This window comes from Syngnathus floridae, chromosome 8 (genome assembly GCF_059516105.1).
Source record: "Syngnathus floridae isolate MCC-2025c chromosome 8, RoL_Sflo_1.0, whole genome shotgun sequence".
Classification (NCBI taxonomy): domain Eukaryota; kingdom Metazoa; phylum Chordata; class Actinopteri; order Syngnathiformes; family Syngnathidae; genus Syngnathus; species Syngnathus floridae.
Genome location: NC_142420.1, coordinates 10,922,449 through 11,200,029, shown reverse-complemented (window position 1 = coordinate 11,200,029; position 277,581 = coordinate 10,922,449). Strand labels below are relative to the sequence as shown.

General features: G+C 43.6%; 19 protein-coding genes and 5 long non-coding RNA genes across 72 annotated transcripts in view; 12 read left to right on the top strand and 12 right to left on the bottom strand.

The window, feature by feature from the left end:
* LOC148394573 (uncharacterized) overlaps positions 1-1,117 on the top strand; it is a 53,157-nt gene extending 52,040 nt beyond the window's left edge. For all 15 annotated transcript variants that reach the window (XR_015859999.1, XR_015860003.1, XR_015860000.1 and 12 more), the window contains 2 exons: positions 1-320; positions 988-1,117. The exon at positions 1-320 is cut by the window's left edge and continues 47 nt beyond it. The gene's annotated coding sequence lies outside the window, so the exon portion shown is untranslated. The remainder of the gene's footprint in view (positions 321-987) is intronic.
* A 7,773-nt stretch (positions 1,118-8,890) lies between these two features.
* On the bottom strand, positions 8,891-13,682 carry nr4a2a (nuclear receptor subfamily 4, group A, member 2a). Of its 2 annotated transcripts, XM_088383753.1 has the most exons (8): positions 13,478-13,682; positions 13,190-13,266; positions 12,142-13,097; positions 11,132-11,261; positions 10,848-11,011; positions 10,374-10,576; positions 10,067-10,245; positions 8,891-9,989 (listed from the first exon to the last, which is right to left on the bottom strand). In XM_088383753.1, the coding sequence occupies exons 3-8, from the start codon at positions 13,093-13,095 to the stop codon at positions 9,730-9,732; spliced, it is 1,890 nt and encodes a 629-aa protein (XP_088239879.1). In that variant the 5' UTR covers positions 13,096-13,097; positions 13,190-13,266; positions 13,478-13,682; the 3' UTR covers positions 8,891-9,729. The 2 variants fall into 2 exon arrangements, with proteins under 2 accessions (XP_088239879.1, XP_088239880.1); XM_088383754.1 differs by having other exon boundaries at positions 12,142-13,266.
* A 28,936-nt stretch (positions 13,683-42,618) lies between these two features.
* On the bottom strand, positions 42,619-48,837 carry LOC148394571 (uncharacterized). The gene is made up of 2 exons (XR_015859836.1): positions 46,766-48,837; positions 42,619-46,461 (listed from the first exon to the last, which is right to left on the bottom strand). It is a non-coding gene; the product is annotated as an uncharacterized LOC148394571 (long non-coding RNA).
* A 141-nt stretch (positions 48,838-48,978) lies between these two features.
* LOC148394570 (uncharacterized) lies at positions 48,979-75,783 on the bottom strand. The gene is made up of 3 exons (XR_015859837.1): positions 75,358-75,783; positions 69,895-70,072; positions 48,979-49,401 (listed from the first exon to the last, which is right to left on the bottom strand). It is a non-coding gene; the product is annotated as an uncharacterized LOC148394570 (long non-coding RNA).
* Positions 75,321-80,117, top strand: galnt5 (polypeptide N-acetylgalactosaminyltransferase 5). Its single transcript, XM_088382929.1, has 10 exons — positions 75,321-76,934; positions 77,003-77,169; positions 77,289-77,408; positions 77,650-77,785; positions 77,864-77,983; positions 78,057-78,174; positions 78,238-78,567; positions 78,634-78,714; positions 78,973-79,134; positions 79,436-80,117. The coding sequence occupies exons 1-10, from the start codon at positions 75,955-75,957 to the stop codon at positions 79,574-79,576; spliced, it is 2,355 nt and encodes a 784-aa protein (XP_088239055.1). The 5' UTR covers positions 75,321-75,954; the 3' UTR covers positions 79,577-80,117.
* On the bottom strand, positions 80,107-82,713 carry ermn (ermin). The gene is made up of 3 exons (XM_088382930.1): positions 82,283-82,713; positions 81,681-81,875; positions 80,107-81,115 (listed from the first exon to the last, which is right to left on the bottom strand). Exons 1-3 carry the CDS (start codon positions 82,524-82,526, stop codon positions 80,817-80,819), a joined length of 738 nt encoding a protein of 245 aa, XP_088239056.1. The 5' UTR covers positions 82,527-82,713; the 3' UTR covers positions 80,107-80,816.
* A 651-nt stretch (positions 82,714-83,364) lies between these two features.
* On the bottom strand, positions 83,365-86,884 carry cytip (cytohesin 1 interacting protein). The gene is made up of 9 exons (XM_088382351.1): positions 86,683-86,884; positions 86,168-86,320; positions 85,470-85,507; positions 85,338-85,392; positions 85,150-85,252; positions 84,823-84,916; positions 84,681-84,747; positions 84,548-84,614; positions 83,365-84,126 (listed from the first exon to the last, which is right to left on the bottom strand). The coding sequence occupies exons 2-9, from the start codon at positions 86,303-86,305 to the stop codon at positions 83,687-83,689; spliced, it is 1,002 nt and encodes a 333-aa protein (XP_088238477.1). The 5' UTR covers positions 86,306-86,320; positions 86,683-86,884; the 3' UTR covers positions 83,365-83,686.
* A 936-nt stretch (positions 86,885-87,820) lies between these two features.
* acvr1c (activin A receptor type 1C) lies at positions 87,821-94,744 on the bottom strand. 7 transcript variants are annotated; one of them, XM_088382349.1, is made up of 9 exons: positions 94,441-94,744; positions 92,382-92,612; positions 91,053-91,295; positions 90,744-90,974; positions 90,420-90,587; positions 90,180-90,336; positions 89,931-90,055; positions 89,728-89,858; positions 87,821-89,612 (listed from the first exon to the last, which is right to left on the bottom strand). In XM_088382349.1, exons 1-9 carry the CDS (start codon positions 94,508-94,510, stop codon positions 89,487-89,489), a joined length of 1,482 nt encoding a protein of 493 aa, XP_088238475.1. In that variant the 5' UTR covers positions 94,511-94,744; the 3' UTR covers positions 87,821-89,486. The 7 variants fall into 7 exon arrangements, with proteins under 7 accessions (XP_088238475.1, XP_088238470.1, XP_088238474.1 ...); XM_088382344.1 differs by having other exon boundaries at positions 90,420-90,974; XM_088382348.1 differs by having other exon boundaries at positions 89,728-90,055.
* LOC148394565 (uncharacterized) lies at positions 92,860-96,310 on the top strand. Its single transcript, XR_015859749.1, has 3 exons — positions 92,860-93,103; positions 93,283-93,404; positions 95,246-96,310. It is a non-coding gene; the product is annotated as an uncharacterized LOC148394565 (long non-coding RNA).
* LOC148394564 (activin receptor type-1-like) lies at positions 95,564-110,784 on the bottom strand. Of its 2 annotated transcripts, XM_088382342.1 has the most exons (12): positions 110,374-110,783; positions 102,664-102,737; positions 102,058-102,306; positions 101,027-101,302; positions 100,491-100,754; positions 99,929-100,134; positions 98,757-98,856; positions 97,757-97,903; positions 97,405-97,680; positions 96,741-96,938; positions 96,535-96,665; positions 95,564-96,312 (listed from the first exon to the last, which is right to left on the bottom strand). In XM_088382342.1, the coding sequence occupies exons 2-12, from the start codon at positions 102,728-102,730 to the stop codon at positions 96,178-96,180; spliced, it is 2,049 nt and encodes a 682-aa protein (XP_088238468.1). In that variant the 5' UTR covers positions 102,731-102,737; positions 110,374-110,783; the 3' UTR covers positions 95,564-96,177. The 2 variants fall into 2 exon arrangements, with proteins under 2 accessions (XP_088238468.1, XP_088238467.1); XM_088382341.1 differs by having other exon boundaries at positions 96,535-96,938; positions 110,374-110,784.
* Positions 110,785-113,108: 2,324 nt separating this feature from the next.
* On the top strand, positions 113,109-115,417 carry LOC148394563 (uridine phosphorylase 2-like). The gene is made up of 7 exons (XM_088382144.1): positions 113,109-113,267; positions 113,713-113,827; positions 113,905-114,063; positions 114,174-114,288; positions 114,375-114,584; positions 114,658-114,804; positions 114,877-115,417. The coding sequence occupies exons 1-7, from the start codon at positions 113,215-113,217 to the stop codon at positions 115,017-115,019; spliced, it is 942 nt and encodes a 313-aa protein (XP_088238270.1). The 5' UTR covers positions 113,109-113,214; the 3' UTR covers positions 115,020-115,417.
* On the bottom strand, positions 115,236-126,543 carry LOC148394562 (coiled-coil domain-containing protein 148-like). Of its 5 annotated transcripts, none has more exons than XM_088382139.1 (16): positions 126,455-126,543; positions 125,503-125,601; positions 124,694-124,815; positions 123,776-123,841; positions 123,574-123,668; positions 122,817-122,908; positions 122,598-122,749; positions 122,442-122,537; positions 122,204-122,379; positions 121,990-122,128; positions 120,519-120,725; positions 118,132-118,272; positions 117,288-117,406; positions 116,634-116,751; positions 116,292-116,426; positions 115,236-115,804 (listed from the first exon to the last, which is right to left on the bottom strand). In XM_088382139.1, exons 2-16 carry the CDS (start codon positions 125,552-125,554, stop codon positions 115,661-115,663), a joined length of 1,854 nt encoding a protein of 617 aa, XP_088238265.1. In that variant the 5' UTR covers positions 125,555-125,601; positions 126,455-126,543; the 3' UTR covers positions 115,236-115,660. The 5 variants fall into 5 exon arrangements, with proteins under 5 accessions (XP_088238265.1, XP_088238264.1, XP_088238267.1 ...); XM_088382138.1 differs by lacking the exon at positions 126,455-126,543 and adding an exon at positions 125,693-125,772; XM_088382141.1 differs by lacking the exons at positions 123,574-123,668; positions 126,455-126,543 and having other exon boundaries at positions 123,738-123,841; positions 125,503-125,684.
* Positions 126,544-126,661: 118 nt separating this feature from the next.
* Positions 126,662-160,795, top strand: pkp4 (plakophilin 4). 6 transcript variants are annotated; one of them, XM_088382135.1, is made up of 22 exons: positions 126,662-126,826; positions 136,570-136,703; positions 141,888-142,000; positions 143,593-143,627; positions 145,503-145,696; positions 145,998-146,532; positions 146,831-146,857; positions 147,549-147,710; positions 149,595-149,802; positions 149,868-150,000; positions 150,140-150,353; positions 153,269-153,452; positions 156,545-156,662; positions 156,871-157,065; positions 157,190-157,363; positions 157,553-157,703; positions 157,952-158,144; positions 158,215-158,305; positions 158,409-158,526; positions 158,601-158,726; positions 159,193-159,257; positions 159,454-160,795. In XM_088382135.1, exons 2-22 carry the CDS (start codon positions 136,575-136,577, stop codon positions 159,697-159,699), a joined length of 3,411 nt encoding a protein of 1,136 aa, XP_088238261.1. In that variant the 5' UTR covers positions 126,662-126,826; positions 136,570-136,574; the 3' UTR covers positions 159,700-160,795. The 6 variants fall into 6 exon arrangements, with proteins under 6 accessions (XP_088238261.1, XP_088238260.1, XP_088238259.1 ...); XM_088382134.1 differs by lacking the exon at positions 126,662-126,826 and adding an exon at positions 134,082-134,283 and having other exon boundaries at positions 158,221-158,305; XM_088382133.1 differs by lacking the exon at positions 126,662-126,826 and adding an exon at positions 134,082-134,283.
* LOC148394561 (uncharacterized) lies at positions 137,669-139,859 on the top strand. Its single transcript, XR_015859709.1, has 2 exons — positions 137,669-138,824; positions 139,723-139,859. It is a non-coding gene; the product is annotated as an uncharacterized LOC148394561 (long non-coding RNA).
* A 336-nt stretch (positions 160,796-161,131) lies between the features above and the next one.
* On the top strand, positions 161,132-162,542 carry LOC148394559 (death-associated protein-like 1 homolog). Its single transcript, XM_088383128.1, has 4 exons — positions 161,132-161,291; positions 161,791-161,890; positions 162,073-162,136; positions 162,241-162,542. Exons 1-4 carry the CDS (start codon positions 161,222-161,224, stop codon positions 162,355-162,357), a joined length of 351 nt encoding a protein of 116 aa, XP_088239254.1. The 5' UTR covers positions 161,132-161,221; the 3' UTR covers positions 162,358-162,542.
* A 772-nt stretch (positions 162,543-163,314) lies between these two features.
* On the top strand, positions 163,315-213,377 carry LOC148394558 (protein TANC1-like). Of its 3 annotated transcripts, none has more exons than XM_088382106.1 (26): positions 163,315-163,367; positions 168,801-168,890; positions 178,193-178,393; positions 184,563-184,667; positions 189,169-189,305; positions 193,017-193,206; positions 194,174-194,494; positions 198,370-198,492; positions 198,577-198,858; positions 198,930-199,084; positions 200,040-200,271; positions 200,404-200,570; positions 201,101-201,708; positions 201,774-201,882; positions 201,972-202,094; positions 203,477-203,713; positions 203,803-203,988; positions 204,194-204,272; positions 207,571-207,704; positions 207,876-207,999; positions 208,560-208,735; positions 208,823-208,955; positions 210,267-210,358; positions 211,001-211,147; positions 211,224-211,324; positions 211,411-213,377. In XM_088382106.1, exons 2-26 carry the CDS (start codon positions 168,833-168,835, stop codon positions 212,501-212,503), a joined length of 5,313 nt encoding a protein of 1,770 aa, XP_088238232.1. In that variant the 5' UTR covers positions 163,315-163,367; positions 168,801-168,832; the 3' UTR covers positions 212,504-213,377. The 3 variants fall into 3 exon arrangements, with proteins under 3 accessions (XP_088238232.1, XP_088238231.1, XP_088238230.1); XM_088382105.1 differs by having other exon boundaries at positions 163,315-163,477; positions 203,561-203,713; XM_088382104.1 differs by having other exon boundaries at positions 163,315-163,477.
* A 2,412-nt stretch (positions 213,378-215,789) lies between these two features.
* cd302 (CD302 molecule) lies at positions 215,790-218,941 on the bottom strand. 2 transcript variants are annotated; one of them, XM_088382115.1, is made up of 6 exons: positions 218,640-218,941; positions 218,023-218,148; positions 217,793-217,903; positions 217,365-217,547; positions 216,924-216,941; positions 215,790-216,829 (listed from the first exon to the last, which is right to left on the bottom strand). In XM_088382115.1, the coding sequence occupies exons 1-6, from the start codon at positions 218,731-218,733 to the stop codon at positions 216,627-216,629; spliced, it is 735 nt and encodes a 244-aa protein (XP_088238241.1). In that variant the 5' UTR covers positions 218,734-218,941; the 3' UTR covers positions 215,790-216,626. The 2 variants fall into 2 exon arrangements, with proteins under 2 accessions (XP_088238241.1, XP_088238240.1); XM_088382114.1 differs by having other exon boundaries at positions 216,924-216,944; positions 218,640-218,843.
* Positions 218,942-221,308: 2,367 nt separating this feature from the next.
* On the bottom strand, positions 221,309-229,254 carry rbms1b (RNA binding motif, single stranded interacting protein 1b). 3 transcript variants are annotated; one of them, XM_088382113.1, is made up of 13 exons: positions 229,113-229,254; positions 226,094-226,281; positions 225,335-225,393; positions 224,560-224,651; positions 223,920-224,077; positions 223,770-223,849; positions 223,401-223,516; positions 223,042-223,091; positions 222,876-222,963; positions 222,312-222,362; positions 221,818-221,928; positions 221,651-221,731; positions 221,309-221,576 (listed from the first exon to the last, which is right to left on the bottom strand). In XM_088382113.1, exons 2-13 carry the CDS (start codon positions 226,252-226,254, stop codon positions 221,505-221,507), a joined length of 1,119 nt encoding a protein of 372 aa, XP_088238239.1. In that variant the 5' UTR covers positions 226,255-226,281; positions 229,113-229,254; the 3' UTR covers positions 221,309-221,504. The 3 variants fall into 3 exon arrangements, with proteins under 3 accessions (XP_088238239.1, XP_088238237.1, XP_088238238.1); XM_088382111.1 differs by having other exon boundaries at positions 228,985-229,243; XM_088382112.1 differs by lacking the exon at positions 229,113-229,254 and adding an exon at positions 228,558-228,843.
* Positions 229,255-233,289: 4,035 nt separating this feature from the next.
* tank (TRAF family member-associated NFKB activator) lies at positions 233,290-238,104 on the top strand. Of its 4 annotated transcripts, XM_088383772.1 has the most exons (9): positions 233,290-233,435; positions 234,360-234,501; positions 234,587-234,695; positions 234,804-234,874; positions 235,808-235,860; positions 235,941-236,059; positions 236,868-237,298; positions 237,694-237,927; positions 238,036-238,104. In XM_088383772.1, the coding sequence occupies exons 2-8, from the start codon at positions 234,403-234,405 to the stop codon at positions 237,892-237,894; spliced, it is 1,083 nt and encodes a 360-aa protein (XP_088239898.1). In that variant the 5' UTR covers positions 233,290-233,435; positions 234,360-234,402; the 3' UTR covers positions 237,895-237,927; positions 238,036-238,104. The 4 variants fall into 4 exon arrangements, with proteins under 4 accessions (XP_088239898.1, XP_088239900.1, XP_088239897.1 ...); XM_088383774.1 differs by having other exon boundaries at positions 237,709-238,104; XM_088383771.1 differs by having other exon boundaries at positions 237,694-238,104.
* A 13,156-nt stretch (positions 238,105-251,260) lies between these two features.
* On the top strand, positions 251,261-256,454 carry tbr1b (T-box brain transcription factor 1b). Its single transcript, XM_088383140.1, has 6 exons — positions 251,261-253,126; positions 253,199-253,353; positions 254,187-254,308; positions 254,410-254,568; positions 254,665-254,726; positions 255,483-256,454. The coding sequence occupies exons 1-6, from the start codon at positions 252,321-252,323 to the stop codon at positions 256,297-256,299; spliced, it is 2,121 nt and encodes a 706-aa protein (XP_088239266.1). The 5' UTR covers positions 251,261-252,320; the 3' UTR covers positions 256,300-256,454.
* A 1,547-nt stretch (positions 256,455-258,001) lies between these two features.
* On the top strand, positions 258,002-267,375 carry slc4a10b (solute carrier family 4 member 10b). 3 transcript variants are annotated; one of them, XM_088383132.1, is made up of 27 exons: positions 258,002-258,128; positions 258,817-258,858; positions 259,848-259,929; positions 260,271-260,423; positions 260,712-260,853; positions 261,184-261,344; positions 261,408-261,593; positions 261,681-261,769; positions 262,509-262,666; positions 262,726-262,813; positions 263,126-263,272; positions 263,332-263,423; positions 263,506-263,680; positions 263,768-263,901; positions 263,970-264,066; positions 264,136-264,215; positions 264,338-264,443; positions 264,720-264,881; positions 264,952-265,065; positions 265,247-265,408; positions 265,508-265,759; positions 265,833-265,901; positions 265,973-266,146; positions 266,300-266,419; positions 266,493-266,557; positions 266,652-266,756; positions 266,848-267,375. In XM_088383132.1, exons 1-26 carry the CDS (start codon positions 258,081-258,083, stop codon positions 266,725-266,727), a joined length of 3,174 nt encoding a protein of 1,057 aa, XP_088239258.1. In that variant the 5' UTR covers positions 258,002-258,080; the 3' UTR covers positions 266,728-266,756; positions 266,848-267,375. The 3 variants fall into 3 exon arrangements, with proteins under 3 accessions (XP_088239258.1, XP_088239257.1, XP_088239256.1); XM_088383131.1 differs by having other exon boundaries at positions 263,970-264,215; XM_088383130.1 differs by having other exon boundaries at positions 261,408-261,769; positions 263,970-264,215.
* Positions 267,376-268,150: 775 nt separating this feature from the next.
* gcgb (glucagon b) lies at positions 268,151-270,242 on the bottom strand. Of its 3 annotated transcripts, none has more exons than XM_088383141.1 (4): positions 270,141-270,242; positions 269,968-270,069; positions 269,458-269,604; positions 268,151-268,571 (listed from the first exon to the last, which is right to left on the bottom strand). In XM_088383141.1, the coding sequence occupies exons 2-4, from the start codon at positions 270,054-270,056 to the stop codon at positions 268,448-268,450; spliced, it is 360 nt and encodes a 119-aa protein (XP_088239267.1). In that variant the 5' UTR covers positions 270,057-270,069; positions 270,141-270,242; the 3' UTR covers positions 268,151-268,447. The 3 variants fall into 3 exon arrangements, with proteins under 3 accessions (XP_088239267.1, XP_088239269.1, XP_088239268.1); XM_088383143.1 differs by having other exon boundaries at positions 268,151-268,568; positions 270,141-270,241; XM_088383142.1 differs by having other exon boundaries at positions 269,968-270,066; positions 270,141-270,211.
* Positions 268,923-277,581, top strand: part of LOC148394547 (uncharacterized) — a 97,491-nt gene continuing 88,832 nt past the window's right edge. For 3 of the 5 annotated variants that reach the window (XR_015859874.1, XR_015859873.1, XR_015859872.1), the window contains exons 1-4: positions 268,923-269,246; positions 269,517-269,630; positions 274,333-274,397; positions 275,472-275,564. This is a non-coding gene — a long non-coding RNA (uncharacterized LOC148394547). Of the gene's footprint in view, positions 269,247-269,516; positions 269,643-274,332; positions 274,398-275,471; positions 275,565-277,581 lie in introns of all 5 variants that reach the window. The other 2 variants (XR_015859875.1, XR_015859871.1) reach the window with 2 other exon arrangements.
* Positions 270,994-277,581, bottom strand: part of fap (fibroblast activation protein, alpha) — a 7,210-nt gene continuing 622 nt past the window's right edge. The window contains exons 3-26 of one of the 2 annotated variants that reach the window (XM_088383137.1): positions 277,244-277,333; positions 277,064-277,158; positions 276,907-276,981; positions 276,503-276,555; positions 276,331-276,403; positions 276,130-276,250; positions 275,888-276,042; positions 275,643-275,743; positions 275,442-275,571; positions 275,320-275,358; positions 275,148-275,246; positions 274,774-274,844; positions 274,500-274,553; positions 274,250-274,374; positions 274,104-274,160; positions 273,669-273,767; positions 273,535-273,604; positions 273,275-273,469; positions 273,151-273,205; positions 272,983-273,082; positions 272,193-272,251; positions 271,855-271,927; positions 271,649-271,722; positions 270,994-271,495 (exon numbers count right to left, since the gene is read on the bottom strand). In XM_088383137.1, coding sequence (XP_088239263.1) covers positions 271,394-271,495; positions 271,649-271,722; positions 271,855-271,927; positions 272,193-272,251; positions 272,983-273,082; positions 273,151-273,205; positions 273,275-273,469; positions 273,535-273,604; positions 273,669-273,767; positions 274,104-274,160; positions 274,250-274,374; positions 274,500-274,553; positions 274,774-274,844; positions 275,148-275,246; positions 275,320-275,358; positions 275,442-275,571; positions 275,643-275,743; positions 275,888-276,042; positions 276,130-276,250; positions 276,331-276,403; positions 276,503-276,555; positions 276,907-276,981; positions 277,064-277,158; positions 277,244-277,333 — 2,165 coding nt within the window. In that variant the 3' untranslated portion in view covers positions 270,994-271,393. Of the gene's footprint in view, positions 271,496-271,618; positions 271,723-271,854; positions 271,928-272,192; positions 272,252-272,982; positions 273,083-273,150; positions 273,206-273,274; positions 273,470-273,534; positions 273,605-273,668; positions 273,768-274,103; positions 274,161-274,249; positions 274,375-274,499; positions 274,554-274,773; positions 274,845-275,147; positions 275,247-275,319; positions 275,359-275,441; positions 275,572-275,642; positions 275,744-275,887; positions 276,043-276,129; positions 276,251-276,330; positions 276,404-276,502; positions 276,556-276,906; positions 276,982-277,063; positions 277,159-277,243; positions 277,334-277,581 lie in introns of both variants that reach the window. The other variant, XM_088383136.1, reaches the window with a different exon arrangement.

The window sequence follows — 277,581 nt, the reverse complement described above, 5'->3', positions numbered from 1 at the left end:
GGCTGATCCATTGACTGCTATTCAAGCGGGAACTATTTGAAGAGGGAAAGTTCATGTGCATTTTTGATGGATTGTGCATGTCTTGGCCTACTCGATATGGATGGAGAGCTTGTTTGAAGGTCACTGATTCTCTTCACTCAGACACTCCTGCTGCTTTTTTTTTTTTTTTGAGAAGACGAGCTCCACTCTTCACTCCATATTTCTCGAGTGCTTCTAGGATGACGAGCTTGGCTGACCTTGAGTCCTGGTGGAGATGAATCTCTTTCACTCGGAGAACTCTCTGTCAACCAACGAGGAGAACGACCTTCTTCCTCCGCCAGGTTTTCTTTTATTTTTTTTTACCCCTCCCCAATCCACTTTCCTGCTTCCAACACTCGCAGGTTGTTGATCTTTTCAAGTGCATGGCCTTTAATATCCTTCTTCACTTGACCAAAGTGTTTGATGTCTTCATTTGTTTTATTATTCTTAAAATATTTTTAACACGTAAATGCGCTTTGTAAACTTTGATCAACTATAGCAACACACTGCATGCACGAACTGGCTTGAATTTACATCTGTGTGTCGGTTCAGTGGCACGCTGACCTTGAAGGAACCCGACACTGCCTCTCCTGTAGGTGGCTCGGCTTTGTTAAATCCCCTCAACTTGGCGTTGTACACGCCAGCCGCCACTTTGGCTTGGCGCTGAGGCAGTGCGAAGATGAAAAGACGAAGGAAGACAAGTAAACAAGTGCGGCGACCTTGCAAATGTGGCCGACAGCACCGGTGTATTTTCAAGCTTGTTTACCTTCTAGTGTGTCTGCAAAAGTGGCAAACTTGTTGACTTTGACAGCCAACAACAAAATGAATTCAAACAAGTTCTCATTCTTGGAAACTGTTTTTTATTTCATGCGATAGTGTGAGAATGAAGTGCAAAAAGACTACTGCAGCTTGCTTAGCTATGAAGTTCTTCTTTGTGATTGTGATCTGTTTTTATTATACTGCCCCCAGGTGGCCAAGGCGTGCACACCAGAAGGAGCAACGCAATGTCCATTCAGATGTGTGACAAAAAACATTTCTTTATTTTTTTTATTTTGTCATTACTGTATGTTTTGATGATAAATAATTTAATAATACTCAACCATTCTTTAAAACAAATTGTTGTTGTATAAGGCAGCTTTCCACACAACACATGATTTGTCTGCGAGACATCACATGCACATGGCTGTGTTTAATATGTTCCACTTACAAAGTGTAACAGCCACTGAGGGCGTATTGCGGCGAGCGCGCATGCGAGCGTGCATGCGAGCGTGTTGACATTTTCCTCTGTTGCATCATGGCGCAGGAATGCTAGGCGGCACCACTATCAGAATCAGGTCGCATCTGTGGGAGCCTTCTATCTACCTATCTACCATCTATCTAGCTCTCATCTATCTATCTATTCATCATCCATCTATCTGTCCGTGTAGCTAACCAGCTTGCTATATATATAGCTAGCTAGCTAGCTAGCTACAGTACCTATCTAATCTAGCTAGCTAGCCAAAGATCAAATATCGTTGCCCAGTGTGCTGTGAAGTGATTAAATAAGGATAAAGCCGGCCAACGTGTGTCATTTAAAGCAGATTAATGTTACGTTTGCTTGTCAGCAACCTCGAGGTCGGCCCCGGGGAACGAACGCATCATTTGACGTCCCGCGATTCGCTGCTTCCTGAGCCACCGGCCCCTACCCGCTATTTTTCGCCACTTAGGGAACACGCACCGTGCGTCCTTCTTAATATGTCCTCTATTACTATCAGGCATTTAAGCCTGTTTCTCCCCCCCCCCTTTCTCGCTCCACTGAGCACTGAGCACTGGCTTCATTAAAACTAATTGAATCGGAAACATGTCTGCCCAAGGAAACATTAACTCTTTCCATATAGGACATTTCCGATTCCGTTTCGTCAATAAGGTCAAAGGAGCGAGCCCACGTGTTCAATATTGATAGACGCTCAAATTGAAGGCCCGTTGAAGCAAGTCACACGGCAGCATCCATCACTGCTGAATGTATCGTGTGCTTTTGGGATGCTTTGATGCTCGTTGGGGAATTGGCCTGTCCAAATGCTCAGAAACACAAGGAGAGTGATGGCAGTAGTGTCGCAATACTCCCGACCCGGTAAAAATAACCAAGTAAAGGTTGACCATGTATCTTAAGGCCTCTTTTTCTACAAACCTAGAGTTTGGTTTTAAAGATAATAGTCCGCAATCAATTTTCACTGTAGCCCATGGCAGGGATTGAATCAACATCGCCCAAGTACAAGTGCAAGGTACTAACCATTGAAGCCTTTACTAACTCAAACAAGGTAACTAGCACATTGATGTGCAAGAGTTAGGGTTTTAATTGAAAGTAAAACGTTTTATGACAAACACTCAAGTAAAGTACAGATGCAAAAAAAAGTATAGTTACAAAGTCTTGGTTACTTCCCAGCAGTGCTTGCAACAATGATTTGACAGCGTCCATCTGCAATAAGCGCAGACAAGCGCAGCTGCGTAATGCCAAGTAAATATGTATGAGCTATGCGAGCAGTCGTCAACTTCAGTCAATCTTCTCTCGGCGACCAACCCGGCCGGCGTCGGCGGCGCTAATGGCCATTAGAGGCAAGAAGGAGCGCAAGCGTTTGATTGGGGCCTCGTCATCGCTCTTCCTCCTGCCTTCATCCTTCATACGCGGCTGCCCCATCGATTGCCTGTTTAGTGCTATGACGGATGAAGGCCACCCCCCCCTCTCCCCAATTGCACCTCCCTCCTCAGATCACAGGTCCAATCAATCCATATGTAAGGTGGGTTTCTTCTTCTTTGCCAAAGCTTTTGATACGACCATTTGTTCTACCAACAGAATTGTTGATGGCTGCTGAATTAAAAAACATGCAGTCAAAGCGTCATTCATTATAATTGAAGTTTTTTTGCAGCACATTAGTGATGTGCATTCCAGTTCTTTTAAGTGAACTGAATCTTTAGAATCAGTTTACTGACTCGTCCTGGGTTTGGTTCGATCGAACCCTAGGAGTTTGGTGGGTCGGTCTCAGGGATTTGGAGGTCCGAACACACCTGTAAATTTGTGATGACGCAGAAGTCACTCGGACACTCCATTAGGTACACCACCACTTTCAGATATACCTAAGAACAGGCCACTTCATTAGGGAAACATCAGGGTCAAAGCTTAACGGGAACTGAAAAGTGCCCCACCTGCTGATTGGCTGGGTGTTTTGTGACGTCACGCATGGAGACTTCATTAGGTACATATTTACCGTAAGGTGTACCTAATGACAGGCCACTTCAACAACAATGTTACGTGATTTTGTGTCGTGCCAATGTAGTAAAACATTTTCATTTGATGCTAATTCCTACAGACGTTAAATTGATTCAAAGAGAAAACCGGTAATGAACATGTATCATATTTATTTACTACATTAATAGAAGAGCAAAAATACTGTACATTTGGTGGGGTTGTAGAGATGTTTATTTCGTCATGCACGCCCGGACTGACCATAGGGAGAACCGGGAGAATTTCCGAAGCGCCGGCCTCGGATTGTCCTGCTGGCCTGCGTCTCTCTTTTTTTTTTTTTAAAAAAAAATTGTGTCTACCGGCGCGGTGGCGCGCCTATCAGAGAGACAGGCCAGGTCACTCCGGCTAGGAGCATATGAGGAGGGAAAGACGATTGGTTTATATCGATTAACACCCGCCGCCACAGTCCGTATCAACCACACAGAACGGGCCGCGGGTGGAGGAAGGGAGGGGTGTGTCGCTCGCGAGCGGTGTAAGTGAGCATAATGGACTTCGAACGTGGTAAAAAGATGAAAGGCGGTGCGGAGAGGGATAAAAAAAGAAAGGTGTTGGAGGAGGACGCGACCAAATGCAGAAAAGTTACGGATTTACATAGTTCACGCCAGGAGACGCAACACGTTCACTGACTGATCTGTTGATGCACGGGAAGGAAGGCAGTTCAGCCACTGACTCGTTCGCGAACGGGAAAGTCAGGATTCGTTCCCTCACTGATCCGTTCTCGCGATGAACTTGAAATGCAAATCACTCACTGACTCGTACACTCACAGATCCGTTCAGTTAGTGAACGGGGAATGCAATTCACGACTCGTTCGTGAATGGGAAGTTACGTCATTTTCTTCTTCGTTTTGTTTTACGGCGAGGTGGCAGCAGCTGTAAATGCGCATTACCGACACCTACTGGTTGAAGTTATATGAACTGAAAAAATAACGAATCTCTTTAGGAAGTGATTCGTTCTTTTGATCGAATCGTCCACTCACGAGCCAACACTACCGTCAAGGTGCCCAACCGCTCGGCTATCGGTGCTTCAAAATGACTTCGTTCTATGGCTCCACATGTCCTCAGCTCTGCAAACTTTTGTGCCAGTCCACCATATGAAGTAAATGACGGGATTCTTTTTTTTACCTCATCTAACATGTATCTAGCATACGAGCTGGTGTTTTAGAAGAGCCTAGACAAGTAAATAACAAAAAAGAAAAAAAAAACTTGCTAAACTTCTAAAAAGTTACTGCCTCATTTTTTTCCTGTTGAGAGAAGCGCGCAATGCGGATAGTGCTTCGGGGAGAAGTTTGACAAGCGTTAGTACATTCATGGCTAGCACATTTCGCATAGGTGGGGGAGTCGAACCCTAGCTCTGAGGTGTTTGAGCGCAGCCGAACGGAGCCACTCGCCAAACGCGGCGAGTTCGGCGGTTACTCCGCTTTCAGTTCGAGTCATTCTCAACTGTTCAGTGTTTCGTTCAGCGCGCGTTGGGTAGGTACAAAATAGTGCAGACGACCGAGGGATTCCCGGTCGAAATAGCCGACTGGATAGGTGACACGGGCTCACGCTCGGTAACACCTTGGTTCGGTCCCAGGTGTGAGCATAAACCTAAATGAGCTTTTAGAATTGGAACCTCACTTTGTATAAGTGTACGCATATGCAAACAAAAGCAAGTATTTATGTGTAAATACATAGGGTGGCCCCGCCCCCAAGTGGGCGGAGCAAACCAATGAATCACGCTGACTACCCAGGGGGGCGGGGTGAGATTCATTAGTGTAGAGGGCGGGGCGCCGCCAACTTGGGGGCGGGGCCACCTTGTGTATTTGCACATAAATACTTGCATTTGTTTGCAAGTTTCTGATTCTGATGAAATATGGTCAAAGGTCACAGGTGTCAAGCTCTAAGTCCTCGGGGCCGCATTCCAACATGTTTTCCAAGATTCCCTCGTTGAGTGCACCTGCGTGAAAAGTTTTAGCTCCTGCAGAACGTGAAAATGAACAAAATCTTTTCACGCAGGTGTGTTTAACGAGGGTAACTTGGAAAACATATTGGAACGCGGCCTCTCGAGGACTTGAGCTCGACACCCCTGGTTTAAGTGAAAAGTGCCACACCCGCCCTCACCCCCACTTTCTGATTGGCTGTTTGATCTGTGACGTCACTTGGACACTCCATTAGGTACACCGCCATTTTCAAGTGTACCTAATAACAGGCCACTTTATTAGGGAAATATGGTCAAAGCTCACAGGTGTCATGCTCTAGTCCTTGGGACCACATTCCAACATGTTTTCCAAGATTCCCTCGTTAAGCGCACCTGCGTGAAAAGTTTTTGCTCCTGCAGAACGTGAAAATGAACAAAATCTTTTCACGCAGGTGTGTTTAACGAGGGTAACTTGGAAAACATAAATGGAACGCGGGCCCTCGAGGACTGGAGGTCGACACCCCTGGTTTGAGTGAAAAGTGCCACACCCGCCCTCACCCCCACTTTCTGATTGGCTGTTTGATCTGTGACGTCATTCGGACACTCCATTAGGTGCACCGCCATTTTCAGGTTCGTTCACAAAGATTCACGAGTGAGTGACAGACAGCGTTGCTGCTATGCCAGCCGACACACGTTGTGCCGACATTGATGTTTTAATTTTGTATTTGAATAAAGGTTGGAAAAAAATCCGCTATGCTGACATTTGTTATTTTGGGGGACACCAACTCATATAACAACGTAAAACACATACATATTGTCATATAAAGCAGTTAACCAAATGTCTGATTTTTGCTTTAATTGGCAAATATAAAAACAAGGAGTAAAACACCAGACAAGTTTTAACATAAATGTTTATTAAATAATAATAATAATAAAAGTAAAATTCAAACCAGCAATCTATTGTGAAATTGCAGTAGATATATTGGATAAAAATATTTAGGCGTATATATGCATACACGTTATTCAAAAACTACTATAAGTGTTATAAAATAAAGATTATCCAAAGAGAAGCAAATCTCCGCGTTTTTGCATAACGTCGCATCCCTTCATGCAATAAAGTTAGCCGTTAGCTTGGAGAAAACGTGTATAATAGAAATGGTGTTTCAGTGAGTGGTTCTTTCTTTCCTTGGCAAATCGTAAATCGACATTCTGGCTTACATAGTTCACGCCACGACACGCATCACTGACTGATCCAGTTGATGCACGGGAAGGAAAGCAGTTCAGCCATTGACTCCTTCGCGAACGGGAAAGTCAGGATTCGTTCCCTCACTGATCCGTTCTCGCGATGAAATGGAAATGCAAATCACTCACTCACTGACTCGTTCACTCACAGATCCGTTCAGTCGGTGAACGGAAAATGCAATTCACGACTCGTTCGTGAACGGGAAATTACGTCATTTTCTTCTTCGTTTTGTTTTACAGCGAGGTGGCACCAGCTTCAATGCATTACCGACACCTACTGGTCGAAGTTATATGAACTGAAAAAAGAACGAATCACTTTAGGAAGTGATTCGTTCACTCTCGTTCACTGAAAAGATTCGTTCTTTCGTTCACTCACGAGCCAACACTACTGCACATTGTGTTGCTCCTTCTGCTATAAGCGCCTTGTCCACCAGAAGGCGCTAGGTGATAGTAATGACCTTCCTTCTGACATGGATGTAAATTTGGCATCTTTACAGGCTTTCATTGCTGCTTCATTGGCATCTGAAGACTGACTGCATGTTGCTAAGGAGCAAAGTTTGGAATACAAGTCGCTCAGTAGGTGTGCGCCGGCGGCCTCATTGTCACTTGATGGCGTCGCCGCCTCCCGTACGTCCGTTCAAACAGGTGCCATTTTTCCTCCATCGCTGTGCACACATGCGTGACGAGACACCAAGACACATTCAGCTTTAAATGATTCCGGCTTCCTCTATCCTCCTCCCCATCATGTCAAGTGCGCCGAGGAAGTGGAGTAATGGGATCTTAATGAATTTGGTCCTCCATCACGTGTAATCACGCCCAGACATAATGATGATCATCTTTTCGCAGCTAACTGTACTCGGAGTCAACTCGCGCGACACTGCCATGCGCCGTTTAGGCAGATCTGCTAAATGTCAGCAAACTGCTTCTGAACACAATCCCAATTTGCTTTGGAATTAGCACTAGCAGCGCTAATTATTTGGACAATTCATTGCATTTTGGTCGAGACGCACACACACACACACACACACACACACACACACACACACACACACACGCGAGAGAGAGGAGGAAGGAGCTGTTTCCTTGATTTGGGATGAGAGTGGATGTGTCCCAGACATGCCTCCCTCCTCGCAGCCTGCAGGCTTCACTTCTTTGCGTTGACGCACACACACTCAGCCAAAAGCTTTTGTGACAGCGCGCGCTCGCGCACGCACGCGCGCACACACATATTGCTCTTTTCTGGACATGGCTCTTGTGAAGGAGGGAAGGGACAAAAAAAAGAGTGCGGTCAAACATGTAAGTGTTTTAACAACATGCAATCGAAACGAAAAAAGTAAGAGTATTGCACCTTGTAATTTACAAATTAGTTTGAAAGAAAACTTGGACATAAGCGTCGTCGTGCATGTTTACAATTTTTGTTTCAAGCCATGTAATCTGATTGAAATGAATGGGGGGGATTATTAAAATGAAATATTTTGAATGACAGCAACTTCGATAACTTAAAAAGATAATAATTTACCTATATCTATCGCATCTACAAATGCGGTTTACGGTTTGGGTGCATGATTGTGTGCTGTGTTGGTTAAACACTTTTAGCTTCCGTTGGCTATATTTTATTTATTATTGTTATTTTAACAGAAATTGTTGAATTACACTAAGGTACCCCATCAATCCTATTCTGACATTTTCTACAATGAAATTGTTCGCTTTCTTTGCCATTTAATTGCGATGCCTGACTTGTTGAACGGTACCTACTGAAAGTAAAAGTCCAATTATAACTGCAAGAAAAAAAAATATATTTTAACGTGGAAATGCATAAAGACCACTAACAAAAAGAAAACGTAGTTACGGAATTGAGCATTTGGAGTAAAGTGAAAAAATATTCAAATTGTGCATTACGTGAGACTTAATCGTACGATGACGACAAATTTTCTACATTGTACATTTCTATATTTTATTTTAAAAAATACGTAAATAACTGTTTTAAACGTGATGGCGGCTTAGAAACCTGTGAGGATGTTACCGACTTGCATGCGCGTGTAATTTGGTAATGGAAACGTGGTAGGCTATTTTTAAACGTGTTAAAACATGTAAAATACAAAACCTTTATTTCTTAAGGCAGTTAAACGTGGAGTTAAACGTTGCAGGCCCGGGCCTCATTAATTTACATTTACCTACCATCAAATGTTATGTTTATTTATTTATTTGCTTGATTAATAAGAAACTAATTCTCTTGATTTTAAAGTTTTATTTGTAAACATTAAATAATTGTTCCCCCGATGTAATCTTGATGAAAGCTGAAAGGCCTTTCACACACCACAATTCTTTCCACTCCTTTTTGTTCGTGTGAAATCCACTCTTAACATTAAAAACGTGGACAAAACGTGTATTTTTTTTTTTTGTTTTGTTCTCGATGTGCATCCATGCTCATCGATCGGCCAATAGAAATGCTCTAAGCATATAGAGAAAGGTTTATATTGAACAGCAACAATACTTACAGCACACATACAAACGAGGAATGTGACAGTTGTACAAACACAAAGGCTCCTTCCTAGCTCCCTCCCTGGCTGCGCAAGGAGATCATATATATTACTGTATAGATTTATATATTAGTTTGAGTGCCAACTACATTGGTATCAAATCTAGCAGACTACATAGTGTCCGGTAGGCTATATATAGACATCGCCTCTGCATGTGCCTATAGAGGAGCAACAAAAATAAATAATCAGAATAAGACATGCGTCGTTTTGGGGGGGGGGGGGGGGGGGGGGGGATGTTTGGAGGGGAGGCACGATTTGAAAAGCAAAAAAAAAAAAGAAAATCATTATAACAAACTTTGTACATATTATATAAAGTGATGCGTCATCTATTAGAATAATATACAGTGTCCACGCGTGTCCGCATATACATTATATATACTATATATATTCATATATAAATGGAACATATATTACATTTGGGGGTGCTATTATGGAAAGATGATTCATCCCTTTTTTTTTTACCCACCGCCCGGTTGGAATTCAAATGTTTGCATTTGAGCAGTCTGGCATGCACTGTGAAAACAAAAGTGTTCGATTAAAATAATAATAAAGGTATTTTGTCATCAATTTTAGTAAGGTCCTCATAGGAAAAAAGGGGTCCCTCCAGTCCTGCTTTTGCAGATGTCCAAAAAGAACAAAAATAAAATTGGCCTAAAGGGGCTAGAAGGGTTTCTTTTTTTTTAGGGGGGGGGGGGGGGGGGGGGGGGGGGGGCGTGGAAGTAGTCAGTGTGGGAAACTTTTTTTTTTTCCTCTCAGAAAGGCAGCGTGTCGAGGAAGAGTTTGTCGATAATGGCCGGCGGAGGCACAAGGTCTTCGAGTTTGAGGTAAAAGATGCGCTGGAGCCCCTGCGTACACAGCGTGCGCAATTCGGGCAGCTTGCCAAGCAGCTTAGACAAGTAGTTGGGCCGGTTCAGGCCGCCGCCGCCCGTGAACGTCACTTGGTCCTTCAGACAGTTGACGATCTTGTTCTGCAGCTCCTCCACGCGCTTGGGTTCCCTCAGCCCGTGCCTCTCTAAAACGAAACGAGCGGTCATGAGCAATCGATCCGCAAGTTGACTGCATGCGTGCGCAAGCCTTTTTGCGCGTCACCTGTGACCATGGCGAGCGCGGCGATGCAGGCGAACGCCGAGATATCCACGTTCATGCCTTGCAAGTTGGACGAGAACTCCACGATGGCGTCCACCCACTCGCCGAAGCCACGCACGCACTGCAGCCTGTGCAGCACCACGCCGTTGCAAAAGATTAACTTGCCCTCTATCGGGTTGGACCTGGACCCCAGAAAAAAGCGCTCTTGTTATAAACGAGCACTTCAAACGAGCTTCTAATTAGGATTCGCACGCAATAAAAAAAGAAAGAAATTGACGCAGTGGCGCGTGAAGGTGCTCGTCCTTCGTACCTGTACGCCAGCCTAAGGACGAAGAGCTCGAGAAAGGCCGACTCGAACAGGAGGTCCTGGTCTGGTTTGGGCAGGTCGCAGAAGCCCGGGATCTTCTCGGCCCAGCCGCGGATGATCTCCATGGAGCCGGTGAGCAGGTCGTAGAACTGCTGGATGTGCTGCGTGTTGTCGCCCGTCATTTGGTAGTCAGGACTCGCCTGGAACTGGAATTTCATTTACACACACGCACACACGGGCGGCCGCTTAATGAAGTCCCCTTAAAATATATAATCCGTGAAATTGCAAAGTGGAAAGACGGCGACTTTTCGTTTTATTATTATTATTAAATCCCTCCCCCTCCCCCTTCCGACGTAAATTATTCCGCGGTAGCCACTTAAAGAAGTCGGAATATTACTGCCGAGTGTCAAGGTAACGCGTCGTCAAGTGTTTTATTTAGCTTGGGAAGGAGATGGAAAAAAAAAGGTTCCCACTCACTCTGGAGTAGTCCAGCGCGGACATGGAAGGGTTGGAGTCCACGTGGGCCCTGACCAGCGCGCTTATGAGGCTGACCGGCGGCGACGGGGGGGAGGGCTCCTGGGGGCTTTTGGGTTTGGATGGCAGTCGTCCGCGTCGACCTTTCAGATTATCAGTCCTCACCACTGCAAAACGACACGCGGAGCACATCAAGCCGCGCGCTAATTGCCACCATGACGTCACATTAAAAGAAAAATAGAGCGGGCGTAAAAGCAGGGCAAGTTTTTTTTAGGGCCTGCACGTACCTTCTCTCACCATCCCGACCACAAGGCACTTCTGGAAACGGCAGAACTGGCACCGATTTCTTCGGCGTTTGTCAACTGGACAGTTCTTATTGGCTAAGCACACATATTTGGCATTTTTCTGGACGGTGCGCTGCATGGAGACAGAAACAGTCGAGTGTGAGCTCGAGTCTCTTTGTGGGCCTGCTTTTCACGACACAGCGGGGAAGACACTTCAATGAAGGTGTCGACTGGAACGTGACAGCATGCAGATTTTTTTTTTTTTTTAAAGACCAGGGATACTGTGGGTCTGTTTAATATCACTTCAGAATAATACAATATTTGATTTGTAAAGTGCATCCAGAATAGTGGTTACTTTTGCGCATCTGTCGCGAAACCAACAGAGGGGCGCAAGAGTCATCTTGAGGATCCCCCCGCCCCCCTTTAGAAATTAATGGACGTGAAAAGTTTAATATGGAACGTAAATAAAGTGTTTTTTTAAGTAAGGAGATTTTACGCATTCTTTACATTGTGCTGAAGGGGGAAAAAAAGTAGGGGAATATTTTTAATGCTTTTTGGAAATGTTTTACGTCGTATTGATTCTCATATAAATGAGACGTTTAATTTGGAACTTGACTGACGGAACTTTGCTAGACTAATGATTAGACTTTTTTACGCACGGGGTTTAAACGCGTTCTGTACTGTGGGCTGTAGAAATAGAAAAGGTGGCGGGGAAATGTCCATTGATGGGCCTGTTTTATATCAGACTTTAGGAATGCTCGTCCAAATGAGACAAAAAATCGAAATGAGAATTCGGAACGTGTATGAAGGGATAAAAAAAAATAAGATTGGAGTCATGGCTGCATTTTTACGCATGGTGAGTGTGCGTGGACTGCGCTCGTGTGGGAAAAGGTGGAGGGCGGAGATCACTTGTGGGTCTCTTTTCTATTAAGTCTCGTTAGGACACGCCTCATTTGCATGCACCGATGAAATAATAAAACCTTTTTTTTTTTTTGCACATCCTTCCTGCCCACCTTGAAAAATCCCTTGCAGCCCTCGCAGGTTCGAACCCCGTAGTGCTGGCAGGCCGCGTTGTCCCCGCACACAGCGCACAGCCCCTCGTTGGACGGCGATCCGCGGGAGGGCGGCGACGGTATTTGGCTGTCCACCAGCTGGTGCCCGTGTCCCAGTTGCAGCGAGTGCGGGAAGGCCAGACCGCCCTGCTTGCGGAGGCCGCCGGGCACCGCGAAGCTCTGCGCGTCCAGGCCTCGGTGGTGCACCGCGGCCGCCGCAGCCGCCGCCGCGGCCGCCGCCGAAGCGGGGCCGTCGTGGCCCATGGAGACGTGCAGCGGGCCGTCGAACCTCATCTGGCAGCTGGACACGGGCGTGCCGGGCGGCGACTGCTTGAAGGAGAAGAGCGAGAGTCGCGACACGGGATTCTTGCGCTGCTCCATCATGTAGTTGTGGTGGAAGGGATGCAGCGAGGGGCTGGGGTCCTCCCACATGGTGCCGGGCTGCACCTGGAAGTTGGGCGTGTTGGGCGCGTGCGGCGACGACGGCGGCTTGAAGTACACGGGCCCCGCGTGGGTCATCATGTCGTCGGATTGTGGCGGCAGGTGTCCCTGCTGGTGCGGGTGCGGGTGCGAGTGGTGCGGGTGATGGTGCGGGTGGTGTGGGTAGCCGTGCATTTGCACGTCCTCCACCTTAATGGGCGACTGCTCGCCGCCGCCTGCGTGCGGCACCTGGTAGAGGCACGGCGGCTTGACGTCGTAGCCCGCCGCCGCGTTGTAGTTGTCCATGAAGGTGCTGAAGCTGGGCAGTGAGGTGGTGGCGGTGATCTCGGTGTTGGTCAAGTCCATGCTAAACTTCACGAACTCGGGAGTGAGGAAGTCGCAGCTGTACTCTCCCGCGGCGTGGTAGCTGTAGCTCTGGGACGCGGGGCTGGCTCCTTGGGGCGATGATCCATACTGAGCCTGGACGCAGGGCATGGCTGCCGAAGCACAGAGCTTGAGTCAAGACGACGACAAATTGGGGGATTTTTGCGCGAGGAGCAGGACGCTTGAAAGGGGGCTTTGCTTTCACCTCAAGACGGTGCAGGTCAGGAACACGATACAAGACTTGGATGAGCGTTTTTGGATTCGAGTAGGCGGGATCTTGCCCTATAAAAGAACACGCCACAATAAGCAAAATACACAACATGCCTGGAAAATGACCTGCAAAATATCCGATTTTACAGCAATAGCAAGACTTTGAATTTTCTGTCTTTTCATTTATTGCACGGAATTAAAGCCACTGATTCCATTTTTACATCTGCACACATGCAATTTCCACCACCAAAAATAACGATAATAAAAAGAAACCAATTTGTACCTCGTTGAAATCCAGCTGTTCAATCCATGCGATAAGCATTCAGGACGGCTGCCTTTCTTCCTTAAAAAATGTGCTTTGAAAAGAACAAACCACAAAGTGGAAGCCAAATCTCCCAAATCATGAAGCCCCCCCCAGCTTGTGAGCGACACTTGCCTCGACTAAGCCACTCCAAGCCAATGTGGCTTTGTTTATGTGAGCTCCGGTTGCCGTGGCCCACGTGTTTGCTGCCGTGACGTCATCGGCGTCAACACCGACGCGGCCCAATCGTGCAGCGAGGTGGGAGGGATGCTGGAGAAGGGGATGGAGGGGGGGGGGGGGGGGAGACGATGATGATGGTGGTGGGGGGGGGGGGCGTCGTTGGCGTTCTCCAGCCCTGCCTGCTGGTGAGCGTGTTTGTCTTGTGCTATGCGATCTATGCTGCTTCCCACATGGACACGAAGCAGAGATGTAGTGGGGATAAAGGCAGCTACGCTCAGTTTGAACAGGATTTAAGAATAAACACTCTCCACACGCTTCTGACTAGTCCAAGTGCATTGCTGCCAGCCTGCCACACCAGACAACAAGAAAAGCAAGATCACATTGCAACCTGAGAAGTTTGGCTTCCACATTTGGCAAAACAAAACGGAGTCATTCTGGTTCAGGTCACCGCTGGAGCTCTGTTTTTCAAATTGAAATAATCATTTTATCATCTCGTTATGTAGCAAAATACAAAAAGGACTGCAACCATCAACTGGTTGAACTTATCACAATAAAACATGAAAGTTATTACATGAAATCATAAAACTTGAAAACAGAGAGGTGTACATATAAACAACATAAATACAAGTGAAAAGTTCACTTTCATGATGACCATTTTTGCTTTCACTTTATTTTAAACTGCTGCACAGGAGAGAGAAAGTTGAACAATCATTCAGGAATTGCAGTTTAATTGGCAATATTTTTGGGGGGCATCTTGCACTCCATATTAAAAAAATGAAAATTCATTAAAACTAATCTAAAATGAAGCATTTTTGAAAATAAAATGAAAACAAATAGAAACTAACAAATTAGAAAAACAACAGTCGGAGCAAAATAAAAACTAAGTATAATGAAAGTCCCAAGATAATTCTACCCTTGGTGCGGTGCTAACTGAGCATGAGAACATCTTACCCCCCCCCCCGTGTGTAACTCCCATCCCACTCGTAATCGCAGCACTTGTATGACATAAGCCTCATAAAGCTCGAAGGCAGGCGGGTAATATTATTGTACCTTATCATCTGATTTTTTTATTCCTCAATTGTGTCCCAAATTTAGATCTCAGCTTCTCGAGTGGGAGGCAGGAAAAGTGTGTTTGTGTGTGTGTGGTGGTGGGGGGTGGGAAAGTGGTGTTAATTAGTGGGGGCCTCTCACTAGCTATCACAAGGGAAGCAATTTAGAGCCCGTGAGAGGGGAAAGCCTGATAGCGCGGACCCTTAAGGAGACTGGGGGGAAAAAAAGCAAACAAAAAAAATGAAGGTGACGCGTGGTGGCCAAAATAAACGTATTGTTTTGCAGCCCATCTCGAGGTAATCTTACACCAACACCTTGTGTCCAATAGTTGAGCTGCTTGCGTGTTTGTAGCCAATATTAGTGTGGGCGCCCAGCCAAAAAAGTCCAGTGGACGTCATCCTGTTATTGTGTGGGTAAAAAGCACAGCATGGCACACTCAAGGGTGGGCTGAGGGGTGCTGTATTGCACTGGCCTCTAGAGGGCGCTCTTGTGCGCTGCTTTCTGCTCCTGCCAATTAAACTTTTGCATTAACCTGGCCCCTTTATGGCTGCCCCGCCCCGCCCCACCCGGCCTTCTTCCTTCTCAGGTGGTCTTTATTGCGCCGCAAGCCTTCAGGTCATTAAAATGAACCATCATGGTGGTAATTTTTTTAATTAATTACCCACATGTGAAGATAGGATGACATCATTGCTAGCCATCTAAAGCGCAAACATAATAAAGACAATTATTCATTTAATTGGCCAGTTTAGCAGTTTATTTGGTTTGACTTAAGAGTAATCAAGTGCTACGGCTGCGCACGATTAATGAGGCTCTTAATTGAAGGCGTGAAATGTTTTAATTGTGTGCGCCATCGAGCAAGGGATGTCCTGTTACGATTTGGGAACTGCATGCAATCCATCCACATTCCATGTCATCAGAAAACGGTAAAAAACACATTTTGGGGGCTTCTCAAAAGTATAAATAGCCATCTGCCAATCAATATTGAGAATTATTTGCATAACTTTCAAAAATGACCATTCAAGGACAGCACAAAACTGATGAGGAAGAAACAGTAAGTCTTGAAATGCTGCCATCTAGTGGCGATTGGTTATACTACAACTTAAAACTACAGTTGCGTCCTCATAGTTTCAGTTTGGCACCTGTAGCTGACAAAAACAATGTTAAAAATTAGCTTCAAGTTCTAATTAATTTGCTCTTAATTTGAAAAGTTAAATTTACAGTTCTGACAAAACACATTTAAAGTGTTTTAAAATGGAACAAAGCTTGGAGGTGAACAAATTAGAAGAACACATGACGAGTCCACTTCCCCCTCAACTGTCACACACATAAAATAAAAAATTAAAAAATGGCTCTTTTGTAGCAGCCCTGAAACTTTGTGAGAATGGAACATTCCGAGCCCTCAGGCATCTCTTTGCTCGGTCGGGCTCCTCTTTCCCCATTTGTGGAATTCCACTTCACAAGCTTAAATGTCTACTTAATATGCTTTAATGGCTGCTCTTTGGAGCCGGCCAGCACTTCATCACTTTTATACAGCGGCTTTATATAACACACTGTTAACTAGCGATGCCTCGCGGAGCAGCTTGTCTAGCAGCGGCCGGCCTGCCGTGATGGAGCTACCCGTTGGCCATGCACAATGAGACAGTAAAAATGTGGAGCGAGGCCGCCGCCCCGCCGCCTCCGCCGTCCATATCAGTCCGTGCTGAATATTCATGAATCACGGTGTCATGACATGCTCTGTAATTGGCAGCAACATTAGTAATGACAGCGGCGCTATCAAGGCGCTGCATATTCATGCGACGGCGCAATATTTCCTCACGCATTAGTTTTGTCTTTTTTTTCTCTTTTAGCCACTCTGTGTGGAAATGTATTCTGGAGCTGCAGGTGTCCCCTGCTGATACAATCAATGGCCAACAAAAAAACAAAAACAAACCTTCAAATAAAGCAGTGACTTTCTTTGATTAATAAAATGTAGAAATTTAATAATAGTGACTCTGTCTTTTCTAATTGGACAAATTGGAAGAAACTTGACAAGTACCAAGCAAACAACTGCAACATAGGGGCAACTTTATAACTAGAAAATGCTTCATTTTTGTTTCTGTAATCCACGCATATCATGAAACATGACTTATTATGTCGTGTCCCCTGAAGCACCAAATCCAAAATGGACATTGCTAATGCTGGGTTATCTATAGCCACACATTGGGTTGAAGACATTGGTTCAACATTTTGCTTCAAACTACTCATGCTGAAGGACATTTACACCTCCCATCTCACCCGCAAGGCGACCACAATTGTGAGTGATGTGAGTCACCCCGCTCACTCTTTGATCTTCTGCCCTCTGGGAAGAGGTACAGGAGCCTGCGCTCCCGCACCACCAGACTCACCAACAGCTTCATTCTCCAGGCTGTTAGGATCCTGAACTCTCTTCCCCCTTCTGCGTAGCGTCCTGTACTTTTGCGCTATATTCTGTCTGTCTGCTCTATGCACATTTGCCCCATTTTTGCTCCTCTTATTTATTGTTATTTGTTTATTTATTATATATTCATCACTCTTATTTATTCATTGTTTGTGCCTTCTTGTTTTTATTTTTTTGTGTTGTTTACTTGTATGTATATTGTGTACTATGTCTTGTCACCGTGGGAACGTAATTTCGATTTTTTGTGTGTCTTGGCATGTGAAGAATTGACAATAAAGCAGACTTTGACTTTAAACCAGAAGTGGTATGGAGTTGGCAGCTGGCCAAAAATAACCCAAAATGGATCAAAAATTGGTGGACCCAATCTTTGAGGTAATTTATTCAACCCCTTAAATTTGGTCACAAAATGACCCACAAAATAACCCAATTTTTGGGGGTTAATCTTCAACCCAATCTGCTGTGTGAAAACGATTCAACCAACTTTGGGTAAAAGTAACCCAATCTGCTCCAAATTCAACCAAAGAGCAGGTTTGGAAAACAAGCCAGCATTTTTCGTCCTAGTGAAGAGACGTCACATGACTTCCCTCCAAGCGAGCAGAGTAAAAGCAATGTGTCGCTACTTCTAACCGTGTTTTGTCGGGCAAGCGTCGGCTTATTGCGCTTGCAGCTGTCAAAGTGCAGGAAAATGATTGTGGCTTTGAAGCAATGGAATATGTATGGCCCGCCGGAATATTCCCGCTCCTCGTGAATATGAGAGCGCGCATTTGAATAGCGCGCGATCCGTCGCAAAGATTTGGGACAATAAGGATCCGAATGTTGATGCGCTTGGGTCGGGGGGGCTCCCGCAGCGAGGATCTCCGAACCGGCCCCGGGGGAGTTGCACCATTTCTCATCAGCCCGAGAGCACCCGGCTCATTCGAGTTCGATATGGGCGCAACGCCGTGGAGAAATTGGATTACAAACAGGTAAATGCTTCATTTTTCCTAGGCGGCTGACAGTTATCCGGCGAATTCCTGGTCCCCGTGGTCATATTGCTTTATTTACCTGCCCGTGTTCATTTTTCACTGGAAGGAAGGGGGAGGCACTGACATGTTTGCCTTGAATGACTGCCTGACGCTGACTTTTCCTTGTTTGCAACTCAAGGAATTCTTTCAACTTGGAATAGGATCATTGACTTTTTATGCTTTGGATACATTCTAAAGACAGTTGCCTCAAACATTACACAATTATGGGTCAAAAAGACAGACCACTAATTGGACCCAGTTTTTTGTGGGCTTTTTTTTTGGCAGAACAAAACAATCCAATTTTTTAATGATATATTTTGGCACACAATTTTAGTAGGCTTGCACAAACAAATTTCTGGGGTTATTTTGTGCAAAAAAAAAAAAAAATGGGTCAAATTGTCCCAAATACAGTTTGATCCCTTATTGATGCAAATTGGGTTATTTTGAATAAAAAAAATTTTTTTACAGTACAAATAGGCCAAGCCAGCAGTGTGGAATTAAACATCCAATGATTCTTTAGATGTCTTGAAATTGTGTCCATGAGCAAGCTGTTCTGCACTTCCAGACTAATTCGACCTAGACACAATTTCTCTGCCCATGACCCGATCTGCTAAAATCCTGAGACATTTTCAAGTGAAAAAGAGCTAATATGCATGCCGCCTTTAAGTTATGATATGATGTCACACACTACAAAGCCTGGGTTGTACTGTACGCCGGCCGGCCGGCCCGTCCCTTACCTGTGGATCGTTCCAGACAAGCCACCCGGGTTCAAGCTGAAATGTCACCACTTTCTGTTGCTTCCCACCACATTTGAAGAATCTCATTATTCACAGCTTGTGTTTTTCTCATTTTTTCCCATCTGTATGAACATAGCGAAGTCCTAGAGGTGAGCGGCAAAGGAGACCAATTAGCGGCATTGTAACGTGACAGTAAAATGTAGGCTACCTCAAAATCTATATGCCATCACACTCACCGATCCCAAAACTCGATTAACAAAAGAGACACTTTTGCTCGATGCCATAGAAGAGTTTTCTTAACGTACAGCATTAAACAGTAGGCTATAAAGACAAATGGTGGAGTATAATTTGACATCCCTGTGAAATTATTTTGGCGTGATGCTTTTTGGACATCTCTACAGTTGAGTAGTAATATTTTTAATCTTACTTACTGGTTTGTATGATTGAATTTGATTGTAATGATGGTACCAAGTGTGGTTTTATGAAAGCGTCTAGCCCAAGTAAGACAACAACAAAAAAAGTCTCGCCCTCCTCCTTTTCTATTTGCTGTCATTTCCCAGCTCATATAGCTGGGTAGGCCGTAAACCTTTCCTTTGATAAAGGCGTCGAAGTCAGGAAGATGGAGAAGTTCATGCGAATGGCAGTAAACTTTACAATCACCTTTGGGCTGTTGAAGTGCGAGGTAAAGGAAGAGCGAGCGCTCGGTGGCATCTTGACGGTGGCGGCGGCGCCGGTGGCGGCTCCAACTCTGCTTTTTCCCAAAGACTTGGCTGAACTCCGGGGCCTTGATTTGATTGGTGCAGCCTTGAATCATAAGCTTTAATTGCACCTGACATTTAAAGCTTCTCTCTGGTATTTAAAGCAGTGTACAGGTGTGGCTCATTACAGAGAGGGGAGGAAAAATGAGGGGGGAGGTGAGGGGGGAGGGTCATGTTAGGATTTCTCTCATGGCTGACGAGTTTTAAGTCATCGCAGTGCCCGTCGTCGGCCCGCAACGACACTTTGACTGGTGCTCGGTCAAAGCACACGTCAATGAAAGATCATCACAATATTAACGGAAGCATTCGGGGTGCTAGAGGGGGTCCATTGGCCTCACCGAGCTGCCGAGCCAGATAGCTGACTTTTGGGATTTTTACAGATAGATGACATACTATGAATATTCCTAAGCGTTTTCTGAAGAATTTCTGGGGTTTATAAAAAAAAAAATCACTGTTTTGTGGACCCTCAATTCTTGGCCCCTCCAAGAAAAAAAGTCCTAGCACCGGCAATGGCAGTAAATTGGGATGCTGAATTTATAAGAACAAAACTTGATGTGTAGTAAATCTGATCATGTTTATAATAATACAGATTAATTTCTTTGGATTAAAAAAAACATAGGAAGAGGACCTTAAAAAAAAAAAATTGCAATGGGAATATTGAGTGCAAATTTTTTTTTTCTGAATCATTCAGCACAGATGTGCCTCTGTTCAAAATGAATCATATTTAAATGCAAGCTAAATGGGAGTAAAATAGTCATAGTCTGCTAATTTCCTCTATTGTTATTTTGGGGGAGGCATTTTTCTGCAATTTTTTTTTAAGCAAACAATAGCCCGTTGGCATTGCGGTGCAACGGGTCCCGGGATCCATGCGTCTGCGGGCAATGTGTGCCTTGTGCTGGCATCAGAAAAACAAAGCATATGTTGATTGTTAGCCAGGGTGTACATAGCATGTCCTGTTCACTCAGGCTCTCCCTGGTAGCGGCAAACTCCCAACTTTGTTTCTCCGGGCTATCTGTCAGACCTCATTTGGCATTTAGGGACATGTGGATTCCCATGCACTGCAAAAAGGCAACAGACTTCACAAGGGCTATGGCTACTATCTGACCACTGATCTGTCAGATGCATTTGGAGAGCTGGATTGAGCTGAGGGGAGGGGGGGTCTTAATACGACCACTTGAATTTTATTTTTAAAATCTGATTTAAGCAAATATTTTGTATATTCATCAATAAAATGGAATTTAAAAAATGCTCCCATAAGAATGTCATGCAATTTTATCATTAATTATTTTGAAGTAAAATAAACCCATCAACGACATCATTACATATGCGCACACATTTGAACTAAATGAAGGTGTTTTTTTATTTTGCCATTTTTAATATATATTAATAATTAATTCGTCTTTAATGCTAGACAATATAAAATATACTCCTCCCTCATTTTTTGGAAAGGCAAAAATAAAAAAAAACCTCTCGTGTAAATGTAATTTCTACTACAGCTGTCTCCTCCTTGTCTTTTCCCGTATGCAAGTGGCTACATTATGGCAGTGACATTTTCCGTCCTGACCTTATTTAGTGGGGATCGGGCTTTGACTGCTCGGGTTCATCTCCTCGGGATTATTGGAGCCATCGTGGTCAGATGGCAGCCAGCGCAGAAGACATACTCGGGCGCCTGACGAGCTTTGAGGAATAGCAGATTGCAAAGGCAGAGGCGTGAAAATTCCACTGGAAGCATCTGCTAACTTTGCCGGAGTTTAATAAGGCGAGGCCAATCCAAACACCAATTGGCCTCGTGCGTTTACATACGTCTCGTGTAATTGACAAAAACATGTGTGTACCTGTAACAATTTAATCGGCCGAGTCAGCCCAGCCAAGTATCTCCGCTTGTATGACTGGGAGACATGAAATTCACTGTCATGACATTCCCTGTCATTTTGCAGCGTTTTATCTGGGCTGCAGCGCCTTCCTCTCACTCCACTGAGCTTTGTACTTCCTGGAGGCTGCGGCAGGCGGGCTGGGCGGGCGGGCAGGGTTTGAGCCTCGTAGAGGTAGGGATGGGAGGGGGCGAGGGGGGAAACGTGTGTAACGAGCTCTGTGCTCATCTCGCCCCACCGTCATTCGGGGCCATTTTGGCTTTTTAATTGCTGATGATAATTATCGTCATCATCATTGTTATCCTCATCAGGATGTCAGCCAGCCGCTGCCGTTCATTCATAAAAAAAAAAGAAAGAAAGAAAAAAAAAATCCTGTCACTAATCTTGCTACTCCTGACATTTAAAGACTGACAGGGAATTCAGACAATAATATTGAATCAATAATAAAAAGATGACGTGCTAAGACTAAAAAAGGGGGTTGCTAGCTAAGGATTTTGAGCAGCTACAAACTTCCATTAATTACACTGGGCAACAATTTTTTACTTTTTGAATGTTGTCTTGATTTTTACAACTGATTTAGGGTAGCTTTGCGCTGCTGAATCAGGAAATAACATCCATTTGTCTCCATCAGGTCAGGTTTTTGTGCCAAGTTGATTTGAAAAAATCAGATCTTGTGACAAAATCACAGTTTTTCACTACCAGAACAAATGCCTTCCAAGCTTCCAGTTCCACTTCGTTCATTGAATTTTCGAACTCTGTATCTCTGATGAGCTCACGGATCTGAGGACCGTCAAAGATGCCAGCTTTCAACTTTTCCATGGTTAATCCTGGAAAAGCTTGGCACAAGTAAGTGAAACAGTCACCATCCTTGTCCAGAGCCTTGGTGAACTGTTTGATTAAGCCAAGTTTGATGTGCAGAGGTGGGAAGAGTATTCTGTCTTTGTCCACCAGAGGGTCGTTGATGACATTCCTCTCCTTACAAGGCACCAATTCCTCCCGCATAGGCCAGTCCTTCGTGTAATGCTGAGCACGGTCTCTACTATCCCACATGCACAAAAAACATGGGTACTTGGTGAAGCCAGACTGTTGTCCCAACAAAAAGTTCACCATCTTCAGGTCAACACAAATAAACTTATGCTGATCATAGCCAATTTTCTCCAGTACGTACTTCACTGCTTCATACTTCTCCTTCAGCGTAGTCGAGTGGGCGATAGGTACAGAGGCAAACAGGTTGCCATTGTGTAACAGAACACATTTCAGTGATCCCTTACAGCTGTCAATGAAGAGTCTCCAATCTTTGGGTTCGTACTGTGACACACCAAGCGTGAGCAGAAGCTGGGCAATATCTGCACAGTACACCAAGTCCTTCTCCTCAGAGAAAAAACGGAGATACTCTCGATGCCTATTGCGGTAGAAACTGATACGAGCACTGTTAGAGAGTAGGTTTTTTTCTTTCAATCTGGATGCCAACAATTCGGCAGAGTCCTTTGACAAGCTGAGGTCGCGAACTAGATCATTCAACTCGTTTTGGGAAAATGGATGTCGAGCATCATCTTCAAAAACCACTTCTGCATCTTCTTCATGTTCTTCAACACTGGAGACATCTTCGTCACTAATGTCAGGAAGTTCTCCGCAGATAGGCACTGGAATTTCATCACAATGAGCTACAGGACGACGTGCTGGTTGAAAATCAGGATACTTGAGGCTTCCTCGGTTCTTTCTGTTGATACCGGTCACATCAACAGCACAGAAGTAGCAGTCAGTGACATGGTTTGTTGGCTCCCTCCAAACAATAGGAATCCCAAATTTCAGACTCCTCTTGCCATTGGTCCATCCACGCAGAGTTTCAGTGCATGCCTTGCACACTATGTGTGGTGCCCAGGCTTTATCCTGGTCACCAAGTTTAATTCCGAAATATGCATGGTAAGCACACGTGGCCATATCTCAAAAACTTGACCTGATTGAGCAAAACCAATGTGATTTTTGGATTCAGCGCATCAGATTCATCCTAAATCAGCTGAAAAAACGCAGACAACAAATTTGTTGTTGACCTGTGTTATTTATTAAAGATTGGATACATTTAATGTGAGATTCTTAGAATATGAGAATCTGGGTTCAAATCCTGGTAAACCGCCCTCAATTTAAGGTATCAAGTACTCCTGGAGGCTGCTGATACCAACTGCCGATACTTAAGGCAAAACATTGATTGATAAAAAAATCTGACTAAAACCTCCTTGACTTGAAAACTTGTGGCACTATACCGACACATCAGTGAATCATCAAACAGTATTTCACCATTATTTGAACCTTTCTCTTGTTACCATAATCTTAACGGGTAGTTAGCTTGAAGGCAGTTAGCTAGCTAGTTATAGTTACACCCAGAAAATACATGTCCTCTGGGTACTACAACTTACAGAATAGCTTGAGGTCTTTCCTAAAATTCCCAAGTGCAGGTATTTTATTACTTCTTCTCAGTGGTGTGACAAATTTACAAGGCATATTTATTTTTACTTTACGGGGACTAATGTATTAGCGCTCCTGTGCGCCACTCAGCGACCGGGTGCCATGTGGGGTCATTAGCAAGCTTCATTCAGTGTGTGTGTGTGTGTGTGTGTGTGTGTGTGTGTGTGTGTGTGTGTGTGCTAACCACATTAATGGTCACATTCACCCTACAGAGATGAAGAAAAGGATTCTAAGCTCTTCCTAATACATCATGGCAGGGTGCATACTCGTGTATGTAATTCATTCTAAAATGTGGCCTTTAAATCTGTTGTTTGTCTGTTGTTCTTTTTTTTTTTTTTACCTTTTGGCTTTGAATTTATATATTTATTTCCCGCGTATGGCTTCCAGCGTACCGTAGCATTCAGCGCAGCCCCACCAGCTAGCCCGGCCTCAAGTCGCTCAAACGTAAAATAAATCAGGGCACAAAAGGGAGCCTCCTCATTCCTGCAAAGGAGCAACCAAACAAGGAGGGAATTCAACTACCTTGGCAATAACAAATAGAAAGAAAGTGGCCCCAGACACCAACATTAAAAGTGATTAATCATCTCTGTTCTGCCTTTACTTTTCAAACAGAGGAATTGTCCGGCTATAAATCTTCAAAGATGTACATAAGAATCGCTTCCTAATGAAAGTCGGCTTTGTTCATTTGTCACCTTTAGACCCTTTCATTTAAATTACAAAACTTGTGACCTTGTGACTCGGAATATAGATCTCTGCTATTTTAGAGCCAAAGAGGAATTAATCCATAAATCTTGATAGTAGCTTTCGGTGTTCATTAAAAGGTTTCCACTGACGGCTCTCTTGCTAGCAAAGCAGATGGGCTGCTGTCAGGACCTATTTAGCCCAATGAAAAAGTGATTATGAGATGAATCGTATTACTCAATAGTTTAGTTAACTGAAAATGGCCAAATAATGAGTTTTATCCTTTTTTTTTTTATAATGCAAACTATTTAAGTCACACATCAGTATATTCCACCACAAAAAAAAAACATGGGAGAGGAAAAAAGCTAATTTCAACTATTTTTACTTATACAAGCCACGTCCAATTGACGACAGCTTGTGATGTCATTGACTAGGCCATGCCCCTTTTAGGCACACATCCAATACCACGCATACTACAGTTTAAAAAACCTTTGATTCTTCATATCCTCTGTCATTATATGTTCTTATACAATTTAGTGTCTTTTTTTTTAATATGGTCTGGAATGGTTTAATATAATTTTAATTAATTTCAAAGGGGAATACTGATCAAAATAAAAATGGTTTGATCCATTAGGTTTAACTGAGTATGGCTGTTTTATTTGATGCACCTCCTCCGTATTCAACGATTCCCCGCCTTCTTCGGAACAGAACATCTCCCCTTTCCCCGGCGCAGGAAGGTGGACGGGAGGGGTCGTTAGCGCGGTCCCGGCGCTTGGGCCAAAGGGCCGCTATGGCTTTAAGTGCGCTCCTCGTGTGGTCGGAGCATCCCGAGCAGCTATCGCGCTGATGCAAAGTGACAGGGACAGATGTGACATATCGGTTCCGACACACTTCCATACCACCAGTCACAGGCTCGGGGTGACTCACATCCCCCTGCTCTGGTCCTGTCCCCCCGCTGCAGGACAACACCACGATGCTCCAATGAACCTCGCCGTCGCCCGCACTGCTGCCAGGTATGGGGCTGCCACAGCCAATTACACTGAAGGGGTGCACCTAGTGGAGAGGGCAGAGCGGCAGACGGGGCGGAGGGAGGGGGGGGGGGGGTGACGACGGAGACGGAGGGGGGGCTCGGACGGGGTTTGTGGCGAGTGCACGGCGGGGATGTGATCACAGGTAAATCCAACAAAAGCCACGTCCATCTTTTTTTTTAGCTTTTCCCACTCTGTATACGAGCCCTCTCGACCCGCCCGCCGCTTACTCACAGCTAGTTTGCACATAGTCACTGGCCGTTTAATATTTCATAAGCGTTTTTATGCGGCGGAGAGAGCCGCTTCAAGAACAGAAGACGGAATTAGCCAACTCCAAATGGCCTTACTTATCTTTTAAATGTCACGCATCTGTCCGGCTTTGGGAGAATGAAGCAGTTAAGGGTAAAATTGTAAAAATGAAAAAAAAAAAATTAAAAAAAGGTATTCTGAATCATTTCATGAGTAACGGAGATTTGAGGATCTCAACACATAAGCACCCCCTGATGTTTTGAAAGACGGAGGAGACGGCTCACTTTAAAAGTGGTAGAGGAGGGCCTCATGTGGAGAGGGGATTAGATGGAACGGATAATAAGAGCAACATTCCGGTTTGTCTTTCTCTCGTTTCTTTGCAGAAATGCACATCGGCCACCATTTTATTAGGTACACCCAAATAAATCCAGCAACTGATCAATTGGAGATATTTGACATTTTTGTTCAAACGGTGGTGCTTTCAAAAAAAAAAAAAATGACGTTTGCTTTAACTGCATCATGGCCGTCAACTCAAAATAAGTAGCAGAGAGCAGCGGCCATTTTAGAACATTTTGACAAATTTTTCAAGAGACGGAATATTGTGTTATTATATTCTGTATAAACTGAGCTACCAAATAATTTCTTTCTTTCTGTCACCAAACCGCTGTTGGGAAAACCCGATAATCACAACAGCCTCACGTTGAGGCTTCATTCTCCCTCCGTCTCTCTCTCTCCCATCAGTCGTAGGCGTCAAATGAAAAAAAAGACAGCGTGTCATTCATCTTGCGCTCCTCATTTGCTGTCCTCGCGCTCTCCTTTTTTGATATGCCATCTCATTAGGGGCTATCGCTCCTCAACGGCGACATTAACAAACATTTGCCTTCCACAATTTTCAAAAGAGTCCCTCAGTCAGTGCCAGCAGGCCCCGCGTGTGACACAAACAGGCGAGAGGGAAATTAGGTATGTCTGTTTCCTATTAATTACAATCCTGGGAAGTCTCCCATGGTCACACTCGGGCCACTCTATTACGGAGAGAGGGGGGCGTTAGCTGATAAATTAATAATCCGCCTTGTCACCAGCCACAGATGAATGGCCTCTGGTGATTGATGCTGTTTTCTTTCATAGGGCAGGAATTTGATGTCAGAGCCAAATGTGTTATCAATGCCACGGGACCTTTTACCAACGCGCTTGGTAAAATGGATGATCAGAAGAACGCCAGCTGGTCGGGGCGCACTATCGTCATGCCGAGCTATTACAGGTAACTAACGGTGGTTCCCTAACGTCTCTTGTCACTGTCCCTCGGCATCAGCCGCTCCTTAGTGTTTTAGCAGTTCATTAGCGGTGTGCCAGGAAAGGCTCAACAACAAGGCTGATTCTTTTACCAAAGAGGTTTGCAGGTCCCTGGCAGAGGTTTATACCCTCCTTCCTTCCGTCATCTTTTGCCTATTTGTGCAAGGGTATTCCCGCGACTTATCTCCCCCCTCTCGGCTACCCCCGAATTCAATTGACTGGTTGCCATGCGCGTTAAACAGGCCGATGCCCGCGCGCCTGGGGTCGGAAGGGTGCAGCGGACGGAATTGAAACCAGCTGAATTAATCTCCTGGAAAGAGCGGTGACAGGAGCCTGATTATGGGGAGTCCCTCGAACTGGGCCGGTCGCTTTGTGCCCTCCCCTCAGCAGCAAAGCAAAGGTTAATGCAGTCGTCTTGTTAGTTATACCCCGGCCCGCGCCTTCTTGTACGCATCTGCAACTTGCGTGACATCCAAACACCTCAGCTTTGACGCTCATCTTAACACTAATATCAGTTCATTTTAATTATGAGCTGGGAATTTATTTAAAGAGCTCAAAAGTGTAAGAGTCTGTCAACATTTCCAGAATTTGTCGTTGAAAACCCCCCTGTTGGTTGTTTTTCTAGTATCCCACTGTCAACCGTCAAAAAAATGACTCCGCCGCACGCTTACACTTGAGGCACTATAGGTATCAGGCCTAATTCATAACAGCCATTTATGATAATAAATACATGTCCAACAATCTCAAAATCCCCCACCCCACCCCTGCCCACCTAGCACCACCACCACCACCACCGTTGGCTGCCAGTCCTCCACCCGACTCTCACTGATTTACAAATAGCTGATGGAGCAAGCAGCTGACAGAAATAAATGAGCTAATCTGATGGCTGTGTAGCACTTGCAGCCAGATATTAATTCATCAGGAGGCCGCAGAGTGCAGACAGATACAAATTCACCCTTTAATTATGTATGGGAGCAGTGCTAGGAACAGGAGACACCTCCACGAGGCAGGACTATTTCTCGGAGCAACTTTTCAAACCGCTTTGATCCCATGCTTATTTTGGTTTTCTTTCTGATCCCATAATGGTCCCTTCTGTACCCCCCCTCCCCCTTTCTAGGCAGGCGCTCGCATGGGACATTCGATAATGAACAAGTAGAAAAACAACCTTTGCCACATTAAATGATATTGTTTTCGATTTGCAATTTTTACGAGCCCTTCCTGGAGCCTGTTTGATGTATTTTGTTCCCACTCCCTAGTCTCAAATGGCCCTCTGCCGACTGGCGGGCTTATCTAAATCAGTGGAGGCTTTATTGAAGGAGTGACCAGTGGGTATCTAAACAGAATGCAGGGTTATTGATTTCACAGAAGTGCTCTAATTGTTTCCACGAGACAAGGGCTTGTCGCAATGATTTGATTGATTAGCTTGATGCAGGTCTGCCTCCTCAAGACAACCCCCCCCCGGCTAGTTAATCGCACTGTAATCCCAATACGTTGGTGTATTTCTAATCCATCATCATTATCAGGGCTGTGCTCAGCACAAGATTAGTCCATGGGAGACTTGTTTCTCCACTTTCACAATTTTTCAATATTAACTCAGAGCCAGCCGACTGCAGTTAGCCGTTTTCTGCCCTGATTTGATTTGCGGCTCATGGTTGATGCAAATGCGGACAGATATCATTTAATTTATTTATTCATTTATTATTATTTTTTAAATTATTGTTATTAGAATTATTCATTTATTTTTTAAATTATTGTTATTATATTTATTTATTTATTTATTTATTTATTTATCATTTATATATTCATTAATTCATTCATTTTTAAAAAAAAAAATTATTGAAGCTAATTGAAACTACACCATCTAAACACTGTACAGAGATATTTTTCTTCTTAAAAAAAACTCTTTGTTGGTGTTTTTGCGAGTCTGGATCGGATTAACGGTATCACCATTCATTTCAGTGGGGAAAGATGATTTGCCTTGGAATAAATGAAACTCACAAGTCGAGGCAGCACCGTATTTTCAAATCACAAGAACAGGGCAAAGTTTGAATGTCATTCCTTTGTGTAAGTAGAAGGCATTGGAAGTAAAACGGAGGGAGACTTCCTTGGTTGTCAAAGCGCTTCTTCAATTCAAGCCTCAGACGACCATCTCCCTTCAGGCACTGTGGCCAGGCTGACATGTGGCGTATGTCTGGGCGAGACCCTGCTAAAAGTCCCGTGGACATCAAATGAGCAGCCAGAGCCCGCAGCCTGAGAAAAGCAGAGAGGGGAGGAAGACGGCGAGGGGAAGCGAAAAAAAAAAAAAGCAAAAGGGGGCTTCAAGTGTGAAGTGATGGAGCGAGACGCCGTGAGTGGCGGAGGCCGTGTGCCGCTCGCCGTCCTTGCCTGTGGTGGTGCTCTTCACTCGCATGTTCGAGGAGAAACGGGGGTGGGGGGGGTCCTCGGAGACTTAAAGAAGGGTCAGACCAGAGGGCTTTGTCACAACATGTGAAGGTGACACCTCAGAGGACCTGCCGACAGTTTTCCTGAAGGGAGAAAAGACTTAAACTGCTTCTCACAGTGACACTTGAGTTCAACCTCTCTCGACTCCGCTGGACACTTCGCTGGCTGGACTGATGTGTTTGAACACTCCCTTTGTTCATTGGATGCAGCCGCGGAATGGACTTCTGTATCGTTGTGGTTTTTCACGGCGCACGCAACAACTCCCATTCCCCCATTATGAGTCAGACGAACAAAGGAGGCGTCAGTGCGGCCTCCACAATTATGCAATGAAAAAGATTTCTTCTCTACACTGGATGTTGCCAGTCTTTGAGCCCACGTGTCTGAAGAAAACTTGGTCTTGTAGATTAAGTGATAGCAAAACACATCAGTAAAAGAGTAAAGGTTTTGTACATGCAAAAAAGACTTTTTAAAAAAATAATAATTTAAATAATTTAACTTCGACAAAATTAGTGCTTTGGGGCCATTTTGTGTTTTCCTGGTACCAGAGGGCTAAGAATTAAGCGTTGAGGAGCTTCAGTTTAACAGAAGTGACGCTAAAAAGCCTTTTTGTGGCACCTTTTGGGTATTTTGGCACTCATTCAAAGTGCAACTTTCTCTGGGAAAATTACAAAACCAAACAAGTCGCATGAATGCCCCAAAGTATTCTCATGACTTTTTGTTTTTTTCCCCCTGAGTCTTCAGATGCTTCCTGAGACCTATTAAGAGAACCAACAGCAGCGGGTTAATATACCTCTGGAGATGTTTATCAGGCATAGTTAGATTGGAACCGGCTGCAAATAACTCGCGTCTTCATCTGCATGTCTTCATCTTTTATGGCCCAAGCGAGGCCTCCTGCTCCACTGCTACTCAGCCGCCATAAATGTTTAAAAAATGACCTTTGGTAACGAGTTTGTCATTGTTTGATTCAGAAATATCAACCGGGCCATTATGGTGGCAGCTATGTTTTTTCCAATCAATATACAATAGTCTATTAATATTTAATTTTTGTATATGTCACTATGTTATAAGGCCAAAACGGGTTGGGGGTGTTGTGATGCAACACCTGTTTATTTCCAAGCACTGACAATTCACCAGCTCAGTGTGGCCTAGTGGTAGAGTGTCCGCCCTGAGACTGGAAGGTTGTGGGTTCAGACCCTGGCCGTGACATACCAAAGACTATAATTTCCTCCCTGCTTGGCACTCAGCATGAAGGGATGGAATTGGGGAGCCTAGTGCACTGATGCTAACTTTACCACCAACACGCTAATGTTTCTATGCTAACCTGACTTAGTGGTTATTCAAGAGTTTTTATTCGCCATGTTTGAGCGTGCCAAACAAGGAATTTGAGTTTGGTAAATCACAGCCTCTGTTCAACATTTAGGTGACTAACAACACTCAGGACATGTGAAAAATGGCAAATATTCTCAAACATCCCCTGATCTTAAAATAAGGACGCTAACATGCTACTTCCTGTTTGTGCTCACCCAGTGCTCTAATGCTTACTTTACCATCAACACGCTAATGTTTTTATGCTAACCTGACTTAGTGGTCAATGACGCACCCCTGAACCAGTGGTTTAAAATACCAAACTAAAAAAAGGATATAAAAGAATAACAGGCCGGCTCAACTTTGCCGGGATGAGTTTTAACTCTTTGGGGGCCGTAAATATTGGGAGGAAGGCATGTGCGATCCCAATGTTTCTGGAATGTTTAAAAAGGTCAATATGCTGATATTTTTGACAGCGCTTGACCTTTAGTGGAAAAAAGTAACAAAACCATTGGAATTGGAATAACTTCTTTGTTTAGTTCTGCCAAATAATGTATCACAGTCAAAGCATGCCGTCTCCCAGCAGCATCTGCCCGTGAGTGAGCGGACTATTAATCCGCCGTATTGATCTCATATCAAAAAGGTGCTATTCAAATGCGGCGGGAGACGCCATCGGTTGCGTTTGGAGTCAGGCCGGATTGCCCCGGCCAGGATTTTGTCACCGCCTTTGTCCAGGTGGTCCCGCATCTGGACGGCCGGTCAAAGTGCCCGCGGCCACAGAAACTGAGAAAAGTCATTGATCACTTTGGTGGCGCCAGATGTCACATCAAATAGCTCCTGACAACAACACAACTGAAGGCAAAAACACAACTCAATTCCGCCTGCAGTATTTCCATGCATGCGTTTGGATTGACCTCACATTAACCCAAATACATTTGATCTTTAAGAACCATAAATTGGCTTTTGTCATTACCATAGGTTAATTACAGAGATTTGCTCTGTAGTGTCGCTACGTTGAGATTGCAATAATAAGCGGCACACAAAAGCCATTCACGTCGGCCGCAATAGGCATTGTTTTGATCTTGCTATTCTTGTCGGCAGTCGTGTTTGCGTTGCTCGATTATCAGCGTGCTTTCCTCGCGATACGGCCAGATTCTGCCCAGGCGGGTTCAAACCGTGCCCTTCCTGTCATTCTCTGCAAAATAAGTCAAGTCATGCGGGTCAGACGCCGAGCCCGTAGAGCTCACAAGCCCAACCAAATTATTTGCGTTTCTAAAGATAGTCGCAAACCCGTATAAACCTTTTGAAAACTGCAATATAACAACAAGCAACTGAAAAAAATTCTACTGTATCTATAAGGGCAATTGATAAAGATCTGAAAGGATAAGAAGGACTACAAGAAGTTGCTTAGCTGGCGATTTATGACTTGACTGTGCCAATTTCTCTCAGCGCTTCCTGACCCACATTTCTATTTTGGTTCACTCTCGTAATCGTAAAGGCTTGAAAGCTCGTATGTGCGTTTCATAATCACAGTGGCAAACAAACAAGAAGGTCAGGTTCTTTTGGTTTTTTTTTTCTCTTTTGGATGTAAAATGTTGTAATGGTTTTAGATTTCTGACCTTCTGGAAAGGCTCTTGTGGAAAGCAATGATGACTGATCACAGTGAGCCTTAATAGTCTAACGAGTGAGTCAATCGGGGCTCTGGAGCGAACGTAAACAAGTAAATCTTGCGTTGTAGGTCAATCCAACTTTTGCAGACTTTGGTTGGAAGTGGTAGAACATTTACGATAGAGGAAAATCACTTAAGATTATCTTTCACAGAGATCCAAATTGATTTTAATCAAAGAGGCGGAATATCAAAATCAAATTATCCAGAATATTTCCCTTTTTTTACATTTACCGTTGTCAACTTGATTTTTTTCTGAGGTAGAAAATACCCAACGCTATGTTTACCCATCTTCCATATTTTACATTTATCTACCTTGACTTTTGTCAGAGCAGATCCAAGAAAATCAATATTAACACACCAGAGGAAATCGCTAAGGATAATCTTTCAGACATCAGACCGAAGCGTCTTTGATGACTTTAGAAAGAAGTTTTTTTCTGGACGTTGCCTTATGTGTCGCCTCTCTTCCGTTTAATCCCAAATTGTAAACAAGACATTTGACAGCAAAAAGGATTACCGAGTATAAATTCTTTTAATTAGACTTACAGCTCGCCACCTTCCCTTTTTTTTTTTTCCTCTCCTTCCTGCTTTGCTTTTTCCTCCAGCGCCGGCCGTCTCAAGCCGGGTGACAATGATGAATGCAGAACATGAAAGGCATTAATGCAGCAGATTCCGCTCAATGTCAGCTCTTTCTTCACCGTGTCAAGTTAAACAAACAAGATCAAGCCATAGGAAAATGGTAATTGACCCTCCTGAGATATGGCTTCTGTTATAGGTACAAGAGGTCAAAGTTCCTCTTTGACGTAGTTAGAGAAGATGGACATGCCATTAGATCAACCTGTTAGCGGCAGTGGAAGGAAGCGCCTTCTTCTCAGATGAGTTTCTTTTTTTATATATATTTCATATATTTTAATATATATCCGTGTTTCTTAATCAGCGCCATGATTCCATTGTGCTACACGGCTTTCAGAGCTGCAAGACACGTGGAAAGCCTGATTGCTGCATTAAGGTGCAAAGACCTCCGACATTGTGATGACATGAGGTGCAGGAATCAAAGTAATTGGGACCCACTTTTGGACTTTGAACTTGAACTTCTCAATGATGACTCATTTACCTTTTGATGGAAGGTAGCGGGATAATGAGAAAGATGGCGCGCCAATTTGGACAAGTCTGGAAAAAAAATGTTGCTTACAGCATTACATATATATATTTTTTCTTATAAATACATATTTGTTTTATTTTATATATATATAAAAAACAAATGTATATATATATATATATATATATTTGTTTTACTTTTTATTTTTACATATATCTAACAAATCTAACTGAACCGGATTTGAACATCCAATGGGAGGGCCAATCCGATCGAAACCGAGAAGTGTAATTGCGATGCGCTTTATTAGGCCGAGCGTCTCGTGTTTGTTGCCGCCTTTCAATTTCTGTATCTGTCTGTGCAGTTGGTGTTTTTACGACCGTCAATTTATTACCTGGGTTTTGTGCGCCTGGCCACTTGCGTTTATAGAGTAATAAGGGAATGTGTTTAATGTGGCCCGCTTTCAGTTGCCGTGCGGATTGCGAGCATGAATCACGGGGCTTGATTAAACCGCGCTGTCCCAGGCTATTACGCGTGCTTAATTTCATACCGACTATAAATAAAGCAATTATTTTCTTATGCGCACTGTCAAAGTTAAGAGCTCGTGCGTTTGCTTACGCCGAGACAATTGGAGATGAAGGCTGTTTCGGCGACATATTGTGCATCCGCCGTGCCCATCTGGTTAATCCATTGCTCACGTCGACCGTGGCGGCGGTTCGATTTGGACAAAGCTCTGTAAACTAGCCCGCCGCCTTACAAGCAAAAGTGTTAAATAAGGCCTGCGAGTTCCAACGCATCGTCGGCGTTAATCTACAGATTGTCGCTAGGGTATTACACAAAGGGAAATTCCTCAAAAGAAAAGTGAAATCCTCAAGATTCAGAATGTGGGAGGGCTTATCCCGATGCTTGCTTTTATTTCTAATCTTCATTGTTGCTTTCGCGCAGTTTGATCTCAGTCCCGAGTGATGGAAGACAAAATAGCCAAAAAAACAACACAACAAAACAATATGATCTTACAAAGTGCATTAATGATGTTTTCATTTGTCAGACATCCTGGATAAACTAAACGCCATTTTAAATGCTAAACAGGAAGCGGAATTAAGCTAGCAGCCGTCGATAACATCAATTGCTATCGTTGCTAGCGCTCAGTTTTGGATATTTCCTTTCACTGGGGACACTTTCCAAACTGCTTTAGTGACTCTCGGGTATGTGTACAAATTTGAATGGCGTTGTGTATAATCAGCTGTGCCTGCTGGAGGACCTAAATACATTGTAATTAGAAAATAATGAGGCAGCCTTCATGGATGGGAGATTTCTACTTAACATTTTCCCTTTTGAAGTCAACGGTCTCCAGTTTAAATCAAAGCGGAGAGGCAACCCGTCAGCCCGGCGAAATTAAACTTGATCCTGTTAAAAGAGGAAGATGTGCACACACAGGTGTAATGGCCACAGCGTCGTTATTAAGGTCCGTCCACCGTCCGTCATATAGGCGCTCATTTCCGAGCGCCGCTCATTCGGCCTAATCGATGGTTCAAGCGGCAGTCAAGCATTAAATAAAAAAAAGGGGGGAAAGAGATTAGGTGCCGCTGATTGGGGTTAATTGGATGTAATCGGAATTTATATTTTACAGTGGACGACTCATTAGGAACACATTTAAAAATAATGTCGTTTGGGCTCAGGTCATTTAATCATTTTACTTTGGGGGAGGGAAAAAAAAGTGTTCCCCTTTTATTGCGGTTTAAGTCGAATTTGGCGATACAAAGAGTCAGTAGAATAAATTCTTTTGCTTTTCCAAACGATTTAAAGACATTGAAATGAAGCAAAACAGACTTGAATTTCTTCAAAGACACTTTTTGAAGTCAAACACATACAAGTGTTAAAAAATGTGACACGGGAATGAATCAAGCCACTCGGGACAAGCAATCGAGGCTACTTTGATTCGGATACATGTCCGATCGCGTACAAATGGCCGCAAACGCCGGCGTGGGCCCAGCGGAAGCGCCGCCGCACCACGTCTGTGGCTCAGACGGGCGGATTTCCCCACTAATCCGCTTGATGTAAGTGAATTTGGGTTCTAATACGCTCGCAAGCTGTACAACAAGCCAGAATGGGCGACTGGAGGCTCATCAATTGAAGAGGACAGCCAGGGAGGAGGGAGAGGCAGAGAGCGGCACGAGAAGAATGTGCCGCTTCTGCCCAAGGCGGGCAATAGGTTTTATCAGCCGCTGGCACCGCTTGGCCCACGAATGGAGTTTCGGGGGGCGGAGGGGGTCTCCCCGCCGTGGGAATCGGCGCTCATGGGCACCGGGCGTTCAGCAAATCCTCCCAAGAAGAATATCAGCACATGTCACATGCCGCCGCCTGATATCCGAGCGAGCGGCGTGGCTGCAAACTCTCCATTGTCCAGTTTGATTGCCTGAATCAAACTGATTTACTGCAAATCCATCTGAGCTTTGATAAATCTATTACAGTTTCATTTCGCTGATTTCATTAACGTGAATAAAACCAGCCATGCTTTCTGCATAACTGCCTTTTAATGGCTTGGCCCTGTCACCTGCCTCCGTATTAATCCCTCTGACTTATTGCTCCGCAGAGGGAATGAGTAATGGCTATTTGAATGTGATCAGCACAGTACAATGCAATTAAGGAACCGGTACTGTTCTGTGCCTTTAATCCTGAACTAATTTGAATTGCAGTTTGATAGCACTGTGAATCCTGCATAATTATGTAGGGTGCATATTAAACTCTGTGACAAAGCGAAGAGGCCTTTAACTAGCCCCGCCGTGAGGGCTGCGGCACGGAGAGCCACGCCGGGCTAGCCGCCCCTGCGAGTCTCAATTACCCACGTCTTGGCTGACAGGTGAAGCCGGGGCTAAAAGGGGGGTGGGGGACACCTTCATTTCAAAAATGGCTGATGAGAATGACTCCTTTCTTTCCCCTCCCGACAATTATGTACGACTGTCATTTTCACCCCCCGGAGAACAGACACATCAGTGGCTGGGATGTGGTTGCCGCTCGTGGAGGAATGGACTCTGAGAGGGGTTCTTATTTGAAGCTGCGCTGTCAACATTTGCTACTCGGGGTGGCGCGACTTCAAATACAATGAGCTTGTACATTGTCAGTAATAAAAATAATAATAATAAAGTGTTGTATATATTGGACAAAAGCAGCGAAAATGTAGTACACACAGTTCAGTTGTATTTAACTTTAAATACATTTGTTAAGGCTCTAAATTTCACATTTGTATAAAATCTGTTCAAATTTGTTAAAAAAATTCAAACTTTTTCACATTTTTTCAAATTTTCAGGCAACTATTTTCATGTCAAAATCTCTTACATTTTTGCTGACAAGTCAAATAAAAAAATTGGCCTAGTGACGGCTCGTATCTCAAGTAACTCTTCAGTTGGTTCACTTGTATCTCAAGGTACCTCTGTATTTGTATATGCAGCTACATATTTAAATGACAATAATCATTAGCTATCTACTTTAAGGTTGTTAGCAGAATTTAGCACAGGTCAGGTGGGGGCAACCCAAACCCGAGTATTATGATGTTTTTAAGGTCAGCTCCTTGATAGAGCTCCTTTATTGGATTGTGCAGGTGTGCCTAATGAAGTGTCCTGCAAGTGGGTAAACACAATAAAGGCAGGACATAATACGACAATATCCCCAGGAGAAAGGCTCTTTCTCCACCTCGGAGCTACTCTTGCCTGTGGACCGATGCAGATTGCAAGATGCAGGTAGCAAGACATTTAAGAAAAGAGGGATAGATTGGGGGGAATGATAAAAGATGCAGCGACAGGGATGGGGGGGGACACAAAAGGGGGCTGCTGGCTAAATTAAGCCATTGTGACTCAAAATCCTCCTTTAATAAGGTTCATGCTGTCTACAACTTCATCATTTCCCCCTGAATGATAATTACTTTATTCAATCATGTTCAAGGTTTTAGTGAAAGCTAGCATTGATTGATTAACTTCAATTACCATGCTTGCATTTGCATAGATAAAAACTGCTTTTCAATTTGTGAGTGGCACGCGGGTGGAAACCCTGCCTTGATATTTGCATCTCAATGTGAACAGTGAAGGATAAAGGTGGGAGCAGGGTCTGATCGGCGCTAAAGCCTTTCTGGTCGGCTGCGCCAGCATCTATTTTTCCATAAACACCCTTTGTTATGTTGTTGGTCCGCTCTCTTCACGCAGAGAGAGCCAGCGGTGAGCTCTGTTTGCCGGCTGGCTTGACAGCTCTGTTTGGGGGGGATTAGGACACCAGTTGCACAACTCAGCAGAGAGCTTAGGTGAGCTCGGGCTGAGACGTTAGCAAAGCCGTCACGCGAGACAGAAATAGACGGTGGGGAAATTTCACACTCCAAGGGGTCGTACATGAACGTTCTTACGTTCACCTGGAGGCTGACTGAGCAAATGAAGATGCACATGTGTACAGAGCAAGCGACGGCGGGAGATAATTACGGTCATCTCGTGTCCATATCACTCATCATTAACCAAACTGAAAAACACATACGTGTCGGCGGAATTGATGGTGACACGTGTCGCCGTCATTTAAGCTTCGCTTTATACAAATTCTGTCTACTTAAGTGGTGTCAGAAAAAGTTCTGGGACTGGTCTCAACGAATTGACAAAAGTGTTTGTACCCATCTGATAATGAAAGAGAAAACTACAGTGGTCACAGAAATAATAAATGTACAGTGGTGCTTTGAGATACGAGTTTAATTTGTTCTGTGGCTATGCTCAACACAAAAACGACGTCGCCCCATTTGTCGGTATTTCTCGTCAACAGCAATCAAAGATCAATGCAACAAAAAGTGCTACTTAGCGTTAGCGTTAAGTCAGCGGATTTAAAGGCTGTGGTTATTTGAACTACACAGTGTAATTCTCAATGGTTTAGTCAAACTACAACAGGAAAAGCACATCCACACGCAGGTTTGAATTTCAAGTGACCACGTTTGTCCATTTGACTAATTTGCGCGGCGCTAATCTGAACCTGGAGGCTGCCGCGAAACATATGTTAGCCTGTCCCCAAACGTAACCACTCATGAGTAAGTGATAATAACGACAGGAGAAGAGGAATCTATTAGCCCTTCCGTTTTTGCATGCCTAATAATCAGATTAATTCAATGACACTAATTTAGAGCAAATGATGGGCCCGCTGGTGTTAATTCAACCTGTGTTTCCAGATGCTCATTTCTAAACAGCTAAGTGAACTAGCTAATCACACGCGCCGCGCCATCTGGGAATTCCCCTACGAGGCAGCGATAGGAGAGGAGATGGGCGTCGTAATATGTTTTAAAGATGCCGACTGATGGCTGCCTGCGTGGAAACGTATTAGGGCTGTCGCTTTCATGTCGGCCTTTTCGAACAAACAGCGGGCTAAACGTGAGCGCCTCTGCGTCGAAGGTACCAAATGCAAATGTGCCTCTTTTTGTATAAAAGGTAAATAAGGTCAGAAAGGCCGCGCTAATTATTAGCACATCTCACGGGTGTAGTTGTGAAGGCACGGCTTACGTTGGCTTCGGTGACAATCACGCCATGCCGACAAAGATGGCACACTCACTAATGTATCCCCAATTTTTCCACCAAGTAGGAAAAAAAAAATCATGCAAATGAAGCAGGTTCTCAATTGGAAGACACAGCATTTGGGTGACATTAATCAAAGGAAAATATGCAGACAAAGGTGACAGTAATCCCAATACTCATGCATAAGTGGCGCAGCTGTGATTCGGCTCACTTCATACTTGTAGAGAACATGAGCGCGTGGCGGCAAAAAAACAAAAAATTCTATACGTCGAGAAAAAGCGCCCTCTCTCATTAATTTTATTTTAGCTCGCAGTGATCAAGTGGCTACTGACTTCTTTTTTCACACTTACATGCTCCTGCCTTCCAATTACAATAAAACTGTTGGTTTTTCCATTAACACTTTGGAGTTGGCATGGGGGAGCGGGGATTTTTTTTTTTTTTTCTGGAAAGGAGGACATCCTCTTCAAAGTGAGCTTGTACTTTATCTTGTGCATGAGATAAAAGTTCGCGGGTTGTCTCTTAGATGTGTCCACCTGCCTGATCCAGCTATAATCATGAGCTTTTTATTTTTATTGAATGCAAAATGTATTTTTTTTCATTATTGTGTGAATGCTACTGACCAGGGATGAGCAACTCAATCGTCATCAGTGCTAGTAGGGGGGCCACGCACTACCTAACCAGAATATTTTCTCAGTGAGCAAATGAAAATGGACACATTCTATAAGGGGAAATATCCAATAAGAGCTCCAGGGGCTATTTCTGCTACATTTGTTCCCATCAAAAGCCGGATGATCCACTGGATTTTCGATACGTCACTCCACCTGTCACTTCACACTATCGTACATAATGGATGGGAGCCCCTCTTTTCTCACCGCTCGTGTAACGCGGTCCTAAAGTGGCCCGCGTGGTGTGATCCCCCCCGCCGGCCGGAAGGGACCTCTTTTCGAGCTGGAGTGCCTCCTGCTGGGATCACTGGGCCGATGGAGAGGTTGGGGGTGGGCGGGGTACAATGACTTGGAGAAGATTGTCTACAGCGCACACCTCCCCCCTCTGTGTCCCCCCCCCCCTCCATCCGCTATTCTTCATTCCCTTGCCCCTTTTGGCCCTCCCCCACAAATAGAGCGACAATGTGGATGTGTTGCCATTTGTCTCGTTTCAGGGTTCGCCAAAGCGATCGCAGGCGTGTTTGGGTTAAAATAATACAAACATATTTTGAGCACAAGAGGAAAATCTTTGTAGGTGTAAAATGCAGGATTTCAGAGGATGCCATTCAATTATTTTCATTTTTGTAGGCATAAAATGCAGGATTTCAGAGGATGACATTCAATTATTTAGGTTGCGATGAAATTATTTCCTGATTCATTCTTCGTTTAAATTTTCACCGTCTAAAACTAAAAGGATGTGCTCCCATCAAGTGGTCGACAGTGGAATTACTTCAAATACAAACAAGAGCTACACCAAAATAAGGTTATTTACTGTACAAAAAGAAATCCGCGAAATAGCCGGACTGTGAACGCGGAACTCGTGATGTCGGGGACTTGACTGTATTATCCTTTTCAGCTGTCACATCTCTCCGAAACTAGCTCTCTATCAATCATTCCTTGAGTTTGATTCGTTGTATAATGCAAACAGCCAGGTAACCTTAATCACAAATAGGAGATGGCAATTTCATCCTAGCAAGAGCGTTAAACAAAGCAAACAGCGGCGTTGAATTTTGATAGCGCTAAGCCTTTCCGGCCGGGGAAGAAAAGCAGATTTTAGCTTCAAATCTATATTCCTGCTTGAAAAGAGATTGTATTGTGTTATCAAGAGAGTCTGTTTACCTAGTGAATCTACATATGGCTATCTAATATCTTTGTGCCATTGAGCAGGTTGGAGGCTGGAGTCCCAGGGGTGTCAAGACTGGGATTATGCATGGCAGGGGTTGAACTATTGCCCCCCGTGTGATTGAAAGACCTCCGCTAGCTTAGGCGTTGTTTATTGTACATTTGCATCGCTCACTTCTCTGAGGCTGCGCTGGTCAGGCAGTCCGTATCGTAATCTAGTTTCCCCTTGTTGTGTTTCCCAGCCTGCAGGTGAGGATGAGGGCTTACAAGCATTAAGCAATCATTTAGTTGATTGACCAGGATACTCTCGGATCAATATCGCTCAGCAGTATTTGTATTGGTGCTAAGCATCCGTCTGTGTTTGGTGTGGAGGAACAGTGATTTGCAAAATTATGGCATGACCAGATCAACTATTTGAGTGGTTATCCCATTATTAAATCAAGTAATTGTATTTTAAAAAGTACGTAAATAATTGTATAAAAATCTATTTGTCATAATTAAAGGCAATAACGTGCATGTAAGACGTAGATAATATTTGAGCATATTTTAGGTCACCATTGAAAAATTCTACTGTTGTCTTTGTAACATTGAGTGTGTATGGCTTTAAAAGACCCGGTGAGTGACGTGGGTGCCGTTAAATGAGAGATAGATTCAGTATATTTCCACTGGATTTTGCTAATCGATATTTTAAATTGGTTACAAACAAAGAGTTTGGGCATAAGATTAACCATTTTTCTCCCCCAAAAATATTTCAGTGTACTTAGCGTATTACACAAACCCTCAGCACATTCCTGTGAGAACTAGCTCCATCGGATCATTGCGAATCAGATTTCCCCACTGAAGAGCAGATTATATTAACAAAGATAATTGCATTCAGATCCTTGCCCTGAAGTGGTCAACAATACAATTTCACTAATTTATCCTGGTGAAAGGTTGACCTTAAGAAATGTAATTACACACACCTGAGTTACACAAGAGCCTAAGAGGTCCGCCAAACGGTTAGCGTTGAAGAAGGTGTAATTGCACAAAACAATTAGCCCGTTGTTGCGGCAGTTTAGAATCATTGCAATGTAGCTTCTGGCTTTAAACAAGCAAGCAATTATGAACAAAGACAAAACACACACGCTCCGTAGAAATGCAAGAATGGAGCGAGTGATCTAAATCAAGCGAGAATATTTTCGGGAATAAACAAAAGGCACCTGCTCGGTCACACCATCCAGTGGGGAGTGGCATTAGTTCTACATGACCACGTGGAATTAAGTGGTGTATAGTAACCTGTTCTAAACACACATCATTTATGAATTTTAATAGGTCTGGCCATGCCTCATAACTATGCATGACTTCATACTTTTATAATTGACAGGAAATATGAACTAGGCCAGGGGTCGCCCATTAGAATGACTTTTCATTTAATTTTTTTGACAGCCCAATACACAAATGCGGGGTGGATTGCTTGTGCTTGTCCAGGAAAGCTTAGAAGTGAAATCTGGCAGAAACCCCTCAAGGCACTGCTCTTATAACTCGATGGAAAAATAGAATAAAAAAAGATTTATGTTTTTGATTGAAGAAAACAACTCTATAATATCCATATCTTAAATTACAAAATATACAATATGCAATATATATTATAAATATTACAAAACAGTGAAAACAATGTGGCCATCGGGTGGCAGTGTAACGTAATCATGCAGACAAAGAAGAGTTCCATGCATACTTTAAGTGACACACAGACGCACTAATATTAGTCATTCTTTGCAGAAGATAAAGAATATATACCTCGTATTGTCTGTCGACATGTGTTGCTGCACCCATTGCTTCAAAAATTGAAATGAATTAAAATGCTGTTAATCCTCCCAAAACACACACACAAAAAATATTTGTCAGCAAAACACAAAATAAAAGAGAATGTCAAGCAATCTGGTTTTCATGTATAGGATGTGTGCTTTAAAGGGCGTGGCCAAATTGAACTCATCGGAATAATTTTTAGTCTGCAGGGTTGACCAGGCAAACAGGACAAATTCCACACAGAATATTTGTTCTTTTTTGGAGGGAGGAAATAGACGACTGTTAATATACAATGGAACAATGCGTGGTGGGCGGCAGAGGAATTTGGGACCCTGGTTTTAGCACATGCTAACACACGATGTTTCCCCAAAATGTAAATCTACACCTCAGGGCTGCCACAAAGAGGTCTCTTGAGTGAGTGACTTAACGTCCATCCCACTCGCAATTAAGCAGACAGACTGACATTGTCGCTCCTACGCCGCCGCAACACTGAAGGCTTTGTTGACATGGCGTCTCGACAAAGCGGGAAACAAACCAGAGGAAAATATTTTCAGCTGACTCATCGACTGGATGTTTTTTTTCTCGGACACTTGAATGAAAGCAAAATGAAAGGTCTTTCACATGTGTCGCTTGGTTCAATATTGGACTTTTACTCACGGTTTTTCGACAATTGGGAGGGAACAATAGTACAACTGACAAAGTGTCCTTTAGAACAAGGGTCTCAAACTCCAGTCCTCGGGGGCCGCATTCCTACATGTTTTCCAAGTTTCCCTCGTTAAACACACCTGATTCAAATGATCAGTTCATCCTCACGTTCTGCAGGAGCCTGATAATTGAATCAGGTGTGTTTAAGGAGGGAAACTTGGAAAACATGTAGGAATGTGGACCCCGAGGACTGGAGTTTGAGACCCCTGCTTTAGAACCTTAGTTCTGGTCCCAAGCTTGGATTGTAACTCGTACCTATGTCGGAAGAAGCCACTGAAAAAGAAGATATGATTTCTTGGCTAATGACCGAGTAGCAAGATCCTTTCAAGGACAGAAAAAAGTTATTTTCATATTTCAGCTCTACCATAAAGTGCAACTCTCAAGTCAATCATTTTATATTTTGAACCAAAAGTGTTTCCATTTTGAAATAGATGCTGTTGGCCATTTTTTTGGCAGTCATATCAAGTCTAAGAATAGAACTCTTCTGGTACGGACCAACAAAATGAAATGCATTCAATTACAGAACAATGCGTGCGTACATACACACAAACATCCGGATCTTTGAAAATATGAATATATTACCATGTGCTTCTTTTAATTCGTGACACTTACAGTAGCGGCCCGTTTTTGTAAAAGGATATCATTAATCATGGCTATAATCAGATGACATCAGGTCATGGCCCACTAAGTGTGTTTTGCTCATTATGGTAATATCCAAGAGAGGGCTCTGGATCCGTATTTCATTTATTTATTTATTTTTTTTACTTTGACGCTTCTTTCCATGACAACCTACTTCCGATTCTGGCGGGGAAGATTAAGCTGAGGAGATCATGGCAATCTTTCTCAATAACTAGCAATTAACAGACATCTTAAATTTTAACAGCCTCATTTGAGGAGAGGTTTGATGTTTTAATTTGAGTGCTTAATGAAAATGCAAAAAAGTATGCACGGGATGGCGTTTAGATTTATTCTTCTTCTGAGCAGACCGCCGGATATTGTACTTTACTTTATTGTCTTCTGTGTTTTTATTTTACCGTTACATTTTCCCATTACGGCACACATGAAGGCTCGTGTTAATAGGTAAAGTCGAAGTGTGCTTACTCATCTGAAAATGATTTTTATGTGTCGCCGTTGTGGCATTATCTTAATTCAAAGCGTGGCAGGCCCCGCTCACGAATGAACGGAAATCATTTCCGTGGCAGCAGAAAATAAACGCCGGGGCTATTTACTATCTGCTTGATAGATGAAGTTTGTGATTTTGATTGCCCGCGATTACGTTCGGGGAGGATGACCTTTAGTGGCTACCGTATTGTAATATAATGAGGACGTGTCAGTCAGGGGGAGTGCGGTGATGAGACGAAGGGCCGGCCGGCCGGGCGGGCAGCGTCGGCCGCATCGATCCACCGCCGACGCCGTGAGTATTGAGGAGAATCTGAAATATTTCAACACCTCCTTCTGCTACACAAAGATAGAACAATAGATGATCCGGCTATGCCCTCAAATGGGTACAATTGCAATCAAATATTAAAAATATTACAAATATAAAAAATATTAAACTGTGTGACGATCCCGACCACTGATGAGTAAAAAGCGTTATTTTTAAATGGCTGTAGCTGAGCGACAAAGGTGATGAAAATGGATATGTTGATGGCTTCTCTTGCCTCCACCTTCTCATTAACTCTGGTCCAGGTAATATGACCTGGGAGAGATTTTCTCCTCCTACTTCAAAGCCAACACTGAGTCGCTAAGCCCTGCCGGGGGAAAGCCCCGATCTCATAAAGAACAATTAAGTGGGCCAATCAGACAGGCTTAAAGTCACTCCTCGGCTGCCTCAACTTCATAATGAAGCAAAAGATATCATCAGCACGTGGATTCTCATCATCATCACAGTCTATCATAATGTTGTAATTTGCCGTGACTTTTGCTTCAAGGGCTACTTGACGCCTGATTGGGCTTTACGGGATGATCCATGTTTTTGTTTAAACTGGCAGTTAGTTCTTTTTTGGGGGGATGTAGTTTACGTGTGTGTGTGTGTGTGTGTGTGTGTGTGTGTGTGTGTGTGTGTGTGTGTGTGTATATATATATATATATATATATATATATATATATATATATATAATATGATATAAAAATATAATAAAATAATATAATAAATATAATAAAAATATATAACAAATAAATTTATAATCTAAAAATATATATATGTACATATATAATAAATTATAAATGATATATATTATTAAAAAAAATTAAGTATGCAGGAACATTTCAGGGAAGAGCGCGGTTTTGTTCAGAATTTTTGGCAGCGCCAATTTGCCTTTGGGCTCCAGCAACAGGGCCGGCCGGGACAAGTAAGTCTGAACTCGCCTTGGCCCAACATTCGGTCTTTCGGCATTTCCACAAGTCCCGTAGAAACCAGCCGCTAAATTGACATGACTTTTTATCCTTTCTTAGTTAAAAACGGCGTCGGCATGCGATGCGAGTTTGCAGTGAATAGTTTATCTCTAGGGTGTTAGCCCTAACTATGGAAGCGGAGTTGCAGTGAAACATTAATCACCAAAGTATTATGGCTCATATCCTTGGACAGCACATTAATTCAGGTGGCTATTAGGCTGCAGCCTTGCAGCCATCCATCGAAAAGAAAAAAAAAACGGGGAGGGAGGGGGGGGGTCCCACATTCAAATTCAGTTGTACACAGTGCGCTATTAAGGGCACGACAATGAGAAAGGCAATTTTCAAATTTGAATATAACCAATAAATGAGTATATTTATCGGTGTGGGTGCTGCGGGTAAAACTCCGAAGAATGGACTTTAGTGGGCGTAATAACTCCGCTGCGGCTGTTCCTGTATTCCTTGTCAATACAGGCGGGCGGGCGGGCGCTCCACCTGCAGATGGAAAATAAAAAAAATAAAAAAGGAAAGTGATGGAACACCAATTAGAAAGGCTCTCTCTCCTGCGCTTCCTCTGAAAAGCCAGGCTCCGCTAAAGGTCAACCTGAAATTTGAATGACAGGGCCAAAGTCTTTTACTCATAATTTTTGTGTTTGCCATAGATTTTGGAGCAATTCACAGCCTTAGAGGCCTTAAGTAGAACAGCAATTAATTGTAATGAATAATCTGACAAATCTGGTTGACATATGGCCGCTAATACTCGTCCTTTCTAGAGGGAGCAGTGGAGGGATTAGATTACCTCAAATGATATGTGGGAGCGCCGTGCCATCTGCACGTACAGCGAGCGAGCGGCGCCGGTGCACGTTGAACAGGACGTGGGTGGAAGCGGGGTCTCTGCCCTGACGCTCCGCTTCCCCGCATCTGATTTGGGAATAGGAACAACTTTTTTTTTTCCCTCCCTTTCCGTCTTATTGAACCAGATGGCTTTGGTGAAGTCTAAAAAAAAAAAAAAAAATGCAATAACGTGACGCCTTTGCCAAAATGGAACACGGAGAGCAAAAGCAAACAAACATGACAGAAGTGACAAGTGTTGTGTCAACACACAAACAACACGTCCGCACGGAGCCATCTGAGCACAGGCGAGTTTATTAAAAGCATCTAAATGGATGATTACTTCTCATCCCTCTTATACCGACTTCACACGTGTTTGCCAATATACTTGTAAAGCTCGACAAAACATTTATAGCGCAATGCAATGAGCGTGAATTTATTTAGCTTGCCAGTAAAAGAATTTTTTTTAAAAAAATCATCTTGAAGCTCTTTTGGCTGCTTTTAGGTCACAAACAGGTGTTTTTGCTAAAACTGCTATTTACTATTATAGAATGGAAAACAAATTGGGGTAAGTTTGGTGTATTTAGAACTCTATTTGGCAAAAATGTGTTCATTTCTTTTTTATATATTATATTGTGTATTATACAATATTCTGTGGCTCTTGAAAAATCAAGCAGAATGATCCAAAACAGTATTTGGAACTCTACTGGCAAAAAATTAGCTAAAACTTTTTTTAGTATATTGGTCAAGAAGTGACTTCACCTCACGAATCAAGATACCAACACTCATGTGATCTCCAAATCACACGTATGTCGGCGTGCTAAGTATCACCTAAGTGATATTGAGGCGATGACAAAATAAAAGTAGTGCTGCGGCACCTCTTTTCAGCTGAGATATCAGTCACACGGCAGTGCTTTCTGATCATCACTTGACTCTCCATTTGCCGCACCTGTCTGCCTCTTTTGTGTTGCTTCTAAAAACCATTGTGAAGCGATAGTTCAGGAGCCAGGTCTGCTATGATGGCAGGAATATAGAACACCGATCCGCTCGCCCCCTCCCCTCCCTCGCCCTTCTCCAGGCGCCGGTGTGGCTCGCATAATTGCCAGGGAGCAGGTCTTAATTTAAACCGGGGGGTAATTATCATGCAGAGCATACCCACCCAGAATGTTTGCATAACTATCACAAGCGTTTTCATAAATGATGCTTTAATTAGTCTTAATTAGAATTTGTTTAAGTCAGCAGGGAATGCAGGGCCCGTGAAATGATGTATGTAATAAGCATCAGGGCCTGCTCTGTTTTTTTCCCCCTTACTCGGGGAATAGAGCTGACAAAAATCACATCACATTAAATTGATTCAGTCAGAATTAAAATTCTTATGGTATTAATTAAATGGGTGTGTGTGCGGGAGGGAGGGAGGGAGGGAGGGGAGAGATCTCATTAGCAGGCTGTGTGGTGAGGCAGAGAGCCTCTCCGCCAGCAGATGTGACGGTGTCAGAGCTGCTGTACATGGTTGCCATTAGGGCCCCCAGACAGGAAGGGGGAGAGAGAGAGAGAGAGAGAGAGAGAGAGAGAGAGAGAGAGAGAGAGAGAGAGAGAGAGAGAGAGAGAGAGAGAGAGAGAGAGAGAGAGAGAGAGAGAGAGAGAGAGAGAGAGCGAGAGAGAGAGAGAGAGAGAAGAAGGGATGACCTGGGAGTGACAGAGGAGAGGAAAAGTCAGCAGGCATGTGCTGGAAGAAGAAGAAGTGCGAAGACGGCAAAAGGCTCGGACGGCGGTGCGTGCTTGGAGGAGGGTTGAAGTGGCAGTGCATTAATGGGCTGCGGGCTCTGCTCGCCTTCTATAGCTTTATTTAGCTTCATTTGGTCTATTTGGCTGGAATTCAATAAGAGGAGAGCTAATGACTTGACCAGATAGCCTGTTATCAGCTCTGATGAGACACCCTCTCTCGCTGTGACTTTATACAGCTACACCAGACTAATGGGCTTCTGGATTGCTACCCAGAGGACATTACATACAGTGCAGTGCAGTACAGTACTGACCCCCCCCCCCCCCCCCCCTCACCCCCTTCTGCCTAAGAGTAATCACAATTAACTCATTCACTACCAACCCGGTTAATATCATTGACGTCTATAATCGTCAATGGTACTGAATGAGTTAATAGCAATAAAATCAGGATTTTCTTACAATTTGCAGATAAAATATTTCCATCAACTTCAGGGTTGATTTAGCTGCTTCCATCATGTTTATAAGTGAAGAGAAGGCCCTCTCTACCCCAAAAATTTTTGGAGGGATATTTACCAATGCAGTTAATTGTGGCATCAAGTTTATATTGGGTGGCGGTCCAATAAATGTGTTGAGCGCGCTCAGTGTTTGGTTGTTTCATTTGGAGCCTTTGCTTACTCGTTAGGATGCTAATGGCCCGGACGCTGGCCTAAAAATCCAATTTGGCAGCGTGAACTGAAAATGCCATCAAAAGTGTGTCTCTTGACTTATCTTTTCATCCCTCAGGTGGCGCGTGGCATCATCAGGTCAGCAGAGAGTCGGGATGTTAAACAATGGCCGCATTGTTGAAGCCCAAAGCGGCTGTCAGCTTCAGTGAACTGCAACCTTGAGAGGACACAAGAATATCAAAATCACTCACACATTTATTAAAAAGTGCCAGACCATACAAAAGTATCTTTTTGGGGGGGGCAATTGGAAGGAACATATTAATTTTTTTATTTTAAAAAATATTTTTTATTTTATATTTATATTTTTCAATAATGTGCTCAATAAAATTCCCACCGATGAAATCAATCACAACTGCGTGACGAAAAAGCGAAAATCTGCAGCCAGGGCAGTTGGAAGGAACATATTTATTTATTTATTTTTAAAAATATTTCATTTTATTTTATATTTATATTTTTCAATAATGTGCTCAATAAAATTCCCACCGATGAAATCAATCACAACTGCGTGGTGAACAAAGTGAAAACCTGCAGCCAAAATCTTTCAATATCCAAAAACGGCCTCCCTCCGAAAAAACCCGTCGACACGATACGAGGCGAGCATTGTAAACGCCGCCTGGTATGGAATCCAATGAAAATGATAATGCGGGAAACAATGGCCCGTGGCAATGTAGCAGCAAGCCGGCGGAGGGAACCCACCTTACAAGGCATGGCTTTCCCACTATTGGCGTGACCGCTAGGAGGCCCTGCATAAATATTTGGGGTAAATACACACTACATCATTTTTCTTCACACTTGAATTGCATTATGATTTTCATGCAGACTCAGGTGAACCGGGGTCAGGGGACTAAATTAAGTGGGTCCCTGGAAGCAGCTGCTCTGGTTCCTCTCTTTAACCATGCTTGGCTGGTTAAGCTATCAAAAGCAGCTTGTACATGCATCATAAAAAAACAGCGCGCGCGCACGCGTTCAAATGGTATTAAAATGCTGTTGACCCTTAAAATTAGAAAAGGAAACATTGAACTCTTTGCATGGCAATTATTACACGTCGGTCAAAACGCACAGTCGAGGAGAGGGACGAGGCCCCCCTCGGAAATTTATCGACAGGCGGGCGGAGAAGTGAGGAGATTCGTTTATGACAATGGGGCGTGATGACATCACGCCGTAAAAGCCCTCGGTGGGGTCGCGGCACGCCAGCCGCATGCGTTTGGAGGCTTTGTGTTTGCTATGCATGAATACCTAAGTGGGAGAGCGGGTCAGCGGTTGACATTGCTTCCCTGTGATGTATGATGACATCCACAACTACGAGCTTTGCTTTTTGTGTGTGTGTGTATGTATATTTTCCATCAATGCCGACGCCTCGACTCGATCCGGCGGCACCTTGACTTTAATTAGTTCCAGGACCACGCTCGTACTGTAAGTACATTTTCCACGTGAAAATGAAAGTAAAGGGCTTTAATTCATTCCAGCCTGCTAAAAACACATTTTTCGCAACAATTAGAGATGTCCGATACCAAGTACCGATACCACGAGTACTGCAATTGGCTTGCTAGTAATGCAGGAGCGCAGTGCCAACTAATGGCAAGGAGGACTCATTCTTTCCCTTAAGTAACAGTGTCACCTGGCGTTGGGACTCTTGTTTTAATAAATAAAATTAGTACTATACTGCATACAACGGTAATTCAAGATAATTGAAATAAATAAATTGCTTTTATAAGGTGTGAGGACAAGCCAAGCTAATGTAAGAGACGCGGACCAATGTGTACCAATCTGGCCAATGTTGCAAATGAATGTGCAAGACTTCATGACAACGCCACATTCACTGCATGTTATTTTTTTCCAACAGTGTGATAAATCACCTTGGTCTTCTGGATATTTGACTGAGCGGAGCAGCCGCAAAAAAAAAAAGATTAATTTAATTAAACAAATTATGCCATTATTAGCAGCAAGAAAAATTTATTTTTGTTTCAAAATTGCATTCTATTATTAGAGAACGTTTTGTATAATAATTTTTTGTAAATTTATTTTTATTTTCATTATTATTTCCTAGTAAATTTAAATCATTGCTTCTTTTGCAAAAGGTTTAAAAATGACTTTTTTTCCTGGTCTGGTCTCCTCCTAAACTGTAAACACAGGCCATTATGATAATATCGTTTAATTATACTAATAATCTGTTATATATTCATTAGCCTTTTAATTGGTTAACTCTGGGGACCGCCAGCAATTGCAGTCAGTCACACACACACACGCACGCACGCACGCACGCACGCACGCACGCACGCACGCACGCACGCACGCACGCACGCACACACACACACACACACACACACACACACTCACACACACACACACACACACACACACAGATGATAATCGCACACACACACGGCGCAGAGAGACCCTGCAGAAGTCACCTCCCCCTGAACTTTTAGTCGAGCACTCTTCCTCCAATCATTGGCAATTTCAGTACATTTGCCAGTTTGGATAGGAAAAGCAAAGCCTTACCTCTGAATGTGGGGAACCTGTGACATCTGCACTGACATGCTGGAGATAATCCTCCATGTGATTGTCAGACAAATTGGGGGTCATCGGCGCCGAGCGTGGCGCAAAAGGACACGGAGGGAAATGTTCAATCAGCAGCCAGTCCATTCGGGAGCCTTCGCCTTTTTACAGCCTCTTCAGCGCACGGTTCATCTCCCCGCCGCGATCGGGCGCTCGCCTCGCCTTCTCTGCCCACAGCTGCCGAGGTTCCTCCGCTGGGAGGGAGCTGGGTTAATTTACTGATTAATATCCAGGCACTAGATCCCGCTTTCCCCAGATGGCCAATTAAAAAACTACAACTGGCAGCGCTCGTAGGCCTGGCAGCAGGTTGCCGTCGGGCCCGGGGCTGGAGGCTGTGACAGAAGGCGTCGGTCCTGTTTGGGCCCAAACGAGAGCCACCGACCAGACCGTGTGACTCTTTGACTCAGTATAGAAGGACAAACGAACACTGGAAAACTGAGAAGAAACGGGGGGGGCGACAGAGGACATTTGTTCAAGTATCTTTCGAAAAAGTACGAACGTGTTTTCAAATCGCAACAAAGTTGTGGCGGACAGCGTCTTTGGTGAAAGTGCGCTCGTTACGTTTATGTGCTTTACTATTCTTCCGCTGTTCGTGAGTACGTATTATATAATGAAACGCTAACATTTGTGTACAAATCTAAGCTAGGTTTGCCTATATAGCAACGTCAATGATAGTTTCGTTAGCCCGTCAATGGGGTTTTTCTTTGTGTGTTAGCATTGAGCTAGCAGACTATTGTAAAAAAAAAAAAACATTATGTGGTTGTTTAAAATACACAAATTCCCTTAACTGAAAAGGCAATAAGCATCTTGAAGGATCTTTTTGGGTAGAATTGATTAACTGAGTGTTCGTTTTTATAGTATACATTTTTTGCTATTGCTAGCTATAAAAAAAACTGAGGAACTACAAAGTAGCTCACATCCAATTAAATCAATTTTATATTGAAGCACTATAACAGCCTCTGCATTACAAGACATTGCTATGTTTGGATGGGCTGGGGGGGTCATTTGAATACAGCTCTCTTGATACTGACAAAAACCTTATCAACGGGCTTGCATCACCACGGCAACACTGTAAATACAATAGCGGAGCTTCCAGGAAAGGGGTAATTAATAACCCAAATTACAGGAGCTCTACAAAGACCAACAGAGCTCTCTGTGTTCTTTGATGAAGGAGAATTTCAGTTGTACTTCTATTGGGTCAGCTCAACCAGGGGCCATCTTTGTTTAAAAAGGGGAGAAAAAAAAAGGCTGTGAACAGAATTGATGGCCTGTTTCATTATGTAATTGCCTCTTTAACTTCCTTGTCCCGTGCAATCGCTCTTTAAACTCCAGCTGGAGGTATCTCCGACAGATCGGTAAATAGATGTAATCTTCGCATCACCTTTAGTCGACCCGTAATCTTGAAAACCGGGGAATGAATAAAGTCCCAATAAAGATGAGTTCTACAGCAAGCTGAGCTGAATCCTTCAGGATCACACAGACGGAGGATATAAAAAAAAAAAAAAATTAAAAAAAGAGTACCGATCCGGAGGTAAAACAAGGCTCCAGTCAGCCTTTAAGCTGCCACCCTCAGCGTCGGGGTACAAGGAGCACAAAGCTAGATATGATTACCTGCCCACAACAGAGCGATGCATCCCACCCTCCGACCCTTGAACCCAAAGGTGTCCCCGACATCGAATCAAAGTAAACACGACGCCCCCCGTTCGCAGCCTCTGAAGTGCTGGCCGGACTTGAGAACACAACACGAGTGACCCGCTTTCCTTTCATTTCCCTCCTCATAAAGATCCCGCAAATGAAAAAAAAAATAAAGCAAAGCAACACACAAAGCAGTCGAAGGGAAGGCGGAACTCTTGATTGAAGGGTCAGCGGAAGGATCACTGCGAGAAGGTCACCCGAGAGCCCAAATTCACATCCCATAATTGAGTAACAGGGGGGTCGCTGATTACAAGGTGGGTGACAACAAGCTTGGCGGTACGTTGGCTTCAAAAGATAAAAAAAAAAAAGCAGACAGACAAAGCGCCAAAGATGGTTGGTGGGAAGGCAGACAGAATATTGGATGGTCTCACCACAGTGAGAATGAGGACTTAATTAAGTGAACAGTCGGATGCGGCGGCAAAGCACTATATCAGAGAGACAGAGAGCGATAATTCCCTTTATGTAATTAGATCAATTGGGCATGAAGCAAGAGCAGTGTGCCGCCCGCTCAAGTGGGATCACTCGGGGAGCTTTGATTACTTTTTTGATTGGGAATGCAAAATGAGACCGGCTTATTTGCCAATTACCGTATTGTTTGGTGTTTTGGTGTTGTTTTAACTTTTTTTGTTTTGGACTCTGATGACTTTTGTAAAAAATACTTGACCTTAACGCTCGCCGTAAATATTGTTTTATAGCAAAGCCGCGCACCAAATTCAAATCATTAGCAGTAATTAACGGCTTCTCTGATGAGTCACTCGAGTGCTTTATGTCCACTTATTTGGCCGATAAATCGACTGCAAAAGACTCGTTGTGTGTTATTCGAGGATATGGATTCGGGGCTCAATGAGATCCCGCTGGAGTTCACCGTCGAGCAGTGAAAGATGTGAAAATTGTCTACGAGTCGACTTTTTTTTTTCACTTGAAGAAAGTATTATAAACAATGGTCATTCCACGAGATGAGCGATTGAATCATAAGGGGCAGAGATCAATTTAGCTGAAGTTGCAATGCTAACAAAAAGTATATTGAAGCTAATATAGCAATATTTGCTATTCAGCAAATAAATTCAACCAAGCAACCACTCATAACTTCAAAAAGTCGAGGTCACGTTTTGCACAACTCTCATAAGAACACATTTTAAACACAAGCCACCGAGGGGTGAAAAAAAAAGGGGGGGGCAGGGGTCTTAATATACTGATCAATCCCTGATCCTGTATAAGAACCGGCAGTGCAGTCTGAGCCCACAGGAAAGACGTGTAGTAGTTGTGTGGCCCAGTGGAGCATTAGACTGTCTCTGTATGTCTGGCTCTGCAGACAGAGGACACGAGTGAGGGATGGGCCTCGTCGTCCGGGGGAAACGACTTGTGTCCGCCGCCCACACTGCGCCTCCTTTGTGTGAAATTGGCTGAGAGGATGTAGACATATTCCACGCACTGATCCATAGCGGAGTATAAACAAGAGGGGGGGAATCTTGCTTTGCCTCCTAGAAGGTCAGGAAGCTTCCCCGTGAAACAGTAAGTGACACTGCCTCTTCGGCGCTCACTAACAGTCTGATCGGTGGAGCCTCGACCCCCACCCCACCCATTTCCTATTTTCCTTCGATGCAACCCTGCATGTTGTTTAGTAAAGTTGAAATGTAAAAAAAAAAGTAGCATTCCATAGTCGTGAGTTTCATCTAAATATATAGTAAACATTAAATAGTACATTTTAGACATTGTGCTGCTCCTTCAGGTGTAAGCTCATTAGCCACTTGGGGGCAGTATAACAGACAGAGACTGTACAGAAATCATGTTAGTCATTCTTCACAGATGATAAAGAATATACACCTAGGAGTATTTTTTTATATTATTTGTCTAGTGTTGCTCCACTGTTGTATTCAAATATCAGTTGCTAAAATTAGTAGAATGGTTCATGGCAGTACGGAAATTTCCAGGCGCCGATACAAATTAAAAAAATGTAAATATGTGCAGCCTAGTACCAAATGCCTCGTAGACCAGTACCGAGTTTTAGCATCAATGTGTTAGCATTAGCGTTGCATCTTGAAAAACTCTTACGGCCCATTACACAAGTGTAGTAAAAAACTATCCCAAGTTGGGAGGAGAAAAGTGAAGTCCTTATCTCAGCGAGGTCATGACGGCTGAGACAAAAGGTAGAAGATCTGTGCATGAAATCTGATTGCGGCTGCAGTAAAACGGACTGGGGAAGGCATGAATGTAATTAAAGCGGCTGACACTTTTATGCTGGGTAATGGGAGTCGGGGGCCCAGCTATTCCCAGACGAGCTCCCCTCACAGTATGGAGCACATTTTAATACCAAGTCGCACAATGACTTAAATGCAACTCTCAAGGCTTTTTATTTTTATTTTTAATTCATATTGATGTGTAAACAGGATAAATGCCAACAACCTGGTCTTTAAGGGACATGCTAAATAAACACTCGGCCATATAGAAAATATATAAAACCAGTCAAGCATCTGGAGACGGCGCAATTCTCAACTTCTCCCGTGATTTTCTGGCACATAAAAATTCGCAATTATGAAACTTATGAGCTTGAGTACGGCAATGAAATTAAAGTAGACCGGGCGAAAAAGACGAGCCGTGTTGTATCGGGGTGTTAAAAAAGACCAAAACAAAACTGCAATCAGTTACATGCAGGTGAGAAGGAAGGGAGCATTTAGATCACAGAGGGGGCAGATAATGAAGAAGTTAATAAGAGGAATGGTACTTGGAAATGTTCCTCAAAGAGCCAGATCCCAGGATTTAATCTGTAATAAATAATCCGGCATCATTGCAAGATGGCATCTCATAATGGCAAATGAAATATGCTGGTATGATAGGTCCAATAAATCTGGATTTTCCGATGGTTCCCTCAGGCTAGGACAATATGCAACTATAGTGCTCTCTGTCAGGAAGAGCAGATCTCAGAGCCGTCATAAAATCTAAATGGGCACTAATTAGGCAAGCCTTGCCTCTCACACTTACTATTTCTATTGACATTTTCAGCACGCTGCCGCCACCCGCCGCCGCCCGCCATCGTCGCTCCCCCCCTCCCCCCTCAGTCCTCACTACCATAAGTCACTGAGAGGAGAACTGAAGGGAAGTTCAACTTAGTGGTAATGAATAAATTTGCCCTCCCATGCAGTACTGTTTCTTTTCTCTCGCATATTCATCGGGCTAAATGGTAATTTCCGTGGCGGCATCAGTTGCGGAAATCACATTTTCTGCTCAATTTAAAAAGACATGTTTGACGTTGGTGTTAATTTTCTATAGCATAGTTAAATCTATATGTCCGCATAGCCCGCCTGTCTGAAATTAATAAAAAAGCTAATGCACGCTTGGCACAGGAGCGCTTGTTGAACATATGCTGCAAGCACGGCTAAGCCATCTGGCACCGAGTCAAGTATTCCCCACCAACTATAGTCTTATGCTACCTGACAGTGGGAAAGCTTTATTCCCCAGGTATCGGGGGCACAAATGGAGAAATATTATTGAAATGATTATCTGCATCAAGACTCAGATTTGGGATGACATTTCGCCGGCTCTGCCTAATCCGAGGGGTTGTCTACGAGAGGGCGGAGAGGGGGTTTGCCGCTAAGCCTTGGCGGGTTGATTAATGAAGCCGCCATAGCGGGTGGACCCGGCCCACCTCCACTCAGACCCAGGGGCCGAGCCCCGCATATGAAATTGGCCGACGACGCTCATCTCCATTGGAGGAGAGGAACGCGATGATCCTCTAGCTTGAGTCGCCGCAACGGCGCACTCCAAAGCCCGCTGCGTCCGGGCTTAGCAGGCCCGACTCCTCGCGTTGGGTGGCAGTGAGCTAGCGGCGCTACGTGCGCGACGGCTTCACCTGATGTCAAGCACTTTTCACTCAAAGTTAGATTGCTGTTCTCGGCAGCAACTTTTTTACAGATTAATGCTTGATGATTGCATCAGGGGAAAAGATATGCTACCTTTTTGACCAAACTGGCCTACAATGAGGTGCAAGGAATTATGAACAGTTCCAACTAGCGGGCAGTGTTAGCACAAAACTAGGTGCTAACTAAATTCAATTTTAATGCATGAAACAAAAAATTGATAAAATTTAAAAATATATAAATATAGATATTTAAATACAAAATATACAATAACATAATATATAGAAAATAATATATTAAATATATATCAAAAATATAAGTTATATTTTTTTAAATCTGAATAACACAAAAAATATTAAACATATGAATAACAGCAAAGTCATTATTTCCCTGCGAAGGCATTTCAGGTCGCTGCAAAGCAGATAGCGGCCAGCCAAATTTGTGAATAGGGCAGGGGGAGGGGGTAATAGTGACATGAGCGTAGAAGGAGAAAATGCAAAAAAAAAAAAAGTCATTCAAAAAAGGCAAAGTGCATCTTTAATCATTCCATGTCGATGATTAGTCAGACAATGTCGCTTTGTTAAAAAGCTTTCTCGTAATTAATAACGGCGGTTGAGGCGGAACAATCGAGGGTGTCAGCGGTTGTACTCTTCGGCAGAGGTGATTTCTAAATAGTGTAAACGAGGTGTTTACCTATTGTGATCTGTTCGCTGACAAGCAGAGCCTCTTTTTTTTTTTTTTTTTTTTTTGCCCGCCGACGAGAGAAAATGATTAATTGCGAGCAGGCGCCTTCTACGGCTTCAAGGCTAAATCAACTTCCAAGAAGTGCTAACTTGCTAGAATATAAACTAATTTTAGGCCCTAGATATTAAAATATAATCCATCTTCTTCCTCCACAGGGAAAGCTAATTAGAAAATGTGACTGGCATAGTAGAGAAGCGCAGGCCATGGTAGGATTAGGCAGCAAGAGAAAAAAAAATTCCCTATTTTACACACACTTCCTTTCTGAACATGAAATTTCAAATATTGACGCTGTACAGTCTTTCTCCGCCTCACATTGGCTCCAACGCCATGACCAGCAAACAATAGTTGCCCGAGGCACAAAAGCAACCTGGCTCAGACTTGACTGCTCTTTTCTTCCTTTTTATGTACTGACCTTATGCACTGAAACATATTCTTCCACACACCAAAGGTAGACATGAAAAATAAATAAAATAACAGGAGGCCGTAGGAACTGTTCGAAAGCAAAGCCGAAGAGCATTAACGGCAACGCCTCTCGTGAGTATTTTGAATGTCACAAGTGGAAAGTGGCACGACGGGCGCACAACCTCACGCAATGTGGCACAGGAACCGAGCAGTCCCGGATCTATGGAATCCCGCAAGACCCCCCCGCCCCTACCCGAGAGATTCGAGCAAAGTGACTTCTAGTTTTACAAATAAGCACCACTCAAAATGACTAAAAAATTCACTTTGCCATTTTTGTCAATTCCTAAAATGCTCAAATTGAAATTTGTTAGCAATTTAGCAGACCGCCAAGCAAGCTGTTTAACAGTATCATTTCAAACACTTTTGGACTATCTTTAAAAGTTCACATAATTAGTTGGCTAAACCCAATTACGAGAACGTACAAAGCCGTTACAGGGTCTGCCTTACAAGGGCGAACGTCTGGCATTGTTAATGACGTTCACGTTATCGCACAAAATGCTCTGTGCGACGTGGCAAAAAAAAAAATACAAATGGGAAATTTGGAAGAGAAATTAGACGAGAGCTCAAATGACACTTCTGGTTGGTAAAATGTCTCGTTGAGTTTGCTGTATTGCTTTAAGAAATCAAATAAAATAAGATTAATTTAGCACATGAGAAAGTGCGCAATCTTCAGTGAGCGGATGAGGATTACTCGTTTCTGGGGATGTGGAAAGCAGAAAGCGGCAGAGGGTCCAGTATGCGAGTGTGTGTGTATGTGTGTTTAGGCAGCAGAAAGCTGGCTGAGGTTCGGCACTGCAACATTGCCATCTTTTGGCCAAAGTGAAAACTCAGAAGTACCTTTCCTCACCTTCATGCTTGGATTTTTTTTTAATACTATAAAATGTGTAGTTTGGAGACATGGGTATGGGAAAACAAAGTCATTTAGCCAAATTAATGAGAATTTGGATGCGCGCCAGCACCTATTTTTACTGATGACATCATCAACTGTCAAGTGGAGAGAGAAGCTGAAACATGAAAGTAAAATAAGTTGCCATTTTGGAGAATTTTGGGAGGATTTTTGGAAAGTCAACCTGGTGGTGTTGTAGTGAATAACAAAATTGCATTTGCTAGGTGAAATTAGTCAGACTAATTTGTTTTGTACTAAGGAGACAGAGCCGTTTCCGGGCTGTAACATGGTTACTCCCTGTGTGGTCCAGAAAATAAGCATTACATTCGATAAAAATACAACTCACACATTCAAAATATGAAATATAATCAAATATATGTATGCATTGTTTCTTTTGAATACTGCACTTTTTTTTAACTTTTTTGATAGACATGTTTTTAGAAGCAGTTCAGTTGTATTTAACTTGGCTGTGAAGTACATTTTGTTTTTTGTTTTAATTACTATTCTTACATACATACTAACGATATTTTTTTCAGACTAAAACCTCTTATTTTCAAAACAAACTTTAACCTATGAAATTGGAGTAAAAAAAAGTTGGCGAGCTACTTCCCAGACCAAAATTGCTTGATTTTGATCCATTGTGCAACAAGGCCCTCACCCACTCGCACATCATCCATCCCTCCTTTTCTTGTCAGGAGATTTACAAACATGTAGTGAGAGGGAGCCTGGAGTGGCTGTCCTCTACCTGAATAAATATTGTCTGAGCTCCGCAGCCCGTTTTCCCACGGTGGTGTACGGGACATCACGGATAAGGGAGAAGATGGGCGGTGACAGCGCGAGTGACAATTCATCCCGTCAACCCCCCCTCACCGACTGACATGTCACATTCTCTGATGACTTTATTGTGCTGCCTGTCAGCGCACTTAATCTGCGTGTCAGTCAAGCGGCGAGGAGCCCCACACCGCCATCTCCAGACGGCGGGAGCGCCTTTTAATGACATTAGATTTTTTGGAGTAACGCCATTCAGCACATCACTGATACCATCGTCTATTTTGCATGGCCCGGCGACACGGCCTGATAGAGTGGCGGTCATTTCCCCATCCGTTTGGAACTGGATGACAGATGTCAAGATGAGAAGCGGCTATTATTTACCGCGCCCGTGTTTTTATCACAGGCCGACATGATGTCTCACTTTACTCCAGGCTGTCGGATCCTGTCCCTCCCTTCCTGCTCTGCGGCCGAACCCAAAAGTGTTTCATTTTGATTTGCAAGAGCAATTTTTTTTTTTTTGCTTACCTCTTGCTGTGAGGAGCCGGAATTAATCGCGATAATTTCAAATCAAGGAGTGCGTGATAAAAGTCAAATTCATTAAAGCGCCCGAGTCTATAAAGCTTTCTCCGTCAAGACCAAATGACGAGGTGATTATGGTCTATTTGTTAAATCACACCAATCTCGTTTAAGGTAATAATGCATGGCGTAACTCTCGATGTAAAGGGATTAAAAAGATATATGCTAAATGTCCCAACGATGATCATTGGGACTTTAACTTTATTAAAAAGATATATGCTAAATGCTGATGCAGGCCAGATGTTGCTTGTGATTAGGTGATGCAATGACTTTATGAAGCACTTCAGATATCCTTTCATTGAAAATTAAGACGCATTTACAGACAGGCATCATGAGGGGCAGCCATCTTTTTTTTCTCTCTCTTTCTTCAATTGACAGTGTTTTTCTCTTCCATCAGAGCTGCACGGTCTAATTAAATGTATTTAGCATCATAAATATTCCATGGGGACAGGCTGACACAGTGAATTAATGTCCCCCCCCTCAATCCCGGAGCTTCCCTATTGGCGCTGGAGAAGAAGTTAGCACAGTGGCAGGTAAATAAATGCTTCATACAGCATTCATGCGTTTGTTCAAAATCAGGAGTGCTTTTACTTTCTAATGCAGTGGGAAAACAACAAAAGAGCATATTGATTAATTCACAAGATTTGATTAAGTTGGCGGGAGGTAAAGTGGACGTGGAAAATATTTGTTGATTAGGCGTGAAAAGCGCAAGTTGGAAGATTGATTTACACTTTGGTATTGTTGCGACGGTTTTTGCTTGCTCATTAGCATAAATGTTTGTCATGAGTGAAAGTCTAAAATGATTTTTTAAACAATTTCCTGACATTCAATATTATAAATTTAAAGTGTAAATTCTGAGGCATAAACAGATGAACACAAAGTACAAAAAAATATTCCGCATATTTTTGTTGTTTTTTTGGGAGGGGTGGAACAAATTAATGACATTTCCATTCATTCCAATGGACAAAGTTGATTTGAGATACAAATGTTTTCAGGTAGGTCACAAAAGGATTTTTTTTTTCTCACATAAATTTCTGAATTCAGCAGCGTCCTCTCCTTGACAACGCCCTCTCACCGAAGCCCCCAAAGGACACCCGTAGAGGCTTCCTTGAAGGTCGGAAGCCCTTCCAAAAGACCTCAAAGCATTTCACAGCTTATTTGCTGCGCTTTTCCCATCAACAACAAAAAAGTGTGCCAGTCTATTAACCCGCCATCACCAGATTAAACGCTTGCCATGCCAGACTAGGCCAGTGAGGATAAATTCATTTCAAACCTCAAGACATTTTTCTTTTCAATCCTCACATTTTGTGAGACAAAAAGCGCATACATCACTTTTCTATCAAATTTGCGAAAGCTAATTTTACGAGGCCAGCACACCTGCATTCATCTCCATATTAATAGAAAACAGAATGTATAAATCCCAAGTTTGCCGCAGCCGGTGTCAGTTGAGCTGTTCCTTGAGGGGGAGGCCTGTCTCACCTGCGTTAAAATATCGGTCCTCTCCCTCTCGCTTTCTCCCCAGAGCGTCATTTTGGGGACAAAATTAAGACCCCGTAATCCCAAATGGCGTCCGATCTACACGGTGGGGAGAAACGATACATTCGGGATCGCCTTCACTGTATTCCACGAAATTCCACTTCCTCGTCGTTGAAAGTGGAAATGAGACCATTAAAGCACGTCAGTCACAGCGCCTCTATCTATACGTGTCATTGCGCCGGGGAAAGAAGCGAGGAGTCGTCGTCAGGTCAGCCCGGACAATCTCAGGCGGATGTAGGTGGCCTACGTCAGCTCATTAGAAACAACCCCAGCAGCGGTCTAATGAACTTAAGACAATGCTAATTAATGGCAGCTAACAAAAGCGCCGCGCGCGTACGACAGCGAGCCTTAATCCGACGGCAGCGTGCGGGAACGGGTCAAAGGGGGCAGCTCCATTCCTACACTGATAGAGTCACCTGTGACAATCCTTTATGGGCTGATAAAGTAAGGCGAGTCTCCGGCGGAACAGCGCGGCCGCTCGGCGGAGCCTCTCCCTGGGGAGCAGGTGTCAGGGTTGTCTATCAGAAGGCTGAAAGGAGGAAAGGGACACGTTAGCGGGGCTCTATTGTAGCCCGCTTGTCATTGACTGATCGGCTCCATTTACCCGGCTTTTTGGCGGTGAATGAAACCACCTGAATAGATGAAAGCGAGACAGGCTACCCCGACAAACAAGGAGCCTCGGAATATTCATGGAGGATCTGTGAGGACAAGATTAATGTATTAGAAATTAAAATGGGGCCCGGATGTATGATCTTGCTCTAACACTTGGCCGGACCTGTGTCACCCCACCGCTAGCGCCTCAAGTCAGCACATGCCGCTGCCAAGGTGGAGAGGAATCATTAAGCGCCCTGCCATTGTGTGAGCGGAATAATCAAACTTCGCCCCCGCCGCTGCCACCTATCCGCAACGCCCCCCCCCCTCCATCTCTCCCCTTCCGCCAATTCTTTCCCACAGCACTGACAATGAATAATTCCGGAGCCATTTGCAATGTTAACGGCACCTATCTGGGCCATCCGCGCTTTTGTGATAAGCGCTCCAAATATGCATTTCAACAGTCTGAACAGAAGCTTCTTTGCCGGCATTTCAAAGGACACCTGTCAGTCATCCCGAAAGAGCTGTCAGTCTGCCGTCACGCAAACGGTGTCGGCGAAATGGCCCCAAAAGATAATCTTTACTCTCCCGGTCTCCACCTCCCTCGCTCACATCAGAGCTGTTACATTTGCAAGAGACTGACAAGTGATTTACACTGGAAAATGGATTGTGTTTAAACTAAAGAACGGGAAGGGGGGGGGGGGGTATTATTTTAGGCTTGCTGGCGTACAGATGCATCAAATCAGCTATCCTAAATGTGATCTGGGCCACATTGAATGTCATTACGCGTGATACCGGGAGCACTAGACGGGCCACCGGGCTCAAAGGTGACTCTGCTCCTTCCTATCTCTGCAAACAGACGGGCGGTTGCATCTAAGGAAGGACTTGGCGCTCGTTTTTGGAAGCAGGGCATCCTTGTCGGTCTACTTAGCAAAAGCTGTTTATAGCCTTGATGAGAAGATGCAATGATTTGTTTATTCGTTGCTTGAACAAGTTTTGCTTTACGGGCACTTGGTTGGCAAAGGAGCATGTGAGGCTTCATGCCTCTGCATCACCCCCCCTCCCCCTCCCCCAACGGAGAAGGCCAGGCATTTGTGAAGCACGACTGACTACCTTGTGCGCCACCAGCTGTTGGTGGTATTTACAGCTGAGTGCCGGGGATGTGTTTGGGCTGAAGCTCGGAGGGGCCGGCCGGCGCCACATTGGGACCGTTCCCACCTCCCTTTTGGCGACTCTGTGAGGCGAGGACGCCGCAGAATAACACACGAGGAAGAGTGCGGGAAATCACGAGAAAAGTTAAGAAGGATATTCAACTGTTCATAAAAGAACTTTACTGAAAAATAAAACACATTTTGTTTTAATAACAAACATTTGCCTTAAGGAAGGTCTGTTAGCTTAATGTTAATAATGTAAAACCGTATAGACGTGCTAACGGATAGCATTGCTAGTCGCAGATTTGTCCTTTAAACAGTGGATATTGATTGCAGTGGCGTGCATAGGTGGGGGGGCAATGGGGCGACTCCACCCCAGACTTTTTACTAGACTCCACGTTTGCTCATAAAATGTCCGTCTGAACGGCAAACAAGACCAAAGGGAGCGAGAAACCGAAGCGTGAGCGCAGGCCGGAATGATTCAGAAGTGAATAACATGCTAAGAGTGAATCAAATGAAGTGAATAAACGAACAAAAGGGGCTCGTTATCTGGTCGGCACGTTTCCCCCGTCGTGGCATCCGCACGCAAATGAACGTCAATGGATATCCGTGTACGGCGGGCTGTCTTGCAAATTATTCAGCAAGTATGATTTTCGCAGTTGAGGAAGTCACCGGAAAGCCATTCACCTGAGTCACAAATGAGTATGTAATTGAGTCCTCGGGGAAAATAACTCAGCCTAACTACTGGAAATAATGTGTAAATTCAATACATTTCCTAATGAGCTCATTTGAGTTTGCCGCAATTACATTTGCCAGCCTAGGTGCGGCTAGAATTCCGCGGCCGAGTCGAGGTGAATAAAACCCCCCTCGCCCCCCCCTCCTTTCTATTAATTAAAATTAGCATATGGGCCTGTCAACACTTCTCAGAGGCACGTTGTAACAATGCCATTTAGCCCCGCATCAGGCAATGCCAGCGCGATGAATGAATGCGCGTAGTGGGTAAATGCCTCGCCACCCCTAGCGACAGGGGCGGAATCGGGCTGGCACGGCTGGCTCGGACGCACAAAAGAGGCTGCGTTTTAACAGCCAGGGCCTGGCCTCTGACCAGGGGCCATCCACATCAAAACCGCTTACACTCCAGCGGACCTCCCGGCTAGCGGCCCGACGCTAGAAATGCCGAGCGACAGAAACAAATTAAGAAAGTAAATGGAGAAAAAAATTTTTTTTAGCTTGCTTTCTTAGAAGGACTAATTTAGCTCTAATTTGATTTTGGTTTATCACTTGTTTGACGCAACAGCACTGACTTGAAACGTCAAAAATTGGCCACTTGAGTTGAAGCCAACTGCTCTGGTGTCAAATTTAGTTTGATAGTTTCAAGTTGCAATACCACCATTTACATCTAGATGGCAGACATGGTTTAGTTGCTTATCTGCCACGTCTTATGGTGCCCTATACTTCAGCATACGTTGGCCTGATATTTTTTGGATGGACTGATGTAATGATATAAAGAACAAGCATGGTAGGTCAATAATATCAATATTGTGAGTAGATTTTTTTTGCGGGGGAGGGGGGGTGAAAAAATTTTTGAAGACAAAATCACAGAAAATGCATGTTTTGTTATTTCACGCAAAATTGTTAGCGCGCTAGATGCTAGCAGTGAACTTCTGAAGAAGCAGCAGATAGAAAACAATTTTTCAAAACAAGCTCTTTATTTCACCTACCAGTTGAAGCCAAAAAAAGTCCAATATCTAAAACATCTCTCTTATCGTGTTAGTGCCAACAAATCTTCCTCGACTAACTATTTTCGCTTCATCTAAACACCACCAAAGTTTGAAAATAACGACCCCCCCCCCCCCAACCCAGCTGGATAAATCAGTAATAAAGTTAAAATATTCTTATCAAAAGGTGCCAGAAAGGAGCAGCCAATGAGCAAAGCGCTGCCGTATTGTTGTCTGTCATCGTTACAGCGCCGCTGCCAGTGAGCGCTATTGTTGCTCAGTGGAGCAAGCGAGGCTGCGCTTGCATTGTTGTGCCAGGATTTGAAAACAGGCGGAGTTATCAATCGAGCGCAGACTATCGGACTCGCTCGACTGTGCCTCTCGATACACTTCACAACCTCGCGCCGCACGTGACAATCAGGGCCGCTATACCGGCAAACTCTTTGTTTCCAAAATGGAGCCCAGTCTTAAAGATCCTTCCAACGTGATTTTTTTTTAATGAACAAAATGTCATCAAGTTGCGAAGCCGAACTATATTAAGACGTAATTAATCCTGTGATTTGCTTATGGTGGAGAAGGACTCCGGACTGATTTACGCATTGCGATTACCTGGAGCACGGGAGCAAATGTAAAAAAGCCTTGGGCTGGATTTGATATTTACAGCTATCAAATGTATCCCCTGACCTGGACTACATCGAACAGACCTCGACTGGAGGTCATGAGGAATCAGAGGCAAGAGGAAGACAGGGAGGGAGGGAGGGAGGGAGGGCGACTTCCTCCTCTTTTATTTACCTGAGTCTCTTGAGATGGCTGACACACGCACACAACCACACACACACACGCCAACCCTCATTAGGTGCCATTACCACTCCCACCTGGGCACTAAAAGAACTGCGACTAACTTTTTCTCTGTCAGGGCGGCTATTAAAAGATTACATATTCACACTTCTGTGAACAGCGCCTTAATGAGGATGAAGAGGGACTGCTGCAGTTTGCATCCATGCCGTTGTGAGGAACTACAGGCAATATAGTGTGTGTGGATGAAAAGCGGGCGCCGTTATCATCGACAACGATCTAGTACATCATAATAGAATGCTAATTCAGTAAGCATGCTTTTCTAACACATGCACTTCAACAAGAAAAGAATATAAAGTAGAAGTTGTAACTATTGTAAGAGTATTAGTGACATTTTTTTCAGAGGATAAAGAATATATGCCTGTCTGATCTGTCTGCAGTGTTTGTCTCCGTTGGTTAAAGCATTATAACGTCTATAATGCACTTTAGCTTTGAGTGTTAGCATGGAGCTAGCAGTTTCTAATTTGATTAAACACACAGCGTGTAATTCTCTTTGTTTTATGTTCAAATTTCACTTGGGAGTGTCCAAGCAAGCAGCTAGCCTCTTTTTTTAGAAAATAATTTTTTTCTGCTTGTTGTGATATTAATGATTATGACCTTGGTCAATTAGTCCAACTAGGTGACTAGAAAAAGCTACATGAATGCTTTGCAACGTAAATGCACCACCCGTTTTCGGAGCACAGATTTCAATGAGCGCCGGCCGGAGCCCGTTTCTTCAAATGTGTTTGTGTGCGTAGAGTAATGCGCCCTCAAATTCCTTTTATCCCTCCCAGTGCAAAAGAGCCATTGCAGCGGGCTCTGCTGCCACTAGCTGATTCAATCAAGTGTGTTACATTGTACAGCCATGGGCAACAAGGCGACTTGTATTTTAATTAATAATGTAATACCCCCGACTCAAAGGCATGGCCCTTGGCATTGCTACAGCAGCTTTTCTTTTTTTTCTAAATACTCTCCAGATCTCATTCAAGATACGGTGAGCAATTTTCTATACACACTGCAACTCATGAGAATGGATTTGGTAAAAATGTAAGTGCACCTGCAATCTAATGAGAACAGATAATGTCGAGAAATACGACAACAAAGATAATCAAGCTTGGTATTGATGGACATTAGAACTAAATCTACTGATAAATCAACATTAAGAAAAGGTTATGTTTATTATGTTCAGGGGCTGGTTATGGAAAATAATTTCCATAAAACTTTGTCGTGGTGACAAAACGCATTAAATGTACCAGTGGCATGAAACGAAAACAAACCCCGGACTTTAAACGATCGCCTGTCATGAACCAAAAAGTAGTAATAATTAAATATAAAATAATTCCACCCCCGTTTAGAATTGCTTTTTCATGTCACTAGATGGCAGTAAATTACGATTTTTCTATTCAACAGCGCTCTGGGCTGACTAAATGAAGCTCCACCTCTCAGGCCAACATAGTTCCTTGGCACCAAGTTGCCACAATAACTTTTTCAAGATACAAAATGTTTCATATTCAATCGCTGTATGGTCGCATTGAAGTCAACTAACTTGACTTACAAGCAGGCAGTAAACATTTTTTCAAAAAATAAAGCTCCTTATGTTGAAATTCACTGGCAAACTAAATATAAAACAAAAAAGAATTACGTCTTGTTGCGTCTTTACAACCACCACCACATTCAGCCATTTTGCGCGACACGTTATAGCTAGCCGTCCAAATGCAACTCAACAGATAATAAACATCGTTCATCCCGGAGCATTACGAACGATCAGAAGGAGACGAGAACAAAATGTTACATCTGAAGCGAGTAGATGGTGTGAATGAAAGTGAATGTTAAGGGCCACAAAGAGGGAAGGAGGGAGGAGACATGGCCCAAGGTACAATGTTGTGAGGAATAACGAGCACAGTGAAGGGTGAAGGCACGCTTCTTTGGAGATCCTGCGCCCTGAAAGGAGCCTTAGGGAGCTCAAGGGCTTGTGGGATACGGGGCTGTGCGCAACCTTTATCTGCCGCCACACGCACACACACGAGCGCACACACACAAGGACAATGGCGAATGAGGGCACATTTACGGTTTGCCTTGAGAAGTACTGACTCATTTGTTCACACATAATAAAGATATTAACCAAACATAAAAATAAACCGGCTTGCATTAAATGATATCTATTTTTCACCGATTATATTTTTAAGCAATATTTTTCTCTCTTTTATGACAAAAACATGTTTGGTTGGTAAAAAAAAAAAATATTTTTTTTTTTATGAATGCTTGCTTTGGGAATAAAAAAAAAAATCCAAAACGTTTGTGAATGGAAACAAACGTTTTAATTAGCTGACATGCGAGCGGCCGGCAGTAAATGCAAAGTGATTATTCCTGCCCTGGGAGAAGGGCTGTCTCTTTGCGCTCTGTCAAAAGGTCAATTATGGCCCCAAACCGCCATGCGCTGACAGTGACCTGGAAGCGCTACTGATGACCCCACGTCCGGGGGCCCAAAAGAGTTGATCATCTAACATGCAGGCTGCCCGCAGCCATGGAAATCTGACATTTGTCCTTATTCAAATGAACACAAACAATATGCATCTCATGCCTCGCCGCCTAACCTGTGCCAAATTTAAACCCGCCGACCGAACGCATTGTCTTCGCTGAGCCGGCGACACCGGTCACCTCGTAAGGTAGATCCCCCGCAAGAGCGGCATGGAAAAGTGGAAAATAAGAATAATTTGATTTAAGAAATTTCTTTCATAAGATGAAGAGAGGCTGTGAGCGTCGTCTCGTCTCGCCATCGTTTGAAGTTTCGCAGATTTATAGACTAGCGATTATTAATGTGCGCTTTCAGACAGAGGCAATTTAACGACTAATATTTTCTAGAAGTCCCTCAGACGAGAATAATAAAAGCATTTATTTGATGTAATGTGAGTTTATCACTTTTCAAACAATCTCGGCAACAAGGATTTTTAAAATTTTTTTTTTAAAAGGAGACTGTTGCAAAAAAAAAAAAAAATCTCTAAATTTGATTGGCTATAACCATAATAGACATTTGGATAGGAAGGCCAGACAGTAAATAAAAGATAAAAATTTGGAGTGGTTTGCATCTACAACATCTTCCACATTTGACTTGCTGCAATACTTTTTGTCCAATTTTAAAAATGAGCTGACTAAAATGTTGGCCTTCCATCCTCAAGTCAAAACAAGGTAAATCCACCTCTGCGAGATTGAGAATGCCGCAGCGCGGGTCGCTCAACCCCCCACCCGACAGCACTTGCCTGAAGCAACACCTACCACGGTAAATGTTTATCCATGTGGACTCGCCATCTCATGCTGTTTTTGTCTGCGAGTACGGTAGGTGGCGGCCCGGATCGGAACAGCGCGGCGATGGCAGGCAGGGCAGGGCAGGGCGGGGCCGGGCGCTCGGGCTTGCATGTCTGCAGGGCATTCTCCAGAGCATGATCGGGAAAAGCTGAAACATGGAGTAAAGTGCAAAAGGTTGAGGTGTGGAAACGTCTTTTTCTTTTTTCCTGCCATTCAGTGCATTTAATCCCCCCCTGCTGTGTTTCCACATCATTCTTCTATTACCTTTCCTGAACAAAAATGAATAAAATTATTACATTCTCACATGCAATAAAAATATGATTGTTGCAGCCTTCAGCCATACAAACAGCAGCAGAGGAGAGTCCGATCTCAAGGTGCCTCTCACGGACAGCCTCAATCAAAACCAAACAAAACAAAAAAAAATGTCAAACGAATACATTTCTTCGGGGCTCGGTCAGCTGTGAACCGTTATCGATCTGGGCAAATGAAATTTGTTCGCGTTGATCGATCAAAGGCATTATCTGAGACTTCCAGTCTATTACCGGTGAGTGGAAACTGGGGAAGGTGTCAATAAATTGAGCCGGGTCACCCCGGGTAGATTCCTTTTTTCGAGCTACAGGCGCTGTAAATAGATACAGCCGACTAAACACAAGCACTTCAACTTAAAGGTAATGGACCTGCATCATGACAAAACACCAAGAGTCTGAGAGTAGCACCTTCAAGGTCTACAGACACTTAACTGTGTACTCTATACTTGGCCGGGTCTTTTCTCCCCCTCCTAATACCAAGCCCACACGTGAAAGCCTTCCAGCTGGCATCCGCCAAGTGCACTTGGCAGGTCGGCGGGGAACATGAGAATTATACCTATATGGCCCCAGAAAGCAATTCTCAAATATCACTGGAGTACAGCACTTCACCAGGGACCGAGCGAGCGAGAGAGGAGAGCATGTGAATGGGAAAAAAAAAAAAAAAAAAAGCTCCTTCTGGCACTAAAACCACTTGAAGAAAGTTTACTAAAGCGAGGAGACGGCAACGATTCGACGATGAGGAAATCTGTCGACGGCTGCCTGCTAAAGTGCAGTTTCTTAAGACAAATGCTATCGACTAGGAAGTAGACGGAGACAATCCAGTCCAGGTGCAGCGAATAATATTTCAGGGGGGTGCCAGTGCCCCTGTGCCTCCTCCCTTCTAGCGCTGCCAGTGGTTAATGTAAATGGTAGATTGGAGTAGATCACGTTCACTTGGGACGGAAAATTAACGTAATTTTATAATATCACTGATGGTTATAAAACTTAGCAGACCATTTTTTTTCTAAAAATCTAGAAAAATAAAATTTTCAGCAAGATTTTTTTTTTTGTAATTCATGAGCATCAATTTTTGAAGTGAATTACTGAAATGAATAAACTTTTCCAGTGATCAAATTGATTGTGATCTCAACTTTATGTATGATCTCCGACTGAAATCTACAAAAACAAAAGCACGCTCACCTGTGACCCTCAACATCAACATACGATTATGCGTACCAAAGTTCCGACTGCGAGCTGAGAAGTTTAGTTTCACATCTGATCACATCTCCGAAATGTCCTTTTGGCATTTCGTCACACCTTGCTGGAAATCACAACAGCAGCTCTGATAGCTCCTTTATTATGGAAAATTATTTTAAACAGCGCAAAAAGCAAGCGCGGCCTCATTTCTTCCCCCGTTGCCGTCACTATCACTCCGGCTATTGATAAGATGTCTAAATTTATTGCGGAATAATTCTGCAGGAAAAGAGATAAAAAGGTTGCTGAATAAAATATGAGGCGAAGGCTGTAAATTGTCGCAATGCATATCATTTCATTCAAATGTAAGACGCAATTACCATCTGCTCCACTCATCAGTCGCCATCCTTTATGACTTAATTATATGTTTAATGCTATCAGATCATGCAAAGGGCAAAACAGATGAATGAGAGAAACACGGCAAAGATTGGGCAACAAGACAAAAGGTGGATGCAAAGTAACATAAAGGAGCTGAAATTGATTCCGTTCAGCGGGAAATGGGAAGTTAATTCCGGTTACAAGGTAGCGCTTCATCTCCCTGTGCCTTCTGAGATAATAAAGCCAGCATGTTGCCAATTTGTCTCAGAGTCAGCCAAACAAAGGCAGTCAAGTTCCTTGACATCCTTCGCGATCACGTCCATTCTTTACCATACTAACGACATGAGATTGCGCAATCAAAAAGGTGTTGTGTTTCGACACTTCTTAGCTTAGCGCATGCCAGAGGTGGCCACAAACTTTTTTAAATTATTCTACGCTGAAGATACGCAAAACTTGACCACCATGAAACTTTTTGTTGTGTGTTTCAATGCTAGTCGTGTAGCAAAGCAAAAGGGGGGCCGGGGCCGGGCCCGGTCCAAATGGCTGTGGGCTAAAACGCTAGCCGGTGGGCATCCCAGGTGCCAGCGGGCACTGTCCTAACTGTGTACCTTTGGCCAGAACTCATTACAGAGTGACATTTAGGCCTCCTGCTGCTATCCATGCCAAGTCAGCCTTCTGGACGGAGACAAATGATGTAGTTATTTTTTATGTCAGACATTAAGTCATGTCCGGTGTGAGCCAAATTAGCATCGGCTTCATGTCACCTGAAAGGAAAGCCACAAAAGGCTGCGCATGTTTTCAAGAGGGCTGCTGTTTTTGCTTACAGTGTAAAACATTGCTTTCATACAAACAAGATTTATGTTCCAGAAAGAATGTATCCAAGTATAACCGCATAATATGAGATCCAATGCACATTTTTGATGGACACCCCACTGATTGAACAATATACGGTAATGTCGACGAATTTCTTCTTTTTTTTTTATTTAAACAGAAATTATTGTAAAATTATGACTGCATCCTGTAAAGTACTACAAATATTATAAGTGTACATATTAGTATATTTTACTCCTTTATTTAGAAAGGTGCTCCGGTGACGTGAGCCAAATTGAACTTTGTTTTAAAGAGTAACAGAACAAAAGCGCCATCTGGTGGCAAATCAGTCCAGTGATAGTAAATTTGTGTGCTCACCTCTTAGCCATGGAAAATGATGGGGGGCTGTAAAATCATTTAAAGATTGAACTGATCAAATATTAGTATAAGAAGCAATAAATTGAGGGAGCGGCCATTATATTAAATGTGTCACTGCTGCATACTCAAAAGATGCAGTAAACGATTGATGACATTTATAACATTAGCGCACATTGGAGGACAATTAAAATTGAAAATAAAAATAAGCCAGCTGACCGCACTCGCTTGGCGGTAGGTTTCGAGAAAGTCTCAAAGTTGTTTGTGTGCTTTGTGTTTTTAGCACAAATTGGGAATAATTGCTCATTAGAATTATCGGTCATTCCCCTTCACGTGCAATATCTTGAGCACAAACAGAAACAACTGGGCATGTAATTGATTTAAAGTTAATTGTGCAAAGGTCTGCACAATTAAGGAACATCTGTCAAGCTGTACATCCACTAATTCTAATCATATTTCATTAGTGGCGCAAACAAACTGCGTACATCACACTGTGATGAAACAAATTGGCTTTAACAATGAAGGGAAATTACATCACATAGCTAAATATTAGAACCACCTCCCTGAGCCATATTTCTTAACCAACACTAATGAATCTAATTGGCACAATGTGCATAATTTGGAGATGAAAATGTCAGTGGGTCAGACTTAAGCGTGTTGTGTTAGCAAAACATGACCCTTGTGTAAACGCCGCATGTTGTACATGTAATTGGGAGGCCTAATTAACAGCTTCTAAAAAGTATCATAAGCGCACATTTGGCTCATTTTACACTAGGCGGAGTCACATCACCATTTGCGTAATCCTTTGTGTTGCAAGTCATGTCAACTTGTGTTACTTATTAGAAATGATGCAACTTTTGATGACTCGGCACTCTTTAAACCAAACTTTAAATCTTCCAGGATGCCATTTTCATTGATTGGATCTCTATCAGGGAGAACCAATAACATCAGGTTTTTAAAATGTAAAAATAACAGAATTTTATTTTTAATTGTTGACTATAATATGATTTAATTAAGTCTGTTGATTACACATTACCAGTCTCGAATATGGAGACAATGCAGAAGACCTCTTCACTTTTTATCAGTCATTTTGTATTATTTGTCTACTGTCACTTAATTTTTTTCTCTTGGAAATGTAACTTTTATACATTCTGCACATACTACTTTCCGTGCTCCCCCCCGACCTCGTCAACCCGTTCAATTTAACACCAAATACATGTTGAGCAAATGATGCCATCATGTATGTTGAACCGTGTGAATACATGAATACATTTTGCAGCCCATGAAAGCACCGTAGACTTTGCCCGGGGCTCATCCCGAGGCCAATCATGGCGCTCACACACACTAATGAAAGCGTGTGTAGTGCAGCGAAGAGCAGCCACCGCGGGAGCCCCAACTGCCCTCCCTCCTCATGGCGCTGTTAATAGTCTGCACGAAGCCAAGGGGACTCCCCGGAGAGGCCGGCTGATGAAGAGGGGAAACCTGTGGTCGTCTCCACTAATCGCCGCCTAATGGCTGCACTAACATGCCTTTTACAAATGCGATTGTACATGTGGGCCTGCTTGCATACGATATATACTGGATGATGCGCGAATTTGGACTTGCGTGTTCATGCATCATGCAGATTAACCAAATAGTCGTAGAAGGCCATAGCGATTTGCGTGTCGACAAAAAAAAAGCTCTGTCCATTCCAACTTGAAACAAATCATTTGCGTAGTTTGTTCAGAAATGTTGGATCAAGTGTTTTTAGGCCGCCGATCATTGTATCAATAAATGGTATCATAGACCACCCCTCACAGTCACAATAAACTCTTGATACTCCAAATGGGGTGTGTACATGAAGGATTTTTAATTCAATCAGGTTTTTAATCTGAATAAATGCGTCCATGTAAATGTAGTCAACGGGTGAACTATTGGAATATTAAGACTGAGGAGTGTCGGGATGCAAATACAATCTTATCTATATGTTTAGTTGGGTTGGAACAAAATGTCTCCACAGCAACTGCGTTTTTGTACTTTTTTACCAAGAAAGACAGACAGACATTGAAAAATTAAATTAGATATAAATTAGTTGTAAAATTACATAGGTTAAAATGGAATAGATTCTATGACAGGAATAGGGTACATCAGGTTGAATAAGATTGATTAGGTAGAATAGATTTGATACGAATGTAAATAATACTGATGAGTATAAATGGGTTTGATTGGGACAGACAGTCAGACAGATTCTCGCGTAGCGTTTGCACTCTTTTGACTTTGCCGTTCTGCACGACTAGTTTGACAGAAACAATCCGTTCCCATGTTTACCAGAACGAGATCATTAGTCTCTTAACAAGTAAGGCCGCATTTTAAAGCCATCACGGAGTACGGAATTCGCAACAGGTCTTACCAGACTCTTTGGTGAATCGTAAGCAGCATGTCTTTGCGTACATTTGTCTTGCCAATTTAAAGCATAAATCGTCTTTGTAACTCATCGACTGGAGGTTAGTAAAAGTTCAAGCTCTGACAACACGTAAGAAGCTTCTCTTTGGTTTGAAAGCCGTCGCCCTTTTCCAGCCAGTTTGACGTCGCGTGAGCGTGGAACATTCCAGAATTGTATTTTGAAATTCAAAGGCTTGGTTTCCTGTTGTAGTCGCTGGCTAACTTGACGTTACCTCGGGGCTTTTATTTTTGCCCAATCAGAGTTGCGCTGGACTTGAACTACCCGTTGAAGCGCATGCATGACGACGCATACAACTTGAGTTGGGGGGGGGCAATGAAATTTTGGATTTGTTGCGACGATCGGAAGTCAGGACACGCTGATGTGGAATAAATTGTTCCCGTGACGTTGTTGTGATACTCGACTAACACTATCCTGACGTCCCATGAGTGATTTGTAGCATGCCACGCAGGCAGCTAACAGCTTTGTGGAAAAGAAACTTTAACCGAGAAGACAGTTGCCGCCCACTCGATGTGATACTTTGACATCTTGGACATTTTTTTCCCCATGATGATACCGATTTGGAGGTACCTGCGGAGCAGCAGGAGGGTCCTTGGGTTTGTGTTCGTGGCTTCTGTCATTTGGCTGCTGTTGGACATGGCAGTCCTCCGCATGTCCGACGGTGACGCCAACAGTCGTCTAATGAGGGAGAAAGTGATCCTCGAGCAGGGGTTGGCCAGGCACCAGGACAAAATCACCCAGGGGGGTTTAGGGGAGCCACACGTGAATGGGGAGGACGAAAAGTCGGACAGAAGGAATTCCCAACCGGTCAAACTTTCCAGACGTCGGAAAAAGGAGCAAGTTCAAGATGATGCCAGTCAGGTCAAACCAAATGCAGTTGTTCAAGATGATGCCAGTCAGGTTAAACCAAATGCAGTTGTTCAAGATGATGCCAGTCAGGTTAAACCAAATGCAGTTGTTCAAGATGATGCCAGTCAGGTTAAACCAAATGCAGTTGTTCAAGATGATACCAGTCAGGTTAAACCAAATGCAGTTGTTAAACAGCCTGTGGGTTTGTCTTTGATTGCCGCACCAAAAAATGACTCTGTTGTACTTAAAGCGGAGGAGGTGCTCGAACCTGTGAAGGCAACTCCAAATATAAGACTTCAAGCGTCCAGTCAGCACCAGCATGCTAAAAAACTACCTAGGAAGCAGAAACAAATTGAAAAACTTCCTGTTCAAGGACCACGCAACACTTCTTCAGTGAAGCGGGACAAACAAAATGGAGAGATATTAGATAATAACATCAAAGTGGTCCAAGTGAGAGAGACCCACTCCGTTAAGGCAAGTGTCCACCAGGTTCTGTCTATCGACCTGACTGCGGCCCCCAGAGATCCCAAAGCCGTCGGCCAGTACGGCCTGGCGGGGACTGTCCCCAGCTTGATGGACTCGGTAGTGAAGAAGAGGTGGCACGAGGGCCAATTTAATGTCTACCTAAGCGAGCTGATCCCATTGGACCGCGCCCTTCCCGACACCAGGCCTGAGATGTAAGAGACACACACACAACCCACCCACACACGCCACACGGTCTTAACAAAAACTCCTTTTCCAACAGCTGCACCCGCAACATGATCCACGACGACCTGCCGTCCACCAGCGTGATCTTCTGCTTTGTGGACGAAGTGTGGTCCACCCTGCTACGGTCCGTTCACAGCGTCCTCAATCGGTCGCCGCCGCATCTCCTCAAGGAGATCATCCTCGTGGATGACTTCAGCAAAAAACGTAAGTTTGGCGTGACCTTAAAAACTGATGACTTGCTAACGAACGTAACTGAGTTACTTCAGTGATTTCAAATGTTACTTTTGTGTGTCATCCGTCAGAGTGTTTGATTTGATTTTCAGCCTACCTTAAAGATAACCTTGACAAGTACATGGAAAAGTTCCCCAAGGTCCGGGTCATTCACCTGAAGGAGCGTCAAGGCCTCATCAGGGCCCGGATGGCTGGAGCGGCTGTTGCTAACGGTACGCTCTGGTTTTGATTTGAAATTATTTGATTGGTTATTTTATTTAGTTAATAATTGTTTTTGCCAATTTTAGATACTGTGCATTTTTGACAATTGGAAAACAAGTTGTGGTCAACAGTAGGTTAAAAATGACTTGGCCATTTATTATGCTAACCATTTTTATATGAGGCTAAAATTACTGATTTGAATCCTAAAATAATTCACACTCTTTTCAAAGCGGAAGTTTGTTCTGCTCTCAGGTGACGTTCTGACTTTCCTGGACTCGCACGTGGAATGTAACGTGGGCTGGCTGGAGCCTCTGCTGGAGCGCATCCACACTGACCGCACCAAGGTACCCTGTCCCGTCATCGAAGTCATCAGCGACCAGGACTTGAGGTGACCCCCATCAGAGGATAACGAACTCCTTTGGGTTCTCTAGCACCAATTCCAAAGACGTTTCTTTCTTTCCCTTAGTTATAAGCTGGTTGACAACTTCCAGAGAGGAATTTTCCACTGGCCTCTCGTGTTTGGCTGGAACGCCCTATCAGAAGAGTACGTCAAGAAGAACAACATGACGCCAGCTGATCCCATCAGGTACCCAAAAACCCGCTCGCATTTTTTTTCCCCTTCTTGGCTGCCGCTCACGCTTCGATTTCCCTCCTCACAGATGCCCCGTAATGGCCGGAGGGCTTTTCTCCATCGATAAAAAATACTTCTATGAACTGGGCGCCTATGATCCCGGCCTGGAGGTGTGGGGAGGGGAGAACATGGAGCTTTCTTTCAAGGTAATACCCAAAAAGTCTGGACCCAAAGCTATCGGACGCCTCATCAAGTGTTCCTTCTGACAGGTCTGGATGTGCGGGGGCCAAATCGAGATCATCCCCTGCTCGCGGGTGGGCCACATTTTCCGAGAGCAGAACCCGTATCAGTTCCCCTTGAACCGGCGCAGGACGGTGGAGCGCAACCTGGCCCGGGTGGCCGAAGTGTGGATGGACGAGTACAAGGAGCTATTCTACGGCCACGGCAACCTGCACCTGCTGGACAAACCCCTCATGGACATCGGCAACCTGACCGATCAGATCCAGCAGAGAAAAAAGCTCAAATGCAAGAGCTTCAAGTGGTACCTGGACAACGTCTATCCCGAGTTAGAAGCTCCTTTAGTCAAAGCCGCGGGTCTGGTATGTCGAGCGGTGACCCGCTTGGAGTTAAATTGTGATTTTCAAGGTTTCTCCCATTGTGCGCAGGTCTTCAATCGAGGATTGAGGAGTTGTCTTTCCATCCAGAATGGCGTTCTCGTCTTTGACACGTGTCATCTCAGCAGTCAGGTAGCTTTAATTTAAGCTAGGCTATGCGGGAAATCGGTTATTTGGAGAACAAAGGCGACTCGAGCAAATGGGCGGAGGCTTCAAATGTAAACATTTGCTAATGGGGATTGTTAAAATGACCTGGACCTTGATAATAATTTAACAAAAGGTTCAACTCAAGCATAGATGTGAACTTTTTGTTTTGCTCAAAAATTTGGCTCTCATCACAAAGAATCAGAAATTTGCTTGCTTTTTCACAAACTACCTTTGTCTTTGCAGAGTCAGCACTTCAACTACACGTGGCTGAAGCAGGTCCGCCAGCAGGATGTGTGCTTGGAGTCCAGCGCCAAACAAAGCTTGTTGACTTTACAGCCATGCGGCGACGGCAGGAGCAGCAACAGCCACAAACGCTGGCTACATAAATTCTCCCAGTCCAAACTGGTAAGTTACGTTTTTGGTCCGCAACTCGAGGCTACGCCATACTTAGGTTTTTATAGGCAGGGACCTGAATTTCCAGCCAGACTGGATGTTTGCCATTTAATCCCTCTCACATTTGTCAACTGCTTATACAAGAGGAGACTTGACAATTGAGTCGTAAAATCGGTTTGTCAATGAGGGTTTGTTTACATGTCATGTTAAAATAATAATAAAGAGAGGGTTTGTTTTTTGGGGGGAGGGTCAAAAGTTACCTGTCAACAGCAACATCGCTTCACATCCTGATTGCTCTGTTGTCTTTGTTCAGCCCGAGCACTTGTTGGTCGAGATGGGCTCCAAGCAAATGTGTCTGGAAGCAGCAGCAAAAAAGGCCGTCCTTCACCTCGCACCCTGCAACGCCACCAACCTCTTCCAGCAATGGCAGTTCACAAACTACTACTCTGAGTGAAAATATCCTCAAAATGGATATACAGGATAGGGAATAAATGCTTAAAATGTTTTTTTTTTTTTTAAATGTAACGCAGGGACAGTGAAAATGTGCAATGGTGTCATGACCTTTTTCTACAGACTAACGTCTTTTTCTTACCACTCCGTTGCTTCTACGGGTTCTTGAAATTTAAACCCATGTGGTTGAGTTTGACTTTTTAAAGCTCTACACAAAATGCAGCAAACAACTTTTGTGCCTGGTTTGTATCCTGTGAATGTCTCAGACTAGATCATGGTAACTGAAAACTTTTTGAATTGAATTTGTCTAAAACGGGTAAGAACTGAGATGTTACTTTTTTTAAAGGGGGTTTACTTGAGCTCTTCTGTGGTTTTAAACGCTGCATCAACCGGGTGCTTGGAACGCTCTCCTTGTACAGTTGTGCTTTTGACACAAGAGAGCGCTGTTTGCCTGAAACGATAAGAATCTGAGGGAAAATTTGTTTTTGTTGTGGTTTGTTTTGGGAAAAAATGTGCAAATAAAATGACCAGAAATTCAGATTAAATAGCAGTCGTGTGTTTATTTCAAATTTGCACCATTCTACAGTGTAGAATAAGTATGGTACATACCATAAAACATTCACAACCAGTCTGTTGGTGATTAAAAGCCCCTTACCATTCCTGTTTTTTGTGCTTGCTGGGAAAGTAGCCAAAAGGTGGGGCAAATCCTCCACAAACTCAACTTTCCAGCCTTTCGGACAGCTGCTTTAAGTAAAAAAAAAATCTGTTTCCGGAAATTTGAATAACGCCCAAATTAATTAAAATGATAATTCTAATTGTGAACACAAAAAACAGGAATGCCCAAATTAATTAAAATAATAATTCTAATTGTGAACACAAAAAACAGGAATGGTCAAGGTTTTAAAAAAAAAAAAAAACATCAAGCCTTGTCAAGCAACAGTGTCTTGAAATTCTGAACAAAAAATAAATTATCAATTGTCACACCATTTTGTCATTAAAACAGATTTAGTAATGATTTTGTTTTTGTATTGTTTCTCACAAAAGCAAAATATTAGGGTCAGAGTTACTTTCTTTTTACAATAAGTTTATTTTCTTCACCTTTTCGGTGAACAAACATATTTTTGTTGAAACCAGTTTAGATTCAACTGCTGATTATCAAAGAATGCTATTAAAGCTAAAAACAAATCACGTTATCAATTAGCCTGGATTTTAGAAGTTAGATGTGAAAACAGATGTTGCCTCCACTACAAATTCATCATGATGTACTCAAACTCCTCAATTTTCTTGCGAGTATTTCCTCGCCGGATCTTGCGGTAGGATAAGGAGCTGTATTTGGAAGCAGCGAGGTGGTTGAAGGATTCCTGGCATGCCAGGTTGTCCGAAGACTTCTTGGGTAGAGGAAGAGTGGCGTAAGCAGGGATCGGGTCTCCTGAGAACACGGAGCGATGGCGGACTTCGGGGTCCTCCGAATCAGAGCTCGAGCTCGGCTGCTTAGAGAAGCTCTTGTCCTGAGCTGACTGCTTCTGCTCAACTGGTCGGTCCTCTTATATGAAAGCAAAGAGGCGGTAGAACAACAGAAGCAGTAGAACATGACTATTTTTGAAAAGTTAGTTTCTTCCACTAGGACTCTCTTAGAGCTGCCTGGCCTGCTCCAGAAGTTATTGGATTAGTCGTTTGTTGTGGGGGTCAAGGGTCATCTCTTAGATCCTCTTCCTTACTCAAAGGTGTTTCTCAGGGATCCATATTAGGCCCTGTACTACTGTTTATTATGTCCTCTTTAAATGCCATTAAGATAGTTTAAGTTAAATATTTTGGTATCATTTTAAGTATCATTTGAGACACACACACGTTGCTCACAAAGGTCTAACGTTTTCTTTAAACGTAACACATTCGGCAGAACACCTTTCACTTAAAATGACTTGCTTTTAATCACTTTCAACATGAATCGTTGTATTTATTGGGGATTTTGTTCACGATTTTTTGGACAGTTTGAGATGTTGGTTTTATTGTTTTGCTCTTATCTTGAGTAGGTCGTCACTGTAAATGAAAAATGGTTCTCACCTGACCTACCCGGTTAAATAAAGCTTAAATGTAGCCTGCGTGCTTACCTTCTGAGGATTCGCTCTGCTCGGGACTTTTTCGTTCGTCTTTCAAAGCGCCACGAAGATCAGGCGAGTCCGTCACATCCGTAGCATGAGTCTCGGTATCTCCCTCGAATTCTTCGGCTCGGATTTCCTCACATGGCTCTTCGATTTGAGCCTCCTCACTCCTCTCTGAAGAATTACGGTCCACCCTCGCCGCTTCTGGAGAAAAGTCCGCGAATTTTCATGCGTGTCTCCACTAGTCTAATCACGAATCTATCAACTAAATCAATTCGTTTCCACAGCCGCCATTTTGTCCGACACTCCGTCTGTCGCCGACTAATTGACGTCAAGTGCGCGCCTTGGAAGCGTCACGTGACCCAACCCGGAAACCAGGTGACGTCGGCAATGGAAAAATCGTAGAAACGTGTGCTACTTCACAACTCCACTGCAAACGTCACAAAATAAAGGTTTCTGGAAATAAATCACACACTTTGTGGGAATTTAATAAAAAACGTTTGGGAGGATTTTATTTTTAAATTTGCCAGATATTTTATTGGAAATTTACCTAAATTGTCCATCTTCTGCAACACTCACCCCATGGATGTTAAAAACTCATCTGCACCTGCCTGGATCTGGAGATCTGTTGGGTCCTCCATGCTCCTCAGCTTGGTCTTCATCACTGTAGAATACCGAGTCGTCTCCTTCTTCCACCGTCCACACATCTCTGTCCTCCGTTTCCGAGTTGTGGCGCTTGGTCTCTGGGACGAATCCGCAAATGATCTCTAGTACCTCTGACGCTATTACAACCTCTTCCACCTCTGCTTGGGGATCCACAGGCTTTGGAAACACTGGGTTCTCTTGCATCTCCATCTTCTAGAAACGTTTTCAGGCCTTTGCTCATAAAGTTAACATCCTTCAGTCTGATGGCAGTGATGAACGAACATTCAAAGTCGAGGCTTGTCTTTCAAATTCTTGGGAACTAGTCTCTTCATGCCACGCTTGAAGTCGGTAGTACAAGGTCAAGCTTGGCAGTCCTCTCCCCAACGTAATCGTTTGTGAGCGTTGGCTCACCAATGAACAGAGGTTTTGTTGTAGGGTCCAACAAAGCCTCTTTGTGACTCGAGCTTCACAATATACAGCGACTGTGCCCAATCCCTAATCTTTCTTGGGTGACCGATTAACATTCTACCATAGGTTTACTATACTGTACTTCTAAGACGTCTTAGAGGCAGTCTTGCCAACATTTTGAAGGATTTCTTACCAAAAGAAAATGTACAGTGAACTCAGATTGTGGTTCAGATGTCACAACATTAACTTGAAATAAATCACTCATTTAGTACTCAAGCTCTAAAGCCCTTGTGATATTTTTGCCAAGCAGTTTTCATTTTTTTCCGTTTCATGCTACGTTTTGGCACCATCCTGTGGCATTTTGGTATAAATCTTCCTTGTTGAAGTTAGTTGATGAGCTCCATTGCAGTACTTTGGTGCCATGTTGAAGTAAGTCAAAAAATGTTCTTGCCACTGCAAATGTGTAAATCAAAGCCCACCCAGAATATCAACTCCCATCTAGAAATGAAAACAGAAGTGGTAACATCTCGTACCCACATCCTGCATAGATGCCGTGCAAGAGTCTGTTTTGGGTTTTAAATACAATTCCGGTTGCTATGTGAACACAATGTCTGCGGTTGACAAGCATACAGCGGCCATGTTGTGATGAGAGCAAGAAACACATTTCTTCTTTTATTCAAGCAAGTAGGATGCTGTAGAAAATGACATTAGGGAACATTTGTGAACTTGTGAAGATACAGTCAGTGCATGCTCAAAACTTTTCATAATGCTTTTGTGCCACCTTTTACAATCCAGTGAATGTGGTATGTGCTTAGCAAAACAACAAGAGACGAGTAGAAACAGTCGTACGGTGTTAAAAATCGTAGCATGGATGTGCTACAGAATGAGCAATCCTGTTTTCACCGCTTGAGTCGGATCTCTGTTTTTGAGGTGCGATAGTGGTGTTGCGTAAGGACGACCTCTTAGGGCTCCTCTTCTTCGACCGATCTCTGATGCAGTCCAGGAATCAACTTGAGGATGTTTTTCCGAACGTTGGTCCGTTTGGTTTTTCTGGGCAGGGTACCGAACAAAGAGGTGATTCTTGCCCTATCCCAGGTAGGCGACTGCGAGCCAATACTGCTGCCGCTGCTGCTTGCCAGGCTGGAGCTGCTGGACCGGCCGATGGTGTGATGGAGATGACTGGAGGAATACTTTCGTGAGAAGAAATGCTCTTCTTGGGTGGTGCTGGCCGCGCTGCAGGGGCTGGGTGAGCTCAGGTCCCCGAACACGCTCCCCTGGTCACTGTCGTCCGTCAACAGTCCCCTGTAGCTGCTGTCACTGGAGAAGCGGAGGCTGCGATGGTCCACCGGTGAGTTCTGAGCTTCCGAGGAATCCGTTGAGAGGTTGCTTTCTTTCAAAGTGCCTGCAGACGGAAGACAGAAATTTATCTGTATGTGTAAAGTTTAGTACAGGAAGGATGTATCTATGAAGCGAGTTATCTAGCTAGCCATCTAGCTATCTATCTATCTATCTATCTATCTATCTATCTATCTATCTATCTATCTATCTATCTATCTATCTATCTATCTATCTATCTATCTATCTATCTATCTATCTATCTATCTATCTATCTATCTATCTATCCATAGCTAGCTATCTAGCTAGCTAGTTAGCTATATATCTATACAGTGGTGCCTTGAATTGACTTGATCTTGTGAATTTGTAAATAGTCAACAGCAAATGTCAAGTTCACGCTTCAACTGCTCACATACACAGATGACAGATGTCAGTGCGTGTGAAAAAGGAAGCGCTGTGGTCTGACAGCCGAGCCCAACCCATCTCACCTCCGATGATGCGTTGTTCCCGTAATGTAAGCGCTTGCATCTCCAGCAGTTTCTCACTCAGCGATTGCTACGCACCAGACAAAATCACACGGTTAAAAATGTCCTGTTATTTTCCTGGTTTAGAGAAGCTCACCTTAAGCTGGTTGACCCTCTTCTCCAACTCGATCCACTTCACCACACTGCCGCATACTGTCTCCAACCTGCAATGGGCCACGCATGCTCGTTAACAAAGGTTTTCCTCTTCCGGTCACAGTTACTTAAGGGTGGATTGGTACTTTAAACTGTTAGTCGATCCTCCTATCAGATCGAGAACGTGCTGATGAGTGAATCCTTCGATGCTGTCGCCGTTGATGGTGATGATGACGTCTCCTGTGAAGAGATTGATGAAGACACATGTAGGGCAAGCGATATGATGATGCAGGTGTCAAATTTGTAATCAGTCAATCGGCCCATTTAAAGGTTGACAAGTTTTTAACTATCTCTGATAAAACCGATGCATGCAGTTTTCATAACGGATGTGCAGTTTCACGCAATCGACACGAAAAGTATGAGAAGCAGAAAGGTGAAATGGGGTAAAACGTGGAGGAAGTGAGCTCGTTCACCTGCGGTCAGGCCGGCAGTCTCTGCGGCACTGTTGTCCTCCACCCTGCTCACAAACGTGCACACTTCCACTGCAGAGCTGCTCTTCAGCTGCAAGTTGTGCGTCTGCAATAACAGGGAAATGCATATCAACGAAAAAAATCTCACTTTTGAGAGAAACTGGGGCACGCTCGAGCATGCTTAGCTGTACCTGAACTTCAAATCCAAATGTTTCATTTTCTTTCTTTTCCAGGACATTTGTGATTCTGTGCAAGACAAAAAGTCAAGGTTGCAGTTTGTACACAACACATTTTATTTATTTTAGATTACCGTAATGTTTTACCTTTGTGGATCAGAATAGTCAACCAGGAAATGTTTAGGCTGCAAAACACAAAATGCAAATTCATTAATGATGTGCTTACTTGACACTTTTTTTTTCTAACCAAAATTAAGACTTTGGAATGAGCTGTACAATAAAATTGCATCATAATAAGAGTCACTATTAAGCTCACAGTTAAGTGAGTGTGTGTGTGTGGGGGGGCGGATTCTCATGCTGCAATGTTACATAACAAATAAGATTAAAAGAAATCACGAGCTTTTGGGCCAAAAATTCACATTTCTTGGGAATTTGTTGAGAACACTTAACGGTAAATCGGGGATAATTCACTGTTCAATAAAGGACCATTCTGAAAGATAAAGCTTAGCGATAAGCTAATTGCATGTCAATATTGCTTTTTTTTTTTTAAAAATCTGATGTCAAAATATTCATTTATTTTATTTTAAAAGTAGACCCAAGCACAGAGCACAATTTACTATGTAGAACATATGCTTAAGTGTGCAGTGTATTTGTGCTAAGTATAGATTTTGATTTCAAAATAATGAACGCATACATTGTTCATACTTACAATTAAAATCCATTTTTGTTTTAATACTTTTAGGTAAGGGTCAATCCCAAAACAGACTCAATTAAAAACAAGTTGGCCTTAAACGTGGTGGTTTGTTTTATTTAAAGGGGGGCTCCATTTAGTCAAGCCTGCTTACCTTGGCTACTCTGGGCAGAGAGTCGCTGCTGTGTCGGTGTCTGTGGTGCTCGTTGCTGCCCCTCAGTGAGCGTCGGTACCACAGGGAGCTTTTCTTCCTCTCCGCACCGGCCTGGGCTGGACGTCCACCGGGATTCATGGCGGACTTGAGGGGCTGGAGGGCAGGCCGAGGGCGGAGGAGGAAAATTAGGATGGAGACAGAAGGTGGGGGAAAGTGGACCTGCTTCAGAGCATTGTCGTGCTTGCGTTTGGCATGCTGTTGAATGTTAGACGGAGGCGTGCGCGTGCACGTCGCTGCTGAAAGCCAAACGCGTCAAAGCGCGTGTCAACGTCACCTGACGTGCGTGGCGCTGGTGAGAAGCCAAACATCATACCCGAAAAGAAACATGATTCGCTCTTGAATTTGTGTTCACAAAAGAAAGTATTCTATGTGGGTTTTTTTTACCCGCAAACAGGTGAGTTTGCATGTGCGGAAATGCGAATAGTGGGGGTCCACTATTTTTTTAAGCTACTTACCTATTTAAACTTTCTTTGCCTACTTGCGGCTGCATGGTCTGATGAGAAAATAAAAAGCAATCTTTCCACTCGAGACGGTTCTTGTCCTTTTTTTCTGCAGTCTCAGCAATTTGCTGCGCCAAGTGTCAGGGGCAAGCAAAGCGTGACAAACACCTGCGCGCGCCCTGTAAGCTTTAGAAGGTGTTAGCAGTGTGCTTCCATGCGGAAAGACTCACTAGTCTTTTGGGGACGATCAAAAGGAAGATTTGTCACTCCCTTTAATGAGATCCCCCGAAATATTCATGGCGTCATTATATGATCAAAGTCCCAAGTGACTGTCTGGATCAAATTGATGATCTACATGCATATTATTTTGGAAGTAAATCAAAGATCCCTTTTGTTTGCTAATATCATTGCCTTCTTCACGACGGAAAGGATCATTTATCACACTGATTGCTCGGTCCCGATCACCCACGAATAGCGGGGGTTCGCCATTTTTTCTCGAAAACCGCTGTGTCCATCCATTCATCCATCCATCCATTTTCCGTACCGCTTAGTCCCCACGGGGGTCGCGGGCGTGCTGGAGCCTATCCCAGCCGTCATCGGGCAGTAGCCGGGGGACACCCTGAACCGGTTGCCAGCCAATCGCAGGGCACACAGAGACAAACAACCATTCGCACTCACACCTAGGGACAATTCGGAGTGATCAATCGGCCTACAATGCATGTTTTTGGGATGTGGGAGGAAACCGGAGTGCCCGGAGAAAACCCACGCGGGGCCGGGGAGAACATGCAAACTCCACACGGGGAGGGCCGGAGGTGGAATCGAACCCGCACCTTCCTAACTGTGAGGCGGACGTGCTACCCAGTGCCCCACCAAGCCGCTTATGCTGTGTCGTGAAAAAAAAAGAAAAAAAGTTTTTAAAATGAATGGAAATATTGCTTCCCATGAACAGCAACTGAAACCACATTTGAGCTCCTTGACTCAATTAGTGACTGCTGCACGGCTTCCTGTCTAACGGACATCCTCACGTCATAAACTTGCTAAGAAAACAGAAAAACGAAAATGAGTCACGGCTGATAATAATCCAAAGGTAATTTTTTGACCCACATGCAATTGCTCAAAGCTTTATGTAATGTTCAATCAAAAAAGGACCATATATTCATCACTCACCAAAAAACTTTATTGGCTCGCTTTCAATAAATAGTGCAAAATAAAAGCGACAATACAATTATGCACAGGAAAGACTATTACAGCAGTCAAATCTAAACGATACGTTCGTGAGTACTTTGAAAACCTTAAAGATGAACACAACAGTCTTGGTGTTCCGTTATTGGTGGTGTTAAAAAAAAATCACTCCATTTTAAAATTAATTTGACTCTCCTGGAAAAGCACATATGACACAATGGAAGTTTTTAAAGCTTTGTTAGGAATGATTGAAAATCAAGCCAAAAAAAATAAAACAAATAAAGTGCATTTGTCAATAATGCGTTTGCATTTCTTTATCAGGCTACTTTGACCAAAAGCTGCAAAAAAAAATTTGCTTACATTTGCTACATTTCTGTCCTGTTCCTCCATTATCAAACACGAGTGCACAAAAATGGATGGCTCAACGTGATGTGGACCACAATCATCTCAAAGATTCAAGTTCAATATCCAAGTCCAAAAACACACAAGTAACAGTGTGCACTTTCCCTTCTGCAACACACCTGTTGCTCTCCTAAAGCGCGATGTTTTCCCGATTCCAAATAACATCTGTCAGGTGTTCAGGCAACTTTGGTTTTTGACAGTTCAAATAAAATCACAAAGTGGAAAAATCCATACATTTCACATTCGTGGATGAGCCGTCGGTATGTCCCAAAAATTAGCATTCGGCACCTTTGGGCAGCGGAATGCTTACAACTGTGTATAATCTTTTTAACATTTGTATATAAATCTTAAGAAACACAAAATGAACAATATGATGACAATTATTTTTTTTTACATTCTTCACTAATGTTGAGGCCAACTTGTCTTGTAATTCCACTATGCTCCTCAAGAGGCAATAGTGAGCTAGCATGCCAAGAAGGCTACATATCGAGAACATATTCCGTCATTGTTTTCGATCAGGGATTAGCGTTGAACCACTATAGCCTTTTTTTCCTGATGGAACAAATTAGGTGGGGTTGTTAAGACTCTTTTCTGTGGTGTCTTAAATTTACAGTACATATTCATTTTCATTTGAGAGAGTTTAGCGGTTTAATGAGGTAGATTTAAATCTTTATTTTTTTTAAACAAATTGGATGTTGTTCTGAGCTGTGAAAAATATTGTGTTCAACCATTAGAGGTTCCACTGTAAATCAACTCTTACGGACAGTAGTATTAAGTAAAAACTAGGGGCGCTGGATCACTGCTGCCCCCTGTTGACTTGGGGTGCAAAATATAACACACCTCATGACAGATCCTTAGCGAAAAACATACACATTGTCCGAGGTGTGCCATTTAAAAGGAAGTATGGCTGTCTTGGCGAGTAGCACACTAACCTTTTGCAACACCGCGTTGGCTACAAGACCGTGTTGGCACAACAAGGCGACAAGGAGCAATCTTCCGGCACTTCAATACGCGAGGTAGCAAAGGTTTATACATTGTCATGTTTCTATTCTACCTGTTTGGTTCTAATCTCCACAACAGTGTTGCTAAGATGCCACAGGCATCTCATTCTATCCTTTGGCACCGATAGCAACCTCTCTTGGGTTGTATTCTGAAAAATGTGGGCTCGGGACGGTACCTTCCTAGGGTGGTCCCGGTCAAGCATGGCTAAGTCGTCGCGGGGCTGAGAAATGTTTCTACTCTTTGACGTCTCTGATGGTCGACAGCTGGGCGGCGGTCTTCTTGACGCGCAGGGCGGTGAGGCGGGCGGCGGGGTTGGCGTACCAGCACTCCCTCATTAGCTTGCCCATCATGCGCAGAGCCTAGCTTGTCAACACAGTACAGAGACAGACATTAAGCACAGCTGTTCAATTGAGTTAGGGATTTGGCGCCATCTTGTGGCAGCAAAGGGATGTACAGAAGGAGCACAAATCTCACCTCACAACTCTGCCACTGATTTGGAATGTTTGGTCGTAGTTTTTGCTCGCACACCACCTTCCTCATGTCATCCACAGACGGATCTGAAGGCACCAGATCATAGTAAGGCAGCTGGAAATCCTCGTGAAGTCCTGCGTGAAAATATTTCCCATTGATGTTTGACAAGGAAAAGTTGAATGTGACAATGGCAGAAAGCACGGCACCTCTGACTGAACATCTCCTGGCCAGTTCCCAAAACACAAGACCCAACGCGTAGATATCAGCCCGCTTGAACGACTCAAAGTTGCTCATATTGATGCTCTCGTCCAAGATTTCAGGAGACATGTACCTGCAGAAGACAACAGGACTTGGCTTTATTCTTCTGGGAGTTAAAGATGAAGCAAAATTCCATCCATCCATTTTCTTGACTGAATACTGTTGTAAAAGTGCCTGTTCACTGACGTATGGCCAACCTCTTGGTTCCAACTCGATGGTTGGTGGGGATATCTATGCTGTTGGTGCCAGAGTCGTGTTTTACGGCCAAGCCCAAATCGGCGATGACCGCCGTGCCGTTCTTCTTCACCAAGACGTTCTTCGACTTCAGGTCTCTGTGCGCGATGGCTGGCTTCCCTGCAGACAGACCGGAACATGTACAGATATGTATATGTGTTTGTACGGTAAATTTGCGTGGATAGCTAGCTAGCTAGACTTACCCTGTGTGCCAACGATCTCCATGTGGAGATGAGCCAGACCGCCAGCTACAGACAGAGCGATGACTACCATGCTCTCCACCGACACGGTGTACCGGTTGAGGTAATCGAACAACGAGCCGTGCTCGTGGTACTCCGACACCAACCACAGTTGTGTCCACGAGCCGTTATCTGGAACACACAGACGTACGTGAGCAATAGAAAGCCAGCAGCTATTTTTAATTTTAGCTCTCCAAACTCCATCATCATAACCACCATGCAGTTGCTTATTGAAGTGTTTATGAAAATGAAAAATTTCACATGCCACGAGAGGGAGCCAGACACTACCTTTGTTGTCAGCCGCAATGAAGCCCAGGATGTTGTCATGTCTGAGCATGACTGTCTGATAAATCTCGGCCTCGCGGAACCAGGACCTCTCGTCCCTTGAGGAGAAGATCTTGACAGCCACGTCTTCCCCTCGCCACTTTCCTCTCCAAACCTCACCGAAGCGGCCTTTCCCGATGCTCTCCTGAAGAACGATGGTCCGGGCTATCGTTCGCTGCACCAGCAGCGGAAGCCCTGATGAAAACAAACAAAAAATTTAGAACTAAAATCAAAACACCTCAAGTCAAGACGAATTTTGTAAGAGAAGCTTACCCGATCCCGAGCCGGAGGTGCTCATGTCGTAGATGAGGTCTTTGAGACATTTCTCGGGAGACATGAGCATGTGCTCATCAAGGGCTTCCTCCGGCTCGTGTTTGCGTGCCCGGCCGTAGACGCAGTGCTGGCGCTGCACCAGCAACGCTCCCAGCGCGACGCCAATGCATAGCAGGCAAGAGGGCACCACGATCACAGCGACCAACTGCAGCCGGCTGCTGTCGCCGCTTTCCAAAGGCCTCTCTGTCCACCAAAGGCAAGGCAAGTTTAGCGATAGCCAAAACACGTGCTAAAACGTGCTGATGGCCCAACGTGCACTTGAACTCCATCACAGTTTCCCAACACATTTTCAGCCTTTTACCTAAATACTAAACAAGCTGCTGTCCAACACGCTCATGTGTTGGAAAATCTAGATGTACCTTTGTCCGAGTTAATGACTTTAAGTATGTTAATTCCAAGATTAGTGTTTAGAACAGGTTTGATACGTTTACATTAAAACCACATTAACTTCAGTACTCAAACACCACTGCCACTTCAGCCCAAGATCTTCAACCCAATCAACTGGGTCCAAAATAATGAACCCAACCTTGGGTAAAAACTAATCCAATCAGTTTCTATTGGTTGCTTTTGTCTAAGTGCAGGTGAAATTAATCCCTTTCAACCATCATCGACCATTCACTTGGACAGTTTTATTAATAGATGTGTGTGTGTGTGTGTGTGTGTGTGTGTGTGTGTGTGTGTGTGTGTGTGTGTGTGTGTGTGTGTGTTCGTGTGTGTGCGTGTGAGAGAGATGGTTCTAAACACAGTCGCCCAGCCTGTGCCAGCGCTGTTATGTCACAGGATCTAAGTGGGATCAGCATCAAGCTCGTCTCGCCGGGGCCACAATGAGTGGGAAATCCCGCAGCGATTGACTTCCCGGGCAAGGACGCCAACAAACCACCATAAGCAATTTATTATCTAGCGATATTTTTGCCGCAGCAGACGCAAGCGACATCTGTAAATATGTGTTGACAGTCGCAATTTTTGTCCGGCAGCAAGGGCAGTACGTCACAACATCTGATTTTCTATTGAATGCATAGCAGTGATTCAATTTGAGCATTGTTTATAATCAGAAAATGTCTTGTGTTTAGTTCCCCTTTTCACTTAAGTGGACGTTTTTGGTAAGGTCTGACCCTTACAGATTTTTCGCAGGCCGATTCCAGTAATTGGCGGAAAATCTCAATACCCGATTAATTGACCAATTATTTTTAAAAAAAGTATATAATGAATAAAATAATTATATTCTTGTTCCCTTACAATAACGTCTCGTAGTGATGGTCGCGAACGTACCGGGCTGTAAACGCAACGTCTCGTTGTTACAGAAGTCGCTGAAGCAGCAGTTCCTCTTGGAGACGTTGGGGGAGCTATAGCAGAAGACCTGACCTCTCATCTGGGACGGCGACAGACACGATTTGAGGGTCTCCTCTCGGCCGTCCACCAGCATTACCGAGTTCCAGCAGGCGCCGTCGCCCGACGTCTCGCATACTTGGCTGTCGCACAGCTGGCACACGCATTTGAGACCTGCGAGAAAAACGGGGAACAATCGCAAGCAGGATCTGACAAAAAAGGCAAATAAATAAATAAACAAACAAACAAACTTGGGTCAATTTGAAGCGCATTCGTGTCCATTTTTTGGGGGGGATTCAATTTTGTTTTGTTGAGTTTATTTATAACACTGAATATGTATTGTTATTTTTATGTTGGGTTTTTTTGTTGGCTCTTGCTGGGAAGCAGACCTGTTACGCAACGGCGGTCGTGTAAAGCGGCGGCGGTGTTGGCTGCTGCTGCTGCTGCTGCTGCTGCGGAGGAACACAAGTAATGCCTCTTAGTTTAACACCCGCCTAATCTCATGTTCCGCTTGGAGCTGCTGTCAGGCTTTGTTTGACAAGTCCCGCCCGTGATGGACGCATTTTTATTTCATTCAACTGGACATGTTCAATGAAGCAATGAATGATTCGGTAGAAGTTTCAAATTTGAGCAACTCGATGTTGGAAAAACATCCGACGTGCGACGTGAGTGTTAAATATTGCGATATTGAAATTGGCAAATTTCACAAAAAAAGAATTTTATCTTACTTTTGCTAAATGAACACTTATTTTCTGTTGCTCTCTGCTTAAGTTAGAATGATCCCTGCTACCACATTCCTAGAAAATCACGATTTCCCATTACTGGTGATATATTTTTCCAACAGGCCAGCAGACTACTCCTCGTGGTTCTTGGAGGCTGGCTGTTGTGTGTGGTGACCCCTGACCTACATACGCTTCTCCTATTGGATAGCAGTGCACATTTGAGTTTGCATCTGATTGGTCCAAGGTAGAAGATAACCAAACGCGTCACGTACCGTATGAAAGTATTCGTTTGTATTCAAATTGACAGCTTGAAATTTGCAACCATTTTTGCAGCACACGCGTGTCTATTTGAAACATGCTGGCGATATGCAAAGAATCCAACACACAAAAATGCAAACGTCACTTCTTCTAATTCTGTGGTTTGACCTCATCAGCTTTGAATTGTATTTCATTTGCCCAAAGGAGTTCAAAAACTCATCAAAATCCATCCGACGGTTGCCAGGCAACAACTCAGGTCAATAGCAAGTAAACAATTAAAGAAAATGAAAGATGTGAGACTGACAGGGTTATTAAACTGAATGGAACGAGCTAGTCAGATATGGAATGGGAACGTGTGAGGTTTATTTGTGTCTTGGTAGTAGGACAAAACTGTGTACTGGTAGATTGATTTAATTAGTAATTATAAATAAATAAATAAACATATCTATCTATCTATCTATCTATCTATCTATCTATCTATCTATCTATCTATCTATCTATCTATCTATCTATCTATCTATCTATCTATCTATCTATATATATATATATATATATATGCAGACGATGGGTAGATGGGTGTATATATATTCAAATATGAAACTGTCAATTAGTCAATCTTCAAATGGCAAAGATATTCCACTTCCTTGACACCGATAACCTCTCACTTGAAGGTTTCCAATTAAACGCTCTTGCCAACAGTAGCACTGCTGTCAGTGTCAGTTGAGGAAAAACGCACTAGTGACTCTCAGTCGACATCGGGTAACTTATGTTAAATATTGATGAATGTTCCGTTCAGCTACAGTAAAAGCAAAATAACAAATCCTCTGGTGTACAGTAGAGTGCCGTCGATTCACAGGACACAACATTAGGTACACCGATCCAAGGCGATTGTTACTTTTGAAACACTTAATGGTTTAAGACAGTAAAGCAAAGAGGTCATGCTTGTACGTGAGTCATACACACTAAAAAAAAAAAAAGACATGGTGCCCTCCAGCGTGTGTGTGTTTGTGTGTGTGTGGTACCTGCAGTCAGCTGCGCCACACACAGCAAAATCCACACCGTGTGAAGGATCTGCTCGGCGGGTCGAGTCATAGCAAGGACCGCATGGGCTCCCTTCTCACACTGCTGTTCTGCTCACTCCACGCGGTCGGCACGTACACATTGAGACACACACGGACACACACACACACACACACACTAATGAGAGGAGGAAAGTGTGCGACGCAATGAGCGAGAGCTTTGCAGCCCTCCCCTGCAGGGAGAGAAAGTAAGAGGATTACACAAACTCACACCACTGATGGAGACATGTGAAGTCCGCACACACACACGCACACACACACAACCATGTGTTTGTGTGGATGTGGCCACTTGATTGACTGCTCTATTTGGAACATGCAACACCCCTAAAAAATATTTTGAATTTTTTTTTTTTTTATAAAACTAATATTGGTAGTTTTGGTAAAAAAAAAAAAAATCTATATCTATATAGTTATATAAAAAACAGAATTTGTTTTAAAGCAAAAGCTGTGATTTTTTTTTTTGAGGTGGTGGGGGGTGCACATCTAACTGTGAACATGTGTTTCCTAGCAACCCGTTACAGCTCATTAAATGCAATAGACATACTATATTTGGACACCACGTACAATATGTTTGTGTGTTAAGACATTTTAACTCGGCGATAAAAAATGGAGATGGCACTGGAAGAGTTCTTACGAGCGCCGTTAGAAATGCATTTAAAGTGGCTGCTTGTGTTTATCTAGTGTTAAGGCAATGTGTGTCACCTTGTAAAAAGCAATCATCCAGTTTTTTTTTTTTTTGCTTATTCAGCAGGTAATTTCAGCAGAAGATACGCACCGGCGCGCACTAAAAGAGCTCGACGGAAAAGGCGGGCACAGGGTTTTCTGAGCGAGGCATGTGGGAGCATAATGGATTAAATGACACTGAATGTGATGACGGTCAAAAGTCCAAACAGCTGCTGATGCATATGTTGATGGCGGCTGGCCATTACTGGCCTCGAAACTCTTGTCAGATTCAGCTTCCATTCCGCGTCGTTGAGTTCTGTATGTTCGCTTTTCCTGACACATTGAGGGAAATAATTTGTGAAAGTTGAAATGAGCAAAGCGTCAAGACAAATCAGACAGGTCATATACTTGTTTTCTATTTAATTAATAGAAACCACTAGCCGATATAAAATGTTAACGAAATAAAAAAAATAAAATAAAAAAAAAAAAAAGGTTGAAGTTTGACTTCTTGAACTTGACAATGCACATTAAGACGGTATAAAGGCAAATTTAAGAGTACAGGCCTCCATTAAGGGTGAAGGAGATGGCTAACCTCAGCATCACCTAGCAGATATTCTTGTGTTGTGCACAACTAAGACAAACAAAAGGAAGGGATTGAGAACTATACACCTGTTTGAAGGACTGCTGACATTGGAAGAGTGATGGACGCTTTTTTTTGCAACAAGGCTAACAAACAAAGCCAAGAAAAAAAGAAAAAAAATTACTCGATGCGACCTCTTCTCCAAACTCAGGCGCAAAAACCAAAGCACTAACATCCAGGTTAACAGCAAAAATCTAGCCCCCAGATTGCTTCATATTGAATGTCCGGTTCCCAAGAGCTCGCTCAGCCATCTTTGGATGCCAAAATGTGTCTTTGAAAATAAATACAGGGCCGTGCCGCTATAAGGGCACGCTGAAGGGGCTGGGCGTGTTCATCCGGGAAGTACTGTAGCGCCTGTGACGGGGCGCCAGGTACGCTTAAATGTCTGTTTTCATTTTGTCAAAGGAGCTGTTGATCTTTGTCAAAGTCTTTTTGATGCGTAGCGCCGTCAGTCGGGCCGACGGGTTCTGGTACCAGCACTCCTTCATCAGCTTTGCCATTGAGATTAAAGTCTGGGGAAAAAAATATTATAGTCATATTAATATCAATGCTAAGATCATTTACCCTGTCTATGATGTTTCACATTACATGTTAGCATCAAGCTAACTTTTTTCGAAGAAATTAAAGTTTCATTGAACATTTAGAAATAGGTCAAGCTCACTTTATTTTGAAGGTTTTATTAATAAAGAACATGGTTAATCACGAGAGTGTTTTTATGTTCTGGAATGACTCACCGGGTCCGAGAACCATCTGTTGGGTATGTTGGGCCTCTGCTGGTCCACACAGACCACTTTCTTCATATCCTCAAAACTGGGATCGCTTGGAACCACGTCGTGGAAAGGAGGCTTGTAGTCCTCAACGATGCCTATGGGGAGAGCACGTGTGAGACGCTCACAAATGAAGCAACGTGTGGTTCTTGCTGGACACCGAGAAGACGCACCATTGCTGACAGTCCTCCTGGCGATCTCCCACAGAACGAGGCCTAGGGCCCAGATGTCCACCCTCTTGTAGGACTCAAAGCAGTCCATCTGGATGGAGTCATCCAGCACCTCGGGAGCCATGTAGCGTTTGGTGCCTACTTTGGGATTGTTGCCCACATCCAGCTCGTTGGTGTCTTGGAAATGCATGACGGCCAAACCTTGAAGACAACAAGCGGCTTTTGTCAACAGGATGTAGAACATCTCGCCCAGATTGACATCATCTGATGTCATTCACGTGGGAGGAGCTCATCACAAATCAACCTGCTGAGCTTCTTTATGGAACAAATGGAACATTGGTGTTAGATTAAGTGCACTTCCGAATGTGTTTACAGCCAAAGCACAGGAGGAACATTAAGCGCTGCTTGTTTCTCTTAAATTAGGAGCAAATGAGCCTTAAGCAGAAAGACGAGAGGAACCACATTAGATTTATTTCCTTCGCTGCACGCGGTAAACAAAATCACGTTATCGGAGCTTGGGCTCCTCAGGGGTTAAAATGTCCTGAGTCAGAGCAACCTCGCAAAGCTAAAATGGTCATGTGATCAGTGAGTCTGGATTTGAGACTCTTCCAGGCTCATCAAATAAACAAATGGAGACCTTGAAGAAAAAAAATTGTCTTCTTCTTACCGAGGTCGGCGATGCAACACTGGCCGTTTATTTTCACCAGGATGTTCTTGCTCTTGAGGTCCCGGTGGGCGATGGCCGGCTTGCCCTGGGTGCCGAAGATCTCCACGTGCAGATGGGCCAGGCCGCTGGCGATGGAGAGCGCCATGCGCAGGCAGCCGCACGCGTCCAGCGTGCTCAGCTGCAGGTAGTCGTACAGGGAGCCCATTTCGTGGTAGTGGGTGATGAGCCAAAGCTGCGTGCTGGAGTTGCGGGACGTCATGTCGGAAGCGATGAAGCCTGGAGGGGAGGAGAACACGAGAAGTCTTCAAGACGGTCGAGCAGGGTTGATTGATGATTGTCATCGGCGACCTACCAAGGATGTTTTCGTGTCTCAGCAGCACCGTGTTATAGATCTCGGTTTCTCGGAACCAGGACTTCTCGTCTCGGGACGAGAAGATCTTCACGGCAACACTCTCTCCTTGCCAATGGCCTCGCCACACTTCGCCGTAACGGCCCTTGCCTGGCATGAGCCAAAGATGGAAATTAGGAAATGATGTTGGCTCTCTAGTTTAATCCAGTTTCGATTTTTATGGGTTTTTAGATGAATAAAAATGGAAGACAGTATAAAAATGTCTTTTGTTTGGTAGGTAAAAAAGGGCTTTTATGCACCATGCTGCCTCTCACAGGTCTGTTTTAGTACTACATGTACATGACAAAAATTTGCTTTTTTTCCCCATATAATAACTTTTGTGCTTTAGGAAATTGCATTCTACTACACTGCAATGTCGATTCGAATGTCCGGCCCTAATTTGATGTGCTCTCGATGTGTTTTATGACTTCCAAGAAGGCAATAACCATGCCCGGAGTACGTGCGTGCTTTAACTCTTCTGAGCGAATCCAACCGCGTCAGCTGTGAGACACTAATGTTCAACATGGAGAGTGTCGGGGGGTCGTATTGCTTCAGCGGTTGATTTCTGCTTCTTTTACTCATCATTGCAACAACAACAATGGCCTGTCACCTAGACACTGGCCTTTGTTCTTGTTGCAAGCCGTGCGATTTTGATGCATGTAAGAAGCAGACGGCGCGTTTAGAATTGTATGAGATGCACAGTTTGTTCCTTCTTATGGAGATTTAAACCTTGGGGGAAAAATGTACGGGGGACTGCTGCGGGCAAAAAGCATATCCATTATCGATTTTTTAACAGTTGTGAGGCTTCTCTTGTACTTTTTCATGTGTGTGTGTGGAGAGCCCTCCCCCCCCCATTGTGCTGACACGAAGGTCTCATTAAAATGAATGAGCGGGGCTGCATATTCTGGCGCAGACCTAATGTCAATAACAATACTTGCTCGCTTGGAGTGGGGTGGACACTCACCCACACACTCGTTGAGAGTGATTTGTCGAGCCACCGTCCTCTGAACCAGGAACGGAAGGCCGGAGCCGCTTCCCGAAGTGCACGAGTGATCCAGAAGATCCTGGGAATGAAAAAAAAAAGACATAAAAAATTGAGAGAAAAGAAGAGATTTGAGTATGAGGTTAAATGGGAAGTCAGAAGATGTATGCGCGTGAAGAGAGGGCGCCCTCTATTGTAAAAACAAGAGAAGTACATCCCCAGCCTCTTTTTTTTTTTTTTTCCCCTTTCAGGTGTTGTGGCTGCTGGACATTCCAACTAATCCCTGAGCCAAGCTGCAAAACAAGGCGAGACTCTGCTAAGCCTTTTATTTTTAGCTGGGCAACAAGACATATATAGTACCTGGCACCGCCACGGGAGGGCAGTGCTGAGTCGGCAGCTGAAGACAAACCAAAGCAGGAGACAAAGAGGGAAGAAAGAATACAACATAGGAGGCCGATGCCTCGTATTAACAGATTTATTATGGATGCGCTGTCTGCGAGTCAACTGGAATTACAAGACGGAAGATTGTGGCTTTAAAATAAAATCGTTTATAGGCTCTAAATAATAATGGTTTGGCTCATGATGGTACCGCAAGATACGAGTTAGATTAAAAAGTGGAAATGGGAGTTGTCTGCATTCAAGGATGTGAATCAATACGTGCAGATGTTAGTGAGGTAGATGATTAATAATAATGTTTTATTATCGCAAGATTTCAACTACGCAATGGACTTGTTGGCACATTGGCAAGATATTTATTAGCGCGCTCTTTATTTGGCTGTGAAAGAAGGAGACAAAGTTACGGGACAGGGGGGGTGAAAGCGCCGGCCTGTGCGACCGCATGACTCCGCCTAAACTCTGGATCTGTTTAGTGAAACCTCAAAACATAAACGGCGCTGTGCTAAAGCTCCCAATTTGCCGGCTGGGAGAGAACATTCCGAGCGCAGACAGTAAAAATGACCCAGAGAAGGAAAACAAGCGTCGAATGGGGTTTTTCTCGCCGAGAACAGAGAGTCTCTCTCTCAAGTCGGCGTACACAAACAAGACTGGGGTTGTTGCACAACACGGCTTAATCTATGTTTTAATCTTGTGCTGGAATTTTATAAACATGAGGGATTGAAAATATTACTCGACATGGACGCATCATTGCGACTCACCGCCAGCGTGCTCTCCCCCACGTTGGACGCAATGAGACCGTCGATGGTTCCGTATTCGGCATCCCGTGATGTCAATCTCTCCATCTGGTTGTGGTAGATGCGTCGGAACACCAGGATGGCGATGGCCGACAGGATGATCAGAACCAGGATGGGCGCCACGATGACGACGGCTAGCATGGTCACGCTGTAGTTGGAGAGCTCGTCGGCTGCCGGGAGGGGGGAGAAGAAAAATTGGAATTAAACAACATGAAAGGAGTGACTGCAGGGCTTTTCCACAGCATCAAACTAATCTTAGTTGCATGAAGTGAGCTATCAAGTGAAGCTCATCTCATGCGCCGTGGGAGGAAGACAGCAGGACACCGTCGAGCTGAATTTAGCTCTCTGTCTCGCTCACACTCCCCAGGTGGCTTCTAGCCTCAAGATAATGTCAGCAAGCAGACAAGACAGTGTGGGGGGCATGACTAAGTAATAAATAGTCAAGCCCCCCCCACTACTCAGGGTCGCCGTCATTTTGCTCCCGTGGTATATTTTTCCTCATGTCGCGAGAAACGTAGTAGAACACCTTTGACGGGAAGCTGGACGGTGCTGTTGAGGTTGCACAGGTGGCCGAAGCAGCATTCCACAATCTGGTCTCTGGAAGGCGGCGTCTTGCAGGTCATGGTGCTCTGCTCGTAGACATTAAAGCAACCTTTCTGGTACATCAGAGAGCCGCCGTTGACGGTCAGGGAGGAGAAACACTGGCTGCCCATGCAGCGGTTCCCCGTGGCGCACGAGCTGCCCTCGCACACGCACTCGTGCTTCTCTTTGGCCAGGGGCTTCACTTCCTCTGGAAAAAGATTCATCCAGGGTTTGTTCAAATACGTTAAATTTACCAATATTTATTTCATCTTAACTATAAATTATGCAATTTTAAAAAAAATCCCATTTATTTTATGAAAACAAAATATTTTACACGTGATTGTTTAATTATATTTTTTAACTATTTGTTAATAATTTAATTATAAAAAATGCAATTTATGAAAATTTAATTATTTTATCTAAACAAAATATTTTACAAGTGCTTATTTAATCATAACCATTGTAATAAATGAAAGGTACCTTTCCCCGGAGCTTGCAGCGTGACGTTCATGTTGCACAGATGGCCTTGGCAGCACTTGACGACGCGGGCTGGCGAGGGCGGCTCGGCGCAGGTGGCCCGGCCCACGTCATCGTCCCTCAGGCAGCCCTTCTGTTGGACGGCGGTGGCGCCGTCCTCCACCGTGAGCGAGGAGAAACAATGTTGGCCGGCGCAGCGCCGATGGGGCTGGCAGGTGGCGCCCTCGCATATGCACTCCTGCTCCCGGAGGGCCGGTCTGCCGGCGGACGCTTCCGCGTCTGATGGGTGCGAGCCGAGAGAAAGGCAGAGCGGCCATTAGCGCAATATCATCACTCTTCTATTATCCTAACCGGCATTCAATTAGACATGACAAGGGATCGGAGCTTTTTATCGGAGATACTTTTCTATTTAAAACGCAAACACCCACCTTGGTCGTCTCAACGGATTACAGCTATTTTATTACAGTGAGCCCCCGCCCGCCTGCCTATTCACTATTCACAACTTCATGAATGCAGATAATTCTGCGAAGAGATCATACAGATAATTCAGGCTTTTTCTCCATTTTCTTCTGTCTGAGTCAAGGTCTGGTTTGTGAGCACATGAATAACTAAAATCCTGCAATTAGCCTTATTTTGGTTTTAAATGTGTAAGTCTTCGCTGGGCAGGGGTGGCTCTACTCTAGTGGATGAGGGGCTAAGGGCCACCCCAGAAAAAGAGGAAAAACTAAACTATTTGCTGTGTCACCTTTGACAGAAAGCGAAAAAGTGTTCAAAATAAGTGACAAAGCGGCCCAGGCATCCTTCAATTGTTTTGTAACGTTCCAATAACCGATTAATCGGCTTATTAACTTAAAAACAAATGAATCAATTAACGATTTTTTGGTGCCTCATAACTTACCATAGTAAAGTTAAAGGCGGACTGTTTTAGATCATTTTGGCAGTAAAAATCTGTCAAATGTCATGACATGAATCTTTTAGGCGATTTTGGCCGATCTACTATTGGCCGATCAATCAGATGCAATTTTCCAGCTCACCTTTAACATGCTGCTGCAGAGACAGGTTCATGTTGCACAGATCTCCGTAGCAGCACTCCACCACCAACTCGGGAGTCGGCGGCGTAGCGCACTTTCCTTCTTCACTACCCACAATGCATCCCTTCCGAAACTCCCGAGTCCCGTTGAGCAAGGACACCGAGGTGAAGCACCGCAGGCCAAAACAGCGGTTGCCTCCGCCGCAGGACGACCCGTCGCACAAGCACTGCGAGCGCCTGGTGTCGCCTTCGGCTGTACGGACGACAGACATTTTATTGTTTCATTGGCTTTGACAGAAAAAAAACCACTGTTTTCGCCGCATCGGAAATGTGCGCACCACTGCAGTTGTCGAAAATAACTGCGAGACAGCGGATTAGACGGAGTCGGGAGGGAGAAGGGGGGAGACGTGCTTGAATGATCAGTCTGTGCGTGCAAGCTGCTCGAGGGCCACTCAGACAGACATGGAGGCTGCCTCTGTGTTTTGTCTGACAAACCCAGTGTCTATAGTTAGCTAAATACAAGGGGATCATGCCCGTTAATCCAGAAGCCCCCCCCGGGTCCTTCAATCTGAGGTGAAAAACTGTAAAAGAGGAGAGGGGACATCCTTACCTTCCAAGCTTGTGCAGGGAGGGACCAAAAGGATCACAATCAAAAGAAACATGTAGCCGGCTGTCATTTTCGACCTGCATGTTTGGGGAGACACAAACACAACCTTTACTACCGGTGTCCAAAATACACGAGAACATTTTCGGAGGCCTCGTGACAAGACGGTGTCAGGAAGCGTCACTTTCGACAGGCAGTTTGCAGCGGGACGCGCTCTGGTGTTTATTCGGCAAGAGTCAAAACCAAGTTTCAAAAATGTAAAGTGGGACTCGTGCCTCGCTGTTGTCCTGGCAACAAGGCATGAGTGGCAAGCAATGGGGAGACTGGTGCTTGCTTATTGGCTGCCTGGGTCCTGGTGCATAAGTGTGTGTGTTGATGCATGTGTGTTGGAGGGACGGGCGTGTGTGTGTGTGTGTGTGTGTGTGCGTGCGTGGTGGGGGGGGCAGACAGACGTGAGAGGAGGAGGCGAGCACTGTGGGGAGAATTAGCGTGGGTGCCCAAATAGTGTCTGTCCTCTTTGGAGGGCTGCAGACGGTCTAATCCTTCAATTTTTAATGCGGCTGTAGTAACGTCGGTAGAAGGCGGGCGGGCGGACACTTGTTTGTTCCTCCTTCCGCTCCACGTCGCAACCCTGTCTCTCAAAACATTTTCGTAATGACACAATACAAAACCCACCTGCTCCAAGCTTTTGCAGCAACCTCCCAGACATAAATGATTAAGTACGTCATGTTAACATTAGCTTAGCTAACAGTGGGCCACTCACGCAGGCCACATGCTGCTCCTTTAATCAGAGTACAAAACGGGGATAATCGGTCTGACCGGGGGGGGGGGGGGGGGGGGGGGTGCTCAATGGGGAGGTGTAAAGCGAGGTATAGCCAGGGGGCAACCGGGGGACAGTGGGTCAGAGCAGGGGCAGAGAATTGGGAGCAGCCGCACAGGGAGGGAGGGAGGTGGGACAAAGAGGTGTCTGGTGTCAGTACCCGGGGTGGGAGGGGGGACACGTTTGTGACGGCTGTCTGGCGCTGCAATCATGTCAAACGTCATCATGAATATTTCCATTTTGATTGTTATATGTCGCATCATTGCGTCTTTTCCTGCTGTCAGTAAAAACTGCATTTTTTTTGGTGATATCATGCGAGCTGTAACAAGGCGAGCTGCCTGGCGCTCACGTGTCAGGGCATTCCACAAAGCGAGACGGGGGTGTGAGATTTCACACTCGACAATGTCTGGCAAGTATTTTGTAAGGCTCATGGGGCGATGGCAGGTTTTAACGTTGGGATTTTCAGAATTGGGACGCGTCATGGCCATGCAGCGAATAGTGACTCACTCACAGCTGATTCATCTGGAACTCACCTCACTCAGCTAAGTGAACAAAACGCCGAAGGCGTCACTTATTGGCCTTGATTAGCACACGTAATGATTTGCTGCGCTTTTGCTTTACATTTCGCAAAGGGGGAAAAAAAAACATTAATGGAGCATTGAGAATACAATAGCTTTTTTTCAATGAGTTAGCATGTTGCTACGCTAAAGCTCTCGGAGTTTGCGTAAATGTGCGTGCGGAGACGTCTATTATTGAGTTCTCCGGTCGGGCTGTGTTGAAAATGTGACGGGGAAGCCGTGGGTGTGTTCTCGTCGACGCGTCTTTCATCGTTACCGAGCAGAAACCCGCCGGAGGGAACCTGCCGGAAAAAAATTTTGACGCCGTTGAAGATTCAGATCAGACAATTGGATGTTTATTCCAAACAAGATGTTATTTTAAGAGAGGCATCAAATGGACACTCGGAATGTGATAACAACATTGAAAACTTTTTTTTTTTTTTTGCTGACTCGAACAACTTGGGACATTTTGTGTGTTTTAACACGTTTGGCTACAGATTGAAGAGTACAAAGGAGGAGCAGAAAGACATTTTTATTGCCAGCATGTAAAATGTGTTTGCTTTGACTCCTGTTGAACGCTTGCAGGTTTTTCAATGTTCCCTACGGAAGGTAGGAAGGGCCTTTCCAAGTCATCCCATATCAAGTGGTAGATTGAAATACTCCAAAGTGATATTTTGAAAGCGAAAATAGATGCTAGGTTATGTGTATGCAAGACCGGCAAAATGGAGGTAATGACGAGCGATGGTGTTGCAGTGAGTTTGGGAGGGGTCGGGATGCTGGATTGGACGCCCTGCAGGAGCTGCTGAGTCATCGCTGGCAAAGAAAAAAAGAGGGGAGACGAGAGGCGCAATCTGCGTCGGAGCTGGCAGCCTGGCACAGTCAGCATGGCACAAAAAAAAAAAAGCCGGCCGGCGAGGAAACTGCATCAAACTGCAGCGAGGAGATTCAGACGGCGGACCGACGTGCGCAGACGGATGGCGAACAGTCGAGCCCGCAACGACGGCGAGACGATAACAAATTATCCGCGCCGACACCCGCCAACCTATTTAAGCACGTCCTTCTGGGCAGCGCCATCTAGGTCACCTCGCGTCTCCAACGCGAGAAGATACTAAGTGTTGTGGCGCTTTGCTTTTCTGGCTGGCGGCCACGCTACAACATAATGAGAACTCAGCAGTCCTGCGAGGTCACCGCTTCGCAACGCCGAGCGGGAACAGTTGCTCGGTCACAATGCGGCAAAGCGGGAACCGGGGGATCTTGATTGGCGGGCTGTCAAGATTGGCCCGTGTGGAAATGAGCTCACGGACGTCGGGGCCTCTGGCTGACGCACGCTCAATTACGATTCTCGGCAGCGGAAGAATCTGTTCCATCAAACTCGTCCAGCTGCTTCTACATCTAAAATGTTTAAACTGTTTTCCTCATCAGTACATTGAGATCATTTGTTGCCATTACTCAACTTTTGAAACTAATTCACAAAATTAGGTGGAAAGTAAATCATGTCTAAATAATAAATCCATTTTATTTTTTTAAAAATGTTACAATTATTTTTAATTTCCGATTTTGCGGACCACCTGCAATACCGCCACGGACCACTAGATGAGCGCTGACCACCGCTTGACACCCCCTGGTTTAAAGTGACCCAAATTGGCTGAAATAGAAAAATCGGCGCTCGGTCCAAAAGGGTATCTGACTAGCAACTCGGACTTAGCTAATGACCACGGTGACCCTCCGCTGCGATTGTGTGCGTGAGAGAAACGTGGCTAAAGAAGTCAAGCAAAGCTCATTAACCTTTTGGACGAAGGCCTCATCAAATAGGGATAAAAGGGCTCCTTATGCGGGGCCTTGGAAAGGATTTTGGAATAAGCCCAGTCCGGCCGAGGCCTGGCAGTATCTTAGCAGCTGCTTCGTTTTTGCAATGTGCGGAATGTCATCATATGAGTTTTCCATCCCGCTCGCGTTGTTTACATTGGCAAAGCGGTTTTAAAAAGTGACGGTAAGTTTTTTTTTTTTGAGTGGTTCTCAGCTCGCTGACGCGCAAAGTCGTTTGAGACGGATCGAAAGGTTATACGGTGCGGTGATTAAGACACCGTTAACGAGCTGTGGTCGCCACGGCAGCTGGACTTTTCACACGGCCATCAAAACATTTTCAAGCGCCAATTCAAACACGCTCTTTACGGCCCTTCGCAATCTTTGCTGGCGAAGGAATGCACAAACACTCCAAAAAGAACGTTTTGCCGAGCTCCCTGGCCCGGAGTGCCGCTCTTCTCAAAAGCAAACCTCGCCTTGATTTGTGTTCCGGCGCAACCTTTTGGCAAAACGTCTCCTTGTCAAGGAGGGAAACTAAGGAAAGGACTGAAGAACAGGGGGCGGGGGGCATTTGGGGGGGTCCCCACCAGGCAACCCCTTGACCGCTGCGTTGATAATCAGCCGCCCGGCAAACGAGCGTGCGACAAAACGATAAAAGTGTCAACGGCGCAAAGCGGGCTTTTACGGCCCAGAATTCCCAAGCTAAAAAAGTTCACTGGGTCGTTGTAGCTCCTGAGCTTGTCACAACATCTAAAGGTTTTACAGCTTTTATTTACTTTACGCCCTGACCTTTGACTTTCACATGCTCGTAACACTCCGAATGGACTGGAGTGCAACAGTTAGCCAAAGATGGTTGCAAGTGATGACTTCAAGTTCAGCTATAAAGCGTCAATATCGAACATGGGACTCAAAACGTGCTGACTCGACTGTATCGGAATTTTTTTTTAGCAAATTGGGATTCAACGCAATCTAAACGGTTTGCTTCACAAAGGACTACAGAAATCATAATTACTGTTGAGAAACTGAAAACGGAGTGTTTAAACCATTTTAAGCTAAACAATGGCTCTAAACACGATTATTAAAATGAGTGTCGATTAATCGGCTAACCTCGACTGCGCTACATGGTACGCTAGCGGAAAATCGCCACAACTCATACCTAAAATATTCTCAGAATTTTCCCATCTGGACCGGTCCTCCAGCCAATCCCAGACCACTCATACCAAAACTCCCAACTTACCAAATAGTTATCTAATAAGTGAAGCCAAGTGCTTGACTTCTCTGGTCTGTAAATGTAATCAGAGGGATGGAGCAAGTGGGCAAAGACATGCACGGTCCCTCTTAGAAGCTGAGCGAGAGGACAAACGCACGAAGCCAGCCTTCCTGGAGTGTCTCCAGTGCAGACCAGAGGAGCCAAAGGCACTGCACATCCACGTTGGAGTGCTTCGTAGCAGACAGTCTCCTCTCGGCTCCCCCTTCCCCCGCCACTCTTTATCCACATTTAAGAACACAGAAACCGAGACGATCAATAAGCCTGTGCGAAGCCACCGGCAGAGGGACAGATAGTCAAACAAGACCAGACTGGGGAGGAAGATTCTCTTTATCTCCATGCACCCCCCTCCTCGCACCCCCATTGCTTCTCAACTTTGATTGTCAAGACTGCGGCACGACGAGACAGCTCAGGCTGATGCAATGTGTTTGGGCTAAAATTATACTGGAAAAAAAAAAAAAAAAACACTGAGGACAGAAGGCTTCTATTGTTAAAAAAAAAAGAAGCTGGACAGTGCAGCCAATTCAACCCACATGCTGCGTTTCCACGCTCCTCATTTAATGCCAGCCGTCACCGACGCGAAGCAAACTTTCTGCACAGTCAGCATCTAGCGTATACACAAACAGAATGTAAACAACGGCCAGATGCATGCGAGGCTCCCAATCCAAAAAAGGCCGTCTCTCCTTCTTCTCCTACACACTGACGTGGAAGAGCGATGAGCTCCAGACTCTTGCGTAGACTTGAAGTCTATCTTGGACTCATAACTGCGCTTCCCTTCTTAATGACAAAGTCTGTAACCTGATTTCACACATGCGCAGGCAGAACCCCAACCCCCACCATTCTCTGGTTTCTGGACCCGGCCACTCCACCCCCGCCTCCCCAACTAGCATTAGCACATTGTTCCTATCTGACACTGCAGTCTACTTGTGGTAGTTAAATGATTTAATTACTATCTTATACGTCTGAAGCCAAACTCCGCCTAGCGCTAATTTGCTATCTACAATCAGACCAAAGGAAGCATTTCAAAACCAGGGATCTGTGAAAACAACCTGTCCTCCCTCCTCCATTGTCTGGGTACCTGTCTGACGAGTCGGCAGGCCCGGCCCAGCCCGTCAGACGTCCTGCTATCAGACTAGCATCGGCTCACGTTCAGCGAGCCGAGGAGCCCAGACGGCAAGCGGCAGACTATGAAGTTGTTGTCTGCGGATCATCGACCAAGCAAAATAGTCACAGTCTGGGGCTGATTTCTTTTGTTGGAAAAAAAAAGAAGCTGATTTAATTGCGAACAATAGATATTTTCAGAAAGCTCACAGGAGAGAGTGAGAAGAAGGCCATCAAGACCGAGACGCTATTCAAACATCTGGGTTTTTGGGTTTATCTTTGCGGTGGTTCACATATGCATATGAACTGGAAATTTAACTGTGCACCTTAGATAAATATTTTTTTTATAAAAATACCTTAATTGTGAGGGCCTCTGGCTGATGATTCCTTTGCACGTCAAAGCGCTACATGTCTTGCTTGGGGGCAACCGCTATTCAAATGGAATCATGGGAAGCGACCAAACCGCGACTTGTTGAACTCATCTAAGACGCAAGAAAACATTGATGAAGTCGAAGGAGGACCTCCTGGATTTCATTTTTTGTCTAGCTAGCTAGAAAAGACAGCTAGATAACTAGCTAGCATCTTTTGTTTCAACTTCTACTTTTCTTTGTATTGTCTGGCAGTCTGGATCTGGTTTGAGGTCTCCAAAATGTTAACTGTATACCTCGTTTAAGCTCATCAGTTTTCACTTTAAATGATGCATGTAGGCAATAATAAAAAGCTAAACCAATGAGTGACGATGCGTATCAAGTCAGCTCAGTCGATGTAAAACTCCAACTGACAAAGTACTAGGAATTGATCCAAAAAAAAAACTAACAGCTAAAAGTGGGAAAAAATGGCCGACGCTTAAGCTAAAGCCATTACTGATGACATGTTGTCCCTCAAGTATAGCTTCAAAGATCTTGAGTGTCTCATCCACATTGTTTGGCAGAGACTTAAAAGCACTACATCAGATGTGTAATCAAGTATGAACACAATCAAGTAATCCCCAGACATACTTGATTAATGTGTTTGTCTGGCCGAGGTGGAGAAGGTGGCTCGCAGAGGAGGGGGTGCGCGGCGACGCAATGATGCTAACAGGCAATTCAAGTACTCCGGTGGGTGTGAGACGTTCACACGTCTTTTAAGCAGCGCAATTATCTGGGAACGGTTGCAGTGAGAATCAACGCCTCCCAAATGAAGTCCTTGTTGGTGGGTCTACAGGCCAATCCTGGTTTCCTCAAACTTTAGCGGTGACAGCTAATATGGGAAGATGAATGGTGGTTTATTTCTTTATATGGTATGACATTGCTCGGCAACCAGATCAGGAAAATCCTGAGGATTTAAGTCAAACGTCAAACAAAATGTCATTTATTCAATTTACTAATTTGTCAATTAATTGATTAATAATTGCACCTCTGGTAGGTCAATTTTGGACATTGTATGTTCCAAAACCTTTGCCAATTAAGGCTTTATATTATTAGTACAATTTGATGAATTTTTCTTGATGAATTACGATTATTTTGGTTATGATCACCGATTAACTGGCAACCAGTGCCGACAGGAGCTTAGTCTGGGGTTGTTTCCCCGCATCTTCCTCATGTTTTTTTCTTTTTCATCAGAAATCAGGGCATTGTAGATGTTTTGGTATGTTGGGAACCCCTGTTGAAAATGCATGAGGTCTGTGCTCCAAAAATACATCCTATCAATTCATTTTTCATCTATAGGAGGAGCCAAGTGTGGTGTAAACCCCTTCAGCCCCATCCCTGCAGGTCTGTGCGATTGTGATGTAAAAAAAAAAAAAAAAAAAAAAAAAAAAAGTGCTCAGCGTGGGATGACACACACGCACACGATCACGCAGAAACGACCCTCCCAAAGAGATCTGCTTGCATGACAATGCACTCGCGAGTCGCAACTTGTTGCCAACTTTAAAAAGCCGCATTATGGAATTAGAACGCTGCAAATGAAGCAGACTTGTTTTTCTAAGTTGTTTGGCCTGAGGTGTTCATTCAAAATATGTGGGGAAAAAATAAAAACATGCCGAGTCGTGTTCGTGTGTACGTGACAACAAGCTTCGTGTTTTTACAGGCTTTCTGTAAGGCAAAATTCTTTAAGCTTTTTCCGAAAACTTCCCACCCACATACAAACATGGAAAATATAATCTCAAACTACGCCATTGGGGTACTCACCTCGTTGGAGCTTTGTCTCAAAGTGCTTCAAAAGGGGGTTGTCGAATGGACCAAGGCGTCCATCTCTTGGAGCCGTTCAGCGACAATAGCCAGTCTGTTTGCCCAAGTCCGAGACGCTGCGGCGGCGACGCGGCGCCAACATTTCTCCCCCTCCCGCAACCGCCACAACCACGTCCACTCGCTCGCTCCGGCTTCGTCAAATTCACTTTTCACCTCGCTTCTCCGGTGTAGAAGGGATAAACAACGGACAATTTTTGTTTTGCCTTTAAAACGCAATTCGCCTTTTACGTTGCAGTCGTCTGGAGTTCTCAAGTCACATAGAACGAAGGCGGCAAGGGAGGGAGGGGGGAGTGGGAAGAGGAGGAGGAGAGGAGAGGACGGGGGACACGGTGGTAAGCAAGAGCGACTCAAACAGGAAGTTAGCTAAAGACTTGGTTACCCACAATGCACAGCGAGAGAGCACGAATGACTTCCGTTAAAACCCTTTCGAAGTAAAACATATTCCGCACGAACGTTTTCGAAATAAAAGCAGTTATTTTACCTAAACATTTAAAACCGAACTGAACTCAAAAGATTGAATGTAAATAATGAATTCGAATAAAACGTAAGGGAGTTGTATTATCACGATCATAACTTACTAATTTAAATTTAAATTACTATATAGAAATAAAGTTGGTATAAACTAATATCACGAAACTGATCACATATAACAGATAAAAAACAAAGTAAAGTAAGTGATTTGCACTTTTTAAAACAAACTGAAATGAGTCGTTAGGTTACATAATTTAAGTCTCTTATTCTCAAAGGATACCAATGTGACTGTGAAGATTGTTAAAATGTGCTCTTTGTTATCGTGTTTATCCAAAGCACTCTAGAAATTGATTACATTTAGGGCATCATGCTTCTTATAGATGACAAATGCAGTTGTGTTTTGTTGGCCTGCAGTTTAAGTGGATGTGAAATGGTGTAGGACAACAGAATGTAAATAGAAGTGCAAAAGCAATTAGAATACGAAGTAGACTTCAAGTGTGTATGTGCTCACCAGAGGACGCTGTTGCATTTAATCGGATCTAGAAGGCTCTGCGCCCAGGGAGCAAGCAACATTACAAACAATAAAGTAAAATTGGATTTATTCAATCATTCTGATTTTTATTTTATTTATTGATGTATTTTTAGCCATTCAATTACTTTGAGTGGCGTAGTAACTGTAATTTTGTTGTTCCTCATTGTTTTGCTTTTTATTGTTGCACTTTGAGCAAAAAAAACCAACAAAAAACCGCAATGTAAACTAATTGCCTCAGCACATACTATGGATTTAATCATGACCGTTTAATAGCATATTTGTGCACACACACAACCTCATGTGGAAGCTAGATATTGTTTGCTTTAGCTCACAGCTGGTCTCTGCCGTGTACCATTTTGAAGATGTCACTGACCTGTCAGAAAACTCAAATAAACCCCAACAAGAACACTACTGACACAAGACTATCCAGATGATGGCCAAAAGAGCACGCACATCCATGGTGTTCCCATCATCATATGCAGCAGAAAAATAAATACAGTCAAAGTTCCTTGCGGGGGAAAAAAATGATGACCGCATGAGGGGTGAAATCAATCTCAGCCTATTTGCGGCATCAATCACTTCTTTTGAAGACACAAGAAGACATTTTTAAAAAGTATTAGAATACCCGCATTTCTGTGTAATTTGGTCCCAAAAGAGAATTTGAGTTTTATGTAACGTGATGAAACTGGAGTGGTTGGTCAAAGCTAAAACTGCCCTTTGCACTCCAGTTTTAAAATTTACTATTCTCAAGAATCATTACCCGATGAGAACACAGAAGAGCTCTTGCAAAACCTTCGCATAAGAATTTTTGTCATGATTTGATATGTGGAGGATGATTAAAGTGGCATTATGGTTTGGGGCTGCTTTGATACCTCAGGGACTGGACAGATTGCTATTGAACGGAGAACTGGATCCCGACATTTGAATTCAAATCATTCACCATCATCAAAACCACATCGCTATCTATATGCAGATGAGAATAGAATAAATAGAAGTGTTATGACAACTTTGCTGGCCTGCCACAAAAGGAGTAAATGTTTAAAGTACTTATTGATTCTGCTGTTTTGCTAATCAGTAGCCAGAGTTGTGCAAAGTTCATATTCAATGTCAAAATCTGGTTACCGGGTAATCTATAAAAGGTAAAAAAAAAAAAAAAAACAATGATCAGACATAGTGTCTTGGAATGTTTGTGACGAAACAGAAAAGGAATGTTTATCTCAAGCCGTGTGGTAACGGTGACATAAAACTTGGTTGGTATCGGGAGAAATAAAGCAAATTGGAAAAGAACCCTAAGGCAAATTTTGCTTTTTCTGTAAGCCAAGGGGGGGGGAAAATATTACAATGCCAAAGCCCCCAAAAAATCTGGAAATTGAAGTGGCAAAAGACAGTTTCGCGAAATGTTCTCGGAGTCACAACAACATGCAAATGGTTGCATGTTGAGCAGGTTGACATAATGTTGTCGTGTTGACAAGTCGGGGTCAAGGGTTATCTCGATGTACCCAGTTAAAGTAGAATGTCATAACACGTTGGTTAGTCACGGCTTTTTTTTCTGAGGGCACGATCACGAGACCAATCATTTGCCAGATGATTGACTCCCAATCCCGATTAATGTTTTTGTGAGACTACTGAATGCTACTCCTCTCTTGCCCGGCCAATCAGCAGCGAGGTCACAGGTCACGACTATATCAACTCTGGAGTTGGAGGCAAAAACTTAGTTGAGACATTAGCAGCAGCGGCGACGTTATTTTGAAAATTTCTGACTTGATTTTCTTGTACTCATGGCACCCATTCTATTGAACTCAATGGGGAACGACCACAGTGTCCACATCAAGTAAGTATTTTTTCAGTTTGCATGCTACAAATTGGTGGAAAAAATGACAATACTTGAAAAATTGCTATTACATGTTTTGAGATTTTAAACAAGTTTCATTTAGGCCATTTTCAAATAGTTTAGTTTTATTTTGTGAACTTTTCTAGACTCAAAAACTCAACTGGTACTGGTTCAATCTTGCAAAAATGTATTCGAGTTCAAGGTGTCATTAGCGCATAATTAGCATTTTGGCGCAAGCTCCAAAATGGGCTTTTCCCAAAAATTAGCCCCTGTAAAGTTTCTTTGTTACATGAAATTTGGTAGACATGCCTATTATGAGAAGACCCACAAAAAAAGTCTTGACTTTTCCAGTATTCTTTTTTTTTTTTAAATGGTAGAAACTGATTATGTCATAATCAATTCATTTCCATGAGCTAACACTTTTTTTTTTTTTTTTTTGCTTCAGACAAGAGGTTCATGTAAAAAATCCCTATTTGCACACTCTGGAGGAGGACATTCTGTATCACTTCAGCTTGAGTACCAAGTCTCACAACCTGCCAGAGATGTTTGGCGACATTAAGGTACGACCCGCAAAAACAAACCACCAACCCCAGCTGCTGGCTGGCGGAAAGTCATGATACCATATCCTCTCTCACAGTTTGTCTGCGTTGGCGGCAGCGCCAATCGGATGAAGGCCTTCGCTCAGTTCATCCACCGGGAACTGAAACTTTCCGGTGACCCGACGCAAGTCCACGATATTTGCGAGGGAACCGATCGCTACTGCATGTATAAAGTGGGACCGGTTCTGTCAATAAGTGTGAGTATTCCACTCTACAGGCCAGTGCTTATTAAGCTCCTCCCCTTACTTCAACATAATTCCACGAGTGTCTTACGTGAGCCTTCTAATGACAAGCGTTGTTTTCATAGCACGGCATGGGCGTGCCGTCCATTTCCATCATGCTCCACGAGCTCATCAAACTGCTCCACCATGCCCACTGCAAAGACGTGATCCTGTTTCGTCTCGGAACATCCGGCGGCGTCGGTAACAACTTTTCCCCCTTTCCAAAAAGTCACGACATTCTAAAAAAAAATTCTCGTTGGAGACGAGTAAGGAGTTTTTTTGTCCAGGTCTGGCTCCGGGCACGGTGGTGGTGACGGAAAAGGCGGTGGACTACTCCTTCCGGCCTCAGTTTGAGCAGGTGGTTCTGGGTAAAGTGATCACGCGTAGCACGGAGTTGGACGAGGGTGTCGCCAGTGAGCTTCTGCAGTGCTCCAAAGAACTGCAAAACCTTCCCGCCGTGATCGGGAACACCATGTGCACCCATGACTTCTACGAAGGTACGTGGAAACCGCGGTACCTGCTGTTTAAAGGTCCTCGACGACAAAACCGTGAGAATCCTTCGCTTCTCAGGTCAAGGACGACTCGATGGGGCTCTGTGCTCCTTCTCGGAAGAAGAAAAATTGGAGTACCTGAGGAAAGCGTACGAAGCCGGCGTGAGGAACATTGAAATGGAGTCCACCGTGTTTGCGGCCATGTGTCGCGTTTGTGACATCAAAGGTGAGGTTCGGTGCGCTCATGATACATTTTTTAAAATTCCTCATAATTATTTCTTTTTGGGGATTTTATTAGCGGCCGTCATCTGCGTCACACTGCTGAACCGCTTCGAGGGTGACCAGATTACGTCCCCTCACGATGTTCTGGTGGAGTACCAGCAGAGACCTCAAGTCCTGGTGGCCCATTTCATCAAGAAACGCCTGGGACATATTGTTTAAAAAAAAATCCTTGCCCTTTTAATCAATGTATATAGCTACCACAGACGTGTGTGTATATACTGTACCTAATGTTCATATCTTCTATTTAGACACTTTGATTAAGTTAAATATGATGTTGACTGCATTTGCGTTTGTATTGTGTCAGTTTGGTGCTGCTGTTCATATAAGCATTTTAAAAATAATGTGTTACTTTAATAGCTGGAAAAACAAAATGAATATTACATTATTTGTTTATTTGTTGTTTCGATTTCTTGTTAGAGGTCTCATTCTCGGTAAAACATGGCCACGCGCTTGTAGCATTGTATGCCTCACGATGAAAAATGTTACAACGCGGTCGTGTCGTGATATTTGGTGCTTGTAGTCAATGCAATACAAATAAAGTTTTCATGAAAACACAATTGCTGTCCGTGGTATTTAATACATTACATTGAAGACTTAGCGTTAGCTGTGGCCCACAGACTAGCAAAAGCTGACAAGGCTAACTGCATTACATTGTAGCATCGAAGACTTAGCGTGGCCCACAGACTAGCCAAAGCTAACGAGGCTAACTGCAGCTATCATCTTATTTTCGAACTCGAAAATAGTCAATAGATAAATATAAAATATATTCAGAAGTAGTAGTTTGATTCTCACATGAATGCTTAAAACTGGAGTTCAGATTTGGTGTCTCGTCGGGGTGGTTTTGGAGGCTTGATGTGGGCCATGACCTCTTGGGCGTACTGCGTGTGGTGCAAGCCAGCATCCCTCAGGGCCTGCTCGACCCGCAATCTGGGATCAGCGACAATCTGCGCGACACAAGAGAAGGCAACGCTTCAAGTTTCACACCCGGCCTGACATCTAAAAGTCTGAAAGTCATTTCATGCCTGACGATTAATTTCTCACTGGTTGGCATTTCGGGGAGAAGTTTCTCCAAGTTAGAAAATCATTAGTCATGGTTACATAAGATCAACCACAGACTGCGCCGGCGGCCTTGAGCTCAAGGCTGTTTAGAACAGTCTGCGAAAAGCAGGGCAAACATTGTTTAAGCCGCCAAAATGCTTGCATAAGAAATGCCACAGTGCGGGTCAGCGAGCATTTGCAGATGAAAGACAAGGCAACACAACAAATTTGGAACAGGTGGCGCCTGGAAAACTTCGGAGCTCAGATACGAACGACTAAGGAATTGCCAAGCCCGACAAATAACTTTTGTGTTTTATCCTAAATACATATTTTTGAGAATGCTATAAAAATAAGACTCCAGTTGAGACAATATTGTTTGAAATGAATTTTCACCTGGTCGGCCGTGTATGTGTGGAGTCCAAAGAGAGGCCTCTGGATATCATCTTCTCTGAGGGTCAAATATCGATTCCGCCAAGACTGAGTGCCTCCCATCATCCTCTCTGCGTCGGACTCGGCCACCACCGCAACCTGAATTAACAGAATTGCCATTTAATGTGACATCAACGTTAGCTAGTATTCCTATTCGGTGAGGTCCTGCAACGATGTCTGCCTTCTGACTTGCTACCAAATGGTGGCAGTGGTGCCTCAGCACAGATTAAAAGACTTGTGGGCACCGGTTCCAGTAACAGATCCAATCAATGGGGTTGAGCGGGTTAAGAGCACATAATGATCCACCTGGTTTCGAAGAGCTTCCAAACGGTTGTGCCTCTCCGCTTCCTCCCTCTGACGCTCCAGCTTGTATGCTTCTCTCGCCTCCTGGCGCCGCTGCAACATCTCGGCCCGGAAGCGTACCCTGGGGAGAACGCCGAGGGTGAAGACATTAAGACCGGCAAATGCCCTCCCTTCCATCTGCTACTGCGCCGCAATCGCACACACACTACACATGGCTCCTGACACAGAACACCTCCAAGCTTTGGAGCTTTTTATGAGGTTGTCAGTTCTGCTACTCTGTTTTTATATCCCACAGGCCTCACGAGTCTTCCTTTGGTTCACCGTCGTATCTGAAGCGGGGATATCGTCACACAATACGAGTGTAGTGGGTGATCGAAATACAAAGCAAATCATGTTAGGCACTGTACCGTATCCATAAAAGGCTCTTTGACATCAAAGTGATTGAGCAACAATAAGAATGTAACGTAACGTAACGTAACGTAACGTAACGTGACATAATGTGACATAACATGACATAATGTGACCTAACGTGACATAACGTGACATAACATGACATAACATAACATGACATAACACAACAATATCAGTGAATTAATATAAAAGCTTCACTCAAAGACCAAGTGGTGAGAACTCCATCTCCCACAATGCATTGCTCACCTCTCTTTGTCTTGCCTGGCCTGTTCGTCCATGGCGCTCCTCAGTTTGGCCAGCCTCTCCTGATCCCTTTGCTCCAACTCCTCCCTCCTCTTCTGCTGCTCCAAATGAAATTTCCGCAGCTGAAGGGAGAACATTAGCGCGGACGTTGAATCAACGAAGAGAACGGTGGTGACGTCGGCTCCTTAATCTGACTTGCACAAAGCTCTTAGCGCTTTCGTGTCCTATTGATCGCAACCGAGGCGAAATCAGATAAATAGACAAAATGAGATGATATTTCAATGTCTGGCCGACTATGGCGGTAAATTATGAGGAATCAAATGCGTGGTAAATGCTCTCATTAATCAGTGTCTCAGCCCAGGGGAAAGACTTAATTAAACATGATTATGCTCCTTCCTATTCAAGGGAAGTTGGTCTGTAGGCACAATAACGTATTGCTGATAAAATACCTTGCAACATGTCAGTCAGTTGTGTTTTTACGCGTAAGAATGTTGACAGAAAATTTAAACATGAGGCAGATCAACTACAGATATACACAGTGGATATAAAAAGTCTACACACCTCTGTTGCTTGTGACTGTGATTTAATATGAGTTTGGATGTCATTGGTAAATTCTGAGCACAGCTACACATTATAAGGGTGTGCAGACTTGTGCAACTAAATGACCTCCCTGCTCCATTTTTTAAACAAATTGGTTACAATTAGGGGTAAAAATTAGAAACGATTCCCCGGTCCTATTTTGTTATGCGTCAAAAAACGAGCATTTCTACAGGGGTGTGTACACTTTTTATACCCACAATATTTTTTCATCCGATTATGATTGCGCCACGTGTATGGGTGGGTTCACCTTTTCCTTCTGATGTGCCCGCATGGCAGCCTCTTTCTCTTGCTCCCGCTTCAAAATGGCCTCGGCTTCCTCTTGCTGTCTGGCAGCGATGGCCGCCTGTAACTCGGCAACCTCCTCCTGATGGGCCCGCCATTGCTGCAGCTGTGAACGCACGAGCATTGTACAATTTCTAAACCAAACAGTAGAACTCAATTTCCAAACGGCAAAGACTGTAATAATAATAATGATGACTCAATATTTAAATCAACATTTTTTTTTCTGATACAGCTCTGGAATTGGATTTCTTTGTGCAGGTACAAGAAATAGGTCTCCTTCAATTTGCATGTTTTTCAAGGTCAAGTCTCTCTCACCAATTGAGACACTGGCATAACTTTTTGTCCCCCCCAACACACACACACTGCTGCAACATTTTTCCTGTGAGTGACAGGCTCGTTATGCAGCAGGCTCTCTGCGGCGTGCCGGCTATTTGAGTGCGGCATTCCGAGCTCGCAGGCAGATTCCCAGGCCTATTGAGAAGAGAGCGCAGAGGGTGGCCATAGGAATGGACTGAAAATTAAAATGCTCCCGCACGGATTAACGCCAGGTAGTGTCATTGAGGCTTTTGCATGTGTTGAATGTCTGGGGGGGCCCAGACAAACTAAATCATTACTAGGTTACAAAATACTGTGGAAAAAAAAAAATCATTAAGACATTTAAAGCACTCGTGGTCAATGTTACAGATGTGGTTGTATAAATAAAAAGTGACTTGAGAATTTTAATTGATTTAAAAATAAATTATAAAATCAAAAACTTGCTACAGCATTTATTTCTTTAATTAATATTACAAGTAAGAAAAAAATGTATAGAAAAAATTATACAAATAAATATTTGTATAAAAATAAAAATATTTAAAAAATATATAATATAAATAAATATATAAAATAAATATATAATAAATAAAAATATTTGTTCAAAATTGCTTGCATGATATTCAGCTAGCTAGTCTGGAGCCAGCGTATCGGTCAATGACCTTAGCTTGAAAATTGGAACCTACAGTAAAAAGCGCAAGTTCTGAATGTAATACCGATGTTTAAATTTAATCCAGAAAGCACAACGGCAACAAAGAGGCTCTGAAGAGCCTAAAGTATTAATTCCTTACAATGCAATGTTGTATGAAATAAAAGCAAGCCGGCAGGGTCCTTTTATGCAGCATTGTAAAGACTGTCTAAGGAACAAAAGAATGGCTTTTTTTTCTTTTTTTTTTTATCTGTGCGCTGCAGCCTGTTCAAAAACCTTAATTGTACGTTGACGTCTTCAGTCACAGCAGCTTTTAGAATTTTCTATTGCGTGTCTAATAGTCAAACAATACACGGTATAATGGAGTGAATCAGTTCAGGAAGAAGCGTGAGCAAAATTGACAATTTTTGACAAAAGATGAAAAGTGTCATACGCCTACTGGAGTTACTCACGCACACATGGACGTACTAAACAAGTCAGCGACTCGTCGTTTACAAAATTGTTAAACTCACTGAAACAAGCTAAAATTGACAAATTAGTTAACTTAAACATGTGGCAGCTTTTTACCACTCCCGTCTGGCTTTAGTTACGACTATAAAATTCTTAATGAAGATACTCCAAAGTGTGAAAGAAGTGGGAGTATATGAAAGCAAGTGCAAACAAAAAATCAGTGGGCTAATAAAAAGAAGAAGAATGGCGGGCTGGATGCAAGGAGCAGAAGTGACTTGAAGTATCTCGTTCGTTTGAAATGGAAGCCCCGTCAGGCTGAGCAACTGGCGGCATGATGCAACCTAAGAGCCAGTGGTGCTCTGAAATCAATTGGAAAGGATTTATTCCCGAGCCCAGCCAACCTGATGAGGTGAGAACCAAACCAGAAAAGCTTTCCAAACTCATCCAGTGGAGGCACAGGGAGGATTAGAAAACGTCTGTCACTGGTGCTTTGCATTCAGGGAAGCTAGCACTTTTTTTTTATTCTGACTCCAAACAGTTATAGGAGTTACTTTGATGACTGCTTAGAATGGTTATAATCAAATTAAAATATATTTCATGAATATTTACATTTACGTATGATGCAACAAAATGGAGGCAAAGTACTACTTTTGTCTAAATGAAGCTCCACAGCTCACTTCAACTAAGGCATCACGACCATAACTGTAAATTCAAGTTAAGCTTTTCTTTCTCGACAAAACGAGACAGTTATCAGAAAAGCCACGGGGCATTACTATCGTTCCAAAATTGGCAGAGAAACTGTGAGCACACAAAAAAGCAGATTTGTTTACATGAGTAACAAGGTTGTCAAATGAATGCCAACAGGCGCTCCTCTGAGACAACCGAATCAAATGTTTTCAGGGTTCTTCTTTATTAGTTCGTTTGCATTTCGTGGCACTTACCTTTTCTCTGAGATGGAAGCAGATGTCTTGCTGATGCTGGCGGTCCCTTTGGAGCTCCAACTCCTCCTGATAGGCGTCCCTGGCCTCCTGCAGGGTGGCTAAGGCTTTAGCCAGGAGCTCTTCCTGGTCCTGCTGCCACTGTTGGGTCAGAACCTTTATCTGGGTCTGCGTGAAGCGCTGCCTGGCCAACGCACGCTCGTGCTCCATCTGCGGGTAGTGAGCAACATCACAAATTTCAGTTCCAAATTCTTACAAATGGGCATTAGAAACTAAAACACAAAAAAAGTCTCTCCTCTCGATTTCCTAGCTGGGAAAGGTGGTGAAGATCTTTTGGTTTTGTGCGCGAGGAGCTGCCACATGCTATTCATCATTGTGTCAGGGGGCTCACTGTGGCGGCATCACTTGGCTGCTTTTGCAGAACGCGGCCAATGATATTAATCTCTCGGCTAATAGCAGCTAACTATGGTGGGAAGGCATTAGACGGCTGGCTGGCTGGCTTTGCTGAAAATGAGTGAAGCGCCCGAGGCTGTGAGGCAAATCATGTTTATTAATGTATCAAAGTGTCAAACTTGTGAAGGATCCCACCCTCTGTTCTTAATTTTTTTTTTTTATCTCACGCTTTTATTGACTTACTGGGACGGAGTTAAAATGGGTTACAGTGAACCCCTGTTTTGTCACATTACATTAAATCATTTTTATTTATTTTATTATTTTATATTTATATATTATACATTTTATATTATTTTTTATTTTATTATTTGCAGAGAAAACTTTTAACTTGATTTCCGCTTGAATGTCTCTCCATGTTGAAGTTTACTGTGTTGTAATTAAATTTGTGTTCATTTATAAAAAGCCATTTAAAATGACAACTAACAACACGGCACATGCCAATGTCTGATTTTCTTTCTAGAAAATAAATTGCCGTTTTCTTCCTCGCATCTCCGTCAGACTGAGCTCTAAATGTAGCATTCAATCGGATGCAATATTGGGAGGTCTCGGAGTGCCAGACAGTTGTCATGGTGACACTAAGCCATGATGTCAGCAACTCGCCACCATGCTGGGACCAATATGCATTTGAAAGAACAAAAATACAGACACTTATCAATATGTCGCCATCACTATCATTTTGCCTTCGGGTTAGATCTCATAAGATGATTTTGTGAATATTGCAGATGGATGTATGCGCATCACAGGGCGTGCAAAACTGTAATTGCTTTGGAAATGAAAAGATTTTGCCCTAAAATGAAAAAAGCTAAATATGGCCCATTATAAATAAGCAAGATATTCTTGTAACATTAATTAGCTGCATGATGAGGAGAAACCTTGGCGCTCTACTTTCAATTAATGCAGAACTTAATGGGCAATCTTGGAAAACTTTGGCATTTTGTTTTCGTTTCATTTATCAGTGGAAATGACTAAAAATGATGCAGAAATTGGCTTAAAACATTTTTTTTTTTTTTTTGCACATTACCAGATCCTGTCTGCCTTTCTCCGGGAAGACCCTTTGAAGCATATGCAAGCATAGAACCCGATAATTGGGTATGTCTTGCGTGTACTGCGACAAAGTGAAATTGAAGCGTAGGTGATCATCTGGACACCAGCCGCAGTATCTGAAACACGTTTATCGGATTGAAATAATTATTGCACACATCTGACAACAATGTCCAAAAAAATGTCATGCCAACTTGTCTGTTCTCTTCAGGTGCTCGTGAAGACATTGCAGTCGACCGTGGTGGATTTCTGATAATGAGTGGAAGGCCTGGATCAGCGACTCCTTTAGTTCTGGGTAAGGGCAGTCTGACTCTAAAACTTCTGCTGGAATGTTGTCTTTCACCAAGATATCCAAGGTTTGGAGATATTTCTACAGGCAAGGTTCATCTTTCAAGATTGGCATACAAAGCTGATGATAAGCAAGAAGCGTACCTCCAAACCAAGATCGCTAATCTCCTCTTGTAGATCACTGTACTCTTCTTGAAGTTTCGTCATTATGATAGATTGCTGGTCTTTAACAAAAGTGACCTGGAATAAAAAAATTGATTACAATTTAGAACTTTATCTTTGATCTCTTCTGCTTAACACCTGATGTTGGACTTGTTCCCAGTTTGATTGAGGACTCCTGTTTTCCTCCTTTTGCTCCTGCTCCAACCTGAAGCTCAAGTCTTCCTTCAGCTGATGAACTGGCGCCACGGTGCCCATTACGAAGGCTTTCCGGTCTCTCTCGAGGAAAACCTCTAAACACCAGACCAAGGAGAATTCTTCTGAGTTGTGGAATTGCTGTTTGAGGCTTCTGTAGCTTACCGTAATCTTTGAGTGAGAAGATAGCGGTGTCTTCTATGCTGAGCGGCCTGATATTGTCGATAAAATCTCGCATTTCGCTCTCAGCCTTTTCCCTGTTTGTGGATAAAGAATTAAAAATCACCGCATGTCTGCTTTTTAACTTTTGGAGGAAACTCTATGACGGTTATAAACGTCAACGGTACTGAACGGGTTAACAAAGCTCCAAGTATATTTTCAAACAGAGTGCCATTATTTGGGCTACCTGTTATTACCAGTAATTCTGTTTCAAAGTAGCTGCTGGTTAGAAAAGAAAAAAAAAGGTTTATAGTGCTGCTAAGAGCGCCAAAGGTGTGATTTGTTCCGTAAATCCAGAAGATGGATACGCTTTGTGTCTATTTACCGCAGTTTTCACTCGTCGGGAAAATTAAATCGGGGCCATAATGTGCTCAATGTCCCTCTCGTAATTATAAGTAACCAAAACAAAACGCTCGCGGCGTCTTGATTTTCAAAATCTCCGTACAATTACACTAGGTATAAACCAACGTGTCGGATGCACATGGTCGCTCGTTAGTGAGTATCCCGCTTGTGTACAGTACATCATTAACCTCGGCCATGACGCAGGCGAACAGAACCGCACCCCGGGGGTTCTTGCAGCCTTTGTCACTTCACAAAACATGATTTTTTTCCCCTCTCGTTTAATGTATTCTATCGGCTTCTAAAGCTCCACTGCCACTCTCTCCCACTGTGTTCGCTCCAAGTCAACATTTTCAAATCTTACCATTTCACCCCCTCATTGGAGTTGATCTTCCGTTTCCCCTTTTTTAGCACCACCCAAATTCGGTCAGTCGGATCCCCATCGGAGTTTTTAAGTGGCTGTTTAGTGTAATAGCAAAGTCAGACGACTGCGGCAGATAACGACTGGGAGTAATAGGCTTCTCTTACTCGGCTTTTTGTAGCCGAGGGCACTCTCGGCTCCACACCTGCCTGTGCTGCCGTAATATGTCGCATTCCTTTATTTCCTTGGCGACACATCGGGTCCTCCTAACCTGGAAGATGAATACACCGCTGGATGAAATAACTGCAGTGTAGGCAGAAAAAGTCCAACTTTGAAATTCATTGATGTCAGATTATTTGATTTAGTGGGTCAACGCTTTATGCGCTTTGGGTACTGATTAGCTTTGCACATTTATCTCATTCAAAAAGTATGACCATGTTTAACAACTGAGGTAACCCAGTTTGAAATGACTAATCAGATTTACTGATGGTATCAGGAGTGGGATGGCTCGCTACAAAAATCAATGTAATGCAGCAGACCATAGAATTCAAATGGAGCATAAGTGAGTGTAATCTAAAAAAAAAATTGCACCAAAGGCAACAAATGGCGATATATTATTTACCCTCTATCACTATGGGAGATGTGTACAGAACGCCAAGCGTGCTATTCCGCCAGTGGCAAACATGTCTTATCTGGGTTATGCAGCGAGTGAGGTTGGATCAGTGCAAAGGCAAGTTTAAGGATACAAAAAAAATCAAGAGGCTCCTACGACAGTTAAGCAATTAAAACACTGCAGGTTGAACAGCCTAATCTGCTTGGCCACAAGCACACACGTTTCCCTGCGCTCTGAGTCAAACTTCAAACAATTTTTTAATAGACCCCAGGCAGCCTGATGAATATTAACCAAACTAAGCACTATTGTGTGTGGCACTGATATCACTGCTCTCTTTCAACTCTTAAATATTACGCAATGGCGGTTTAAATCCAAATAATAATAATGGGTTGACAAATCCATAGAAATGTTGCAGTTTTGCAATCCAACTATGTCAATTCACGGCACCACATGGTTATCATATTTCAACGGTACACACACAAAAAAAAAATTTGTTGGGTTAGACGTCACCTTGTTTCCAAACGCAGCAGTCTCTAGCCGTTTGGCGTCAACCATAGCTTGCATTTTGTCATATTCCGCCGGCTTATAGTTTGATCTATACAGGCCATTCTTCAGTTGTATTGTCAGTTTATCTGCAAGGAAAAAAAGCAAACGAGGTCGGACAATAAACAAGTGATCACAAAAGATTCATAATGTATGTCCTTTCTTGGCAACTAGAGTTCGGTCAACTTCGATTTTTATTGCCAGCATTTCATAGGAAAGGACTTCTTAAGATTCATGGTCATTGTAGTAAATTCACGCATGCATGCATTCTGCGTATTTTATGACTAGTTTATGTGCAACACATGTGGATTCTACGGCATACGGTAATAAATAATATATTTTACCACATTGTAATTTATGCTAGCACACCTATGGAAAGCAAGTACAATGTGGATGTGTGACGAGGGTAATTCATAGACACTTCAAGTATTTTTATGGGATAAATAATTGATATTGAGAGCAACTTAGGATGGACTACATTGGGATATCTGAAAGAATAGAAAACCAAATGTCCAAAGTTGTTTTTCACTGACTTCAGCAAGAAAAGACAAAGGCCACGGTTCAAATGATGCACTGCGGAATAGATTGCCCAGCAGGCGGAGCAGAGTTGCAGTGTTAAGACATTTATGTTTGCAGTTCTGCTGAGTGCCATAAAGACAGGTGAACAAACAAGCCTTGTGGGACAAGAGCATCAAAGCCACGTCAGGACATTTAAGTGGAATTCCATTCAGGAAGGAACCTCCAGGTCAAATTTGACACTAATTCCACTAACTCACCCAAATCTTCTGGTCTGTAGCAAGTGATAAACGTTTGGCCGCCTACATTCATTGCCCAGGTGCTAGTGGTGTATTTTTGTACTCACAATATCAAATCACCTGTAAAAAATAAATACAGGAACTAGTCATATAAACAATTCATCATTATTTCTGAAAACAGGGTAAAATAAATGTAAATGTTACTGGGTACCTGTTTGAAGGTAAATAAGTGACAAAACAGTTTGTGAAGAAAACAACTGGTTATGACGTTTAAAGGAAAGTATACATTTTGTTGTTTGTTTGTTTATTTCAAACATACAAACAAACAAAACAAAATATATACTTTCCTTTAAACGTCATAGCAGTTGTTTTCTTCACAAACTGTTTTGTCACTTATTTACAAAACAAAAACATATCGCATATTGATGACGTAATCGCCGGCCAAGGTATATAAACACGGAAGCGGCAAGGTGCGTTTAAACGCAAGCGCGCCCCTAGCGAGAAAAATTAAACATTACTGCAATTTATCTGCGTGTTGAGAACTAAAGATGCAAAATACTTTTGTACTTTACCATTATATAAGATTATTTTATGCGTGAATGATCAAGTAGCTGTCCTTTTTAGGCAACCGTGGTATGGGTTAATTTACTATGTACAACACAATGCATATCTGCACTTGTTGTCTTGTTGTTTGTATTTAAGCAGTTTAGAAATGACATCCTTTGAAATGCATTGGGAAAAAAATTAAACCCAAATAATTCTTAAAAAATGCTAAGTTATATTCAAAATGTATTCACAGCATACAACATCTATCTAGCATGCAGCAGCAATTTATCTAGCTATTCATCTGTCCATCCAGCAAACTAACAATATACGGTCCAAAGTCTGGTTAAGCAAGAAAAAACTGGCAATTTTTGCAACGGATTTTGCACACTAAAGTTGATATCAAATGGTAAAATTAATCGGTTCCCACTTTTTCTTTTGGTGTTCCTCTCTCCTCTCCTCGATTGTATCGGTTGACAAAAAGTGTAACCAGGGAAACTGACGTCATCGTCTCTCATTGGTCCATTCAACAAGCCCAACCTTCCCAGTTATTCCCGCCTACCTCTGTCTGTAACCAATCAGAAGTGCTCGTTCCCTTCTCGCCCCACCTCCGTGCTCGGGACTGCTGTTTGGGAAGCAAGGAGCTCGCGGAGGGGGTTTCGGTTCTTCTCAGTCGCTCGGCTATGGAGGCGAGTTGATCCCTCGCACACGTATGGGACTAAACGATGAAGTTTCAAGTGCAGACGTAGAGGGGAAAGCCGCCACCTGGCCAAGCCTCAGCATCAACGACAACCCCACGGAGGTATTTATTTTCATGTCTTCTCTTGAAACTATGTTGAGTTTAGAAAAGTCGGGAGACATGAAAGCATCAGGGCGTACATAAGGCGGGGATTCAAGTGTTACTTTCTCCTCGGAAAAGTCTTTAAATACTCGCTAATGGAATGAAAAGGCTATGTGATATATTTTTAAGTAATCTATACAGAGGAGAATGCGTTCATCTTTTCGGAGGAGGCACGTACACATCTTCGTGAGACCTTCACGTGCCATTGGGATGCAAAGATGGCTACTTCAGGCCCCTCGTTTCTTTTATAAATCCCCTGACGAATAAACTCACCTTTAGCGTAGTTTGCATTTGAACACATGCTGCCAAGAAGTCATGCAAAGAGGAGGGCAGGTGAGCCAACACTGTGCTGGGGGTGGTGTGTGTGTGTGGGAAATCTCCGGAATGCGTGGAGCTCGAGAGGCGGGGAACCAGACTCGCTTAACCCGTGAAATAAGCGCATCTTTCCGCTGATCTTCAATGACTTTCACCGCTGTCACACTACCTCTTAAATCGCAGTTTTATCAGTGTGCGTGACTTGAAACAAGAGTCGAAATGTGCAAGCTTGGAACAATATAGAGTAGAGTCACCTTTTTTATTCTTCCCTGCAGGCATTTGTCTCGCTGATCAGGATGTGCTGCAACCAAAATCAACTTATTCAAACATGCCCATGCCAACTCACCTGCCACGGGCAGTTCGATTGTCTGGAATCCATCTACCTATCTCACTCTGTAGCTCATCTGTCTATCTGTGCATTAGCCTGTCCATCTGTCTGTCTGTGCAGGTGATGCAGATACAACTGATCCAGACCAATTCCAATTGAAAGGGGTTTTTCAGGGGAGTGCCTGCCCATTTTCAGGCATGCAATTAAACAACCACGTCAATTTTTAGCCATCTGCCTATTTCTGAAAATGTGTCATTCTGGACTTCCACCCCACTGTCACAAAACAGTGGAGCCAATTAACGTTGCTGTTAACAAACACTGGGCGACCTTATTCAAATCATGTTCTGTCACTAATAGAAGTTGCTAAAACATTTTTGCTATGTGGTTTCTTAGACTTGGTGGCTAGGCTTTACCGGTATTAGCATGTAATAATAATGTAATGATCATTTTTGGCTAAATTGGGGTGCCGTGATTTATGAGTTTAACTCCTTCCCGTGACTCTGACGCCACTTGAAAGCAACAAAACTGAGTTGTTGTCACTTGAACCGATGCAGTGTCAATCCAGTCACGGTTGTGGTCTTTGTTCGGCCTCCAGCTCCTCCGTTGCCATACAAATCTGGGAATCTTAATTTGACAGCTTGGCTTGATGTGACCACAATGCACGCCGGTTGAATTTCAGCAGTGGAGATGTGTCGACTGTGAACTGACACAGAGGGGAATCTCTAGGTCACGTTACTCGTGATTCCTATTACTGCAGCCTCATTGCTGACAGCACCGAGCCGTGGCGCTTTAGAACAACGGAAGGGCTGTTGGTGCAAGAGGTCTGCTGGTGTTTTTGTTGCGGACCAGTTTCTGCTTATGCTCTCGACTAAAACGACACACTGAGAGATGACAAATGTTCCTGTTGGAAATATGGAAATAGCAATAATACATTCCAGAATAGATTGATGTATATTTTTTTAATTCCACGGGAAATTTAAACAGCATTTTATGTTGCAAAAAACAATCAGTCAAATCTGTCAAACAGTCGCCATTTTTAAAGTAGTTGTTAACTTTACAGGCAAGTACAGTTTTGACTATAAAGATCATCTAATCACCCCCTCAAAAAAAAAAATATATATATTTTTTTATTCTAAACAGCCAGTCATTTAATAGGAAGTGACAACCCAGTTAAGCAGTTTTTGGCAGGCAGGTTTTCACCGCCTAATTCTTGCCCGGCATCAGGCTTTAAGTCTTCACCCCAGTGTGTCATGTCAGATTTACTTTTTTCACTGGGATCAAAAGTGGCCCCCCTTCCCCTCCCCATTCTTTAGAGGTGGGAAAAGTATTCCCAGCCTTTGCCCTCATCCCCATCTTATTTTTCTAGCCCGCCTGAGCTTATGTAGCACTCCTGTGCACAAATAATCAATCTCATTCTCTCATAGTTGAGCAGAACTAAGTGGCCAACAATCAGATTCATGTCTTTGGTTTACTCACTAACCCTCTAATGTATTTTTCTTGCAATTAAGTTCAGTTCATTTCGACGCAAGGGCGCGCTTAATGTTGCCTTGATAGCCGAGTTCTTTTCAAAAAGAGCCAAGGATATTGAGTCGATGAACTGTGTTTGTTTTGGCTTACGAAAGAAGCCCGCAGCTGTGCGCCACCACTTTCGGGGCGATAATAACAGTTTGTACTGGTAGCAATCAGCCAATGAGGGGCTTCCAGTCATACTGTTTCTCATTCCAATCCACATATGCACAATGTGCTCCGAACAGAATTTTTCGTCCTTCGAAGACACGTACCGGGGGTCAATGTTTACATTGTGATCCGATTTTAGTCCGTTTGAAATGTAAACAGTCATCGTAGAATACGAATAGTTGCTTATTTGAACAAGGTTGAATATGTTTGGATGTTAGCTAACGGTCTAGTCGGATATGGAAATCCATTCTGGAAAAAAAAAGGTACCAGAGTTTATGCTTTGTTTGGACTCCCCGACAGCTAAAGATAATACGAGAAGAGAAAGCATGTCAGCGTTTCGAGAGATTAGGCGCACAATAGATTTTTGTTCGGTGAAATAGGCCTCCATGGTTTCCACATGCTGAGTCCGAAAGTCAGTTTTTGCTTTGTGGGCTTTAACAGTGAGGGGATAGTACGAGCGCTTCAAATCTTGGCCACTATTAAGCCGTTTCATGGCGTCATGGTAGATCTGTAATTTAGCTAGTAGCCTCAAGCACTTATCCTCTTCAGATCTTGACAGAAAAGAACATGTTTTAAAAGCATCAAATCGAGTTGACATTTAGGTTGAGCGTTCCACTTACAACCCCGGCAATGTTTTTAGTCGGACCTCTTTAGCTGTGGTTCCGAGATACATGGCTACAAATCGCAATATGAAGACAATTGCTGTAACTTTTCAAATCATGTCACTTGCTCTGAAAACTCAACTTGGATGTAACAAACAAGACAAAAAGAAGTAAGAATACAATATTATATGTTTCCAAAGCTTGCTATGACACAGACAAGGCAGAAAACAAAACAATTTTTTTAGGTGAGGACAGCTGGTAATGTGGACCAAGTCGGTGTGGATGAATGCACAGAATGCCTCATTAGCGTTAGCTTGCGCTCACGTCTTCTGATGTGGAAACTCTGCCAGTCTTCTCTGCAAAATGATGGAATTAGTTGACATTTTGGCACCATTAGTCAAAGTCCCATTGTTATGCAAACGGTGATTACTTTTCCCCAGTTTGCCAAAATGATTGGCTCGGCGTTTAAATATGGAAGTGGAATGGTCATAGTAATCTTAAATTTGCTTACTTTGTCAATTCAACAAGATTAATTGCCAAATGTTAACGCATCCATCCATCCAAGCTTTAAAACAGTTGTATGTCAAGTCATCTTTCCCCATTGAAATGAATGGAACTGCCATTAATCTGGTCCAGTTAACGCTGTCACTACTCACTAACGAATCCATTTTATAATTGATCACCCTGTCGATTATTATATTGATAACCCAAGTAATGACAAAGTCATCAAGTCCTATTTCACTGCATGGTTTATATTTTTTTTTGCTCAGAAATCAGAGCAAAATATCAGCCGAAAATTTCTCATATCTTGAAAAAATTATTTTCCGAGTGTTAAATGTCGAGACATTTAGAAGATCATTACGATTGTGACTTACTTGAACAGAAACTGGGATTGGTGATTGAAATTGAATAAATAACCTTAGACTGACATTTAAAATGGCATTTAATATAAAATCACAAGCCTTTTGGACTTGAGTCTCACAAGGACTTTTTCATATCAAATCTTGTATTTGTTGTCTCTCTCTCTCAGAATATCGACAATAAAACGACAGGGTTGTAGCCTTAAGGCAAGTGCACTTAGATAAAAGTGCACAAGTCTACATTGGGATCAAAACTATATTTTTGTAGTATTTTTCTATCAATGTTGGTATAACAACAATGCTGAAGACTCCCGCTTTGTTTTCGTCTCAGTTCGACCTCAAGTGCCCCCTCTAGTCTCTCCATTTCCAAGCCTTCTTATTTGTGCTCCGATGCATTCATTCCCCAGGTGATCACACATCATATACAATTTCCCGTTGTAGCGGAAATGCTGGTAAATCATTTATCACTCAGCTGAAAGAGAGAGCTAATCTTTTGGCTACGGGGATGAGAAGATGTATTGGATAGGAAGAAGAGAAAAAAAATAGAATTGCAGCAGTGTCGCAGTTTGGCAATGATGGATGTGATAGCGCCCCACACAAGGAGTCTATTGCGCTTTGAGAATTAGAGTTAGTGGGTCAGTACCTTGCTTGAAATTGTATGTGAGACTGCAAATTTTCCATCTAAATAAATATGTATTTTATTGTATGTTTATGGAATCAACACATTTGAAGAAAAATATTATTTTTGTAAATGGGTGCAATTAAAATGGGCCTTTGCGCCATTGTGGGGGTGAACACAACCGACTCGCAATGGAATTGAACCCTCAGATTCCCTTTTAAACTTCGAGAAACCTTGTCCCATTATGCTGTTGCTGATTCGTCACATTGGTCTTATATTTCCAATAATGTCAATTTTGTTATCTCGTCTCCAAACGCCTTCCTCCGCGCACAGCGTCTGGAAAGTACCCGTCTGTTAAATGCAATTGTCTAATGACACGAGACAGGATGAAGTGTGTCTTCATAACTCAAATGCGGATTCTATTTCAAGGATTTACATCCAATAAGAATCATTTATGTCGTCCGTCAAAGCGCATTACTCTCGGTGGCTTCTCGTTACTTTGAGCTTTTCCTGGAAGGTGTGGTGGGAGAATAATCACCTTACTAAGCTTTTAATGCCTGTTGTTTTTGTACTCTTGCAAACACAGATTATGTGGCGTGTCATTAGCCTGACCCTTTGTTATTTCCAGGTAAACATATTTTAGAGGGAATTTGCAAATTCTGTGCTTATCATTCGTTTTTTTTTTTCAAGGCATGAAGAGAGTTTGGGCGCTCCGCATGGAAAGGTGACCTTATGGAAGTACTCGTATCCACTCCATACTGCTACTGGTGCTATATGCAGTCGAGCTAGCTAATAATGAACAGGGTGACAGACACACGTGACAGTTTCTGAAAAAATAGACAGTCACTCATCTTAATAGAAGGCTCCAAAATTGCCCATAGTTGTGAATGTGAGTGTGACTGGTTGTTTGCTTATGTGAGCCCTGTGATTGCAGATTAAAATGATACCTAAAGAGATGCGATTCATAATCACGGCGTATTCTCGGAGCAGCGGTGTAATTTGGTTGAGCAGAGACGCGACCCGCCGTGTGTTTCCAAGCAGCGTTCTTAGCCCCCTTTGAGCTGCGACAATCAGAGCAATCAGCATTCTTAAATGAGCCACTTAAATTCAGACTGGTATGCATGACTGGTAGTCATTCTTCATCTTTTGTTTTGAATGGGGGTGTCCCGCTGTGCCTCAAAAAACGAATTAGCCTTCGGGTGACTGGCAATACATCTCTTCTATTTCAAGTGAGAGCAGTTTTGAGGGCTTAAAAATAAATAAATAGATAAATAAATAAATAAAAAATTCCATTGCTACCTATGAATGCAACCTCAGAAAATCAGGATTAAGATTTGAACTACACAAAGCCGATTATCGTCACGCGAGAATGTGACACCAACAAACTCACAGCTGTTGTTGCGTCCGACATCACATACCATAGAAAGTTAAACATTGTTTCCGCTTTGAAGTTTGTACTTTTAACCCCAGCATCAATCCCAGTGCTCAAAATAAAACCAGTTTTTCAGGTTCCACGCCGATGTAATACTTCGTTCTGATAACTGTAGTGATCTATTTGAAGGTTGAGACGATTAATCGAATAAAGCAGAACCGTAAGGGCACGTCCACAATCGCCGTCAAAAAAGTAAACATAGCTAATTTAACCATAATATACCACCTCTGGCCACATGACTAGGCATTTAATTAGCATAGTGGCTAACAGCTAGCAAAACTGAGGTCCGAACATTTGCTGACACCCACATCACTCACCAGGCTTCACATTTCAAAAGCCGCATCCACACACACTCTCAAAGTTGATTAATTTGAAGTTGATTGATTTGATCGTCAATTAATAGTTTTACTATTGTCTGTAACCTGGTATGTAAATTCAGGATGTGCACTTGCCAATATTAGAAATTCTACTGCAGTGCTCGTCAGTAAGGTGACACAAGGCACAGGTGGATTTCAGAAGGATGAATACTTCTTGATATAAATAATGAATTATGTCATTTGAATGATCTTTCCTTACTTGATATTCAGGGGTATTTCAAACTTCAAGTCCAACATTTACCTTCTCCAACCTGCCCTTTCCCCCACCCCCAGCAATGTAAGTTCCATTTTATTCAGGAAATCTTGGATTCAGTCAGAGAGGGCTTGTGTAAGAAATTCCAAGGAGTGGCCCAGTTCTGAGGTCACTAAAGTGGACCACGTGTTGAGTCTGGGTGGGGTTAGCTTAAGAGTGCTCTTGGCCGACTGCAGATTACATTTTTGTGTACAAAGAGAAATCACTTCACCGCATACTTTTGTACTGTGCAATCTGTTTTGTTTTGTGACGGCTGTACTGAAAATAGCATCGTGCGTTTCAGGAGCATCTCCATGGCAAAATAGTCGCAGTTCACATTTCAATGCTATTTTTCCTGGGTGACGGATATAAACGTCCATGGCAACGAACGTGTTAAAATATAATAACTGAAATAAATAAAACCAAAACTGCCTCTTATAGAGCTTTACTTGCCAAATATGAAAAGAAATGTAAAAGCAAAACACGCAAATTATTTTTTGTTGGTTTTAGTTGAGATCTTTTGCAAAACTATTTTGAACTCTAAAGTGTAAAAAGTTTGGGTCTTGCAAATACTTGTACAACATTCAAATGTATTTGTTCGTCTGTAATCAGACACAAGTTTGTCTCTTTGTTTAGACCAAAACGAGGTCGTCATTTACCCACAGGGCAACCGATGTAGTCCGAAGGTATTAACCTAATTATAGCTTACAAAAAACTTCAGAGCGGGCTTCTTGTCCCGCCTCCCTCTCTCACCTACTTCTCAGTTCAGCTCCTCAAACTTGAACGGGGCTTGCTATCAGGTCGATGGGGTTGTTTGGTTCCGTCACATTTGAAGAAAAACAGAAATGTTGAAGAGCCAGTCGGTTGTGTACTTAGAAGACTGCCACGGCTTGGCAGCGGCATTCAGTTGATTCTCTCAAGTCTGTTTTGGGAGCAAAACGTCGCAGCGTATGGCGTGTAATGGGCAATTTCAAAGGTAGGATAAGAAATGACACGACTGTTGCTTGTATTGACATCAGAACACGTTGGCTTATTTATTGGTTGTCATTTTTTTCTGCTGCACTTTCCTGTGGGCATTGGACAGATTGTATCCACACAAAAATATTATTCAATCATTAAATATGTTTTCCCCCCCGAATAAAGTGCCTGTAATGTGTGTGTGTGTGTGTGTGTGTGTGTGTGTGTGTGTGTGTGTGTGTGTGTTAGCCATAATGCACAGGAGGCATTATTAGTGTTAAAATTGGCTCTTGTTTCAGTTGAAGTCTCTCTCAGTGCTTTCTTGTCTACAATTCCATCCCAAACCTGACAGACATGTTTTGACATGTGAGAAGGCATCTCTGGTTTTTATTAAACGTCATCACTTTATGAAAATAAAGAAGTAGAACTTGTTGCTTATGTTCGGTCCTCATTTATGGTCTGAATTTGAAGCAAATTATGTCAGCTTTTTGTCATGTTTTGTAAAACAATCAAATGCCTGTTGTGAGCTGATAACCTTTCTGTGTTACACTTCCTCATTCCCACTTGGTGTCGGAGGAGGTGCGCAGTCAAAGTGAAATTTCCTGGCCGCTTCTGGGAACGAAAGTTCGTGTCACGAATTGTAGAGCTTCGGCTGAAGTGAGAAGCAAAAAGTGAGGCAGCGAATGAGTGTGTGTGTGTTTGCAATCATACTATGAATGAGCGGGAAAGGAATTTGGGAGAGTATCCTGAGTCTGTCATTGAACTGGCACATGACTCAATTCGGGTCAGGCCGCTTGAAATGCTGACACTCCCAGAGTTTTTCATCGAAATAGCTCCAATGTATTTTATACACTCCCCCCCACTCCCTTGGTAAAAACAAAAGCTTTTATGTCTCCACTGCAAACAAGCCGAGCGTCTCACAAAGTGACTGTTGAACCATCTCGTGTGTGTTTAAAGTTGCCAGGAGCACACATTACGCGGGCGGAGAGGATCTGACCCCTTAAGCGTTTAAAGTAAAAGCCGTCTGGACCCAAATGGACTCACTAGTCTTGTGTGGGAATATCTGCAAGGCTGTTTTGTCATCTACATGAACTCAATGTCAACTCAGCCTTTCTTTCAAAATTCAAAAATGTTGTTTTGCCAGATGATAATCAAGTTGTTAAATATCAAAATTTACCATGACACAGATTTTGTAAATCAATTGGCTTAAAAAAAGTTTGTGTTTAAATTAAGTTGTACGGTTTTATTTATTTTTATTTATTTATTTATTTTTATTTGTCCAGCAATCATTTTTACATCCCTGAGCCTGGCATTTATTAGTGTTTTTATTTTATTATTGTTATTATTGTTGTTGTTTTTTTTCCAGCAATCATTTTTACATCCCTGAGCCTGGCATTTATTAGTGTTTTGTTTATTATTATTTTTTTTTCTATCTGTGGTACATAGTATGTATTTATGCATGAGGATGTTGACAAGCCATCCTGTGTGCTTTAGTCTTGTAAATCTTGTCGCCGGCGCTATGTGTACAAAACACAAGCTTGGATTTTGTCTCTAAATCTTTAGTCTAAGTAGCTACAAGATGACAGCTGCGGCGTATTTCTCAGACAGTAAAAATCCTTGTAAAATCTACGTTTCCCCAAAGAAATACATACATGCTTTTGCGTATTTCCACCAGAGCGCCATCGCTGACGACTCCTAATAAATATGTAACACCTCAGCAGCTGTATTTATTATTCCACTTGCTCATTTTATCCGCAAACCGCAGGCCAAAGGTAGCAAAGACGCCTCCATAGCTTTTTCAGGTGGTTTAATTCCTTCTTCCTATATTTCATCTTTTTAAAAATACAGTGGTGCCTTAATTTACAAGTGCCCTTTTAAATATTTTTCACTTTGTGTTGCGAGCACTATTTGGGTTAATTCTTATAGTTGTTAGCTGTAGATTAGCAATTTGTCGCTAAATTGCTGTCTTAATTTGTTGTGTTTTGGGTAAAAAAAAAAAAAAGATTCATGTCTATTTTGATACTAAGTCAAGGTGCCACTATAATAATTCTTTTGATTATCTATGTTCCTAATGTACGTAAATCATTATTCATGTTGTGTGTTGTCATATCAAAGCCATATGGCGTTGATTTGCACAGTCGCTGACGAGAAACACTGCCAGCGTCCTGGCCATATGTTGTGTCTGTGTGTGGGTGTGATTTTTATGCATCGCCATTCGTGGCGGCGCGTGACACATTACTCGTCTGTCATTAAGAATCAAGGAGAAACCAATTTTCCGATTGCTTTTTTTTTGTTATGTGTCCAGGAGGAATGCCAGTGCCCGAGCAGAGCCCGGTAATGGAGGAGGGGCTTCTGCTGACCTCCCGCGGCCACTCCACGGGCCGTGGCATGGAGCCCAACAACACGGCCAACAATATCCTGGCGTCTGTGAAAGAACAGGTAAGCGTACTGTTTGCCAACCTTTGTTATTTTACGTGTCATTAATCCAAACAGCAATTCTTCCAAACTGGTGAGCCGTGATTGGCCGTTGCGTGAGCCTTGAGTCATTTTCAATTGTGTGACAAAATATACATCTTTATTCATATAGAGCTTTTACAGTAGCCGTTGCCGTGACAACGCGCTTTAATAAAACAGCAGAATTGATCACATATTGCCAATACTCCAAGCCTAACTACCCCTTTGTTGTTTAAAGTGGTTATTGATAAAAGAGGAGAGACTCAAAGCAGATCAGAGGCGTCATGATCACAGTGAACGTGCCGTCACACAAGTCTGGAAAGTAAACAGCTTTTCATTTTTTTTATTTGAAGTGGATAAAACCCTGAATAGTAAATACTAAAAAAAGCACAAGTTGATTCGGGCAATTTTCTCCTAATTTAACTGCAGTGCTAAATTCTCCACAAGTCATCCAGCGTTTGGTCTAGATTCCATCATTCTTGGTCCGTTACGCTTCATTTATGTCTGGAAGGACTATTGACTTCTCCGCTGTTTATTAACAAAGACTGCACCCAAGTAACATCAGAGTTCCTTGGAAGAAAGTGGCCTTTGTTTGCCCAAGTAAGGAAAGGAAGTCGGCAGCACCTGTCAATGTCACTTCCTCCCTCAGAGGATCCCGAGCAGATAGCCGCGCCCCCCCAACAGGAAGAGCGGCTAACCCGTCAGAGTTTTTGTGGTTTATCATTGACCGCTGAGGAGGAGTCCTCGCTGAGCGCGTAAAACGATCCAAAGACAGATGAGAGGCTGGCTGAGAGTGGAAAGAGAGGAAATGAGACCCGGGGTTAGTGGGTGTATTTCTTCCTCTTTGGTGCTTTTCCTTTGATTGTTGGGATTTTCGAGGAATCACACCGTCAGCATGTTCGCCCACTTGCTTGTATTTTGGGTGAAGGATCTCCAAGAGCTCGGTGAGTCCGTTTTGTCACGTTCTAGCTTTCCTGATTTTTTTTTTTCCCATGTGCTTGTTAATTTCCTGTTGCTCTGGTTGACTTTTTCTTGCTTCACTGTGGAAGTGTTCCTCTCTCCCGCTCTTGCAGCAGTCAGACTTTGCCCACATACCCAAACAAGGGCAGCAGACATGACGAGTATTTTATTTTTACAGTCGCATTCATCCGGCTGGCTCATATCCCAAACTTCAATTTGTACGGGAAGAGTAATTAACTACTTAATTGCAATTCAAGGCACTCAAATGACTTTTTTTTTACTTGTTGTGCGTACAGTTCTGTTGACATCATGCCACAATGGAATGTATTTGAGTCATTTCCCCGGGAAGCATTTTTCGAATATGGCTCTTGAGCGGAAAAAGGTTTGGTAATCAGTCAGTGCGGCTGATAGCTTAGCCTCAATTATTTCCACCACACACATGAATAATTCATTCACCAATCAGTAGTTTCTGCTTTGTCGCTCAATTCCTGCCCAATAAAAAGGTCACGAGTTTAAAGTTCAAAGTGGGGAAAAAAAGCAGTGTGGGATTCCTTCTAACCAAGTGTTGGATTTTGAGTTAATTGTTGATGTTTTGCTTTCATTCATTGTTCCTTCCAAGGAATGCCCCATGTGTAGAGTAGAGCCGTTCCTAGTTTTGAAATCAGACTAGTACAAACTGTTCAAATAGTTTAAAAAGATGAATACTAATAAAATTTGCTAGCAATATCTCTATTTTTAAAAAGTGAAGACAATTTGTGATTTTAATAATGACACAAAATCGATGCAAAATTTGTCTTCGCAGGCCACATAAAATGATATGGTGGGCCGTATCTGGCCCCCCGGGCCTTATGTTTAACACCCATGCTCTAGAACATAGGAAGTCTTTTTGTCATGACACAATTTGCTGCCCTCAGTGTGCCAGCGATGATATTTTCTCTCTCCACCTCGCAAGTGACTAAGCCCCCTAATTACAATCGACTGTCCATTTTTCTCCACTCCTCCGCTTCTTATCTCCCTCCCTCACAAAGTCGAGGGGAAATCTAGACCCCGTGAGCATCGCGGCCTTCATTACGGACATGAAAATGGAAGCCCCGGCGCCGAACGATTACCCCGCCGGGGAGGAGTTGGAGCGCGACACGTTTGCAGGTGAAGGAGAGTGCTCAGTGGAAAAGACAAAAAAACACTTATGTGGGTGGGAAGGACAAAAAGGAGAGCGCAGGGGCTTGATGGAGAATGGCGGCGTGAGATAGGCTGTCACCTCTGAAGCCTTCTCCAAATGTATTGTGGCAGCCGGCTGTCAATGGAGAGGGAAAGCTGAAAATAAGCAAAGAGGAGACAATCGCCTCCCCGTGTGACAAGATGCCGGAGGAGCGCCGTTTTGAAAATCTCCCCCAACACCTCGCTGTTAATTCTCATGAACATCACTGTCATCATTATAATTATAATTATCTGATTATCACCCAGCTAGGAAATATTGCGTGCGTGGAGAGGAAAACTGTGTTGAGCAAACCGACACACTTTTAAAGACTGAATGGAAAGAAGCAATTTTGTTAACATTTACTTGGAGGGGGAAAAAAAGCTTTAAATGAATCAGTGGCTGCTCGATAACGTTGCGCTTTTATGTGCAATTATGTGCACGGCAGCGTGAATGCAAATGAGGCAGGACTAGAAAGACATTTTGGAAAATAGGTGAGTGGGAGTCGCTTGAACTTGTTCACTTGCTTTTAGTTTTTGTGTGTTGCTGCGGACTAAGAGATGTATCGTTTAGAATTCGACCCACATTTTCAGGAAAGATGGAGAAAAAAAATCGTTTGACATTTCGGTTTGCCAAAGATAAAGAATTCAGAATGTGCTCAGTTCAGCAAACACAACATTTTTTAGCCTCCCCGACATGGGGTCTTTAGAGAAAAAAGGAAATAGTGCTGATTTTAATTTATAAAAAGAAAATAGTAAGAAAAAAATTAATAAAAACATACAGTAATAATATCAAATTGAATGTTAAGAAATTAATTAGCTTTGACAAGATTTTTTTTTTTTGCTTCAGTAAACATTGTGCTGCTCCACCTTATCTGTGCGCCTTGGCCACCAGGGGACAGTCAAGTACAGCCATACCGATTATAACATCAAGGAAGCACTGTTCTTCAAACCACTTGTACACACTTAATAAAGGCTTTGATGATAGCAGCGGATTCATGTGCTCAATTGTAACATGTCATCGATTTTTCTTTCTTCTTTTCCGCTTCTTGTCATGATAAAAGCTGGGAGGCATTTATTGACACAAAAGCAATTTCCTCCCCTCAGGCTCATTTTTATCTGTGACTATAGCTCTCTCCATCGACCCCCGTGACTGCCGCGTGAAATGTCTTCCACAGTTGTTTAGAATTTTAATCAGAATTTACTTCAATCTTTTTTTTTTTTGTAAGACATTTAAGGTTGCAGAGACCTTTTCAGTGTGCTGAATCAGCAGTCACAAGAAGGCGCTGGAGGCATTTCACACAGCAGCCATGATGATGAAGCGTGGCTGTCGCGTGGCTTAGCTGTCGTGCCGTCATCTGTTTATTTGGGGGGGGTACAGGATCTGAATCAGCTCGAGTACCACGAGCAAATATGGCCAATAAAGGCATGGAGAAGGCCATGTTAGTACAGGACAGCTGGCTTGTTTGTGCAATCTTCTTCCAATGGAAGCTTGAGGCCAACTGAGGCTCTTGTTAAGTAAGCATTGCATTTGTTTAATGACTCCTCCGGCTACGCTTGTAATGCAAGTGAGTACTACAGATTGGAATTTGCAACTTCTCTGTGTCTCTGTTTTATTTGGCCAAGGCTCATTTTTGCCACATCAAACAAGGATGCGGTGACTCAGTAGTTATAAAACTAGCTTGCAGCCAAAGGAACAGTTTAAGCGGAAATTAATTAGCTTGATTCTTAAAAAAAATCAGCATGACTTTGAGGCTTAAATATGGAATTGATTTATCCCTCGAAAGCATTACATAAATCAACTATAATTCATTTTCATCCATGTTGGTGTATAGGTTGCTGCTGTTTTTATGTCCTGACACTAAATTAGCATCACATTTAATGACATAAAACAAAATAATGTGTGGCTAGATATAAATTTTAGTTACAGTTCCTCACAGATTTTAATTTATTTATCAGTTTTTTTGTTTTTGTTTACATGTATTTATATTTATTTATTTTTGGGGGCAATGGACATTAATGAACATCAGTATAAAAACAAATGCAAATCTGCTGGATTATAGCTATAAAGCTACAAGGAGTAAGGAGTCTAGTGGTCACATGACTGATCTTGTCATAGCACCTTTGCAATGCTAAAGTGCTTCACCCCCCACCCCCGTCCCTCAAGCCTCCAGGAGGCTTTGATTGTGGAGCAAGCACAGCCTGCAGCCTGGCTCTCCTTATCTACTGAGGTGATGGAGATAAGAGCCTCGGAGAGCCTCGGAGCAGTCCGTGGGGGCAGGGTCTTCATTTTTGTTTTTCAAGGCACCCAAAGAACACTGTAAAGTAAGTGTGGAAAAGTAGCTTAGCCCAAAGCATAATCTAGTGACCTTCCCAAGTCTCCTTACAGCACAAGTGCTGGTTGGTTGGTTGGAATGATGAGAGGTCTGATGATCCAGTCATGGTGAGATTGGCCAGAAAAATGCTCTTAATGGAGCGCGGGGAATCCGGCAAAGTGGTATTTGCTGTCGCGTAGAACTGGAAAAGTGGAATCCTTAGTGATGATCGTAATTAGTCAAATGCTGAGTTCTATGCGGCTGCCATGGCAACTGAACCATCGAGGCCAAATGTCACGCAGGCAAGAGGTGCTTATGGGTGTGTGGCTGTCCTCGCTTTCAATCCAAGTCTGCAAAGGCCTGATCAACGGGTGTCTCCAAAAGATCATCTTGAAGGTTTTTCTTCAGTCCTGTCATTTTTTTTTTCTTCAAACGTCAAAAACCGGTTTGTGTATACTTACTTGTTTGGCATCTTCCAGTGGATTCTGATTTGCATTGTCAGCATTTTGTTGCCTGTCTGCTATTAAGTCATTTTATGTCTAAAAGAAGCTATTGACTCAAATCCGTCAATAGACACATGTAACGCTTACTCAGATAATCACGTCTGACCAACTCTCCCCACACACACACACACACACACACACACACACACACACACACACACACACACACATCTTTCTTTGTTGCCATGCATGCACAGGAGCTCCAGTTTGAGCGGCTAACGCGGGAGCTGGAGGTTGAGCGCCAGATTGTGGCCAATCAGCTGGAAAGATGCAGACTCGGGGCAGATTCTCCGGGTGCTGGAAGCAGCAGGTAATGAAATGATTCAGCACACACAAACAGCCCCACTCCAACTAAACACACACCATTTCTTTATTTTTAAATCCTTCACTGTGATTCTGAAGTGTCTGCCTTGTTGCAGTAGACAATAAAGTACCGTGATACCATGAAACGATACCATGTTCTGGTATTTTTTAATTTGTCATAAATAGGTGTGAGGTTGTTTCAAGTTATTTATTAGTCAGCCAAGTAAAATGTGGAGAGTAGCTGAAGGCTGCAAGAAAATACATTGGAGCTAAATACAACCATGTTTGTTGTGAAAACGCCGAGTCAGGGTTGCGTTGTGCGGTGGAATGTTATTTGCTTACCGCGGCAGTGTGGACGGGTTTGTTGTGGGGATTCGTCCGCTCGTCATGCCTTGTTTCAGAACAAGTGCGGAACAAAAGTTTTGGTACAGTTGTAAATCACTAAGTCCACCTTTTGGCAACAAGAAGATCTGAGCACCCCCTTTAAGAGCCCGACACCGACAAAGGAAACGGTTGTCATTGGGCATTTACGTGCAATTGGAGATTAACTTTTTCAGGTCCCGCTGCGGAGCTCAGTAGCTCAGCGGGGTGACAGTAGAGATTAGGATGCACATTCGAGTTTCACTTAGAGCTATCAGCAAACCTCCATATGTACACACAGAGCGCCGTAGATGGATTTCCCCAAAGAGTAGTTTTGCTTGGCAACATTTTAAATTCTAGCCTGGCATTAGCATTCAGCAAACACGGTTTCTTGTCATCAACCGTCTTGCTTCCATTCGCCACGTGGGTCACTGGAGCACGTCTCGTCTCGCTAAGTCCTTTTAATTGCCTGCATGTGGCCATTAACATTCGGCGAGTCGTGCCTCTTAAAGCTCATTATAGAACAGTATAGGGTCGTCCTAATGACAGGTGCTTGATTGTAACATTTATTTCCTCTTCCACATCATGGAAAATCCTCAGACAAAGCCAAGTGCTTTCATTCTGCTCACCAAATTTTTTTTCTAAAAGATAGAGTGGCTGTTATTCCCTTATGGTTTTCTGCTATTGCGCTCATATGGGTCGGAAACCTGCCTATTTTGTCTGTGGCTCTGCTTTTTATAGAACACCTGAATTTTATTAGAATACATCAAATGCTGGATTATGACTCTTATTATTATTATTACTAACTTTTTAAAAATTATTATTATTTTTTATATATTATATTTATTAATAATATTTTTACTACTATTGATTTTTGTGGCTGACGCCAATTCCGATATTATGCAGAATCTTGAAATTCAATTAATTGGCTTATTAATTGAAAAAATATACAATGAATGAAAGATCGTCTTTTTATGATATTGCTGTTGTTGTCAAGCTGTTTAACAAATGAGCATCCCTCGCCCAAGAGGCACCTTTACGGCTAGATGAACAAAAAGGTAACAGAAGTGGACTTTTGTAAGCGAGACATCGAATGACTCGGCTCGTTATTGCCCTGAAGACAATGATTACCATCTGTGGTCCCGTCCTGATAGCCCGATGAAAAATGTACTCGGTAAACAACGCGTCACTGTCACTGAGCCTATATTCACTTTTTCATTTCCTCTGCTCCGCTCGTAGCTCATCTGAGAAGTCGCTGCCTTGGAGAACTGCCGGTAGGTTGGAAATTGCTTATTATGTTTATGAAACTGGCATTTTGCATTAAGTCCATCCCCAATTGTGCCTTTTAAGAACCACCACAAAAACCATAATTCAAAGACCCTGACTGCAAATGTTTCGTACTTTAAAGTTCAATGCGATTGAATGGCAAATAAACATAATGCACATTTTCAACCTTTAATTTTACATTTTGAGTACCACACTTTGAGTACCACCACATCTTCAACATTCATTTTCACAACAACCAAAATTTCCCGTTTCTCTCCCTACAGGCTTATTTGCGCATGTATTCTGCCGCTCATGTATGTTAATGACATAAAGGAGAACATAATGGCCGCCCTTTGTAATGTTTACAATTATCTTTGTTAAGCTGACTGAGCTTACATAATTAGCAGCCCCCGGGCGTTTTTCTTCTTCTTACCTCCTCTGAGCCTCCGGTTCTAAGATTTCTTCAAAAGCTTCTATTTGTTTGCCTCACGTCCTCAAAAGCTTCTTGGAGACAAAGTAGTTGGTAATGAATTATTCCCAGTGCATTTCATGGCTTATTAATTGCCAACATGAGCAATCGTCATTCATCTTATTTCGATTTTGCCTTTGGGGATTTTACTTGTGCATAAGCACTGGGAAAACGTTTGCTTGTTTGATTTGCGGTGGGGGAACGCAAAAGCAGTAATGGCTATTATGTTCACTATTGATCGCCCATTGTGGTGTGGATGATGAACGAGCGTCCGAGGCGATAACGCACTTGTTGCCATCAAAACGCAGCGCGGCGTGAACACGAGTCCCTCCGAGCACGGCGACTTCCCTCGAGGCTTATCGGCCTCATGAGTCACTGTATGCCGCCTGGTGTTTGAGACGGCAGCGTTACCGTGGAAACCGGCCCTCGGCTGCCAGAAATGTCAATGCAGTCATACTTCATGTGGACTAAGACAAGAGAATAACCCCCCCCCGTCAAGCCTCAATGTCAATTTTGAAACATGACCTCTCAGGCAGTTGACGTTTCGGAATATGGAAGAAATTCAACCCAGAAGCACAGCTGACTGATTTTTTTTCCAATTTCAAGTTAGAGACAGCGAACACCTTGGACTGGTCGTCAGTCAATCAATCGCACATACATAAGAGACTGACACGCGGGGATTTTAGTCCTCGATGAAGCTAACATGCTGGTTTTTAAAATGCTAGCCATCTTCCGTCATTTGAGATGGCAAATGGTAAAGATTGTTTTTAAATTATTTTAAGTTAGTTCGTTTTTAGATTAAAATTTTACTGTCACCGCTAGTGAATTGCAGGACACAACTGGACAAACCTGCTACTAACAACTACCAAGCTAGCAAGTTCGCTAATCGCCGGCGACTCCACCGACCTCAAAACAACTTCTGAAGAAAAAAGTGACATTTGCAATATTCTGCTGGTGGCGCCCCTCTCGTTGTTGTCACAGTGATGATTGGTGTTTATAGGCAAACCATATTGGCCTTTGGTGTATACTGTATGCATGTGAGCGGAATAATAAGGAGAGCAATATTTAAAGTGCATCATAAAATGCACAGAGCCGTAAAATACATACATAACCTGAACTGTGCATGATTATCACCTTCATGTTGAAGAAATTTAAAGCGGGGTGGGGGTTGGGGTGCAGGTCATAAAGTCCCCACATGCTCCATAGGTAATGTTAGCATCTGCCACTATTTCAAACAAAATCATTTTTTCCAAAGTAAACTCACTGGGCTATATTTTTACTGTAATTGATGTAATTATGTGAAAATGACACATTATTGAAGTCATTAACATTCTCCTGCTAGGACATACGTCATTAGGCACTCTTCTATAGGTAAAGGTTACAGCCATTACCAAAGAATCCGTCATACTTCCAGGGTCCACGGGGAACTCGCGTAGCTCCGCCCAGATGAATTCGTACTCAGATAGCGGCTACCAGGATGCCAGCAGCGGTTACCACGGCAACCAGGATGTGGTCAAATCGGAGCTGAGGATGCAGCACTCCTTCCCCGGCGCTGGCACGAGCACCCCCGTCAAGATGGCCAGGGCGGAGGGGCAGACCTCAACACAGGTACCTGAGACTCCAAACTCTGGTTTGCAACCAGCAACACGCCACTCCAAATTTATTGTTCTTCTTTCTATTGGGTCATATATATGTATATTAAAAAAGCTAAGATCAATTGCATCTAATTCCCTAAAAAACGGTTTTAGTCGATTAACTCATTCACTACCAATGACGGATATAGTCGTCAAAGATCCTTTTTAAGTGGGCTGACAGTGAATGAGTTAAGTATCAAAAATTAATGTTTGTGCATTTTAAATTTGAGTTCAGCCCTCCAAATGACAAATGTGTTTTTGTTGTTGCGCTTGAGGTGCCATCAGTTGGCGGGGCAGTGCCCGGCCGTGCGATGCGAAGAGTCAGCTCAGTGCCTTCTCGCTCTCACTCCCCGCCTCGAGTCAGCAGCACGTCGCCCTCCCACGGCTCGTTGCGCGCCTACGGCTCGCCCATCATCACCGAACCCAAACCCCTTTCCTGTATCTTCTCCACCACCTTGCCCTCCCCGGCCCAGCGCACCATGAGTGCCGGCGGCTCACCCCTCACCACCAAGAAAAACTCCCCCGCCGCGCTGCGACGAGTGGGCTCCGCCAACTCACGGCAGGGCAGCACCAGCCGCACCACCTCGCCTTTCCAGGCCTCGTTGGGCTCGTCGTCGGGCCGCATGGGGTCGCCTTTGACCCTGACGGACAAGCAGCCCGCTCACTCGTCTCCAGTGCGAACAAGTATGGTGGCCGTCCCGCAGCACTACAGCTCCACTCTGCCTCGCTCCGTCATCCATGGCGCCGACGCCTACCGGTCACAGGCGTACGATGTTTACGAGAGGAAGGTGCGGCCTGACAGCCTCGCAGGTAACCGGCACACGCAAACTTTTACGTCAAGGTTTTAGCATATGTAGATGCTCGTTTTGTTTGCTTATCAAGTCAAGGTGTACCAAATATGGCTGTCAAACAATTTATAACAATTGTATTCAAGATGAAAGATACATTCCCATTGTCCTTCATTGTTACTCCCATTTTGTCCGCTTTGATAAGACTTTTTGACAAAAAAAAAAGTAGGAAAGCTATAGTTATCGCTGTAAAACAAGCACTGATGCAATCCTCATGCTGACTCTGCACTTGACTTTGTGCTGCCTGGGGATATCTTCAGATGCTCTGGTGGATGATGACATTCAAGGTGAACATTTTTTCTTCCCTGTCCTGCTTTCTGTTTGTGTGTGTGTGTGTGTATTGTGTATGTGTTGTGTGTCTGCTGCAGTGGCCGCATGCGTGCATGGTTGTCCTTTGTGGCCGCGTCCCATTCCTCAGCTCCATTTCTTCACTTTTGACTGCAACTCGCGAGTGGTTGCGATGTCATCATTATTTTGGGCCGCAAGGGGAATATTTACTTCTAATGTCCAGGTTCCGCTATTAATCCCGGATTACGTTCACCAGCGCTGCCTGCCACATTTTGGCCGTTCTTGTCAGTGGATGCTCAGCCATGTGACAAATGGAGATGGAGTGCACTGGGACCTCACACTTCCTCACTTTGCCTTTAACTTTTCACATTCACTTGACTCAGCTCAAGCGGACGAGTGTGTCGGCAGTCTTTGTTTCTCTCGCTTGGTGGTTTCCTGTCACTATTGATGCAAGAGATGCTTTGGTTTGTTACGACGCCCTTCCACCTGGCATTTTCCATCTTCTGCTACTGAGGAAGGTGGGAAAATGCTTTTACGGTGAACTTGGTCCTCAGCGCAGTGCTTCTCCTTGAATTAGGTTCAGACAGGCTTGGTTCTAGTGTAGAAGGCACCGAAGGGTCTTCAGATTTGTCAGGGGAAGCACGTCCTTCTCCTTCAGTCGCTCTAAAAGCCATTCTCTTGTCTTTGCAGGCATGCGGAACACATACGCCAGTCAGTTGGGCCCAGACTTGAGGTCCAGTATTTCCCCAGGACGCCGCATTGCGCCCATCTTTGAGGACCGCATGTACCAGACCCCGTTGTACCTCAGCTCGGCCCACACCCAACAGGGCAGCATCTGCAGGAGCGCCTCAGGTGTGATACACACAAATTACGAGGATTCTTTTAGCACTGGTGTCACTGGAACACAATATGACAGCCTGTCTGGCCTTTAGCACCACAAATGGGTCTTTCATTATTTTTGTCCCTTGCCCGTCTATTTTCTTTCTCGCCTTGCTCCCACCGGTGTAGGACGCAAAAGGCTTGGCTGTGACACACCAGGCGGGTATTATTGTTATGGCACGCTAACATAAAGGCGACCGTTACCTCATTTTTAGCGGCTGTTCGAGAAGATAGCGTGGTGCCTTGAGACACAATTTGGAATAATAAAAGTGAATGAATGAATAAATACATAAATAAATTTTAAAATAAAAAATCTAATAAATAAAAGAAATGATAAAATATTGAAAAATTAAAACATAAATAAAAAAATGGTTTCCAAATAAATGCATAAATAAATATATAGCTCGGGTTACTCTGAGCCTCCTCGCTGTCCATGCATGCAGCACCTCCATTCGGCGGCGTTGCCTCCTCAGCACATTGAAGATGTGATCACGACCGATCCGTCTCCGATAATAGCTATTGATACTTGCGAAGAAGCCCCACTGATGGGCTGCCGTAATTTGTTGTAGCCTGTGATGTATATTGACAAAACGCAACGGGGTTGCAAGTGCGAGACGAGGACCATTGACAGTCATTGTGAGCCTGGTTTTTCGAGTTTTTCTTTAAAGGGCTAGGCCTCAAGGGTAATTTTAGTTATGAAAATGAAGAAAGTATAATTTACAGCAAAAAATATGATTCATTTCATCCATAAGCTTTTTAATTCATATTTATGGATCGTGATTTTTACCTGCCATAACTGAATATTTTTTCTTTTTTGTTTAAAAAAACCCCTTTTATTTCATTTAGTTGTTGATGGATATTTTAAACAATCACTTGAATTCACTTTTTTACTAGGAAATTTTTATTTTAAGGCCTTATTTCCTTGCCCCCAGTTCATTTTTTTCTTCCTTATTTTTATGATTTATACGCTGGTGATTCGCTCTGTGTTCCTCCTCTGTGCAAATGGGCACTTTTAAAAGATATTGATCCTCGACTGAAAAATAAATGTGATTTTAAATCAAAATAGTGAGGCTAAGATTGCATTTAGGGTACACTGTGTTTATACTAATCATTCCAGCATATTGGCCTTGCGCAGGAGCAGCCGTGCGAGGAAATTGTGTTTTGGGAACAGCAACTCACGCTGACATGTCGCCTTCTGCTAGGAAGGAGGGGAGGAAATTGTCAGATAGGATGGAAGCGTCACAGAAGTCATGCGAGTTTGTTTTTGCTAGTCGTGAGCATTGTATTTAAAAAGATGAGGTCATTGTATCATTTTCAGGGAATTAAATGAGTTCAGGTGTCAGGGAGGAAATTTATCCGTAGGCGTTAGCGTCCACTCTGCAGGTTGTAAGACACTCCCTTCTTTGCAAGTGGGTATCTAGCTATTTCGGGCAGGTCTCGGCTTAACGTTGCCACTCTGCTGCGTTTGGCAAGATTAGCTTCTAAGCATACGGTGGCACGGCCAAGCGGGAAGGAGCAGAGGAGAGGATTTGCGGATCATCACGGAGGTTGTTTTTTTGTTTTTCCCCAAAGCGCTCGAAGCCCTCCCGGCTAAACGCAATCTTGTTAGAACAAAGCGAGGAGCAAGCGGCCCTTTTGAAGAAGAGGAGTCACGTCTTTGCTAAACCACGGGAGCCTCAGTTTTATCCGTGACATCAATCGGTTCCAGATTTGAGATTCCGCCGCGTCGGCGCCTTTTGTGGTCTCGGCTCGTCTAACCCAAATCTTCGAACGCAGCCAATCTCACCTGGATTTGTCTGTTTGCGTGCGTAGCGTGTTTGGATTTCATCTCTGAGGGCTTTGCTCTTTTGGCCTCAGGCGTGGGGAGTCTCCAGCGGACATCCAGTCAGCGCAGCGCCATGACCTACCAAAGAAACGACTTGGCTCTTCACCCCTCCGCCACCTACGCCGATCCGTATCGCTCGGCGCAGTACCGGCCGTGCGATTCCAATTATAGTCGACAGGGCGGCGTCCTGGACGATCCCACCCGCTCGCCCTCCATAGACAGCATCCAGAAAGACCCCAGGTAGGTTCTTCTCCTGCTTCTGATTGGTTGCAAACGTTCCACATCACTCCCCTCGGTATTTGTAGGGAGTTTGCGTGGCGAGACCCGGAGCTGACCGAGGTGATCCACATGCTGCAGCACCACTTCCCCTCGGTGCAGGCCAACGCAGCCGCCTACCTTCAGCACCTCTGCTTTGGTGATAATCGAATTAAAGCCGAGGTACTTGTCCCATACTTTTAAGTCGATGCTGGCCAGCAAAACAAAAAACATATGCTAACCAGAAGCTGAGTTGCACTCTGTTTGATTACCGACGAGACATGTGGCTAGCAAACAAGATTCTCACCGACTCTCCTTGCAGGTTTGTCGGCTCGGCGGCGTCAAGCACCTGGTGGATCTTCTGGACCACAAAGTACTGGAGGTCCAGCGTAACTCCTGCGGAGCTCTGAGGAACATTGTGTATGGAAAAGTGATGGACGAAAACAAGATCGCACTGAGGAACGCGGGGGGCATCCCGGCTCTGCTGCGACTGCTGAGGAAGAGTGTCGACGCCGAGGTGCGGGAGCTCGTCACGGGTGAGTCTCGGCTTTGTGTTCTGATTCGGTGCTGCTTCCGGGACTGATTGCGAGCTGCTTTCAGGATCTTCAGTCATCGTTTTTCGGGTGCCTTAATAACAAGATACCTGACTTGGTGTCTGTCAAAATACACACAGTGTCAGTAAACATGTTTTAACAATATGATTGTCACACTTTAATTGAAACAATTATTTTAATCAGAATTTCTTATTATGAAGACACACGTCTTGTAGTTTCTTCCTTGAAGGCAAACACGACACAGCACTTCATTGCGCTTTTGTTTGTCATCAGCAAACGTGTTTGGGATCAGGGTGGAGCACAAACGAACGGGCCAAGCAAGCCGTTTGGCTCCCAGGTGGTTGATTCAGCTGTTTTTACTCAGCTTCGGCGCAAACTCCAACTGTTTCAGGTTACAGGTCCAATGGTTACTTTCTTTTTCAAAAAAAGAACAGACTATCACAGTAGTGTAGTATATTTTCTTGGCGGGGGTTGACATGCGAAACAAAACACCTCTCTACTTCGCTTCAGCAAAAATACATTCCTGAAGCGGTGCAATGGCTACTGTGAAAATGTCTCACTTTAAAAAAGCGATGTCTCGTTTTAGACAACCTCTGTGTTTTCCACCACCGTCAAGGGTCAACCGTGTTCAAAACAAGTTCCCCGACCCTCCTCCGCGGCTCTCTTTGAGAAATCCAGGTGCTAGTTATGCTACATTAGCAACAGATGGCCCCCCTGCTCCAGGTCAGGGGTCATGTTGTCCGACACAAAATGTTTACCTGCTGCCTCACCCTGCAGCTGTTGATATTCTCGCTCTCAGACTCTTGAGAACACAGGCTCCAACATCACAGCTCTGACAAACGTTATCAGCGGCCGGAAACTGCCACCTAAAAACTCTGGGTGACTCTCCGAAAACTTAAGACGCTTTAGGCAAGTCCACTGGATTCAAAAGTTGAAAGATTCTTTAAGGAATATGCCTTTAAAATACGTTCGGAGAAATTTCAGAAGATTTATGACAACTATGCTGCAGATGAAAACAATGGAATTGTCTTGAATGTTGACATTTGCACTCACTTTCAACCGTGTATCATCCCCGACCTGCCAGAAAAACAAACTCGCTAACGCCAGACGTAAAAATATTGTCTGTGTCTCAAGATAAAAAGTTGTGGCGTCGCTCCCAGAATGCTCAAGGCATGGCTCTTTTTTTTCCTGTCTTTATAAAGAAGCCTAATCCAAAAGCAAGCGCGAGCCAACTGTCGGTAAACGGAAAACAAGTCAACAAATGAACACCCAAATGAGACCTTCTGGTTCTCGCTTGCTTTTTTTGTGGCCGACAGGCAAAACAATAGAAAAACGCTAGCTAGCCACTTTGAAGTTGTTTTGGTTCATGCCTCTTAATTCTCCTTCCCTTTGCCCCCTCGAGCGTCATAACATTGACCTCAGGTAAACACACGCGTCCCGAAATGGGGTCAAGCCACCGCCACAGATGACATTTTGGAACGGTCACGGGTGATTTATGGCCATACTTCATTTCTGACAGCATTGTGTGCTTTTGGGATGCTGTCAACATGCAAGAACGTTGTGTTTGATGTGTGTCGTCAAACTGAAATAATGAAATCCTCCACATGTACTTCAGGCTTTGAATGGATTCAAATCGCTTCCGATTGGCATTTGTTGGCAGGCACATCGCCTCCGACTGTGTGTGTTTGTGTGAATGAGCTCTGGGGCAAGCCACATTGTAGAATATTATATTTGTCATCGGCTTAATTAAAGAGGACATGGTGTACTATGAAATGAGTGGATATAAACAATGTGGAGAATTTTCTAGAAGCTAGTAGATAGCGTTAGTGTTAATCATTAGCACTTAACGTTTTCTGTTTAGCATTACATTAGCAGCTAATGCTAATGTAAAGTTAAACGGAAATTAGCATACAGTAGATAAATTTATCCTAAAAATCTACAACAGGAGACGATGACATGCTAATGATTGGATTTCAGTCAGGCTGATTATTCCATTGAGCTTTGTCACATTGTTATGCAATCGTTGTCTGCTGTTTATTTGCTAGGCGCGCCCTTTCTAATGTTACGCTTGCGCCACAGAAGTCAGGCTGGGCTGCAGCGCATGCCTGGCAGCGAGAGGCAGCTAATTAGAGGGACATGCTACAAAAGGGCTAATCCTTGACAGATGCAGCATCAAAGGCTGCCAAGGATTGTGAACCACCGACAGTGGCTACCAAAAAATAGGACATTTGAACTGAGTGGAAAGAGGGCAGCATTTTTTAAAGACTTACATTATTTATGTTTCATTTCATATGCTGGAGCAATGCCCTTTGTTGCCTGTTTCCCTTCTTTTTTTTTTTCCTCCCTGAAGGTATTCCGCTCTGATGTGGAAGATGGATGTGAATGTCTAATATAAGGCAGAGGGAGGGCAACCTTTTTGCTACCAGGGGCCATCTCTGTTTTTATAACACCCTCGAGGGGACATACTAAATTGATGAAACTATGTTAGATGTTTGAGAAGACATTTCACCTCTCAATTGAGAAGGCTTCATCAGTTCATGCAACAAGGCGTCCTGCTATTTGTGCTGTCGGCTGTGGTTATTATGTAAAACAGCCCTCACGATTACATAAAAGTAGCAAAAAGCTTGATTAGTGGGATTTTCAGAAAAAGCCCACTAAAGATTGTTGTTTAATTTCACACTTGGTGGGTGGACAAGCACTGCTGGATTATAATACAAACAATACAAAAATCGATCGTTTATCTCTTAAGAATTTCCACATAAGGTCTCCGTCGCACTGCTATTAAAAGCCCGAATTGTCAGGCCTTCTCCCCTAAGCACCCCCAACGCATCCTGAAAGCTCGCGTGTCTCAGTTGTCCCCGCCGCCTTGACCGAGTTTGCGTGCTACGTCTCCGCAGGGGTGCTATGGAACCTGTCGTCTTGCGACGCCGTCAAGATGACAATCATCCGCGACGCCTTGGCCACCCTGACCAACACTGTGATCATCCCCCACTCGGGATGGAGCAGCTCCACCTTCGAGGAGGACCACAAGCTCAAATTTCACTCGTCGCTGGTTCTGAAGAACACAACGGGTTGCTTGAGGTAGGAACCACCTGATGCATACGCTTGGCGCACTAGCAACCCCATGTGGACAACTAGTGGAAGTGGAGATGGAAAAACTACAATATAAGTGTTGTATGGATTGACAATATAACAACACTCACTGACATATATTCTTTATCCTCTGCAAAGAACAACCAATCTACGATGACTATATTTTACTCTTAAAGGGCTAGAGCAGGGGTCACCAACCTTTCTTAAACCGAGAGCTACTTCCTGGGTACTGATTAAGGCAAAAGGGCTACCAGTTTGACATACACTTCTGAAATAGCCAATTTTCTCAATTCGGCTTTCACTGTGTTATTATTGTCATTTGCAGTTAACATGTAAGTGTGATTTTAACAAGAATAGCAGAAATACAGTCAAACCTTGGTTTTTGACCACAATCCGTTTCAGAAGGCGGTTCGAGAAGCGAATCGGTCGAATTCCGAATCTATTTTTCCCATCACAAATAATGGAAACATTTTTAATCCGTTTCAAGACAAAAAACCCGCGTCTTTTTTAAGCATTTTTTCATTTGCGCATATTTGTCTGATCGCTCAAATGCAGCGCACCGCCGAACGCGCAACCGTAGCGCGTCGCCCACCGCGCAACTGCACCGCGACGATCGCATTATTGTGACAGAGCCGTCGCTGAAATTTAGAAAATATTTTTAAAGTCCTGATGTACGTAGTTTCCAAAATTGAAGTGGACCTAAGTGCGCAGGGAGCTTAATTTTGTCCGATCGCGCAGCTGCAGCGCACCACCGAACGCGCAACAGTAGCGCATCGCCGACCGCGCAACTGCACCGCGCTGGTCGCATTATTGTGACAGAGCCGTGGCTAGAATTTAGAAAATATTTTTAAAGTCCTGATGTACTTTCCAAAATTTAAGTGGACCTCAGTGCGCAGGGAGCTTAATTTGGTCCGATCGCGCAACCACAGCGCGCCGGGTGCTCACTGTCGCATTGCTTTAAGAGCGTCTTTGTGTTTTAGGATGGCTTTACTGCTCTCACTTGCTTTCTTTGGAGGCATGATTAGGGGTTAATACAATTCTAAAAGTAACGAAAATACAATAACAACGGAGTCAGTCGGCATCCGGGCGGCGCGGTCGGGTTTTCTCGGTTCCTCCCGGCTCATCTCGCGAGGTTCGACCTCCGAATTTTGTTGGACAACCGAAGCCAAAAAATCTCGAATTTTTTTGTTCGAATTCCGATTTGTTCAAGAACCAGGACATTCGAAAACTGAGGTTCGACTGTAAAATAAATAGATGCAGCTCACTGACAAGTGCCGCCATTTGAGCTAATTTTGGAATAGTCCTGCGGGCGACTCATGCGGTCCTCACGGGCGACCTGGTGCCCGCGGGCACCGTGTTGGTGACCCCTGGGCTAGAGACACCGGTATATGTATAAATCGGTATTAGTTAGCTTATCGGCTTATAAATATAAATTGACGCTCGAAACAACGAAAAGGAAGCTGTTGCTCTGAAAAATATAATTTAAATTTGCCGCACAGACGAGTTTGACTGCACCGAGCCGCCAGCCGGAAGTGACGTCTCTTGACGTCTCAAGTTGTACGCTTTTGGCTTCAGTGAATGTAAACAAAAAGAGGGGCCAGCGCGGAGACGTCGGGCCAGGTTTGCGGCCAACCCAGCTCGCCTAGCCGTGCCTTCCATTATCCTGGCGTACGTTCGTTCGCGGGACGACAAGATGAGTTGAGTTCGCATGATAGGATCCACGAACCGGACAGTGCGTGCCTCCTGTGTGCTCGTGTTCACAGTGGCCTGGTTGACTGTCATCTTTCCGGACTCGGCTAGCGTGCTATCACTCTTATTGTTCGTCTTCTTGTTTTAATTTTCCTATGTTGTTTACTTGTATGAGCGTTGTGAACTCTGTCTTGTCACCCTGGGATAGTGAGAAACGTAATTTCGATCTCTATGTGTGTCTTGACATGCGGAGGAATTGACAATAAAGGAGACTTTGACTTTGAAAAGTATGTCGAAGTGTGACGCGAGGGGCACAATTCAGAAAACGTGCTCAGCTCGTCGAAAAAATGCGATTTAAGAAATAAAATTAAAAATGCGCCTAAAACCTAAACCAAACGCTGCAGATGTTCATTTCTCCATGCGCAGTGGTCAACTCGGCACTCTACTCTTTTTACTATGCCAACCTAACCACAGTGACGGGAGAGGCACAATTCAGAAAACGTGCTCAGCTCGTCGAGAAAATGCGATTTAAGCAATAAAATTAAAAATGCTTATAAAACCTAAACCAAACGTTGCAGGTGGTCATGTCTTCATGTGCCGAGATCAACTCGGCACTCTAAAGCCCCCAAGAGCACTTTTTACTATGCCAACCTAACCAGAGTGACGGGAGGGGCACAATTCAGAAAATGTGCTCAGCTCAGCCCAAGTGAACTGCTAAATTCATCATATTCTGCGTCAAAAGAGGTTTCTGAATCGGATAAAATGATGCTAATATTGCCGCTAGAAACGGAGCTGTCGCTATCATCTGCCATGTTGTTTGGGTTTGTTGACATCCAGATGTACAACTTGTGACGTCACAGTAATGGCGCCGCCAGTTTGGCTTCGTGCGGGACCCGATCAATAAACTGGCATTTCATTTCAGCTTTATTCTTAGTAATCGGTGTCCATTTTTAATTTCCAATGCGGCAAATGTGTTCACTTTATACATTCTATCAAATTCCGTTCTAATTGAAAAAAAAAAAAGGATGTCTCTAGCCCTTTAAAACATCAACATTTCATCTCGTGTTGTAAATGGACATTTTCGCTCTTCTATTGTCGTCTGAGTGTGTACTCCAGGCTAGATGGAATGTTTGCAGTCAGTCGGTCGGACCACACGCGGGTTTCATCCATAATAGATGGTGTGCAGCAATGATTACACAAGTGGAGCAGACACACACTCATCTGTCAGTCGGTATGTTTACACATACGCATGACTTGTACGTGTGTGTGTGTGTGTGTGTGTGTGTGTGTGTGTGTGTGTGTGTGTGTGTGTGTGTGTGTGTGTGTGTGTGTGTGTGTGTGTGTGTGTGTGTGTGTGTGTGTGTGTGTGTGTGTGTGTGCTCTTCAAACAGGAACTTGAGCTCAGCTGGCGAGGAGGCCCGAAAGCAGATGCGCACCTGTGAGGGTTTGGTTGACTCACTGCTCTACGTCATCAAAGCCTGTGTCAACACTTCGGACTTTGACAGCAAGGTACACACAAGGCAACACACTCAAACACATACATACGTAATTGTTATGCTAAGAAGAAAACATGTTAGGGGGAAAAAGAAGAAGCTGTGTATTGGTTGGAACCTTTTAACTGCCTGACCAGCCGAGCAATTATTTTCCATTTGTTTACAGTATATAGCAATAGTTTGTATCTCTTAAGCAAAATGTCTCTGTGTTCCCTCCACACCAGATCGTAGAGAACTGCATCTGCACGCTAAGGAACCTGTCGTACCGTCTGGAGCTGGAGCTGCCTCCGTCGGGATTGATGGACGCGCAGGAAACAGACGCCATCCTGGCGAGCGAGTCACCCAGCAAAGATATAAACAGCTACAGCTGTTGGGGGAGGAAGAAGAAGAAGAAGAAAAACAGCTCTCATGAAGACACTGTGAGTGTGGCAGGATGGGGAAGAGAATTTACATGATTCACAAAAACATTCGGGGGGGTGGTGGGGGGTGTTCAGGTTCAATCTCAAATTTGCGAGTGCCATATATGCCGCTTTTGTTTTTCAGTGGGACGGTGTGGGACCAATCCCAGGCTTCTCCAAGCCCCCTGCGGGTGCCGAGATGCTTTGGCACCCCGCCGTGGTGAAGCCCTACTTGACACTACTCGCCGAGAGCTCCAATCCTTCCACACTAGAGGGCGCCGCTGGGTCACTTCAGAACCTGTCGGCGGGCAACTGGAAGGTATCTATGGCACGATATACTACATAAGCACATTTTTCAAATCACATGACTGTTTTTAATGTCCTGTCAATCCATGCAAATGAATAATAATAATAATAACAATAATCTCCAACACTCAAAGTTCACTGCATGTCAGAACTTTAACAAATTAATTTTCATCTTTGCTATTTTGCCGTTGTCCCTCCCCAGTTTGCAGCGTACATCCGGGCCGCAGTGCGTAAGGAGAAAGGCCTGCCCATCCTCGTGGAGCTGCTGCGAATGGACAACGACCGGGTGGTGTGTTCGGTGGCCACCGCGCTCAGAAACATGGCGCTGGATGTCCGCAACAAAGAGCTCATCGGTAAGGGGCTGTTTTTTTTCCATCATCGTAAAGCCCTATTCTACCACTAGAGGGAGCCAATGTTGCACACTTTGAGAACCACTGAAAAACTTCCTCATGAAACAAACCCCAAAGTCATCCATGAACCAAGTAGTTGAATTAACGATGATGTATATGAAGTGACATAATTTGCATCTGCCCGCCACCCCGAGCATAAGGCCCCGTCACAACGTGTTAACTCCACGTCTCGCTCCCTCCCTCCCGCTCAGGGAAATACGCCATGAGGGACCTAGTGAACCGCCTGCCCGGAGGAAACACCACCTTGCTGTCGGACGAGACGGTGGCGGCCATCTGCTGCACCCTGCACGAGGTCACCAGCAGGAACATGGAGAACGCCAAGGCCTTGGCCGACACGGGCGGCGTCGAGAAGCTGGTCAACATCACCAAGGGCAGAGGGGACAGGTACGTACGCCAAGCCAAGCTTACTCTAATACAACTATATAGTTTATGAATATTGGGGTTCTTTTGTAAGTTTCAGGTTTTCTCTGAAGGTGGTCAAGGCAGCTGCTCAAGTCCTGAACACGTTGTGGCAGTACAGAGATCTACGTGCCATCTATAAGAAAGTAAGGACGTGTGTCATTCATAATCAATTAAGGATGGGCAAGTACCGATACCAAGTACCGATACTGACCAAACAAAATATCCGGCCTCTGTATTCCCCAATAGGACGGATGGACCCAAAACCATTTCCTCACGCCGGTATCCACACTTGAGCGGGACCGGTTCAAGTCGCAGCCGGCCCTCCACACCAACAGTATTCAGATGTCCCCCCTCAACCATACTGGTAGGCGTTTTTTCTTTTAGACACGGAGCTCAACGTTGCCCTCATGTCTCTCTCTCTTCTTCCTCCACTCGTAGCCGCCAGTGCCATGTCGTCTCCTGCCATTCGCGACCACACCTTGAGAGATTACCAGAGAGCACAGTCAACTATGCAGTTTTATAACTATCAAGTAGACAACGCTATTCACAAAAACCAATACACAGGTAAGGTACCATATATTTCAGCTTGTTCCAAAATGGCCGAATTCATTCCGCTTTAGCTTCTTGAAGCTTGACTCACACCTGGCTCCCTGACAGTCCAGCATGCAGCACCTGAGAGCCCAACAGGCCCAAAGTGGACTCGCTAGTCTGTACCGGACCACACAATAGTGTTATTATTGCGAGGGGGGGGCGTGCACTGTACGCCAGCCGAGAGCTCTTGCCAGCCCGCATTTGCTGGCAGGAGAGTGGGAGGGCAGAATAAACAAAAACAAGAAAAAAGAGAGCACTGGTGGAAATGGGAGTTTGTGGATTCCAGTGGCGAGACGGCGTGCCAACGCCAGTCCCGATCCCCGAGGCCTGTGTAAACAAGTGGAAAGCAGCAGCCCGGCTGTTGCTTTCCCCTCCGTGGGGACGGGCATTCCATTTTCGCAGATTTGAATTGTTGAAATGTTTTGTACTTTGATTGCAGGGTCTGGAAAGCCGTTGTCGTATTACTACCCGTCGCCCACGCGGGAGGAGCCCAGAAGAACACAGGTGAGACCAAAAACATGCAGGTCCATTATGTTCTCTACAATACAGACCTCAGCATATCATATTTATGCAAACAGAGAATTTTTAATTAATTTTGGAATTCTTTTGTCAATATATTATTACTTTTTTTTAAATAAGTAGTTTATTTCTTTTTTTTATTTTTTGTTTAAAAAAATTCCTGTGTGTGTCTTGCACTCAGCCTTATTACTACACCGACGAGCCCAGCAGGAGGACTTACGACCCGTACAGGATGTACGTGCAGCATCCGCACGGCTACGACGACGCCTATGTGGACGAAATCATGGCGTACGCGCCCCCCGTGGATTATGGTGGCCAGCATCACACGCTCAAGGCTGCCAACAACTACGTGGACATTTACGCCAGCACGCGGAGGCCCTCTTACCGGGCCGAGCAGTACCCCGGATCTCCAGACTCGTGGGTCTGAAACTCAACCATGAACTTGGCTTTAAAAAAAAACAAAGAGACTTCGTTGGAATGTGTGTGCATACAGTGGGTATGAAAAGTCTACACACCCCTGTTTGAATGCTACTGTAGATGTTGATCAAGTGACAAGTCATTTTAAAACGTTTTTCCACCATTAATGAGAGCTTGTACAATTCAAATGAAAAAAAAAACATTTCCACATTACAAAAACCTGGCAGTAGGACAGGGGTGTGTAGACTTTTGAAACCCATTGAACGTAGAGGAGCAACAGCAGAGGGAATCATGGAATGTGTGTCAGTAGAGGGGAATTAGTTAAAGTAGTTGAGAGGGGTACACACACACAACGATTTTTAATATCGTAAATAGGGATGTTTCATACCACCTTTTTTCAAACCGGTACCAGTATGCATTTTTGACTACTTACCAATACCGATACCGAGTACAGACATCACTAGTACTAATAACTTCAATCAACACAATGACAAATAATTTTAATCAAATGTCTCTGTGATGCACACAATGATTTACAAATTAATCAAACAGCAGCACTAATTACTGGCAAGGAAGACTTACTCATCATTTTTTTTCACTTTAAGCATCTGTGGATGGTATCGGCATCCTTCTCGAATCGTATGTGTGTACCCCATTTTAGAGACAAATAAAAAAATCACGTGGGGAACAAAACTGGACATGAATGACAGTCCTGCTTTGTTTTAGATTTTAGATTTTTTTTACATCTTGTCGTAGCGCAGCGAGGGCGTGAGTCATGTGATGCAAGGATCTGGGAAAGAGTCAAGATGGAGGTTGTTTATGTATGTGCCGAAGCCAACATGGTAGTGGGGGAGGCAACGAGTGTACGAAAGGATGAAAGTGTTAGCTGTACTTACTGTTGTAACAATGTTGTGTTTTCTTGTAAATACAGTACACGTGGCCTGGTTTACACTCATCTGCACTGCTATACAAATCATGAACTTGTGCCATAATAAATCTCTAGAGATATATTATATATATATAAATATGAAGAAAGTATGTGGAGACAACAGTGGCATACGTACATAATGAAAACATGATAATAAAAAGGACAATTTTGTTTTTTACACTCTGGCCATTTTTTTATTTGAGTAATTTTACAATCATCCTGCGAAAATATACTTCCATTTTATCAAATTAATTAACATCAACAAAAAACAACCGACAGCACTTTTAGAAAGATGATAATCAGTTTATTGAACAATATTTCTCACTATTGTTCATAATGCGACCTGTCAATCAAGAAAGCACGATTGTCGGCTGTCAACCGATTCCTTGGGTGTACCTTATACAGTGTCCAGTGAGTCTGACAGTTTAGAAGTGCATTTTTTCCCCCCGGAAGTGCACAAGTGTTACTCGTGGAAAGACCAAGATGTCACGTTTCAGGACAGCAGCGAAGTGGGCGTGGCTTTGGGCGTGACGTTAGCAGTGGTTTATCGTATAAAAAGTGAAGCGAGCAGCTTGAAGGGGAAGTTTTGTACATTTGTTAAAAGATGGTACAACAAGGCAGTAAAAGTGGCGGAAAAGACGGTCGTCTGCTTAAAGCTGGACACCCTCCCGCTGGTTGGTATTTATTTGCATGCACTTTAGGTCTCCGAATTTAGATCGTTTTGGTTGCCTCGCAACTCGTTTCGACGTACTGAACCTGCATTGTTACAAAATTGCCTTCATGGGCGCGTTATGGGGTCTATGTGAATGTAGTGTACCCCGCTTGCATCTTTTCTATTCTTTTCAAATGAGCTTCAATAGTTTTAGGCAAGATCGTGTGTTTTTTTCGAAAGTTTAGTCTAAAGCAATCGTTCAAATAGTTTTTTTTTTGCATGTTCAATAGTGAAATTTAGAAGTTTTCAGAGTAATGTCTACGAGTGTGGTTTTTTATTTGAATTTTTTTTTACGTGGGTGGGTTGGGTTATGATTTAGTTAAACAAAGTGTCTGGCAAATCGAAGTTGCGCACGCGTGTGACGTCACTACAAAAATAAACAAGACGGTAATGGCCATTACGTACAAAACTTAAATGTTCTCACTTTCTCCCAAATGTATTATATATTGTATTCTCACCAGTGAAGGCTGGAGGCAAGCGAGTAGCCAAGAAAGGCTTGGAAGAGGCCAGCAGCAACCATGGGACTCCGGAAAAGGAGACCAAGAGGCCTGACAAACCTAGGTAGGTATGCTTGCACAAAACGAATAAATTAGGAAAAAAATGTATGAACATTCCTAGTACTAATTAATAGTTTATAAAACAGTGTTGAACCAACTGACTTGTTTATGACCAGCTTTCGGGGTTGCTTGGCAGCTGGTGAACCAAACTGTGGTCAGTGAGGTTTTTTGTTTTTGTTGCCTCAGGCCTCTGCCCAGTGCCAACAAGATGCAACAAGTGGGTCTTCTTCTGGCAGGAACTCTCGACAAGGTACCCCAAAAACATATTAATGTTTGATTTGTCGAAGATTAAATTTCCAACGGCCTTCAATGCTTCATGCAATATTCTTACTTTTGTATTTTTAATCTTGTTAGTTGAGTCACGACTTTCCAGAAACGCCTGTGAGCGTAAGGCACAGTGGGGTGCGACCCGCTGTGGAGAAGCCCCACTCTCCTCGAACCTTCTGCATCCAGCAGCCTAGGAAGTTCTGAAGGATGCCTTTTATGCTTTGGAGGAAAAAAAAATATTCTCTTTAATTACTAAAAGTCTCACCTTTCGTGGCTGTTTCATGGTTTTGTGTGTCAAATGAAGATTTTGATGTTCAAAATCTATTCTTGTTTCAACATCTTTGTATTACTTGGCGTGTTAGACGTTCAATAAAAAAACTGGATTCTGAGATTGTTTTTGCAATACCTCACAATGACCGCAAGGTAGTAACAAATGACGACACTAATCTTGACGATTGTTTTTGTAGTACTTCACAATGACCGCTAGGTGTTGACAAATGACAACTATACAGAATTTTATCAAAGAGATGCCAAATTACATGTATTCACTGCACAATACCTATAAAGCTCCACTAGATAACATTATTTACCGAGAAGTTTGACTTTAATTTCGTTATGCTATTGATAAAAACATTGCACAATGATTTGATAATAACTGGAAGAAATCAATTGCTCTTAAGTTTTTCCAGAGCGGCATATTTGTGTATATAACTGGGAAGTGAGATGGAAAATATATTAGTGTTTGATAAAACCCTCAAAGGTCAGGCAAGTAGCAAAAAACATTTTCATCACAAGATGTCGCTATAGACTCATGTGGAGTCTAAATCAGTCACGGAGCTTGAATCACCTGTTCGTACCGGTCCTCGATTTACGACGAGTTCTGTTACAGAGACGACGTGACACAAATGTAATTAAATCCATCCCTACACTAACGCAGTAGACAAGTCATAGCCAAACCAAACATATTTATGAAAATATTTTCTCGGCCACAAAAGAAAACAAAAGAATAATCTATTCATTGAGTGACGTTTGTTATCTCGAAATATCGTCGTAAACAAATGAATCTGCAACTTGTCATTGTTCAAGGGGAGGAGGCTGAGGATGATCCGGGGCAGCCCGCCGGCCGGCTGGCCGGCCCTTCAACGACAGATGACCTCATGCTAGGAAGGAGGAGGAGTCTATCTTCGGCAGAGTCTACCTTGGTGCTGGAACAAGTGGGTGCAGACTTTTTTTGTGTGTGTGGAGTTATTCTCAAGTACAGAGGGACGTTAGCTTTCCTTTTCCTTTTTTTAATGAGGGAGAATACTCACCAAAAATTCAACAGGTAAGACGTTCATTAGGTTTTCGTAATTGTGACGTAAATGTTAAAAATAGCGAGTAGGTACTGGAGGCGAAATGTTGGGGCATGCCCAGCGGAGGTGCCGTCACATCCACCGGGGACTGACAGCGACTTTGGGGGCTTTACGTCGAAAATGATTTGACTTATTTTTCTCAAACTAATTGTCAAAGGTAACACGGTGGTTTTTGACAGAAATGTTATCTTTTACAGCTTGACATGAAGTTGGTTCGGGAAAGTTGTCGGTCAGGTAGCGTCTCCATGAACACGCATGCAGGTCAAAGTGAATGAAGCTAACGTTAGCATGCTAAATGAGCTCTACAAGTTGCTCAAGTCATTTATTTAGTTCTGTTTTACTAAGAAGTTTGTCGTTCATATGTGTGTCCTGATATTAAACGACACACGTATTACAAACACCTGATTTAAAACAAGCTACTCGTGTTTTACCTACATTATCAAATGTAACATTTTTAAAGTTTGCCATTCTGTTAAAATGACAAAAAATAATACATTTAGATCAGTCAAGTATAGATAAATAGAGCTTTAGATTTTTTTGAAGCTGTAGCATGTTTGTCCATAATGAAATATATGTGGCACACATACAAACTGTTGATAAAAATAGTTTCCTAAATGCACTTATTAGTGACTAATATGGAAAGAAATATCTTTCAAATACAGCTTTTGCAACCCTTCATTAACTGTTTATTTTGATGTTAAATGCCACCCAGTGATTAGAAACCACAATGTAACTGACGCATTGCATTTAAGACTATTAAAACCAGTCTTGAATTTCCTCACAGCGTCAGGCTGGCTCCCGGTTGACATGGAGATACTCAGTATTATGTTTCCACCAACACCGTTTCGGAGCAATTCTACACTGATTAAGGAATTATTATAGTGCCCGCCTGATGCTTCTGCACTTACCACAAAGATGTGGTATTAGCACCAGGAGAGACTGAGTGCCTTCCAGTCTGAACATAGCCTGGTTCCCATGGTCCCCGGGGCCAGTTGGCCCCGAACAGAAGCTGGCACCAGAGTGGCATTGTTATGAACGAGGAGAGGGACTTTAGTGGTTCGAGTGACCTGATTGACGGCACACACTGAGCTCTTCATAATGGTCAAGATGATGAAGAGGATGGGGAAAAGGTTCCCACAGAAAGTTTGTAGGACAGTAATATCCCAAAATGGGTTGTCGTTTTCAAATTCAAGCAAAACACAGGGCAGGTTTAATTCTTTCCAGTTTACGGTCGAAAAACAATTGGAGGATGCCCGGTGGGATACACTCGAGTTGTTCAGATGTTACTTATTTTAGGTGTTCTCTTTGTGTTTCCTGTGTTGATTGGCTGTCAACCAGTCCAGGGTGTAACCTGCTTCTTGCCCAGAGTCAGGTGGCCTTAGGGAAAAAAAAACTACCTCTTATATCTTTCGGCTTATTTGGCTCAGTCCTTACGAGCAAAGACGTAGAATGACGTTCCCTCTGAGATCAGCACGAGCGTGTGACGCGGTAGATGCAAACACTGCGTGGAGGAATGGAGCAGCGCAGTGTGAAATTGCATAGCCTCAGCGTGCGCATATTTGTGGTAAAAAAGAAACTGGAGAACAATACACGGGAATGCGAGTCTGTAAGCTCAGATGTTGGACTGCTTGCACTCAATTTGACACGTCCCATAAAAGCTTCCTGACCAGTTTTTCTTTTGTTACTTAAGTGAATGCTGAAGTCATAAGGAAGGCAGACATGTCAGTAACGTGTTGGACTTGCAAAAAAAAAAAGCAGGGTTTTTTTTCCCTCTAGGAAAACTTTATGTAACTTGTAAAGGCAACTTGTTAATATTTCACTCTTCATCAAATACGAGGCTTCCCCAGAGGCAAACGTTGAGCTGAGTCTAGAAAGCAGTTTCCCCATGACTTTTTTTTTTATATATATTTGGACTCCCTGTGTTCATTAGCACATAAATCGCTCGGTGAGTTGTTAATAGAGGGATGGCCAGATAATTAGCGTCACTTAATAAGTGAGATTCCCACGAGGTCTGAAGAGCCGTGTCGTTCTCGCCGGAGGATTTGTGAGTTATTTGACGTGGGAAAAACTGCCTCACCACCTTCCATTATCCTTAAATATACGTTACACGAAAATCCCGCCTTCATGTTGGTGATTGCCCATGGGTGTCTTCGTTTGGATGTGCTGCATGAAATATGATTTTGATGTGGAAAAACAAAGTAGAATGTCTTGTCCTGTCTGTTTTAATTTCAGGTTTAAGGAGCGTGAGATGTAAGTTTAAATACGGAGAAGCCTTTAAAATATGCCTTGACACTTTGGAGGCTAACCGTCCTGGGACTGGAAGAAATTGCCTTTCGCACGCTGTCGCGTCGTCACCGACAGGCATAGATTGACGCATCAATCACGTCGAGGACAACGATTGGTGTTGTCGTACGATTCAAATTTTCTAATTTGCCCCAGTAGACGGTGTTCCTTAACTGCTTTGGAATTCTGGCAAAATAGTGCTTTGTTTTTATGTGGCATGTGAATGTTTGTGCTCCATGTTGTTGCAGACACTTGAGATTTTTACCGGAATGTGTCGCTCGCTACTACGACGTAGTCATTGGTTGGCACATTTGTGTACTTTTACGTCCAACGTTCTTCTTTGTTTTGTTCTTGGCGGAAAAGACGTCAGCTGTCTTGAAGAAGGTAGCTTCTTTCCGTTACAAGCGCATCACCGCCTACGCGGCAAAAATGCGAGGACTTTAATGGGCTCCTTCCGCACTTCGATTTTTTTGTTCTCGGATTTTCACGCTTGGTGTGTCAAAATCAATTTGGGCCTTGAAAAAAAACCCAAAATTGGGTCACTCACAAACAGCCTCAGGGTGGAATTGATCCAGTTGCAGGAAAAGCAACAAGTGGCAAGTTTAGCGCCTTTCTGCTTGTCAGATCTGCTAAAATAGTGATAAGGATTTCATAACTGATAAAAGGCTGCCTTTATTTATCTCGTGTTTGTTATTAAATTGTCATGAGGCCACGTTGACCCGTGCTTGTGCAAGTAATGGCCCGAGAACAAGCACAACGGTTTTATGATGTTTGAGCTGAGGGAAGAAAGAACACTCCGATACCAAGCCCCGATACTGCGAATGCCTTTGATGAATAAAATAAGATCAAAATCATTCTCGTAGCAAGTGGAACATTCTTGGGTGGTTGTAGAGCTGAGGAAGTTGGAAGGCGGGGCTGGGAAGGATGCACTTGAGCCCAGACCGGTAGACGCGTGACATAAAAATGTCTGCCCTTTGTTCTTTGCCTTCCTTTCACTCCGGCGTGAATAGCCGACAATAGCCCACATCAAGACGGAGGTGTCCTTCATACCTGCTCTTCCTCCGTTCGTGTTCCTTAACGGGCCATTGTTCACGCTCGGCCGCAGCACCCAAGTTCGGGCCCGCCCTTTTTCCGGCGCTCTTCAAAGAAGTCCCGAGCTTCCCACAGGCGCAACTTGTAGCGGTTGCCGGAGCGCCCCGGTTTCTGATCCGCGACCTCACCTTGCCCCTTAGCGTGACGCTCTAGTATCGTCCCCGTGCCAGCAAAGAACCTATAATTACACATGAAAGCGCTATTATTAATTTTAGCAGCGGAATTGGCACATGAGTTTTTATTTCGTCCGGGAGTGGCTTCAAAGTTTTACTGCCGAACCTGTATTTTCTTTCGATGCAGTTGGGTCACACCGATCATTTGTCAATATCCATTTGTTGTTTATTGTTGGGTCAAAAAGTATGTGACTTGCTCAGTAGCTGAATAATGAGACAGAAAAAAAATCTGTCTTTAAAAGATATCAGTCTTACTTTACTTTATTGCTGCATGACTCTTGTGCAGCAAACCAGCTCTGGAAAAAAAAAATCGCCCACCAACATCGCTAAGCACAACAACTGCATTCAATGTCATGCTGATCGTAGTTTTCATTAATCATTTATTTTTTTCTCTCTTCCTGCGCGGTCTATCAAAACGTGTCCGATGGGTCGCACGCCGCTGCTCTGGCCTCGTTAAACACCGGCTATGACGACAGCGGCAAACTTAAATGTAATTACTCGTGCACTCGTAATTGGCCATTAAGAAAGCCGCGTGAGAACACACAGGGTGAAAAACATTATGTCGAGGTTGATCCGAGCTTTGGTTCGTTCGCTGTTGTCCCTAATAGGACGAAGCAGGTTTGTACACGATGCGCTTCCTCGCCAGAGGCATCTGAGATCAGCAATCCTGTGTGTGTGTGTGTGTGTGTGTGTGTGTGTGTGTGTGTCTGTGTGTGTATAGCGGTGTGCTCTGATAACTTCTCAAAGTGAGACGGCCCCATTAACCGCACGTCACGGCGGCATTGTGCAGGTGTCGTTTCTTTCTTCTTCACAATTGGCGGCGGATTTGAACTCCATCAAGACAGCGGTGACCCGATATCAAACTCACGGTGATAGCCTGAGGCGCAGCCCCGATTTCCTATTTCGACACTTTTGAAGGCAAGGTTCCCAGCAAGCTGCAGTTTGTCGCTTTGGTAAACTTGCAAACTCTAACGAAGTGTCTCCTTGAGATGCAAGTCGCATTTGAACCGTGGAACTTTACTGTTGCCGTTGGTAACAGAACGTAAGACTTATTTGTACAAGCCCTCTAAAATCTTTCTTCAAACTGAACTTGGCCTGACCAGATCTGGGTCAACCCTCCGTGTCCCTGAGCAGACCAAGACAGGAGAAAAAAAAAAAAAAAAAAATTGGATAGCAAGGCTCTCCCACAGCAACCGTAAGCCGTCCGTCTGTCCATCTGTCTGCAGCTGAGAATGCCTTTTGTGTTTAGTTTGTGAAACGCGAGACCTTATTTGGACGGTAGCGTAGCTCGCCGCTACCTTTCCAGCTTCTGATTGGTCAAGCATTATTTACTGTTGTCTGGACTCTTACTCACGCTTAGGTAAACAAGCACATAATGGCCGCACCTTGCTACGTTGCTCGCTGGCTGGTGAGCGCAATCTCAAACGGCCAAGTTTAGTCACACAGCGTCAATTACACGTGGAATTCGGGGCATTTCAGAGTTTTCCCTCTTCAGTGAGATAACACCACGAGTTTTTTTTTTTTTTTCTGGAGACGTGCTGAAGCATTCTTTCCGTGTACTCTTGCACCGGTGGTGACCTGCACAATTAGGAATGCTGTGGGAAAATGACCAGGCTGGCAATTTGTATTATTTTGGGGTTTTTTTGGGGAGGGGGGGTAGCACAATAATCTTGAAAGTGAAGAAATCCTGCGTCAGGTTTGGTGAATTATGAAATTTCACGTTTTTGTCTTTTTCTTTTTCTTCAAGGTCTCAACAGGGAAGATTCCGGGAGTGTTGCCATGTTCAAGGCGGTTCTGAAAAAGAACAGAGACGGCAAAGCAAGCAGGAAGGATTCAGGTACGTGGAAGATGTGAAGATGGGCATCGGGATCTTCTCAAAACATTTGATACCTGATCTTTGTACCCGCTTAAACTCATTTCAAACCTGCCCCTTATTAGTAAATAGCATAAAAGTGACTTTCCCAGCCAAGTGACCCAATCAGCAATTTTATAAGTTCAGCAAAATGAAAGTAAAAATGATTTTTTGCTCCATTAGCTCTTGTGAGCCACACCGAGCCTCTTAAGTGTGTTATGAATCCAATCCAAGCAGCCTGTGACACTTTAATCTTTTCATCAATTCACTTTGCTTTATACCGAACAGTGAGGCGGACACAGTATTCCCGCCAAGAAGGAACCCTATAAAAAGACGTCTCAGTTTTTTTGGCAACTCTTCCGAAATGCGTCAACTAAACAAACAGAAGTGCCCTTGTGTCATTTTCCTTCGAGGCCAAATGAGTCACAATCTTCCCGCGCTCGTCCCGATGTTCTCGTGTGACCGTTTTTGCTCCGACTGCATTTTGCGTTCCCGCGCTTGCATCACGACGCGGGCGTCTTCCACCACCAGCCTGCCGCGTACAAAAGATACAACGAGCGTTCCACCGCCGCTGTTTTACTCCTCGACGCTTAATACCAAGCTTGATTTATCATCCCACGCGGTATCTAATTGCGGCATGCGCTTACACACTCCAAGCGCGAGAACAACAGTGGAGTTTTATGGCTTCTTCATTCTTCCAGTTGGGGATCATCCGTCACGTCCCGCCGACCCACCCTGTCACCCTTTCTCATGGCGGGACAATAAAAGCAGGCGACTCGGTCCTCTTGGTTGTTTAGGGCTCTCAAGACAGATGAGAGGCGACGCTTTGCCCCTCCGGTGGCCATTCGTGAAGGCGCCTTACGTGAAGGCACCAATCGCGACGCCTGCTTCTATTCTTAGATTTGGAGCAGGTCACTTCCTGTCCAACAGCTAGTCAGTAAAACCTGATCCTGAAGGTTGTCCTGATCAAATATGGTCTTTCGGATATTTTATTTGCCCAGTAAGTTTAGAAGGGATCGGAAGAATAACGGCGATACAAGAGCGACACCCCCGACATGGCGGCAGCGATTGAGTGGAGACAGCTTAAAAGCAGTCAAGGAAAGTCGGTTCCCATGCCAGATAGCAGCGCAGTCATTAGGCTTCCTTTGGGATCGCCACATTGCCAATACCACAAAAACACAGCGAGCTAATTTGGTCTCTCTTAGAATCCTCCTCCCATCTCTCCTTGGCCTCTCGATTCCCTTCTAAGTACGGTGCTTTTTTTTCTTTTTTTATAGTGTGCCATGGTGGAAGTGGGATGCTGGTTTGTTGGGGCCTGTTGCCTTTGATGGAAACATGCACCAAGAAGGGATTTGTTTCAGAAAATATTTAGGGCTTGATGTCTATTTATAGTTGGAATCTTATTAACTCATTCACTGCCATTGACGAGAATAGACGAGATGCTAAATGAGTTATCCCAGCTTTCTGACCAAATAGTTAACTTTGCATAGAATGTACATTTTTTTCCAAGGCGTGATTTGACTTTCCATTTGCATTTCGACTGCATCAGGTGTAAATCTAAAACTGGAGGGGGGGGGTCAGCTGGACGACCAAAGTCTGTCATCCCGTACATATGTGCGAGAGGTGGCAGATCACAGTGGAAGTTTCAGCCCCCTGCTGTGGTTTCAGATTACCGCCGGCACACTTTCAACTGCTTTGCACATTTAAAATGACATAATCACATTAGTCAACAGATGTAAGAGACAATTAAAATGTCCTTTTTGATGACACTTTTTGCGGCAGTGGGGTGGCTTTTCTCTTCTCACGAGGCTGCACAAATTGCAGCCGGGGCCGCCTCGCTTTCATCATCCCGCACCGTCCAAGACGGCAGGGGGTGACTTTTCTACTTAAGCCCAAAATTTAATGAGGGCCAAGTGAGGATAAGCAGAGCGAGACAAGAATGTGAAATTAGCTTGCTGCTTTTAATGACTTTTTATGTCTTGTAATGTCATTTTTAATGGGGCCGGTGGCTGATTTGGAACAACCTCGCCTACATTTTCCAAAGAAGGTGAAAGATGAAGGGAATATTTATAAGCGAGATAAGCAAGTCCCCTTGAATGTGCATGTAATGAATGTGTGTGTGTGTGTGTGTGTGTGTGTGTGTGTGTGTGTGTGTGTGGGTGTGTGTGGGTGTGTGTGGGTGTGTGTGTGTGTGTGTGTGTGCGTGTGTGTGTGTGTGTGTGTGTGTGTGTGTGTGTGTGTGTGTGTGTGTGTGAGTGTGAGGAGCCCATTAAGCACCGCAGCGACGTGTTGCCTCAGCTGTGACTGGTACTTGTGCTGTCTCAACAGTTTCTCGGGTGTTTTGACACGAAACAGTGACTTGTTGCAAAAAGCTCCGACTCATTTGTTAACTAAGCCAAACTTTCATTTGGAGCTTTATACTTTCGAGGGCATTCACACAGTAAAGAAAAATGAATGAAAATGAAAATAACCAGTTGACCATCCACACAGAAGGGCCTTTTGAGCATTTTGAGGACCTCCCTGCTTTTTTTCCAAACACAGGCCAAGCTCTGCGTAGGTTCCGCTAATGCTACAGCTCCTGTATAGACATTGTGTGATTTTAAAAAAAGAAACACGGTTCTAAACAAAGTCCGCCCGCCGTTTCCAGCGTCGGCTTGCCCTCGAGAGCCTGTTCTGTCTCCGCGAACAGCTGGGTGGTAGCCTCTCTTCAAGCCATATCTACCACAGCCATTTTAAGACACACTCCCTCCTTGTCCTGTGGCTTCTAAAAAGGAATTTCAGAAAAACTCCCTCAAAGTCATCTTCACGGTGGCTGCGAGTGTCTTTTATTTGGAAACTAGCAGCTCAGCAGGTGGACGAAGGAGTAGGCTGCTCTTTTCTTGATGTTCTTGCTAGATGAGGCATTATTTAGTTGAGGAAGTATGAAAAGTTCGTCACCTTCACCCCGAGGCACGAAGAAGAGGTGTCATAAACGCATGCATGGCATCCTGCCAACCGCATCGTTTGTCATACTCGCAGGACATAAATTGTCATCCTGGTAGCACACGTGCTCAGGCCAGAACTCATCAAGGTGCAGATAAATCATTTCGCAGCTAAAAAAATTGTCCAAGTTGTCCGCATTACTCATAAACATTGACTTTTATTGACTTTAGTGTCAACTTCCATTTTTTTTTCCCCTCTAAAATGTGTGAAATGGCACTCAGGCTCATGTTTGCTTTTTTTTTTTTTTTTTTTGGTCCCAAGTCATGTTTGTCTAGATTTTCATCTCCAGACTGTTAAGGTAAGGCTTTAATATGGCGTACAAAAGAATGCAAAGGATTTTACAAAGAGGACCATTGAGTGCGGAGCAGGCTAGCGAAGCCAGCAGGCAACGATTTAGCAGGGCGTAGCTCAAACCACATTTTTTGGTTACACACACATTCATACATAAACTCACATACATGAACACACCCACAAACCTCAGGTGTATCCACATTAGACACGCCCTGTCTCTCCTTTTTGAAAAGCAAAATAAGGGAAGTTGGTGATCCCAGCCGACAAGTCTTGCTATTTTCCGTTTGACTCGCTTACAGCAAACATTCGGGCCTCGTATGGTTACAGATTGAGGATTAGCTAAGGCATCTCGCATTTGCGGTAAATTGGAAGGACCAGCTACTCTCTTCCAAAAGCTAAATTTGGTTCGTAAGACACTGGGCGTTGCGTTCCCTCGTGACCCTGTGACCTGCTAGTGGGAACATGGCAAAGGACAAGAAGCCAAACAAATACAAGGGTCTCATTTAAAGCGAGGGGTTATGTCATCCACGACACACCAGTCGGAATCCCGTCCCCTCCTTAACACCTACTTGTCGGTAGTCATGACCAACGTTTTGTTACATCAAAGAGAAGGCACAACTTTTATCAGTTTGCATGCCCCTTTTTTTGCGATAGCGGCGGTCACGGCGGTTCATCGGGTCTGCAGGACACAAGCTTTTCTAATTACACCGTGACCTGCTTTGGCAGACACATTCCTTCTGTCTGATCTTGCGTTTATTTCCTTCATACCGTCAGGATTTTTTTGGACCGTCTCACTAAGAACTCCAATGTTTATGCTTTGTTGGTTTCTATTGTTTTTTTGGAGTGTCTTTGGAGAGGTCTGACTTTGGGAAGGGGGGGGGACTTTCCTGTCTTTCAACATATCTGAGCTTTTTGTAAGTGTGTCTGCAGATGAATGTCTTGCTATGCATGGCTCAGGAGGATTTGAGGCAGGTTGAACTCGTGACCTCGGATGCTTTTGTGCCCAGCCGCAAAGGGAGAAGGGTTAGTGTCAATTGCAAAGAGGCGGAGTTTGGATAGAGTCCGCTTACATCTTAATGTTTACATCTACTGTGTCCCAACAATAATTGTCATTGAACAGAAAGGTCAAGCTTTTACAATTTCAATGTGAGAGATTTGTATAGCCGCTGCTGGGTTAAGGGTAATCTGATTTTTAAACTATCATTTCATCAATGTGCGAATTGAATTCAAATGACCCCGTGGGGTGATCAAGCTGGTTACGATTGACACCAAACGTTCTCCGTGAGCTATGTTTTGTGAATGGTGGGTGTAAGGCTGCAGTTTTTACCATGGTCCTTGTTTGTTTATGGGATTTGGCTGCTGGGGTGGACAGCTTTATAGACACGTCCATTCAGGGTTGCTGAAGCGGCCGTTGCCTGGCAGCGAGTGGCGTTCTCATGACCTCACCTGGCCCTGAAGAAAGGCGATCCGCCTCCAGATCTGTGCTAATGGCAATCAAAAGCGCCTCTTACACGATAGCAACATGAACTGCAGTCAGGTTGTAATTTGCCAAGAAGTAGATTGCAGTCTTCAGAATCCAAATGGGATGTGTCACTGGTGGTTCCAAAAAGATTTGTTTTAACTAGATTGTTGTGTAAAGATATTCTGACCCAAGTTTGAAGGGAATGTGTGAAAGTCTTGGCAGTCTTGGAATGCCTCATTGACAGATCCCAGGACCTCCTGGCGATGCTGACGTTTAGGTTACTCTGTGTAAGTTACAATGGCATGTTCTGTTTGGAGGTGGGCTCGCTCCTTTGCCTCCTGCGTGGTTTTTCTGCTGTGGAAATGATGGTGTTGAAGTAAACCACGTGCCAGACTAAGCACAGATTGGACCTCACACAGAATGCCACGGACATGACAGCAATGTTGGCTGTCTGGAACAGATTAATCCAATTTGCATTGTGTTCTATAGGAAGTATTGTTTTATTTTTTGTACAAATCAGTGTGACTTCTTATATCTTTGCTAACAGCAGTTCTTGAACTTTTCTGGGAAACCTCATACTGTCAATAAAGTGAGCTCCTTCTCGCCTTAGGTGATTGAAAATGAGAAGATTTGGATCTGTTCTCATCTTCGTTTAATTCATTCAACTTGAGTGCTCTGCCATCATCCATCTTCTGTTCCTTTCAAGTACAAGTCACTTTCTTCCCATGGCCATTGAGACTGATGTTTTATGAGGAGATATGGAAAATGTCACAGCGAAACCCCCTCCTCCCCCTTCTCCTCATCTGCGCCTTCTCTCCCACCCCCCCCAGCCCCAGCCCACCGCCCTCCCCGTCCTCCCCTGAGGCCAGGAGGAAAGGCATTCCTGAGCACAGGCCACTTCAGAGCTGCGGAACAGAGCCGCTCAGTCTTTTTGTTTTGATCTGAAGCAGTCTGCCGTCATGCGTGTCATTCCTATGTAGCATTAGCTCCCCTTAAAGGAGCAATATTACTTGTATTCTTTTGGCAAATCAAAGGCATACGTCCAAGATGAGCATTTTACGGCTTCGGGAAGAGTTCACACACTGCCTGTTGTGTTTTTCCAAGGACCACCGGCATCGATGAGTTCCGGGACGGTTGAATAGAATTTAATAGTGGTGTTGCAAATTTATGGATTCGTTAGATATATATAGGCTAAGACCAAAGTACAAGGGCACAAAAATGAGAGAAATTGTCTTTGAAACACTGCGCTAGTTATTTCAAGTGATCTTAAAGCATATATTGGAGTCTTTTAATTAGACAGATTAACATCTCATTAACCCGCCCGTCATTAGAGACTTTCACTGAAGACCATCCCCCAATTTCTCGCCCCTCCCGACCGGTTCTGTCATCCCACTGTTGATGGTAGTGTGTTAAACCATGACAGCTTTTGTCAGCGTGTCACCGGGCTCTCGGAAGTACACAGGGAAAGCCGCATTGGCGCTCAGTCCAGCGGGGGGAAATCGTGCTTTGTTTTGTCCCCTGAAAGAATTTGCATTCATTAGAGCCTTTTCTTCCTTTTCTTCTTTTTACTGTATAATGAACTTGCACTGCAATCTAAAATCATCAACAGGGACAGTGAGTTGCTCCTCTTCGCCACTCTCGTGGTTTTGCAAGCAGCGTGTGTTCCTCCAAAAAATGACGTCCTTTTTCGGTGCCATCACAAAAGTGCCATTTACATTCGCCAAGGGCACCAACGCAACCCCAAACCGAGACAGAACCCATTTTCTGCACTTGTTGGTCCTTTTTTTTTTTTTTAATCTTTGGTCACTGTTCATTTCCCCCATAAAAAAAAAAAAAAAAGACATTTGACCGCGGTAAATGTTTCCACTGTGCGTTGGTCCATCATTGCCTCCGGACACAGTTTACTTAAGGCCTTGAGCAAAGTTTTTACTGGCGTGCGTTAATGTAGCTAAATACTGTGGCGCTTGACAGCAGTTTTCAAAGTAACCCAAAACCCTGTGGTTCTATCAGCTTAAGATGACTGCCGGTTGTTAACGCAGTGTTGTGTCAGGGATCAGAGATTGCAGATGTTCAACTCACTCTTGTGGCCTTCATACATTTTTTGATTTGAGGAGCAACATTCTTAACGATGCAGTACGGTGGCAACGTAAAGATCCTTGGCCCGTCGTTAATCGGAAATTACAAGGCCTCTCCTGAACGCCACTTCGGAATCAAAAGCACATTTCGACGAGTCATTAATCTTTACGATTCAAGCGGAGGATCACGTTGCTAGTTCACAGCAGGTTTCAATGCAGAGAAAGAACAAGACTTTTGAAATCTAGATCACCGACAGAATGCGATGATGCTGTCACACTAGTGAGACAAAGTGCTAAGACTTAGACTTTCACCTAAAGACCCTGTTGACTTCTAGAGTGCCTCGTTGTTTTTTCAGTCCACCTCAACAACCAGCATGTGGACCGGGACTGGCCACTTTAGAGTGCCTCGTTGTCAAATTATGAGGCAGAGCATTAGTTGGAGTATGGACTTATATTGACCTGCTATTTTTTACTTTTTTAATCTTATTTTGTAAATGAGTGTCTTCAAAAAAACTTTTTCATATGGGTTGTGCATGTCCTAGTGGGCTTTGGCCATCTACTTTGATGAGAAGTAATGAGCATGCATGGCACTATAATCATTTTTGCTCGGTCTTAGGGCAACAGTGTGTAATTAGAAAGGCTTGATTTCCTGCACCGCAAAAGGGCCTAAAATTGAAGGCTTTTCCCCGAGCAGGGTTTAGGAAAGTCCCCGAAATAGCTCTGGTGAGTTTCCGTCCTTGTGTCTCACTGCGTATAGTATCGGTCAGATGGCGGTGCTGTCGCCGTGACATACTGCAGCCCGTTGGCCGGCCGGCACTCGCATGATCTGCTTTGATGTGGCACCCCTTGTTTTCAGAGCCATCCACCCAAATTACAACTTTGTGTTAATCTCTTTTGCATGCGACATGACTAAAAACGTGTTTCAACCTACTAAGTCAACTGAAAGTCTGTTAGCGTAATGCTAACCCATAATGCAAAACACAATAGGCGGGCTAAAGGAACTAGCATTGGTGCTGCGGTGTTATATGCCTTTAAGGAACTAATACGTGAACACCAGCGGTGCAGCAACACAGAAAGATTTACAATATTCACAGGCGTATATTCTTTATCTACTGTGACTAAATAACAATTGCGACTTTGTCATTTATTTGTTTCAGTATGTGGGATACTGCCCCCTGGTGGACATAGCACACACACATAACAGAAGGAATAATTGATTAACTTTTTAATTATCTACTTAAATTATCTAATTCTTGGGCTGGATCGGACTTTCTATTAATCCTACACCTCAAGGCGCTGATCTCGTTCATTCCCCTGTTGTGTGGTTTTCATATATGAACGCATTTGGGGTTCACAGGTCAGGGTGGCAGCAGCAGTTCCTGGCCTTGGCTAAAACACCTTTGGGACATTCACAGGTTTTTCTAGATGTCAGAGGCCACGCAGAGGTGTCACTGCAAGCCTTCCGCTTCCTGTGTCTGGCATTCATCTTTGTTTAGGAGCCCTTTAAAAAACACAGGACAGCTTTGTGTCTCCTTTCTTGTGGCGGGAGCCTGCACAAAATGGCTCTCTGTTTCTCATTAGCCCGGCAACACCACTTGTCCCCCGAGGGGAGGAGCGGGGATGCGAAAGATGTTTGCGACTTGTAGTTGAGACTGCAGACATCATTGCACGTCTACCCAAGCTACTCTGTGCCACAAAGTCATTGTCATTACTGCGGTTTACTGCGCTAGGCGTGCTGACGTGTTATTAGCTAGGGATTACATGCTATCTTGAGGTCACTCATTCTCCATATTAATTGTAGCCATGATGAGCGTGCAACTTTGGCAGCAGACAAACAGTTGATTACCGTGCTCACTGCCTGTCTGGCTCCATCCTCAAAATGGTCTTTCCATGCAGGACTGTATTTTACAAAGTCTGGTTTTTGCATCCTGGGTTTGGATTCCTGAGCAGAGTCGGGTAAAATCATTAGCATGTTTGGAGGTCAAGTAAATCATCTGTGCAAGAGAATTTATGTCAAGTTCTTTACTTGAGTTCTGTTAAACATGAAATGAAAATGAAGGTTTTCAATTTTGATTCAGTAATTTGACGCACCTCCACCTGTGTCGTATTCAAAATAATACTTCCGGCATAATACATTTTACAACGTGTCAGGAAACTCTTAAGAGGACGTTGGGATTGAATTGTGGGAAGAACTGATCCGATTCCTGATCCGAGCGCTACCTCGTACCGTCTGAAGTGGACTGTACCGCTTGGTGGAAAGTGGAAACAAGGCTTTACATTCCTGGCATTCAAGCTTCAGACTCAACATGGAAGCAAAAACAAGCGGTCAGGAATCTCTGAGTTGTGTAAAGGTCACAACTTTTTACTGAGGCCTACAAAATAATTGTGGACCCATATTTCATATAATACCACTAAAAACACATTGTTGAACTGGACCAAATCTCTAATATTGCACAACTTTGGTTTTCCCCTAACAGGAGATGTTCACAATGCCCAAAGACGATTCTCACCTGAAGGAAACCTCCTGCCCGCAGGCCTCGGCAGCGGCCATCCAAATGTTCCAGATGATGTTTTCAGACTAAGCCTGGCCAAGGGAGCGTCCATGTCTCTACCCTCCTCGCCTCTTCTTCCACGACATTCTTTCATGTTGCCTTTACGGCCCAGCAAAAAATCTCCAGGTATGTTTTTCTTGCCATCCTTTTACAAATCATTCCAGTTTTTTTTGCTCGTCTCTGAAAAGGCGAACGTTTACAAGCCAGCTCATCCCTCCTTTAAATCAGCTCCGTATGTTTACATTTCGCCGGCTGGCAAGAAGATGTGCGTCTCTCTTAGTCCGCCATGACGAAGAATCATCTTGTCAACAGCTGCGCGGGCGTTCAAAGCCACCGGGGCTACCTTTGGAGCTGAACTTGTACCAACCTGAGGCGTTCTGTCGCGGAAATCTTGACAAAGAGGATCAAAATCCTTTAAGTGGTCAACTTACATGTGGTGCTCATCTGTGCCGCTTTCTGGCTTTTGTTTATTCCGGCTCAAACTTTGATCTACTCTCAAGAAGTGTGGAGTTAACTGACAGATACTATCCACTATGGCTTTATCTTATCTCTTAGGAGTTTGTTTGGGTCCAGATGTGCATGTTCAGGTTTGTGCTAGCATAGATTTGTGATAATAAAGCCAACTATGGCACGACCAAATTCACATACTGAACCACAGACAGGTGTAAAGCGCCTTCTGGGCAGGAAAAGGGCGATAACTGCCCACTCGGGAGGGTCGTACGAAAATAAAAACCCTGCACCAAATTAGTGATGTTGTGGAGGCCTGCCAAGGAAACGGGGGTGGGGTGGTGGTGGTGGTGGTGGTGGTGGTGGGGTGGTCTATGGATGCGGTTCTACTATCTTTACAGCTACCTGTGAAAACCCACAGGGGAGAGTTCCCACCTCCAGTTAATAAACACATCTTGCAGGAAATGTCGCAACTCGGCGACGAAAACATTGTGTCTGCATGCTGTGATTGTCTTCCTTCGGGGTTTGATGACACAAGGCCATTTTTTCTAAAAACAGTCTTCTTTTGGGAAGCCTTGAGATAAGAGTGACATGACTTTCTCGAAATGCAAGCATTTGATAATTTTTTTTTAAAATGTTGTATGAACTATTAAAAAAAACGTGCTAATGCTAACACATATTGGGAAACACCTAAGAAGTAGCATGTACAGTATAGCAAAACTCAAGTCATGCATTCTTTATCCTCAGCGAGGAATGACAAAAATCACACAACAGGATATTCAAATAGCATTATGTTCCTTTACAAAGTGACATCGCCAACTAAGCTCATTTCAATGCATTCATATTAAAGGCGTGCACCGTTTCTTGTGTCACGCAAGCTCAACCATGTCAAATGTGCTCGGTAACAAGCCACTGCCTATTTCAGTCACCCCACATTTCGAAACTACACTTTTTTTTCTCCGTGTGTAATTCGCAAGCTCGTGTTAACGACATTTTGAAGTCTGAATTCATCAAAGGAGCGTCTACATGCTGCTCGCAGATGTGGATTGCCAGCTCATTCCAAGAGATAATGTCTTGGGAGTTGTTTTACTTGTATGCAGAGGAATTAAAAAAGAAAAAAAAAGGTTATTGATCTGCTCACTGTTGTGTACATTTAAACTTCATAGTCAACGCAAGAGCTCCGATGAGTGAAATTAGTCCAACCGAGAAACGAGCGTTGGACTTTAAGTAGGAGCTTGATGGATGCCTGAGCTGAAAAGTCCCGGTGGCGCCGGCCGCCATCGCTTTGATCAGCTAAACCATGAAACACACAAGTGTACCATGTGTTGACCAGCACCTTTTGCTTCTTTGGGATTAATAGTTTACAAGCCTTTGAAAAAAAGCCGAGGAAGGACGTTTTGTTGTAAAGAGTCAATGACCCACGTGCAGGTAATAGATCACTTATGGAAAAGCGTTGAGGTGAACTTGTGGCAATGTAATTGGTGACTTTGTAAATTAGCTGCAGAGTTGCTTGTTGAGACATTTATCAGTCAATCTTCCTACTGGTGTTTCCTGTTTTTGACATTCATGTCTCCACAGTGACCTCTTATGGCTGTAAGAAGTTACTGTGTAAAAAAATGTTTTTGCTTGCTTCTCAGTCCGGGCGGAAATACCCGTTTTTGGTATTCGGTTTTTTTTCCCCCCCAGTTGTTTCCAGTCTTGCAGTCTTGTTTGTTTATCGTCTTTGTTCTTGTTTCCTGCTGGTCGTTGGCATCCCAGCGCCTCAAGTGGCGTTCTTGGTCTGTTTCCTTCCTGAGGCAGCGGTAAAAGTACAGTGGCCGGGAAAGACTTAGTTCCTCCCATTTATTAAAAGTGTAATCAAATATATTCCCTGGTAGTTGAATAAATTTCCATGAATGAGGATGTTAAACTATCCATCATCCTGTCAAGACGATGTACCCGTCCACTTGGGAGTCCACATTATACAGGTTATTTGTTGCGCTGTAGCTTCACCTTGTCAACTATGCTGACAGTGGCAAAAAAAAATCTTTCTCAAGGTCTTTTTTGATATTAGCACAAATCTTACAGACTTCCATAATGAGCTGACTTGCTTCCATCCCAATCTGCTTGAGAAATTATTTCTACTGATCATTTATTTTATCCCAGGGAACAAAATACGCAGTAAAAGCGCAATTCACAAATCTTGCATGCCGTGAGATCGCATTTGACTTTTAAACATACAGTTCAGTTTGGTCACAATCTCACAGCTGCCAAGTGTGGAAATTGCCCGAGCCTGCGGCTATAATGGCAATATGTCTGGCTGTTTGAAGCTAATGAATCATCAATCACGTCACACCGGGATAAAAAAATAAAAAGCACCAAGCGCCAGCCACGTCTGTAATGCTTCCCCGACTGCGGCGAATGGATTATCCGCTCAGTAGATCAATTAGCCAGGAGTCACCCACGCAATAAGACATTTAAGTCACAATCAATCCGAATCGGAAGCGAGCGCGGCAAGTGCGAGCGCTGACATTTTGGAGCATAAAGGCGACCATTGTGACCATTTTGATGTGTAAATGCGACGGGGTGGCTCATTGTGAAATGAAATGTAACAAGGTCAGGAGTCCATCTTGAAGAATGTTTGGGGGAAAAAACGGCATCATCCGAGAACAAGATGTTCTCTTATTGTGGTTGGATGGAGAAAAAAAAAATCACCTCGTGATGTTTATATTTTTAGCTACTTTTAAAATCAAAAGCAGTGGGCGCTTTTAACAAGCTCTTATCGACATGTGACAAAATATATGTTTCTCCTCATTTGCGTTTTCTCCCGTCGCTCAGTAGGATGACTCAGAATAAAGCGTTTGTAATTTGCCCCCCCAGGAGGGGGGGCAGGCTTGTCTCGACTTTGATTTGTCACATCTCAGTTGGAGATAGAACGCTGAGACGCCGTCTCCCGAGTATCCGTTTTCTGACACATCTGATAATGGGATGTCGTGTGATGTTTGTGACCATTGTTGCCAGCGGTCATTTCAACCCTGCAACCCGTTCAAAACCAGATATTACTTTTTGATCACCGGCTGTGAAATAAAAATGTACATTTTTATCTCACCGCAGTGCTCTTTGTGGCATTTTATTCTTTTTGGCACAGCACAATCTGTTTTTTGTCTTGTCATTCCACTTGACAAACGTGGCAATCGTCTCAACATATTTTTGCTAGCGTATGCCAGCTACGCTGACCTAACGTAAGGAATGCTGTTTCTATTGTTTTACAACTTTTCCCAACTAAACTTGACTGTACTGTAAAGTTCTAATCCAGAAGTGAGCCTTCAGTTCCGCCATCATTTAGTTCACTTTGTATCACGTAAACCTCAATCAAACTCACATTTTCCCCGCCGGGTATGTTGGCGAGATGTCATGTCTGCTAACAGAGTGACATCATACCCACCCTCTGTGTAATTATACCTGTGAATCATATAAGTTGAGTGAGATGATGATGGCGCTTGGTAAACAGTGTCATGAATCCTCCTACTGCCACCAAAAAGTACCTGCACTCTGCCACAAGATGGCATTTAAAACAGAAAGGACCATAAAGCATCAACAACCTTCATCTATAACATATAAACAATCCTAAACCCATGATGTCACATAAACAACTGTAATTATTCGTTAAACTGTTGAACATGAATAATGAGGCTCGTCACCGCTATTCGCTAGCATACAAGGCTAACTAACGCTCATACGATAAGCTAATATTCGCTAGGGCAGAAATGGTATTAAGACAGTAGCTACATGTACTTGGCTAACTTTTCTGCCTTCAGATGTTTCCTAAAAGCACCTGTACTGTAATAGCTAGTTGTCATGGAAACCGAACGCCAACTTCAAACATATGCTTTCCATTATTCCAACAGTACTCCCTTATTGTTCCTTAATAAAATGCGACCTGTGGAGTATATCTTCACTCTAATTGCAACGATGTGACTCTTGGCTGATCAAATGCGCCTGACCATCCGTAAATGAAGAATGGTTGAGTTTTAGACTCACAATGTCGTCTCATTTGGCTTTACATTAGCTAAAGTAAAGCTAGTTTTTGTATTCACCACTACGCCTGTTTGGATGACCAGACCAGCCGTGTTTGTTTTTGTGCTCTGACGGCAGCAGCTCTGGCTCCCAAAGTTCCCTCGGGCTATGAGACTGCTGCCGCTCGTCGTGCAATTCACGTCGCACATCCATAGATGGCACTGTGAGTCCAATTTAGCCGAGTCTTTGCTTTTGCAGCTTTCATTCCTACTCCCCTCTTGCCCCCCCACCCCCCACGTCCGCTGCGGGTGATTGCAGCGCTAGTTCAAGGGGTTTGTTTTATCTGATTCCAAGGATGCTTTTTAGGGAAAAGGAGAGAGGAAGTCGTATTAGTTGGGCTATTAGGAAATAGCTCTCATCACCATCCTGTTACGTCTGGGTTCCGTATACAATACAGACATTCCATGACTTTCAAAGTATTTTTATTTTCCTCCTTTTAATAGTTGGGCATCTGTTTGGACACAAGCTTGTTGTGATTTTTAGATGCATGGTGTTGGTGTTTTATGGTCCTCTCCACTTTGAGGGTTTTGCTGGCATTACAGTCCCCTATTATTTTTTTAATTATTCACAGTTTTTGGCCATTCATTCAAACTCCACACAGGAAGTCCGGCATCTGGCCTCAAACCCGCAACCGCAGAGCTCGGCGGGGTATAAGCTAAACATTCACTTTTGGAAGAAGTGATACTGAATGCTAAGACGGGGTTTTTCAATTCCATTTCATTGGTCGACTAAAGGGAAAAATAATGTTACATGAATAAATAATATGATTTTTAATGGGATGGGAAATGTTCTAAACTCATTTTTCAATGCCAATGTTGTAGTGAGCAGAATTGTGCTGCCTTGGGGTTTTATGGCTTATAGCTCAACACTGCACTCTGTTTTGCCCAAATTGCATCAAGACAACTTTACAAAAACGATCAACCAAGAGAACAGTAATCATAAAATTTATCGGCGCAATGCAACAATTTAGGGGCATTCCGGATCCCTGAACGAAACCCATAACCAATGATGTTAATGAGGAGCTTGCACTTTGCTGCGGCCGTTGAGGATTTTCTAATTCTGTCACGTTACGAGCCTAAAACAGAGCAGTCGTTTGACCTTAGCCCCTCGCTAATGATACTCATCAAAGCCCTGCACGACTGTCCCAGATCTGCCCACCCCATAGCACCTGTCAAATGTATCCTCACAGCAATAGGAGGGCATACTTTTGTAGGGAAACTCAAAAGGGAGAGGGGGGAAAAATGCCAGACTGTTTGTTGTTCTTCCCATCCCCAGCAGTGCATGTGTGTTTAATCTCTTCTTTAAAAAAAAAAAAAAGTTCACTAAGAGGCTAATTGCTGTGGTTTCCTGTTGTCGGTTAAATTCCCATAGCTAGCGAGCAATGTGTTAGCGGGAGTCTCTAGCCACGCAGACAATTTCTGGGTTTGTCAGACAGACCAAAGCTGCTCGCGACACTTTGTGCGTACGTGTGTGTGTGTGTGTGCATGTGTGTTTTTGTTAGCAGCGGAGTATGGCCAAGCCAGTCCAACTGAGACACCACCACCTCTCATCCCATCTGGAACATGTTAATTCAGCAATAACCCTCTCTCCCTCTCTCTCTCTCTCTCTCTCTCTCTCTCTCTCTCTCTCTCTCTCTCTCTCTCTCTCTCTCTCTCTCTCTCTCTCTCTCTCTGACGCCTCTCGTCTTGGCTTTTCTTTTTCCTCCTGCCCTCTTGCGCACTCCCTCCTTCTCTCTCTCTTCCTCCCTCCCTCCCTCGCTCGCTCTCTCTGTCTCTTTGGTTCGCGGCGGCAGGTCCGGTCAGGAAGCCCAAGTATGTGGAGAGTCCTCGCGTACCTTCCGATGCCATTGTATCAGCGCTAAGGAAAGTGGGCGAGAATAAGGAATCAACCCGCAATGGTGAGTTTTGCTTTTCTTTCATTCATCTGATAACTTTCATTGTACGGTGGAATTAAAAAAATGTATATATAACAGTGATCATCCTCATTATATAGTCACATATGCCCCCAAATGGAAATGAAGTGCTTTTAAAAGGATTGGTTTGGGGTCTCGGGTCTCCAGAAGGCAAGGACCGCATCCCCGTGGAACTACCACGGCGTCTGACCCCAGTCCCGTCACTCAAGCCCTAAAACAAACACAAGGGTGGCGTGTTTATTTGAAAGCGCGTGTTTGTATTACAGACGGGTCCATTTTCCAGCGTGCGGCGCCGACGCATTGTCTCACCCAAGCGCTGCGTTCTCTCAGTGATGTCCTGACTTCACTAAGTCATTTCTCACTGACTCTGCATGCACATGTGGTTTTGTTTCCACATTTTTGTGTGAGGTAAGCTTTTATGGTTTCGGTGGATGCTCCATCGTTAAACACAAATTTGGGAGGTGATGCCGGAGGACCTCTAAGCAACTGCAAAACAAATAAAGGACTTCTAGCACCCTTTTCCATCAACTCAATGCAAAAAATGTTCATGTGACTTTGAATGTGTGTGGCTTTATAAGGTGAGTGACATGGGAGCCAATGACTTGGTTGTTTTTCAAATTGTTGTGGTTTTTAGCCAAAGGAGGCTCACATGGCTTCCATCTTGACATTCAGCTCGGTTCACAACATTGTTTGGGCTGGCAGCGGGCTATCAGCAGATAGCGGAGACTGGATAAATGTTACCCCATGACAGCTGCGCCGTGTTTTGCTGGCACTCTCAAGGGAGATAACTTTCAGCAGCTCCACTTTTTCATTTCATGGAAATATGGAGACGTTTAATTGGACTCGGTCGGCTAAGTCATCCCTCAATGTTCCTTTTTATTATTCATCAGGAGGTTTTTGGGGTTCGTGATTTCCAAGTGCGTATGTTGCGGGCTGGGAATTGCGGTTCTAATTGTTTAAGCCTTGGGGCATTTCAATTTAGAGGTTCGACTTACTGTAAGTCACAAGGCTGAGGGAAGGTCAGCAAACGGCCCGGCCCGGATCTTATTAAAGCAACCACCTGCAGTTGTGAAATAAATGAGTGGACCCCCACTCTCGCTGGGAAATCGGGGCTGCTAGGTAACTTACGCTAGTCTTTATCCACAATGAGCCACTCTCGAAACGCTAATGATGTTGCATGGCAACATCATAGCTGCAATATGAGATCCTGCACACGACGATATAAACTTTGCACAAGATATTAAAAGATCCAACTAGGAATGGACAATGTCTTTTTGACCTCTAGTCACTCAGACAACTTGTTGTGGATCTCGCTTTGTTCCCGGCCACGCTCTCTTGTATGATTACAGCTTTTCGTGCGGATTTTTTTTGGTTTTTTTTGGGAGACGCAGGGCCAAGAAAGGAAACATGTGTTTGACCTCCAGTAGAGTTGTGTCACATTGCTGTGTCTTTGAGACGAGATTGAGTTTCCCACAGTATGTGTGTGAGCGTGCTTTTTAATTTTAGCGATGTGCCTTGGAGAGCATTTACATCCCTTGAAATGCACGTTTGGCTACACAGGTGGATCCGGAACTGGCCGTCAACTGGCCGTTGTGCGCTTTCAGCTGTGCTCTCGCTGTCTCAGTCAATCAAGTCCGAGCGTAAGGTCCTGTCAATCATGACGGTCTCTCCAAGACCTCCCCGTTTTAGGGAGATCCGGACTTAACACCTGTTTCTTCACGCGCTGATTTGGTCTGCTCACCAAAGAATCAAATTTGAAGTGGAATGCACGCCTGACCTTGCCACCAGGTGGCGGCGAAGCCCAAAACAGTATGCACGATACCATTCGCTCCGATTCCACCTCCAATTTTATGCAATGTTTTGGAGGATGTTGATTTGACTGAGTCATATTTCTTCATATTGATAGATTTTCTTTTTCTACTTGAGGGTAATGATAATTCATGTCTGGCCGTGGCCTTTGAGATTATTTGTTGATATTAATTCACATCTGCCGTTTTTGTCACTTGATGAACGTTCATTAATCGATGCTGCTTATTTTTAGGGGACTAAACATTAATTGTCTCTGGGTGATCCTCGCTAAGGGCAGATCGACATTTGCGCTTTAAAAATTGTCAAAATCAGCCGATTAAAAAAAAAATTGGGCAATTTTTACTGATTTATCACTTAGTCATAACAAGTAAAACAAACGGTAAAGGACAAAGCATACAACAGTCAAATGCTCTGCCTGTAATTCATCTTTATTGTCATGTCAAGAGGAAGTTATTTTATTCATAAAATATTTTTGTAATTAATCAGCCAGTTATTTAGCCAAATTGGCACAGTCCTCACTGACTGAAACATCGGGACTCGTTTTACCGACATTCAACCTCCCTACTTGTGGTTTAACGTCTCACTGGACGCCATTTTTGGAAGGCTCTAACGGTTGTTTTTCCTAGCCTGAAAATGCACAATAATCTTTTCAAGGGGGCTGATCACCGGTACCCCTAAACTCAAAACAAGGAGGCGGGATGACTGTTCTCGTCGAGGGTTCATTAAAGTGGCCATATTGAAGCTCCAGCCACTAATGAGCAGCGGCTGGCTTGTCTTCTCAGCGGGGAGAGGGCCCGAGATGGCTTCACGCTTCCGTCCTCCTTTATCCTCCACCTTTCTTCACTCTTCCGTCATTACACTGCAAGAACGCCATTTCACACCTGCTCGTAAACCTCGCTTTGGTGTTTTCTCTCACACACGCGTTCCAAGAACGGCATCAAGGAATACCAAAATCTAGACGGCTGAATGAGATAATAAATCTGCCGTAAAGGAGAGCGATCGCCACCACATCCGCTAAATTCACCTTTGATTCTACTTTAACTGCCAAGTCTCTCCATTACATTGTGGCAAGGCGGAAAAAGGAGAGCTCCAAATGTGCTGAATGAGCCCAATGTCGTCACGCGGGCGCTCACATGGGGTCGCTTAATAACCGGGATTCATCAAGGCGAGAGGAGTTAATTAGAACCTTTCGAGGCAATCATAGCAGGCTGATGTTTCATTAAACTCGGCGCACGGTTGAGCATGGACCATTTTCCGGAAGATACCGCCAAGCCAGCGTCTGTAAATCTCGTGTTCATTTATGGCACGGCATAATGCTAATGTCATCCTTCTGCTGAGCAGAATCCCTAAAGAGACGCCCAGACTTCCCGTGTCCTTGCTCAGTGTGTGCCATCGCTTTCATTACTGCCGTCGGTGGTCACTTTTATGACACTCATATACTAAGCTGATATATTTGCAAGGCCTTGACCCGCTACATTTTTGTTTATTGGCCAATGGTAGTGCTAATGGTCATGCGCTAGAGGTACCGTACTGTCGAGCAGATGATGTACTTGGAATTGTTCACCCACTTTACAATAAGCGCCAATAAGCAGCAAATGACTTGTCAAGCTGTTTAAAGCCACCCCCAGTTGACATTTATTGTCAAAAATGTCATAAAACAAAGACACAGTATAACAACCATTAGCATTAGCGTAGCCTCATGCTAACAAACAAAAGTTGAGTCTCAGTCCTTACTCTTAAGTAATTATTTCGAAGAATAATTTATACTCTTACGCAAATACAATTTCCAGTTACTTTCGGAGCCCAAACCCTACAAATATTTTCATGCTTATTTCGCTTTTGTGGAATTTTCTGCCACTCGAGAAGCTTGCGTTTAATCAAATTCACTGCCAGCAGTGTGTTGAACAAGAAAAAAAGAAGAAGGAGAAGGAGGGTTTAAGAAGAAGGCACAAATGAAGGCAAAAAGGGGGAGCAAGTTGATGATGGAGAGCAGCGTAATAAGCTTGTGTACTTTGGACGTCTGCCTCCGTCTTTCTCTCTCTCCTCCCATCTGTTCTTCTGTCTCATTTGTCTTTCATATTTCGTATTTGAGCAGCGTAGATGACGCCGTCGATGAATAGGATAATTTATTTGCATTGGCTTTCTGCCTCAATCTTAAAAGCAAAACTAAGGATTATATATGTTTTTTTTTTTCCCTTCCAAGAGCTACAAAAACCTTCTGCTCAATGACATCGTGATTTGCAGACAGATGTGCTTACAATACGATTGGCGGCACCAAGCAAAAAGATAATCATGATAAGAGACATAAATCACTCATCATTCATTTTATAACTTGCAGTATTCAAAACAAACAATCAGCCTTGTGGATGCAGTTCCATACAAATTTGGTTTGGTTTGTTAAAATGTTGTAACTAACCTGTGTCCACTCATTGATATTCAGAGGTGAGCGCTGTAAACAAGCAGAAAGCCCTGGAAAGCAAACACACACACACACACATACACAGACTCCCATCCTCTCTTTCGGGGTGTGCAGCACCTGATCAACAGCTGGATGGTGCAGAGCACAGCATTTGGCAGTGCACTCTGGGGAGCGTGGCAGTCAGAGTGTCCCAACGTGAGTCATGCTAACATCGAATGTCTCTCTCTCTCTTTCTCTCTCTCACCCGTCGTCCTCTAGAGCGGCAAGCGGAGAAACCGCCAAGCTCCTCCTCCTCCCCCGCCACCCAGGAACTGATGACAAGGCTGGGCTTCTTACTGGGAGAAGGCATCCCGGGTTCGGCGCGCATACCTATGGATGACAAGAATGAAAAGAAGGTATTTCGTTTTCCTCCAGCTCCTCCCCTGCTAGTTCCAGCTGCAGCTGCGTCCACTGTGGGCTGCAGCGCAGAGATAGATAGAACGTGGAGAGCGAGCGAGCGAGTGAGAAAGTGGATGGCAGAGGAGGCAAGAGGACTTGTGGCAGTGTTTTCAGAGGATTTAGTTTTTTTATTGTTGCTCTCTCTTCATTCCTTTTAACCCCGCTTTGTGTTATCTTTGGATGGGAATGTAGTAAGTGCCTTCTCTTGATTTTTCGCCGCTCTGGCAAACAAATGTTTGAGATTGCTGCGTATAGCTTGATTCCACCAGCAGCCTTTTTAGTGTGTATGTCAGTAACTTGAGTGCTGTCCCAGGGGCTCTTGAGTATGTAACAACATTGTCTGAGCCCCGGGTCCAGAAATAGAGTGACGTTGGTGGTCATGAGCTTCAGTTTGTTTGGCTTCGCTAATTGAGACTTGTGTGAGAAGCAAAAGTCCAGCATGATACTAGCTGTTTGCTGTCTTTATCAACCCTGCAGACAATGCTTCAAGCAGGAAATAGTCATGGATTAAATTTATGCTTATTTTGGGGGGAAACCCAAGAGTTGACGGTGATTTGGATTTTTTTAAACAAACAGATTCTTTGTGGTGAACTATAAAAAAAAGTCCAAACAAATACTGAGTGTTTTCAGCACAGGGAGTGTCAGAAAGTTTTTAAATGGTAACTTGAGATACAACCAAAAATAACTCTCTGTGATAATGTAATAATGTCCTATAAAAAGTATTGTAATTGAATGGAATGTAAAGAATTCAACAGTTGTTGACACATTTTTTTGCTTCAATTAAATGGAAATTGTAGTGCTCCTCCTGATGTGTGCCTGGGCCACATGGGGGCAGTATAATATGGACGGACATACTGCACAGAAGTCGTGAAGTCATTCTTCACAGAGGATAAAGAATACATGCTAGGCTGTGGTCGGCCTCCTCTTGCCAAAAGTCACCCGTGACCCTTCTAAGGACGAGCACTATAGAAAATGCACAGAGGGCCACAGAATGTTGCGCAATACAAACCATATTTGTGGCTAGGACGCTCTCCTCAAGCATCCGGCGGTGTTTTGTGTGCATTTGGAATTCTTGTCTAAGGCGACGGTTGAACCGGATAACCCGCACACATTGGGATTGTTCTTCTTGTCTCGCAGCTGCCGTATGCTTGTCACACAAGCGCAGTGGCCCGCCCGGGCAGCGCGCCATTTCGACTACAAAGAGGATATTTTTCTAAACACGTTGCCTTCTCGCGGGGCTGTTTTTTGGTTCAGCCCGGCGCACAAATGTGTCAGCCTTTGTCGAGCTTTTGTGCGTTGCTCTCGCATGATCTCAGTCAGTAATGAACGTTATTATTCAACATTATTATCATTCCGCTTTCATCTGTCCTCAATTCAGCCTCCAAATTGGGCTTTGATTGACAGCGCTTCATAGCAGCTGTGGAATGCATCACCAAAACCTTGATTGGTTTTTATATTATTGTTTCCCACCAGTGGAACTTGCGCTGGGTGGGTGCTTTAAGATCTGTTTAAGAGATGTTCTCTCATCTCAAGGTTTTATTAGTATCATGTTCAAATTTTCTATGGTTGTAACAGATCTCCACCAAATTGTTAACGTCCTTCAGTTTTGATGGCAATGTGAAGTTTTTTGATAATTTTTTTTTTTTGCATCTGCAGTACTAATATATTGATTTTAAATTTGACTGATTTACCACCTAGAAGTTTTTTTTTTTTCATCCAAATAGGAACAGCAGTTCTGCATTAATGGAAGCACTTACCGTAATTTCCGGTGTATAAGCCGCGACTTTTTTCCAAACTATTGAACCCTGCGGTTTATAGTCAGGTGTGGCTTGTATAAGATTTTTTTCATGATTTTTGTGATGACTTGATCACTTTTACTCTTAACACTATTATATACAGTAAAAGCTACAAAACAAACTGACAAATAACTCGTTTTCAAATCAGACGAGTAAAAACTGGTCAAATATTTTTAAAAAAAGATATTATTAAAAGTGAAGACAATTTGCAATTCTAGTAATGACACACGAATTTGATGCACAATTTGTGTTCGTGGGCCACATAGAATGATGTGGCGGGCCGTATCTGACCCCTGGGCCTTGAGTTTGACACCTGTGCTCTAACCCTTTCTCTTAGTCTGCCATGTGACTCAGAGATTACACAAAGCAGTGGCGCTGTTTGGACCATCTGCATTGTATTAAAACCCAATCAATCAGCATTTAAATTCAATTCTTCTGACATTTTGCTCACCAAAAACAAGTTGTAATGAATGTGAACTTTTAATCCATTTTATTCAGAAGGTTACTTTGAACCTTAAACGGCAGCGCGGCATACTTATGGATTTTTACGGCCTCCGGCCTCCAGGGGGCGCTCTAGCAGGAAGCAAGAGCGAGACAGGCGAAGAAGAGATAATGCGCCGAAGAAGACGTGCTAGTTTGTTTACAACATTTCGCGCATCACTCAGAACGCGATCAAGACGGACATTACTGAAAGGAAGCTTTTATACACAAACCGTCATTATGGGGGACAAAAGAAATGCATATGATGCCGCTTTTAAGCTAAAGGCAGTCGATGTTGATGACATTGTGTTGCGGCACCCTTTTCTTTATTTCGTGGACCCTCATCATGAAAAATGCTAGAAGAAATGGATAAAAACGACGATGAAAGAGATACTGAGAAAGTGTGTGGCGAAGGATATCTAACGCTATACCAATCGGAAATTGAGGAGAAAGACTTCGACGGTTTCAGTGCAAAGGAGGAAGACGAAGACGATGAAGCTCTTTTTTTTACTTTTACTTTAACAGCCCTGTTAGTGCTGTGCTACCGTGTTGCTGCTGTGTTGCTGCTGTGTTACCGCCGCGTCACAGGCAGTGTTTGGAAAGAAATCTTAAGGTATGTTATTAAAACTTTAAAAAAGCTTTCTGTGTCCAGTATTTCTTTGTTAATTACTCGCGTGCACACTTCCGTGTTGCTGCGGTATTACTGCCGCGTCACAGGCAGTGTTTGGAAAGAAATGTTAAGGTATGTTATTAAAACTTTAAAAAAGCTTTCTGTGTCCAGTATTTCTTTGTTAATAACTCACGTGCACACTTCCGTGTTTCTGCGGTACTACTGCTGTGTCACAGGCAATGTTTAGAAAGACATGTTAAAGCATGTTATTCAAACTTCAAAAAGGCTTTCTGTGTCCTGTCTTTCTTTGTAAAAAACTCGTGTGCACGTGCGGCTTATAGTCCGGTGCGGCTTATGTAAGAAAAAAACTAAAATATCCCCGAATTTTAGCTGGTGCGGCTTATACACTGGTGCGGCTTATACAGCGGAAATTACGGTAAGCACAGTTTGGTCGATTCTGTACGGGTGAAGCCCGGGCAGCTTTTCTTTCTTTTAACAGCTGGACTTTTTTCACACATCGTAAAAATATCGGCATCATCTCTCCAGCGCAGGAATATATAAGTGCTGCTGTATTCATTTTCTTCTGCAGCAAATCACGCTGCACCCGCCACTGCTGCATTGGCCTGCATATATTCAGCGAGTGTTAGTTGTACTCTCAAAGCTGCATGCTAAGGCGTTTTTTTTTTTTTTTTTTTTTTTTTTATAATTTCTTTTATTAATGCTGCAGTTCCTCTTTCCCGATCTCCATTCACCATCTTGGTTGAACTTTGCCTCCTCCCCAGTGCTCTGCAACCAACCACGGTATCAGCCCCTGCTCCACGCTGACCAGCAGCACCGCCTCGCCCTGCACAGACAGCCCGTGTTCCACGCTCAACAGCACCACCGGCCGACCCCCGCTCTGCCGCGCCAGCCCGTGTGGGACCATCACTAGCCCGAGCTCCACCCTCGAGAGTAAGGACAGCGGAATCATAGGTGAGAAGCCTTTCGCTCGTATTTCTTTCTGCTAAGGTGGTGAAATCACCGGCAAACTTTCGGTCCACGTGACCGCGATGCCTATCAGCGACCTTACGAAGCTCAGTGGACAAAAGCAACGCTCGGGTAGACCCAGCAGCCCCAAGCCGTACGACAATTTGGATTTTGGAGACTGCAGCGTCGACAGTCTTCAAAGAGCACAATTAGCATGAGTCCGTCAACCCGTCTCCCCAGAGCGATTCGTAGCAGGCCGATAAATAATTTATGGAGCCTGCCACGGAATGCACACAAGTCATGGCGACTGGCCAGGAGGAGACGTGCTGTCAGCTAACATTTATATTTGCTGCGCGTGGAGCTTCTTCATTTTTTTTTTTTCAGGGGTTGGGAGGGGGGGGGGGGGAATTTATGTGAGAGGATTTTTTTATGACATTTCTCAACAACATCCTTCCAGCTCCATAAGGTGAGCGAAATATGGCAAACCAAAACAAAGGTGCGTTGTTTCCAGGCATCCGATTCTTGATTCATGCGATTAGCGCTCCTTACACTTTTGATGTTTGACTCAGACTCTGAATTTCTAAAGCGCATTAATCCGACTTTGCGACGTTAAAGCCCTTTGATGGAATTACGCAAATGTTAAAATATAGTTTGGGTCCGTTTTCTTATTCAGACAATTCAAGCCGGACTTTCACAATCGGTGCGCAAACATCTCGACACAACGAAACTCTTGATTGGTTTCGGATGACAGAAGATGAACCCGATGATTCGTCACATTGTCATGAGACTTTCATCGGGTAAGTCAGAAGTTTGGATAGGAAGGCTGCGCTAGCCTTTGAAGATTAAAGGATTTCTTCTCATGACCCGTCTGGACTCAACAGAACAATCTGCTCCAAACATAAGAAAACATTGCCGATTCGAAAGCCAAAGAAACCAATTTGAAATCCAATTCACCATCTTGTTAACGTTTCAGCCACCATCACCAGTTCCTCGGAAAATGACGACCGCAGCGGCTCCAGCCTGGAGTGGAGCAAGGACGGCAGCCTGAGAGGCAACGCTCGCCATGGCCTGGCGCAGACCATGCGGGCCGACACCTGCTCTCCTGTGGAGGAGGAAGACTCCAACGGCGCTTCGGCCGCCGATAGCGCCGCCAAGACGGACCAGCAGCACGGCAACGTGGCGGCAGCGGCCGTAGGACCTCCGCCAGCGTCTTGCCAGGCGTCTGACGGACCAAATCAATACGCTCAACAAACCTCTTCTCTTCTGATGATGCCCAGGCCCAACTCCGTAGCAGGTAAAACTCGATTTTGCTCTTCTACTTTGGAGCCACCGTCAAATTGATTTTGTGAGCAAACATACAAAATGCAGACGTGCAGATGTTAAGTCGACGACGAGGTTCTGGTACGGAAATAGTCAGGGTGGTGCGCTAGAAAGATTTTGCATCTCTGGCGTGCTGTTTCTTAAGTGACTTGCGACCGATCCTTTCTGCATTCCTGCCTCGGAACGTCCCTTTTATGGCCCAGTGCGCCGTATCCACACAGCTGTGACAGTTGATATTCCCCGCTAACCCCCCTCGCCCCTCGCCGTCTTCATTCACCAGTGGTTTCTCCTCCAGCTTCTCTCTACCTTGTTTTTCTTCAGCTTACTCTATCCCCTCCCCCCCCCCCCCCCCCCACACACACACACACATGCACACACACACACACACACACACACTTATGTATGGATGTCAGGCGCCCGTAGAGATCTAGTCATGACAGGCGGTGATGCTTTATCTTAGCTTAGCTCAAAAGAGAGCAGAGCGTTGGCCCACCCTCTGAGAAGATGTTCTTTGCTGAAAATTGGATCATTGTTTGATTCTTTAAGTGAGTGAATTATTAAAACGCCGCAGGCGAGTCTGTGTCTTTACACTGGTCATCTTCATCCACAACAAGAACTGGCCGCACGTACCTCATATGACGGCGGACAGCAGTGAAAAGTTCGACTGGAAAATAATTCCTGGAAACGCTGTAAACAGAACCTTTTCCGTATCGCATCTTCCATACTTGAAGCTGTGCCTGCCTTGCAATTATGAGGTTGTCCTTGAACTCCAGTCGTCAACCTTTTTACATGTCTTCTTGACATTAATAGGAATGGCGCCGACGCATACAAGCGAGCAGGCCAGGAAACATCTGACGGTTCCTGCGTGTGGGCTGTGCGTCTTGTCTTGCTTTGTGTGTGTGTGTAGAGAGTTTATGGGCTGATGTCATAGTTATGCAGCATTGCCCTCTGGGGTACCTTCACAATTCACACCTCCAATGTGCGACGAAAGCCCTCAGGGAGGAAATCAAGGACATAGGAAGACGACTTCATTTCTGCTCAATTACTATTGGCTGTATTCGGTTCGCTTGGGAAAATTTGGAGTTCATATAGAATAGTTGTTATCCGAACGCAATGGGCTCTTGGTATGGAATTTTCCATGCTAGCAAAATGTCCACTTTTAAGCAGAACATTTTAAGAAGTGTGTATTTTGAATATTTTTTTTAATCTACACGTCTGCTTAGAATTTATCTGACGTCATGGATGACGCTTCTAGGATGTTGCCAGTTCTTGAGAGGTTTTTTTTTTTTTTTACAGCCAGTTTCATCCCATGATGAAAGACTTTAATTTCAACTCGCTAAGTGCCAGCACCTGTAGTCTCGGGTCTCAATCCTCATATCTCACCTCCTGCCCGGCAGCACCTATTTTCTCCATGAGATTATCTGTCTGAGAAGAACAATCTGTAAAAATAGCCACTCTGGATTTTTTGTTCTACATTGCTGACCTTTATCGAAGTTCCTGTCCTAGATTCTCCGTTGACCGACCCCGTAATTATACCTTGGGTACTTCGAATTACACATTTTAAAGGGATTAGAGCGCCAAGGAGCCGTATTGTTTTGTTGCCACTGGAATCCCTCATTTAAGTGTCAGCTGCTTGTCATTGTGGAATGGCGTTCCACTTCATCATTTGTGGTGTTCGGCCATTCAGGACAGCTTTGCGGTCTTGCTCCGGATGAGCTACAGCTCCCTTCTTTTTTTTTGCTTTTTCTTCCTTTCCAAGGTCTTCTGTCGTTCACATTGTCCAAGCTCGAATCGCGTCTCGTCTTTGTCTGCGGATTTATTGACAAACAAGGCCACCGATGCTTTGTAAGCGTGTGACAACATTTTGATCGCAGCCTCCATATGTGTTTTATTAGAAGGGCTGAAGTCATCTTCACCTGATATCTTTAAGGACATGGCGCCATAGTGGTCTCAAGCTGCTCAAGCATGACTCAAGTCTTTTAATTTGGCTGAAACCGGGAATGTTGTCATTTCAAACAGTGTCACCTTGTTGGAAGACGGAGTGAGGTCTTTCTTCATCCGAAGTGTGTTGTGATGAATTGCCGTTGTCACAAATCGACCGAGACGAGAAAAGACGGTATAAATAAAAAGGTCACCGTGACGTCTGATGAAATGTCATTTCTCGACAAATTCTTGCCGTCTGTATGTCACACATTGAGACTAGTTAAGCCCGATTGACGGTACCCGGCACTTTAATAAACCGGCGAGGAGCCGCGCTGTCTACAAAACATTGATGAGATGTTATCGATCCAAAAAAAAGAAGCAAGTGGAGGAAAAGAAAACATATCTCACAGTGAAAGTGAAATTTTATCTTCACCATTCCAAAATCAAGAAAGTCACCTTCCGCTCAGCAGCTGAATGCCGTCCCTGCGCCTGCACGGAGGGCACTGGGGCACGACAATTGCTTTTGTGGCCTCAGTGAGCTCATCCACCGGGCGCCCCCTCTCCAGAGATTTAACTTAGCGCTGTACTTCACTCGCGTAAAGGCCAAAAAAAGGATTTGATTCTACCCGTCACCATGCCGATCACGTTATTCAACAAAGAAAAGCAGACCTTGGGATATTCATGTATACATTAATGTAACTCACCTGCGGATGTTAGTTCCGCAACCTTATATTTAATTTGGGAGCCGTATTGCTTGAAATAAATTTCCCAGAGTATTACGCTGACAGTCATCTGAATGATGACTCAGTGTTTGGAACAGTCTGATTGTGGTTTGATTTACATATGGTGCCAGCGCAACGTGCCGAGCGAGAGTATCTGGCTGTTTAGCAGTCATCCGCAACATTTCTGCGGCTCGCGGGAAATGATTTCCCTCCGCACTCGTATATTGGGTAAAGGTAATATAACCTCGGTTTGTGAGCAAAGAGAAGCTGAGAAAGGAAAGGTCAATGTTGAGATGGGGCTTTATAGGGCTGTATTTTATTTTTTATTTATTTTTCCCAAACAAGAAGCTCGCTTTGCACAGTGACCAAAAAGTTCTCCCTCACCAAAAAAAATGTAAAAAAATTGTCTAACTGCTTTGTGATTGTTAGCCGCTAAGCTAACTTGCACGATACAATATGGAGCTGACTAGCTAACGCTGATTCTAAAAACACAGCCAATCCAAAACCAGATTCCACAAACGCGTGCACACAGGAAGAGCTGAATTAAAATCTCAACCATTCGTCACGCAGACCCAACGCCAGAGTAAATTAGTACTTTCGGGACATCAATTTGAGTGAGTCTAAACTTAATGTGCATTACATGGACATGATAACGGGAAGGATGTATGAGGTCAAATGTTTCAACATGCTTATAATTAGACAAACACTAAAACAGAGAGTGAAACATGGCGTGGTTATGTTCTATTTTGTGTGTTGGCCTCCGTCAAGGTTTCCGGGCAGATTATTATTTTTTTTTTAAATCTTTTCTTTTTTTGTCAATCAGTTTACAAGTGCGCTGACTGCATTTGAGTCTTTTCTGGGGCTGTTGATTTGCAAAATTATCGAAATCTCATTTTGCAGAGTATTCTAATGACAGACGTGATAGCAGCAGCAGACAAATTCATTTTAGAAAGCTTCCGATTGTCGAGTCTGCTGTTGACAAAAGACTTTTAAGGTGTGACTTGGGGATACTGCCAAGTCGGTTGAGTTGTATTTTAATGGTATCCGTTCACGTCCTCATCTCCACGTGGAGACACCAAATGTGCTATAAAACCACGCTCTGGATTCTTTATGTCTCTATTTTGCGCTTTACAACCAAATCAAGATGGACCCGAGTGTTTTCTTCACTGTCTTTTTTTTTTTTTCTTTTCTTGTTTATGGATAGCAACCAGCTCCACCAAACTGGAAGACCTGAGCTATCTCGATGAACAGCGCAACACACCGTTGCGGACGTCCATTCGCCTTCCCTGGCACAATACGGGAGGGAGGCCACCTCAGGATGCCAAAGGTGACTAAAAAAAAAAAAATTATATCATCTTGGAACCTCTCCAGGTAATGGAAAATGAATGTCGTCTATTTTGTGCCCGACCAGGTCGTTTCTCCCCGTACAAACCGGCGGACATCATGCTCAAGCCTCTGTTGTTCGAAGTGCCCAGCATCACCATGGATTCGGTGTTTGTGGGCCGAGATTGGCTCTTCCAGAAACTGGAAGACGTCTTGAAGGACAGTGAGTCCGCCGAGAGCCACGGCGCTGTGATCGTGGGAAGCGTGGGTTACGGGAAAACGGCCATCATTTCCCGGATGGTGGCGCTCAGCTGCCATGGCGGACGCATGCGGCAGATTGCGTCCAACAGTCCCGGCGCCTCTCCCAAAAGTAAGAAACTGTAACAAATAGTCGGCAAAGTTAAAACAGCAATCAAGAAGGCCGTTTTTGTCAATTGTAAGGTGCTGTTGGGTCAAGCCCAGAACTTCCCCTCAGCCAGCCCCCACAGCCCACTCCCCCCTCGAGTGCGGCGAATACACTGAGGACCAATAGCTGTCCGGGAACGCCAGAAATGCAGCGCCGCAGGGAGGAGGCTGTCAAACGGCTGGCTGCAAAGGTACATCTTCGCTCAAGTAGCGCGAGACTTGGGGTCAAACGGGTTCAAGGCACAAATAGGTGGCCAGGCCTGGAGGAACATGTTGTTATTGGGATCATTTGTTAGAGCCAGAATGAGGTGCTGGTCTTCAAGACACAACAGCGAGCTGCTTTATTGTCGAGGTGCCCCAGGGCCTTCGTCTCATCGTGAAAAGCCGACTGTCTGAAGCCCGCTCACATGTGCTTTTTTTTTTTTTTTTTGAGGTTACAGCCTATCATTTGGTTGATATGATTTTCTCATCATGTCAAGCCAATTAATCTGTTCACACACAAAAATATCAACAAAGGTTTTGGGTTAGGGTTGCTTGTTTGGGACTATTGTAGAAGCTGGTTTAGGTTGCAACCCCCCCCCCCCCCCCCCCCCCCCCCCCACACACACACACACACACACACACACCTCTCCACCTGCCGACCCTGAAAGTGTGTCAGCTCCTCCAGGTTGGACTATAATTAGGACAGTGTTATGCCCCCCGCAGGCATCTCCCTTCCTTTACCAATTCTACCTCCTTCCTCAGAGGTCCACTTTGGATTTTTTCTTTTTTTTTTTTAGAGTTTATTTGAGGTGATTAAGCACATTGCAGTTTCCTAATCAGGCGCTCTGTGGTAGTTGGACAAATATTTTTCCCTACCTCAGATTGGTTTCAGAAGACTACTTTGTCTCCCGTGATGAAAGAATTGCGATCAACTATGGTAATAATGTTTAGAGCAAAGCCATGTTAGGACACAAATAGAAAAGCAAAACTTTTTTTTTTTTTTCCTGTCTTCATCAGGACTTTTCTATGTTTCATTTTCTTCACGTCATGCTGTCTAATCAACGTCTTTGATTATCTTGCTCACTAACCCAGATTGAGACGGATTTGTCATGTGTCTGATGGCAATTTTGGACGCCTTCCATCTGACATCTCGTTGCGCTCCAGGTGGTGGCCTATCATTACTGCCAAGCAGACAACACATACACCTGTTTGGTGCCGGAGTTCGTGCACAGCATTGCCGCCCTGTTGTGCCGAGCGCACCAACTCAATTCGTATCGGGAACTCTTGCTGAAAGAGCCCCACCTCCAGAGCATGCTGAGTCTGCGCTCCTGCGTCCAGGACCCCATGGCGGCTTTCCGACGAGGCGTCCTTGAGCCTCTGACCAACCTTCGGAAAGGTAAAAACGGCTCATGTTATTTTATTTTTATTTTTTTATGTATGTGATGTGCCATTTTGTTAGTGACATCGCAGCTGTAATTTAAATAAACCTGACTGCACATCTGACTCTCCTCAATCTTTGCGTTTCCAGAGCGGAAGATTCCAGAGGAGAATCTCATCATTTTGATAGACGGACTGAACGAAGCCGAATTCCATAAACCCGATTATGGAGACACCATCGCCTCCTTCATTACAAAGATCATAACTAAGTTCCCTCTGTGGCTTAAACTGGTGGTCACTGTCCGTGTCAGCTTGCTGGTAAGGAACAACTGATTCGTACGGTGAATGCATTAGAGTATCAGTAGATGGTATTACTCAAATGTAAGTACTTGTAATCTCGCCTAAAAAAAAAAAAAGTATTCTCGATGGATTCCTACTTCATCCAGTCACCAGTGTCTGCTCGAGCCCCAAGGCTCGGCGTGTTTGCTCCTCTGATATTTATTATCACGCGCAAAGGAAAAAAGGTCTGACTCGTTCCATATAGCCTTAGGATTTTTCTGCTCCAAAGTCTGTTTCTGTTTGGTCACGCTGAAAAGAATTGAACTACAGGAAAATAGTCAATTACTTTCGCTAAGGAGGTTTTGTTTTCATCGGCGTAGCTTTGTCCTTTTTGTTTGTTTGGAACCAGTTTTGGAGACGTCAGCCTCGACCTGCTCCGACTTTTTACCTGTTGGCGATATAGTATACAAAAAAATCTTATTTTTGGTGGTGAAAATAAAAAAGTGGCTCATGGAGGAATCCTCTGTTTTATGATTTTCATTTGCTTTCACTACCTGCCTCTTCCATAGGAGATCACCGGCTTCCTGCCTTTTGCCAAGATCTCTCTGGACGACTTTTCGGACAATAACGAGATAAGCAACGACCTCAACGCGTATATCCAGTACCGCGTCGGCGGCAGCAAGGACATCATGAACAACATCAGCCTGAACGGCAAAGCCGACCCGCCGACGGTGGGAAAGCTGAGCGGCCACCTGGTTTCCCGCAGTCAGGGCTCCTACCTGTACCTCAAACTCACCCTGGATCTGTTTGAGAGGGGCCACCTGGTGATCAAGAGCTCCAGCTACAAGGTGGTGCCCGTCTCGCTGGCCGAGCTCTACCAGCTGCAGTGCAACATGAAGTTCATGAGCAACTCGGCCTTCGAGCGCTCGCTGCCCATCCTCAATGTGGCGCTGGCCTCGCTGCACCCCATGACGGACGAGCAGCTCTTCCACGCCATCAACGCCGGCGACGTCCGAGGGGAGCTGCCTTGGGAGGACTTCCAGCAGCGCATGGACCTGCTGTCGGGCTTCCTCATCAGACGCCGGGACAAGACGCGAATGTTTTGCCACCCGTCCTTCAGAGAGTGGCTCGTGTGGAGGGCGGACGGCGAGAGCACCGACTTTCTCTGCGACCCGAGGTTAGGCCTTTGATTTTATGGACTGCAACTTGCGAAACACTGGCCTTATTGTGTCTGTCGCGCAGGACTGGTCACGCGCTCATCGCATTCATGCTGTCCCGCCAAGAAGGGAAACTGAATCGGCAGCAGACCATGGAATTGGGACACCACATTCTCAAGGCGCACATCTTCAAGGTAAGAAAATAAACCGGTAAAACTTTTTCGGGCTCCTTCGTTATGACTGCGAAGCGCTTCAGTTCCGTCTGTGTCCATTTGTGTCTCAGGGGCTGAGCAAGAAAACAGGCATGTCGTCCAGCGTGCTGCAGGCCCTGTGGATCAGCTGCAGCGCCGACGGCCTCTCCGCAGCGTTGGCCTCTCTGAGAAACCTCTACACCCCCAACGTGAAGGTGAAAGGCAGAGGTCCCCCGATAAATCGACTGCGTATGAAGCAATTTAGACGCCGCTAACACGCTCGGCTAACGGCGACGAGCAGAAAGTTACGAAACACGATGACTCCAAAGTAGGCTGGAAAAACATTCGCTGTGAGAAAATGTCCACGCACGAAGGTCAAACGTGCATTCTCGCTTCATAAAGCTTCCACCCGAAACCGTTGGCGCCGCAGTTGAGGACGCGGGGGCCTCGTGACTCCTGTGGCTTCAGTGTCAAAGGACATCTGCTGGATTAGTTACACCGTAAAACAGGTCACGCTTGTTGGAAAGATCACTCGTGTAGCATGTAAGCTATTTGACCCATGAAACTTTGTTGCATGACCTCTCTCTCTCTCTCTCTCTCTCTCTGTTTTCTATTTTCTCTGTAATTTATGTCGCCCAATGACACACATCCAATCGCTGATGCCGGCCACCCAATCCATTCAAGTGTAGAACCATTTGCATTTTTGTGTCACGCCTTATGCTCATTGTATATCGGTGAAGAGGAATGGCAATGCGGACTGTAATGTTTCAATTTGATTCCGATGATTCAGACTCCCTCTTTTATTTGTACGGGAAAGGAGACAGTCATTAGCATCGTCAAGAAAGGCCATTATCTGTGATTGATGCTTTCTGGCTCATGGCTAAAGAAGTTGTCTTGTTCTCCGGCTCGTCGCCGTCGTTGCCGTTCCACTTGTTGCCATCCCCCATATACATTTGCGAGTTATTACGCGAAACATTTACAAGAGTGACCTTGTTCTGTCCTCCGTCGCGCTAAATCTATTCACAAGCAACAAATTAACACTATTTCATATTCTGTCCTCGGAATACTCGCAAGGCCCCTGTGCCTTTGTTGTGCCATCCGTGGCGGGTTATTGATTTGCCTCGTCTCCGGAGAGCGGAAAACTCTCGATATTTGCTTCAGCGCAATGTCTGCCCTTTGAGTTCAGGCGAAGATAACGTCGCTAAAAGATTGCACTTGAATATCAAAATAGTGAGGTATGAACTCTAATACTTGATCAAATTCTTCCAAAAGACAAGTTTGAAGCTGCCGTTTGTTGTCATGGCGACGGAGTTGGAAAAACATGCGGCGGGTCTCTGCATATATTGATTGCGCATCCATTTTCGATAGCGTTTGCCCTCATTAAGGTTGCGGGCGAGCCGCAGCCTGTCTCCCGGCTGACTCTGGACAAACATGGCAACCATAAATAAGCAACCGTGAGCAATTTAGAGCAGTGGTGTCAAAGTTGAGGCTCGGGGCCCCGATCTGACCCTCCGCATTCTTTTATGCGGCCCGCTATTTTGTTTCTTGCGTTCTACATCTTAAATTTACACATCAACTTGTCTGTGTGGCACTTCAGGTGAGCCGTCTGCTAATGCTGGGAGGAGCCAACGTCAATTACCGCACGGAGGTTCTGAATAACGCGCCAGTCATCTGCGTCCAGTGCCACCTGGGACATCTGGAAATTGCCTCCTTGCTGCTGGAGTTCGGCGCCAGCGTAGAGGTAGTGTCGGAAACCGGGATGAACCCCCTCTGCTACTCGGCCGCTGCGGGGCACTTGAATCTGGTCGTGATGCTCTGCAAGCGGGGGGCCAGGGTGAGCGGATGATTATCTTCTCGAACCAATCCCCAATCGATGAACCGCCGTCAGGAAGCAATGCAGCTAACAAAAGTGCTGTTCACCAGGTCGAGCATACAGATAAGAGCGGCCAGTGCGCTCTTGTGCACGCTGCTCTCCGAGGGCATCCCGATATCATCCACTACCTGCTGGAGATGGAATGGAGCGCCGAGGGGCAGCAGCAGGACTGCGCTTTGAAGAGCCGGGCCCTGCAGCAAGCTTTGATAGGAGCGGCCAGCATGGGCCATACTCAGGTCTGCTTTTTAGCTCCACGTGATCCTTCTCTTCCTAAACACGTCCCTCCCCAAAAACTACAAATCCAATCTGAGAAGAGGCCGTGTTGTTTTGTTGGTTCCCATGGCTCGTTATTTTCCCTCCAAATTAGCATAGCGTCCTGGCGGTTTATTTGATCTCTTATGCTGAAAGACGATGCCATTTATCAAAGTTTCTTCCTGGCAGGTTGTGAGCAGCTTGCTGGCAGTGAATAATGAGTACGCTGTGCAAATTGATAGCCATGACACTCTGTGGGGGGAGACAGGTATGTTGTCATCCATCTTTTTACATTACATGCTTCATTTAATCACAAGCCCACATTTTATCATTCTGCTCCTCTCTTGGGAGCGGAAGGTCTCAAGCCAAATGTGTGTGTGTGTGTGTGTGTGTGTGTGTGTGTGTGTATGTGTATGTGTATGTGTGTGTGTGTGTGTGTGTGTGTGTGTGTGTGTGTGTGTGTGTGTGTGCGTGCGTGCGTGCGTGCGTGCGTGCGTGCGTGCGTGCGTGCGTGCGTGCGTGCGTGCGTGCGTGCGTGCGTGCGTGCGTGCGTGCGTGCGTGCGTGCGTGCGTGCGTGCGTGTGTGCATTTTTAAAGCCCCGCCGCGTTCTTGTCGTGTTCTTTCTGGTAAAAGCATTTGCTGTTGTGGTCATGTGGGTTTCTACTTAGAGGTTGGTTAACGCAGCATTTCCTCTGAGTCGGAGCAATGGTTCCCCTGAATTACTCCTCTTGGTGCTGTTTACTTGGAAACCAATAACACTTCAGATATTTTCAAGCACTCCTCCATCTGCTCCACAAAGTTATTGTAGCTGGTTTTGTAGGCTGACATACACTGGTTGCTGTGAGATAAGACAACTGTGTTCTTCCATTTTTGTCCTTAGGATCCAATGTCTTAGTTTATTCTGAATGTTCAAACGTTGGCTCATCCTGTCTGAAGAGTCTATCCACACTGCTATTTCCCGCTCTCAATGGCCACAGACGTCGGTGGAGCCACTTCCAGCCACAGTCTCGCACTTGCGCTCTGCTCGCTCAGCGGATGCTAAATCGCATCCGTTGCACCCCAAGTGAAATTGCAGGTCTGAAGCAAAGTGACTCTCACGTCCTTGCGATGACCACAATCTCTGATATCCCCCTTGCCACCAGGACCTTATTTAGAAACCACCGGGAGCCCATCTGTATTTGTGGAAAATAGGCTGCCGCCGCATTGTAGCCCAGCAGGGACTGAAACTTCATATTGCTTGGAGTATTGAAGGTTGAAGGTCATATGAAATCATCCTTTTGTTACGCTTTCGTTGCTTACAACAGTGATGATTACCACACAGAGAGAAATAAAAAGTGTACATACTGTAGTGTTGCTATATTTTCAGAGTATGTCTAGCTTGGTTTTCTACACAAACTGATATCGCAGACACTAGCATCACTGCATGTAAATGGCTGCCTGTGAGGAAGAAATAATCTGGAGAAAACAGGAAATGTAGCCAATTAACAGCCAGCCAACTCTACACTCTCATTCACTGACACCCACATCACTCACCAAGTCAAACCCCGCCTTTTATAGCCATACACACTTAAAGTCACACAGACTACTACAGTTGAACATGACCATGTACGCGTTATCATATTAAATAATGCCAAATTATATTTTTATCCCAACATTGGCATAATCAATACCTTATGTTGAATTCTAAAAATATTTGCTACCTACAACAGTTGCTACTTAGAACTTCTTTTTGTGTGACTTGAATGACATCGTTGCGCAAGCGATAAAAAAAAAAAAACATGATATCCAGCAGATAATTATAGTTAATATTGGTTCTATTTACTACTTGTCTGGAACGTATTCTCGATGGACATTTATGTTCCTGTGCCTGCGTAATCCACCGACATTCAATTCCAGTGTGGTAGATAATAATACTTAGTGGTAAATATTTTCCTTTTTTAGCGACATCATCATAACAGTTCATGACTCAGTTCCGCAATGTTTACTGCAAACCACGATAATGAATACACTGCTACTGTAGAACCTCGCTGATGCCATCAAAACTGAACATTATTGCTTAGACTGAAAAGAGCTCATATTGGATGCCATTAGAGTGGCCACCATACGATGTGTATCACCTGTTTAAAATGAAACACTCCTTTCATCTCCATGCAAATAGGTCTGGTGTGTCTCCTATTGTTCAGGAGAGGATGATTGGATTGCACGTCTGTGCCCAATTCCTTTTTTTTTTTTTTTTTTTTTTTTTTAAAGCTTCCTCTAAGGATGCTTCGTCGTTATGCAAAGTGAGGCCGTTCGCCTCCCTGCCGTTGTCTTTCTTAGCACACTGCATTGAATTGCTTCAAAGAAAACTGCAGCGAATATTTCTAATATTGTCTTTGTTTTGTTTACGGTTGCCAGCGGATAAAGGGACTTTGCGTGTTTTCCGTGAAATCTGCTTATTTAATTCATCCCGGCGATGAAAGGTTTTTCGAAAATCACAGCCATTGGCGCCATTGTAAGCCGTTGAGGCAACAGAGTGTTTGCATGATTGAGATTGTCAGTTAATCTTGCAGGTTATTTACCTGTGATGAGTTCAGGCTCTGGCTGGCTCAATTTGATGGTAATGGGATTCTGGCTGGGGAAAGCAATCACTTTTACTTTTCTTCGCTTGTGGTTCAGAACCTCTTTGCCAAGAAGGGCTTCGTTAGTGGGTCACTAATATCCCAGTTTTGATTGTTGTAGCACCTGAGCGATTCATTAGTCATGTCCTATTCAAGACCTTTTTAAAAAAATGTGTAAAAACAAAGCGACGGTCCCTGTTGCAGACGGCGCCGATCCCGAGCCGCTCGGTCATTGTTGAGTGTGAAGATATTCATGTGTTGAGCAGAACATGCTGCTCTTGGGGTTTTTTTTTGGCTCTGAGCACAGAAGGCTGTGTTCAGTCAAGTATTAAGGCTCAACAATACACTTGAAAGACTGACGGCGCATCTGGGCCAAGGAGCACCCAAATGCGCCATTGACAAGCTAATGAGTAGCATTTGTCTTACGGTGTTATAATGCTAAACATTGAACACAAACAATGCAGCAACACATGTAGAGAGAAAATGGAACTATACACAATGGCATATATTCTTTATCCTGGAGTTAATATGTGACCTTCAACTTTTATTGTTTTACGCTTTAGCGTTAAATCTGTGGGCTATGCCCCCTGGTGGTCAGTTTGGTCTTTTTTCATTACTAAGCTCACACCGTAACTATTAGTTTCGCACTTAATTCGGTGGATTCTCATACTAGCGGATATTTAGTTGTGACATTTCTCCGCTGTCCATTACCCCATTTTGTTCCTCCCCCCGTACATACAGCAACCATCTGCTAGTGTGTATGTGTGTTGTTGAAACTTCCCATTTGGTCCTTTCATCTTCTTAAATTATGGCCATATGTGACAACTGCTGTTTAAATTGGGCTCCATTACATCAAACCAAACAACAAAGTAACTTTTGAACGATGTGAATTCAGGACACGTTTACACATTTGCGCCTTTGAACCTGCCAAGTAACGCATGCCGTGTCCTCTGTCTGCACCTCAGCGTTGACGGCAGCCGCCGGCCGAGGCAAGATGGAGGTATGCGGCTTTCTGCTGGAGAGGGGGGTGACGGTGCAGCAGGTCAACCGGCGGGGGGTGTCTCCGCTATTCTGCGCCGTCAGACAGGGCCACTGGCAGGTGAGACCGACGTGGCCTCCGTTTCCACGGCAACCATCGATTCTCACCTCCGTGATGCTCTCCGAAGCGCCGTGCCTTTAATAACCTTCTTCACGGCATTCATTCATTTTGTTGTAGTAAAATGGGGACGAGGAGGACTGTGACGTGTTAATCTGCCGTGCTCTCTCCTAGATTGCTGAGCTGCTGTTGCAGCACGGTGCGGACATTAACGTCAGCGACAAGCAGGGCAGGACATTACTGATGGTGGCGGCCTGTGAGGGTCACCTGAGCACCGTCGACTTTCTGCTCTCCAAAGGTGAGCTATGAAAAACACAAAGTAAAACCAGGATGATTTTTTTTTTACGAATAAGCAGTAGTGAACAATGATGTTTTCAGCCCAGATTCAAATTTGGCGAATGTTTGAGGAGCATACGAACAAGAGCTGCACAATATTGGAAAAACAATATCGCAATATTGATATTTATGGCAGCCCTAATAGAAACACAATGCTGCTGCTTCTCTTTCAAAATGTCTGTTTCTGGAAGCACTCAAGAAGCCGACAACTCTCCAAGGGAACTAAAAGGTTTTGAAAGTACAGTGTCAAAATTTACGAGCACTAAATAGTGGCAGTGAACATCACAACAAGCAGCAGATGGTGAATAATTCTTCAGAAAGGAAGCCAAGCAAGGAGTTGTTTATTACCATTCCCAGTTGAAGTTTAAACATAACACAAAGGCAATTACACGTTGTGTATGTGATCAAACAAACGTCCTCTAGCTTAATGCTAACACGTCATGTAAAACAGGCTAACTAAAGCGCCATTTGATTTTGAAATATATTTGAGTGCTGACTGTGAGTGTTGCTGTGTTTCAAAAGGTGCGTCTCTCACTTCCATGGACAAGGAGGGTCTTACGGGTCTCAGCTGGGCGTGTTTAAAAGGACACAAGAACGTTGTGCAGCTTTTAGTGGAGAAAGGCGCCATGATCGACCACACCGATAAAAACGGACGAACTCCGCTGGACCTGGCCGCCTTCTTTGGAGATGCAGAGATCGTACGTGGCCGTACTCTCCCAAACATGTGACACTGGAGCGACCGCATTGATCTTAATGCTTGTCGTTATTAACTTAACTTCCTTTAGGTCCAGTATTTGGTGGAAAGAGGGGCGGTGGTGGAGCATGTGGATTACAGTGGCATGCGGCCTCTGGACCGAGCCATCGGCTGTCGCAACACCTCGGTGGTGGTCACACTGCTGAAGAAAGGGGCCAAGCTAGGTACGTTGTTTTTTTGTGTGTGAATGCATTTGTTTGTGTGTTTTATCATTTTGCTACTTTTGTCTCTGTAGTTACTACATAAAGTTAGGGTGAATAATGAAAGATTATTTGTAGTTGACCATAATGTGATGAAAGCACTGGTGGAGCTAAAGGGGGCGCTGTGGGGGCACTGCATCCCCCTCCCTGAAATATGCTTTGACCCCCCCAAGTCCCAGGCCAGATAACTGACTTATTTTCTGTATTTTCTGATTATTGAGAGAATTTTCCACCCGCTGTAGGCTACATCCATTGAATTTTAAAAATTTTTAAAAAATTGCTTTTTGGACCAACACGCGCATTTCACTTTTTGTGTTGAGCTAGCAAAGTTAAAGTTACCAAATATGGTTTCTCCTAAAAAGGGATACATTCCCTCTGGAATCAAAAACAACATAATTCATAATAGGGGGGTAACATTGTGTGCGAGGCATTTTTGCCAAAATTGGTCCTGAGAAATGTCAATAGAAGTGGCAGTAGTATGCTTCGCTCTTTTGTTTACGTAGTATCTCACGGCTCTCAGAATAAGCTCACACTAATTTTGTGGAATGCTGCGCAAAAACAGTGCATCCATTCACTTGCAGTTCACTCTGTGTGTGTTTGTGTGTGTGTGTGTCGTACATGCTTGTCCATGCTCTGCTGGGCTAAGTTTAGAATGTGACTTCTCACCTTAACCACATACGTGACGTTATCTGGCGCTGCGACTTATCTGCACTGAGCAGCTTTCAAACTTTCTCTCTGCATGCCAAAGCGTTTGCATGGCGGGAAGCCTTCAAAGCAGTGCTTCTCAAACCTTTTGAAACCAAGTCAACTCCCGCCTTCCTCAAAGTAGATTTGTGTATATTTGTGTTCTTTTATTATTTTCCATAAATAAAAGTATTTAATAAGTTATAAGAAAGGGTTATGAATAAAAAAAAATACATAAATAAACACATTTATTAGCCAATTAAAAAAAATTGTAATGGAATGCAACATTCGGGTGGGCCGAATGAAAGAACTTAGCCCATCGTTCTGGTCGTGCCGCATTTTGAGAACTACTGCTTTAAAGTGAATTTCGACGTGTGCGTGACCTCTCCCTTTTCCCCTCTGCTAACTCTTTCCAACCCGCTGGCACTAAACTAAGGTCACAGAGCGTCTCCTTGCGATCGATCAGGTACAATCTTTAGGTAACTTTACCTCACTGTGACCATTTGCCGAAAAATACAGGGAGCGCCCGCGGTGGCGCCGACGCGAGCAACCTAACGTCTTCTCCTGCTCTCCCTCTCTCCTCTTACATAGGCAATGCCGCTTGGGCCATGGCCACCTCAAAGCCTGATATCCTCATCATCCTGCTTCAGAAGCTCATGGAGGAGGGGAACCTGCTTTACAAGGTATATATCGTGAGATAGCCAGTGAGAGTTACTTTAGTGAGATAGCTTGCTAGTGAAGTAGTATGTTAGCCAGTATGAGAGTAACGAGTTAGCTTGTCAGCAAAACTGCAAGATAGATAGATAGACAGACAGACAGACAGACAGACAGACAGACAGACAGACAGATAGATAGATAGATAGATAGATACTTTAATATTGTGTTTTTCTTTTCCCGAAATACCAAAAGCTAGCTTGCGTTGACTCAAGACTTACGTATCAAACCACTCGCTCTCTTTTCGTCAACAATTGATAGAGGTTTTGAATGAGTGGATGGACTTGTCCCAGCTGTTTTGTCAAAGGGAGCCTACACCAATGCTTTGACATTTAACGGCGTCGGCGTAGAAAGGTTAAAGCTGCTGGGCTAATGTAGACGTGTCTTTCATGCTGCTTCCGCCACTGCTGGGAAGTTTGAAGCTCAGGCATCTCACCTAAAAGCGCTGAAAACAAGCCCAGTTGACAACCACCATAAGCTAGCATGCAGTTCATTAAGAGCTTATTTGTGTGGCCAGGGTCTGTTTGGAAGCCATCCTGCATTTGAGTGTTTGGCCCTGAGCCCCCTTCCCGGTCTCACTCGCCGCGTTTGTGCCTTCATGTGCCCTCCAGAAAGGCAAGATGAAGGAGGCGGCTCAGAGGTACCAGTACGCTTTGAGGAAGTTTCCCAGGGAGGGTTTCGGAGACGACCTGAAGGCCTTCAAAGACCTGCGGGTCTCTCTCTACCTCAATCTCTCGCGCTGTCGCAGAAAAACCAACGTAAGATGCAGTTTTGATCACTTGGTCAAAGTGTTGGAAATGCTTAAATGAATGTTGAGCGGTGTCCTTGTCGCAGGACTTTGGGATGGCTGAGGAGTTTGCCACAAAAGCACTGGAGCTGAAACCAAAATCCTACGAAGCCTTTTACGCCCGTGCGCGAGCGAAAAGGAGCAGCAGGTAAACAAGTCAGCAAACGCTTTAAAAAAAAAGTTTTTCCCCCCAAAACTGATCCATAACGGCCAAAGATGTACATTGTCTTGCAGACAATTTGCGGCCGCCCTGGCCGACTTGCACGACGCCGCCAAGCTGTGTCCCAACAACCGGGAGATCCGCCGCCTGCTGGCTCGCGTGGAGGACGAGTGTAAGCAGATGCAGCGGGCGCAGACCACCAAAGGCGGAACAGACAGAGGGGCCACCGCCGCCTCCTGCAGCGGTGCCGGCAACATCGGCCAGGCGGCAGGGGGCCACGACTCGGACCGGGAACGTGATGACGCCCGGGAAGAGTCGCTAGAGTGGAGCCAAAGACGCTGCGCCGAAGAGGAGGAGGAGGAAGATGAGGAAGATGAGCGCACGCGGTGCCGGTCGCTGGGGAACTACAGCAGTCATCACCCAGGCAGGCTCCCTCCTCAACGCTACCCTCGGGACCAGCCCCCGGGTCTGCTTCTGCAACCCACCAAGCAGGCCCAAATTGTCAAGACCAGCTCACACGGAGCCAAATCCCAGTTTGCTCCCTCCAGCCCCTTGCCAAGCCGACACATGTCGGGCGTGCTGAAGCCCGGCCCGGGGATCGACATCGGACCGCTCCCGGCGCCCGCCGACGAGCCGCCGTACGGGAACCGCGTGACTCTGACGGTCATGACCCACGCCGGCGAGGCGGCGTCCTTTCCCTCCAAAGCGGCCTCGACTCATTTGGACGCCGAGCCCGCGGGGAACATGCGCGTGTCCAGCTCCACCAGCAGCCTGGCCTCCAGCGGCAGCTTGTCGGACGGCGGCAAGGCGGGCCCGGACGTCAAGTCCAAACACGGCCAGCAAGGCGGCGAGTACAAACCCAGGCCCTTCATGGGCGTCACCGACAAGACGGCGCGCTTCCTGCAGCAGAACCCGCAGCCGGCCACCCGCGCCTGGATTAACCACTCGGTCGAGGAGGAGGAGGACGACGACGCTTTTGGCAAGGCGGCGAGCGGCGCTTACCGCGAGCAACACAGGCCGCCGTTACACAACGGCGGGCCGCTCGCCAACCAGTACTCTGACAAGTTCATCTGTTACAAGGAGGCCAAGTCCCTGGCCAACCCCAGCCAAGCCCTGCACATCACGTCCATCAAGCCAAAGCGATCGTTTATCGAGTCCAACGTGTAGTCCCAGGAGAGTCGTGCCAAATGTTCCCGCCCGCCACACCTTCTGTCACAAGATGGACGCTTTGCACTGATGGAGGGGGAACCATACTCAAGTGGACATTCCTGTGTTTCAACAAGCTTGCGCCTCATGGTTTGTATTGTTACACTACTCACTAAAAAGTTTGGGATTTTGGACGGAGCGTACGGGTGGTGGTATGCATGGTGAGCAAGGAAAGGACGATAGGAGATGACTTCCTTTGAAATCGCCACAAATCAAACGCCGATTTTAATGATTAGCATTTTGCATCCAAACATTTTGAGAAGGTCGAGAAGTTGGCCATGCCCTCACCATTCCCGCTTGCTCACTGTTCATACCACCACCCGCCCACTCCATTCTGGCAGTTCTTCAACTTGGACCCCCAAAGTCCAAAATATCTCCAACTTTCTGGTGGGCAGCGTGTCGTTTTTTCATCCCGAAGGTCATCGGTATGCACAGTGTTGTTCCGATTGCGTTTTAATGTTCTCCAGAGAGACATGCACACGTTTGTGAAATATGTTTGTACATGTTACGAATCGGCATTAACAAGAGTGGAAAGTCTTTTTGCTCTTTGCTTGTTGTTGCTGTCTAGATTAATTTATTTACCAATGGCTTCAATGTAAGAGCAATATATTTTATATGGTTATTTTTGCACAGCCAGCAAGACATTTAAATGAAGTGCATGCTTACATTTGCGCTTGACGCCGCCATACATTAGTCCTTCCAGTTTCACGTGGATGTTCAACCGTGCCATGTTTTTTGTCAGTATTGTGGTCGCATATTGTTATGAGTTGTGCTGCCATGGCAACCATGGGAGAGAAATAAAGACCCCTCCCCAACCCCCCTGAGGGATGACCAACACGTCTATGCAGTGTGATCAAATAAGAATTTTGAAAACGTCGCCGCATTGTCCAACTTTTTAAAAAAAAATCGTCTTTTGAGATTTCTTGTTGACTTTTCTCGAGGTCGTATTTTTAAGGTCTGTGCTCTTCTGCTGTCACGCTGATTGTCGCCGGCTCCGCTTCCATCGACCGATGGCCGCCTTCAGAGCTCTGGTTGAGGTGATCGATGTGGTCCGCAAGGTCAGATTGGTCACGGGGCTGATTCTCTTGTCTCTAATCCAGCTCTCCGTGTATTCACGCTCGCAGGAATAAAAAGCCATCTGAGGAGAGAACGTACCATGAAGCCCGTGCATACTCCCGCTTTGGAACCAAGTTGAGGTGAGTTGCACAGCTTCATTTTGACAATTATGTTGCTTGCTTTATCAGTGCCTTGTTCAGTTTAAGTTTATTTTAGACAAAAGTAGTGCTTTCTGCCAGCTGCCATCTCAAAGGAACCAGTGAGCTATTACGCGTCATTGAAACAAAATTTGTGCCTTGCCAGCATCTTGTTGGCATCTGCCAAGGAACTATGTTGAAGTAAGATGAGGAGCTTCATTTAGACAAGCTTTTGTGTTGAGGAACTATGTCAAAGTGTTTTGTGACTGTCACCTGCTTGTTTCTTTCCTAAAGATGCAAGCATTGATTTGAGATGTGGTGGTCATTTTTCCCAATGTAATCGCACTTAAACTAGGGTTTGTCATGACGACCAACAACACTGACATCTCAAATGACCTTATAGCCACCAATCGTGTTGTGGCCTGGCTTAAAAGGTGACGATGGGACTTTGTGGGCTCATAATGCCGGAACGGATTTTTGCTGCACGCAAGGAGATGGTGCTTGCGTGTGTGCGTGTTTGTGTTTGCGCCAGTACTTATGTGTGGGCGTCCATTTCGGCATGTTTGAATGCGTCCATAATTGTGCGTCCGTGACATCGGATAACCAGAGCATTGATAAAAGCGGCTTATGTTTATGCTTTCCAATTTCAGCTTGTCATTTCAGGATCAAACATTTTTTAAATCCCGCCATCGCCACACGGCCGCACTCTCCTGCTCACCGAGTCCCATCTCCACCGCCGTCGGATGGATGCTTGCTCCCTGACAAAAACTCTTGGAGGTGAAACCCTAAAGCACACACACATAATTTCCTCAATATTAAAAGAGCACAGATTATAAGACGCCCCCACCAGGCGTGCACGAGCTGCGCTGGCCCCAACGATTGCGTGTGGAGTCTTTAAGTCTACAAGTCTGAGTCATGGACTCGGAGTGCCAGAAGTCAACCTCAGACTTTATTTTTTTAAATCACTTGAACAGACACAGATGACGCAGGAAAGCTCACGTCACCGTCTCCATGGGCACTTCAATCTTAGGCCACAATATTAGGTACACCTGTACTATCGAGTTCCTCCATCTATTTACTGTCGCCCTCATTCGGATCACATGGAAGCTGAAGCCAGGTGACTTTGGGTGCCAACCAATTGCCATTTTTGGTTTTGCCATCACACAAAGCTAACAATAACCATTAAAGCATTCTTGGAAAATGTGAAGCTAACCATTACATTGCGGTAATATGAGCATAATAGAGTATAAACAGTCGTCATAATGAGAGCGTATTGACCTTGGCACGCAGTCTGCTCCAGCTCAGCTCCTTCAGACAGAAAAGATTGAGAATACATTTATCATGTGAAAAAAATGAACCACAATGACATGAACAAGTGGAATATTCTTTTGAGTCTGACTGATGGCAAATGGACAGTAAAGCCGCTTTAGGATTCGCAAGCATTTTCCGTCGTGCTAGCTTGGAAAATATGATATCAAAGGTTTGCATTTCAGTATGAGAGGCTTGAAGGGAAGATGTGGTTTTCTTTCTTTTTCTGTATGTCCTACCTGTTGTGTTTTTTAAAAGCGTTCAGAAGTATTCCTGGCTCCTGTGGCTAAATAAGACATTGTTTTGTTGGAAAGACACACAGCAAGCATCAACACATTTATATGTGACTCGTCTCATAAACTGCAAGTAAGCTGTTGAAGAACAAAACAAACAAACACAAAGTTTGCAAACATAATCCAATGGAGAAGGAACAATCATGAATAAGACACATTATTGCCACCCAGGATTTTGTATTTATCAACATATATATTCAGGAACATGTTGACGGACAAAATATTACAACATCAACATATATATTCAGGAACATGTTGACGGACAAAATATTACAACACAGCAGCGCCCTCTTGTGGACGCATGGGGGAATTTGCCATTTTTTTGCCAAACATCCTATTTTAAAACAATGGCACTAGTTTAAAAGCCTCCTTTGAAACTTTAACCAAAACGTTTGCCTCTCAACAAGTCACCAGACTGTCATGCCCCCCCCCCAAAAAAAATGCACAAATAAGTCCTTGTAACCATTTTGTTTAATAAGGAGCAACAGCTAGGGCTCAGATTGTGCTAGATGCATGTTAAAAACATTGCAGAGAAGCATCATATGGAAGCATAGTCATAACTCTGAAATGATGACACAGCACTTTTTTATCAGCAATGGATTCCATTTTATAGTCAAGTGGTGAAGAAAAAAACAGACTTCAAATCAAGAGCCAACCATTGCACAAAATTCACTTTTGATCATCTGATTCAAGAGCACAAACAGGATGGCTGGAGGACTCTTTGATAATGGTGCAAAAATAAGCATCTGTTGGGTCAGGCGAAGCATATCGTAACACTTTGGCTCGGTTAGAAGTAGGAAAATAAAGGGAATGTTTCAGAACTTTTCGGACTCAACATAAAGATACAAAATGGCCTTTATCATTCACTTGTGTCATTTTATAAAGCGGTCACAACAACTTCTATGCTGAAATTAAAAGACACTCATGTTTTTGACAGTTGGGGGGAAAAACTAGCTTATTAAAGGCAGTAACAAAGCGTGTCATATTTCATGGGCGGGGTACTGAGAGCCCTCGTGCAAAAAAACAAATGTCTAGAATGGTTGCTGAAAATGTGACAAGACTCCTAAGTATGTACGTAATACTGAATTGCCCGAGATATTGCATTCTAAATTTATAACATTGAAAATGATCTGGCCCGAAGTTTAGATCCCTGATGAATAATCGAATGCCACTCGAGGGTTCTGTATACGAACGATCGTTAGTGTAGCTACGGCGACATCTTAGATTGCGAGTCAAAATATTTTGGCAGCAGCCTAAACATGCTGCGTTTGGACGGAGGGGCACGACCTCCTACGCTCCGCCATCAAACTCCTCCGCGTCCACCAGGCAGGAGCGGTCAGCGTCGGGCGCTCTGAACGGCGGGTGGTACTCGAACGCCGTGATGATGGAGGAGCCCGGGTGTTGCCTCTGGTACAGGAACCAAAGCACGGCGGAGACGGCCATGATGACAAAGACACTGAAGATGACCAACACGGACAGCACGGCGTTGCCTTCTGATGGAGGACAAGCCACGAACGATTCAGGCAAGTTCTCACGCACTACAATTTGGCTTACAAGAGTGTGTGTGCATGTGTGGAGGAAACGTACTTTGTTTGGCGTCCACTGCTTCTGAAAAACAAAGACAACGTGAATAACTGAGCGGAAAAAAGTTAATTTGATTTTAAGATGATCCAGTATGGATCCCTGGGGGGTCATGATGCGTACAGTAATGCTTTTCAGTTTTCCACTTCACATGATTAAACCCTTCTGCAGTAGCCTTGTCATTATAATACATTATTTGAAATGAAAAAACAATGTAAGTGCTTGCAATGGCGACCTCTAGTGGACAATGTTAGCAACAACCGTTTTATAGAAATAGAACTAAATGTGTTCTCAACCACAAACGTTTGACAACACTGCGATTAAACAAAACCATTCTCAAAATCAGGAACAATAGATTAAATTCTTCAACAAACCAAAGTCATATTAAATATAATAATAACTTCAGAGATGGCCCATCATCTCGTACAAGGGAAAAGCCAAACGTACTCTGAGCCGTCTCACAGACGATGCCGTTCTCGATATCATCCAAGCAGCTGACGCGTTCCCACTTGCCCGTGTCGCTGTGCAAAGCCACGCACGTTTCCATGGGCACAAAGTCCGACGGGGACGAGCCCGGTTCCCAGTTGGTAAACTTGACCGGCTCTTCATCAAGCCACATCATGCCCTCACCTAGTAAGAGTGTGTTAGTCAGCAAAAACAGAACTGATGAAAGAAATCACTGATGCGCATCTTTCACTTCCTAAATACTTAAGACAAAAAATCCCCATTTTGTGACTCCATTATGCAAAAAAAAAAAGGATATCCTGAAGCTGTGTCAGGATGTGCAGTGAGCTGGGTGGGCCAAGTTTGTTGAGTATTAACCCAAAAAACATGAGTTGATTTTGGCAACAAGTCTTTGGTCACATGACACTTACTGTTTGTATCATAATACATCCCAAGCCACAGATTGACTTTGCCTTTCCACACCTCGGGACTATATTTAACCACAAAGTCATTCTCCTCAGCACTCTGGATGGACAGCAGCTCTATAAAAGGGAACAATAAAAATGGAAGACATATTGACTGGACACAACATTAGGAACACCTGTAAGATCAGAAATGTCATTATTTTTTAATATTGGTGAATGCAATTTTTTTGACATACCAGATTTTGGGCAGAGGCTTTTGGCTGCCTCAAAATTATACACTTTGAGTTTGTCCTCATCTCCGTGGACAAAGTGGTAGCATCGGTCTTGAAAGGGAACCCAGGTACGTCCATCGGCAGGACAGTCTGTGGAGGATTGCGAGGAAAAACTGAAGACAGTGTCAATTCTTTTGAAAGTACATTTTGGGTGGGAGTTCCCTGATTAGTCCTCACTTCATTTTTTGACATAAATTGAAATGAATTACTTGCGGGATCTGTGCTGACAGTAATCCTAAAGTTGCAGTTATCACTCCACGCAAACAAAGTAATCGTAACGCTTTTATAACGCTGTAAGAAAGGGTTAAGGGGATTAAAAGAAACAGATGGTTAAAAGAAAATTGTGCAATCTGATATCCACGCAACGCTGGCTGCACAACTGTATTGCGGCGTAAACAACAGTATCGACGTTTGAGAGACTTTTAAAATGTTTCACTTCCCGAAGAAACAATGCAAGAGACTTGCAAGTAAGCGGAAGGAAAAATAGGCCCTATAATAAAACAAACGTATCGAGACAGTGTTGTGTGCGCATGTTGCGTTATAACTAAAGCGAGTAGGGCTAAGTTTGCCGTGGTCCTTACCCCCCATCCAAGCAGCCTGCAGCTGGAGAAGAAACACACACAAGCAGCACGACAGGGACAAAGAAGGACGACCACTTTTCTGCGGCAACTCCATGACAGCAACGAGCCACAAGAATCTGCAAAACCCCCCGACGTGTATTCTGCTGTTTACGAAGCGAGTTAGCCCCGCCCACTAGTTCGTACCAAACATGCCTTCCAGAGAGGAACCCAGAAACATTTGGAGCGTTTGGTTGTGTGACATAATATAATATTGTACTTCCAATGTCTTTGGATTTTATTTAAATATGAACATAACCCAGTCCAGGTCCGCCTAATGACGGTAAAACAAGAACCTTAAATACCCTAGCAACGCTATCAAAAGTCGAATGTCAAATGAGGCGTTCAAAGCACAACGAGAGGATAGGAAAGAAGGGTATGACTTTATTTATTTCATCTGTGACCTGGAAGTAAACGACGTGGACGTCATCTACCGGCTGATTTGAATGAGCCTGCATTTTACCAAAACTGCAAAAACTAACAACACGTTGGATAACATTCATGGATGTTTCCTCTCTGGAATGTACTGTGGAATTCGGTCAAGAATCTTCACCTGCATCTTTATTGGATGAGTTTAAGAATGTTTTGTTGGATTTTTTACGTGGGAAAAAACATCTTGGCTTGCTGACGTGAAAGTTGCTAATTAAAAGGACGACAATATTAATGTATAGCTACAGATGGTTGGTTTAGTCAGTTTCATCTCATATTGTGTTGTTGCTTTTGTCAATGTCTAAAAAGGAAAATGTTTCAGTAAGTTTTAAGCCGCTATTGTTGCTGATTTGTGGGTACAGGTGTGTTCTCTATCTGATTGATTAGACCACAATGAATGAGATGAAAAAAAGTGTCCGCTAATTTGTTAAAATACCCCAAAAGCGCTTGATTAAAATGCTTTTAATAAATTATTTCACAAATTGGTCAGTGATATAATAACTTAATACATTTCTTATTCACAAACTCCACCAGAATACACATTTTTTTTAAATCTCAGTTTTCTTTATTTAAAAAAAAGAATCAAAAGTAAAAAGAATAAACCTGAGGCCGAAATCTAGAGGGAAACAAATTTGGCCTTAACAAACACGACCAAACAGAGATCCGCCTTTTAACGGTACAACCAAATCACCACAGGCAAGTGTGTGGTACAAAAAAAAACTATCATAAACCTCTTCCTCAATCTCTCTGTACAAAACAAATCTTTATAAATTAGAACTTTGTTTTCATACAACCTAATGACTGTTCAACATGATGGCTGCTTATATGAGCAGTTTTTCTTTTGATGCATTTCTGCATTTTGCGCCCCCGATACTATGGCACTTGGTTCAGATGCCACTAGCAGCAAAAACTCACAAAACAGTCTCGGTTCTGAGTCTCGAGCGTGATGCAGAAACCTCGAGCATAGCCTGTTCCACTTGACACCCAACAACTGCTGCTTGTGAGTTTGTCTCCACCCATGACGGGGTGACCAAACCTATTGTCCTTGGAACCACTGAGATGAAAGTAGCAGTTGTTTACCAAAGTAAGAAGCTTGCGGTTGAACCCTTCCTGAAAATGGAGACACAATGTACAAAGATGTTTGGAAGAAAAACCCTTTAAAAAAACAAAAAAACAAAAAAAAAACTAAAGCAAACTACACCGTGACCAGCTCCTGAGCTTAGCATTTGGTCTGGGAAGTGGGCTGGACTTGCTAACCCGGTTTAGAACTGAGGAACACAGAAAAACTGAGGTAGATATCTGGTCTGATGGACCACTTGTTGGAATAGCAGAAGGGCACCTTGATCAAGAATGTTATTTTTTAAAAAAACAAAAGAACGCACCACTTGTAGTGCTGTCAGATCAAACCACTTTTTTTTTTACACTATATCCTCATTAACTAATATTGCATTTTTTAGTCTGTGGCACTTGTTGGATTAAAAGCAAACTGAGTGTAATTGTTGAAAGGCACAGTCCATTACTGCAAGCTTAATCGGAGAGTCACCCCCTTTCCGGTAAAAGACAAAGATTCTGTTTCCTCAGTATACAAACTCCTCATCTTTGGTGATAAAACAAAGTGCTGACTGTACGTTTCCGATTAAAAACTGAGGTACAATGCATTTCTCCTGTTAGCGCTCACCAAGTCCAATGTTGAGGCTTTGTTGTGTGTGCACAAATCTAAATCCACGTGTTCCTCTTGGCTTGTTAAATAAAAATGAAAAAGACACACTATCATGTAAATGGCAACCCAAAGTTACCATAAAAAAAAAAATCCTTGCCGGTCCAACTTAACGTCAGCTAGTTTAAACCAAATCCAAAACATGATCTTTCCAAGACCACGTTAAAGTATTGCTTTCAAAATAAATATCACATCAAAATAAACAGGCGTCTGCACATACTAAGTACATCATATTCGCAAAAACACGATGTAGCTCATTTACAAAGCAAAAGCCCTTCGCTTCCATTTTTTTTGTTTTGTTTTTTTTGGGTGTCAATCTAAACAATCACTGTAGTAAAACTGTTAAGGCAAACTGTGTCGTCATCCGATAGCACGGTGGGAGAAAAAGACAAAACGCAAAACACTTGGTTGGCCATGGCAACACTCGCACAGCAAGCAAAAAAAACCCATCAAACTGAAAAAGACAACAAAAAAAAAGATCACCAGGCAGTTTTGTTGTCTTGTATTTGCTGGCAATCTTTGGTAAAAAATAAACCTTTTCTTGTATGAAAATAAAAAAAAAACTTTTTAAAACTGGGGTTTTTGAACTCTTGTAAAAATGGCTTCACGGGATTGCAAAACCAGTGCAAAGCAGTGAAGGATCCGTAGCGTTTTTGTATGATTGCTCTGGCCAATCGTCCGCACTACTTGGCTTGTTGGTAGGCGTACGACGAAGCGCTGCCGGGTGTGTCCACGTGAGGCGCCACTCCGTTTTCCTAAAAGACAGCACCAGCGACATTAACTATTTTGCCCTCAAAAAAGGTTCGCTTTTGGACGGCGATACACTTACTTCTGCGGGAACAGCTGCTGGCTGCATGTGCGTGTACTGAGGGATGTAAGCACCGGGCATGGGAGGGGTGGCGCCCAGGAACTGAACAGCACACAAAATAACATTGTTTGGATTTGAAATAGAATGCCTTTCTGATAATCTTGCACATTATTCGAGTATTGTCTCACCGCTCCTGCATTGCCCAAAGACATATGACTCATTTGCTGTGCCAAGGGAGTCATCAGGGACGTAGGCTGCAATGACAGTGATGGCTCCATAGAGGGCGATATGACTGCACCCTAGAAGCAAACGCAAAGGGAGTGGATGCAGATGTGTCAAAAAATGAGTGAATGGGAAGCTTTAGCTGCTCAAGGGAATGCAATTCGATAGTGTCAACAAACGCTTGTTATTTATTCATGTTTTACGTCATGACCAGAGCGGGGAACGGTCACATGGTGCGGTCAGGTTGCATGCTTGTTGGCTTTTTTTTTTTTTAGAACAAAGCAAAACCTGAGATCTCATTTCATATCCATCTTTAAAATTTGAATCTTAACACACCTGTTATGTCTTTCCTGGCACTTAATAATAATAATAATAATAAATGTACTGTGTGTAGTTTCATTTCTGCTAAAGCCCTAAAGGAAGCATTTTTAGACAAAGAAAAAAAAATCTGTTTGCTCACAGGGTGCTGCATGATGTAGGGCTGATGAGGCATCCACGACGGGTTCTGCACCTGTCACGTCACACAGAAAGAATCAAGTCATTCTTTTCTTGACGAGCCGTGGACAGACGGGAATGTGGTTTTAATGACGTGCAAAAGTTATGACTGGACTGGATCCACTTTTAAAATGTCTACGCATGATCACCACTTCATTGAACGAAATTTGACAGTAGACCACTGCAAATGACCATAATAATCTAATTTGTTAAATTGTGCACATTGCCTGAAAACAGTCGAGCCTCTTGTCCCTCTGCTTATTTGATGTCTTGAGTTAAAATGTACTTAGGAGAGTTAAATAGTATTTAACCAAAGAGCAACGCTTAGCTTAATGCTACCACATAATGTAAATTCCCATAAATAAGCTAACAAAACTAGCAGCAATGTTGTGGGAATTGTAACCCTTTAAGCAACGGATATTTAAACACAAACGGTGCAGCAACACTGGTCAACATAGTGTAGAATACACACCGGCACGTTTTGGCTCTTATGTACAGTAGTTGTATGAAGTGATTCAAGAATCCAAACCTGATATGCTGAAACCGGAGACATGTACGTGGACAAGGGCATGTGGGCAATCATCCTGTTTGAAATGCTGTACGCCGGTGGGAAGAATCTATGCACACAAAATCAGAACCATGTGTCGTCTACATGAAGTGAGCTAGACGCAAACGGGCTCGAAAGTCCAACTTACTCGTTTTGCATTGCGGCTGCGCTAGGATCGTACGTGAGTGTCATACCAGCCTGGAGGGGAAAGAACAAGTTTGGCAAAAAATGCATAATTGTAAGTAAACATTTGTGAGGTTTTCTGAGTTGAGGCCCAATGTTAGCATTAGCTCAGTGGAGTGGATCCAATTTTTGGCCTTTTATGATCTCTGTTGTTATCCACATGACACTCTTGACTCGTGTTTATGAGAGTTAGCTGATGAGAACTACTGTGGTGTCCTGATTTTACATTTTGCACGAGTTGAGACGATCATGCCACTACAGATAAACAGTGCAGAAGTTGTGTGACTTTAAAGCAGCCATATCATGGCTTGATCAAATTTTTACCAGTCTGGCGTTTCCATCTCTGAGCCAACCTCGACCATTGTGCACAAACTTGTTTTGGCTTTGTCGCTTTTTCTGCCCACCGTCGGCAAACTTGCAGAGCAAAGGTTCAGCAGGTGCTGGGTTGAGGACAGAAGATTGGAAAGCAGGCTTCACCAAACAGCAGTCAGACTACACAAGCTTCCAATTTGGAGAGCTGACCCCCCCCCCAACCAGCCATCTGAAAAGAGGCATGACTATTTCTGTCGTATAATCCAATTAAAAAGATTACGCTGGGAGCGGAGCCTCTTGGGCCGAATGTATATGATCCCCGGCTGGAAGGAGCAAACAGTTGGCTGAGCGCCGTATTAGCATCCATAGAATGGTCTTTACCCAGTACACCAGCGGGCATCTTGATGAATTTGCCGTTGAAGTGAGAAATGACGGCGTTGCATTTTTCGGTCGACTCCATCCTGGATTTAGAAAACGTAAGTGAGCCAATATGCACAATTAAGACGGATGATGTAAAAGACATAGTGGCACCTGGCGAAGCCCACTCCTCTGCTGGCTCCACTCGAGTCCCTCAAGATGCGTGTTGATATGACCTGGCCAAAGCGTTTCAGCATGTTCTCCAGCTCCTGCTCGTCCATCGACAGTGGCAGGTTGGAGATATACAAGTTGGTTGGGTCTTGTTCTTGTTGCTGAAGGGCCAAATGGGAGAATTACCACTTGCGCTTATTTCCACTGTCTCTCTTTGCTGAGCTTTCGGCACAAAATGGCCACCGCGAAGTTTGAGTCGCTTGCATGCTCGCATCAGCTCATTTTTCTTCTAATAGTTAGCATCAGCAGAAATGCGAGCGACGACGACAAGACCCTGGGGAGCGGGCTCTCCAAATTAATATTCACAGCGAGGTGATGAGGGGAAAAAAAACCACAAAGCAAGCTAAAGCAAATAAAAAGCAGAACGAACTGGTTGAGAACGCCATAACCGGTTTGGCGAGGCGGAAAGAAGGAGAGGTCACCGTGTGTAGGAGGAGCATCGTGACTGTCTGTAAACTCCATAACAATGAGGAAAAAAATACGTAGGAGCATCATTTTGTTGTCTGCACTATGCATTCCCCCTTCCATTTGTAGAAACCAGTGGAGCAGGCAACGCACGGAAAAAGGTTGATCAGGCAGGTACCTTTGCCATCTGAGCTTGAACTCCACTGCTCTTTAGGGCAGCCACAGCTTTCTGAGCTGCAGTGGGACTATCAAAATCCACAAAGCCATAACCTGAGGAGACAAGTAGGACAAGTAAGGGCAATGTTAGCGTGCAGCGTGTCTTTTCATTCTTGACAAAACAAAAGCCTTGCTTACAAGTAGCCGTTACATTTGCATTAGTCTTTGAATATATGCTTTGAATGTGGAGAAGAAGAGCGTGAAAAAAGCGCTGAGGATGCAGATACCACAGCGATGTTACCGGCTGAGGTCAGCTCTTTGTACAAACAGGGTGAACCCGTAGTCTCTGGCTTCGACTCGAGCTATTTTTAGCCTGCTCAAACTAAATAAAGGTGAATATGTGATTGAAACTGAAAAGGCTCAAGAGTACGCTGTCAATTTGGCTTTTGGGTAACTTGCTTAGTTTTAATCGCTATTATTGTTGGATTGAAATTTTGGCCCAAATTTTAGCCACAATTAGCTTTAAAAAATTCAACTTTGTATTGATTTATCGTGTGTAACGGTACTCGTAGATTGACGAAACTGAAATGGGCAGTCACACTGGATGGGATCAATAACGTGGCACTCAACGGACTCTGCTGCGCCAACAAACCCATTATATATATATATATATATATATATATATATAGTGTATATATATAATATATATTTTTTTTTTTTCAACTATGAACGTTACTCTAAAGCTGCAAGGAACACTGAAGTGCCGTCCTTGTTGGGAGAAACAAGGCCACACACACCTTTGCATGTGTTGGTCGTCTTGTCCAGGATGGCCTTTGTTGAGACGATTTTGCCATAGCTGAGGGAGAAGCAGAAAGACGAGGTATGTTGCCCAAGAGAGCGAGCCAGTTGTACAACATGTAAAGAAAAGAAAAAAGAGGGAGGGAGGGAGCGTTCAGCAACGGTGACATCAACGCATTGGCATGAAACGTTATTACGAGCGAGTGCAGCAGTCGCAGGACGTAAAATAATAAAAATGCGACTCAGAGTGTAGCGAAACCACCCACATTTTCATTTTGATCTATACTTTTATAAATAACCGATCCCATTAAACTGGGTCGCTGCAATTTAGACACCACCAAAAAAAAAGCAGTTAAATTGGCAGCTATCCAGTGTTTATCCAAATTTGGAGGCCTGATTTCAACGCAATGTAAACGAGTGTCAACGGTGAGAAGATATCCAGTCCGTAAAATTCCTCGAGCCTCATCTTCTTTTCCCTTGAGATTAAATGAATACCGTAATCCAAGTTGATACTCACTTCTAAACCGAGCGAATAAAAGAAACAATTAGCCGGAGGTAGATAACTAGGGCACGGTATCGCCTTTCACGTCACGTTTAAGCATTCACGCAAGAGCGTGAGAACTCGCTCTTCAACGCCGTTGATGAATTTTCTGCCGGGTCCTCCGAAAAACCCATCGGCAGCACTACTGTTGTGTACGAACGAGCCGATCAATGGCAGATCAATGGCGGATAACGACGAGAGGAAGTGCGCTACTCACGGCTGACAGAGTTTGACCAGGTCATGGTCCGTCATGGATGGGGACAAGCCTCGGATGTAGAGGTTGGTCTTGCTGAGTTGATCCCAGCCTGCAGTGCTGCTACTGCTGCTGTTGCTGTTGTTGGTGGTGCTGCTGTTGTTACTTGGGCTGGGTGGAGCCATGGGATGAGACAGGAGGCTAACTGGTGACTGGAAAAAAGAAAAAAAAAATACTTGTTTGAATAATTCAGTCATTTGTTAATCAGTGGCAATTTGGTGTCAAATAAAAACTCTTCAGTGTTGAAATAAATTCCAGAGTGACTTTTTCTGGTCTGTAGAGAGCTTTTGCTCCTCCAGGGATTTGTCAGTGATTATCTCTCCCCCCCACCTACAACCAACTTCCTTCTCTTTGGAGGATCTCAAGATGAGAGGAAGTTAATGGAATCTGAAGCATGAAACACCGACATGATCGAGCAACCCGAGTCTGGACTCCCGAACTTCTCTTGTCTTTTATAAACAGTCAAACCAAGTTTGCCTTTTTTGCCTCATGTTGCTGTTGGTGACATTGTCACCTCCCTTCCGTTCGCTAACTATTTCGGAATTAATTGAACGATTCAATGGAGCGGGCCAAAATGCTCTCATGAAAGGATTTCCTGTGAGGGGAAAAAATGAAGCGGAGGTGATTACTCCAGTCAGTCACTGCGATGGTGGGAAATAATGCTACTACTGTTGTCACATGAAGACACTAGGTGATAGTGGTCGTCGCCAAATCAAAACAAAAAGCTATCAGTGAGACCTGCTTTTAATGACCGTCTCATGACGAGTCCACCATCCCTCCCCCTTAGCATAACTGTGGTTAATTTCACAGTTTTGCAAAGTTATTTCAAGAAGTCAGAAGTTACAGACTGGTCAAATAGAACCCAAAAAGACATTTTTTTAAAAAGTCCACGGTCTCAAAGCTATATGTAAACATGGCAACACACCTGTGCAAAGTGTTACACTCCAAAACAGCGCAAAGATAAATTATTTTTTTCTACAAACTAGGTCAAATAAGACCATTTCCTGTGGCACCCCTACTATATTCTACTGAAATGTAGAAACTCATTAATTACACTATATAGTAATGAAAGTGGAAAAAATGCAAAGGCTGGGCTAAATGCAGCAGTTGCAATAATAACATTAAAAAAAGCACTAAAGTTTATTCTCCGGGCCTTCTTTCTAAACAAATGTTGCCGAACGTCCAAAGGAAGGCACCAAAACATGCAGAGTTGATATTTCTTTTGAATTGCTTAAAAACAAATACCTAATGCTAATTGCTGGAGAGAAAAAAAAACACGCACATCCAGAATAAATCCTTTGTTTGCTGAGTTTTGTGGGGTTACAAGATTACAGCGATACAATGCGTCTCATGTGATGGTTCAAATTCATTTTTTTTTTTTTTTTCTGTGCAAACTACAGCTTTGGATATTCCACCCAAACAATGCTTGACTTTTAATTAAGTAGTAATAAGTCAATAATAACAAGTTTAAAAGTAAATAAGGTAACAAACCCTATGGAGTATGTAAATTGCATCATATGTGCAATGTTATCGGAAAACACAAACTAGCATTTAAAGCGTTTGTATAATCTACAGTATAGCAATAGAATAGCCAACAGCTAGTAGAGTTGACTTCAGTTCAGCGTGAAACTGAAAATGTCCTTCTCCTGCGAGATGGAGGGTCAGTTTTTGGGTTTCATTCACCGATCAATTCACTCGACTAGAGGGACTGTGAGGAGAATGGGGAGCGGACGACATCTTATCAGTCAGCAACAGACCAGCTGAGCCTGTCATACTGTATAATACGCAAGGCTTCCAGTAACAGGCCTCGCCCATTCAGCTCCTGCCACAGGATAACAGCGCGAACATGAGCAAATATGCTTTTTTTTTTTTTCCCTCTCCAGAAGCCTTCTTTTGGCTCGGCGACATTCAGAGAAATCAAATCAATACATGCAACTACGCATCAACGCTCTATTCATCATCTTGCAGGGATTTCCCCCCTCCTCCTCAAATCCAGTCCAAACAGAGATTATTGAATTTATTTTGAAGGGCTTCTTGCTGGAAAAGTTTAATTTTCCTCTAGTGCCGTTTGGTTTTGCTTAGGAGAAACATAAGGCAAGTCCAAGTTTTTGTTTTTTTTGTTTTTCTATCCATGATACAGGCAGCCGGTATTCACGGTATTCCTAAGAGACCTCTGAATCACACACAGACGCCTTAACACCACACTTTTTTCCCCTTCCAAAATAGCATAAGAATCCTTATCATTCTTTCCTTTTTACATTGCAAATGAATCTTTCACCGGACCCTGAACGCAACACTCTAGTTTCACACGAATAAACATCGACTTGATGGGAGAGTTTGCTTGGTTTCGCGTTTATTAAAGCAGTAAATACTAGACGGGCGGGTTAGTAATAGTAAGGGTGGAAAAGCTCGAAAGCGTGCTAGTTACCTGTTTGCGAAACTGAGTCCTTAGTGGGTTTCCAGTATTAGAAAAAATCATCCTCAGTCTGATCAAAGGGAGAGTTGCCTTTTACTTGAATAACTAAGTCCTTCGTCTCGAATAACTAAATCCCGCTCACTCGGCTGACGACGCGCATAAAAATGGTATTGTGAGCATATCTGTGGTCACGCAGCCTCGATATCGTCGATGCTCCGGCAACAGACGCCCCCGTCCCAACTTCGAGCGCGGCTCTGCCTCGTATGTTTGACGGGCTTCATGACTCGCAATCAGCGGGAAGCTGGAGTGAGGCTAAAATGTTGGACCAAACCATTTCGCCGGTCGCGTAGGGGTGGTCAAGTCCCAATGTTCTTTAATAAAGAATGTTATGGACACGTTTCGAAGTTAGCCGGCTTGTTCAGCCAAATCAAATACAAACCTTAATATTTGGCGTTGAATATCGTCGCGTTTTAAGTAGTTTGTTATGATCTGCTTTACTAAGAAGACTCCATTCCGCGTGGCATCCACCTATGTTGTTGTTTGGAGTGTTACATGATGCATACATACTTAACATTCCACGGTGTGGCTTGTCCTCATGGTTCTGTTTGCCTCGCACCATTTGAATAACTCGTACTATTCAACAAAGGAGAAAAAAAACATGGACATTTATTAATAGTGACGACTGGGATTACCCACTGCTCGAGGTATTCTAATTTGGTCACACATAGAGCCGATGACGGAGCATTACGACGCTGATGGTCATGGTGAATGACAACAAGCAGTGACGTCGTCCTTTTCCGTGCTTTTGAATAAGATTAGGTCAAAAATGCACACCGTCACAATCGTCAACGTTACAAATTCATCGCGGAAATATGACACATTGCTGACATGCTCTTATCCGTGTCACCGTTTGTTTATGTCACCCAAGAGTAAACAATTAATTATATAATACCGCCTATGTAATAAAACGTGAACAGATTTGTTGACTGAATTTTAAAATGAATTGTATTTGAATCAAATAAGTCCCTGATCAACAAAATGCCCTGTCTTTTTATAACTAAATGTATCCACACTTCCCCATTGAACCGCCATTAATACGAGATAACCCCCCCCAAAAAAAACATTTAAAAAAATTAATAAAGAAATATAACACTGTATTGTATATAAAAATAATGTAAATAAATAAATGAGTTTAGTCATGTGTGTTAATTACTCTCTGACTGTAGTATTTGTGTAACAGAAAACCAAAACAAAAAATCAGAATTTTGGGCACTCGTATGTAAAGATAACATTGTACCATTGTGTGATTTATGATGGCTCCTTTTTAAATGAACCTAAAGGTCACCAGTAGAGCATATAGATGTGTTTAGCAGGCCAACAAAAGTCACTAAGGGTCAGCGTGGGAGAAAAGAGGGAAAGGTCTGAGTCGGCACTATCCTTTGTGCGAGGGGGCAGGGAAGAGCTAATTAGGAAATGTTCTTTAAGCCTTAATTCCACCCGGAACGTGTGACTCGTATTGCAACTTACAATCTGTGATCCAATAAAAGAGCTTAAAAAGGAATAAAGGTAACCACAAGTGGTCAGGCGTGGAAAATTTTATCTGACGATGAGTAAAGCAGACTAGCTTATGAACAAGTCCATAAACGCTCACCTGAATAGACGGCATGGTGTGAAACTCAACAGTCCTGCTCCTTTAGTTCGGGTCACGAGCTCCTTGCTCGAAAAAACTGCGAGTCAAAATATCACAGCTTTTTTTCACACCTAAGGCCTTCTACAGAAATCTCTTCCACATCTTGAAAGTTTAGCCCAGCAAACCAAATAGGAAGCTATTTCATGACGACAAGAACTTGATGCAATTGTGTGCTGTATCGCCCGGCTCACCCTTATGGCGTAAGAGACGATTGTTGGAAATGCAGAGATTGCAACATCAATCAAATTCGTAGTATCACAAACCCATTTTCACTTTGATGCTCGCCGGGGATTTCCGAGGGAAATAATTGTGGGTTCTTTTCAGGACTCGCTGCATCTCATGCCATTCCCGATCTTGTGCTTTGACAAACAAAAAACTCAGTAATATTTCAACCAACTTTCCGTGTTGGTCTTTGACTTCATTTTTGCGTTTTGACATATTTTGGAATTGACATCATGTCACGGTGCGGCATTTCACCTCCATTTTCTGAATCCCGCCCAGTGAATGAGAGGAAATACTTGACATCGGCAGGAAAGGTTTCACTTTGGCGCTCTGCCCTCATTGCATTCATTTCAAATGTCCCAAGAATGAGAGTCATTGTGTTCTTTTGGGCCTCACTGACATAAAGAGTAGCACCAATTGCTCTCATTGTGCCGGGAAACATTTTCAAGTTATCAACTGTTAACCGTTATGCTTGTATTTATTTTTGCTGGCTGAGTTGACCTCGATTAAGGCGACGCTTGGTCACGGTTTCATTGTGTGAGGCAAGTTGGACCATTTTATGTGGGATATTTTTTCCCCCAAACAATTTTGGATGGTTTGTAGATTTATGAGCCATGGGGAATTTGGATTTAGATGTTAGAGTTTGACTCGAAGGCAGTAAAATATTGATAAATACTTGTATTTGTGTGTGTTGACTCTTTATTCACCATGAGTAACTTTTGACTTTTAGATGCTTGAGAGAAGTCGAGCGCAAATGAAACTGTAGCGCCATTGTTTGTAATTGGCTGCAAGACTGCATGGTTTGTTTCATGTTGAAATGGAAAATGACCAGCCAGTACTGATTTGAAAACAAAATAATAATAATTGCTCAAAACAAATGAGTGAAGCAGACTACAAGTCTCTTGTGTAAATGGAGACTGCTACAGGCCATTGACTGGACTTTCCTCATATCCTCAAATGCTCTTTCATTTCTTCACTTTGGTTCATTGTCAAATTTTCACTCAAGTTGAATGACTTGTTTTATTTGGTATGACGTACAGGACAATCAATCTTATGTCACATGTGTCATCTGACGCTTACCTTCATCAACTGAGCCTTCACTGAAGTGATGACTTCATTCTGAAAACAGCCACATCCCATTTTGAAGAGGGTGTGCACACTTATGCAACAAACATCTTTTCAGTTCAGCTCGACTGATTTGAATGACAAATCATGGACGACCCTGAACGCCTCAAGTCTTTGAATAGCTGGAAGCCCCCAGGCTGCTTTACTTCTGCGTGGAAGTCTGCATGGCCCGTTGCTCTACTCTTAAGGACATCCTGTTTGCTTACATTCCTGGAAGTGCAAGAAAGGCATTGCAACATTAAAAGTAAAGACAACACCATGGTTTTTTTTTTTGCTGTCGCTTGACAAAACTGTTGTATTGAAGAGAATCGTTTATTTCTTGTAAATGTTGCGGTTAAATGACCTCCTGCCAAATTCTCTCTCAAGCTGTTAATCGGGGAACCTGAAATTTGATACTGCTCACATTCCTTCCCCCGCCCCCATCCCCACCCTCCACCCTTCCGACATGCCGGAGAACCAACCGAGTTCTTATAGCTTTGCCCTCCGTCCGATCTCGCGTTTCTGCAGACCTACACCACACTATTTGTTTTCCTTGGAGGAAGCATGAATGAAGCACATGCTGTCACGAGATTTATTGCGGAGGTCCAGTCAGACGTCCATTTAAAAAAAAAAAATATATATATATATATATCCAGTGGCTGGCTTAGTGCAGCTACCTCAGATGATCCCCGTACGTCGCCTGCAAATAATGCAGTGGTGCCTTGAGATTCGAGTTCACTTTGTAAACTTGGATCTCAAATCATCTTAAATGATCTATAAATAATTTCAATGAGCATTGCGCTGCTCCTTTTGGTGTGTTCGTCTGGGCCAGTCTATTTCCGGGCCATTCTGGCCATCATAGCCGCCAATTTAAAAAAAAAATGGACAAATGACGACTCGTGTTTTGAATAACTTGTATTCAAATATCAAGGCATCATTGCACCACGCTTAAATTTTTCTGCTTAAATCTGCTGCCCAATCCTTAAAATGACCCAATAGTGATGTACATAGTCCACACAGCTTCTCGCTGCCATCTGCTGGTTGTTCCAAGTACCGCTACTGTAATAGACAACTATTTCTATTTCAATTGAATTATCATGATAGGAAGTAGCTAAATAATTCGACATCACATGAACTCTTTCCTCATTAAAACGTTGATGTGTCTTGATTTCTAAGTGACAGAAACAAACAGTGCTGCTCGTGACAATGTGATATTATACTAGAGTGCAAACTCACTACACAGGTTTGCCCTCATTTGTTGAACTAGCATGGCAACGCTGTCCAATTTGTGTGTAAAAATGTAATTCAATACGGGACGACTCGTAAATTGCTCTGCTAATTTGCTGAATTGATTGACTGTCGCGTGAGAGCAAAGAGCATTGTTTAACATTGATTTTAAGATGATGCCAAGAATATTATAAATATATATTTGGGTAGTATATTGTGAAAACAAGTTTGAGTTCCTGTAAACGTGCATTTTCCCACGCTGTGCAGCAGGAAATTAACGCAAAGCTAAAAGAACAAGTTGCGCTTTGCCGAGGTCTTCTGTATTTACGGTGGCGTGTGTGTGTGTGTGGGGGGGGGGGGGGGGGGGGGGGTCGGTTTCACACTGCAGACATGTGGGCGGGACCACACCGTCATACCGCGCGCCCATTGGCTGACAGCAACCAAAGGCGGAAGTGCACGGAGCAGCGGGGATTCCCCGAGGGAAGTTCCCAACTCCGCTAAGTAGGCTATGTAAAAACACACACTTTGCCATATCCTCAGCCCCACTTCCTAACTCTGTGTGCGTGTGTGTGTTTATATATGTGTGTGTGCGTGCGAAGAAGAAGATGTTGAGCTCACATTAAAATCGACTTTACTCCCTAATAAAGGTAAGCGGACGCTCAGTGGCGTTAGCGATGTGACGTAAGACGCGCGCAAATTGATCGTTGGCTATTTTGAATGACTGAAATACGGACGAGTTACGTCTACGCATGTGTAAGATTCAGTTCGTACAGTTCGCCAGGCTCGTTCTTTTTTTCTTATTCGTATTGGGATTGGAAGTTGGTTTGTTTTACTGTCTTAGTTGCTATCGGATCTTTGAATGAGTCCAGTTAGAGGAAGTCTACTTGCAGGAATTGCTTTGCTACGGTCTACATGTTTACAACATTTCACAATCAAAGGATTTCCTTCAATGTAAATGATTTAACCGACTTGCAGAAGGTATTTGTAACTTTTAAATAAAGTTGTGATTCAAATATTTGAAAGTCCAGCAGTGTGTTTAAAAATGATCTCGGGCTAATTTTTGGGCTTGTCAAATAGACGGACATATTAGGTGTAAAACTGTTAGCAAAATATTATTTGATTTTCGTCACATTGGCTTCTATAAGTAGAATTTTTCTTTTTCCCCATCTATTATCAGTCCACATATTGTGATGAATCAAATCATTTTTTAATGTGAAAGCCTCAACAGATAAGGTTGCATGAAAAGCTATATATATATATTAAAAGCTTTTCATGCAACCTTATCTGGTCTTATATATGTATATATATATATATATATATGGTCTTATATATATATATATATATATATATATATATATATATATGTATGTTGCTGTTTCCGGCATGTGTGATGCTTCACTGGAAATGCCAGTTGCCTTTGTCTAAATCACTTTTTTGTAAATTGTGCATGTGATGGATAATAAACGTGTCAAAGTTTTTATTAGCCATGACATGCCTCACTTTATTGCATACCAAACTTGTAGTGTACTTTTTGCATGTCCCAAAATAATAAAACTGACTTGCATTGACAGGTCCCATAGCTGCTTTGTCAGTGATGATTGTGGCGCACACGGCATGGAGAGGAACATTGGAGACCAGCTCAACAAAGCTTTCGAAGCTTATCGCCAGGTCTCAATTGAAAAGGACAATGCCAAAAAGGAGCTGCAGAAAATGGTAAGGGCGCATGGCAATACATCAGATTTCTCACCGCTATTTTGACGTCCAAATCCAACGGCTATGCCAAAATGTATGTTTACAGTCGGACTATTATCAGCAATACACGCAAAAACTGCAAAGACAGATAGAAGACCAGCAGCAGCTGATTGCGCAACTGAAAGCTCAGCTGTCCACATCGAAGAAACCGTCAGGTGAGTGATCTGACCCGAATTTCTGATCCATTTCATATTTCCATGGATGCTTTTGAATTCTGCCTTGCCGCTGCATGCTGTTAATTTGCACTCTTTTGGATTTCTAAGGGGATCTGAAATGCCAGTCGTGCAACCATCTGGTTGATGAGGCCAGCGCACACGGACAAACACAGCATCCGGTATGTTTGCTTCTGCTGGCTTTTGTGCAAACTCAGCACTTTCTTCCATTTTTTTAGTCTGATTCATTTGTACGCAAATCATCACGCTATCACATGTACATTGCTTGTATTTGTTTGCCAGCGAGTGGCAGCCTGACTTTACGTGAGAGTGGACCGGTCGCTAGGCAATCACTAGATTTGTGTAGACAAACAATCGTTCACACCTCAGGACGATTTGGAGCCTTCAATGAATGACACACTCGTTGGAATGTTTGCAATGTGGGAGGAAGCCAGCGAAAAGACACACAAGCACGAGGCGAACGTGCAAACTCTTAACAGGAAGGAGGGAAGCCAGATTCAAACTGAGAACTTTCAATTTTGAGAAAGCACCTGCTGTCTTTTTTTGACCCTAGTCGTAGTTCGGGTTTTGTTGCCAGGCTTGTGGTCGTACAAATGTCGTTGTCGTGAGGTGGAAGCTTGCAAGTGAAATGCAGCCGCTGGAAAATCAGACTCGAATCGTGAAGGGACTTGTCAGAGATTTCAGGTGGCTGCGTGATGCTTTCAGGGGACTTCAGGCCTTTTGAGTGTTGCTTAGCAGTGACACATCAAAATGATTTCTGCAACAATCATGACAATAATAAAAAAAAAAAACCTTGTAGTTGAATTCAAAATGATACGCTTCCAAGTACATTGGTTGAGTTCTGCAGTATTCTTCTTTTTTTTCCAGTTTGCATTACTATTATTATTTTTTTTTTTTACCATGCAGTTATTTTCATTTGACGTAATTGGTTGAAACTTGGTTAAAAACAAGCGCCAAACCGAAGTACCCTTTCTCACCACGAGATGATGATAGAGGACAACGTTACTGCAAGTTTGACTTGACATTCTCCTAAAAGCGTGCGCAAATGTAGATTCACTTGGATATTTTGAATTGGACGATATATTTTTTTTCAGGAGACTATAAGCCCCGTTGCTCCTCTGAAGACTGTCTTAAACAGTGTTGACTAGTAAGTGAAACAAACACACACACACACACTCAAACTCTCAAGACAAGACACAAGTTCTCATTTGTACATTTGTCTGTCAGTCAGGACATGCTGGATGCACTGGAAGCCATTCACGGGACCTTTCGGCAGATTCGCTCGCTCTCCCGAAAGCAAAAAGATCACCTAAAGAGATTTCGTGGAGGAATAGACACTGCAAATGGTACTTGTCCTATATGGAGGGGAAATTCTTGCATAATTCCAACTTGGCCGCTGATCTTAAATCTGATTTTCCAAAAATAAAAGCATAAAATAATAGAAGGAAACACATCACAAAAAGAGAGTGTACTTCTCGTCTCGCCTGTCAAATCTTGGGCAAATCTGCACACGTCCAGAGAGGTGCGAATTTAGTAATATGTTAGTCGTTGCGGTTGGTATTCACCGGTGAACAATTGCACCTGTACGGAGATGTCAAGGTTTCAAATTAGTTTATCCTGTTAAGCTCGATGAGAATTTTTTTTAGAATTTTCACTGGCATTCTAACTAAAATGTGACACACACACTGTTTTTATTTCCTTTATAAATTTTGCATGGCTGGAGGATGAAAACAAAAAATGGCCGACAAAAAAACGGCACTCTTAATTTGTTTCATAAACTTTTTTTGCATAACGCAATCACTGAAATCAATTTTTTTCATGTGTGTCATTTCAAAATGAACTAAATGAAAACATTGTTTGGCAGAAGAAATGGAAAAAGTATTTTTTTATTTATGTATTTATTTATATTCATTTATTTAATTTCCTCACAAATATATATTTATTTTTCATTTATTTATTTATTTTCCTCACAAACACATTCTGCTTTCTCTTATTTGACGCTGTTCAAGTATATTCTAACGTATTTCATTCGTCGTGAATGTTATTCCTCACCCCAAAACATTTTTTACACTGTTGGTTGATTTTTGAGCAAGAATTGGCTCTGTTCACTAGAGTTAAAAAAACAACAACAAATGTTTCTGTGTCCTCTGACAGATCAGCAGTTCTCCATGCCCATCCAGTGCACCGACCGCGCAGCAGAAGCCGAAGAGCCCCTCTTCTTGGCCTCGAGGTCAACGACGGACATTCCTCTGGTGCCCGCGTCGCTGGCGTCACGCGGCGCCAGCCCCGACAACCGGGACTTTGTAGACTCACTCACCAAGTTCAGTGTCAAGTTCCCGCCTCCCGTGGACAGCGAATACGACTTCCTGAACAGCGCTCCTGAGAGGCCCATCGCTCTGACCATGCCGGCCAGGCGGCCTCTCTGCAGCATCCTTTCAGCGGGCGACGAGGAAGCGGGCGAGGAGGGGGAACGAGAGGAGGAGCAGGAGCCCTCGGAGCCGCCGGTGCCTTTTGTCATCCCGACGTTCCCCTCCCACACGACGTCCTCCTCGCTCTCACAAGAGGACGTTCGCGGCCCCCAACAGGTGAGAAGCAGGTCTGAGAAAAAGTAGTAGCAAATTATCTGTTTCGGCTCACTCTTTGCTAATGGAGGAGCGAAAAGTGTGCCAAAGTCCAAAATAAGCGTCACGTGTAAACCTGAAACACATTATGGGATAATGAGTGCTAATCCCTTGTTTTTCTGTTGAAAGCCGCCGCTTGCGTCTGCTAGCATATTTGCCGGAAGGTGTGAGCCAGATGGAAATGGCGCGGCGCTCGGTGTCACAATCTGATGAAATGTGCCCCATGATTACTACGCGTACCTTTTTAATTGCCACGCCGATTCGTAGCCGACATAACAGTCAATCAATTTTGACCTCCGCTGACCTTTTACCATTTTGGCTATGACAAACCTTTTTTTTCCCCTGTGATTAAAATAAAGCTTTCTTGGCCTCAGTCTCTGTGGAGCCCCGAGCTGTGCGAGGCGGCCGACATGGCGGCGCAGATGGTGAGCGGAATCCCGGATAAATGCGCTTTCTGCCACGCTGTGGTTCCTCAGGAGCAAATGAATGGCCACCTTTACTCGCACTTCTCCAAACGCGCCGCTGACTTTGTGGCGCCCCAACCCAGAGACTTCATGTAAGAAGCGTGGCCCAGTGCGGCCCGCCGCCGCAAAGTACGTTCACTGTACAGGACATTGCAATCAGACTTGAAGCCATTTTATTTAATATTGAAGAATTGAATGGTACAGCCGCCCCGCCCCAATACTTGTTTTTTCTAATAGGCCTGCAGCTGGGATTTTATGATGATGCATCATGAGGAAATAAAGCCAACCATCATTTTTTATATTAAAGTAGTTGTTATAATTTTTAGAAAAATATTTAAAACACATTTAATACAATTTTGAGTAAATTCGAAATACAATTCTGTGGAATGTGTCAAAGCGATGAGTTCAGTTTTCTGCCAAACGAACCGCCGTAACGTCGCGCTCCATATTTCCTAATTGAACCACATTTGACCCAATCAATCAGACTTTGTTCAATAATCGTGGAAAGATTCTCCACCCACAAACCTGTTGTTGAGAAATTAGCACAGTAATGGCAAGCAGCTGTCGGTCGACCGCTGTGCTGTTTTTCTGAAATGTTTCCAAGTGTGCCGCTATTTAAGAAATTTATGTGCCATATGTTCATTAGACACGGGAATCGGAATTTGAGACTTAACGACGCACAACAATCGGGAACAAACGCGCCGATCAATTACCTCAATTAGGTCCTCATTTGCCCCCACCTTTTTTTTTTATTCGAACACAAGTTTGAAAAGGTAATTCTAAACACAGCCATGTTCCAGTTCTAAGGGTGTGCACACTTTTGCTACCACATGATCTCATTGTTAATTTTTGTTTCCCCTTTCAAAAAATTTAAAAACAAAATTCATTTGTGTTGTACAAGTTATAAATCATTAATCGTAGAAAAAAAGTTGGTCTCATTTGAACCGGGGTGTGTAGACTTCCTCTATCCGCTGTAAACTGATATTTAATTCCGCAGGAGCTTTAATTGTGTTTCATAAATAGCCCTGGAAACACAGAGCGTTTTTTTTTCTTCTCCATTTTCTTTGCCAAACTTTTATTAGTGCATCTTTAATGACACGCCACATCATATTACATCCTACAGCACTGCATGGACACCAAGCTGGAGATGTTTTTTTTTTTATGTCGTCTGGCAAATACAGATCCCTAATGATCCTTTCCGGTTAATCTGCGAAGAGTCAAACATAGTGCAGGCTACACGCTTTTCTCTCTGGGAGTTTGAACAGCTGCTTGCTTATAATTACGATGTCATTCATCATTTGGTAGTGGTAACCGCTACTGACAGCTCGTATTCTTATATTTATGTTATTTCTTTCTTTATTTTTTTCTACAACCGCTCCTCATGGGTGAAGTGTGTGAACTTTAACTTTTTTTTTTTTTTGGTTAAAAAGGTTTTTATTTTGTAAATGTATGCTGCAGAAAAGGCCTGAGATTTTTGAGAAAGATATCAAATCTGGATTGAGATGGATCTGTAGCGGCCTGATTACAAGGTGTCAAAATTGCCAGGAGCAAGAAGGTGAAAGCAATCAGGGGTGAGAAGATTGTGGCACTCGTGAGGGGCAACTAATTATCCAAGTCATTTGTGGAGGGAAGCTTTGGAGGCTGCTCGAGCCCACCGACTGGTGACAGATTGGTGCGGAGGAGAAGGGGAGGTGTTAGAACAATAGAGCCCGGCTCCCCATCATTACTGCTCGCTAATCAGCGCCGCTGCCGCACCCACCACCAGTCGGTGCTGCCGAGTGTTCGGGGAGGGGAGGGGGGGAGTCAGCAAGGGGGTTAGCGACGAGAGGTTGGAAAGTGACACTACTGGTGCTCAGGCATCGCTTCTTTCGTGAACAGAAAAACGCATCCAAGGCACAGAAACAAGAAATTGGAGGTCCTGTCAACAGATTCCGACTATGGATGGTCATCAAAGTGTGTGTTTTAATTTTTTAACGAAGATTTTAGTTTTACTTATTTTGTTAATCTTTGTTGATAATCACAACCTTGCCAATAGATTAGCAATTTCCACAGACATTTTCAAAATCACGAGTGAAATGTCTTTTCAATAGTTCCTTTATCGGGCCTATTAAATTTCAAATGAAAAAGCAATTTAAAAAAAAAGTTAAAATTTAAAATCGTATATTTTTTTTAAATTTACTGTTTGCCACAGAAGTTGACAATTGATCCATGGCATCTTGCTTTGGCAATTATCACGCCACAGTAGTCGCCGTGCTAAAAAAACAACAAAAAAAAACAAGTTGAGAGACAATGTTGAATCGGGGATTCAGGGTCACCTGACTCGAGCGTGACTCTTCACATCAGTGTCATGGAGATGATTAACAACTGAGGAGAGAAGCATATTCCTCTGTCTGTGCCCGGGTCACGGCTGGCATGAGCGGGTGCCAAGTCGCATGGCGGCGACTCGAGCTGAGAGCTACGCCTCGCCTCGCAACGGGCTCCTCGGTGTTGGAGCGAACGTGTTGAAGCCATCTTTGCCTTTGCTAAGTCTCGCAACATCCACCCCCTCCATCTTGGGGCTTGGAGCAAAAGATTTTGGCAGTCACAGCTACTGATGACAGAGGCAGTGGTGCGATCGCACTCACAACCCCAAAGGATGCGGGCGCGTTCACATTTCGGGCGCGTGTTCACCACACATAGATTGTGCAAAGACACTGCTCATTACAGGTCACAAGCCAGTACTGTTATTCTGTCTTGCACATGTAGACACTAATTCCTAATTATTATGTCAACTGTAAGAGAAGCACTGCTTAATTTTCTAATGACACGCTAATGTTATATCCATTGCCAAGATTACTGGTGGTGGAAAAATGAAATTTGAATCAAAAAATCGGTTTTGATTTATTAGATGTGCACCCAAGAATCCATTCCGGCTTCAATGACCTCGCCTTACCAGGCGAGGACGATGGGGAACATGCTCTTGACTGCTACTAAATTTGCCAATTAACACCTCCAAAAACAAGCTGCCTCCGAGCGGTTTGTTGTCTGATCTTTTAATGATCATCCTTGTGATGTCCTTATTTCCTCCCTTTCAGCCAGATGAATCACGAATCTGGATAAATCTGCACCAATTTTGCCACAATTGATAACCAACCAGACTGGCCTTGATGCCTGACATATTTTCTTTCTCCTCATGCAGCTTGAATCTTTTACACGCTGGTTGGGCCGGATTATTTTTTTTGTTTTTGCACGTTCCCATATGGCCACGTGCAGCTTCAATTAAGCACATGACTGCTATGCGACGGACACCAAGCTCAATTTGCTGTCATTAAATACAACATAACAGCACTGGCGTCAATAGATGGCCGGTCCCTTTTCAAATAAGCCCCCCCCCCCCCCCTCCCTCCCTCTTTTGCAGTCACCCCTCTGGTGCCGCACATGCTTATCAGCCTCCCAAACAACACCTAGTGCAGGTGTGAATATTCAAATCCCCAGTGAACATCACTGTGGGCTTTCTTTGCTTTTCCTCGGAGTCCCCTTACACGCTTGCAGCCTCGGGGCTGCCACGCTGTTGGCTAACGGCAACTTGGCGAAACACCTCCGGCTAAGTGTAAGGTGGATGTCCGTTAAGCAAATGTGCTTAATGACTGATTGAAATGAGCATTTAATTGAAAAAAGAAGGCCGCACCCGCTGAAACTTGAGGGATTTGTTGAACACATGAGCACTCCCTTGCATTTTCTTAGAAACTTAAGAAACGTGAATTTTTACTATCTGGCAATTTTACACGGATGAGGAGACCCACAAGGTTCTCGCATCTTGCCTCCGAAGCCGACCACCTCGGTGTCACATCTCCATGCGCAATGTGTCCTACTCAAATATTCAGTGTTAAGAAACCATCTGGCTCGAGTAGAGCTGAATGTCATCCTGGCAGGCCGCTTTTATCCGACTGACACCTCCAAGAATTAGTGGGAGGACGATTCTTCTGTCTTGTGCTCGGACAAACCGACGTAATTCGGCAACGAAGGCCGCAATATGACTCGTCTTAGAATGAGCGAGCTCCATGCGGCCGAGTTCAGCATATTGCGCCGTCGGGTCGTCCTCGCCGGTGGGACGTATCACGTTCTGTGGCGGAAGGAAGCTGCAAAAATGACACGCCATGTGTACCACATTCGCTCGCTGTTGGTCTTGCCAATTCCTGGCAAACGAGGAACATCCCGTGCCAATTGTCGCATACTCTCTCTTTGTCTTTGAGATTTAATTGAAGATTTTCTTTCTTTCTATTGAGCTATGTGGCAGGTGTGCACGCAGAGCTCGCTTTGGAAAGCTCATGCTCAATTTTGACTGAGGTTATCAGTTGATCTAATGGTATAAAATTTCAGTGTAGATTAAAGCAAACATGCTAAAAAAACACGGCTTTTTTTTCATTCCAATCTGAGCCTTACTCAAAAAATAAGTGAATAAATAAATCAATAAATTGATAAATAAATTGCTAGCTAGATAGATGGATAGATAAATAAATAAATTGCTAGATAGATAGATAAATAAATAAAAGTTGTGGCCAAATACAAGATGTTTTTTTTTTCAACACGAAAGACCAATTTCAAGCTACATGAACGCCTCCATTTTCCAACAAAACAAATTGGCTGCATATTTTGTTCACACCTGGCGTAACCTGGGGATAGCGAGCGTGCTCGTCCCTCGTCATACGTGTGACAACGATCCGCAGAGTGCTTTCTGCGCACTCATCTGCAATGCACTGTGGAGACCTGCTGCTGCATTTTCATCATGTTTGCTTTTTCCGTAGCTGCTGGCATTCATTCAACATCCTTGACAGCCATCTTAAAGTCTGTGTACTACAATACCCTTTGTCCTCAAGAGTTAGACAAGTTTTTTTTTTTGTATTTCACCTCAACACGAGGTCTTTTGAAATCCAACTTTATCTGGCAGCTCAAGTGACTAGTTGCAAAAGCCATTTTTGGACGCATAACATTATAGAGTGGAATAGTACATGGACTATAAAATGGAGCTCAAGAATGTCTATTAAATGCTCAAATAGCTTTCCATAGATTTCCTTATAGACAGCCCCAAAAAGAGCGCATTGGCTTTCAAACGAGACCAATAAAGGCCCAGTGATCTGAAAATGGCAATCATGTTGGGATTTTAGCATCAACAGATGGTCAGTAGATGCTTTTAAATGAGTAACAGCATCGCCTGCTTTTGGAGTCGACTCAAGCGGCCGAGTAGTACGCTAACTGTCTCAACATATCTGCTGGTGTGAATGATGTCACCTTGAGAGCTATACTCGCCGCTACTTACTAGTCCCGCCGGCCATGGGACGTCCCCGTCCGGTTGCATAATTCAGCAATACTCCTTACCCCTTCGAAAGCAGGAGGAACTGTTGAATATTTGAAAGATATATATTTTTTTGTTTTTAACTTTTTACGGATGAATGTGGTGGTGGTGGTGGTGGTGGGTGGAGACGTTGCCAGCTGGTGCAGCCTGGACGGTCACCAAGGCAACTTGCCGAGTCTGTCAAAGTGATCCACTGGACTTGGCAGTCTCGCGAAGGGGACGTCGTGGACAAGCAGGGCTTCCTCGAGCGCCTTTTTGTTTTGTGTACTGAGGAATTGATGGATCATTGATCGTTTGGTTCTCATTGCAATGAGCACGTTTGCTAATGCTAACAAAACAAAGAATCTTCTGAGTGATGCAGGGTCTCCATGGCAACAGAGGTTAAGTCTTTAGATAATTATTCTGGCCTGTTCTAAATATAATTTCAAATTATTTATTTTTTAATCTGCTGATGTGAGCCAGGTAGAGTAAGGTCCATTCAAATCGAGACCCAAATTGCTTCAAAACTTGCTCGGGCTCGACAAAGCCAACGGCGCATCGATCCGGCCGCCTCAGATGACACTGTCATGTCACTTTTGGATTTAAGTGTTATCTTGTTATTGTCAAATTATCAAGTTGTCATATCTGGAAGAGGGCCGTACATGTGATGTTGCTTTGTCTCTTGTGTCTGGCTGTTGCCACAGCTGTCTGCATGTGCTGCACCTTGGGGTGCAAAAGCTAAAATTATTTCCCCTTTTCATCCATTCCGTACATTTCGTCATCTAGTCACTAACCATCGCCATGATGTCCTTTTTAAATTGTCCCTCAATTACATTTTGTGTACAGTGAAAAGCCTTTTACAACTGGATTCAGGAGCTCTTGTTTGGTACCACCTGGAAAAAAAATCAAAGTACCACTATCATGACCAACACTGGAAAAAAAAAGAAGCATAGTAGGCCTAAGTGTTCATCTAAAATGAGGCAGAGGTATGCCACTGTAACCTTTTCCACTGTTAAAACATACCGGCGAAGCTGTGAATTTATTAGCTTGTCCCCTCATCTTCCCAATCAAATCGCCGCTAGCGTTATTGTCACTCAGCGGCACGGAAGCTAATCCATCCCAAGTTTGACAGGACACAACTTGGGTTTGTTTGCAGGTGACTCGTGTCACATTCATTTCTTTTCTCAACTTGCAACGCCGTCCCACTTCCCGTAGAGTTGTGCACTGATCATTAACCTTTCCTTGGGTTTCTTCCCTTGCCTGGTCAAATTTCCTCTCGATTTGCTTCCTGGCCCCCATATGCCACTTTCCTATTTCCTGCCTGTAGACAGCAGGGAGTAGCTCTATTATCACCTTCCTCGAGCTGTCTTTGAATGTGAGAGGCAATTCCATTTCACTCAGCCAGGGGGAGGAGGGGGAGGAGGAGGAGAAGAAAGAAACACATCATCGAGTACTCAGAAATTGCTCGATGGTCACTTTATATTTGAACGCGGCAAGAATTGGCTTTTTTGTTTTAAGTCTACAGATTAAAACAAAAAACAAAACAAAAATTCACTGCTTTCATGTATATGTAAGCATGAAAAATGGTCAACCAAACTTAAGAAGTTTATCTGATGAAAGCTAGCTTATTGGAAATTTGCTAACATACAGTGGTACCTACCCTGAGATATGCGTAAGTGACTCGACTTTCCGCTATTTGTCCTACTTTTGCTTTGACTTGGGCACAAAAATTTCAAATGGAAGCGCTTGTATGGTGGCAGTGATCTCAACTCATCACACTTTACATAACTTTCCCTTATTGCAAATTTGCTAACATATACAGTGGTACATACCCTGAGATATAAGTGACTCGACTTTCCGCTGTTTGTCCTACTTTTGCTTTGACTTGGGCAACAAAAATTTCAAATGGAAGCGCTTGTATGGTGGCAGTGATCTCAACTCATCACACTTTACATAACTTTCCCTTAAAGTCTGATAGCTTTATGCTACCACATAATGCTATACACAGGCTAACGAAAGAACTGGCATAGCGATTGTATAATGGAAATATGAACACAAATGGTGTAGCAACACATGTAGAAAGATCTAACAATTGTCATTATACATTGAAGGCACCCAACATTTAATTTTGCAAATCGTCACTTGAAAATTTGCAATATTTATCCCGGGCATGCCAAGAACGGGTTTGTACTTATCGTAAGTAAGTACAATGCCAAAGTAGCTAGATTACATTGCTGTGAAGTTGTGCTAAACATGTTGGGGATGTCTCTAATGCTCCCATTCTCAAGTGTGTTCTCTCCATTTTGCGGCATTTGACTCCAAGCTCATGTTATTTTTGGGGGGGGGGGGCTTTCCCTTCGGTCTCCTTGCTTTTATCGGCGTCTTGTTTTTCGGGAGCACTCGGGCTCTCGACAATATTGCCGCGGCATAAATTAAACATGCGTTAGGCGGAGTGATAATCTGCAGGCCTCTCTATTTTCACACTGCATTCCCAATGAGCTGCGGGTTGGCCTGGTGTTGTTGCCTGTGATTTTAATGACTATTATTTTAGCAACGCGACAGCCGTCCGCTTTCTCCTGCTCGCCTTTCAATATTTCCCTTTTTTTCTTTTTTTACCAGTTATTTTAAGAACTGGGCGCTTTGTCATGGACGTAATGAAGATATAACGAAGCTACTGATCCATGTGATGTGTTTTTTTTTCCCTACAATTTGGGAATTGCTAAATCCGTATCCAGGAGAGTTATTGTCATTACATTATATTCGAAATATTACTACTACTTATAATAATAATAATAATAATAATGATAATGATAATAATAATAATAATAATAATACAGCAGCACCTCGACGAGTAAAATTTTTTCCATGTCCAAGCTTTTACCTCAATTTACTCTGTTGCACAACGAGGCGCTCTAAAGCGGCCACGCTAGCAGGCATCGCTAGCTAGCAAACTACATGTCACAATTAAATAAACACTGATACCACAACTAACAGTCCACTCATAAAAGCAAATCAAATTTATTCCATTCAATCAGGTTGCTTGCAAAATTAGAAAACCCCTCCAGTAACCCAAAGTGAAAAATTCAAATTGTCCATGGAGGTGAGAATAAGAACAAAGAAAATAAAAAAAAAAAAAAATAAATAAAATCCAAGCAAAAGTTTCTATTGTTTGTCATTTTAAGTGGAGATATTGCATGGGAAACCTCTGAGGAGTCCCACGGCACTAAGTGCACACACATGATGGCAAGGCTACTCTTAAAATGCGAGCAATGTCACTGATAAATAATTCCAACGTTACAAACATCAGCCCCCCGCAATCACGACAATCCGCCGATATTCATTTGGCATAAGTCAGTTTCATTCCGGCGCGCTTTTCATCAGAAATGGCCTGAAAAGAAGCGTCGGTGTGAATTTTTCATGCCGAGAGCTCGCCGAGGGGACAGTGGCCGTGTTCTTCACTCGCAGAAGTCTGACGGCGCATGGCAGCAGAAATAACAAAATGGTCACAAAGCCCAGTCGCACATCCCAGGTCACACGCCCTGGTTAATTTTTAAACGGCAAAGGCAACAATCCCAACAGTTGATAAAAGGTCAGGAGATGGCGATAAAAAGACGTTTTTAAGGCACATTGGGCCTACGTTTCAGCCGTGTGAACTTGCGATTGTAGCTTGTCTTTTTTTTTTTTTTTTTTTTTGAGAAAATGCATAGTCTGCAAATCAGTCTTGGCTTCGGGCTCGTAGACGCCACATTGCAATGTTTCACACGTGTTACTTCGCTGGAGTTGGTGTGAGACAAAATTCACACAGGTCTCAGAGTGTGTCATCTTCCAGATGAAGACGCTACGACGGTGTCGCCGTTAAAAAACAGGTCGGCTTACTTTCATATGGACATCGATGACTGTATGGCCCAACTTGTCAACTTCATTTTAACAAGACATTTTAATTTTGGCTAGAAATACAATTTACATCTGACATGTCACTGTTTAGTGTTCTTCTGTCAGCTTTCTGTTACTCCACCAGTCTCTTTAGTGCTATGGTAACCAGATGATGACCCTGTTGGCTGCTTTTCCCAGATGAGATTACCGTAATTGTCGGACTATAAACCGCACCGGATTATAAACCGCACCAGCTAAAATTCTGGGATATTTCAGTTTTTTTCTTACAGAAGCCGCACCTTCGCCTCACACTCTCTCAGTCTCTCTTTCGTCGTCGCTTTTATGCATTTCTTCGAGTGTGAAGAGGGTCTGTTCATGCTCACCTTATTCATGCACGAAGCGCTAAATTAACTAAAAACTATAAAACTAGCGAGCGTGTCACGTATAGCTTAAAAGCGGCATCATATGCATTTCTTTTGTCCCCCATAATGACGGTTTGTGTATATAAGCTTACTGTCATTGTGTGAGCTCGGGTGTGTGCGTGATGCACGAAACAATCAAAACACAAACTAGCATGTCTTCTTCGGCGCATTACCTCTTCTTCGTCTGTCTCGCTCTAGCTTCCTGCTAGAGCGCCTCCTGGAGACCGGAGACCGTAAAAATCCATAAGTACGCTCCAGAGTAGACACAAGATAATGCCATCAACATCGACTGCCTTTGGCTTAAAAGCGGCGTCATATGCATTTCTTTTGTCCCCCATGATGACGGTTTGTGTATAAAGGCTTCCTTTCAGTAATGTCCGTCTTGATCGCGTTTTGCGTGATGCGCGAAATGTAAACACAAACTAGCGCGTCTTCTTCGACTTATTATCTCTTCTTCGCCTGTCTCGCCCTTGCTTCCTGCTAGAGCGCCCCCTGGAGGCCGGAGGCCGTAAAAATCCATAAGTATGCCGCGCTGCCGTTTAAGGTTCAAAGTAACCTTCTGAATAAAATGCATTAAAAGTTCACATTCATTACAACTTGTTTTTGGTGAGCAAAATGTCAGAAGAATTGAATTTAAATGCTGATTGATTGGGTTTTAATACAATGCAGATGGTCCAAACAGCGCCACTGCTTTGTGTAATTTCTGAGTGACATGGCAGAGTAAGAGAAAGGGTTTAGAGCACAGGTGTCAAACTCAAGGCCCGGGGGCCAGATACGGCCCGCCACATCATGCTATGTGGCCCGCGAAGACAAATTGTGCATCAAATTCGTGTCATTACTAGAATTGCAAATTGTCTTCACTTTTACTAATATCTTTTTTTTTTTAATATTTGACCAGGTTTTACTCGTCTGATTTGAAAACGAGTTATTTGTCAGTTTGTTTTGTAGCTTTTACTGTATATAATAGTGTTAAGAGTAAAAGTGATCAAGTCATCACAAAAATCACGAAAAAAATCTTATATAAACCGCACCTGACTATAAGCCGCAGGGTCCAAAATTTTGGAAAAATGTCGCGGCTTATAGTCCGGAAATTACGGTATCTTTGATTCCAAAAGACTGTTGATCAATTGTTAGGAGTCGTTCGGTCTTGTCATGTCGAGTAATGAAGAGGACTACGCAAGGTATGCAAAGTAGCCTCATTTATATTTATTTTTATTGTTTACATTTTATATATTTTATATTTTACATTTTATATTATTTTTATATTTTATGCGTTATATTTCATTTTTATTTTTATTTATTTCATACACGGGATAACGCCACGCCTAAAAGCATTTATGATCAAAATCTCAAAGATATTTCAAATCAAGCTAAAGAAATCAAAAGTAGCTTACTGAACTTGGGGCCTATTTGAGTTCTGTTGTTATCATATAGCATTTGCGTGCAGCATAACAGCTAAATGCTTATTCACCAAGTTTAGTCATCGACCCCAAATCTGCTGCAAGACGGTTTATATTGAATTTATATGACTTTAAATTGAAAATTTTAGGAAATGATTTGGTCCTGTCATTGCAGAAACACCTGTTGAACCTCCTGAATGCTCCCTTCAATGACATATTCTTTATTTTACGCACACTCAAATTCCCACTGAGCACTACAATCACCTGCTCTGAGGTTAATTTGCCGAGAGCTTTGCGGTGAAGCGCATTGGCTTGCGTCCTTTCAAGGCACGGCTGTAATGAGCAGGTGTAGTCGTGCGTACGGACGCGTGTCGCCGCGTGTCCAGGGAGGACGGCTAATGAGACTTTAAAAGCCGCAACTGTCCACTCCGCCCACTTTTGCGAGTTTGCAGCTGTCAGAGAGCAACGCCGAGTCCCATTGACACACTGGGGCGGCTCATACTAGCATAGCGCCAAGGGCCACGTGGTGGGATTAGCCAAACCACTTCATTAAACATTTGACGAGCGTCGGGGAAACATCTAAATTGAAGAATAACCGTGAGATTCCTTTCCTTTTGTTTTGATTTATTGACGGAAATTGCAATGTGACATGTGGCAAACAACATATAAATAAGTTAAGGGCCATCTTAAATGCATTCCCATGAAATTTTTAGTGCCGCTGTAATATAAGCCACTACCTGTCATGAATTCCAAACAACCTTGGCTCTATCCTCTTAGTCTTGGCCCAGCGTGCCTCATTCCTTATTACTGGCCTGACAAGGAAATGTTTACCCATCCGACAAGAGACATGCCATTCCGTCGATGGAGGGGGCCAAAAAAAAAAAAGGCAATTTCACCTGAGTGGAGTAGCGCGCCGTGTGTCCCCCCCCCTCACTGTACCCTTGCTGGTTATAATTTTGTTGTCATTTGGTGCGCTGCGATGGTATCATTGAAGTGACAGTAGTGGGCATCAGCTAAAGTCCCCAAGCTGGTGCTCACTTTCGGCGCTTTTTCTCTCCTTGTCATTCACATTGATTAGATTAGACCCAGGTGGCTCACACACATTCCTTCGGCACGACGGCAATCAGAATAATAGTGCAAGGAAGAGCTGATCCGTAATATTAAATGTTTGTTTTTATTATTATTTTTAAATCTAACTCTAATGATATCTAGTCCAAAAGCTGTATCATAAGAACAATGGTGCAAACACATAATTTAAACCTTCTTAGTCATGCCTTTTGTCTTCTTTCTTTTCTTCTTTAAGCCTTTCCATTCCTTTCGGAACATAGGCCATCGTTGAAGAGTTTCCACCCTCGTCTGTCTTGTGCCATTTTCTCCAGCTGTTTCCATGACAGTCCCATCTTCTTGACATCCAGCTCTGTGCTCCTTCTCCAGTTGTTTTTGGGTCTTGCCTTTTGTCTGACTGATTGTTTTTCCTCAGACGCAGTGGTTTCTTGCACAAAATGGGGCCATAGAGGGATGATTATTTTAAAACGTTTATTAAAAAGTTATTTTGTCACTGTTTTTGTGTTACAACAGTGTTACCTGTAATGATTTTTTTTTTTTTAAATTCTATAGTTAGACACACTTTGTTAAAGCTCTATATATACTATATATACTGATGAGCAACTCCCGGGTGCATCCAGGTGAGTTAGTTGTCCTTCCGAGGTACCTCCATTAGTTGGTTCAAGGGATTAAAGCAGTCAAGACCATTGTGATGATTAAAGATCTGAGTTGGAAGCGAACCATAATCCTATAATGAAGCCATCCCCTCACGCTCGGGTCCGGACAAGCCCGTGCTTGCATGTTTCACAGCAATAGATTACCGGACCCTTCAACCTTACTGTATAATGACCTCTCTTGTTAGCGTCGCGCCACGTTCATTAGTGCTACAAGCCATGTACACTACAGTACAGCTACTAAGCCTCCTACTCTTTTACTTTCCTATAGTGCGATGCCATTTTTAATGAACTGAAAGTTAACTGGATAAATCTGAAAGTTTTTTTGAAAACTATAGAGGCTATAGAAAAATATATATATTTTGGGAAATATGCCATCTGTCATGTGCTTTAGGCAGATTTCAACTTATCAAAACACAATTTTAAGATTCACTGTAGTCACTTTTTTTTAACCACAATCAACAATTTAAGCACACGTTCATCAATATGCAATCCAGCTGTTAAATGGAAAGGTCAATTTGCCCTTGCAATCCAATGAATTGCCGTATACAAAAGTGCCCAGCAGTCTGGATGAGATCAAGCCCCCCCCCCCCCTCCCCAACAGCAGCATGTGTTACCTTGGTAATAAGCTTATTAGGCTGGAGAGCAAGGTGTTCACTGTGCAGCCGTGGCTGCAGCTGCTCCATGCTGCACTGACTTTTCAACTACTATGCCTTCTTTATTTTTTTTAATTTTCATTTTTTCTTTCTAGTTCTATAATTCGTTTCTAATCATTTGGCCAAGGTGGTATGTACAACGGTGCATTAAGTTTGGCCATTTTTTCAATTGGGTCCTATGATGGGGCTGGTGTCCCTAATGAGATGGCCAGTGAGTGTCCACTCAGGTGAAATTCAACGTGATTATTGTTTTTTTTCTCTCAAATATTCCAAAATCAACAATGGCCTTTCCCACCTTCCCCTCAGCTTAGTGTGCCATGTCCCCGATATCAGTGCGCTGGCTCATAACTTCAGCACCTATGAAATATTAATCATCTCTGGGACTCATAAACACATCTTCAGTGGGACGCCGTGATTTCACGCTATATCACAAACATTTTAAGGCATCCCATGCACGAGGCTGTCATGGGCTGTCTGTCATCGATGTGAATAATAAATCCCCCAATGTCTTCCGCAGACACACTTTGGCACTCATGGCACATAAATAGGTAAATAACGCAGGTAAAATAGCTAAACACAGAAAGCAATGATCTGCACTCTAGAAACGCTTGGTTCAAAAATAACCAAATTATGCACCCTCATAACTGGCGGGTTAAAATTTTAAACCACCCAGGAAGTTGGGTCAATTTGACCCAACTTAAGGTTGTCCCCCCTACCCCAAAAAAAAAAAAAAAATGGGTCAAATTCACACTAGTAGTCATTCAGTCCATTTTTTTTGTGATCAAAATTGGGTTATTTTTGACCCAGCAGTTTTAAGCGTGCAGTTGAGTTAAAAAGAAATAACCCCAAAAGTTGTCTTTTGGGGCATTACTCATTTGACCCATTTTTTTAAATCAAACTTTACAAAAAAATAATTTGGGTTGTCTTTGACCCAGCTGTTTTTATAGTGATTTTCAAATGTGATTTTATTTTCATGCACTTTAGTTATTCGCGGATTTAGGCTATTTGTGGTGCCTACAGCTCCCCACTGTACTTGTCTCAGTCTTAATTAAGACGTGCCTAATTAAATCTCAAGACAGCCTCAACCAATCAGCGCGTTGGTTTCATTAGAGAGGCAGTGATAGAGAGGCGCACGTTCCCGCATGCTTGCACGTTCAATTGCTTCAAGTCGAAATCATTTTTCCCCCCACTGCGTTGAATTGTGGGAGGCGTATGTATATAGCAAAAACCAGAAAAAATCAATAGGCTGGGTTATGCAGATCTCGCCTCAGCCTAGTGACCCGTCTGGCAAGCGCGTGCACGCGAGCAGCGCACTTTCGGGCTGCCATGGAATGGACGCGCATCCTTCATCCATAATCTCAAAACACGCGGAGGGAAGTTCGCCCGTGAAAAAAAGCCCCAGGGAGATGACGAATGAGTCGGAAGCAGACACTTTCCCCGAGCCCAAGGACGCGCACGGGGGCAAACTCTCCCCTCCCGGCAGCGGTACGCACGGAGACGCCGACGCCCGTCACGGTCACACCCTCCATGGAGCAGGAGCGGGAGACAAGTGCAACTTCTCTCCATCCGCGCAGCCTCTGCCGTCCGCCACCACAGGAGTCATGTTCCCCTACCCGAGCCAGCACGCCGCCTTCTCCATCGGCAGTCCCGGCCGCTACGTGGCCCACCACCCGGTGCTGGCCAACGGAGCCTACAACGGCCTGCTGAGCAACACGTCGGCGGCCCAGGGCTACCCACCGCCGCCGCCTCCGCCGCCTGCCTCCGCCGCCGGTTACCCGTACGCGCAGCAGTACGGGGCCGCGTACCAGGGAGGCGCTTTCTACCAGTTCTCGCCGGCCCAGGCTCCAGGGTTGGTGCCTGGGAAAGCGCAGGTGTACCTGTGCAACAGGGCCCTGTGGCTCAAGTTCCACAGGCACCAAACCGAGATGATCATCACTAAGCAGGGACGGTGAGGAGCACTTGAGTTCCGCTTTATTCTGTGAGCCAAACATTTTTCTTACGGCCTTCTTCTCTGTTTTAGGAGGATGTTCCCGTTTTTAAGTTTCAACATTTCAGGCCTAGACCCAACTGCTCACTACAACATTTTTGTGGACGTTATCCTGGCTGATCCAAATCATTGGAGGTTCCAGGGAGGCAAGTGGGTTCCCTGCGGAAAGGCGGACACCAACGTCGTAGGTAACGGGCATCTTGGTGTTTTGCATTCCTTTTTTTAAATTCATATAAATTACTGAGAACTCGGGAAAATATTGAGCAGTCAATGTCTGTCGGATGAATACAATTTAATTTATTTAATTTAACGTTGTCGTCAAATGAGATATTTAAAGTTTATTGGGGGGAAAAAAGGTTGAAAAAAGATTGTTCTCAGAATTTTGTACACGTTGCAGTGCAGTGTGATTAGAGAACATCTGAATAACGCAAGTAGCCGACAATTTAAATGCATTAAATTAAATTAAAATATATAGTATTATTGAATTGGACAAGAAAATGAAAGGTGGGATTTTAAAAACGATCTTTATCGTCATACAGGTATATTTTTATGCACTATCAACAGCTAAATATTAAAAATATTCTTATGGACAGATTGCAGATTAATAAATAAAACACGTTGGGGAAAAATATGTTTTCTTTCCAACTCAGATTTGCCAGCGCGGTCAAATAACTAATAAAGGAATAAGTCAGTTTTTTTTCTCTCACTGCTCAGTTTTAAGTGAAAGTAAAAAATGCAATTATTATTATTATTATTATTATTATTATTATTATTATGTTTTTGTGGACAGCTATAGCCTACCACACAATATATCTATAAATAGTGCTAAACCGTGAAGAAATGGCTATTTGTCATTAAAAAGGTGACAAGACTAACGGGATATCACAGTATCAATATTCCACAATAAGTAACTAAAAGCCTCAAATTTTATAGGAAAAAACGAGCATTCAAGCCTTTTTATTATTATTTTTAGCATAAATTAATGAAAACGCTTGTTTTTAAAATTATTTTTGCGCCATAGGAAATCGAGTTTACATGCACCCGGACTCGCCCAACACGGGTGCACACTGGATGCGTCAGGAGATCTCTTTTGGCAAATTGAAACTGACAAACAACAAAGGGGCATCGAACAACACGGGACAGGTAAGACTGCATCAATCTGTTTTCCTGAACATTATTCCGCTCTGCGAGGCTCTTGCGTCATGCACCACGAAGCAAAAAGTCTGTTCGCGGTTTTGGCGCAGATGGTTGTGCTTCAGTCTTTGCACAAGTACCAGCCGAGGCTCCACGTGGTGGAAGTGAACGAAGACGGCACGGAGGACGGCAGCCAGCCTGGCCGAGTACAGACGTTCACCTTCCCCGAGACGCAATTCATCGCTGTCACTGCCTACCAGAACACCGACGTAAGAGCACCGATGCCGGGAAAAAAAAAAAAAATCTATCGACGATTTTTCTACTGGCGTGATAATGAAGCCTACGTGGACGTTTCTTTCCCACAGATTACGCAATTGAAAATTGACCACAACCCTTTTGCCAAAGGATTTCGGGACAACTATGACACGTAAGATTCGTAAATTCTCCTGAAAATATAAACCTTCAAATCGGTGTTATTTTCGAGATTAGCTCCCTAGGTGTACCTATTTAAGTAGCCAGGGCTTGCATTTTAAAACACAAATGCTAAATTGAAGAATATTAACACAAAATTAAAAAAATGAATGTATAAAACTTATGAATGCAACATAATGTAAACATAATGTTAATTACAACTATTAAGTGTAAAAACTGTTAAATATTTAATTTAGGTAACAAACAATTATAATAGTGCACCTTGAGTGGATTTGTATTAGTGTACCTAATCTAGTGGCCATGGCTGCATATTGATTTATTAAAAGAACAGATTTATGTGTCCATAATGAATAATGCTTATAATAATGTAAATACTGATAATAATGTAAATACAACAGTGCAAAAGAAAAGTCATGATTCACAAAACTGTTAAAAAATGAATGGAATCAATTGAAATAAATTCAGTTTAATATTTTATTAAAAATATATGTCTTCAATAATAATTTAGTAAAAAAATACTAGTAGTTTTAAAAATAATTAATACAAATAAATAAAATTTTGGTTAATAAAATAGCCAAATAGCCTACTACAATGTAAACATATCAGTCAAGTACTAAAATCATCATCATCATCCCAAAAAATAGGTTCTATGTGTAGGGTGTACCTAATACAGTGTCCATTGCACGATTTCCATCTAGTTGCACTTGTTGGAGTAGTCACTTTGCGTGCACGCGCCCGTGTTTGTTTCCAGTGTGTACACAGGCTGCGACATCGACCGTCTCACTCCGTCCCCGGGCGATTCCCCCCGCTCGCAACTCGTGGCTGGGTCTCGCTACACCGTGCACAGCCCTTTCCTCCAGGAGCAGTTCGTCAGCTCCTACGCCAAATCTCGTTTCCATCCCGGGGTGGCGGCGGCTGCTGGCGCCGACCGCGGCATGGCCCTCGGCAACAGCTTGCAGGGCGACGAGGCCTCGGTGGGCGGTGCCCCGCAGCGCTGGTTCGTCTCTCCTGCCAACAACCGACTGGACTTTGCCGCCTCGGCCTACGAGGCCGCCGACTTCGCCGGCAACGCCGCCACCCTGCTGTCGTATGCCGCCGCCGGCGTCAAGGCGCTGCCCTTGCCCGCGGCGGGCTGCTCCAACCGGGCCCTCGGCTACTACGCGGACCCTTCCGGGTGGGGAGGACGCACCCCGCCGCAGTACTGCGGGGGAGTCGGTGGCAAAGCGAGCTCCGTCTTCCCCTGCTGGCCCGCCAACTCCATCGGGGGGAGGAGCAACTGCCTGGCCGAGGAGGGCGACTCCGTCCCCACGCAGCGCTCGCCCGGCGCCTCGGAGGAGGCCAAGGCCAAGGACGTGACCTCCGAGTCGAGCTGGATCGAGACGCCTTCGTCCATCAAGTCTATCGACTCCAGCGACTCAGGCATCTTCGAGGCGGTCAAGCGGAGGCGGATGTCGCCCTCCTCCACCCCGGTGCCGGACACCGTGTCCCCGCTCAAGACGGATCTTCTGAGGGACGACAAGGCTTGCTCTAAGGACATTGGCTACTACGGCTTCTACCCGACCAGCTAAATCCTTCCATCCAACCCAGCAAATCCATCCATCCATCCATCTATCCATCCGTCCGTCCGTCCGTCCATCCATCCATCCATCCATCCATCCATCCATCCATCCATCCATCCATCCATCCATCCATCCATCCATCCATCCATCCATCCATCCATCCATCCGTCTTTTTTCCATTTAATGTCTTTCTATCCCACCCTGCACACTCCTCTCTCTCTCTCTCTGTCACACGCCACTCAATTGTTTATTCGTTCAATGATTAATCTTACTTCTCAATTTATATCTCACAATAACCTGGCATTTGAACAGGGGTGTGTAGACTCTTTTTTTTTTAATCAACTCGATCCATCCTTCTATGATCCCTCCATCCATCTGTTCGGACAGTTCCCTTCCACTGTTAATAGCCCAAAACTGTACATTATCCAAAATCCACTTCTTACGATCAGGGCCACTGTAAATAGGAATATAATTTATATATATATATTAATATTGACTATTGGTGATAGTGATTGGATGTACCCTCCAAATACACTATGTAGTGTCGAAATGAGCAAATATTCTGTCAAGTAGCCTCAAGTGATATTGATATATCTACGTTATATACACATACTGAGTATATGTAAATGACATGTTTTTTGTGTAGCAAAAAAAATCACATTTTGTTCTTAATCTCAAACCGTAGGCTACCAAATGTTTCCAACGCATCACTGCTACATTTGTGATACGTGCTTGAAAACAATTTCTGTGTGTACTGTAATGTGATTTTGAAATGGAGGCTGTTTTTGTAGTTGTGAAAAGATCAGTCTCTGTTGGAATGTCATAGTAGCAGAATAAATCATGTTAGCCTTTCACCGGGTTATCTATAAAATGCGGACAGCGGATATCATTTAGTCTTTTTTTTTTTTTTTTTACATTCTCCAAATTACTTTTTTAAAGTTTTTTGTTGACCTAGTTTCTTTCTTTGGTCACGTGATGTTCTGAAGGTGCGCTGTGGACATTGTGACGTCTATTTCAGTCAACAGCAGGTTGAAGCAAGTTGCACAAAATGGAAATAGAAAATGGTCGATTAGTCTGCCTAATTATACAACAAACACAATTTTATTCAGAACAACACTATATTTTCTTAGGTAAGTGATTGCTTCAAGTTCTTAAATGATCACAAGCGATAGGTGACTATTTTCAGTTTGCATTAATTCGCTTTTCGATGTCAAAGTGATTCTAAATATGTGTATGCATGTTTAAAGGCAGGGGCAATCAAGGGAGAGAAGTTCCCAGGATCGAACAGCAGATGGCGACAGCTGCACAAACGCTGCCTTGCCTTTGTGGCACGGAGCGCAAAAATAGGTCGGTCGTGGGTCAGGCAAATGCGTTACATTGTCGTTTCTGTTCATATATACGATGCAAATTGAAGATTAGACCTTTTCCATTATCTTTCAGGCCACCTAAATGATACCTCATGATCTAGCTGATGACGGCACCTTACTTTTGGATAGAAGTAGAATTAAAACTCAAATTATTTTTAATCCGTTTTTTTTTTTAATCTTGAAATTCTAACAAATCAGATATCTCAATACACTGATACAGAAGTCTAAACATGCCAATTAAATAAAAATAATCTCTGATTATTTAAAACAAAGGAAGAACTAAATGGTCAACATGAGCATGTGACCGCCTTGTACTTTCTCTCGCTTCCTTTCACTGGATTACAGTCTGGCTGGGCTCAGCATCATCATCATCATCTTCATCATCATCATCCTCTTCTCCATCGCCACCTACGACACTGCAGCATGGACACGCAGGACCAGGCAGTACACATGGAGCCACTGCTACCCAATGTAAGGATTTGAACTTTCTTTTTTTTTTAATTCAAACTGGAAGTGACAGACGGTCATGTTGAAATTGCGAAAAAGGTAAAAACAGGGACTTTTTAATGCAAACGATCAGGACATGGCAGCACAACTTGTAACCAGGGAGCAGAAAAGGAATGTGAAACTAATTAGGTACATTTTGTGCTGTAAAATTCAATGAAAAAAAACTTTATTACTCAACCACTTTTTCTTATTTTCATTGTTTTGTATTTAAAGTAAGATATTCCTTCATTTGCAGCACAAGTGAATTTTACTGTAATTTCCCACCAGATGACGCTGTTTTACATTTAGTAGCATGCATTTTATGTTTAATACTGAGTTATGATTCATTTTCAAAGTTATCATGTCTCATCATTTTCATACAGAATGAACATATGTTTCTGCTTTGATCATTTTGATGGAGATTTGTTGTCATCAGCTCTTTGCCATTTACATCCACCCCCCCCCCCCCCAATTTAGCCTAAGGTTTTAAGCGCTAAAGAGCTTCTGTGCTCTTCTCTGGAGCTGTGTATTTGTGTATATTTTGTGGCTTTGGCTACAATGCACAAGGTCATCTAAAAATAACAATGTCCAGTGTAATCTGTCATGTGAAGTTAAAATAAGACAATGTAAAAATGCAGCTTTAAACAAACAATAAGAGTCAATTGTCTTGCAGGTCAACTCTTCATTTGCCTCATCTGTTGGCCGTAGAAGTTTGGTGAGTAGAATAATTTTAATAACATTTTGCCATTTAATTTTAGAGCACATTACCGTGAAACTTAATTTACTCAAATTTAAAAACTCAATTACCGTCCATACAATGACCTGGCCCATGTGTCGCTTTTCAAAATCAAGTCTGCTTGTGGTATATAAATCATCTGCCAAAAATATAAGGCGTCAAAGCTGTCAGACCGCTCCAAAGATATAGGCAGGACATTAAAGGATGCCGCCATCAAAACGTGCCTCCACCATCTGTAGGGACGCCATCCAAGTGTGTGCCACATCCTGTGATGTCACCAAAGCCGAGTGGCTTGCCAACATTTTGACACTCTCGTTTTAGTCATGCAACCTTGTTTGGTGCCAGTTATCCCATTTGGATAGTTGAAATGGCTCTTTTGGCCCATTAATGCTGTATTAAATGTTGTGCTTACATTTGATACAGCATTAATGGACCAAAAATTTTTTTTATATATATCCCTCTCAATGGGTTAATGACATACCCATTCATTTCAATAGGGACAAATAAATTGGGAAAAGGTGATTTAATTTCAACATATCACTGTATCCTGATGCATCTTTTCATTTCAATTCAGGGGAGCTAATATATTTTGATACAAAGTGCAGACAGAGTAATCGGTCTATATGCACTATGCAATCTGTATTTGTAAACAGATTAACATTAAACTGTCCAGTCTGCCAGGCGACCACAGCTTTAAAAAAAAAAGTTCATTATAGAAGTGCCTCGATAGTCAGCTGCAGGTCAAGATGGCGAGGGCGGGGTTGGGAGCGGTTGACACCCAGCAGCAGGCTTTGAGGATTAAAAATGTATTAAGTGAGTGTGGCCACATTGACAAAGTCAGAAGAGGACTTTTTCTGTCTTTTTTGGTTTGAGAGGAAATTACACGAGTCCCAAAGTCATTTCCATTCGTGTACTTGAGCGCTTGGATTAAGAATCCGGATGTTTATTTCTCCCACGTGTCTTTGTAGAGGAGTGATGATGAAGCTGTCGTGGACAGAGGAGGAACGCGCTCGCAGCAGAGCACCAACTTTGAGCCCGAAGATCTTGAAGGTAACAAATAACACTTTGCGTTCACAGTCTCATTACCGCAATATCACAAATAACACAAAATACTCTGTTTTGAGCTTCTCATTCATAAAAGAAATATTCCTGATTGTGGCTGTACGTAGGTGTGCATATCTGATATTGGACACATTTGGTTGCATAAGGGGATCGAGCATACATTGATAGATTGAACGATGCAATTGACATTTAATGGACTATCACAAAGAGGCTGTGCTCATCCATCATGATTATCTGTAAAGCTCCTCAACGCTTACGTACACACACACACGCACACACACACACACTCTCTGGAGTGTCCTCCTAACCCCGACGGAACGTGTTCCCAGGTCACAGGACTCTGTACATCGGGGTTCACGTCCCATTGGGCAGCATTAGACAGCGGAGCCATCGCAGGCACCGTCACCATGGTAACAAACACAAACGGAGGAGCAGGGAGCGGGCCCTCCCATTGGTGGAGGGGAGAGAGTCACCCATCTATGGTACGACCACAAATCTCTTTAGTATTACCAGTTTATGTTACTAATAAATGCATATTATTGACAAGAGCCTGTAATTCAAATGAGTTATACAATATCAAAAAATATATATAATTTATTATATATATTATATTTTAGATATAATGTTATATAATAATTAATTAAATAATTAAGCAGTTAATAATAATATAAAAAATAATTATGTCTGTGATTATAATTATAATCAATTATTATAATTATTATATATGTATGAGATGATAATTTTGTCATTTTCATCATTTGTGTTCCCAGACACTCCCTCCCAAAGGGTTCAGTTCCTCCTCGGGACGGAAGATGAGGATGAGGAACACATTCCTCACGACCTTTTCACGGAGATGGATGAGATTTTCATGAGGGAGGGCGACGCCAATTCTGAGTGGAAGGAGAGCGCCAGGTAGCTACAACTTCAGAACTGTGAAGCGCTCGTACTAACCACTATTCCATCACGCTGCAACTATCAGCATCAAACGAACTTTTAAGCCTTTTTGTAAGTTTTATAAAAAAAAAAAAAAAAAAGTTGTTTTCAAGATTGCATTTTTCCCCGAAATCGCGACATGCTGTATTTACAGCTACGCCCTGTCAAAAGGCAATACGTTACTCCTCTAAATGAGTCGAGGTGAGAAGAAGGAGCTATCAAAGCGAGATGCGTGGTGGACGAGCAGATGGAACGTGGCTCGCCTCCCGTCTGCCGCCGCCTTATCTATCGGCGCGACTGTCATGGCAGGTGGCTGAAGTTTGAGGAGGACGTGGAAGACGGAGGAGAGCGATGGAGTAAACCCTACGTGGCCACGCTGTCTCTGCACAGCCTGTTCGAGCTGCGCAGCTGCGTCATCAACGGCACCGTGCTGCTCGACATGAGGGCCGGCGCCATCGAGGAGATCGCCGGTATGATATGATTGTGGACCCGAATGGAGAAAAAAAAGTACTTTTGTGTTTCACTTTGTGTAGATATGGTACTGGACCACCAGGAACTGTACTCGCCACTGGGTGATGAGCTCCGAAAGAAAGTTCGCCAAGCACTGTTGAAGCCACACCATCATCAGAACCAGAAGAAGCTGGCCAATCGCTTGCCCATCGTACGCTCGCTCGCCGATATTGGCCGACGGTCGTCAGACTCTCACCTGGACAAGAACGGTGACTCTAGACGCCTCTCTTCGCCTGCTGCTGTGTCATCGTCCCAAAATATCTCGAAGTGTAATCTGTACTTTGTTTATGATCCAGGTCAGATGACATCTTCACAGTCTCATTTAGCAGGTCCAGATGGAAAAGGTGACATCACCAGAGAAAATAGCTCTGTGGATTTAAGCAAGGTACTTTTAAGACAGTTCCATTTATGGGTTGTCCCCAAGTAGTACGGAATAGGATTAAAAACAAATAGACATTCACAAAAAGGACAGACAGCGATTAAAAAAAAAAAAAAAAAATCTTGATTAAAACCTTATCCCCATAATGCACTGTTTGATTATCACGTGTTGATCTAAACATAAAGTTGATCCTTGCATATAATAATCCACCTAGTTATTAACCTTCTTGCATAATAAAAAGATGGTTTTTGGCTGCTTTGATTGCGACGAAGGAACAAGCAGGACTCGGGTTACTGCTTGTTACTGCCACATAATTCTCTCACTGAAAAATCAACACCTTCACCCTGCCAGCATTTGTTGCATCCTTTATTTCCAAGGCGATGAAAACTGGACGTGGATATTTATTTTAACAAAATCACAATCACAGCATAATTTCTATTGTGAAAGGAACATTCGAGTTTCAGATATTATGTAAGGCATTAATGAAGCATATACAAAAAGAGAAATAAGTCATTTTCAGTCTATACACTGCAAAGTTGATTGTTTAATTTAACATGTCTCAATTGGCGAACCATGAGCAAAAAAAGACAAAGCTGTCAAAAGCTGATGGCCTCATAGCTGTCCGAAGGTAAAAGATAAAAGGGGATGTGAATCGTTTCTTGCGGGACGCCGTGTATAATTGCTTAGCATATCTTTGATAAAACTGACAGGAGAGGAGTGTCAAAGTATGAACATCTTCTTTCAGATGGACCTCCATTTTATGAAGAAGATCCCACCGGGTGCTGAGGCGTGCAACGTCTTAATAGGAGAGTTGGAGTTCCTCAACAAGCCTGTGGTGGCTTTTGTACGTCTTTCGCCAGCCGTTCTTCTCAGCGGGCTGGCTGAGGTCCCCATCGCCACCAGGTTGGAGTGTTATCTCCCCGCCCCACTCCATCGCTTCTTCATCCATGATGTTTTTACAGGTTTCTGTTTATTCTCCTGGGACCCGTCGGAAGAGGCCCTCAATATCACGAGATCGGAAGGTCCATGGCTACACTCATGACAGACGAGGTAGGAAAGCTGTTTGGAGCCGAGGCACTTGGTTTTTTTGGACGCCAAACAACCACATGTCACGTTTGCATGAATTCACAGTTGAGCAGAACTCAACAAGCTCCCAAAGTGATGGAACATTTCTCAGCACGACACACAGCTCAGAGCTTTTATGACAAGCTTTTAGGGATTAGTCATCCCATTCTGCTCAGGATTTAGGCTCTTGTCCATCATCACAGAGGAAAAAATGGCTCAAATGGAATCAAAACTCATTAATTCTTGAGTGTTTGTTGAAAAAAAACAAAAATCCTGAGAAAAATTTTTTTGTTTCAGGTCTTCCATGATGTCGCATATAAAGCAAAGGACCGAAATGATCTAATCGCCGGGATTGACGAATTCCTCGATCAAGTGACAGTCTTGCCACCGGGAGAGTGGGATCCATCCATCAGGATAGAACCACCCAAAAATGTTCCTTCTCAGGTAGGTAGGGAGCATACAGATATTTGTGGATGAAACTAACGGGTGTGTTTGTTGAACAGGAGAAGAGGAAGAAAAATACCAACGATGCAGCTGAGGGTAATGAAGAGGAGAATGAAGGCCATGGAGGTCCTGAACTGCAGCGCACGGGGAAGTCAGTCAGTCAGTGGAAGAAGCTCATCTTGAATTCCAGATGTTGAACTAGTATCAGTGCTTCTTCCTTTTTCTATCTGCAGGTGGTTTGGCGGTCTGGTTCTCGACATCAAGCGCAAAGCCCCCCACTACTTATCCGACTACTCAGATGCGTTCAGTTTGCAGTGCGTGGCCTCGTTCCTGTTCCTCTATTGTGCCTGCATGTCCCCCGTCATCACCTTCGGAGGACTTCTGGGCGAGGCGACCGAAGGACGCATAGTAAAGCACTCGCTATTGTCATTTTCGACAAAGTCAATTACATAATTACTGATTTATTATTTCCATTGTGCTTTCCTTTTGTTCTAGAGTGCAATTGAGTCGCTGTTCGGCGCCTCGTTGACGGGGATCGCTTATTCGTTATTTGCTGGTCAGCCGCTCACCATTCTGGGCAGCACTGGCCCAGTACTCGTCTTTGAGAAGATACTCTTCAAATTCTGCAAGTATGTTTCCATTCGCAAATCCTCAGAGCAACTCTTGACGCTTTTTTTTTCTCCCCCCCTCCTGTCAGGGAGTACGGCCTGTCCTACCTGTCCTTGAGGACCTGCATCGGCCTGTGGACGGCCTTCCTGTGCATGGTGCTGGTGGCCACAGACGCCAGCGCCCTGGTGTGTTACATCACTCGCTTTACGGAGGAAGCCTTCGCCTCGCTCATCTGCATCATCTTCATTTACGAGGCCTTGGAGAAATTGTTCTACTTGGGAGACTACTATCCCTTTAACAAGAACAACAACCTGGACAAGCTCTCCTTGTACTCGTAGGTGGACAGCTACTCTCAGAGTTGACCAAAAAGAACATGTCCTTGCAGTCTTGGAAGACTTGAAAAGCGGCACAGATGTGGGATTATTTGGACACCCAGATGTTTGTGTGCGTCCGCAGATGTTCATGCGTTGAGCCTTCTGACCCCACCAACGGCACCCTGAAGTATTGGGAGGTCAATAACGTCACTGCTTCGGAAATCTACTGGGAAGCGTTGGAGGTCAAGGTACACGTTTGGGAACAGTAGGACAAAAATGATGCAAAAAAATGAGCAAATTACAAGAGACATTTATTTTTTTATTCCTTCTTAAAGTGGCATGCTCTCCCAGATTGAGAACAGAGGAGATTAAGGGCATGTGGGCAGGATTATATTGGATTATTCACTGCAAATCACCACCAAATAGCATCTCACCCCCCCACCTCTGTTTCCCGCGAAAAGCTGCCACATGTAAATGTCTATTCCGATCCATTGCTAATCATTAATTTGCTTATCTCGTTGCAGGACTGTATTGAAAAGCGCGGCGAGTTTGTGGGCAGCGCCTGCGGTCCCAACGGACCTTACGTCCCCGACGTTCTCTTCTGGTGCGTCATTCTCTTCTTTTCCACCGTCTTCATGTCGTCTTTCCTTAAGGAGTTCCGCTTCAGACGTTATTTCCCCACCAAGGTATAACGATCCAGCGACGTGATATGTTTTTGTCCCGTTTTGGAAAATAAATTTCTCTCTGTCGCATCAGGTGAGGTGCATCATTAGTGATTTTGCTGTTTTCATCACAATCTTCACCATGGTCCTGGTTGACTACTCTTTAGGGATCCCATCTCCAAAACTGAAAGTTCCAAGTGTTTTTAAGGTGAGTGGGTTCCTCAAATCCCTCGACATAAGGCTGGGAGGGCTCACTCGAAGTACTTAAGTATCGATAGCTGGTATCGGTGGTCGTTACAAGTCCGCGATTAACCCTAATTAGTCAAATAAATTAAGTGAGGGTGACGTGTTTGTGATGCCTCGTGTCCAACCACCGGTCACAATTGCAGCCAACCAGAGATGATCGAGGCTGGTTCATCAACCCGCTGGGGCCAAACCCCTGGTGGACTGTCGTCATTACGCTCTTTCCAGCTCTGCTGTGCACCATCCTCATCTTCATGGACCAGCAGATTACAGCTGTCATCATAAACAGGAAGGAGCACAAGCTTAAGGTCTTTTGCTGTCGATGACGTAATACGCTCGGCTGGTAGAAATTAAAGCTGGCTACCCGCGTGATGACACCTGGGACAGATTTGAGCATTCTCTTGCAGAAAGGCTGCGGCTACCACCTGGACCTGTTCATGGTGGGGTTGATGTTGGGCGTCTGCTCCCTGATGGGCTTGCCGTGGTTCGTGGCGGCCACCGTGCTCTCCATCACTCACGTCAACAGCCTGAAGTTGGAGTCGCAGTGCTCGGCGCCCGGTGAGCAGCCCAAGTTCCTGGGCATCAGGGAGCAACGTTTGACCGGCCTCATGATCTTCGTCCTCATGGGCTGCTCCGTCTTCCTGACGTCTGTGCTAAAGGTCACATGCGCGCTCTCTGGTTTTTCTCGTTGAGAGGGAGTCAAGCGCATCACATTCTTTTGTTGTCCTTCAGTTCATTCCCATGCCCGTCTTGTATGGTGTCTTTCTCTACATGGGAGCATCTTCTCTTTGTGGAATACAGGTACTGTCCGCAAACATTCCAAAATGGGCTATTTACAGTGGCATCTCCTCACACCGTTTTGTCCTCTACAGTTTTTTGACCGTCTCACACTGTTGGGCATGCCTGCCAAGCACCAGCCAGATTTCATCTACCTGCGTCACGTACCCCTGAGGAAGGTGCACCTGTTCACGTTGATCCAGCTCAGCTGTTTGATTCTGCTCTGGGTCATCAAGACCTCCAAGGCCGCCATCGTTTTCCCCATGATGGTGCCTTTATTTTATTTTATTTTATTTTATTTTATTTTATTTTATTTTATTTTATTTTATTTTATTTTATTTTATTTTATTTTATTTTATTTTATTTTATTTTATTTTATTGTTTCCTCAATGCCATCATGAGATCATTTGTCACTTCCTCAGGTGTTGGCTCTGGTGTTCATCCGGAAACTGTTGGACTGCATCTTCTCAAAAAGAGAGCTGAGCTGGTTGGATGACCTCATGCCAGAGAGCAAGAAGAAGAAGCTGGAGGATGCCGAGGAGGTTGAGCCCGTTGACTTGTTTGCCTCTATGCCATGCAAATTGTTCCACTCATCAAACTGCTTTTACTCTTCAGGAGGAAGAGCAGAGCGTCCTGGCTGAGGAAGAAGGCGTCGTGCAAGTGCCATTGGAGGGATGCAAGTGAGCGTTACCTACCTGTTACACATCAGGGGTTTATTTGTAACAACTCGGGGTGTAACATATCGAATCGCCATTCATCCCTTGTCTTCCGCAGAGGATTACCTGTCATCAACATCACGGATGAGATGTCCAAAGGTTCTTTTGGAAACACTTGGAATGCTACAAGCTAGGACGTTTGTAAAAATATCAACATGTTAGGGTAAGATATTTAAATTTATTCATCTAAAAATAAAACTTGTAGATTCACTAGGTTTGTGGAATATGAGTTAAGACAGTTGTTATGCTGTCAGGTGATTGCTGGTCCTCCCACATGCCATGAGGAACTACTAGGTATGGAAAAGGCACTACTCTCGCTCTGTGAGTTTTGTTGATGTTGTTTTTTTTTTGTAATTATTTACCCTTCATATTAATGTAAGTCAATAACCGTAAAAAAAAAACGTATGAGGACGCCTCATTTCTCATGTCGAATACTTTGTCAAGGTCAAACCGGCCTTATTAATCGAGCACTTTGTAGTTCATTTGTAATATCGTTCCGTTGTTTGCTTTTAGTTGTTTGTCTCAATTGTCCTCAGAAATATATTAAAAGGGAAAATAGCCATAAAGCAATATGAAAGTGACGACCACTGTATCTGCAGTTTTTACTCGTTATACTCAAATTCTATTTTGTGTGGTGTAAATTATGTCTTTACTAAATGTATCCATGTAAATAATCCTGTTCTAGTTTAATGTTGCAAAAAGGGTTTTATGTCAGAAATGTGTCAGTGAAATCATCAGCTGTCTCAACTTGTTACAATCTATAAACTATTTAGCAAACTTGACCTGATTATGTTTGCTGTAATTATTGCGGGGTACATTTGAAAGCATGCTTGTTTGTTTTGTGGACTTTTGAAAGCATTCAGCATTAGAGCACAAGTAAGATTTATAAAATTCTTTCCCCCAAATCCAGAGAAAAATAACTTTGCCTAAACAAACATCAAGCAAAATTGTGACTTTTCTGACAGTTTTGCTTTAGTAACTATTAACTTGTTATTCCAATTGGCCTATTAATAGCAAATATGACTGTTGGGAGTGGCCAGAGGTTTGCTTGGCAGATGTTTGACGAGCTTTCAAGATGACAGCTAAGAGAGGCGATGTGTCCCAAAGCGCGTCACGCACAATATTTCGTCGGCAGAGGCGTCGGTGAGTAACGACCCGCCGCTTGTTGGTCGACAAGCGGGATCTGATTGACAGGATTTCCCTTTTCTTTGATTTTGCTGTGGGACTGCTATCTCCAGTGACATTCGGATAATGCTCTTCTCTCAACGCATTGGAACAAAAATAATGGCTATGAATTAATGTAATGTCATGTAATGTTCATTTACATGAAATTCTAAAAGCCTTACGGATAAAGAATGATTGCATCAATACCGCTGAGATGACACGGGATAGTGTCAAAGCACTACTTTTGGTTTTATGAACCTTTTGACCTCACTTTAACATAGTGTCCTGGCATCAGGATACCACAAGAACAAGCAAAGCACTACTTTTTTAGTCTAAAATAAAAATCTATGTACAGTATCTGTGATATTTGTACAAAAACAAGACAGACAATACTTTAATGAAGATGATCAGCAGCATTTATATTGTAATTAATGCATTACATATTGCACTCAATCTGTATCGTAGGTTGTAGAAAATAATATGTCATGTTCCCGTTCAAATTATTGTGAACATGAGAGAAGCCAACATTTCAGTCACATGCTTCACGCTTATGGAAAGACCTGATCTGTAATTAATGAGGACAAGAAGAAAAATAAGACGACCAAGGGAAAAGGATGGTACACTTTGTGAAACATTTAATGATTGCACAGTCAGTTGTGGAGTCCCAGACCAGGTTGACGTCGGCGGGGTCTACTGCCGTCTGCCTCGGCCGGCCTTGAGCCAGCTCACAAACTCCTTGGCTGCCTGGTCCTGAAGGTAGGCACTCATGTCGCTGGTGTAGGTACCGTCCGCATGGCGCCGTATTACACTTCTGCTGAACATGACCACACTCAACTGAGCTTCAAATGCAATATATCACATGAGTCAACCTTGCACATTCTAGATCTTAAGTTGTTTTGTATTTGTGCACTGCAAATATGTAAAGTAAACCCCTCTCCACTACCGGTTTCAAGTTCCGAGTCCCACTATTTAGCTGTTTTTTTGTAGAGTTAATAATTATTTTGGTGTCACTATTGTTCAAATTTGGTGCAATTCATGTGCCAACTACAAATTTGACACAAAAAACAGCAAATTTGAGAGTAGAAAAACAAAAAAGAAGTATAGCACAGCTTTGTTGTAAATAATTGAGTGGCTGTGTCCAAATTCTAACGCTCTATCGTGTCCGCAACGGCAGCATTTTCGGGCGCATTTTTTCGGCTGCACGACGTCAGTTCTCGCGCGACTCGCCCGCACGTTGTTTCCAAATTCTCAAAAAATAATTAGCTGACTGGGTCATTCGCGTCCTTGAAAGGCTCCTCCACATGTATCTGAATAAATTGTGGCTAATTTAGACCGGCTTAATGTGTATTTAGATGCCATTTGCGATCGGGTAACACCGGGAGTGTCGTCATACAGTTGAACACCCGGCAACAGTGCCGGAGGACCCCGCCTGTGAGATTGGACACACCTGCTGTACGCCATTTTACGCCATAAAAAGCGACAGATGCAGGTACATTTTATAATGTCTAACTTTCTGTAATTGTTTATGTATATTGTCAGATTATACATTTGTTACTGGAGACACACAGGGGAGTTGATTTTGTGTTCGTCTTTGGTTCATTCCTGATGTAAATTGGTCATTAGCTTGCTGTCGTGGCGGTCTTGCATTCAGAACAGATCATTTAAAAATCACACACTAATCTTTTGTGGCAACAACTCACCCGTTTCGTTTTGAGTTCTTTAGCCACTGAACAAAGTCTTGCGCTCTTCTCGTTTCCAGGTATTTACTGTAGTCGTTGGAAAACGTTCCCTCTGAATGTCTCTTCATGCTGGAAAGCTCGAGAGGTTCACTTGAAACGGAGTTCTCGCTTAAAAAAGGAGGAAGCAAATCCAGGTAACTAACCAGGTAACCACAAGAACAAAACTTTGTTTAAATATAAACTGTAAGATGGATTCAAGTCATCTATCACTGTTTCGATCGTCGAATTTTGTGCCTTGTTAAAGCCAATGACTAAAATGTAACAATGATAAGGAAAAAATTTAGATGAAATGAGAAAAATATTTTTAGTCCACTACAATATGTTAAATTATAACTATGATGATACTGTGGTGCCACAATACTTAGTATTAAAACCTGTGTGATATTTTATACAATCAACAATAGAAGTCAATGAAATGTTTTTAAGAATATAAAGCGTAGAAAAAGCGAGTGTAGTGCGAGTTGTCCTCACATCGAGTTTGTATGTTGGTCCGGCACCTGCCAACTGCTTTGGACGATGATGAGCAGAAGGAGTCCAGCCAAAGAGTAAGCGTGTTCCATCCTTTTGAAGCTTCTGTCACAAAAAAAAAAAAGTCAAAGGTTCAATCCGCCAAAAAACATTGACATAAGCGATGCGAGTCTCACCAGTGGCCTTTATGTCTGATGCGTGAATGTCGGCCCTCGTGCTCCTTGTGAAGCGTCCTGATGCGTTTCGTGGCCGACTCTCGCTGCGCTGCGTTTTATATAGTGGAGAGCAGGCACACTCTCCCAGGTGATTCCTCCGTCACTGGAACCTCAACGTCCGCTTTCACGCTTGGTCCATTAATCAGTTTCCATCTCATTGAATGTATTTAACTCCAACAAACACCTCTAGTGCGACATGTGGTCAGGAAAAGGCACCCATCCTCAAACGTATGTTGTTGTTAATTGCTTGGCCATTAATTTCGATGTTGAATGAGTTTTAAAGCAAAATATATGTTTTTGTATATATGTATGTTTTTTTTTAAATTAATTTCACTGGGGCTGCAAGGTTATCATATTTTCTGATATTGTTAAGTATTAATTGTGCCTGCATTGAAAATATGAGGACAAAATCAGAAAACAGGTGAGCTGTGTGATAAAATCCAACTCTTTTCCCACAAAGTGCCATAATGAAAGTTTTTATTACTTTCTTCAATCTTAATATTTGCATACCTATTTTGGGTTGTGAATAATAGTAAGATTTTTACTACAAGAAAAAAGCATGACATCTTAAAGGAGACGTATGCTTGTTTACAAGACGTGTTCAAAAGTATTGTGAGGGATTTTGTTACATTGTACAGTCAAAAGGTTTGCGGCGCAAGTAAACGCTACCTCTGCTAAAAACCTACAAATATGTCCGACCGGAAAGGGAGGCGCACATCTTATGGCCGGTAAAGTATTTCATTTGCATTTAAAGAGACCGCACCAAAACGGCTTGCTCGGAGTTGATGCTATTATGATGAATTCAGACGAAAGATTTGCTGTTCCACTTTTTATTGACCACAACAGAATTGTAAAATATAAAAAGGATTTACAACCATGATATGTCAGCTTTAAATGGGTCTCATAATAACAAAAATGCATCAAATAAGCTGCTGGTGCTTTTGAATCATTACTGTCTTGTGGTACATAGAATGGAGGATTGTCACAATCTTGGAAATCATCAACAATATATGTTGTAAATTATATTTTTGAATATCAAATATCCAAAATGAAATGGTGATTTTTGAGCTATTCCACCAGACAAAACTCGTTCAACATTTATGTCACTTCTATAAATAACTGTCACTTGGCTTAAATTTCATTTATTTACAAAGAGTCAACTGCAGGCACAATTCTATAAAATGTAGCTGACCACAAGTGCATTTGTTTTCCCCTCACAATGTTTTGTCCACAAGACATTTCTTTATGAAGTCAGTCATGATGTTATACACGTGCTTGGTGGCACCAGTCAGACTGTGGTCCTTGTCCGTGTACCACTGAAAGCACAAGAGGAGGAAAAATATCTATCACTAACACTATTTCCAAGCACCAGGAAAAGAACGTTTCACCATTTTCCATCCATCTCCGTTCATTCACGCAATCGACGAGGTCAATATTACCTCACGACTTCCCTGCGAGCCAATATTTACCATGGACTCAAATTGCACATTCTCGGCAACCAGAGCTTTGGAGATCTCTGCCGCCTGCTGGAAGTGAACATTGTCTACGGGAAACACACACGGGCGCTAACGTTATTTGCTCGTCCCATTTTCCGTCCCGTCAAACAAGAGTCCATTTGTGCAAGAGAGCGTTGTGTAGAGGCGAATAACATGAAAACAAGATGGGGTGAACTTACCGTCTGCCGTGCCGGCGAGAAGCAGATACTTTACATTCTTGAAGTGCTTTGCTCGGGCTGTTACCGTGGAATTCTGCTCAATTACAGATTTTGTTTGTCACACCAGATGTCAGACTCATCATGTCGCTCTAATCTGACCAAGAATCAGCAGTTCCGGACAATTTAACTAAAGAAAAACCAACCACCATCTAAGTTCAAATGTCAAAATTGTTTCCGTCCTCTGATTGGGCGTCCAGAACACGTACAAGTTCCGACATTAGAATAACTAAATTAAAAGTCAGGTTCCCGCTCCGAAAGCGCGGCGTGCCAACAGAGACCTCTCCTTTCATCGTTTTTACCTCATAAGCAACTTTGTTCTGTTGAGGCATGCCCATGTAGCGCTCTGTGTACACGGCATCTGCGGGCAAATCAAGTCAATGTTCATTAGCAACATTTAAATTATAGTGCTGTGTTATTTGTATGGAAACAAATTTTCATTGCAAGTGCAGAAACGGTCAGGAGTCCAAAAATCTGAAATATAAAATCGGGAAAAAATATTAGCAAGCTGCTAAAAATACAACAAATCATCATATCGCGACTACTTTCCATTTTTAAAAATTGACAGAATTTTTTTTTTTTTTTTAGATGTTTCGGTAAGACTGGTAAAACACAATCCCTAATTGAATGAAAGCAGTGTTAAAAAAAAAAAGGAAAAAAGGAAATCAAAATCTTGACTTAATATACAATCTGAGATGAGTCGTCAATTACTACGCCGCATGCAAACAGGTGTTGTCAGGCGCGCACGCGTATCCTCAAATGGAAACTCAATGCGCTGCCAAGCCAAGTGGCAGACATAAGCTGGCATGTTGCTCCAGTCAGCAGATGTCCAACAGCAGTTGGCAGAATTCACATTTTAAGTTTTTTTTATGGGGGGGTAAAAAAATATGCATCTGGTGTGGAAACTCCAGCTAATTTACAAGGAGGGCGGGTGGTAGAGGTAGGAAAATTTAACAAATAATCTCACGATGAGTATAAATATTTAGCAGCTCCAACACAGCAGAAAAGTTGCCACTGTGAAGAAAATTTGTAATTAGAAATGGTAGGTTTATTAAATGTGCTTTTGCTTTTCTTGCTTGATGGTTCACCCACCGTAATATTTCCAGTTGGCAACCGGAGCAACTGCGATCCCGCACTTGAAAACTCCAGTTCCGGCGCTCAGTGCCATCGAGGAAACGTAGCCGCCATAGGACTGAAAGCCAATGAGGAAAAAATTACACACACAAAAAAAAAAAAGATCAAATCCAATGTTGGATTTACCCAGCCCCAAATGGCTATCCGGTCTTGGTCAACAAAACGCATCTCTGCGAATTTCCTGAAAACACACCTCAGCCATGAGCGGTGAATTTGGGCTCTGTTCGAAGGTCAAGACGTCATTTTCTACCTGGCTGCCGTGATTTGATCCTCCACCTCAATCGTTCCCAGACGGTGATAGACGGAGTGCAAGATTGCATCGCCCTGGTAACCGCTTCCTCTTCCATCAAATTTCGCCACAATGATCCCATAGGTGCTGGCCAAGAAGGTGCCCCAGCTTAGCTTGAAACGATAGTCCACCCTCTGACTGCAGGGTCCGCCATACCTGCGCCGCACCATTAGTTAAAATGCCATCTTTTCACCCATCTCCCAGCGCTTTTGTTTACTTACACATCAAGAAGAAGCGGGTACTTTCTGGAGGATACGAAATTAGGTGGTAACAGCATCTCATACCAGAGATCTGATGGAGGAAAAAAAAAGTCCTTCAATCAATTATATTGATCAATAAACGGGGATCCACTTACCGAATCCTGCAATTTTGATGGTGCCGTACTTCATTTTGGGCATCTGGTATTTTCTGAGAGTTTTCTCAATTTCTTTGTTATCTTCAAGAATGACCGGTGCTACAAAAAAGTACAACCAATATTATCAATAATTTGGGGGAAATCACAATCTCCTGTTTGCGGTTTTTGACAGGAATAATAAACAATATAGCCTCCAAAATTCTAAAAGGTGATACTTCATAAAAGGTGATACCACACATAACTTTCCATTTTCTTGTGAGCCAGGGTTCATAATTATTATATATATATTTTTTCCATTCACTTTATGTTTAGTGAACTAGAACATATGTTGAACTCAAAAGGAGTGGACAGAGCGTATCGGCCCATTTGTAATGGCTGAGCTGACAATGAACTCGTGGCTGGTAGATGTGTGTGTGTGCGTGCGCGCATACGTACGAACACTTGCACCTGTCCTCCGATTGTTAACCAGCATGTAGCGGGGCAAACCTGGTCCTGATTCATACAAACAAAGTGTGATAAATAAATCCACACTTATCGTTGACAGAGCGTAACATTCGCGCACAGGTGTGTGCGTAACTGACCGTAACATGCCATGCGGTAATACGAGGCGTCGGTGCTGAAGTAAGCCGAGTTGTACTGACACTTGTGCTTGTCCACGTGGCAGGTGAGGCACTGGCGAGGGGACGGGATGATGCCGAGCGCCACCCTGATACGCACGCAACAACTCAGGTGGGCAGTGGCACTCGCATCAGTTCGGATGTGGTAAACGTGTTCAGCTAAATGTCAATAATTGTAGTGTATTTTTAGACTATAAGACACAGAATTGCTTACCTGTAAACGTGTCTCCTCATGGGTCCATCCCCATCCTCATAACCGACAAAATATCTGTGGGAACCAATTTAAAATATTATTAAAATGTTTTTGTATTTATTTTTAACATTTGATTCGATTAAAAATATCTAATTCAATGTATTTTTTAAAAATTAAATTTTAATTACAAATAATTATATAATAAATTATATAAATATAACAATTTAAATACTTGAATATGATTATATTATAAATATAATTATTATGAATCTGACTGAATATGATTCTTACTCACATGGCATCTTTTGTCAATTTGGATATGTATATGACTTCCCACTGGCCCGAGGTAACCGGTATGGCCTTGCCCTTCAAAAAATGTCTTGAGTCAGTAAACATCAGTCTGTACCATGAAGTTCTTAGAACTTTCTAGAAAAGCTAATGTCGTATAATTAGTAGAACATTTACACATTTTGCCCTTTACAATATGAACTTCTTCACTAGCTCTAAACCCAAATAAAAACTCAAATAAAAAATCCCTAATTAAACCAAAAGGCTTTTGCGGCCATTTTGTTCTTCAGATTTTCAGAGGCCTAAAAGTTACATTTTTAGAATTTCCCTCAAAATTCGGTTGATTGAGAAATGTTACTGTCCAAAGCACATGTTGCTTACCTTGTGGATGTAATGAATATGTTTGTAGCCATTGGCGGCACTTAGCACTTTGTAAAAACTGATGTCATCATCAGTAAAGAAAAGAGGCAACGGGACATACTGCAAGGGGAAGAAAAAAAACATTTTGCCTTTGGGTTTGCGCTGTTATTGTCATGCCACCTGTAAAACTTACGTGGCCCACCCAGCCCGTTTTGCTGATATGCTCGAATTTCTACACAGATCGGAAACAAAGTCTGGAATTATTCGGCGTGTAATTGCGTTCAAATCACATCGATGAAGGGAAAGCAAAGTGACCTGAGTGTCTTTCCATTTGTCTTCTTCAAGGTCGTAAATCTGCACAAGCTCGTAATTCTGCCTTCGGGTGACCCACTGCACTGCCAAGCGATTGTCGTTGACCCAGGTGACCGAAGTCAAAAGGTAATCCCTAAACACAAAGTGACAAGAAATGAAACACGCCCAACGGGCTGCCGCTTCTGCCGCTAAGAAAATACAAACCCGGATCTGAGGGAAGAGGGGGGCTGGATGAGACGTTTAGGGGCGTGCTCATCGTCGGTATTGACCACAAACAGTTTAACCCTTGGCAGAGATGTGCCCGCCTGCAAGAAATTCACCATTGTGTATATTTGTGATTAAAGCCAGAAACACTGTCTTGTTTTGAGTTTGGAATCGCCTCAAGATTCTTCATTTTGTGGGCGTGAGATCAACTTTAAATTTAGTTACTGGAATGCTTTCTTTCTCACCTTTGGGTATGGAATTTCCACATTTGTAGGGTACTGCGCGCCTCCGTATAAGGGATAGACGACTTTCTGAACCTTTCTGTCATCAAACTCCACGTAGGCCAAATACTTTGTGGTTGTTGACCACCACAAGGCTCCGTTTGATGCAAAGACCTCCTCTGGAGATAGAAGCGCAAATTCAAAGACAGGCCATCGTGATCATTTTGTGCTATATAAAGTCTTAAGAATTTTTTTTTTCTTCTCACCCTCATACACCCAGTCAGGCACTCCATTCAGGATCTCATTCTTTTTCCCATTCTTGGTCACTTGTACAGATTTGTCCATGACGGTTGCTTTTAAATAGAGATTGTAGTCATGCACGTAAGCCTGCACGACAACACGCACGCGATGTTAGCTCACGGGCGGTGAGGCCGAAGCAACTACATAAAAACGCAGAGAGAACTCACCAATTTTTTCCCCTCTGGTGCCATGCTCAAGTACTGCACCGTAGGCGGAAAGGTCACATTTTTATCAAACACCCTGCAGTCAAACGTGAAGTAGAATTACTAAGAAGTAAATCACAAAAGACTTTTTATCCGGGGTGGATTTGCGCTACTCATTTCAAAGATGGCTACTCACCCAGTGTTTAAGTTAAAGAATGAATAAGAGGCTGTGTAAGAGTGTCTCCATTGCTGGTGGGTTGAAAATACAATTGATTATTCAATTTCCTGACATTGATTGTATTTAACATTTCATCAATTATGGACTAAAAAATAAACATCTCGTTACTATAGTTACTAGTATATTTACTAGCAACCACCACTAGATGGCAGACATGTGTCGGTTGCGCTTCCACTTGGTCTTATACGGCTCTGTTACATGAGTAGGCCCAATATATTTTCATTCGAGATTTGGAAATAAAAATAGTTCCCCAAAGATATCAGCATTTCTAACGGAGTATACAAACGAGTTCTTGCACCTAATTATTTAGTTCTTGAATGCTAAATTTTGTACATGAGAGCCATTTGCTCTCCTTTGCTCACCTTTGTGTAATTGTGTTCTAACGCAGCATGTGCACGATCACCTGTCAACAGGTAGTCAGTGGCGCCCACTTTTGCCTATAACAAACAGACAATATAAAAAAAGCTATCCTATTTCAGGAATGTTTGATATATTTTTTAGATTAAATAATTATAATACAAAAGTTGAATTGCTCAAGTATAGCTCCTTCGTCTTTGCTTCCACATTGTAGGTGTAGACGTTCCCATCTCTTGCTCTGTGTAGATATGTTGTATCTGCAGTTGTAAAAAGAAAAAGAAAAGGCTTCGGTTCTGACACACATGGACAAAGAAGCTGGCTTATGTAAAATGTTCTCAATACCTGTCAACCAGTACAGATTGTAAGATCTCCACCTAATTGAGTCATTGAAATAATCATCAAAGCCGTAAGGCACTCTGGGGATATGTGCTCCTGAAAGAAATTTGGTACACGTTGTTTTGGCATCACATTTACTTTTAACGAATCAGATAAAACCATTTATGTTAGTAGTTGCCAGTTTTGTGAGCCCATAGCAGTGTTTCAGATGTTATAGCATTAGACTGAAACAATTAAGAGCTTTTGGTTATTTCTTGTTGGTTTTTAAATTTCGTTATAGAGAGAATTTCAACTGTTAATGGCAATTTTTTTTTTTTACATCTAACAATTGCTTTTGAGTGCGT

What these genes read in the sequence shown, in the direction of transcription:
- LOC148394564 (XM_088382341.1), bottom strand. Translation starts at nt 102,730, where the DNA reads ATGACAGCCGGCTACATGTTTCTTTTGATTGTGATCCTTTTGGTCCCT. An exon ending in TCTGCAGCAGCATGTTAAAG is followed by an intron (nt 101,303 to 102,057) that starts GTGAGCTGGAAA and finishes CGCACCCATCAG; the next exon opens with ACGCGGAAGCGTCCGCCGGC. An exon ending in GCTGCAAGCTCCGGGGAAAG is followed by an intron (nt 100,755 to 101,026) that starts GTACCTTTCATT and finishes ATCTTTTTCCAG; the next exon opens with AGGAAGTGAAGCCCCTGGCC.
- galnt5 (XM_088382929.1), top strand. Translation starts at nt 75,955, where the DNA reads ATGATGATACCGATTTGGAGGTACCTGCGGAGCAGCAGGAGGGTCCTT. An exon ending in GGATGACTTCAGCAAAAAAC is followed by an intron (nt 77,170 to 77,288) that starts GTAAGTTTGGCG and finishes TTTGATTTTCAG; the next exon opens with CCTACCTTAAAGATAACCTT. An exon ending in TAGTCAAAGCCGCGGGTCTG is followed by an intron (nt 78,568 to 78,633) that starts GTATGTCGAGCG and finishes CATTGTGCGCAG; the next exon opens with GTCTTCAATCGAGGATTGAG.
- LOC148394558 (XM_088382106.1), top strand. Translation starts at nt 168,833, where the DNA reads ATGTTCAAGGCGGTTCTGAAAAAGAACAGAGACGGCAAAGCAAGCAGG. An exon ending in TCCCGGCGCCTCTCCCAAAA is followed by an intron (nt 198,859 to 198,929) that starts GTAAGAAACTGT and finishes GTCAATTGTAAG; the next exon opens with GTGCTGTTGGGTCAAGCCCA. An exon ending in TCAAACGGCTGGCTGCAAAG is followed by an intron (nt 199,085 to 200,039) that starts GTACATCTTCGC and finishes GTTGCGCTCCAG; the next exon opens with GTGGTGGCCTATCATTACTG.
- LOC148394562 (XM_088382139.1), bottom strand. Translation starts at nt 125,554, where the DNA reads ATGAATGTAGGCGGCCAAACGTTTATCACTTGCTACAGACCAGAAGAT. An exon ending in CTGCTGCGTTTGGAAACAAG is followed by an intron (nt 123,842 to 124,693) that starts GTGACGTCTAAC and finishes TTCATCTTCCAG; the next exon opens with GTTAGGAGGACCCGATGTGT. An exon ending in GGGAACAAGTCCAACATCAG is followed by an intron (nt 122,538 to 122,597) that starts GTGTTAAGCAGA and finishes TTTTTATTCCAG; the next exon opens with GTCACTTTTGTTAAAGACCA.
- nr4a2a (XM_088383754.1), bottom strand. Translation starts at nt 13,095, where the DNA reads ATGCCCTGCGTCCAGGCTCAGTATGGATCATCGCCCCAAGGAGCCAGC. An exon ending in GGTCGGGATGGTGAGAGAAG is followed by an intron (nt 11,012 to 11,131) that starts GTACGTGCAGGC and finishes GTCGTTTTGCAG; the next exon opens with TGGTGAGGACTGATAATCTG. An exon ending in CCGCGCTGGACTACTCCAGA is followed by an intron (nt 10,577 to 10,847) that starts GTGAGTGGGAAC and finishes ATGAAATTCCAG; the next exon opens with TTCCAGGCGAGTCCTGACTA.
- pkp4 (XM_088382133.1), top strand. An exon ending in AACACAACGGGTTGCTTGAG is followed by an intron (nt 153,453 to 156,544) that starts GTAGGAACCACC and finishes CTCTTCAAACAG; the next exon opens with GAACTTGAGCTCAGCTGGCG. An exon ending in TACGTGCCATCTATAAGAAA is followed by an intron (nt 158,306 to 158,408) that starts GTAAGGACGTGT and finishes ATTCCCCAATAG; the next exon opens with GACGGATGGACCCAAAACCA.
- slc4a10b (XM_088383130.1), top strand. Translation starts at nt 258,081, where the DNA reads ATGGACACGCAGGACCAGGCAGTACACATGGAGCCACTGCTACCCAAT. An exon ending in TGAGCCCGAAGATCTTGAAG is followed by an intron (nt 259,930 to 260,270) that starts GTAACAAATAAC and finishes ACGTGTTCCCAG; the next exon opens with GTCACAGGACTCTGTACATC. An exon ending in GGAAGGAGCACAAGCTTAAG is followed by an intron (nt 265,409 to 265,507) that starts GTCTTTTGCTGT and finishes ATTCTCTTGCAG; the next exon opens with AAAGGCTGCGGCTACCACCT.
- LOC148394559 (XM_088383128.1), top strand. Translation starts at nt 161,222, where the DNA reads ATGGTACAACAAGGCAGTAAAAGTGGCGGAAAAGACGGTCGTCTGCTT. An exon ending in AAGAGGCCTGACAAACCTAG is followed by an intron (nt 161,891 to 162,072) that starts GTAGGTATGCTT and finishes TTGTTGCCTCAG; the next exon opens with GCCTCTGCCCAGTGCCAACA. An exon ending in TGGCAGGAACTCTCGACAAG is followed by an intron (nt 162,137 to 162,240) that starts GTACCCCAAAAA and finishes TAATCTTGTTAG; the next exon opens with TTGAGTCACGACTTTCCAGA.
- LOC148394563 (XM_088382144.1), top strand. Translation starts at nt 113,215, where the DNA reads ATGGCACCCATTCTATTGAACTCAATGGGGAACGACCACAGTGTCCAC. An exon ending in GACCGGTTCTGTCAATAAGT is followed by an intron (nt 114,064 to 114,173) that starts GTGAGTATTCCA and finishes TTGTTTTCATAG; the next exon opens with CACGGCATGGGCGTGCCGTC. An exon ending in CACCCATGACTTCTACGAAG is followed by an intron (nt 114,585 to 114,657) that starts GTACGTGGAAAC and finishes TTCGCTTCTCAG; the next exon opens with GTCAAGGACGACTCGATGGG.
- tbr1b (XM_088383140.1), top strand. Translation starts at nt 252,321, where the DNA reads ATGCTTGCACGTTCAATTGCTTCAAGTCGAAATCATTTTTCCCCCCAC. An exon ending in ATCATCACTAAGCAGGGACG is followed by an intron (nt 253,127 to 253,198) that starts GTGAGGAGCACT and finishes TCTCTGTTTTAG; the next exon opens with GAGGATGTTCCCGTTTTTAA. An exon ending in TTTCGGGACAACTATGACAC is followed by an intron (nt 254,727 to 255,482) that starts GTAAGATTCGTA and finishes GTTTGTTTCCAG; the next exon opens with TGTGTACACAGGCTGCGACA.
- gcgb (XM_088383141.1), bottom strand. Translation starts at nt 270,056, where the DNA reads ATGGAACACGCTTACTCTTTGGCTGGACTCCTTCTGCTCATCATCGTC. An exon ending in GACCAACATACAAACTCGAT is followed by an intron (nt 269,605 to 269,967) that starts GTGAGGACAACT and finishes TCCTTTTTTAAG; the next exon opens with CGAGAACTCCGTTTCAAGTG. An exon ending in AAGAACTCAAAACGAAACGG is followed by an intron (nt 268,572 to 269,457) that starts GTGAGTTGTTGC and finishes GGTCATGTTCAG; the next exon opens with CAGAAGTGTAATACGGCGCC.
- acvr1c (XM_088382343.1), bottom strand. Translation starts at nt 94,510, where the DNA reads ATGACTCGACCCGCCGAGCAGATCCTTCACACGGTGTGGATTTTGCTG. An exon ending in GACGTTGCGTTTACAGCCCG is followed by an intron (nt 91,296 to 92,381) that starts GTACGTTCGCGA and finishes TTTGGTGGACAG; the next exon opens with AGAGGCCTTTGGAAAGCGGC. An exon ending in ATCAGTGGCAGAGTTGTGAG is followed by an intron (nt 89,613 to 89,727) that starts GTGAGATTTGTG and finishes TTGACAAGCTAG; the next exon opens with GCTCTGCGCATGATGGGCAA.
- ermn (XM_088382930.1), bottom strand. Translation starts at nt 82,526, where the DNA reads ATGGAGATGCAAGAGAACCCAGTGTTTCCAAAGCCTGTGGATCCCCAA. An exon ending in CAACAGATCTCCAGATCCAG is followed by an intron (nt 81,876 to 82,282) that starts GCAGGTGCAGAT and finishes ACTTTTCTCCAG; the next exon opens with AAGCGGCGAGGGTGGACCGT. An exon ending in GCAGAGCGAATCCTCAGAAG is followed by an intron (nt 81,116 to 81,680) that starts GTAAGCACGCAG and finishes CTTTCATATAAG; the next exon opens with AGGACCGACCAGTTGAGCAG.
- cd302 (XM_088382114.1), bottom strand. Translation starts at nt 218,733, where the DNA reads ATGGAGTTGCCGCAGAAAAGTGGTCGTCCTTCTTTGTCCCTGTCGTGC. An exon ending in GCAGGCTGCTTGGATGGGGG is followed by an intron (nt 218,149 to 218,639) that starts GTAAGGACCACG and finishes AATCCTCCACAG; the next exon opens with ACTGTCCTGCCGATGGACGT. An exon ending in AAGCCTCTGCCCAAAATCTG is followed by an intron (nt 217,904 to 218,022) that starts GTATGTCAAAAA and finishes TCCCTTTTATAG; the next exon opens with AGCTGCTGTCCATCCAGAGT.
- cytip (XM_088382351.1), bottom strand. Translation starts at nt 86,305, where the DNA reads ATGAATCCCGGTGGACGTCCAGCCCAGGCCGGTGCGGAGAGGAAGAAA. An exon ending in CTCTGCCCAGAGTAGCCAAG is followed by an intron (nt 85,508 to 86,167) that starts GTAAGCAGGCTT and finishes TGTGTTTTGCAG; the next exon opens with CCTAAACATTTCCTGGTTGA. An exon ending in CATTTGGATTTGAAGTTCAG is followed by an intron (nt 85,253 to 85,337) that starts GTACAGCTAAGC and finishes CTGTTATTGCAG; the next exon opens with ACGCACAACTTGCAGCTGAA.
- rbms1b (XM_088382111.1), bottom strand. Translation starts at nt 229,164, where the DNA reads ATGGTGCGAGGCAAACAGAACCATGAGGACAAGCCACACCGTGGAATG. An exon ending in GATGCCCGCTGGTGTACTGG is followed by an intron (nt 223,517 to 223,769) that starts GTAAAGACCATT and finishes TCCTCAACCCAG; the next exon opens with CACCTGCTGAACCTTTGCTC. An exon ending in GCAGCCGCAATGCAAAACGA is followed by an intron (nt 222,964 to 223,041) that starts GTAAGTTGGACT and finishes TTGTGTGCATAG; the next exon opens with ATTCTTCCCACCGGCGTACA.
- tank (XM_088383772.1), top strand. Translation starts at nt 234,403, where the DNA reads ATGGAGAGGAACATTGGAGACCAGCTCAACAAAGCTTTCGAAGCTTAT. An exon ending in ACGGACAAACACAGCATCCG is followed by an intron (nt 234,875 to 235,807) that starts GTATGTTTGCTT and finishes ATTTTTTTTCAG; the next exon opens with GAGACTATAAGCCCCGTTGC. An exon ending in GTCTTAAACAGTGTTGACTA is followed by an intron (nt 235,861 to 235,940) that starts GTAAGTGAAACA and finishes TTTGTCTGTCAG; the next exon opens with TCAGGACATGCTGGATGCAC.